This window comes from Vulpes lagopus, chromosome 1 (genome assembly GCF_018345385.1).
Source record: "Vulpes lagopus strain Blue_001 chromosome 1, ASM1834538v1, whole genome shotgun sequence".
In the NCBI taxonomy this organism is placed as follows: Eukaryota; Metazoa; Chordata; class Mammalia; order Carnivora; family Canidae; genus Vulpes; species Vulpes lagopus.
In genome coordinates, this window is record NC_054824.1 from 90,186,418 (window position 1) to 90,444,373 (window position 257,956).

The 257,956-nt window shown below is 39.5% G+C and overlaps 3 protein-coding genes and 1 pseudogene across 4 annotated transcripts in view; 3 read left to right on the forward strand and 1 right to left on the reverse strand.

Moving 5' to 3' along the window:
• The window catches only part of C1H3orf85 (chromosome 1 C3orf85 homolog), a 14,210-nt gene extending 1,065 nt beyond the window's left edge, over nucleotides 1-13,145 (reverse strand). Inside the window, exons 1-3 of the mRNA XM_041764613.1 lie at nucleotides 13,076-13,145; nucleotides 12,923-12,975; nucleotides 891-1,024 (exon numbers count right to left, since the gene is read on the reverse strand). Coding sequence (XP_041620547.1) covers nucleotides 891-1,024; nucleotides 12,923-12,971 — 183 coding nt within the window. The 5' untranslated portion in view covers nucleotides 12,972-12,975; nucleotides 13,076-13,145. The remainder of the gene's footprint in view (nucleotides 1-890; nucleotides 1,025-12,922; nucleotides 12,976-13,075) is intronic.
• Nucleotides 13,146-29,908: 16,763 nt separating this feature from the next.
• Nucleotides 29,909-191,967, forward strand: MORC1 (MORC family CW-type zinc finger 1). Its single transcript, XM_041748544.1, has 29 exons — nucleotides 29,909-29,973; nucleotides 33,534-33,587; nucleotides 35,796-35,830; nucleotides 42,078-42,146; nucleotides 47,680-47,770; nucleotides 48,413-48,521; nucleotides 52,624-52,783; nucleotides 54,907-55,012; nucleotides 71,725-71,850; nucleotides 86,671-86,750; nucleotides 87,644-87,714; nucleotides 89,868-89,932; nucleotides 91,263-91,406; nucleotides 93,787-93,941; nucleotides 115,298-115,426; nucleotides 118,861-118,966; nucleotides 123,810-123,955; nucleotides 143,396-143,418; nucleotides 146,028-146,060; nucleotides 147,034-147,279; nucleotides 147,833-147,929; nucleotides 164,866-164,982; nucleotides 166,009-166,071; nucleotides 168,303-168,369; nucleotides 171,525-171,671; nucleotides 180,383-180,470; nucleotides 182,539-182,592; nucleotides 188,632-188,826; nucleotides 191,830-191,967. The coding sequence occupies exons 1-29, from the start codon at nucleotides 29,909-29,911 to the stop codon at nucleotides 191,965-191,967; spliced, it is 2,979 nt and encodes a 992-aa protein (XP_041604478.1).
• On the forward strand, nucleotides 100,500-102,190 carry LOC121472053 (annotated as a pseudogene).
• Nucleotides 191,968-196,272: 4,305 nt separating the features above from the next.
• Nucleotides 196,273-230,735, forward strand: GUCA1C (guanylate cyclase activator 1C). 2 transcript variants are annotated; one of them, XM_041727360.1, is made up of 5 exons: nucleotides 196,273-196,476; nucleotides 217,083-217,232; nucleotides 221,380-221,502; nucleotides 228,848-228,855; nucleotides 230,507-230,582. In XM_041727360.1, the coding sequence occupies exons 1-5, from the start codon at nucleotides 196,273-196,275 to the stop codon at nucleotides 230,580-230,582; spliced, it is 561 nt and encodes a 186-aa protein (XP_041583294.1). The 2 variants fall into 2 exon arrangements, with proteins under 2 accessions (XP_041583294.1, XP_041583284.1); XM_041727350.1 differs by lacking the exon at nucleotides 228,848-228,855 and having other exon boundaries at nucleotides 221,380-221,467; nucleotides 230,504-230,735.
• Nucleotides 230,736-257,956: the final 27,221 nt, after the last annotated feature.

The window sequence follows — 257,956 nt, forward strand, 5'->3', positions numbered from 1 at the left end:
ACAGTCATTTTTTTTTTAAATGACTTTATACAACCCCCTAATGTAATGATAGAACATGATACATGTGTAAAAAGGGCAAACAAGTGAAGGGATTAATTAATTTGTTATACATTTTTATTTTCTGAACAGCTCAATTTTAAGAGGGAAATCATGAATAATTGAAATACTCAGACAATTCAGCAATTTCATTTGGCCTGGAGTTTCAGTGTTTTCTTTCATCAAAAAAGTAAACATGGAATAAAACTGGCTAAGGTACATTTCTTCTTTATTTCTCTTGAAGTGAGACTTCCAAATGAATAGAAAACTGTACAAAGGCAAGCAAATGAAGGAATGACATTAAGGGTTTGCATAATTATCACAGTGGAAAATAAGCTGTTGAATAACTGAAAGGGAACTAAAATGTGACTGTGATTCTTTCATCCACCTACACAAACGTGCAGTAATCTACTGAGATTAGACTGAGTAACAGTCATTTTGATAGTTCTTGAGAATAACCTTGACCTTGACCTTGATGGATAAGTTGTGCACCTTACTTCTGTAGCCGAGGTAAGGGAGGCTGGGTGCACAAGGCAAGTTAATCCCAGTGTGATAGTTACAGAGCTATTCACACATGAACGGCATGCAAAGGAGAGAAAAGAAAGAAGGGCAAAAAAGAAGCCCAGGAAAGAAGGGTAAGGCTTCAGAAAGGAGGGAAGCATTTGATTTTAGTCTTGGAGGAAGACGTGATGTTTACTGCGCAAAAGTCACTTTATGGTGAGGAAAGGTCAAGTATAGCTCAGAGTGGCTAGAGAGAAAAAAAATCATAGGTTGGGCTGGTGGTGTGCTGATGCCTGCTGTGGCAGTGCCTACTTAGCAAGATAGAGATGGTGCCTTGTTTCTAATGCAAATACCTGATCGGCCAGCGTGTTTCCCCACATATTTGGATCGTGATCTGGGTCCCAGTAATTCTGCAAATATATATGTCTTTTGAGATGTAGGAACTGGTTTGCTGGGTCCTCCGACAAAAATGGTGCTCCCAACGCTCCTGTAATTCAGAGTCCAAGAGCACAGCATCTTTTAGGGCAGTAGTTTACATCCCAATGTTTATCTTTTTAAGAGACACAGCTGTGGCCTTTGGGAGGTTGGGTGCCTGAGAAGCAAGCCCTGAGAAAGCTATACATGGAGAAAGGTGACTTCTCCTCAGCCTTCCTCTATCACTGTGCTATCATCACCCTACATGTCCTCAATATAGTGCAGCATCAAAGCTAGTGCTGTGTGCTAGATGGGAAAATTTTTTTAGAGCCTTCTGTACCTGCATGGGAGCCCACACACCTGGATTCAAATTCTAGCTCTATCACTTGTTTTGGACAGGTTGCTTAATTTCTCCTAGCTGTAATTTTCTTGCGTGTAAAAAGAAAAAGAAAGAAAGAAAAGAAAAGCATAGTAATAAAACAGTAACACAATTATATAGGATTACCATAAAGGGTTGGCTCTATTAATGGTTGTAAACCATTTGGCTCAAACCAGGCAGTCAACAATCTTAGTCTTCCTTTTTTTTTTTTTTTTTTTTATGATAGTCATACAGAGAGAGAGAGAGAGAGGGGCAGAGACACAGGCAGAGGGAGAAGCAGGCTCCATGCACCGGGAGCCCGATGTGGGATTCGATCCCGGGTCTCCAGGATCGCGCCCTGGGCCAAAGGCAGGCGCCAAACCGCTGCGCCACCCAGGGATCCCCAATCTTAGTCTTCCTTTCCGAGCCTTCCAAAAGAGAAACATATCTTTCAGTTTGAAGTAGACTGCTTCCAAATCTGGCACCATGGCTTAAATTGTTAGTATTGATAGGTCTGTCATTGAATTGAAGAGGTTTGCATTTTGTATTCCTTCCCACTCCAGGATTAAGGAAGAAAAATGATTGTTTTTAAAACCTAGACATTTTTAGTATCTTGAAATTTTAAGTCTATATTGTATTTTCATTTCCAGATAAAACACAACCAATTCAGAGTTGTAATCTGAATCAATATCAAGGAAGAATACACTCCTGACCTATTTGTGGTAACAATACAATCTGTTCATTGCTTGTGATAAGCATTTATTACAAATGTTATGTTAGGTACTCCAAGCTTCACCATTAATAAGACTCTATTGACCAGGGTTATAGTGAACTATAAGATACGAAACCTCCCCTCTGTAGGGCAAGGGTATGAGGGAGTCCAAGATTCAAAATAAAACAAGGCAACATAGGATTTGATTGTGCCAAGGGAGTTTAGGAGAAGGTGTCATTATTGAGCTTTGGGGCTCTGAGGCACTAACAAACATTTTCATGGTCAGAAAAATTGCTGAACCTATTCCTTAAAGAAAAGATTAAATTTAGTGGGATAGGAGAAGGAGAAAGACTTTCAATTTTAAGCTGGAGGAATGGTGTGGCACTGGGAATCTGTAAAACAGATATCTGAAGACAATGGTTAGAGGTGGCTAAATTATTTGTGCCTATGTGTGTGTGTGTGTGTGTGTGTGTGTATCAATGTCTATATATATATGTATACACACACACACACACACACACACATACACACAAATAATAATGAGAGTTGACATTTATTGAGCATTGTGCTAAAAAATACTTTACCTGAACTACCTTATTTAATACAACAAACCTAAGGAGCAGCACTGTCAATCATTTCATTTTGCAGACAAGGTAACTATATCACAGGAAAAGTTAAATACTATGTTCAAGGCCACATAGCTAGTAGGAAGGGGAGACGGAATTCTCCTTTTAAAGCCACTGTGCGATATTATAACTAAGAGACAGGAAGGCTTGGGGCCAAAGAAAAGCAGCAGCAGCAGCAGCAGCAGCAGCAGTAATAGTAGTAGTACTACTACTAAATAATAATAACAATATTAGTCTTATGCATTTATAGAAAAGAGACAATCATTACTTATACATTTCCTATGATATCATGCTTTTCCAAGCTTGACCTTGAGTACTAAGCAGGGCTCTAATTATTAGCTCTATTATTTTTAGTTTAATTTGTTACTCTGCTAAGCTCTAGTTTTAACTACCTACTTATTGAAAATGACAACCTCTATGGATGTTATACATCACTCAGGCTGCCTCTAGGTGCAAAACACTAGTGATGGAGGGTAGAAAAATGACTTACACATATTCTCTATGAATAGGAGGTTAACAATTTTAGTTATTCATGGTTTAAAAAGAAAGGCAAAAGTCAACTTTCAGAAGATATTAGTAACAGATGATAGAAGTAATAGTGTCCTGCTTCTAGGTCATCTAATTCAATATAACTAAGCTAGCATGCCCGGGGGAGCCATCCTCTAAGATGTCCCCCAAAGACCACTGCCTTCTTGGTATCCATATCTTCTGTGGTCTTCTTTCATTCAGTAGGGCAGACCCTGGAACTGTGGAAATGACAGTGTGTGCTTTCTGTGGCTAGCACAAAATAGGTGTTACAGCTCCTGCCTTGTGCCTTTCTTGGATCACTTGCTCTAATGGAAGACCACTACCATGTTGTGAGGACACTCAAGCAGCCCTGAAGAGAGACCTGCCTGTCAAGGAACTGAATCCTCCCACCAATAGTCATACAAACAGACCACCTGGGAACTGGATGCTTTCGTTCCAGTTAAGCCTTCAGATCACAACAGTCCTCACTGACGTCTATACTGTTATCTCATGAGAGAGCCTGAGTCACAATCTGTGACCTAAGCCACTCCCAAATTCCTAGAAACTGTAAAATAATAAGCATTGATTATTTTAAGTTGCTACGGTTTGGAGAGGTTGTTAGGTCATAGTAGATAACTAATACAATGCATTATGAGTGCCTACTGATGTCAGGATAAACTGCTAATCACCAGACCTGAGCCCCAGATGAAGCAAGTGAGTCCACAAATAGAAGAAGAAACTGGCTTCTAAGCTTACACAAATTTTGTGCCATGAGATCTCTACTTGCTCTGATAATCCTCATTGCATAGAAAGAGAAACAAAAAACAACCCTTGCCACTAAGGAACTCACATGATATTCAGAGTTCATAAATAATTTATAAGGAAATATACTCTGACCACACAATTTGAAGAAGGAGTGATTAGTTCTGATATTGGCATGGAGGTAGCATGGAGAAATTGGTTTTGAGTTGAGCTTTCATGCTTATGGAATGTCTCCACAGTTAGGAAGAAGGGAGTGGAAGCAAAGAGCATGTGTTCTGGGCTGAAGAAGATTGGCGAGCCAAGGAACAGAGAAGCAAAGTAAGGCTCAGATTTGGTGACCCCGACTTTGCCAATGTGATGGCAGGGTAGAGCTGAGGTGTGCATGTGGTCAGAGAGAATGTTGGAGGATTATTACTGTCACATCAAGGAGGTTGGACTTTATTCTTCAAGTAATATTTCTGAACAAGAAAATGATAGGACCAGATTTACTTGCAATTTTTTTGTTTGATTATGATAAAACATGCATTATATAAAACCGTTTTAACCATTTTTAATTGCATAGTTTAGTGGCATTAAGCACATTCACAGTGTTTTCCAATCATCATCACTATCTCAAGAACTTCTCCCTAAATGGAAACTCAGTACCCTTTAACAATTCCCATCACTCTCTCCTCCAGCCCCTGGTCACCACCATTAGCTTTCTATCTCCATGAACTTGCTTATTGTAGGTACCTCATGTAAGAGGAATCATGTACTCTTTGTCCCTTTGTGTCTGATTTATTTTACTTAGTAGAGTATCTTCAAGGTTTGCATGTTGAAGCATATATCAGCATCTCATTCCTTTTGAAACTTGAATAATATTTTGTACCTATATGCCAACATTTTGTTTACCCATTCACAGATACTTTTGAAAACTCCTTTGTCAGTGGTGTTAGAAAGCAGATGGTAAAAGGAAGACAGTGAGAGACACAGGTTGGAGCCTCTCATAATGGTCTGGTGGAGAGATAAGTAGGGCCTGAATCAGGTGAGTGACACCAGGGATGGAAAGACAGGGCTGATTGGAACAGAATAGAGAACTCATCCATTGGGCTCGCTGGTGCAGAACCACCAGCACTGAAGTTCTGGTTTTAACTGAGATGTGTTCATAGGCGACTTCTTAGATTTCTCTTCATTCTCTTTGAAGAAAAGGTATCAATTACAGTGTGACATGTGTAGTGTGTTCATATTCTGTTAAAAAAAAAAAAAGGAGGGGGGTTTTCAAAACGAAGAGAATATTTAGGCAAAGAAGATCCAATATCAATATCTAATAAATATTTCTTTTTTTAAGATTTATTTATTTGCTTGAGAGAGAAAGAGAGAGTGTGAAGGAGCAGGGGGAGGTGCAGAGGGAGAGGGAGAGAGACACCCAAGCAGACTCCCTGCTGAGCGCAGAGTGAGAAGAGAGGCTCAATCTCATGACCTGGAGATCATGACCTGAGCTGAAATCGAGTTGGCCACTTAACCGACTAAGCCATCCGGGCGCCCCTCTAATAAATGTTTCTACATAAATTATGCTTACAATATAATTTATAGCAAGATAAAGTACAGTAACCACTTAAGGTAGTGTTACTTGGAATCATCCAAAAGTAAAACCAATATTCTGTACCGTGGTTGTCCCGGTGCATTGTATAATCGCTAAGGAAAAAAAAAATGCTATGACATAAATCTTGACAGAGAAGCATGCTTTAAAATATAAGTCATAGCTATTTTCAGCTCTAATAATTCTGTCTTTTGTAAATCTTCTCTCTTTTTGCTCATGGAAAATGTTTCACTGATATAATCTCCCCCTCCCCACCCCCCTGCCCATGAACAAAGCGCCTACCTCAGCATTATGCGCCCAACAGGCATCCAATAAATATTAATTGATGGTGATAATAGCATCACCCACAAGAGAGACAGAAAGTAGTATTTATTGTCCTACTTTACAAATGAGAAAATTGACACACGGAGATGAAATGACTCACTCAAGGTCACCTAGTAAGTCATTGGCAGGGCTGGAAATAAAATGCAAGTAATACAGAAGGCCACGCTATTATCCTCTCTGCTTGAGAAACTTCTCCTCCTTTTTTCATCCTGTCTGACAAACCTTGAAAGTTAGTGAGAGCAAGATCAGAGTTTGTGTTTGTAAGCCTATATAATACTGCTGGGGTTTGAAAACTGAACCCTGACTTTTATTAGTTTGTTGGTTTTTAAACTTTTTTAATGTAGGCAGTATCAGCCAGGTTAATGTCTTTTTTTAAACTTTAGAATCATAAGCTATAAAAAAAAAAATCTCCCTCTTTTTTCTTTCCAACTCCCTACACACCCTCCTTCCTTTCATCCCATATCATAGTAATTTTAATAGGATCTGTCAAGCTTAGTTCTGCTATCTAAACATGTCTTAAATATCCTCTGCAGAAAATTCTGTAAGTCAAAATGAGGCAGACACTTCAGAATATGGAGACGTTGGAGATCACAGCTCTTGCCACACAAACCAAGAAGGATAAGAGATGGGAAGTCTTATCCTGGCCCTGCCAGTGATTAGTTGGGTCATTAGTTGGTTACTCCTACCCCCCAGCCCTGATTTAGGGCTCACCATTTCCTATTCTGTAAAACAGGGCTGGATCATAGGAAGCTAACTAAGATGTCTTGTAGCTCTGATATTTTTAACTGGAATGTATTCATAATCAATAGGTCATTAATTGAAAACTACTTTCTCTGCATGATATTAGGGCATCAAAACATGTAGAATTTGCTTAATGGGTACAGCTCCTAGTACTGTCAAGGAGCTCACATGCTGAGAAACTCAGCACTGAGATAGACAGAAATAAGTGAAAGAGAAGTCAGAATAGACCTAGCCAATAATTAAAGCAATACAAGTAAAAATGTATTCACGTTACACACAGAGATGAGAACCCATCATGGGCTGAGGAGCAGCATGCTGGTAATGGAAGATGTATAGTTAGAAATGGAATGAATCCCTATTTTGCTATCACCCAGGGAGGGCTGAAAAAGAGTCTTTAAATTTGATAGTGGAATAATAACTGAATAGTCTTTATACTGTGCACGTGACCATGAAGATGATCCTTGTGGTAGGAACCTATCTGCTAAAAAGGTTCCAGAAAGCCTGATGTGAAATGTTAAGATACAGAATCCAAGGACAGAATCTGAGGGCAGAGTCCTGTTTTCTTCTCTGTAGAGGGAGGCTCTTTTAGAGTAGCCTCTGGCCACTCATCTCCCCTTTGTAGACAGTGCCCCTCGGAAGGGGCAGTGCCCCAGGTAACTGGTAGGTCCAAGAGGCATAACTTGGCATGTCCAGTCAGCTCCTACTTCTTCCTCTTGAGAGTTAGCTGCCCTCAGAGATCACACTTTCTCTTCTGGTTCCACAACCTGCAACCGGAGATGAAATTTGCCAAATTCTGGGGTCCAGTAAGCAGGCCCTTTCTATCTTACACTGTTATATATTCCAAGTTAGCCTTTCCCAGTAATAAAGGGAATTGATTGCCTTCTATGATCATCTTTGATTTATTTTTCAACTAGATCAAAAGCAGGCCAAGAAAGGGGACAGGAGTTCTATGTGTCAGACAACAGGTCTATTGTCTCAGAGCCTCACTAAGAAATAGGAAAAAAAATATAGCACAGACTGGGCACTCCAGCCAATAAGAGCCTGTCATCCTTGGAAAGCCACAGCTGTGAATATTCATAGGCAGTTACATGAGGGAAGGAATTGTATGTCTGTGAATAAATGTGGTGGGATTTAGCAGGGGTAGAAGATACAAAAATGCCCAGCAAATCCACAGGATGGGCCATAGCTAGCTATTTCCCGGAGAGGTGAGGTGACGCTGCTATTTGTAGTGGTACTTGATTCCTGGTGCCAGAGATGGAGAATAAGCATGACAGTCCTGCTACAAGCTCAAAAATACTCGGTATGGGATGCTGAAAACAAAGCACTTAGCATTCAGCATAAGCAATTAAAGAATAACAGTTATTATTTACTATTTTTATTGCACTGAGTTTTAGTCACTTCTTGTAACATGTCTATGTCTTTAGAAAAAAAAGACGAAATAAATGCTCAAGCACATAAATTAAGTATTAAAACAAAGTATAAATGGTCACTAGGGATTAAATACAAAAGAGGATCAGGAAAAAGTATATACAGGCATCTTGGCAATATGGCAAAATTTTCAAAGATCGCTCTAAGTGTAGGAGAAATTTTATAATTTTGTGAGTGATTCAAGTACATGTCATGTTTAGGTTCATATGTTTAAAGTCGAATCTTTTATTCTCTGGGCTAAGTAAATAATTTTTGTTATAAAATAGTTATCTTTTTCTTCCCACTCTAAATTTTCATCACTGACCCAAAAATTTATGGCAGAAGACAGAAGAGCTATATTTAGTATAATAGGCTCTCTCACTTTGCTGCAATTGAGATTAAAATTAATGAGAGAGAATGAGAGAGAAGAAATTTGGGGTTTGAGACAGAAAGAAGGGAACAGGAGAAATCAAGAAAAGAAATCAAAGAAAGGAGAGACAAAAGAAAGGAAGTTACAAAAATGAAAGGTTACGAAAGGTGAAAAGCCATGGGGAAAGGGAACAGAGAAGTAAAAAGACAGAGGGCAGGATGGATGAAAGTCAGCTAGAAAGGAAGAAAGAGACACTGAACTTCGGGACCAGCTCTCAGATCCCATGGTCTTACTAAACTGTTAATGAAATGCTTTCGTAAATGAACTTTTAACTCAGGGAACTTTGGTTTTAGTGACGTTACAATTGCTGGTGTGTTGACTACTTTGCAAAGTAAACAGGAGCTAGTGTTGCTTGAGTTGGAATTCAGTCTGTCTTGACCTGCTCTCAACGTGCTAACATACACCCACACACGTGCTCACATGCACCACCATGTCATTCCCTGAGGCATGTTTTGGACCTGGTAGATCTTTTATTAACTTTTGATTTTGTGGGCAGCGAAATGTGTAACTCACGAAAGACAGTGTTTTATATGAGTCAATAGTAACCCCTTCTGGGTCATTGCCTGTGTGTGTTGATGGAATTTCCAACTCCAGTGCCATGACAAATGATGCAATGTGGGCAGGAAAATAGATGGCTTTTCAGCAACACCCAGAAGCTCAACGGATCTAGTCCTAGGCAATGATATTTTTCTCTGAGATATTTCCCAGGTTATTCTCACTACTTGCTTTCTTGAGAGCATCAATCAATCTGAAGCCAAAGTGAGTAGATAAAATTAAGAATGAGTTCTTATAAAATAAACCAAAACTATATCCAGAAATATAGACTCTCCAAGGAATGGGGCAGTGAAGGGGGAGAGGGGTGGCTCGGTAACTGGGAAGGGCCCTTTTTCCATGGATGGTGCTAAAGGCAAACTTGCAATCACTGGTGGGGCTGAGTGGGTCAAGGGGAAGAAAATGTGAGCTTAAAAGCTCTTATCTCAAAAACCCAAGCTGGGACGCCTGGGTGGCTCAGTGGTTGAGCGTCTGCCTTTGGGTCAGGGTGTGATCCTAGGGTCCTAGGATCGAGTCCTGCATCAAGCTCCATGCAGGGAACCTGCTTCTCCCTCTACCTATGTCTCTGCCTCTCATGAATAAATAAATAAAATATTTAAAAACAAAACACCGAAACCAAACCAACGACTCAGACAAACAAAAACCTTCAGGACAAATTGCCCTTGGTTACTAGGTGTAGGGTGAAAAGTAAGAGCTAGAGTAATGCTAGAGAAACAGGCTAAAGGCAGTTCACTTCCCCTGTCTAAAACTAGAAGACATGCTTGCACTTCATGTGATCTGATCACAGGTCAACAATATGGGCATGAACCTCCAAATTGTCTCACATATGGGTCAACTTCACTGGTTTATTTACTCTGTGAAATACTTTCCAAATACATGTATTTTCCATATGTCTTCTTTGTGTGAAATGGGGCTGTTTGATTTTGATGAGTGTCCTATGGAGGTGGAACATATGAGTTTAGGACTTCTCTTTACCCTCACCACAACTAGAAACTGCCATAGAAGGCATCTGGTTATATCTCAGTGTGGCTCTGTTTACTCACCTAAAGTCACCCAGCTCCCTAACTCCTGGCTTGTTCTTGTAGAACCAATGGCTGTGATACTGGCTTTATTCCTTTTTCATGAGGAGGTCTTGTGTGCTCCTTTGCCTATCCCATAGCTACATATCCCATATCTAGCATGGCAGCACCAAGGGGACAGTTTGTTTATTTATTTATTTATTTTGGGGGGGGCAGTTTGTTTAGATGAAAGAAGGGTTTTGTTGTCGGAAGAGCTAGCTGTAGAATTTGCACATGAGTCCAGCATCCACCATGGATTAGCTGTGTAGCTCACTTAACTTCTCTAAGCCAAAATTACCTTATACAATGAAAATCATAATATTTATTTGCAGAGTGATTATGAGAGTTGACTTAAAGTAACATATGGAAAACCCCTGCCCACAGAATAAAGACTTAAAAGAGTAGTATTAATGCTTGCTGGGTTTATTATAGAAGGCAATTCTTGACCTAAATGCTGAAGAGAGGGTTTTTGTTTTTGTTTTTTAATCAAATCATGACACTCGGATTTCTAATTCTCTGACTGAGGAACCAGTTCCAATGTGTATAAATTACTATTTTAAGAAAATCAATAAAATGATTTGAGGACTGTGCTTATAAATGTAATTACTTGGGGAAGGTTCTTCATCATTTTTGGCTTCAGCATTCCCATTAGGAAAATGGATAATGAGATCTTTTCCCTATTTGCTTCAAATTAAGTTCTAGACAAAAGTAATTTGTTAGACAACTAATCTGTAATGGAGAAAACTTTTTAAATATAAAAACAAACTTTTAAAGATGGTTATTTTCTTATGATAAGTAGAAGTTTCCAGGGAAGTGTAGATCAATAGGCGGCATTCTTAAATGAAAAATAGGAGGGAGAGAAAAAGGGAAGAAAGTTGACCCAAGCTAGGATTTCCTACTTGAGAGCTGTATGATTTAGAAAGTGTCAGTTAAACAAATTATTCGTGTAACGAATGAATCTGGTTCTAACGACTTCCATGTACTCAGCCTACATGCAGGAGAGGCTTCTTTCCTGAGATCTGAAGGGCTAACCCCGCCTTGTCAATGTACCTCTGTCCTTAGGTTCTAATTCTCAACTTATTTCACGAACTCTCACCACATAATTTTATTTATTTGTGTTTTAAGTGAAATCAGTCAAACCAGTTATCTTTCTAGAGAGACATATTTGTATCTCAGCTGGAGCTAAACTTAATTCCGACTTGTTTCTTAGGAAAGTCCCTAAAATGGCCTGGGTGGCTCAGTGGTTGAGCATCTGCCTTTGGCTCAGGTTGTGATCCCAGGATCCTGGGATCAAGTCCTGCATCAGGTTCCCAAAAGGGAGCCTGCTTTTCCCTCTGCCTCTGCCTTTCTCTCTGTGTCTCTCATAAATAAATAAATAAAATCTTAAGAAAGAAAGAAAGAAAGAAAGAAAGAAAGAAAGAAAGAAAGAAAGAAAGAGAGAAAGAAAGAAAGAAAGAAAAAAAGAAAGAAAAAAAGAAAGAAAGACCATCCCTAAAAGGACTCCTGGGTGACTTAGTAGATTGAGCATCTGCCTTCAGCTCAGGTCATGATCTCAGCGTCCTGGGATCGAGTCTAGAGTTGGGGTCCTCAGCAGAGTGTCTACTTCTCCCTCCACCCCTCCCCATTGCTTATGTTCTCTTTCTCTCAAATAAATAAATAAAATCTTTTTTTTTAAGTCTCTAAAAGTCATTTTGCAGCACAAATTCCCTTTTGCCAGATTTTTTTTTTTTTTTGCCAGATATCTTTGACCCTGCACGTTCACAGGTGAATGTAGACCAGCAGCAGTGCTTTTAGCCTTGCGCTAATCCACCATCACCCACTCTAAAGACAACTGCATGGATCAGCAGGTAAAGCAAAGCAATAACTGATGGATTATAACTAGCCCATGACTTCAATTTACAGTGTGCTCCTCATACACTCACTTAAACTGAGCCAGCCTCACTTTCTTCATCTGGAGAGGTGGGCTGTGTCCGGGTATGATTACACATCTTGATGATAATTGCCTAATAATAACTTGGCTAAAAATTTCTAAATCATTTATTTAAACATGTCCCAAATGCAAAGTATAACATTGGTAATTAAAATGATTTATTAAAATTATTTACATGCTTAAGAATATAAGGCTAGTTATATACACTTACATATATGCCCACATATCTAGATTGATATTCTAGGTATACACCTATATCCTTTTATTTAGGACACACACATCTCTGTGTGTCTATGTGCACCTCAAGAAAAATATGTAACTTTTTTGCATGGGCCTCAAGTTTATCATAAAGGTAGAAATTTATTCTTATTTAAGCATTGTATCAGAAGTATATATAAATTGTAGAGATTTAACTGTGAAAATAATTTACACCTTTGTAAGTATTTTCAGTTTTGGTTACAAGAAAAACAAATGACCTCTCAGTTCCATTCAGATATAAGTCACTGAATTACTGGGTCAATTTGGCAGCAAATCATCTGACCTTCAGTGCCTTCCTTGATCTGTCTTTAAAACACCACTTCTCTGAGCTACAGCTTGCTCTAAAGGTTAATGAATTCACACTCTCAAAGTACCTTGAGGTCTCCACATAATGGTACTATGTAAGTATTACAGTTTCTAAAAAGCATTTAAAATTTTTCTTTGTTCAAGGACACAAGAGTACTTCTTTGGAGGCAGCCCTTAAATAGATTTCTTAGCAATAGTGACACATTAATACGTTAATACATAGAAATAAAATGATCACACACAATTAACACTAACATGTTCAAAACCATAGCATGACACGATAGTTTGGTTGTCCTAATGTTCTAGAATTGATCTGTGGATAAAACCTATCTGTTCATTTCTTTGAAAAAGTCAAAAGGGGTTATCTGTCAACCTAATCTTTGTAAAAGACATGATAAATAAAAAAGAAATGGATTCTTACCTATAAGCAATGTTGAACACAGGGCTACTTGAAGCATTTTATAGGCCATAATCCTGTTTTGAAAAGAAAAGATTTATTTATTTTAATTTAGACCAAGCAAAGCTTCAGGGCACACCGGCTACTTTCCAGGACTATGAAGCATTTGCTGCATACCTGGCAGCCCTGTGAGCTGAGATAAGTCAGAGAGGCCGTTGCTTAAGATGGCTTTTTTATATGACTCCCGTCTTTTTACCCTTTGGACTTTTTGGACTGACTTTTTATGAGCTTCTTATATGGGCCATGTATTTACTTACTAATTTTATCATCCATCCAGACTAATGTCATACAATGTAAAAAAAAAAAAAAAAACCAGTGGAAAAACTGAATCACTCATACATTGCTGGTGGGAATAGAAAATGGTACAGTCACTTTGAAAAAGAATTTGGCAGTTTCTTATGAATCTGAGCACGCAAGTACCATATAACCCGGCAATTGCACGACTGGGCATTTGTCTCAGAGAAATGAAAACTTATGCTCATACAAAAACTTGTATGAGAATGTTTCACTACATTTTTATCAGTAGTAGGCAAGAAGTGGAAACAACCCAGATGTCCTTGACAGCCGAGTGTTTAACATACCGAAATGCTTCTATACCATGAATTACAGTAACGATAGAGTAAAAATTACTGATAGACACAACAACTTAGAGGAATCTCAGGGGAATTATGATGGGTGATGGGTCCCAACTGGTCAAATATGGCATGATTCCATTTATGTAACTTTCTTGGAAATGATGAAATTATGGAAATAATAGATTAGTGGTTGCTAGGGATTAGGCATGGAAAGGGATGGAAGATGTTATAAGGGGCAGTATGAGGGACCCTCATAATAATAGAACTACTTGGTAGTTCTAGCTGTGGTGGTGGTAGACCCAAACATAAATGTGATAAAATTGCACAGGACCAAATACAGATGTCTCAGATACATACATGCAAATGAGTACACCTAAAACTGGGGAAATCTGAATAGGATCAGTGCATTGCATCAATGTCAATGTCTTGGTTGTGATATTGCATTATAGTTTTGCAAGATGTTACCATTGGGAGTAATTGACTGAAGGGCACACAGGATCTCTCTATTATTTCTTACAAATGCATGTGGTTCTACACATCTCAAAACAAAATGTTTAAAGACAAAGGAATGTGTGGGGTGCCTGAGTGGATCAGACGGTGAAGCCATGAAGTGTCTGACTTCCGCTCAGGTCATGATCCCCCAGGATCCTGGGATTGGGTCCTGCATCAGCCTCTGGCAGAGAGTCTGCTGCTTCTTTTTTCTCTACCACTACTCTTCCCTCGCCCATGCTCTCTCTCTCTCAAAGTAAAAAAAAAAAAAAAAAAAAAAAAAACCACTTAAAAAAATGACAAAGGAATGTTTAACTGCACTATGGAATGTGTTTCCAACAAAAATTCACAATGAATAAAACCAGGACACTTTTTTAAAATTTGAGTTTTAGGGGCGCCTGGGTGACTCAGCAGTTGAAACTTTGGTGCAGGTCGTGATCCCAGGGTTCTGGGATCGAGTCCTGCATTGGGCTTCCTGCAGGGAGGCTGCTTCTCCCTCTGCCTGTGTCTCTGCCTCTCTCTGTGTCTCTCATAAATAAATAAATAAAATCTTTAAAAAAATAAAATTTGATTTTTTAAACAACTACCCTTTTCTGTGGCATGATTAACAGTTAACTAAATCAATTTATTATTATACAATTTATTCTTAACAGCAAATCATGCATCTGTTAGCCAGTCTCATCAAAATTATGCAATCTGAAACAAACAGGTATAGAGATATAAAAGTGGTAGAAAATAACTTTCTTATCTATCTTAGAAACCTGGGTCTACCTTGTTGAGAGTTACACCTCTAATTACTGATAGAAGGTTTGGGAAGACAGATATTTGGAAATAGGCATGGTGAAATTTTGGCAGCTTATCCCATGTGTCCATCTATGTGTCCAGCTGTGGCCACATTTCTGTGATTCTTGTTTTTTATTTGATGGAAAGGTATAAATATGTCATTATGTCATAGGCTAGAAAAATCTTAGGAAAATCAAAAGAAGAGTACTTTTTAAAACAAGAAGTACAGTCAATTAAAGGAGAAATTCATCTTCGCCTCTTTTCTTCCATCCATTATTCTTCAACTTTTGGAACTAAAGTGAAGCTTGCCTGGAGTGGGAATAGGGGTGGGGACAGGGTCGCTCCCATCTCTTTCACCCTACTCTTCTCACAAAAGAGATTATTAGTCTGTTATTTTGGTTGGGATGTAGAATGCAAGTATAAAATAACAATGGCCTTTCTGTGAACTTTATATATATTGTCTCATTTAATCCTCATGACAATGCAATGATGAAGGCATTATTATTATTTTACAGATGAGTAAATTGAGGATCAAAGAGAATTCATAACTTGTCCAAAGAACGTTCAGAAATTACAGGGTAAGGGGCATCTGGGTGGTCAGTTGGTTAAACGTCTGCCTTCGGCTCAGGTCATGATCCCAGGGTCTTGGGATCGAGCTCCGCATCGGACTCCCTGCTCAGAAGGGTCTGCTTCTCCCTCTCCCTTTGCCTGACACTCTGCCTGCTTGTGCTCTCTCCCTCTCTCTCTGTCACATAAATAAAAATAAAAATAAAATAAAAATAAAAATAAAAATAAAAATAAAAATAAAAAAATAAAATAAAATAAAATAAAATAAAATAAAATAAAATAAAATAAAATAAAAATTACAGGGTGAAACTCTGCAGCAGAAGTGGAGCGACTGCGTGGCTGAGAGACACAAACCAGTGAAATGAAACAAATTAGGTGACTGAGACCCCAGTGTGGTCTACAGGTGAAGGTGGCTTGGGCAACTCAATTTCACAGTGATTATGTATCATACGAGATCCTGTTTGAGCCAGAAAACATTGTCCTTCCTGGTGAACGAAGCCTTCTCTGATTCCCCAAATCAAATCTGGCTTCTCTTTCTCACATCTGCATCCTTTGGCAGTTAGGCCATGTCTCCCTGTACTATGCGTGGTTTCATATGTGCATTTCAATGTTCCTGAGTGGATTCTTTCTGAAGGCTGCTTCTGCATCTTACTCCTATTTGTATGCCTTCGATGCCTAGCAGGGCACTTATCATATAATAGCCCTCAATAAACATGATTGAACTGAGTTGAATCAACTGATTCAAATTAAATGCAACTACGTTAAATCGAATCAGTATTTTCCTGCACTGGCCTATCAGTATTACAACCTTATCCGACTGGCTGTAAAAAGGCAAGTATAATGTAGCAGTTTTGTTTTTATGTTGCTGCTTGGGTTTTAAATAGTGTTTCCCAGAGCTTGCTTCTTCTTATGATCTATAAAGGAAAAAAGTTAGATGCAGGAAAATTGGCAATATTTAATTATAAAGACATGGAAATGCTCTTTGAAATGAAATTGGAATATCTATCTTTGAGAAATACAAAGATCAAGTGGCATGAATTAATGAAGCTCATCAATGGAGTCTGTTTATAACTTTGATGATTTATACTTAGAAATTATTATTTTAATATGACACAATGGACCTTGGTAAGCTCCCATGGTCTTTTTCATATCAATGAAATATAAATGTGAAAAAAAATGTGAGATCAGATCCAGTATTATAAAAACAATTTAAAGAAGAAAAAAAGAAAAGAAGGAAAACTTTATTTTACCACGGAGCAAACAACTTGGTTTCTGCTTTGTCATGCCAGCAATGCAATCAGATCCAATAAACTGCCAAGCTCTGGAGAATGCAGTGTTCATTTATAAAATTCTGATAAGAAGTGATGAAGGGCATGGTGCAGGCTCGCATCATTTAGTGACATCATCGGCATCAATAAAAGGTGAAGAGTCCACCAACATGTTGGAGGAGAGGATACTCACCCTTATAAACAATGTACTAAACTTTTGACCGTGTTCACAGTTGAAAATAAACCTGAGATAGGACTTCTTCTTATGAGATTACTTGAGATTTTTGAAGAATTGCTATGTGGGAACAAAACAAGTCAGTTTTAAACTGATTTGACTGCAATGGGTTTTTTTGTCATTGATAGTCTAAGAGTTTAAGATGCCATCATTATCAGGTCAAACCTCAATTTAGGGATACACTTACTCTTCTGGGATGGATGGAATATCTCATCAGAGCTGGCTATTGAGGCAGAGAATGTCATAGCAACTACGTTCCAAAAAGGAGTAAGGGTTTCCATAAGGTCTTGTGCTACATGCAGAAAGTAGCTTTGAGAAGGCCCGTGGTGGTACATTATGACTCGGTTGGTATGATGCAGAAACTACTTTTGTTTATTTTCAAAGATTCTTTTTTAATTTTCAAGGAATCTCTATACCCAAAGTGGGGCTTGAACTCACAACCCCAAGATCTAGAGTTACATGTTTTACCAACTGAGCCAGCCAGTTGCCCTAGAAACTGTTTTTATTTTATTTGTACTGTTTTTAAAGATTTACTTATTTGAGAGAGAGACAGAGACAGAGGGAGGGGCAGAGGGAGAGGGGAGAAAGAGAGAGAGAGAGAGAAAGAGAGAAGCGGAATTCTCACTGAGTATGGAGCCTGATTTATGACCCTGAGATCACTGCCTGATCAAGAGTCAGACCCTCAAGCAACTGAGCCACCCAGGCCCCCAGCCCTCCAAAACTACTTTTAAAGTACTTTGTAGAATATTGTTTAGCCTTGGAAGCTAGAGTTCCTGCTCTGCCCCCCTCAATTTGTGAATAAAATAAAGCCTTGCTGAGAGCCAACAGAAGATATAGTCTCTCTTTAGCCTGTCCCCTCCACAGTAAGTACATTGTACTCCCTCTTATCTATTGAGCCTTCAGGGCCTCTGTCTCCAAGTGGGGAGGGGGGCATGTACTCATCACAGTAAGAGCTGGATTAATTTAGAGAAATTACCTAAAACGTTGGAGAAATACATTCTGCATTTGTATTCATTTTTAGTGTGACTGTTGCAGATTTAAAAACTCGATATGGTGTGAGATGCCTTAGTTTTAATGTGGTTTGGAAATGTAGTGTAAGGACTTACATAATAGGCTTCTTGTTTACTAGATGCAGTTAGTTCAGGGTCTTTAAAAGATTAAATTGATCTTATCTGGTTTGGGGTGGGGGGTTGATTGTCATCTTGAGATCTAGGCCCTGGTATTGGCCAGGGCTCCCTTCTGCTCCCTCTTTCCCATTTATCTGCTGATTTGTGTCTCCACCGCAGGGCAGTATATAAAGACAGACCATGAAGAGTTTTATAGACTTCTCCTTCAGGTATTATTCATTCATTCAACATCTATTTTACTTGGTCCTTCCTATGTTCTGGGTACTTCTCAAAATCCATCTATTTTGAACACATTTGATATACATTGTTCCAAGAACTAGAGTTACAAAGATCTATCAACCATTGTTTCTTCTATATGAGAAAATAATTTCAGGGCAACTTTCCAGGGAGATGAGTTGCAGTTTTCCATGAAGACAGATATAGTTGGGGGACGAGGAAAATTTTAGGAATGGAAAGAGCTTGGTAAAAGATCAAGAGGCTTGAATGGAGGGAAGGCATTACTCAGCCATCATTTGAGGCTATCACATTTGTGAATACTTGTACTGGCCTTCTCTAAAAATTCTCCATATTATTGATGTTTAATAATTTCAGTGATTTCTCTTGGTTATTGCTATAAATAAATCAGAGTAATTTTTGAAAAAGATTTATTTGAGAGAGGGGGAGAGAAAGAGAGAGAGAGAACGCTCACATGCATTTTTGCACAAGTAGGTGGGGAGGGGCTGAGGGAGATGGAAAAGCAGGCTCCTTGCTCAGCCAGGAGCCCAACGCGGGGCTCCATCCCAGGACCCTGGATCATGACCTGAGCTGAAGGCAGACACTTAACCGACTGAGCCACCCAGATGCCCCGAATCAGAGTAATTTAAAGATATACACCACTGATAGAAATGTACACAGTTTAGCAGTTTAAGCAAAGATGTCAATCTGTTTTATGCTGTGATGTTGGAATCCCAGGCTTCTTGATTAAGCTTTAAGGTACTGCGTGTCAAGGCATTTTCTTCATTACACACTGAATAATCGATAGTTGACAATATGTGACATTTATTGAGCATCTGCAATTCACTAGCTAGTTTACAGAGCACAGAATGATCAAGGGGCCCTGTCCATCGGCTCACTATCAAAACTCAGTCTGTCATGTGCTAGGTCTTTCCTCCTTCACTAAACTGAAAGCAAAGAAAGCATTTTTCGAGATCACTGCAGGAGAGAATGGGGCCACATTTTCTCTACAGGTAGCTCTGTGGGCATTAGTATTAGTTCCATAGGGAAGCAATCTTTTCCCATGGTTCTGGTAATCTCAGAAGATAAATTTGATGATCTAGAATAGACTCGAAGTAAAGACCGTTCTATCATTTCATGATGCTTTTTCTGCTCTGATCTGCAGGCAAGCCCTTGCCACTGTGATTTTCTGAAGATCAAAATGTAAGTACAGGTGTTTTAGTCTGGAACATATAAAAACAATAGTTGGTTTAGCTTTAAGAGATTTAAAGTATCACTTGAAATTTCTGCTTCCTTGGGGAAAAAGAAGGGGATTTAAGATAAAGGAGAGGAATGTGGAAGAAGGCATATAAAAAATGAAATAGTGGGGCACTTGGGTGGTTCAGTGGTTGAGCATCTACCTTTGGCTCAGGTCATGATCTGGGGGTCCTGGGATCAAGTCCTGCATCAGGCTCCCTTCAGGGAGCCTGCTTCTCCATCTGCCTATGTCTCTGCCTCTCTGTTTGTCTCTCATGAATAAATAAATAAAAACCACAAGAAATAAAAATAAAATAAAAATGAAATACTAGGAGAGGGTAAAGGATCTGGGGAGAGTGAGAACATTCTTTAAACTGAGAATGTTGACTTCTGGGTTGGAGGTGGTGGAGGTTAGAAAGAGGGATGGCACAGTGGCTGGGAAAATGGCAGCAATTGCTTCCCTTTAATTGTTTTTGGGCAGCTGTGTTAGTTTGCAAGGGCTGCCATAACAAATATCACAGACTGGTGACTTAAATTATAGAAATTTATTTCTCACTGTCCTGGAGACTAGAAATCCAAGATCAAGGTGTTGGCAGTTTTGGTTTTCCGAGGTCTCTCTTTTTGGCTCTTTATTGGCTGCCCTCCTGCTGCCTCTTTGCAAGAACATCTCTCTGTGGGATCCCTGGGTGGAGCAGCAGTTTGGCGCCTGCCTTTGGCCCAGGGCGTGATCCTGGAGATCCGGGATCAAATCCCACATCGGGCTCCCGGTGCATGGAGCCTGCTTCTCCCTCTGCCTGTGTCTCTGCCTCTCTCTCTCTCTCTCTCTGTGTGACTATCATAAAAAAAAAAAAAAAAATCTCTCTGTGCATTCATACATCTCTGGTATCTCGCTGTATGTCTGAATTCCTCTTTTAAATATACCAGTCAGCTTGGATTAGAGCATATCCTAATGACCCCATTTGAACTTAATTACCCCTCTAAAGACCCTATCTTCAAATTCAGTCACATTCCAAGGTAGGAATGTGTTAAAGATTCAACATATGAATTTTGGAAGGACACAATCCATCCCATAGCAAAGAGAAAAATCCATCAAATGTGAGTACTTCTGCTTTCTACTAACCCTTGTTTTTGCTTAAGGAATAGAAGTATGGAGGCTGATAGAGGAAATTTGAGGGGAAGAAGAGTCCCCATGAGTCCCCATGAGGATTTGTCAGCTGGTGATGTCTCCTTCGTGAGATCGCCTTTCTCTCTTGGGTGGAGGAAAGTTCTTCTAAAGTCCCCCTCTCCATCTCCGCTGAATCAGTTTCCATCCCAGGAATTCCAATATTGTTCAATGATTTATATCTCTGGCTCATGTGTTGGGCTAATGTCAAATTTTAGTTCTCCTTCCCATTGAGGTTGACTAACAAGTTAATGGGTTTGTTTATTTTCTTAGCATATGATGGCATGCCTCTTTCTAGGAAAAAGTCCTGCTAGTTCACTGGAAGTTGATAATAATCATTATTCATCTTCTCTGGTATTTATGGGGATTTTTATCTATAAGAATTAGATACAAGAGGAAGGGATATACCACTTTGGGGTGGTGATATCTACTCCAAATATCACACTTCATTGGTGAGAGCCAACCTAGTGATGGGGGTCTGTTAAATGATGGAGTGACTAGTTTTGGCAGGAAATGATGTTCTGAATAAGGCAACAACCTAATTTACCAATACTAACCAATTCAGTGGTTAGTGATCACAGGGTAGAGAGTGTTTCTTCTAGAAATGGGGAGGGGGCAAAGCTGGAGGATTAAGAAGAAAGGGATAGCCCCCCAAAGAAAGAGATGCGAAGAGAAGCATGTTACAGAGACTGATGCAAAGTCAGGAGGCTTCTGTGGAAACGATTCAGGCTCTAAGCAAACCACCTCCAACCTCCCTGTGCCACACCAAAACTGAATGATTTGGGGTGAAAAGGTATGGAATTTGGAAGCCTGAGAGGTGTGGATTCTCAATCCCGGTATGTACACTTCACATCAAAGCCTATTGGCATTTTTTTGTTGTTTAGATGTTTCCTATAGCATTATATGTCATCACTCGCCAGACCCAGGAAGATGCTCCGTCATTAGCCATGTCACCAGCATCAGGTCTGAGAGCACCTGCCCACTTTGGACACGGCTTCAGTCCCCATCCAAGGTGGGAAGATCCAGCAAATGTCCTTGAGCCAGAAGAGCAGGATAACTTCAGTGTTTCAACTCAGAACCTTGCAAGTAGCTACTTCTCCCTTCAGCTCACACCCTATTATTTCTTCCAGCAGGATCTGTGATATGAAAGTCTTTATGCCTTGTTGAAGAAATTTCAGGCTACAAATAAAAAGAAGGTGGAGTGCTGGGCCGATGGCAGAAGATTCCTGACATCATATCACAGGCTCATTTCTTTCACATGTTGGATTTTTTTTTCATTCTTTTATCATTATGTTATATTTATAGTGCAACAGAGATAATTTACATTCATCAATAAAATAAATAAAACCAAAAACTATTTTGAAACCGTTATGTAGCTTTAGTTATAGAAAAAAGCTATGCTTGTTCTAACTTTTTTTTAAAGATTTTATTTATTCATGAGAGACACAGAGAGAAAGAGAGGCAGAGACACAGGCAGAGGGAGAAGCAAGCTCCACGCAGGGAGCCCGATGCGGGACTTGATCCCGGGACCCCAGGATCACTCCCTGAGTTGAAGGCAGGTGCTAGCTAAACCGCTGAGCCGCCGAAGGATCCCTGATCTAACTTTTTAAATTATCATTGCAAAATTCTTTGAGTTTACCTCAAATAACAGAATTCTGGCAATTTAATATAGGAAGAAAATGATAACAGTAAAAAAAAAAATATATATATATATATATAGGTAGTCAGCAAATTTTACATCAGAAATGAAAGTTTATTTGAGTGTGTAAAACACATTAGGCATCTTCTGGATGTTGTGTTATGATGACGGAAAGACAATGCAATTATGGGCAAGAAAGATCCCTAGACTGAAAATTGTCTGTCAGAGAACATCTACAAAAATCTATTTCATTTCAAAGGTCTGCAATTTGAGTGAACTAAGTAATATTAAGAGTTTTTTTTTTTTCCCCAAGGCAGGAAATATGTGCTTACCTCTTTCTTTGAATTACCAGTTATTCATTGCACGTCTGTAAGTACTATGAGCAAAGGTCAAGGTATGAGTCTTCCTGACATGTGTGAGGTTTTTTCCACCTTTGAACTTTTAAAAAGACTTTTATTACAGAGTGCCCTAGAGATCAAAATGTCTTATTTCATTACTTTGCATTCTAAGAATTCACTAAATTTGGCTGTTTGGAATGGTTTTTAAAGGGATTTTGTTGAAAGAAAGTGGAGCCAGTGTGAAAGGAATCTGGGTGCTTTCTTTTTCTTTTCTTTCTTTCTCTCTTTCTTTCTTTCCAGATTTTATTTTTAAGTAATCTCTACACCCAATGTGTGGCTCAAACCCACAATCCCCAGATCAAGGGTCACATGTTCCACCAACTGAACCAGCCAGGTGACCTCTTTAATTTTTCTATGAGTGAATCCCAGAAAATACAAACACAGATAATGCTGTCTTGTCCTTTTAGGTCAAGGCTGGTGTATAATAATTTTTGACAGCCTACTGAGTGGCTTTATAACCTTAATTCAGAAATTTGGTGTTAGTATCTAAATGGAATTTCTGTACAGAAGATTTTCTTTGCAGATTTTTTTTTAGGGGGTAAGTCTTGACCAATATTAACTTATATCCACAAAATGTGCATTTCCCCATACATTTACCTATGTGTGTATCTTTATTTCCTGGTGAGTCTAACTGGCTTCTCCCATTTTCATGAGTTCCTCAGGCTCTGGTTTCAGAGGCATACAAGACTCAATAATTTCACTAATACTTTCCATAACGTAAATTATATTGTACTGAAAAATGACAATCTGGCGTTAGCTAACTCTACTGAAGACAGGAAACCATGTATGTGTGTATATATATATTTTTAATTTTATTTGGTGGTGGGCACTGAGGGGGGCACTTGACGGGATGAGCACTGGGCGTTATTCCATATGTTGGCAAATTGAACACCAATAAAAAATAAATTTATAAAAAAAATAATAAATTTTATTTAGGGAAACTGTAGATATATTTAAAGCACATTGGCAATTCTCTACTAGGATGTGCTATTTAATGCTAAATCTTAACGTGACAGCAATGAACTCACTGTCTTCTACCTTCCACACTGGTAGTTTTTTGTGACTTGCCCACTACTATTAATGGCAATACCATCTCCTCAGGATTTCAAGCTTAAAAGCATGGAGCAACTTTTGCCCTCTCTTTCTTTTCTTCTTCCCTCAGACGCTTGAAAAACTAAATTAAGCCACCCACACTTGTATTCCCACCTCCTTAAATTTACCATTACCTGTTTTTTGGTGTGTTTTGTTGTTGTTGTTTTTAGAGAGAGAGCACAAGCAGGGGTGGAGGGTGAGTGGTGGTGGGGATGGGGAGGTTCAGAGAGAATCCTAAGCAGACTCCATGCTCAGCTCAGAGCTTGATTCGGGGCTTGATTTCATGATGCTGGGATCATGACCTGAGTCAAAGTCAGGAGTTGGAAGCTTAACCAACTGAACCACCAGGTGCTCCTTACCTGTTAATACCATTAAGAAATGTCCACTCTTAAGTTTTCCTAATCAAGACTTTTTATGTTCACCTCTTTCTCTCCATTGGCACCACTCTAATTTACTGCAAGTCTTCTGAAGATTACTTTTCCAGCTAAATAAGTTACCAGGGCCCTTCAGTTGACCTCTTTCCCCTTAACAGTAAGACTCCCTCCAGCTCCAAAGTCTATTCCTCACTTTCTGTGGCAATAGTGTTCTAACTGGACCTCCTACTTCTAGTCTTGAATTCCCCCAAACCAGTATTCACATGCATCAAGAGTGATCCTTAAGAAGCATGAATTTACTCATGGCATTCCACTGCTTCAGATTGACTCTGGCTTCTCACCCCTTACAGGATACATTCAGGGCCCACCACGATCTGCCTCCCATTTCTTCTCCAGTCTTCTCTAAACTCACACTCCCACCCTTCTGCCGCACTTTGCTTCCCACACTGCATACATGATGAGCTACTTGCTGAAAGTCCACTTTGCCTTTTTTCAACTCAGCATTCCACCTAGAATGTCAATCACGATTCTGTCCACCTGGCAGATGTGAACTCATTTTTCAAGTGTCATTGCTCCTTTGAGATCTTTCTGAACCCATCTCCCTCTTTGGAGCCTCCTTCTCTCAGAGGGCCTGTAACGCCTTAGTGCCCTAATTGGTGCTTCAAAGTCCGTGAATGTGGTAGAAATTGTATATTATCTCTTTTTGTCCCCATCCACCTTCTCTCCTATCTCTCTAGTTAGAGAAGTTGGAAAACTGGAAACACCTTGGCAGCCAAGGCTCTGGATGTGGAAAACATTGCTTTGTTTTGTTTTGCTGTTACCATGCAGGACGTGAGATGTGAGTGTATCCAGGCAGCAGTCAACCTCAGCATTTCTGTACATGGAAACCATCCTTGTGGGTAGTTGGAGGCAGTTGTAGCAGTTCCATCAGCAGACTGCTGCCCTCTCATCTGCACCTTCATGGTGGGAGCCTGAATTCAACTATCACTGGTGGGCTCCTGATTTTGGCCCTTCTATCCCTTCCAGAGGTTTTACGAATACCCATTTCTTGGTAGTATATTCTGTTGTGTCTAATATAACTGGAATGGTTTCTGTTTCCTACATTGAAACCTGATACTGTCTGCCTGTATTAAATTGTACCCATTGATGGCAAAACCAAGATTTTTCAAAAAGATTTTTCCAAAAGATTTTTATTTATTCATGAGACACACAAAGGAGAAGTAGAGACATAGGCAGAGGGGAGTCTGATGCAGGACTTGATCCCAGAACTCCAGGATCAGGACCCAAGTTGAAGGCAGACACTCAACCACTGAGCCACCCAGATGCGCCAGAAACAAAATATTTTTATATTCTTGGAACCTACCATAGAGGTGGCTCTCACCGAACAGTTGTCTGATTCACTGGATGAGCCAACCAATGATGGCTCCAAATTACATATCACTTAAACATAAACATCACCCTAACACTCCCAACTCTTCTTTAGTTCTCTCCTTCCTTATCTGGTCAACCTTGGCCCTTCCAGCACTGCAGTCTGATTATTCTAGTGATTATATTCTGTATACATACTATGTTTTGTCCTTTCCTTACTTCTGTGTTCTGATGGTGGCTTCTGTCTACAGTGTCTTCCTTCCTATGAGCTCACATTTACCACCTCTGGCAAAAAAAAAAAAGACTTCTAAATCACAGCCCAGAGAAAATAATTCTCTGCTGATGCCCAATGATGGAAAGAAAGTATGTTCTTGGGCTTTATGGTAGTATTCTTTGTCACTATTGGTTAAGAATAATTTTGGCTACAAGCAAAAGAAAACTGAATTATAACTACTTATACAAATAAAGACTAATGTTAAATTTTATTTCATAACACAAATCTCAAGATGGGTGACTGCTGGCTTTGGGACAGCTTCATATGATTCTGTTGACTTTTTCCTCATGGATACCTAAATTCAGGTATCATGCTCATATTTAAGTTAGAGACAAGAAAATGGGAGATGAAGCCAGCCCTGCGACTGTCTTTTATCAGGAGAGCAAAAGCCTTCCAGGAACCACTAAGCAGACTTCTGCTTCTATCTTATTTATGAAGACTCGGTTGAATGGCCACCCCTTGCTACAGGAGAGACTGGGAAAGCAAGTCTTCACCTTTGAAAGTGGAAAGAAGGGATCCCTGGGTGGCGCAGCGGTTTGGCACCTGCCTTTGGCCCAGGGCGCGATCCTGGAGACTCGGGATCGAATCCCACGTCAGGCTCCCGGTGCATGGAGCCTGCTTCTCCCTCTGCCTGTGTCTCTGCCTCTCTCTCTCACTGTGTGCCTATCATAAATAAACAAAATAAAATTAAAAAAAAAAAAAGATTTGAAAGTGGAAAGAAGAAATTTGGGGAAATGACTAATGGGTTAGCCAACCGAAGATGACTACTATATTTTCTAACTTTATTATTTATTTATTTATTTATTTACTTATTTATTTATTTATTATTTATTTTTAAGATTTTATTTATTTACTCATGAGAGACAGAGGCAGAGGGAGAAGCAGGCTCCATGCAGGGAGACCGAAGTGGGACGAGATCCTGGGACTCTGGGATCACACCCTGAGGCCAAGGCAGGCGCTAAACCACTGAACCACCCAGGGATCCCCATTATTTTCTAACTTTAATAATCATCATTATTTTGGGTGCAAGCTCTAGGCCTCATATTTTCCATAGTCTCCAGAAATGCTTACCAAAGTGCTGCATACCTGGAGTATAAAGACTGTCAGTTAAGTGGATAATCAATTCAAAAATATTGGGGAAATAGCAGGGAGGGGGAAATTTAAAAATGAGAACATCATCTGCCTATCTTATCATTGATCCTGATTTTAAGGAGAGTCAGTTTCTACCATTTTCTAACATGGAGTTGACTGGGAGAGATGAAAACACAACCAACCAGGTTCAGAATTTGCACAAAAGCAAGAAAATAAGCAAGCAAGAGTGAGTTCCTTTCAGACATATTTCACTATTATCCATTAAGTGTCATTGGCATCTTTCAATATTACCACCTCAATAGTATTTTAGCTTCTGTATTTATTGTAATGCACCGATTTCATTTCTTAATTATAATTCTTTAGAAATGGCATATCATTGTGTGTGGTTAGTAGGTACAAGCATCTGGATTTTTTTATGTTGATAAATTTTGTCTTGAGTTTTAAACATGTTTATGAAGAGTAATACGATGTTGGTTTATACAAATTTATTTATTTATGAGAGAAAGAGAGGGACAGGCAGAGGTAGTCTTAAGCAGACTCCACACTGAGTGCAGAGACTGAAGAGGGGGGGCTTATCTCATGACCATGCGATCATGACCTGAGTTGAAAACAGAGTCAGAAGTCTAAACTGACTGAGCCACCCAGGTGCCCTCATACAAAATCATTTAAATGAAAAGGGGGGAGTATAGTTTGAAAGATCTGAGCCATTGTTTGTGACCAGTACATGAATGTTGCAAAACTGAAATGTCTAGTTAGGAAGAGCTAACGAGTCTCTTATCCCAAACTGACTCTCCTTAATATCAGGATCGATGATAAGATGGGCAGATGATGTTCTCATTTTTAAATTTCCCCTCCCTGCTATTTCCCCAATATTTTTGAATCATAAAATAAGGTTAAAATGAACCTTGAGGCAGAGTTGAGAGAGGTGGCTCAGACAAAGAATCCCAAAAGCATCCTATGAAGAGAAACAAGATTTACCTTTATGACTGGAGGGTGGTTAAGTGGAATTGAAATGATGAAGGGAAAAGGCTTTTGGGGGTTGCATGCAATGACTCTCAGGCCTCTGTTTTAGCAGATCTAACAGATTCCCTTAAGTGCCCATTATCCAGGCCAACCAGTACTGTCTGGTGCTTTGGGGCTGGCCACTTACTGTAGGAGGGCTCTGCTCATATTATTAGAAGACCCGCTTTTATAATAATCACACCCTTCCCTCTGGTAGAAATGAGATATTACAGCCTTTACTAATTACAGGCGGATGGCCCCGGTGCCCTCCCAATAGTAAATTGCTTTGCGATAGCAGCTGGAAATCGGGGTAGTAAAATAAATCCAGAAGAGGCTTGTCAAGCTTCTCTTGCCCATAAAATGAAAATAAATATCATATTTCTGAAGTTCTATGGAAGGAGAAATTGGAAAGATAGCTCAAGTTGCTTAGTAAAGAGAATTCTGCTATCAAAACACCACCACGTCAGCCACCGTTAAAACAAAAATGCAATCAGAAAAATTACTTGAAATGTTTATGTTTACTTCCAGTTTTCAAATTAGAGCATCATGTTCCTTTGGGTTGTCATTCAAATTCTCTCTTCCTCTCCTGATTCCTATAAATGTAGTAGCTGATAAACTACTTTTTTTTTTTTTTTTTAAGAAGTAAAATGACTATCCCAAAACTGACATTTTTTTTTTTTTTCTTTTCTGAGAGCCTCATTGCTTGTATGATGCCCGGAAATCACAAACCCATCTAGCTCAAGTTCTTTATTCAACAGACACTCATTTCTGATTTTAAAACTATCACAGAATCTCCGGGTGCTATTGGACTACTGGAGTTTGCAAGTCATCTAGCCCTAGATGGAATGAGTCTGCACACCTTTTAGGGGTCAACTAGGTTAACTCGTTTCTCATCAACACCAGGACCTTTCCAGAAAGCATCTTTGGCAAGTCCTGTTTCAGCTTGGGTTTTGGTGACTTGGAACTCAGTGCTTTGTGAGTAACAGCGTCTGGACAGCTGGTGTTCAGTCCTTCCTTGCGTCCCCACCCCCTCCGTCCCCAGAACCTTCCCCTGCCCAGCTCTATCCTTTGGAACAGTCCAGAAGGTCTGTTCTTTGAGCTGGGCCAGCGCATAGAATAGTTGACTGTCAGCTGATAGGTGAGAAAGTCTCTCACGGAACACAAGCTCCACATCACAGCAAAGTCCAAATTCTGCTCCGATTGCCCTCAGTCCTTTCTTTCCTCCCTGGCTTCATCTCGTTTCTTGTCTCTTTTCTTCAGAAAAGGGTGTCAAGCCAGGAAACACCGCGAGGTAAGCGCCGGGTCAAAACCCAAGACGCCTTTCCCCGGGCGGCTGCGTCACACTGGGCAAGTGAAGGGGACTGCCCCTTGCCGTCCCGTCCCGCTGCCCCCAGCTGCAGCCTCCAGCCCCGCCTCTTCGCGGTCTGCGGGTGCCCGTGCACCCCTTTCCCACGAACTCTGATCGTAGCCCGGGCTCGCGCGCCGCCTGCGGAAGGACAGCGCCACTGCGGGACGCGAACGCAGATGGCAACGGGGAGGAGGCCAGCGCGGACCCGCCTCGTCGGGGGGCGGATTCGAACCCGCCACGCGGGACCTGCCCTGCCGGCCGCCGCCCACGGCTCCGCTCCCGGGAACGTCACCCCCGCCGGCAGGGGGCGCGGGCGTTTGTGCACGGCCCTGAGCCTGGGCGTGACGGCCCGTGGGCGTGGACTGCCCGGGGGCATGACCGGCTCGTGGGCGTGGGCGTGGGCGTGCCGAGCTCAAGGGCGTGGCTGTGCACAGGGGTGTGATGCGCCCGTGGGCGTGCATGTGCCGAGCCCCTGAGCGTGGCCAGCCCGTGGACGTGGGCGTGGGCGTGCCAGGCTCGTGGGCGTGGCTTGCGCAGGGGTGCGAGGAGCCCCTGAGCGTGGCCAGCCCGTGCGCGTGGGCGTGGGCGTGGGCGTGCGGAGCCCGTGGGTGTGGCTGGCCTGTGGGCGTGGCCTGCGCGTGCGCGTGGGCTGGGCCTGCGGATGCGGCGGCCGCGGGTGCCCCCAGGGCTGCGGTCCCGGGGGAGGACATGGGCGACAGGTACGGCGGCCTGCGGCGGGCCCAGCTGCACCTGGACTTCATCCACGCCAACTCGTGAGTGCCCGCGGGACGAACGGGGGCGGCTCCCCACGCAGCCGAGGAAGGGCTCCGCTGCTCCCCCGGCGAAATACCTACTTTGGGGGAAAAAAAAATCAACTTGGTATCGATTTATGGGAATTTTATAGACTTAAAGTTGTTCCTATTAAAAAACGAAAACGTAGGAAGGACGTTTTCTATTCTGGGCTAGATTCCTGGGCCGCCCGGGCCTCTTCAGGGCCGCGTAATAAACCTTTTAATTGCTCTAAAATCAGCTACTGAATCGGGGGTCGGGAACCCTAAGTCCCTGTGATTTCTCGGGGCCGCACACTGACGGGCTGAGGTTGTGCTCGGGAGGATGGTGTGTGAAGGGATTCCAGCCTCTGCGGCCTGAGGCCTTCCGAAAACGGAGCCTCTTCCGGGCTAGAATCCTCATATTTTAGTTATTGCTAGAACCCCCCGCGTCTCCGTCAGCCCCGGGGGCCTTCTGGGGACTCCCCAGGTGCTCGTTTCAAAGGCTCAGACTGCACAGGCACCTGACCCAGGTTTTCTGTTCCACGGGCACAGCAGACCAGCGAATGCCGCCTAATTCATACCGATGTGCTGGGTTTTTGGAGTCTCTGGCTAATCTGGATTTCCTAAAAGTGCTGATTGATGCAAGGGATGCATCATCTTAAAACCTACAGAAATAGGGGGATCCCTGGGTGGCACAGCGGTTTGGCGCCTGCCTTTGGCCCAGGGTGCGATCCTGGGGACCCGGGATCGAATCCCACATCAGGCTCCCGGTGCATGGAGCCTGCTTCTCCCTCTGCCTGTGTCTCTACCTCTCTCTCTCTCTGACTATCATAAATTAAACAACAACAACAACAACAACAAAAAAACCCCACAGAAATAGAAGCATAAAGAATACCAGGCAAGGCCTGCCTTGCTGCCTGGGGCAGACATGTAATTTTTACAGAAAACAAAATAAAACAGGCAGTCATGGGCAGGTGTTTAGTCTTTTTTTAAAAATTTTTTTGAAATCTGTCCATCCAGAGAATAATAATTTCCAGAAAAAGCTGGAAACGATAGAACAAATAATTAAAAGCTAACCGAAGTGGAAGACAAATGATGAGATGGCGATTTTGAGTAGAGTCTTAAAAAAAAAATTACAGGTGGAATGCTGGAAGGACTGTGAATTCTAGGAAACTCCCTCAGCCTCAGTGTCATGTAGTTATCATAGCTGCGGGGCCGCAGGCACCTAGTGGTTCCCCCTCGCCCACAGCCCATCATCAGTTGGTGGCCCGAGAACTTCACAACTAAAGTGACAGCGGCGTGAAGCAACAAGAAAATCAGATAGAAATTGGCATTTTCTCGGCTTCTCCAGATAGATTTCTGTTTGCAGAAAAAGCAGGAGTGGTTTTTTTTCCCTCTTGCCCCATCCCATATCCGTTTCAATGTCAAGTCCTCTTCATGCCATCTCTGTGTCCCCAGGCCTCTGCATTGCCCCTGCCATTGATTTCAGTCCAAACTAGCTGCCATCTCCCCTGTGAGGTACTCCACGGAGCCTCTCACCTGGTTCTCTGCTTCCCCTTATTGCTCCCTGATGAGCTATTTTCCTGAGAGCTGCCAGAGTGAGGTTTTTAGCAAAAAATATATATATATATATATATTTTTAAAGATATTATTTATGTATTCATGAGGACACAGAGAGAGGCAGAGACACAGGCAGGGGGAGAAGCAGGCTCCCTGTGAGGAGGCTGATGCTGGACTTGATCCCAGGACCCCAGGGATCATGACCTGAGCCAAAGGCAGATGCTCAACCATTGAGCCACTCAGGTGCCCCCAGAGTGAGATTTTTTAAAAAGTAAACCAGATATGTCACTCTCCTTAAAATACAACAGTGGTTTCCAGTTGCATGTCGGGTAAGTAGGAGGTCCTAAGCGTGGTGTAGGAAGCACTGCCTGGCGGGCTGGCCACCCTGCGTCCAGCAGGCAGGATCTCCCCGGTTCACTGTAGCCAGAGCATCCTGGCCTCCCGGGATCATCTTTATGTTTATTTACTTGTGTGTTTTCTACACCCCCTCCCCGCCCCCGCCCCACCCCCCCAGCTCCAGTCCCAAGAGGCTGGAGCCCAGGACTGCCCACATTAACATGGGGCAGGCAGGCTGTTAAAATACATTATGAAATAGTGTAGATGCCTCTATGGCATTTCTTGGTCAGTATGACTGCAATTACTTTCTGAAGTATTGTTTCTATGTTGGATTTTTGTATATTGAATCATGTGTTTTAAATTCACTAGAGAGTCTTGTGGTTTCAAGTGCTGCTTTTGTGAAGCATATAACCTTCACTTTTGCTCTGTTTTAGATTTTTTATACACTCGATTTCTTTTGAGTGAAGGCCATCTTTTCACAGCAATTGTACTTAGTTATTTTTTTTTAATTACAAGTTTGAAAGCTGACTTGAGTCAAGAGACCCCCGCATCAGCTTATGTTTAAAGTTTAAAATTAAAACAAAACAAAACGGAGGGACACCTGGGTGGTGCAGTTGGTTAGGCAACTATTTGGGCTCAGGTTGTGAAGTTAGGGTCCTGGGATCCAGCCCTGCATTGGGCTTCATGCTTAGCAGGGAATCTGCTTGAGGATTCTCTCTCCCTCTGCCCCTGCTTGCTCACCCATGTATGTGTGTGCATTCTTGCACTCTAAAATAAATATATCTTAAAAATAATAAACTTTCAGCTAACATATTGTCTTGTGGCCTGAGGCATTTGGAATCTCTGAGACATTGTGGATGATCTTTCGTCCTGTAAAAATGAGCAGATCTGTTTTGATAAATAGGTCTGTCTTGCTTCTGCGACCTGTTTACTAAATATAAAAGGAAAATTGCTAATTGACTCTTCCCTTAATGCTGTGATAAAGTTGCTGATTGAAATATCCACGTCAAGAAATGAAAAGCAAGTGTGGGCCCCTGACGGCAGCCTGATTTCACCCACAGGTGAAGGCTTTGGATGTTCCCTGAACATCCATAAAGAGTGATGGCTATCTAGTGTGTTCTGTCACCCAGGACCTAGCAGGAGGGGGTGCAGGGGAAATTACCTGACCACAGGTAATTCAGAGGACAAGAGGGCCTGCAAAAAAATTGGGATTAGTGGGGCAAACAGGGGGTCCCTGCCAATGCCTGCGCCTACAGGTAGAGTCTTAAGCCCTTTTGGTGTGCCAAGATTTTGATCAAGATCTTTCAGAAATAATTTGACCTTAAAGAATACAGTTTTAAGGACAAGTTCTCCAATAAACACTTGAATACATGCTTATAAAGCAGTTTTAAAACATCACAACTTGCTGTAAGTACAGTAAGGTCCTTGATGTCTTTGTTTTATTAGGAACAGAAGGCTATTTTGGCTATATCATGTTCTTAGCCTCGGCTTTGTAATGGACCGCATCTACTTGAGCATCTTGACCGTGCTGAGAAAGTTGTTTCTAGAATAAGTCCTTAATTGATTATCTGTCCTGAACTGGAGAACGCTTGTCTGCAAGTATCTTGAAGCGTTTACACTGATCACAGAGTTGGTTTAACTTTTGGTTTTCCCTCTTTCTTCATCAGCACCACGCACAGTTTCCTTTTTGGAGCACTCGCTGAGTTGCTGGACAATGCAAGGTAAGGCTCATCTGTAAACTGCCCCTATGTGGTTGAAGGAGATTGGCAAAGAAAAATTGACTTCAGACCCAGGGGAGTGAGAAAAATGTGATCAATAAAACAATTCTCAGAGCTGCATCTATAAACTGGCACCCCTCTGGCCCCACCTAGCCTGTCTCGTGTTTGTTTGACTCATGGTGAGAGCTTGCACTGTAGTTATAAAGAAAAGGAAGAAAAGAAGGGTTTATGAAGGTTAAGAAACAGGAGGTGCCACATAAAAAATGTGGGTCCCTGGCCCTTCACTCCTCCCCGCCCCCCTTTTTTTTTTTTTTTTAACAATTAGACGTAGTAGCCTTGAGGCTGCTCAGTGGGCTCAGGTGTGTAGCATGTGCTCTCTTGGGACAGTCTGTGCCTTCGGCTCTGCCATTCCCAGTGCTCCCCACAGCCAGCCTGAACTCCTCAGTTCCTGTGTCTGCAGCAGACCCTTGAGTTTGCCAAGGCTATTCAGATGCTAGTAATTGATAGCGGATGAAGCTGTTTTATAGATTTACTCAAGATGCTTAGTTCTTATGATGAAGGTCTTTATAAGGTCCCTGTGTTATTCTAAAAAATTATATCATTTCATTTAAGAGTTTGATGGTTTCCTGTGGTTGGCAAAAATTAAAACTGGAGGATGTGAAAAGGATGTTGTAGACAGCAGGAAAAAAATGTGATAGTATAGGAGGAGATGGTTCAGGCCTCTTTTCCTGTTAACAGCAGCTGATCAGAGAAGAAAGTACCTGGGCTAAAGTACAAAGCTTGTTACAAAATGTCTTAATATGCTGTAGAGGTGAATGATTGTTTTATGTCTCATCCCGTGGCATTTCTCTATGAACAAACTCTCTCTGAAAATTCCATTGCAGTGCAGTGACATTTACTGAGCACCTATTATGTGTATGGTATTTTGTGTAATGTATAATTATATAATGGGGGTAATGATACTTAGGTATCATGGGATTGTGGTAGGAATTAGGAAAAAGGGCTTAAAAATATTTCATTCAGTGTTTATTTGACACAACCAAAATGCTCCAAGAAATAACAGTAGTCCCTCCAGAATTTCCAGAAAGGAGGAGCTTAAAAGGCAGCAGTTGGCTAGAGGAAGGAGCAAAGGGGCCAACTTTGAAGGCTTGTAGAACAAGTCAGTGTACCTACTCAGATTTATTTGTTGTAGTTTTGGGTTAGAATTGATGGAACTTTTGGGAGAGACTCAAATTTCCCATTTAGAGTCCCAGTGGTTGTTATTATTCTGAGTTTCCCTTACTCAACACATCCACTTCTGCATCAGCTAAGACTGCTTTCCTCATTGTCTTCACCCCTCACATTGAAACTATGATTTTTTGGCTCTTGCTTTTTTTCTTTTAAAATTTCTACTTAAAAAATAATTAAAAAGATACATAAATAATATCCATGAGTTGTAGAAAACTGAGAAAATAATAAGGAAAAGTAAGGCATCAGTAATCTCATCACATGGCAGGGAGGTGGTATCAGCATGCCTCTCTGAAAAAGACCAAATAGTAAATATTTTTCCCTTGCAGGCCATGTGTTTTCTGTTGAAACTACTCAGCTTTTCCATTGTGGTGTGAAGACAGCCATAAGCTATGTCTAAGTGAGTGGGCATGATTGTGCTCCAATAAAACTTTATTTATAAAAACAATGTGGTGGGCCACATTTGGCTTTTGGACCATAATATGCCATTTGCCATAATTTCTAGAGAAAACCACTGCTTTGATTTCTTTCCTCACACATATGAACATGGATATCATATATGTCATTTAAAAAGATATATGATCATACAGTACATGTTAGTAATTTGCTTTTTCTTTTCATTTTTTGGGGGACTAAAATATATCATGAAAATCTTTCTGCGAATTATGGATTATTATCCAACTAGGTTTTCTTTTTTATATTCATATCTGTTTTTGGTGAGCTTTTTGGTAATTACCATGAAATTCCATCTCATATTTCTGAGTTTCAGGTTTTGTGACATTCTCAAATTATGAGTGATCATAGATCTTAGTACATAAATGTAGAGTGAAACACTTTAGTAATTGTTTTGAAGCAATTTAAGCGGATTTGTCTATTGTTTGTTATCTGACAATAGATTATACTTCACGTAAGCAATTCAGATAAATGTAATTTTTTAAAACATAATTTCATATTGAAGCAGTGATATTTTTATATTGTTTCCAGAGATGCAGGGGCTGCAAGACTTGATGTGTTTTCAGGTGAGCATGTTTATTTTCCTCCTTTTTTTTTCCTTTCCTTCTAATGGAAAGCCTATAGTTATTTTGCTTTTATTTCATGAAGTCAAAGCACATTTTATAGATTTTTAATGTAATCTAAGTGCTTAGTGAGTACAGTGACCTTATGGGGAGCCAGGTTGAGAAAAGTATACTCTGAGAGTTGAATCATTCACTTGTTAGGGGACCTATTTACAAAATTAGATCTTCCAGGTTTTTTTGAAAGCATCAGAGTGGTGTGGAACAGTCAATCTGTCTGCCATAAAAACATTTTTATTTTAAAAAGCACATTAACTTAATGGTTATTCATAATTAAGTATACATCAGTTTCAACTTATCATAGCGTTAAAATGTGTAAGTGAATGCGATGTTTGAATGTTTGGGGGCTATAATATTCAAACCAGATACGTTTGCTTCACGGACTTCATTTTTAGTCACCAAATATTTGTTGTACTTATTAATTAGTTCATTTCATTAGACTGTGTTGCAAATGAACTTAGGTTCTGAGATCCAGTCTTGTATTTAATACTGCCTAGATAAATGTCTGCAGTGTTAAAACTGATCCCCAACCCTGAATCTGTCAGCTTTCCTGTAAACACTGGCTATTAGTCATAGGCAAGAGGATATGGTCCATGATGTAATCTGTATCTATAATTAAAAAGCAACTCTGTTCAAGTCAATTTAAGTGTTTAAGATCCTGTGGGACACCTGGGTGGCTCAGTCGGTAGAGTGTCCAACTCTTGATCTCAAGTCTTGGTCTCAAGGTTGTGAGTTGAAGCCCCACATTGGATGTGAACATATTTTAAAAAGAAAAAGAAAAAGAAAAAGATTTTGTGTTAGGTGGTCCTTTTGGTTCATGAGACATGGACATTTTAAGACATCTGAGAAAACATAATAAATGAACTCTCTTCTCTTTCTACTCTTCAGGTTCTGAAAAGTTTGGGAAATAAAGCAAGAGAGCCTTTATTATTCATAAATGCCAGATTGGAGTGTGGAGCTTAGGTGTGAGAAATCCAGTGGATTTGCTCATCATACCCCATAATCAGATACTTGCCCAACCTGTGGAGTCAGGCTTCCCCTCAAAATGGTCTGCCTGGAGTGAACAGAACAGATCTCATGCACTCTGAAAGCAGCTCACTCCCAAGAGGGGACAGAAGAACTCTGAACTGAGCCTCCCTAGGTGATTCTTCCTTAGATTACCAGTCAGATGAGTGAGAAGTGAGTCAAGGGACAGAGAAGGGCCTTTTTACTAATATTAATGGCACTCCATTGTACATTCTACTAATATTAATTACACGCCATTCTACTCCATTGGAAACACCAATAGTGGAGAAAATGTCATCTTCCCTTCCATTAGATAGGATTGAGTAAGTATTGCTTGTGCGGGGGAGACTCAAAGAATGGTAAGAACACAGAGAAAGGTACCTCATATTAAACTAGGGCCTGAAATATGGATGTGGTTTTCATCAAATACTGTAAAAGAATATTCCTATCTGAGGAATTATTGTGAGAAAGAGAATGGAAGTAGATCAGTTCAGAGATTCATTCATTTATTCAATAACAGTTTAGTATCTGCCATGAATGAACCAAACCATGCCAGGGACAGCATGGAACAACATGTGTGACTAAATATGTGTTGTCAGGAACGTGCGTTCTCATGGGGGAGAGATAGACAATAAGGAAATGAACAAATAATACACAGGCAATGAAAAGTGCTAAAAGCGAGGGGGGGGAAGTGGGATAAGAGAACAGAGAGCGGTAGGCAGGGTGTACTATTTTTTATGAGGTAAACAGGGAGAGTTTCTGTAACTGAATACTGTACCATCAATGAAGGGATAGTAGGGGCGTGGGGCTATGGAAACAACCTGTGCAAGATTTCATGAGAATTTGAACTAGGGCAGTGGTCCTAGAAATGGAGAAGGGGAAAGGATTTAAGTTGCATTTCACTAGAGCACACACACATATATAGTTTTAAAGATTTTATTTATTTGAGAGAGAGAAAGAGCAAGAGAGTGAGCATGAGTGGGGGATGTGTGGGGAGTGGAGAGAGCGAGAGGAAGAAGCAGACTGCCTGCTAAGCAAGGAGCCTGACAGGGCTTGATCCCAGGACCCTGGGGCCATGACCTGAGCTGAAGGCAGACACTTAACCGACTGAGCCTCCCAGGCACCCCTAGAAGATACATATTATTGATGAAAGGTCAAAGAGTTGAGAAGAATTATTTGGAATCACAAAGTACAACAAATGTAATTGGAATTTACATTTTAGATTCTCTTTGGTTTGTGGCAGGACACCAGCAGGGCACGGCAGTACTCCTTTCCCCAACTTTCTCTAGCACTCAGCATATATACGCACATAACATCTTTGCCATTTGAGTTCAAAATGGCACTTCTTTTTTAATTTAGGTTATATGTGTTTTGTGAAAAGCTGAACTTATGTTTTTTGTTTTTAAATTACCTATTCATTAAAAAAGTACTTATTCACATTATAATTTTTTTTATTGCAGCAAATGACAATATGGCTATCAACTTAGCAAACTGATTTTTCTTTTTTTTTTTTTAATTTTTATTTATTTATGATAGTCACACAGAGAGAGAGAGAGAGAGGCAGAGACATAGGCAGAGGGAGAAGCAGGCTCCATGCACTGGGAGCCTGACGTGGGATTCGATCCCGGGTCTCCAGGATCGCGCCCTGGGCCAGAGGCAGGCGCTAAACCGCTGCGCCACCCAGGGATCCCGCAAACTGATTATTCTTTAAAAAAAAGAAAAAAAAATGAACCAGGGTCAGGGTTTATACAGCAATAGATTGAATTGATATGAGGATAAATAATTAAGTCTTGGGTTAGTTTTCAAATTATTTACAGAGTCCCCTGAATTACTTTCCGGTCTTGTTTTCTTCAGTAACTTGAGGGAGGACTCTAAAATTCAAATTAAACAAATTTAACCATTGTTGTTTTATCATGCATGTGTATTGGTTCTAGTAAACATGGATTTGCGGTCAATACTTTTGTGTGTGTGTGTGCTTACCAAGTGTCGGGCACTGGGTTAAATGCTGAGTACACACAGTGCCTGCTTTAAAGAAATTGGTATCCTGGTGTGAGGTCTTTAGAAAATATGTATATCTTCACTTTTATGGGTAGAGGGCTCTTAGCAGTTCACTAAATCTCTGAGGCATCTGAGGCAACTGTGTTACAAAAAGTAAAAGTCACTAGTTTGAAAGAGAAAGAGATACACGAGCAGGTGGGAAACACAAAGTACAGAGAAAATGTGCATTATGGGTGCCCAATGATGTGTAGGAATGAGGAAGTGCTCTAGAAGGGACCTTTCTAGGAACTAAAGACCTAAAGGGGAAATAAGCCTTTACCTGATGAATCAGGGATAGAAAGGGAGAAAGGACAGTATAGTGCAGGGTCTTGAATCTGGAGAGAGTGTAAAACATGGATGGAGTCGCAAAAATGCTTGAGATGCTCAGGATTAGTTAAAGAGAATATTTGTATGGAAGTGGATGTATGGTAAGGGGAGGGAGTATGGGTAAGGGGAGGGAGTGATGAGAGGTGAGCTTGGAGAGTGTATTTGTCAGAGTTCTTCCAAGAAACAGAACCGGTAGGAGACAAGCTAAGTGGACAGACAGGTAGACAGACAGACTGGCAGATGTGATTTGCCTCCCTCCCCTGACTCTAGACACGTACGTGTATTTTAATATCAATGTGTGTGTGTGTGTGTGTGTATCTGTATCTGTCTATATCTATAGATACTGATAGAGAGTTTGGGGTGGGGGTGAGAGGGAGGGATGTTAAGGAATCGGCCCACAGATGGTGAAGGCCGGCCGTCTGCAATCTGTAGGGCAGCTGGCAGGGTGGAAAGCCAGCTAAGAGTTGACGTTGCAGTCTCAGGTTCTTGATCCTTGCGGTAGACCAGCAGCCTGGAAACTCAAGTACCATTTCTATGTGGCAGTCTTGCTGCAGAAGATTGCTTCTTTGGGAAACCTCAGTCTTTGCCTTTAAGGCCTTCAGCTGATTGCATGAGGCTTCCCCATGCTATGGAAGTTACTTAAAGTCAGCTGATTGTAAATGTCAGTTATATCCACAGATGTTTTTGTAGCAACATTTAGACCAATGTTTGATTAGGGTACCAGACTTAACCAAACTGACACATAAAATTAATTGTGCAATGCACATTGGTCTGTGCTCTGCCTTTAGCAAGGAGTAAGGCAGTGGTTGCTGTAATTCAGAAGAGAGATAATGGTTTCCTGAACTAAGGCAGTGTCATGGGGGTAGAGAGGCATTAAGGAGGTGGCATTGAGAAGACATATGGTGATCCTGAGGTTTTGACTTGGGCAGATGAAGCTTAATGGCAGAGTGGTGGCCACTTATTGAACAGAAAACATCAGAAGGAGAAGTAAGCCTGATGAGGAGAAGGTGCTGTGGTTTGTTCTGGACCTGCATATTTAACAGATAATAGATATTTATCTGGAATCCTTAGTTTTAAGGAATTGAAATAAAGAAGGCCATGCTTCAGGGTGGACAGTAGGAGACTATTACATTTCGAGACTGTGATTGTCTGTAGTCACTCATTGGGGTTTATGGAAAAACTAAGCACTGTACTTGTCTAGGGAATTTTCAGTTTTTCCCACTGATTCACCAAAGAAATGCCCTTCTTTCTGTAAGCTCCTTACATGAGAACTTTATCCCAAGAGCTGCAAAATCCGTTGTTGCCTCTATGCAGAGCCACTTGAAGCTTGGATCAGGTGGTTCCCAGGGCTGATACACACTAGGATAATTGGGAACGTTAATTCCTGAGCCTGACCCAAGACCAGTTAATTTGGAGTACCTCCATGTGATTAAAATGTTCAGCCACGGTTGAGAACTACTGCACTGTGCAAGAGTTGGTTTCCCCTGTTGAATAGTGGAGAATGTCATCCTCAGTCAGAGGGGGGTTGCACAGAGCAAGACCTAAAGTGGGGGAGGAAATATTCTGACACAGAAGTTGAGGTAAGCACTCCGGAGGACCAGGCAGAGAGAGGAACTGGGAAAATGAGATGTAGGGAAGATCCGAAGGGTTTATAGACAGGAAGGGAATTAGCAGGGGTTAGAAGTAGGCATGTGACCATAAAATTATGAACCCAGAAAGCTTAGGTATGTGTTTGAGATACTTATTTATAAATTATCTCGAACATTATTTAATTTTTAAAATGTAGATTAGGGGTGACCGTTGAACACAGAGTTGACTAAACAAATGTGCTACAAAATGAATCACAGATATAGAGTTAGCAAATCAGTGGCCACCTGAGGTTGGGGTGGGGGGATGGGTACAAAAGGGGGCAGAAGGGAGACTGGAGAGACACCTAAGGAAGAGGTCTGGGGTGATGGGTATGTTCATGACCTTAATTGTGGTGATGATTTCACAGGTATATACATATGCCACAGTTCATCACATTGTACACTTTACACAGAGGCGGTCTTTTTTTTTTTTTTATGTGTAATCTATTTCTCAACAAAGCTATTGTAAAAGAGAGAGAGAGAGGTGATAGAACTCGTATATCCAAATGTTGAAATTACCCTCAGAGCCAGATTACAAACTGAGCATTAAAATTAGTCTCATTAGTTTTAGTTACACCCTTCCATTTTTTTAAACAAGAGATTATTCTCTGTTATCTTAATGATATCTCTTAATCACCAGAATTGATTCCAAATAACTTAGCCATTTTCAGAAATGCATTTTCAAGAGGCAAATATTTGCTGCCACTAAGAAGCACACACAAATGGGTCTTATGGGAATTAACTACTTAGACAGGAGCCTGCAGAATTTAATAAGAATGGCCTGGGTTGACTTCAGAATTAGTGCTTCGGTGGAAGGGCATAAAGGTTGATCAGTGCAGTAGAGGGATCCTGGGGTCACATCAGCAGCTACCTTTATTCCCGCTCCAAGGGTGGAAGATACCTGAAGTTTAAAGGCCAGTCCGATTCCAGGGCAGGGCATGCCACCCTGTATACATAATTTATTAATGTGTAGATGTTTTATGTTAATTGAAAGCCTTTTTGGTGCATGACTCTTTTCCCCCTGCAGTGTCCTGTGAAACCATAGCCAGGACACCTTTCTGAGCGCCATCATTGTGCCATCACTCTGTCACTCAGGGGCTGCCTTTGAGGAGGACAAATAATTATGTAAGCAGCATGACTTTCTGATGAACAAATTAAGGCCAGTATTTATTAGTAATAACTGCTTTCTCTTACAGTGGATAATGAAAAACTGCAGGGTGGATTCATGTTGTGCTTCCTGGATGATGGATGTGGGATGAGCCCTGGTAAGTTAATTATCTAGGTACCTAACTGGCTGTTTGAGGAAACAGTCTGAAAACCCATAAAATAAATAAAAATAAATTGAGCCATCTATGCAAAAGCAGGTATGGAGCTATTAGGGGAAAAATAAACCCCAGACTTAACATATTGTTGAACTTTTTAGATTTAAATATTCCAGCTGACAGAGTAAATTCATTGTAATCATCCAAACCAAGACAAAAAGTGAATGTAGATAAATATTGCGAGAAAAATGAAAAGGAGAAGGTATGATTACTTGCAAGAAAAACCATCTGGGAATGAATGGAAAAGGAAGGGTAACTGGATGGATTTTGAGATTGTTTGAGCCCACCCTTCAGATATTGTTTGCAAGAGGCCTGGGGCAGTTTCCAGTGCCTTCAGGCTATTTTTAATTTTCTGCTTAACCTTGAGGAAGAGGTTATCTCTTCTAGTTTTCAGCGGTTTCTTTTTTCTCTGCGTGTTCAAAAGTTTAGTAGCTTCAACTATTCTCACCATAATGAATACATCTACAATTCATTGCATGATTTTTTTTAAAGATTTTATTTATTTATTCATGAGAGAACAGAGAGAGAGATGCAGAGACACAGGCAGAGGGAGAAGCAGGCTCCATGCAGGGAACCTGATGTGGGACTCCATCCCGGGTCTCCAGGATCACGCCCTGGGCCGAAGGCAGGCGCTAAACTGCCGAGCCACCTGGGAATCCCATTGCATGATTTTTTTTTTTTTTTTGTATTTATCTTCAAGGCTAACCAAAACTCAACACATAGTAGGTACACAATACCAGTTTACTGTGAAATTAAATGTTATTTCCTCTGATTAAGGCTTTGAGTCATTTGGGATAGCTTATCCCTGAATTCTTGTTTAACTCTTGTTGCTGTCCCACAAGACCACTAAGTTCAAAAAACATGAAGTAATTCAAATAATATGGAGCAGTTCTGGTCTGTTCTACTCCAGCGGATAGGACGCTCATCGGTGCTGCTGAAAGCAAAGAATACAAAGTAAAGCAGTTCTCTTCCAGCCAGTCTCTGAAGTACTCCCTGGGTATGAATAGTCAAAGATTATTAGCAAGTTTAGAAAATTCTCAGATATGTTACTCGGTTCTCGTTCTGACTTTGGATAATTTTGATTCTTCCAGGTGATTTTGATTCAAAGTACTGTTGGTTCTTAGTGTTTAAGAGAAAGAACAGAGTTTGTGAGAAAATCATGATGAAAAAAAGTTTTGTTTTTCACTCTTAGGCTGACCCTTAAGTTCGTTTTCCTGAATTCTTAAACAACAGAATATGTGATAAGTCGCTTCCTTAAAAAAGAAAACAGAAAGAAGCAATTCCTTTTATATGTGGTCATGAGCAAAATGATCAAAACACAGAAAAGTGGCTAATTTTCAGATCCTCAGAAAGAGCTCGCACTTCAGTGGACATGTACAGTACTATTTTTAAAAGCGCACTAGGGTTGAGAGAGCGATTCTGTGTTAACATTGATTGGAAATCAGGGTGCCTGGGTGGCTCAGTCTGTTAAACGCCTGCTTTCGGTTCAGGTCAGGACCCCAGGAGTTCTGGGATTGAGCAGCATCAGGCTCCCTGCTTCTCCCTCTCCCTCTACCCCTCCCCTAACTTGTGCGCAACATGTGCGTGCGCGCTCTCTCTCTCTCAAATAAATAAAATCTTCAAAAAAAAAAAAAAACCCATATTCATTGGGAGTTAAGCAATGAGTTAGAAGGAAGAGTTTATCTGATCACTGAAAATAGAATCTTACCTGTGGCCCAAAATAAGTTAAATCAACCTTGACCCAGAGTAATGATAGGAGTTTCCACACTCTTGGCTTCTAGTGTTGCCCCATCATGGTCCATTCCTTACACAGTGATCCCAAGAGTATTTGTTTTCTTTTTTATTTTTTTTTAAAGATTTTATTTATTTATTAATGAGAGATACGGAGAGAGAGGCAGAGACACAGGCAGAGAGAGCAGAGAGAGAGAAGCAGGCTCCATGCAGGGAGCCTGATGTGCGACTCGATCTTGGGTCTTCAGGATCACACCCTGGGCCGAAGGCAGGCCCCAAACCACTGAGCCACCCAGGCGTCCCTTTGTTTTCTTTTAATATAAATCACATTATATCCTTCCCTTGCTTAAAAGCAGTAGTGGCAGGATACAAAATCAATGCTCAGAAATCAACGGCATTTCTATACACTAACAATGAGACTGAAGAAAGAGAAATTAAGGAGTCAATCCCATTTACAATTGCACCCAAAAGCATAAGATACCTAGGAATAAACCTAACCAAAGAGGTAAAAGATCTATACCCTAAAAACTATAGAACACTTCTGAAAGAAATTGAGGAAGACACAAAGAGATGGAAAAATATTCCATGCTCATGGATTGGCAGAATTAATATTGTAAAAATGTCAATGTTACCCAGGGCAATTTACACGTTTAATGCAATCCCTATCAAAATACCATGGACTTTCTTCAGAGAGTTAGAACAAATTATTTTAAGATTTGTGTGGAATCAGAAAAGACCCCAAATAGCCAGGGGAATTTTAAAAAAGAAAACCATAGCTGGGGGCATCACAATGCCAGATTTCAGGTTGTACTACAAAGCTGTGGTCATCAAGACAGTGTGGTACTGGCACAAAAACAGACACATAGATCAATGGAACAGAATAGAGAACCCAGAAGTGGACCCTGAAATGTACGGTCATCTAATATTCGATAAAGGAGGAAAGACTATCCATTGGAAGAAAGACAGTCTCTTCAATAAATGGTGCTGGGAAAATTGGACATCCACATGCAGAAGAATGAAACTGGACCACTCTCTTTCACCATACACAAAGATAAACTCAAAATGGATGAGAGATCTAAATGTGAGACAAGAGTCATCAAAATCATAGAAGAGAACACAGGCAACACCCTCTTTGAACTCGGCCACAGTAACTTCTTGCAAGATACATCCACAAAGACAAAAGAAACAAAAGCAAAAATGAACTATTGGGACTTCATCAAGATAAGAAGCTTTTGCACAGCAAAGGATACAGTCAACAAAACTAAAAGACAACCTACAGAATGGGAGAAGATATTTGCAAATGACGTATCAGATAAAGGGCTAGTTTCCAAAATCTATAAAGAACTTCTTAAACTCAACACCAAAGAAACAAGCAATCCAATCATGAAATGGGCAAAAGACATGAAGAGGAATCTCACAGAGGAAGACATAGACATGGCCAACATGCACATGAGAAAATGCTCTGCATCACTTGCCATCAGGGAAATACAAATCAAAACCACAATGAGATACCACCTCACACCAGTGAGAATGGGGAAAATTAACAAGGCAGGAAACCACAAATGTTGGAGAGGATGCGGAGAAAAGGGAACCCTCTTACACTGTTGGTGGGAATGTGAACTGGTGCAGCCACTCTGGAAAACTGTGTGGAGGTTCCTCAAAGAGTTAAAAATAGACCTGCCCTACGACCCAGCAATTGCACTGTTGGGGATTTACCCCAAAGATTCAGATGCAATGAAACGTCGGGACACCTGCACCCCGATGTTTCTAGCAGCAATGGCCACAATAGCCAAACTGTGGAAGGAGCCTCGGTGTCCATCGAAAGATGAGTGGATAAAGAAGATGTGGTTTATGTATACAATGGAATATTCCTCAGCAATTAGAAACGACAAATACCCACCATTTGCTTCAACGTGGATGGAACTGGAGGGTATTATGCTGAGTGAAGTAAGTCAATCGGAGAAGGACAAACAGTGTATGTTCTCATTCATTTGGGGAATATGAATAATAGTGAAAGGGAATATAAAGGAAGGGAAAAGAAATGTTGGGAAATATCAGGAAGGGAGACAGAACATAAAGACTCCTAACTCTGGGAAATGAACTAGGGGTGGTGGAAGGGGCAGAGGGCGGGTGTTGGAGGGGAATGGGTGACGGGCACTGAGGTGGACACTTGACGGGATGAGCACTGGGTGTTTTTCTGTATGTTAGTAAATTGAACACCAATAAAAATTAATTTAAAAAAAAAGCAGTAGTGGTTTTTCATTACTTTGGGATACAATTTATACTCCCCAGTAATGCTTCTAGTTTCTAGCCTTATTTGGCAAGAAATCTTTGTCCACCTCTTTGACCATTTCTCATGGCATTCTCTCCCTTGGCTTATAGCACACCAGCCATGCCTGCTAGCCATTCATTTAAAGCTCATCTCAGATGTGACCTTATGAAAGAGGCCTTTCCTGATCATTCTGTCTGAGGGCCACACTCCTATTAATTCTCTAGCACAGCACCCTGGTTTTATTTCTTCACTTAATACTCTCAGAAGTGATCTTGTTTGTTTATTTTAATCTGTTTCTCCTACTGTGACATAGAGTTGTGGGCAGGGGTCATGTCAGTGTTCTATACCTGTGCCCAGAACTCTGAACACCATATATGGGAGTCTGTGAGGTGTGCTTGAAAACCACAGAATATGGTCTCTGGCAGCCTTGGATTGTTATCCTTATGGTGGCATTCATCGGCTGTTTCACCTTGGGCAGCCTACATATACTCTTTGAACTTAAGTTTCTTCATAACATGCAGATCATCATAATAACATCTATTATGTAGGTTTGTTATAAATATTAAATAGGTGGTGCATGTAAAGGATATGATACAGTTCCTAGCATATATACTAAACAATAAATGGTAGCTAATGTTGTTATCATGGAAACCCTCACTTAATGCCCAACCCCTTATAAGAACATGTGATAGAACGTCTGGTTGGCTTCAGACAAGCCGAGTGTCTGGTAGCCTTTACCCACCACATGCCAGGTGCCGCCGAACCGTAGCATGTCTGCACACAGATTGACACAGGTCTTTAAGACACTTCTAGAGTGTGTATTCAGGTAGGCCCCCTTTCCCTGTTTCCCTAGAAGCATTCTTGTTTCTGGAGGTATGTATATTTTGAAGTTTAGACGATTCTTCTCTAGAATTCCAGAATGCACTGGAGAGATCTGGAGGGTGACTCGGAGAGTCTGAAACAAGTGGCTCTTCTTCCCCAGGGAGTGTCAGGCCAGAAGTCATTCTACCCTGCTCAGTCTTACATGGAGCTGGATAAGGGCCAAATTCATGGAAAATAACTAGTGGTACAAATGATTATAACATTTATGATTTATTGGTACTTATCAAGTGGCATGTATTGTGTTCAGGGTTTCACAAACAGATGATCTTATTTAATAGGTTTGTTTTTATCATCAATTATATAATGTAGGTATTAGTGGTTCCCTTTTAGAGATGAGGAAATTAAGACTCAGAGTTTCACTCTGTTTGCCCAAAGTCATGTGGCTAGATCTGTCTGACCTCCTTCAATATATTACAGTTAAGATCTTGGTCAGAGGTCATGGAGTCCGACAAGGATCCTTGTCACTGGGCTAACCCAAGAGGTATGGATTTGTCCTAATGTCCTAAGATATGTTGTGATATCCTGACAGCTGGACCTATGGCCAGTGTCAATGACAATTTCTAACCACCTAAATGTCTTTGTGAATTATAGAGGAGGCTTCAGATATCATTTACTTTGGAACATCCAAGAAACGTTCATCAACCTTGAAGTTTATTGGGCAATATGGTAATGGTCTCAAAAGGTGAGAATTTTTTTCCCTTAAGGCATGTATTATTGGGAACAGTATTTACTTAGACACAAACTTACACAGAATGATCTAGGTTTGTAAAGGTTAATAATATAAACTTCAAAGTCCTACTTGTTTTGGGATTTCCATACCTATAACTGGCTTGGATCTTTATAACATTTGTAAATTTAATTCTCAACTAGGTGATGAATCGTCTTCCAGGTATTGAAGCAGAAGCCCTATACTTCCGAGCTTCCTTGAATCTCTGTGTTCTCTTTTTTCTCAGAGCATATGTTAGTATAGGTGTAATATGTGTTCACAGCTTATTTTATTAGTCTGCCTCAGTGTAAGGTGAGGACAAGGGTATATTATCACCTATGTGTCACCTGCTGCAGACAGATGATTGTTCTTTTCTTGATTTCTGGATAGCACCTTGTTTTTGGCAGTCATGTCTCAAGCAAGAGTGGAGAGCTGGATTGGTTCAAATCCATCAGCTCTACTTTTAGGGAAAAAGAAATCATTTGTACCCTTTCGGTGATGGGTCAGCAAAACAGTGGAGTTACTTCTATCAAAGAACAATTCATCGCAGTGATGAATCCACCCATTTCTTTATAGTATTTGAGATGTAAACCAGCATGTTTTCAATTTTTAATATAGTGGATCCATGAGGATTGGGAAGGACTTTATTCTTTTCACAAAGAAGGAAGAAACGATGACCTGTGTGTTTTTTTCTCAGACATTCTGTGAAACAGAAGGTCTTAGTGAGGTAAGAGTTGAGATTTTCCTTTGGTTTCCATAGTAACGGTCTTGTTTTCATTTACCATCTCAGGAGGTGAAGTCTACAACAGTTCTTTTCTGATTATGATTGAAAAATTTAGAAATGTATTTGGGAAATGGAGAGAGGGTGGCTGGATGCTCTGGGTTCATTGGAGGCCTATCCTCTTGACCTTTCTTGAGTGGGTTTTTAACTCCTAAGCAGTTTTCAGAATGTTTTCATTATCCATGTGCCCAAATCTCCCAGAATAAGAGGCTCCCTTTGGCACAGTGAGCTTTTTGGAAGGAGCCTGCAAAATACTTCTGCCATTTGTGCCATAAATGGATTATCATTTTAAGAATAAATATTGGAAAAAAATAAAGATGAAATCAGAGAGGGAGATAAACTATAAGAGACTCTTAATCATAAGCAACAAACCGAGGGTAGCTGCAAGGGAGGGGGGTGGGAGGATGGGGTAACTAGGGGATGGGCATTAAGGAGGGCACGTGATATAACAACCACTGGGTGTTATATAAGACTGATGAATCATTGACTTCTCCCCCTGAAACCAGTAATACATTATATATTAATTAATTTAATTTAAATAAAATTTAAAAATTAAAAAAATAATAAAGATAAATATTGGATTAAAAGGGTAGGAATACAAAATCTAAAGAAACTGAGTGCAAAACAGAGTAAAAATTGTAACCTCGGCGACCATAATTTCAACTCCATTTGATGACCTAGCTGTACTTTATTAATTAGCAGTATCTGAGTTTTACTATTCAGAATGTCCGTGTAATTCAATACAGCGAATGCAGGTAAACAAACTACCCAGCATGATTAGACCCTGTGGCAGGGAGAAAACCAGCAAAAGATCATCTGACCATCAAAGTAGTCACAAAATATAGGCAAACGCCTGTGAATTGGATTCATAACAAAATGAGGGTGTTTATAAACAATTCTGTCCAGTGAGTATGCACTTCTGCTGTTACAGAATTGTCAAAAGCAATGGGATAGATAGAAGGATTCGAGAGCCTTGATTGGTCAATGAGGGTTTTATGGAGAGAGTTCCCTTCACAGTGGAAAGGCTGGTATGTGGAGAGAAGTGGCGTGGAGCAACTCTCACACTTGGACAGGAGTATAGGATTTGGAAGGACAGTGGAGATGTGAAGTTGTTCCGCAGGGGTGCAGCATGTCCACTGGCAGCAATGGAGTGGGGCCTGGTAAGGAACAATCTGTAGGCAATAGGAAGTAGCTGAATGGGAGACTGCGATAAGGAAAAGCAATGCTTTAAGTATTTATGTTGCCATTTATGTATGTAAAGGCATGGAAAATTGGGCCAAAGCTGAGGTTATAGCATTCCTAAAATGGGCCATTCCCCCCCACCTCTTTTTTTTAAACTAAAACCGGCCACCCCTTCCCATTTCCATTTCTACTCAGGCAATCTCTTTCAACAATTTTAGCTGATTATTTTTCAGTATTTTTCCGTGCGTCTCTATATAACATACTGGTATTACTGTTTCTTGATTTGATGTATTATATGATAACTGCTCATTATAAAGGGATTTATATATATTATTTCCTGTGTTCATATCACACATACACACTTTTCCTATTCTCCACCCTCAACATAGCTGCATTATCATTCTATTTCTGCTAATGTTCAGTGTTTATAAGACTGTAAAAACACTATTCACGACTATATCATGTCATAAACTGTTTTTTCCTTTTTCTGCACAATTTTTTCTTTTCCTTGGAATTATTAGTTGTATGCTTGGTGTTCTATGTACCTACCACTGTCACTAAATATTGGCTGGGTTTTCTGTCTTTGTCACTATGTTAACCCCAGTCTCCAGCTGTGCTCAGCTGAGCCCCATCTTCCTGAAGACTCTGCTCTGGAGTCTTCTCCTGTGTTGCTTCTCGCTCTTGCTTTCCATGGCTAGTGTTCTGCTGTCCTCCCAGGATCTGCCCTTGTTAACAATCCTCTGTTAGCTTTCTTAGTAAAGGTGCATGAGAGGTCAAGTATTTTGAGACTTCATGTGCTTGAAAATATTTTTAACCTACCTGAGCAGTCAGTGATAGTTTGGGTTGGTGTTATTTGTAGGTTGGAGTGAATTTTCCCTCAGGAATTTGAAGCCATTCCTTCGTCATTTTCTTATTTCTAGCACTGTCATTGAGAAGTCTAAAGCCATTTTAATTTCTGAGTCCTGTGTGTGACATATTCTCCCCCGCGCCTCCCGCTTCTACTTTTTAAAGTCAGAGAGGGCAGCCCTAGTGGCTCACCGGTTTAGTGCCGCCTTCAGCCCGGGATGCGATCCTGGAGACCTGGGATCAAGTCCCACATCAGGCTTCCTGCATGGAGCCTGCTTTTCCTTCTGCCTGTGTCTCTGCCTCTCTCTCTGTCTTTCATGAATAAATAAATACAATCTTAAAAAAAATAAAAAATAAAGTCAGTAGAGTTATCTTTGTCTCCAAAGTTCTGATTTAAGTATTTTGCTTCTGGGTGGCTCTATTCACATATATTGTGCTGGTTGCATATTGGACACCTTCAATCTGGAAATACCTGTCCTTCAATTTGGAGATGTTTTTCTGTAATCTTTAATAATTTTCTTCCTTTCATATTTGCAACTTCTGTTCTTAGCGCTTGGACATCTGGAACGAGTTCTTTAATTCTCTTATCTTTTCCCTTCTATTTTCTGTTCTTTATATTTTTGTTTTGTTCTCTGGGAGATTTTTCTAACATCTATCTTCCAACCTTTTCATGTATTTTTTTTTCTTTAGTCCTATTTTTCATTTCCAAGAAGTGTTTTAAGTTCTCTCAATATTCTTTTTTTTAAAAAAAAGATTTATTTATTTATTTATGATAGAGAGAGAGAAAGAGAAAGAGAGGCAGAGACACAGGAGGAAGGAGAAGCAGGCTCCATGCCGACGCGGGACTTGATCCTGGGACTCCAGGATCGCGCCCTGAGCCAAAGGCAGGCGCCAAACCGCTAGGCCACCCAGGGATCCCCCTCAATATTCTTTTTTAAAGACATATAGTTCTGTTTCATGGATACAATATTTCCTTTTAGCACTCTAAATATATTAACAATGATTGATTTTTCTTTTCCCCTGAAATTTTCATCTTCCTCCTATGGTTTTTGTTTCAAATGATTTGCTTTGTTTGTGCCTGTTTATTCGCTCTATATTTATCATATTAGAGGCTTTTCTCAGATGGCTATCAATCCTGACTACTTTAAGGAGTATTCCAATAAAATTTGGATTGAAAGCTCTGCGAGAGTAGAATTGGGGTGGGAGGCTTGGCAGCTGTGAGCATCACAGTAGTGAGCTCTAGCTGTGCTGTATTATTGGGAAACCCTCAAGGTAATTTTATGACTTTCCTTTGGGGCTAGTCTGATATCTCAGGGAAGATTCCTACAGTCTTCTGCCTGAAGGCTTGGCTAAGAGCTTTCTGGGACCCAAATGAGAGAAGAGATCTGGGTCCTCAGCATCCAATGTGTACGCTTTTCATCCCTCTGATCTCAGTAATGTCCCCCTAATAACTGTGCCTGACATATCCTCTAATCTAGAAAGGCTTTGTTCCATTCTTTCTAGAAAATAAGCATCCAGTCGCTGTGAAGATAGGGGCCCTAGTGCCAAATGGGCTCCGGATGCTACTTCCAGTTCTCTTCTCCCTTGATCCCACCTCCTGAGTTAACTCATGCCATCAGTCTCTGAGCCTTTTAGGGTTATTCTGAATTGTAAACTGGCTGGTTTTCTCTTCCAACATTGCCCTCAGATTGATTTTCCTGGATATGCTTTCATGGACTGTTCAACTTCTAGACTGCTGGTACTGTTGCTCCTCTGCCATCCTTCCCATATTTCAATAGGAGCTGAAGTAGGTTCCATCTGTCCCCACATCATACAATGGAGCATTTCTGAATAAAACTCTAAGTATACATAATTGTTATGTGTCTCTTTCTTATAAAACTAAAGTACAGGGGGAAATTCTTAACTTTGTGTTTTGTAATTTGGCTAGATGAAGAATGGACTGAATTAGGATCAGACAAAAGGATGATGGTATTTATTTGTGTATTTCATAGTAAATTGATGTTTTTTTTTATATATATAGGTTGTGGTTCCAATACCTTCATGGTTAACAAGAACCAGAGAATCTGTCACAGATGATCCTCAAAAATTCTCAACAGAATTGTCTATAATTTTTAAGTACTCTCCATTTAGAAATGAAGCTGAACTGATGCAGCAGTTTGATGTGATCTGTGGGAAATGTGGTAAGATCATCAAAACTCTGAAGTTAAAAAAAAAAAAAAACAAAACTCTCAAGTTTTGTTGGAAGTATTTGTCTTTAATGTCTTTCAAAAGACACTTTACATATGCTTTTATATTTTTTCTATTTATAATACCATGTGGGATCTCACATGGGGGCAGTCATTCATTTTATCCATATGAATTCTGTTTTAAGTGAATCCAAATATGAATAGCTCTAAGTCCCTGACACTGGGAGAACGATTTGTACTTGCATGAGCTTGGTGCAGACTGGATGCAAAGACAATGACATAGTCTGTGACCATAGGGAATCCATAGTCCCTGCACTACATAGCAAAGTTAGGAGTTGATCCCATGTGTATAAGAGAGTTAGCATTGTATAAGCCCGTGAATCCAGGTGTCTGAGGCAGAGAGTTAGCAAAAGCTTTGTGGACATTTTCCAAATTAACAGATCTTTCTGTATATTCTGTATTTCTATATTCTTTTTTTTTTTGTATTTCTATATTCTTTTAGCCTGTACGAGCTTTCTACTAAACATGTAGAAGGCACTGAGTCTACTAACATTTTCCAGTGTCAGTTTTTCTCCAGACTTCTACCTTTCATATCTAGAACAAGACGAATCTTACTCTAGAGAAAACTGTGCATTTCCTTTTTGCAACTCTTTGATTTATGGAATGTATATAGTCAAATTTTTGAGAAATTTGTTTCTGACTTGGCTTATATTACCTTCAAAATTTCTTCTCTAATTTGTGGCATTTTGTTTAACAATGATATTTTTGTCATCCTTTCCCTTTTGTGTTAGACTAAAACTAGTAGCGGTTCAGTAAATATTAATTTCATTAATGTATACATGATAGACTTTTTTTTTTTTTAATTTTGAGAGTGTGTGTACAAGCAGTGGGGGAGGGGCAGAGGGAGAGGAAGAGAGAATCTTAAGCAGGCAGCAAATCAGCACAGAGCCCAATCTGGGGCTCAATCTCACAACCCTAAGATCATGACTTGAGCTGAAATTAAAAGTCAGGTGCTCAAATGACTGAGCCATCCAGGTGCCCCTAAACATGGTATATTTTAAGGAAAACTAATGTAATTTGTTAGTTGACTTTTAATTGTAAAATATTCATGTAAATACTAATGAAGGGTATACTATTTCTCGAATATTTTTCTAAGTGCCTTGTAAAAATTAACTCATTTAATTCTCAAAATAATTTATGAGATACACTGTAAATTACAGAAATTAGGTTCAAAGAGGTTAGGAACTTCATCTGTGTCATTGCACTGGTAAATCAGTGGTTGATTCAGGATTTAGACACAGGCATTCTTAATCACTGTCCTGTGCTGTTCTCTCTTGTGTTTTAGTACTACCAAGAGAAGTATAGTTGGTTGTTCTTTTAATTTCTCTGACAATCCTGCTGGTATCATAATCAATTTTGTAAAGAATTTGTATTATTTTGTTAACTATGCTTTAGGGCAGGAGTCAGCAAACTGTGGCCTGCAGGATCGAATCCAGCCATACTTGTTTCTGTAGATAGAGTTTTATTGTACTTCAGTCTCACACATTCATTTATATGCACTGTGGCAGCTTTCGTGCTACGATGTTGGAGTTGAGATGTGATTAGTTAGTTGTGACAGAGACCGTGTGGCCTGCAAAGCCTGAAATGTTTATTATCTGGCCTTTTACAGAAAAAGTTTGCCAACACCTACAATAGGGGCTAAAGCAATTCTTCATATTTGTACAAATTTTAAAAATTCATCTTTGTTCTTATGTGCATTGATTTCAGTTCCACCGACAAGAGCTTTACCTATAATGCAAATTTAGCTCATACTCCTAACAATTTTCATAATGCAAATTATGAAAAAAGTGCCAAAGTTTAAGAATCCATATTGAGAGACTTATAATGAATGGAATTGGAATAAGCAGTATAATGTAGAAAAACTCAACACTCTTTGGCAGAGAATGGAATTTGCTGTAACACTTATATCTTGGAACTTATCCAAGCATATTATTTACTAAAGTACACAAGGAAATTTGGTCTAGAGTAGGCTTAATTCCATAGAGGAGATAATAGCACCATGACTAACACTTAGTGTGAAGTATCAACAAGTCAAATGTCCTTTTTCTCTCTGCTAGGTACTTTGCTGGTTATTTATAACTTGAAGCTCTTGCTTAGCGGAGAACCAGAGTTGGATGTTAAGACAGACAAGGAAGATATACTGGTGGCTGGAGCCCTTGAGGAGTGAGTATTGTCTGTGTTTGACAGGATGTCTCTCCATAATGGCAGCAAGCTGGCTTTGGAGCTCTGCATCCTGGCTCTAGGTCTGAGGCCCCTTGGTCTTAGCCCTAGGGCAATTCATTTTATCTCAGTTACAGAGGAAATAGTGAGGCTAGACCACTGATTCCCAGACCTGGCTGACCCTCTGGATGACCTGGAGAGCTTCTTAAGAAGTATAGGATCTTGTCTTATCCCAGACTCTGCCAAGCTCCAGTTATCAGGACAAGGAATCAGTATTTTTCACATGTTCCCCAGGTGATTCAGAGGTAGCAGCACACTTGGGAACCACTGGAATAACGCTTGTAAGCTTCTCTAATTCTGAAACTCCTATTCTATGAATATTAAAACTGAAAAAAAAAGCCCTCAGAGTTCATTATTCATGGCATGTCATTAAAAATGAGCATCAGTATGGTGCGAAGCAAAAAGAAATATGATCAACTGACAGTTCAGAATGACCCTATGAACTACATACTTGCAGTTTATAAGTAAAAAAAAAATGACACATTCATTTTTCTTGGCTATTAGGGATCCATGGGAATGGGAGAATAAGGAAACAGAATAAGGAATGAGAGAACATGAGTAAAAAGTGTGGAGAAATAATGAAACAATGTCTAAACTTAAATTTCTCTAAAATAACTTTGTATTTGAAACTTACCAGCTTGAGCCCATGGTCTCTTAGTGTGAGAACTCTGGAGCTGGAAGGGATTGGAAGGAGTTAAATTCAATCTTATTTGATCTAAAAATCTTATAAAAATAAATTTTATTTATTTGAGAGAGATTGAGCATGAAAGCATGAGCAGGTGGAGGGGCCCGATGTGGAGCTCCATCCCAGGACGCTGAGAACATGACCTGAGCCGAAGGCAGACACTTAACTGACTGAGCCACCCAGGTACTCCCAATCTGATTCATTTTAATTAAATACTGGTATTGTCCAATGGAAATATAATGAGAGCCACAAATATGAACCATATATGAAGTTTAAATTTTCTAGTAGCCCCATTAGGAAAAGGTCAAATTAATTTTAATAATATTTTATTTAATCTGGTGTAAAGTGTAATTTTAATATGTATAATATTAATGAGACATTTTATACTCTTTTTTATCTACTAAATCCTTGGAACCTAGTGTGTGTTTTACATAGATAGCATGCAGCAGTTTGGACACATGTGGCCAAGTAGCTACCACATTGGACCATACAGTTTTAGATTAAGAGATTGAGACCTGAGTAACTACATAAACTTGACAAAGAACCTCTTTTACTTTTTTTTTTAAATTTTTATTTATTTATGATAGTCACATAAATAAATAGTTTGGGGCACATGGGTGGCTCGGTCAGTTAACTGTTGGGACTCTCTCAGAGAAAGAGAGAGAGAGAGAGGCAGAGACACAGGCAGAGGGAGAAGCAGGCTCCATGCACCGGGAACCCGATGTGGGATTCGATCCTGGGTCTTCAGGATTGCGCCCTGGGCCAAAGGCAGGCGCCAAACCGCTGCGCCACCCAGAGATCCCAGAACCTCTTTTACTTTTGTCTTTGAGGTGAAATTTGAAGGTCCCATCCCCAGTTTGAAAATGTAATGTTTGATAACATACTTTCAGATGATCTTTCCTACTTTTTTTCTAATTTACATTTTTCTTCATTTCATTGTTATAACAGTAATTCTTAATTTACACAGAAATGAAGGTTTTTTTCTTTTGGAAAAAAAAATCCAGTGTCATTACTGTTGTACAAATGCTGGGGACCCTTTTGGCAGCATTAACACACCGATATCAGAAAGGAGGCCCAGAACTATTACTGGCACCTCTGTCACCAACTCCCCCTCCCCTATTGGCCCAGCCTTTCTGCCTAACAGCTGTATCCAAACCCAACATCTCATGCTATTTAAAAGCTTAGAGCCCAAGTCTTCAAACAGTTATCTGTCAGAGTGCCTTGGCATTTCAGCACCAGCATCAGGAAACACATACATTATTAGAGAAATAATTTGACAGCTAATTTCTTTGGGAAAAAGTTCTTACTGTTTCTAGATTGTTTAATCGAGTCAGAAGCTTCTTAAGCCATTTAAGCATTTAATCACAAAATGAAGAAAATGGATCAGACCCAGGATATGTATAATTTAAGTTTGGAATGTTGACCACATTGGATTTCTTTTTTGTTTGGTTTTTCAGCAACATTTGTTTGTAGTTTAATCATAAGAAAACCCTTTTAAAGGCAGGGTGGGGGATTTTTATGAGGATGCATGTTGTAAAGAGGAGACATCATTTCTCTGCCAGCGGTGCCATCTATATATTTCATGGCTTCTGAGGAGTCTCACAATAGTGTCAAGGAGGGACAGCAGTACCACCTTCTGTGGGGGAATGATGTATATATAGTTTTCCCCTTGAAAAGTCAGTGAGCTCTGACATTAACACCCAATTCCTCTTCATGAAGGGACTAGAAAAACGTTGACTCTTGCAGCTGAAAGAATACTCTAGTCGAAGATGGATCTTTTTCTGATTCTTCTTCCATTTATGACTTCTGATTTTTGAACTTCTAATCAAGTACAGTTATATTATCTTGGTTTCGAGAACAAGTAGTTTACAGTGTAATAACTCCTTTGCCCCTTCTTTTTCTTGTGGTTATTGTGTCCCCTTAAAGTCACTGGGCATGATTCTTCATCTGTTCAAAACAAGTTTCAAACCTTGCAACTAGGCAATTTCCACCTTTGGTGTTAGATGGTGTGGTCCTGCTGATTCTGAAAATAATTTAATTTTCTACATAGAAATAGGAAAATTCAAGCTTTCCAGCTTTTTTTCTGTGTTTTTTCTACCTGTTTGGTTTACTATAAAGTCAAAAGTGAAACAATATTTTTAAAAATTTTAAAGAAAATAATTTATATATCATAATTGATTAATTTAAAAAATATTTTCTGTTTCCTGTAGTTTTTATTTTATTTTCAAAGATTTTATTTATTCATTCATGAGAGACACACACAGAGAGAGAGATGCAGAGACCCAGGCAGAGGGAGAAGCAGGCTCCATGCAGGGAGCCCATCGTGGGACTCGATCCTGGGTCTCCAGGATCACGACCTGGGCTGAAGCAGTGCTAAACCGCTGAGCCACCCAGGCTGCCCTGATTATTAATTTTTGTTATTTGATTCTAATGTTTTTTAAGTGTGATTTCTCATTTTCCTTTTTTCATTTACAATTTGTTTCTGAACTTTGTTATTATGTAGTCTTGGTAAGTCTCATTTCATAATGATTTCTTACTAAGTGGTTTTACAATAGTCCATTAAATTGATTCATTCTAACTTACATAACGATTTCTATATTTTTGGATGGTAGCATTGGTCCCACTGTTTCACATTATTTATGGGTAATATTGAAATAAACATTTTCTGGCAGATGGATTTTTTCTCTTCTTTTGAATTTTTTTTTTAAGATCAATTCCCTGGAAGGGAACTACTGAGTCAAAGTGTCTGAATCTTCATACAGTTATTGTGAATATTTGAATTGCAATCCAAACCCTTTTTTTGCTTCGGGCTAAGGCTTTGGGATGAGGGTCTACAACCATCATCCAACCATCAGCGGGGCCTTGTTTCAAGATGACAGTAACCTCATGAAAATTTCATTAGGAGTGATGTTCAAGCACAGAGGCAGTAGCATGTGCTTTGGCAATATCACTGTAAAGACAACCTGTTTTCACTTAAATTTTAAAAAAATTATGTAGATAGATAAGTCATCTCAGAATTTCAGAATCAGCAGAAGTCTGTATTTAACGTGTGATATATTAAATCAGAATTTGAATCTGTGAATGTGGCATGTGGAGAGTGCCAGGGAATCATACATAGTTTCAGGGTGATATGCAGAAAGTGGGCTGTATCCGCAGGGAAAGAATCTGCCATGTTAAATTTAGGCAAAGTGCCCTAAAAGGGAAGAAGACAACATGAAAAAGAACTTTGGAAGGAATCAAAAGAAAGTTAAGACTTTGGAACAAAGTGGCAGGGGAAGGGGTGAGAATATGGAATATTAATGAAAATAATAGTGAACTAATGATGGGAAACAAGATGTTTCTTCAGAGACAGCTTAGACAATGTTTATTTGTTAGTTTATGTTGTGGTAATTTTTGGAACTCTGGACCATGTCCCACATCTCAAATTTTTGCAAATTTTACCCCTCCCAAGTCCCCCGCACCCTTTGAAGTAGTCAAAACAAAATCAAGTTACTTTGTTCTTTCCTTCTCCCTGGTGACTGTTAGTAGCTTTTAGTAACAATCACACAGATGATTAAAATCAGAGTAATTTGCAGAGGTCCCCTATTGATTGAATACAGTAGGACTGAGCAAATGGAGATGACAGGTGGTAGATGGGAGGGTTTAAGATCCCTCACGTGGGGTTAGTATAAGTTGGTGTCTGCAAAATCGACAGAGCTATAATTCCCCTTCAGTATTCCTTACCCAGAGAGTCTGTGTGGACAGCAGGTTTGGAATGACTCTGTAATTCAGACGTTTTAAATTTAATTCATAGGACTTAGAATTCTTTTTTTTTTTTTTTAAGATTCTATGTATTTATTCATGAAAGACACAGAGTAATAGGCAGAGACATAGGCAGAGGGAGAAGCAGTCTCCCTGCAAGGAGCCTGATTTGGGGCTTGATCCTGGATCCTGGGATCACACCCTGAATTGGAGACAGATGCTCAATCACTGAGCCACTCGAGCATCCCAGGACATAGAATTCTTTATGTGGATACCAGTATAGAATTATAATTTCATAATCGAGATCTTGAAATTTCATAGAAGATATGCCGCCAAATCCTGGATCCAAGTGTAAGTTTTCTTTACACTCTCCTGTATCTCACTCTTCACTTTGGTCTTCTTGGTGGCCCAGCCCCTGCTCCAGGGACAGTAGTCTTGGGACAGAGGGTGGAGTGGGCCTTAAGTAGTACACAGATATGAGTGAATTCAAAACTACTCAAACGTGCGTAAATGCATAAATCAGTATAACAGTGCTTTCTCATTTTCTACCCCAACCCCTCCAGTCTTTCTTCTACTATAGAAATAATTTTGCAGCTTGGGATCTTTAAGTATATCATCTAGATTTTTCAGTATTTTTCAGTTTATATTAAATTCATACTTTTATTCTCCTTAGCTCTTTCTTTTGAAATAATTTCAACTTTTCCAACAGGGTTGCAAAGATAATACAAAGAATTCCAATATATCTTTGCCTCAGCTTCCCCAGATGGTGATATCCTATCACATTTGCTTCATCATTCATCTTTTCCCTCTTTTTCTCTTTTTGCACAGCAGGGACCCATGCATTCCTTTTAATTTATCAGTATATCCTTTAATACTATCAGTATTAATTTTGTGGTTAAAATTGTCCTAGAATTGGCTACTGGGAACCTGTTCAAGCTGGCTTTTGTGTTCTTTTGACATATCACCATCATTTTTGAACATTTCAGCATCCTAAGATATTCCAGGCTCATATTATACTTCTGTTGCTGTAACACAATTGACCATTCCTCCAAGGAGTCCTGGTTTCTTTCATTGGATAATCGTATTCCTCTTTTTTAAAATGACTTTTTAAAAATGGATGTGAAGCAATAAATTACTATACATTGGTATATAACACTTTTTTGTAATATTCAGTTATTTTACATTGATGTATTGTACCTCAAAACTCATGGGCCCTTAGACTGACTTCACTTTTTCACTATTTTAACAATGGTGATCTTTATGCTTCTATTTTGGGGCACTTGCACAAGTATTTCTTTATTATCGATTCTCAGAAATAATATTGCCAGATTAAGTGGTAGTAATTTTAAATTTAAATAGTACTAAATTACTGTACAAAAAGCTTAAACTGTCTGTGCACCTAACCAATGAGCTGAGTTTTGTCAATGCCCCATTTTCACTAAGATACAATGTAATCAAACCTTAAAAATTTTGCCAGGTAGATTATTTCTCTGTGCTTTGTTTTCTTCTGATTTTGACAATATTGATTATATTTTAATGTTTTGTGGATGCTTACTTTGCTTCCATAATTTGCTTGTATCTTTCGCTTATATTTGTATATTTCTATTATGTAGTTTTATTGATTTTTTTTTTAGGAACTTTTATTTGGTTCTAGCTATTATTATTTTGGATGTTAAATATGAGGAAAATATTTTCTCCAGTCTGACACTTAGTATTTTTTTTTTTTTAGATTTATTTATTTTTGAGAGAGAGAGAACACTAGTACGAGCAAGCAAGCAGCAGGGAGGCACAGAGGGAGAAAGAAAGAGAATCTCAGGCAGACTCTCCACGGAGTGTGGAGCTAATGCAGGACTTAATCCCAGGACTCCAGGATCATGACCTGGGCCAACACTGAGAATTGGGTGCTTAACTGACTAAGCCACGTAGCTGCTCTGACATTTGACCTTTTTTCAATTAAAATTTGTATTTAGATAATTATCAACTCTTAAGCAGTTAAATAACATAGAAAAAGCCTGGGTACCCTTTGCTCAGGTTTCCCATTGCTGTTACTTTGCTAAACTTACAATACAATATCACAACCAGGGTATTGACAATGATGAAATTTACCCAGCCTGGTGCAAATCCACCAACACATCAGCACAAGGATCCTTCTTATTGCCTTTTATAGCCACATACACTCTCTTCCCTCTCTCTCCACGAGACTTTTATTATCACTAGTATTGTCCTTTGTCTAATAGAAATTTTTGATATTTTAATGTCAAATCTGTCAATATTTTTCTTATTTTTCTTTATGAGTTTCTTTTGCGTTTCTAAACTCAGATGTTCCTTAACCAAATATATTTTCTTTTAGTATTTGTATTTTATTTCTGTAGCTTTTTAATCTATGTGGAATTTATTTTTTGAGCATGGCATGTACATGAGGTAGGACAGATTAATATTTTCTAATGGATATAGCACTTTTAAAATAGTTCAGCCTTTACTATTTATTTGAAATGCATCAATGATATAAACTAAATTCTCATTATATATGGATCTGTTTCCGGATGGCCTAGTTCTTTTCATATATTTTTTTTTGCTCTCAATTCATTAAAACTTTTTAATTGCTATAGCCTTTATAATGTGTTTTGATATTTGGTAGGGCAAGTACTCCTTCACTGTCCTTTTAAAAATATTATGATTGTTCTTGCAGATGTTCTTTTCCATATGAATTTCAAAATCAGCTTTTCAAGTTTTATTACAAAAAATGCTCTTGGGATTTTGATTGGATAGTCCATTGAATTTATGGATTAATTGGGAAAGAACTGACAGTTATGTTTTTGTTCTTATTTCAGTCTTTTATATAGTTGAGTGGAGTTCTACATCATTATATATATCATAGTAGTTAAGAATCAGGCTTTGGTAGTTAGGCTATGAGTTCAATTTATAGTTCTATAAGCTGCGCTAATTTAGGGAAAATAGTTAACCCTACAGAGCCTCAATTTACTTATCTGAAAATGGCAATAACAATAGTAGTAGTAGTAGTAATAGTAGTATTATTAGGGTTGTTATGAAGCTTAGGCGATGTATGAACTGAAAAGTGCTTAGACCATTACCTGGCACAGAGTGCATACTCAATAATTGTTAGATATTATTATATCTTCATATAGGTCTTGTACATTTTTTTTAAGTTCATAGGTATTATGACTTCTTGGCATTCAAATAAGATTTTTCTCCACTGCTTTTTCTAATTATTGTTAATGTGCAGAAAGGAAAACCATTGATATTTATTAAAAACAGATTTTATTTATTGGAGAGAGAGAATGAGTAAGTTGGGGGAGAGGCAGAGGGTCTCTAAAGCAGACTCCACTAGACCCCATGACCTTGAGGTCATGACCTGAGTCAAAATCAAGAATCAGGTGCTTAATAGACTGAGCCATTCAGGCATTCCTAAACCATTGACTTTTGACTATTGATTTTATATCTCACCATTTACTAAATTCTTTATTCTAATAGTCTTCAGTTGGATTTTCTCTATAAGCTTTATTTGCAAATAATGATAGTTTTGTGTCTTCATTTCTATTATTCTATTTTCTTGTTCTAACTAATTAGTTAACTCCGAGTGGTAATAACAGACATGATTTTTGGTTTGTTTATATCTTAATGGAATTCTTTTATCTTTGACCGTTAGGTGTGATATTTGTTCTAGTTATTATTCCTTTTAATCAATGCCTTTTGTCAAACTTAGGAAGTCATTTTATTTCTAGCTTATTGAGTGACTTTTATTTAATTTTCATATCAGGAAATTGGTGTTAAGTTTAAGTCAATGCTTTTTGACATCTGTTGAGGTGATTTCATTGTTTCTCTTTTAAACTGTTTAAATAGTATATTATTCTAGTAAAGTTGTGATATTGAACTATCATCCTTCCATTCCTCAAATGAACCCAAATGGTTCATGATGTAGTAGTATTCACTGTGTTAATTTCACTAGTATTTTATATAATATTTTTTGCCCTTATGCTTACACATGAGACTGGGCTATAATTATGCTTTTATTATACTTACTTTATTTAGTATTGGTGTACAGATTATGGTAGAGTGAGTTGAGAAGTTTTTCACCTCTTTTGTTGATTTGGAAGAGTTTACATAAAATGAGCCTGTTGTTTGCCTGTGGGTTTAGTAGATATTCTCTGAAAAATCTGTGGTCTTATCACTGTCTTTGTTTTTACTTTCATTACTTTTGAATTGTTCTATAACTGTTAATCTATTCATATTTTTAAATTCTTGGGTCAAGGGACACCTGGGTGGCTCAGCTGTTGAACATCTGCCTTTGGCTCAGGGTGTGATCCCGGGATCAGGGATCGAGTTCCACATCGGGGTCCCTGTGAGGAGCCGGCTTCTCCCTTTGCCTATGTCTCTGCCTTTCTCTCTCTGTGTCTCTCATGAATAAATAAATCTTTTAAAAAAATTCTTGGGTCAAATTTGTCATTTATAATTTCTTATAAAAATATTTATTTAGATTTGTAAATTTGTTGATAAAATATTCTTATCAAATTTCTGTTTTATCCAATCCTATAGTTGTATCCACTTTTACTACTTTTATTGCATGTTAGGCCATCTCTTTTTCTTTGCCAGAGAGGTTTGTTGTTTCAAGTGTCTTTAGAAACAAAATAATTCTGGATTCTTTTTAAGTCTACTAGGTTTATATTATATATTTCTTATTTTCTCCTACGTTCTTTGGATTTATTTTACTTTTTCTGCTTCCTTGAGGTGTATCTTTTATTTGTTTACTTTCAACCTCATTTGCTAATCTAAATTGAGGCTTTATGCATCCTCCTAGCCCCATCTCCTACATTATGGCTCTATTCTACAGATTTCAAAAGTAGAACTATCATTATTGCTTCCTTTTTTTTTTTTTAAGATTTATTTATTTATTTGTTTGTTTGTTTATTTATTTATTTATTTATTTATTTATTTATTTATTTATTTGAAAGATAGGCAGAGAGAGCATGCGAGTGGAAGGAAGGTTAGAGGGAGAGAAGCAGAACCCCTGCTGAGTGTGGAGCCCAATGCAGGGCTCATCCCACCATTCTGAGATCACAACGCGAGCCAAAACCAAGTTCAACAAACTGCGCCCCCAGGCGGCCCCCCCAGCTTTTTAAGATTTACTCATTATTGCTTATTTCTAAATAGTTTATAAATTCCATTTTGATTTTCTCTTTAGCTCAAGAGTTACTTTTAAAAAGTATTTTAAAAATCTACAAGTACATAGATTTTTGGGGGGTGGTGTCAAATATCCTTTTATTGTTTTGATTTTATTATATGGTGATCAGAGACTGTAGATTGCATTATTTCTGCTCCTTGAAATTTGTTGAGATTTCTTGTGGCCTAATGTTTTAAACATTGGAAAAATTGTGAATCTCTGAAAAAAGTTCTGTAACATCAAGCTTTTAATTATTCAGCTCTTCTATTTCTTTTTCCTATTCAATCTCTCAATTTCTGAGAGCAGTGAGTCTTATAGCGCCTATGTTTTTGTCCTATACTGTTTTTTATTCTAATTTTTGCTGTATATGTTTCTGAGTCATTAGATCTATGGCACATACACATCTTAAGGAACCTTTATCAATATAAAATATCCTCTGTATTCCAGTTAATACTTTTTAATAACTTTGTTTCTATTTTTGTCTGACATTAACCTATGTTTGCTTGATTTTGGTTAACTTTTCTTACCATATATTTTTCTACTGTTTTATTCTCAACAGTGTGTTTAATTTCAATTTGTCTCTTATAAATGGCATATAACTAGATTTGTGACTCAGTCTAGGTGCTTCTATCTTTTAATAGGAAATTTATGTAGTTTATGACATCTGCTATGGCTGGACTTACTTTGCCCTCTCATTTTATGTTTTATATTTAATTTGGTTCTTTGGTTGTCATTGGTTTGGTCTTGGGTTTGTTTGTTTAATTTTGTTCTAATTTTTTTCTCCCCCTTTGTGAGATTGGTTGATTTGTGATTTTTTTTTGCCAAGAAGGAAGTTTCATTTTTTTTTCTATTTCAGTATTTGAAAATTATTTGTTCCATTCTGTTTTTCACAGTGGATTACCTTACATTTTAAATAAACATATCTAAATTTAGTCTTCTTATCATAGTGTAAAGTTAATTAATATGCTCCCATACCAGTTCTACCTTTTCTGATTATTATTCTGTTTGAATTTATTTATAACACTTTACAATATTATATCATACCCTGCATAAATAGACTTATTATTTAGACTAAATTATTTAGACTAAATTATAAGATTTATTATTTTTCTTTGCTTACCACACCATTTTTCATCCTTTATCTTTTTATTCACTCATTAGTTCATTTGCTGGGTTATATCCTCAAATAATTATTTCAGAGTACATTGGAGGTAAGTTTTTTGGAAACTTGTATCCTTAAAAGTGTCTATATTTTCCCTTTCCTTATTAATATTTGTTTAAATGAGTAAAGAAACATTGATTCAAAAATCAATGTTTTGGAGCACCTGAGTGGCACAGTAGGTTAAGCACTTGACTCTTGGTCGTAGACCTGTCTTGATCTCAGAGTTGTGAGTTCACGCCCAGAGTTGGGCTCCACAATGGGCGTAGAGCCTACTTTAAAAAAAATTAAAGTTTCTTTCCATCAGCACTGTTGCTCATTTGACTTCTTGAATTCATGTTGTTAATGAGAAGTCTGATGTAGATGTCATTACTGAATTTTTGTAAATTACTCATTCCTCCCCCCGCCCCACACCAAATAGCTTTTAGGAGTTCTCTTAACTTTAAATGAAATTCCACAAAGTGTCTATCTGTGGGTTTTGACTTTTTAAAAATTCTTCATACTCAGGAATCTTGTCCTGCAGATTCTTGGGGGACTTCTAACTTGCTTATTTCACATTGGTTCTGCCTTCAAATAGATCTAGACCTAGCCATTTAGCATCTCCTCTACTGCTATCCTTGTCTAGCCCACTGTCAAGTCTCCCCCGGGGGTTATTTTAGAGGGCCTTCCACCAAGCCACAGGTCTCTTTGCTCCCACCCTTTCATCCTTTGAAAATTATGCCAACCTTGCGATTCTAGCAGCCATAGCAGTCTTTAAAAAACTCTCTAGACAAGAGTTCCCTGTGACTTCCCATTAGACTCAGAGGGAAAGTGAAGGTCTTTATAATGCTCTGCTGTATCCTATGTGATATTGTCCTCTGTAATCTGACTACTTGTCCCACTCCTCTCTAGGCACACAGCGCTCCTTACTATTCTTTGTTGGGTTTCAGCAGGAGACAAGTATGTGTTCATAATTCCCACTTGATTCTGTCTATGTCTTTGATTTTTTTTTAAATAGTCCTATATGTAATGGCATGATCTGTCAGCAGAGACATGAAGCCAAACTGAGGATTGGGGGGAGGGGCATTTGCAGTCTATTGCCATATTAACTTTTCCTGTGTCTAGTAAGGTACAAACACAATTTAAAAATGTGGACACCAGACCCGTGAGTCCAGTTCTGTCCATTAAGTTGAAAGAACCAGAACCTCAGGCTCACAGGCAGGAGAGTCCTGGGAGGTGCGGCTGTTGATCCTCTGATGCCCACTCCAAGTCACATTGCAGCACCGTTCCTCAGGCCAGTCCTCCCTGGAGGCAACTGGTACATTATAGAAAGAATGGACTCTATAGTTGCTTAGAACTGGTTTCTAGTCCTGGTCCTTCCCCTGAGTAGCTGGCTGTAGATGGATTCATTTTGCCTTCACTCATTCAGTAGATATTTATTAAGTGTCAGGCCTTGTTTTAGGAGCTGGGCGATATATTAGGGAACAAAACACAAATATCTCTGCCCCAAAATGGCGTGAATTCTATTGGGAGAGCTTTCATTCTAGTGATAAATTATCTATGGCCTCTGAACTTCAACTTCACTGTTTACATCTACAAAAATGAGACTGTATATAGCATCATCTACTTAGTATCAATGCTGTAGAAATAGAATAGACACAGTACCTGGCACATGGAAGTTCCAAATGCATTTTAGTTGCCTCCATTCTGCTTTTGCCTACAACACTTCTTTCTGGCACTACTGTTATAGTACTTTGGAAACTAACCCAGTGTCTGATATATAACAAGCAACAAGTGAATTCAGGTAAACTGAATTGAATGCCAATGTCTAAGTAATTTTCTAAGGATGTGTGAAAGTATCTACTTTCATTGGATGGTACTGGCGCTCTTAGTAGTGGCTTCTACTCTCCTCTGTCCTTGAAGATCATTGGAGATCTTTATTAGGGGCAAGAGGGGATTTTGGGAAATTTTGTGAAGTGCTCCTGTTACCTTTGAAATTTCTTTTGGGTTCCAAATTGTGAAGACTTGATCACTCCTATAACATTTTTCCTGATTCCCTTTTGGGGGTTAAGACCATGTGAACATTGTACCTGTTCTATTATGCATGTGATTTCCCTGTGCCATGTTGCTTTTGTGACCTGTCTTTTTAAGATTATAAGTATTTTACATATTCAACTTTATGAGAAAATGCAAGAAAGCATAGACTCTAGTAAAAAAGGCATGTCATGGAATTGGCTGTCACTGAAGGGGCTTGTCATACCCCTGGAATCCATCATGGCTTAGGATCTCAGGCAACTGGAGGAACCCATCTTAAAAAACAACGCTGAGTGATGATATAATGTGGAATAATGGAGTTGAAATTTTGTGCTAAGTAATGTGTTAAAATTAGATTCCACATTGCCAGTGTGTTCCTAAATTGACAGTCATTGGGCAGTATTCCATAACGTCTCTAGTTTATGTCTTAACTGAAGTTACAGCTTCAAATTATAATGTGCTGCTTGCCATAGCATGGTTATGACAAGCACTTTCATTAATTTGCATAGCTTATAACTTTTCTTTTAAATTACCTCTTTGAGTTGACATTTCTCTTAGGTATAATCCACCCTAGTATTAAATTTGGTTAGCCCCTTCATAGTTCAGAATCTAAACTAGTTAAAAATCCTTATGAACTTCCTTATATTCAAGATAATATAGGCCTTGTTAATTTCAACTTTAAGGACTCCTCAGAGATTTTGTAGGGACTTTAGCAATAAATTTAGAAAACAATTTTGGTTATAATATGCAGTATTTTCATGAATAAAAATATGGCACTTCTGAGCTATTCCAAAAGGAATCTAACTTATTGCCTGGAGTTTAGAGTCATTTTTGTCAACTGTGGACCTTACAAGGGCAGTTCAATGGGAGTCTGTTGTCTGTGTACCCATTGTGGATAGATGTAGAGGGTGTCCTATATCCAAATACTGCTTCTCTCTTTCAGACAACCATTTTTACATACTGCCCTGTCCAGCATGTCTACCAAGCAGTGATTCTCAAAACTTGCAGAGTTAAAGGAATCACCTGGGTAACTTAAAATTTACATTCTCAGACTCCAGCCACAGAGAATCTGAATTAGTAGATAAAGGAGATATGATACGGCCACAGGACCTCTCTTTCTGGCCCCTTTCCTGTCCTTTACAGTTTGGTGACCACACCAACCTACCCATGATAGGCCACATATGGAGCAACACTTAAAACAGCAACAAAACACTGTGGATAGATTGGGAGAAGAAAGAGGCCACACCGAGGCCACAGCCACAGCTGGAGACTGATTTAGAGACTTCTTAAGAATTCCCAAATGCTAAGCAAGCGACAAACGCATAGACTATTCCATCTGCTGTTATATTCCACAAACTTTCAAGCCAGTTTCTGGCTTAAAACACTCTTACTTCCCCATATCTATCATGTGACTGTGCATGCACCTGTTGGGGGGGAGCACCCTCTCTTCTTTTCTTTAGTTGATTATAGCCAGTTAAATAGAAAAATGAGAGAGAGATACAGATGAAGAGATATGGCACTTCTGGCAAGATTCAGGACAGAAAAGAAAGCAAACAAGAGAACACTTCTTGAGAAAAATATGTGAAGTAGTTCCTGGTTGGTGGAAAATAACAGTATTTTTTTTCTTACATCTTTTTTTTTTTTCTTACATCTTTTGAAGATAACTTAGTACACTTCTATTTCAGTTTCCGTAGTAACTGGCTTTATTTATAAAAATTGATAGTATCATCATTGAAGATGATCAATCATTAAAAGTCTTTCTTGTAAAGGGAAATCCCTGTTGTTCATTCTAAATTAAGCCAAGAAAGTCCTGAATAAATATCATTGATGCAACAAATATTTATTGATGAGGATGCTAGCCTCGTGGGTTTACAACCGGGAGGGGTTGTAAACTAGTTAAAAATAGTGACAGTGACAGTGACACACCACTAAGTGGCAAGTGCTCTGATGGGGAGTCACAGAAGAAGAAGGGGAGCACCAAAGCCACATGATTCACCCAATCTTGTGGAGTGAGGGAAGGCTTTAAGAGGTTAGGAGATCTCAAGTTGCACTGTGAGGAGGGTAAAAGGAGTTAGCCAAAAATGGCCAAGGAATTGGGTATAAGAAAGCCTGACCCATATCTAGAGAACTGAGAGTGGTCCTCAATGCCTACAGTAACTACAGCTGGCACTTGGTGGGGCTGCCCACCACTGCCCAAGTTAAGTGGTGGCCAGATCGCCAAGGATCTGTGCTAAATCCCATGAGCCCTTCCAGTGAATTTCCTAACATAGAGGACATCCTGAGGATCACCAGCACACCTGCTATGCCTGTTTACCTATAGATATTTATTGGATGAGGACAAAAAGTGAGCTATCAAATGGTAGAAATACTTGTTTCCTTATTTGTTTTAATATCTTTTTTTTTTTTGTATAATGTCTTTTTTAAACCTAAACTTGTCTAGCCCAATTTGATCTCTCATCATTATTTCTCAAATTCTCAAACTTGGCTTTGAATTACTTTTGACTTTTACTCTCAAATGACAGAAATGTGTTAGCTTTTAGGAGAGTCAAAGAAAGCTACTGGTTCTAAGGGCAATTTTTAATCAAGAGATCCAGAAAGGATTTGAAGCCCTTGGAATATTTATAGTGTCCCAAGGTGACACTTCCCCCCCCCCCTTTTCTTTTAACAGGTGAGGATTTACTTGACTGTGTAACTTCTGGTGTAGTAAAAGCCACCTACGGTATTATGTTGCTATACCGTAATACAGATAGCTTCTCTGGTCATGTTCAAGATACAGTAGTATTTATGGAATAATAGCCATGGACCAGATACATTTATATATATTTTATTGGGAAATTCTACTCAAGTCTTTCTTGAAAATAATTTCTTTTTAAACAATTAAAGAATTCCTAAAGGAACTTATGACCAGCCAGGAAATCTTTGGATTTCTTACCGGCTTTATCTTCATTTTGGTAAATTCCTTAAAGCTCTGCCCTTTCTTATGGAGTAACTGGTAGTGATCTGTGACTCTGTTGAGCAGTCCCCCTTAGACAAGCTTTCTGTTTTTTTTTTTTTTTTCATCATCTTTGTCTCCCTCTGGACTGAAGTAGTATTGTAAACATGGTGGGCGTAGGGCTCCCTCCTTTCTGTTTGACCTTGTACCCTTCATAGTAATCTTTTCTGGGGCCCAGTAGATAAAGAACGCTACTTCCCAAGCACAGCTGGGCTTGTTTTTGATCTTTATTTCTCATCTAATTGGAGAGGATTTACAGTTCATAAATGGGCTCTAATAGGGAGCGTCCCTGGAGTTAGTATACAGCAACACAGTGATTTCCCAGCAACCTGTGGTTTTACAGGGGTAGCTTCCTTCACAAGGCTATTTACGTTATGTCTGCTCCCGCTTTATTGCCTTTCTGTCCTTTAATTTTCTCCTTTCTCCTCTCTCACTCACCACATCATCAGACTTCTCCCCTCGGCTGGCCATAAATACTTAATACTTATTGCACTTACAGAATGAAGTTTAATATTTATTGTTCATGATTTCCCATGCAAATTAAGCATTTTTATTGTATTTCTCTGTTTATAGTAACTTCATGGAAATGTTTCTTATTCGTGGGGGCCTAGATTTTTTTTTCCCTCCTGTTATTTTTGAACAGGGGGATAGTTTTGTTTGAATTGGTTTTACCCTTTTGATCCAATAGCTTTAATGGATAGTGTATTTTCTATTGCTGGTGTACGTCTACTTAGCATCAGTTGCCAACAAAAATTCAGTTCTAATCAAAGTATAGGTGATTTATATAGCCCTTTGCATTTAGAAGCCTGCCTAATGAGGTATGTGAGTATTGCAAGGTTTGCTGGTGCATCCTCTACAGTGTGCCTTTTGATATTTTCTATTCTAGTTTTCCAGAGAGATGGTCATTCAGAGCCTACACATCTGTTCTGTATTTTGAACCTTGGATGAGAATATTCATTCAGGCCAAAAGAGTTAAAACAAAACACCTATGCTATTGCCTCTACAGACCCAGGTAACTCACTTTCTTTCAATTAACTTCATAGAGTTTTTATTATAAAATCAATATTGCCCCCCCTTCCCCAAATTGTCAAGGTGATTTGATAGGTGATTTGATAAGAATTTTACAATTTGATAGTAAGATTTTATAATTTGATGGCAAGGTTTATACTCTTGTAAATAAAATTCAGACTGCCTCTGAAAGGTTTGCTGAAGAGTAATCATGTGTAACAAATATTTGGCCATAATAACAACACACTGCCGTGAACTCTCTGAAGTTAGAGAATCATTCGAAGTAGGAATTAATTTTTTTATGAATCCTAGGTTCTTTGTTTATGATAAGTTCCATTAAAAAAATCATAGTTCACTATGTGTTCTGTTTACCCAAGGTATTTGAACTATTAAATTATACATATATGTGTGTATATATTATGTGTAGAATGAACATATTTATAAACACAAATTTGGTTCACTTATATTTTACCATAAACTAGTTAACATACATAACCAGACATAGTTACAAATTTTTCTTGTGATGAGAACTTCTAAGATCTACTCACTAGCAACATTCAAATATGCAATATAGTATTGTTAACTATGCTGTATATTACATCCCCATGACTTAATTATGACTTAATTATTTTGTAACCGGAAGTTTGTACCAACATAAACTTTTTAGAAGCCAACATTTACATATTATAAAATTTACCTTGCCCAACTATATATGCAATCATAACAGTCTTTGTGTGTGTGTGTGTGTGTGTGTGTGTGTGTGTATTCTTCCTGGATGGTCTTCATTTACTCACCAAAACAGTTATCCAAAGATTATCCAAAGCATAAAAAAGGTAAGATTAGCTCTGGTTTTGAGGAGCTTAATATCTACTGGGAGAAACATTTAATGCCTATATGCTGTCTCTCTCCCTCTCTCTCTCTCTCTCTCTCTATAAAAAGGCATATATATATATATCTTTTTATATGCATTGTTTTGTTTTTTTGTGGCGACTTTGTGGGTTGTGTTTAATAATCACCATCTCAGAGATCAGGAAATGTCACAACCAGACAAGAGCTCAGTATTCTGGCTTCAAATTCTTGACCAATTCATTCAGTGCTCCTTCCCCTATACCACACTAACTTTCTAATAGACCTACATTTGTTATGTTGTCTTTTTTTGCATGAAAAAGTAGTGGCTGTCCTAGGATCTTGCAATTACTCATACCAATATCAATATTAAAGTTATAGATCTCTTAATTGTATGCCCTGGTGAATAAGTCTAGTTATCATGTGTCACCATACAAAGTTATTACAGTATTTTTACTATATTCCCTGATGACTTATTTATTTTATAACTGGAAGCTTGTCCCTTTTAATTCCCATCACCTGTTTTGCCTGCTTCCAACCTCTCCTTCCTCTGGTAACCAATATTTTGTTTCTTTTATCAGTATCAGTCTGTTTCTGTTTTGTCTTGTTGGTTGATTTGTTTTTTATATTTCACATACAAATGAAATTATATTGTCTTTCTATGACTTATTTCATTTAGCATAATATTATAGTTTCAACCATGTCATGGCAAATGGCAATATTTCTTTTTTTTTTTAATATTTCATTTTTTTTATGGCTGAGTGACATTCTGTGTGTGTGTGTGTGTGTGTGTGTGTAGGTAGGTTTATGTTTACATTTTTTTTTAATCCATTCATTTGTTGATGGACACAGGTTGCTTCCATATCTTGGCTGTTGTAAATAATGCTCCAATGAACACAGGGGTGCATATATCTCTTTGAAATATTTTTGTTTTCTTTGGATAAATACCCAGAAGTGAAATTGCTCGGTTATATGGTAATTCTTTCTGAAATTTTTTGAGAAATTTGTTTTTGAGAAATTTGGCTGTACTATTTTACAGTCCTACCAACAGTGTACAAGGGTTTCTTTTTCTCTGCATCTTTGCCAACACTTGTTATTTTTTGTCTTTTTGATGATAGCCAGTTTGACAGATGTGAGGTGATATCTCAGTGTGATTTTTATTTTCATTTCACTGCTGAGTAGTGATATTGAGCATCTTATCATGTGTTTCTTGGCCATCGTATGTCTTCTTTAGAAAATTGTCTATTGAAGTCCACCTGTTTTTTAACCAGGTTGTTTGTATTTTTTTTCTTTTGGATACTATGTTGTGTAAGTTCTTTATGTATTTTGGACATTAACTTATTATTGATTGTTTGATTTGTAAATATCTTTTCCCATTCAGTAAGTTGCCTTTTCATTTTATTCATGGTTTCCTCAGCTGGGCAAAAACTTTTTAGTTCGTTGTAAACCCATTTGTTCATTTTTGTCTTTGTTTCCCTTGCTTGATAAGACTGTTCTAAAATAATATTGCTAAAAAAATAATAATATTGCTAATACCAATGCCAAAGAGTTTACAGTCTATGTTTTCTTCTAGGAGTTTTATGATTTCAGGTCTTCAAGTCATACTTTAAATCCATTTTGAATTTATTTTTGTATATGTTATAAGATGGTGATCCAGTTCGTCCTTTAACATGTAGCTGTCCAGTTTTCCTAACACCATGTATTGAAGACATTGTATTTTCCCCATTGTATATTCTTGCCTCCTTTATCATAGATGAATTGACCATATATCTGTGAGTTTATTTCTTGGCTCTCCATACATTTCCATCGATCTGTATATCTGTTTTCATACCAGAACCATACTATTCTGATTACTATAGCTTTGTAGTATATTTGAAATCTGAAAGCATGATACCTCCAGCTTTATTTCTTTCTCCTCAAGATTGCTTTGGCTATTTGGCATCCTTTTGTGGTTCCATACAAATTCTAGGGCTCTTTGTTCTAGTTTTGTGAAAAATATCACTGGTATTTTGATGAGGATTGCATTGAATGTATAAATTGCTTTGGGTAGTATGAACATTTTAATGATGTTAATTCTTCTAATCTATGACATTGAGACATCTTTTCATTCATTTTTGTCTTCCCCAGTTTCTTTCATCAGTGTCTGAAAGTCTTTAGAGTAGAGATCTTTCACCTCCTTGGTTAAATTTATTCGTGGGTATTTTATTTTTTAATGCAATTATAAATGGATTGTTTCCTTAATTCCTCTTTCTGATGGCTCATCATCAGTGTATAGAAATGCAGCAAATTAATTTTAGAGTGTTATATTAGTTTCAGGTGCAATTCAGCACTTCCATATATCACCCAGTGGCATACTCCTTAATCCTCATCATATATTTAACTCAACTCCCCACCCCTCTTGCCTTATGGTAATCAGTTCTCTGTAATTAAAAGTCTATTTCTTGGCTTCTCTCTCTCTCTCTTTTTCCCTTTAAAGCACAGCCAATTTCTGTATGTTAGGTTTGTATCTTGAGGCTTTACCAAATTCATTTATTAGTTTTTTGGTGATCTCTTTAAGTTTTTTCATATGTAAAAAAAAGTATTTCATATGTAATATCATCTTATTTGTAAATAATGAAAGTTTTACTTCTTTCTTTCTAATGTGGATGCCTTTTATTTCTTTTCCTTGCCTAACTGCTGTCGTTAGGACTTCTAGTACTATGTTAAATAAAAGTGGTGGTGAGAGTGAGCATCTTTGTCTTGTTCCTGGTCATATAGGTAAAGCTGTCACCTTTTCACCATTGACTGTGATGTTACCTGTGGGTTATTTTTATATTGAGATATGTTTCTTCTACACCCACTTTGTTGAGAATTTTTTTCATAAATGAATTTTGTTAGATTCTTTTTTCTGTATCGATTGAGATAATCATATAATTTTTATCCTCTCTTTTGTGGACATTGAACCATCCTTGCATCCCTGGAATAAATCCCACTTGATCATGGTGTATGATCCTTTTAATGTATTTTCAAATTTGGCTTGCTGATATTTCGTTGAGAACTTTTGCATGTATGTTCAATAGGGATATATTGGCCTGCAAATTTCTTTTTTGGTGGTGTCTTTGTCTGGTTTTGTTATCAGAATAATGCTAGCCTCACAAAATGAGTTTGGAAACATTCCTCCCTTTTAAATTTTTTGGAATAATATGAGAAAAAAATTGCCATTTTAGTTATCATCTTGCTATGAATCTCTTTGGGTTCATCCTGTCTAGGACTCTGCACTTTCTTCCCCAGGTTAGGGAAATTTTCAGTCATTATTTCTTCAAATTTTTTTGCTCCTTTCTCTTTTCCTTTGGGGACTCCTGTAATGTGTATCTTAGTACACTTGATATTTTCTAGAGATTTTTAAATTTACCCTCATTTTAAAAAATTATTTTCTCTTTTTGTTCTGATTGAGTGATTTCCACTATTTTATCTTTCAGTTTGTTGATGATTCTTCTATATTATCTGTCTGCTGTTGATTTTCCTTTAGTGTATTTTTTCATTGCATTTATTATATTCTTCAGCTCAGGTTGATTCTTATATTTTCTAACTCTTTGTTGAAATTCCCACTGTTTCTCCAGTCTTCTGAGTTCAATCAACATCTTTATAATCATTACTTTGAACTCTTTTTTTGTTTTTTTTTTTTTTTTTTTTTTTTTTTTTTTTTTTTTTACTTTGAACTCTTGACTAGGAAAATTACTTATCTCTGTTTCATTAGAGTTTTTATCCTGGAATTTAATCTTATTTGTTTTTTTATTTGGAAAAGATTACATGGAACAGCTACCTGTCCATGTTTTGAAGTAATGGCCTTGTATAAGTGTGTCCTTTGAGTAGACTCTGTGTGCTTTGTCGGTGACTTTAAAAGGCCAGCCGGACAGGGTGTGGGCTGGGGTGTGCCATACCAGGGCTGCCTTGGAAGGATAATTGGATCAGGCAAGGCTGTGCAGGTCCCAGAGCATGTTGGGGCTGCTTTGAGAATATGGCTGAAGCTGGTGTGGGCCAGGGGCCTGAGGCACACACTGTGGTAGGCTGGCTAGTATAACTGGACCCTGCTCTCATTTGTGCTATTAAGGTGGAGAGGGAATGTAAAAAATGGTGCTCATCCAGATATCTTTGACCCTGGAGAGAGTTCCAGCAGTTCCCCACCCATTTGGTAGGTGCTCTAGGGTTTATAAATGGATTTCCTTCACTTACAGTCTTGTTGCCCTTTAAACTATTCTTTTTTTCACTGTGCCCCAGGATGGGTGAGTCTATACATGGGCCCCTCAATGATATCCCTCCCAGCTGCATGTTGCCACATCAAGGGTGGGATTTCTCTTGATATTGTCTCTTTTTCCTACCCTTCTCTATGGTCCCTCTATTGTTTGCTGTGCAGATCCTGGTTCAGTCAGCCTCAGTTCTTCTTCAAGAAGAATTTCTGTATGTGTAGGTATAGATTCAGCATATCCATGGGAGAAGGTGATCAGGGTCTTCCTCTGCTGCCATCTTGGACTGATTCTCTGCTTTACTTTTGATTTCTGATTATACTGTAGATAATAGTTGAAAAGAAGTATATCATGCCTGAGGCTTCCTTAAGAAATCTTCTGTTTGTTTTCCAGTTCATATCAAAGTAATACTTCCTTTCCATCAGTCTCATTCTTCTGTGAAATATTAAGGGTCTCCTGGATAAATCAATTTTAAAATTCAATTATTTCTTTCTTAGTGAGTTTGGGTAAAAAATGGTTTAAGCCAAAGAAAAATGTGGATTTGTCTCTATTTTCTCAGGGAATTATCTAGTGAGTTGGATTTCATCTACCTAAATTACTGGTATCAAGAGATAGCTGTTTTCATTCTAGTATATTTTTTGCTCACCTTTCTTTTTTTTTTTTTTTATGATAGTCACAGAGAGAGAGAGAGAGGCAGAGACACAGGCAGAGGGAGAAGCAGGCTCCATGCACCGGGAGCCCGATGTGGGATTCGATCCCGGGTCTCCAGGATCGCGCCTGGGTCTCCTGGATCGCGCCAAACCGCTGCGCCACCCAGGGATCCCTTTTTTTTTTTCTTTTAGAAAGATTTTATTTGTTTATTTATGAGAAACACACAGAGGCAGAGATGTAAGCAGAGGGAGAAGGAGGCTCCCTGCAGGGAGCCTGATGTGAGACTTGATCCCAGGACCCCAGCATCACCCCCTGAGCCTAAGGCAGATACTCAACCATGGGAGGCTTGCACCTTTGTCAAGTTTCCTTTGGGGTTCCAATAAACTGTTACATCTGGTATTTGGTATTTACCGTATGGACAGATTTAATCTGGTGTCATATCACTGGTTTCCTTCCTTGATCATATTCTGTTCAGTATTTTTTATCAGTAACTTGGTAAAAAACAAACATGTTTGAATTCATATTTGACCCTGAACTAGGAGGAATATCTTCCATTAGGTGTAACAGAAACAAGAAATGAAAGAGTTTAAGTCCAAAAGATAAATGTAGTATAACTAATATACAGACTTGAGTTTAGATTTAAAAAAATCTATCATATAAGCATAGACTTAAAAGTGATTTGTGAAAAAATAAAAATTATAGATGTCTTAATTGACTATAAGCTTAGGATTAGCTGACAGTGTGACCAATTTGCTAAAAATGTTTATGGAACTTAGTGAGCAGAACAAGATGGTGAGAGTACTGATAAACCATGTCCTGCTTATACCATGTCTGGAGGGCCACATTTAGATGGGGATACTTTGGGAGGTTATGTGAATTTACTAGCTCATAGGAAGTGAACTATCTGGCAGGGAGTCATTGATGTAATTGAGCATCATTTTATGGAGGAGAGAAGGGCCTGAATGAAAATGTGTTAGTATTATCATGTGATAGCTGGAACTCCAGAGGGCAGAACTTGAATGGCTGGATAGGAGTTGAAGACAAACCCAGCTCAGCATGACAGTGTTAGGGTGTTTTTGCAAGGAAGAGACACAGATTACCGTTTTCCATTAGTGTTTAGTATAAGGATATTCAGAGAAGTCAAGTTAACACAAGTCAAGTAAACAACTGCCTCACTGCCACCTTTCCATAAGTATTTCCACAAGGAATATTCCATGGGGGGCATTCTGGAGAAATGAAACAGCAGGCCAGTGTTGCTCTGGATACAGCTGGGCTCTACTCAGCTGTCTCTGCTGGATGTACCTAGCACTTGTTCCTCTAAGAGTAGATTTTCCACGATCAAATTCAAAACTTCTCAATTGGATAGAGTTTGGAGATGAGACACACCAGAGGGGTTTGATTGCTCATGTCGCAGACTGTGGTTGAACAGTCTCTGGTTCAGCTAGGAGATTTAATATCCAGAATACGAATCTAGTGTGTCTAGGACAGCAAATTTAGTTTCTTCTGACACACATGGCATGAGATATAGCAACTCAGAGCCATAAGTGTGGCATGAGATTAATGAAGTTCATACTCTTTAACAGTGGAAGGAAATCCCACCCAAGGTGAGGACAGATTTGCTCCTGGAAGAGTCTAGATTATAGAAGAAATTATTACTTTTGGATGAATTTTAGCTAGGTAATTCCTAAGATCTTTTTCAACTTAAAAGCTTTGTAAGTCTGTATTTCTTGAAGTCTTAAATATTGTTTATTTGTATTAACACAGACAAGCTGATATATGGCCAAGTTACTTGATTTTAGGAATCAGCACTGATTTTCTTTGGCTTTGCATTCTTTAGCTTTAGTAGAGAGCTAGCTCTCAGATTTATGCAGGCATTATATCTCTGCATATTAGGTCTAAAGACAGATGTAAAATGGTCACTTCTGAAAACTCTTTAAGGTAGACAGAGCTAAAATGTCTGAAGATCTTTGTTCTTCATTAAAACTGTTTGTCATAGACCCATAACACTGAGAGGAGCCCACACGATATGGAATTGGAGTCATCTTGCTTTCATAGGAGCAGCATGGTTCTTCGTAAGTTATCCAGGGACACTAAGTTTATGGTTTCCTGTTGACTACTCTGTAGTACTATGCTTGTTGGGCAGTCTTTCAATTTTGGGGGTGTGCTTCCTACTCCCTCAGATCCCACCCACCTAAGTAGACTAATAATACTTGAAAAGTATTTATTTTATAAACTGTGCATCTTATGTGTCCCTTCATGAATTTATATGATCTTAATTATATAATAATCTGTTGGTATACGATAGCAGATGCAAATGAAATATGGATAAGCCCAACCTGGATCTGAGTTTTGGATTTACTATTTATTTACTTTTTTTTTTTTTTTTACTATTTACTATTGTTATTTACTATTTACTATTGTGGACCTTTGGCACTTCCTCTCTACTGTGCATTGGGAATTCCTCTGCCCCTTAGGGTTGTTGTGAGGATGGAAATAAAAATAGGTTGTTTTTTTTTTAATTTATGATAGTCATACAGAGAGAGAGAGACAGGCAGAGACACAGGCAGAGGGAGAAGCAGGCTCCATACACCGGGAGCCCGACATGGGATTCAATCCCGGGTCTCTAGGATCGCGCCCTGGGCCAAAGGCAGGCGCCAAACCGCTGCGCCACCCAGGGATCCCTAGGTTTTGTTTTAAACATGAAAATACTCAACACAGTTCTCAACAGATTCGCAAATAAACATCAGTTATTACTGTACAAATGAATAATGACAAGTGAATGGAATGACTGCTCTGCGTGAGGCAGTGTCATAGGCATTTGGGCAACAGCCCAAATGAGCATGAGCAACAGCAGAAAATTTCCTGACTTCATAAGGCTTACATTCTAGTGGAGAAAAAAACAATAAGGAAACAGTAAATAAAATAGTAGGTAATTCTAAGTGCTATGAAAAGACACAAAGCAGGACAGGAAATAAAAACCTAGGGAGAGGAGTTGAGTAACTGTCCGAGATAGGAAATCAAGGAAAGAGGTTAGTTCTAAGCAAGTAACCTTTGAGCAGAGAGCTAAATAAACTGAGGGAGTGAATGTGTTATCTACCCTTGCATAACAAATCACTCCCAAATTTAGTGGCTTATTAATAAAAGTAACCATTAGTTATTTCTCAGTTTCTATAAGTCAGTTATTGGACAGTGGTTCTATCGGGTGCTTTTATCTTAGGGTCCCTCTTGAAGCTGCTGAGAGATTTTGATAGGGCTGCTGAAGGCTGGTTGGTTCCTCTTTGCAGGGACCGCTGCACAGGGCTTCCTGAGTGTTTTCCTGGCACAGGAACAGGCTTCTCCCAGAGTGAGCAATTCAAGGGAACAAAGGAGAAACTGCCATCTTTTGGAACCTAGCTTCAAAGGTCGCATACCACTGCTTCTGCCATGTTCTTTTGGTCACATAGGCCAGCCTGGATTCAGTGTGGGAGGGCACTACACAAAGGCATGAATACTAGGGGTAGTAGCTGTTAGAGGATGTCTTGCGGGGGTGGATACCACAGGGAGTCATGCAATAATTTTATGGAAGCTTTCTCCAGGAAGAGAGGAGAGCAGCTGTAAAGGTAGGGTAAAAAGGCAAGTATAGCTAGAGCCACAGTGATGGGGAAGAGATTAGGTAGATGAGCAGCATGGCAAGAAGTGGTTGTATTGAAAACGTAGAGCTTTGAGAAACGCAGCATTACTTATGTTTTTAAAAGATTATTCTGGCTGCTGAGTGGAGAGTCAATTGTATAGGATAAGAAAAGGGGAAGGAAGATGACGTAGGATACCATTACTGTATTCCATGTAAGAAATTATTGTGGCCTGAGTGGTAGTGGTAGAGTGGTAGAGTCATGAGTAGTGTTTGGATTATAGGATGCTGTAGAGACAGAGCCAGCAAGACTTGCTGATGGATTGGATGTGGAGTGGAGAGGAAATGAGGAGTCATGAGTGCCTTCTAAGTTTTTTGCCTGAACACAACCTTAGGAATGAAAAGGGAAGATGCAGGGTAGGGGTGAGGAGTGATGGTGAATGGAATCCTTTCTCCTTGTTCTGGATGTAATACGTTTGAGTGGTCCGTGTAACTTCCAGGTTGAGCTATCAACATTATACTGGGCAGAAAATTTTTGATCATGCCTCATTACATGTTTTGATGTATAATTAAGTACTATAACTATTTTATGGTGTCACTAAACCAAGTAAACTCACATAATTTAAAAAAGAATAATTATGATCTTGAATACTGCAACATAGTTATAGTTCATAACTGTGGGCTAAGTTTTTCTTCATAATAAAGGTTCAGAATCGTAGTTTTCTTTACTTGTGTCTGTCTTACCAACTCAAAAATTTTAACTACTATATTTTGTATTAGCCAAAATGTTTTTCACAAATTTTGTACTTGTGAATACTAAATGCCAATAAATTTTTAATTTTTACAGATTGTTATGAATGAAATAGTCACTCAGAATGCTTTATTATGCTATATTCTATACTTCTGCAACATAAAACCTTAAAATTACTGTTTTTTTTCATATTTTTATTTCTCTTGAGGGGGAATAGTTTTATTTTGCTTTTAAAAGTATAAAATTAATAAAGCTTCAAATAGTACAGAGTTAGATCTTGGAAAAAAATCAAATAACTAAAATCCTCCCTTACCACTTGTCATTCACTCTGTCCTCTAACAATTCATAATCTCCCAAATGGGAACCTCTGCTAGAAATTTTATAAATACTCTTCCAGATTGTCTTACACACATTTACACACATGCATGTGTGCACGCACACAACTTTTATACTTAGAATTCTTTTTTAAAACATAAAATTCATACGCAGCTTGGTCTTTTCACTTACAAATTTTCTTGGAGACCTACCTCTCTCTTTTTAAAATATATTATGTAGTACTCTATGGTTTATTTAACTTTATTGTATATATTTAAGATTTTTAGAGTTTTTATTGTTACAATGCTGAACTGGACATACTTGGGCATCATTGGACAGATGTGCCTTTATGCTAATTTGCCATTCTTTCTATGGAACAGACTACAGAAGTAAATTTTTGAGCTAGAATATAGTCACACATTAATTTACCTTCTAAGAAGTAGACCCAATTTATTCTTACACCAAGGGCCCTTTTCTGCTTCCAAATCTACATTTACTATTAATAATGTTTTATTTTTTCATTTTTGCCATTCTAAGGAGTAAAACATATATATTGTTTTAGTTTTCATTTCCCTCAGTGTTTTCATTGACCTTATGTTTTTTTCAGCTCCTTGAGAAGACAGTATTCAGTAGATTGCTTTATGTAGAAAGTGAACATCAGGTATTTGAATGCAGCTTCAATGATGGAAAGAAACAGGGAAGTAGAAGGTGAAATGTTTGAGGGAGAGTGAAGGCCTAAAATGTGTCAGAACGTGGTAGTTTCAAGAGAAGGCAGAAACAGTGTGGAAGCAGAGGTGTCAAGTCAAAGTGAAGTTTGGGAAATGGATTTGGAAAGAATTCTAGCCATTGAGGAACTGGAGGTGCAGTTCTAGGGGGAACATCATTCCCCTGCCCTCAGCTGCAAGGAAGGAGGAATAGACAGCCGGATGGATTCTCTTCCTTGTCTTCCAGGGCATGCATTGCCTGGAAGATTAAAAATTAGATGTTTAAAGATTAAAGATCTTAACAAAGATCTTTTTAAGATTAAAAATCTTAACAAAGATTAAAAATCTTTGTTTTTTAAGATTTTATTTACTTATTTGAGAGAGAGAGTGCAGATAAGCAGGGGGCAGGGGCAGACGGAGAGGGATAAGCAGTTCCCCACTGAGCAGGGAGCCCAATACCCCTGGGATCATGGGGATCATGACCTGAGCCAAAGGCAGATGCTTAACTGACCCAGCCACCCAGGCATGTTGCTCTGACTTTTTTTCTTTTTAAAGATTTTATTTATTTATTCATGAGAGACACAGAAAGAGAGAGAGAGAGAGAAGAGAGGCAGAGACACAGGCAGAGGGAGAAGCAGGCTCCATGCAGGGAGCCTGATGCGGGACTCGATCCCGGGACTCCAGGATCACGCCCTGGGCCAAAGGCAGGTGCTAAACTGCTGAGCCACCCCAGGATCCCCTGCTCTGACTTTTAAGGGCATTTTTATTCTGCAAGAGTCCACCAGTAGGAAAAATGAGAAGTGTCCACTGAAGTAGATTCCTAATTATGGATGAGGATTGACTGAAAATTCTTTCCTTATGAGAATGGATGGATTCATTATACTGAATTTCCACAAGTACATATATTTCTTTTTTAACTTTTTATAATTGTTTAAACAATTGTAAATTTTTAAAATAGATTTTACTTATTTATTAATGAGAGACACATAGAGTGGCAGAGACATAGAGATAGAAGCAGGCTCCTTGAGGGGAGCCTGATGTAGGACTCAGTCCCAGGACCCCGGGATCACGCCCTGAGCCAAAGGCAGATGCTCAACCACTGAACCACCCAGGCATCCCAACAACTGCAAAATTTAAATTGTGAAACTCTGCAGATCATCTGAGATGTTCCAGATCACCTGGAGCCTGTTTGTCTCAGTGACACTGAAGAGAGTATATGTTGTTTTGGTCTTTGTTGTTTAAAATTAAACATTAATGTGCAGTTGGCACCTCTTGTGCCACTTTTACTTTCTGGGATTGTAAACACAGAGTATATTAAATGCTTGAATAGTTTAATTCATAGCATTTTTAAAGGATCACTTCATTGTTCAAAGTTTCTCCTCAGTTCTGCTTTATTTTAAAAAATGCTTTAAAATGAATGATTCAAACCAGATTAGGTGATTAATATGTGATTTAAAGAAAAATGGTAATTCCAGTAGATAGAGACCAATATTTTTTTTACTTTAAAGGTTAGGTTCTGCTGTTTTCTAAATGTAATAGAGACTGATTTGGAATATACCTTGGTTATGACTTAAGTAACTAATGTTCATTGTAAAAGAGAATCAAGGGAAAAAACTGAGGATTACCTTACCTTAGATTTTATGGGTGTTCCTTTCTTGTGGTTAACTATATAATCCCACTGGAAAATGAACATTAAAGTTAGTCATAAGGAGACAAAGTTAGTTATTATAACTTGATCTATTCATTAAACCATCAAAGTAGATGAATATAGGATGACATTTAGCTATTTTTTTGAACATTAAGCCTATTCATGTAAGTAACTGGAAAAACTTCAACAAATTTTTCAGAGTCTTAAGAGAAAAGGAATTTATCTTGCTACTTATTTCTTTTCCTTTTTTTTTTTTTAAGATTTCATTTATTTGAGAGAAAGAGAGCACGAGTGGAAAGAGGGGCAGCCTGATGTGGGGCTTGATCCCAGGACCCTGAGATCATGACTTGAGCCAAAGGCAGATGCTTAACCGACTGAGCCACACAGGCACCCCTAGCTTCTCATTTCTTCATTCTTAACATATTTCCCCTCTAAAGCACACATTGAGGGAGCAAGTAATTAATATGATATTAATAGATAGTATTAGATAGTAGGTGTATTGACAACTTTAATTCTCGTAACAACCATGTGAGATAGATACCACTGTTACTCTCCCCATTTGCAGACAAGGAAGTAGAGTCACAAGAAATGAAATAATGGGGCAGCCCCCGTGGCTCAGCGGTTTAGCACCGCCTTTGGCCCAGGGCGTGATCCTGGAGACCGGGGATCCAGTCCCACATCGGGCTCCCTGCATGGAGCCTGCTTCTCCCTCTACCTGTGTCTCTGCCTCTCTCTCAATCTCTCTCTCTCTCTCTCTCTCTCTCTCTCTGTGTCTGTCATGAATAAATAAATAAAATCTTAAAAAAAAAAAGAAATGAGGGAACCCTGGGTGGCGCAGCGGTTTGGCGCCTGCCTTTGGCCCAGGGCGCGATCCTGGAGACCCGGGATCGAATCCCACGTCGGGCTCCCGGTGCATGGAGCCTGCTTCTCCCTCTGCCTGTGTCTCTGCCTCTCTCTCTCTCTCTCTGTGACTATCATAAATAAATAAAAATTTAAAAAAAAAAAAAAAAAAGAAATGAAATAATGTGCCTAGTCTTACACTACTCCTAAAGGACACAAAGGCCTTTAATTCAGACAGGATTGGGATGCAGGCAGTCCACCTTTTTTTTTTTTTTTTCATGTTTGTTGAGATAATGCAAGAGTCTTAAAACTATAAACAGACTTGAGCTAATAGGTATTTAAGTTATATGTGACCTGTTGTACAGTGATAAATTTGTATTACTGCATGCATTATTTAAAAATCAGACCATATAAATACAATTCTAGATCAAGCTACCTTTCAAAAGCCATTGCTTATAAGTATAGATTCCAGGGACTGGCAAACCTTTTCATAATAAAGGGCTGATAGTAAATATCTGGTCACATCCATCTCTTTTTGTATATGCTTATTTTTTCCTTTATATATATATATAATATATAATAATCCTTAAAAAGAATAATAATCCTGAAAACTCATTCGTAGGTCTCAGGCTATACCAAAAACAAGCTGCTGGCTCATTTTGGCCTATGAGCCATAATTTGCTTATCCCTGGCTTGGACTCAAGGGTGTATAGATTTATTTATTTATTTTAAAATTATTTTTTATTTTAAAAATTTGTTTATTTATTTTAGAGAGCACAACAGAGGGAGGGACGATGGGAGAGGGAAAGAGAGACCCTCAAGCTGACTCCTCGCTGAGCACAGAGCCTGATGCTGGGGCTCAATCCCAGGACCCTGAGATCATGACCTGAGCTGAAATCAAGAGTAGGATGCTTAAACAACTGAGCCACCCAGGCATGCCAAGAGCATATAGATTTAGACTCTCCCTCTGCCTGAGCATTTGTATGGGGCAGAAATTTTGTTATTTCTCTCCTGAAGTTCCCTTACAAAAGCAAAATTGTCAACTATTAAAAGATAAGGAATTTCTTCCTAGGTATAAAATTTGCTGATTTATCAGTTGGATACAACTTATTCTATGAATCTTTATTAATAATTATGTGTATTTGGAGTATATATTCTTCCTAAAGAATATTCTATGGATATTAAGTATTTTAAAATGATAATCTGACTTGATTATGGTTTTTTTGTTGTTGTTTTCAGAAAGTATCTATATGTCACATCTTCTTTTAAAGAAGTATTTAAAAATGAAGTTAAAAAGGCAGAAGAAGCAGTAAAGATTGGTATGTAATTACCTATGGCTAATCATTATTGTTCATTCAGCCAACATTAATTGTGTGCTTATTCTGAGATATATATACTGTGCTAGCATTGTAGGAATGACCACAATTAATCAAATTCCTGCCTCTAAGGAACTTTATAACACACTTTTCTATTTCTAGCTTTGTTTTATCATGGCGTTATTCATCATTATTATTGTTTTATCTTATTATTTACTTCCTATTATTCCAGGTACACACTTTAACTAGACTGATATATATTAGAAATTCTGATTGGTATAATGCTGATTTAGATCATTTTAGAGATTAGCATTGCATCCACTTTATTTTTTTAAAAAGGATTTATTTATTTATTAGAGAGCACAGAAGAAAGTGAGAGGGAGAAGCAGACTCCCCGCTAAGCAAGGAACCTAATGCGAGACTCAATCCCAGGACCCTGAGATCATGACCTGAGCCAAAGGCAGACAGTTAACCAGCTGAACCACCCAGTACCCCAACATGTGCTTTAAGAAGGAATGTTCCACATGTTTACTCCCCCCATATGAAGACAAAGCCATCCTTTCCCAGTGGTCCAAGAGCAAGGAGTAACTTTATATTTCATGGATTTTAGAGAGTTTTCAGTCAGACATTCAGTCATAGCTCTTCAGTTTGTATGTATAAAGTTATGCCCTGTCAACTGTAACGCCAAAGAGGAAGCCCAGTGTGGCTACCTACACCTGGCATGTGGGAGAGCTATAGAAGGAATAGAGATTATTGTCTGTGAACCATTCTCTGAGATTATTGTCTGTAAACCATTCTCACTGGTTACAGCTGGAGTGTGTGTATGTATATGCTGCTCACTTAAAATTGCTTGAAAGAATTTCCTGGTGTTGTAATTACCTTGCTTCTGCTTCCAGCTAATCTCGTATTGAAAGAAGCACAAATCACAGTAAACCAGCCTGACAGGACTTCTTTGTCTTCTGCCAAGGTATGACACATAGTCTTCTTAAATGGCGAAATGTCATTTGCTTTTTCCTGCAAACGGTTGTCTCTTATCATTTACTTCCTAAACTTATAAACACAGACAAGCTCAGAAGCTTAAGTTGATTTTAGCCCAGGTAAACAGAACGGAGTCGTGCAGAGAAAGGAGAGGAAAGTCGGCGGTGAGAGGAGGCTGAGTCTGAGAGCAAAGATAAGAAACGTGGGGTGAATTTGGAACAGCGGGGAAGAGTACTGCAGCTCATTTCTTTAAAATGAAAAGAAAAGTAATATGAGAAAAGGAGAAAATAATGAAAAACTAGCAGAGAAAACTAGCCTATCAAGTTTCCTTGAAAATATCTTTTCAAATTATTGCTCCCTACAGACCTGAATAAATGGGGAAAGCAAGGAGAAGACTAATAAGCCATCCTTTTTTCTGGTGCTAGGAATTATGTGCTATAATTATGAATATTAATAACAGTACTTCCAGCTTACAAAGCTCTTTTCTTACGAGTTGCTCAACTCAGTTCATAAACATTTTCTGTAATCCTTGCAATACGCCCATGAGTAAGATAGGTTATAAAGAACTATTATTATTAATTATAATGCAGGGCAACTAAGAAAAAGAATACTGCTGTGGGACATGTATTGTAAGTTTGCCACCTTTTACCAAAAATGTGGTACAAAGCTTTCTACCACGGTGAATTATGAAGCTAACTATTTTTTTTCTTGCACATAGAGGAATAAAAAAGTATATGGAGAAAAAAATGCTTCATTTCACCTTTCCTTCATCCTTTTTCTGCAAACTCAGTCTATGAATCCTTCCTGTGATTTGACCTTGAACTTTCAAGGACCAGGGCTGTGTCTGATAAAGAGCTCTCTCATATCTAAAGATCATGAATAGGGAATGAAATCAAAGAGTAGCACATGGTAATGCCCCAAAGTTATGTATGGCTTTCCCAAAATTCTCTTCTTCCTTTTCAATTATTATTTTAAGGTAACCGTAGACCTATCTTACTGTTATTGATTTTTAAAGAAAGGATTAAGCTTTTTTATTTTGTCTCTAAGAAATCAATTTCCTTGGCTTTATGTATTTGAGAGACAAGAGAAACAGACTCCTTCTAATGGGTCAGTCAGGACCTCTCTTTCTTCTTGCCTTAGCCTTACCTCTCACTGCCTCTTTGCTCTGTGTTCTGAGCGCATTGACAGGAAGGGTGGGGAAGTCTTTGACCACCTTGCTTTGTTGTTCAGCAAAGAGAGCAAAGCAGAATGACCTTGGCTTTCAACCTCTTACATTCCTCTAGGCAGTTGAGTGGTTGAATTTGAAGTGAAATACTTACCATTTGCTTTTACTTTAAAGTCCATGAAAATAACGTTCGGTAGTGGCATACTCACCAAATGAGACGCCCTGTCTTTCACATCAGGTGGCTGGAACACATTAAAGATCTGTTGTCATTTGTGAAATAATAATAATAATACATTGTTTATTTTCTGGCTGGTTAGAGGGAGTGTACTAGACATAGGGCAGTGAATGAGCCAGTATATCAAATTAAAAGAGAAGAGAAGAAAGATAGGTAGGCATTGGTATTGAGGTACTCTGAAAGGGAGAAAGCCTCAGGATGGCATATCCTATAAAAGGGACAGCTTGGGGAGTATTCGGCATATCTGGAACTTGGTATAAAAGAGATATTTCTTATGAGACTGACAAAAATTTTTAATTACAACTTTGTTTTTCCTGAAGAAGCTGTAGTGATTGATCATGGGATTTGGCATTTTGTTGTTTTTGTTGTTCTCACAGACAAGTCAGAGTCATTTGATATACTAGTACATTGTATGACTTTGCTAAGCTTTTATGTAATTTGTATGAAAGCCAGTGTGACATTACAGGGAGCAATGGCTCTTTTGCTAAAAGGCAGAGAGAGAACTTTGGCATATGTGCAAAAAGAGAACCACGGGCTAGGATTTGGTGTGTCCTCTTAGCTGCTGGAAATGAATCATTTTTCAGGTATTTATTGAGTGGCTGCCGTGGTACAATTGCATTAGGCAATGTGACCTATCACTATTACCCTTGTGAAACATTTGGATAATAGGATAATAAATATCAGCTAGCTTTCATTAATTTAATAGAATTATGTTCTCTCCTAACCAAATGTGCTTCCCTAGGACGCATTACAGAAAGCTTTGGAAGACGTAGAAGCAAAGTATAAGACTCTTAAAGAGAAACGGAGGTGAGAAATAAAATTTTCCTTCCACCAGAGTCCTCTGCACTTCGATTAAACAAATTCTGATTTCTGAGGAGGCAGATTTGGTTAACATGGTAACTCCTCTTTCTCAGCTTATGACATCTTCTTATATTAAGCATAATGTGGTCAAAATCCCCAAACCACATAATCAATGAGAGTATTTATAAAATACGTATTTGCATGCACCAAGTGCAAAATTAGCTCAGTGTCCAATTGAGGAAGTGCACTCTGCCCAGAGGATCGGCTGACTACTTTCTCTGTGTCCTTTGGCAGACACAAGCCTCTGGCGGGTTGGTCCTGGTTTCTTTTCTCTTCCAATACTGCTTAAAATTTAAAACTGAAAATGTTTCAAATAAATGTATCACATATATAGTGGAATGAGGAGAGCTACTAGTTGGGTGGAGGGGAAGAATTATATTTGGTACCATTCTTGGTAGAGAAAGGAAAATAACATTGTTGAGGCACCAACTCTGTTCCAGGTTTATACTTAACATTCTCTCTTCTGGTCCTCATGGCATCCCAAATGGCTAAGTATGTATTATTCCCATTTTTCAGATGAGACAGAAAGTTGAAGTGACTCATCCGTAGTTACCTGGTTATATTCTATTTGAAGCTGGATCTGTCTTTCCAGTTCTTCCATACAGGCATTTTTCATGGCTCCAGGCAGCCTCCTGTTACTACAATTGTTTCTATCATATTCTGTTATGTCTCAATTTCTGTTTTTACACTTTTAATAGAGAAGTCACATAAAACATGATGTTGCAGGACAGAGTCAGAAAAACAGGAGCTCATGTCTGTTGCCCTTGTAAACTTGCTGTATTAACTCTGATTTACCTTTGACTTTGGAGGAAAAGAGAAAGCTAAAGAATGTCTTTTGGCACATTCCAGTCTATATAGGATATTTGGCGGCTTGAGGACATGCTGAAAGTTAGAAATCACATCCGGTGTTAAAAATACCTAAATTTTAAAATAGTCAAATCAACATTTTAAAAAAATGCTGCATTGTACATATTAGACCACTGAACATTGCACAGATCATTTGGCACTTTCTAGTTCTTGGAAATTAGGGTTGGCCAACCTGTTTTTTAATCAAGGATTGCTTGTGTTTGTTTGATTGGAATGGCCATCATGTTCATGCAGAATACTTGACAATACAGAGATACTGAGTGTACCCACTAGATTTTGCACAATACCTGAGTATTTTACATATAGTTCCTTTGATGTTTACCTTCTCAGTTTAATTATTAGCAGTTTGTAAATTGTGTATTTTTATTTAATAAAAACTTTTTTTTAACTTTTCTAAATATAATGCCAGAGAACTAAGAAAAGCAAGGACACTCTCCTTGTTCTTTGGAGTGAACATAGAGAATCGAAGCCAAGCTGGGATGTTCATTTACAGTAATAACCGCCTGATCAAAATGCATGAGAAAGTGGGCCCACAGTTGAAACTGAAGTCCTTGTAAGTATGTTTTTGTTTTCAGAGGCATAGGCAAGATGAGTGAGGTTGCAGTAAGATTTTGTCTGTGGAGTTAGATGAGTGATTAATCATAATGGGAGCAGGTGTCATGTCCTCCATTCACCCTTCCCATCAGTGCGCAGGCATTAATCTGCCTAATTTATAATATCAGCAGAGCTGCATGCCTGTTCTAGTGAAAAAGTATACTTTGGGAAATTTTTTCAATACATTTCCTGAGCAACTTGATATTTTACAATTTCTTGCACCATCTACTAGGGTTAGATTTTTAGTATTTTACCAATTTAAAAATAATAGAAGCATAATAAAGAAATTTTAGGATAGAAAAATCCATAGTCCCATAAAGCAACCCTTTTGACATTTTGTGCAACCGTTACATGTGTGAGTTCTTGCCAGTTATCTGCATAAGTGTGTATTATTAACACTCTCCAGCCTATTTGGATTCCAGAATAATACACTCTGGTGCTTTTCCGATGGTCTACAATTCCATGGGCTGCTTTCATGAATTATGTAGAGTCTCAAACAGGGTAATTGTGACCAGTAAAATGGCTCTGGGGTCAAACACAATAATTGTAACTATTAGAATGGCTCAGGGGAACATTTTTCATCTTATTTCTCACTCTTGAGGAATTAGCAGTTCATTCATTTGTTCATTCAGCAAGCACTTATATTGCAGTATCATGCACCAGGCACTGCACTAAGCTCTGTAGACAAGATGGTGAACCCTGATACCCTTTGCTAAGGAACTTATAGTCCAGTGAAAGGGACAAGCATATAAATACATATGTTTTGTATTATGTGGAAACAGCAAGAATGATCTTTAAAAAAAAAAATTAGGCTACTCCCTTGCTTAAAGCCCCACTGCATGTCTAATACAACTGGTTGCCATGGTCTTCCAGTGATCTGGCCTCTCCGTGGCTCTCTGACAGCCCCCTCCCTAGCTGCCCTTTCACTGCATTCTCCCTACACCACAGGCTTTCTTAAGCTCACTCCTGCCAGAGTGCCTTGACACTTGCCATCCCTCTATCTTGAACCTTCAGTCCTCAGATCTCTGTATTGCTGGTCCTGGTGTGTTACTTAGGCACTAACTCCAAAGTCCCCTCCGTAGGAAGTCTTCCTCATCTGTCAAATTAAAGTTAGCCCCTGCCATCAACCCCTCCACCGTATCACTCTTCACATGTTACAATACCTGCTTTATTTTGCTTCTACTACTTATCACCAACTGTAATGATCTGGTCACCCTTACTGTATGCTACCATTTAATAGAAGAAAAACTTTATAAACAGGGACCTTGTTTTTTTTTGTTCAGTACTGCATTCCTAGTTCCTGGAATAGGGGCAGGTGCTGAGCATGGATGGATGGATGGATGGATGGATAAATAGGTGGATGAATAAATATATGCTAGAGGCAAGCATCAAGTGCAAAAAAGAGCATTTGGGAGAGGTAGTAAACCAAACTGGGGGAAGTTGAGTCAGGATTCCTAGAAGAAATGATGCCCAAATGTAGACTTACAGAATGAATAGTGAAGGGAGGGCAGGGGAGAAGGGGAAACTAGTGGAAAACATGATAGGCAGCAGCCCCACATTGGGAAGGCTTGGTTTGTGTGCCTTGCTGAGGGGAGTTGGGTGGGAGGGCCACACAACTAAATGCACTTTCCCAAAACAGGGAAACTAAGCAGAATTTTCTGTCATTAAGAGAAATATCTTAGTTATATATATATATTGCAGGCTGCTAAAAATGTGAAAAAAAATTGAATTTATCCATTAGACTCACAGGCAGATACCTATTACTTTTTGGGATACTCCAGCCCTTATGTTCCTTTAATAGAACTCACTAAGCATCCCATGGACCTCTGCAATGATGAGGACAAATCCAACCTGACAGATGAAATGAGAATGGAGAAAGTGACTCTTTGGCCAGATCATGAAGAGTCATGTTAGTTTATTTCAGCAAGCATTGTTAGTGGTGACTAATGCTAACAGGCCTTCTCTTCCCACCCACCCTGACTCCCATATAAGGTTTAGGTTTAGAAAAGGAGTCATATTAATTTAGTAACAGTATGCATTAAGAGATTTTTTTTATTTTGAGACCAAACATACTTAGGTTTACCATAAATTTATGTAACAAAATACAGATATAACTTGCTAGACTTTGATGACATGGTCCAGACCAAGTAAATCAATTTATTTGTAAAAAAAAAAAAATCTGATTTTAAAATTTACATTTACTTTTATATTTACTTTTCCTTTTTCCTTAGCTTAATTTCACAGAATGTATTTATGTGTATATTTATTTTTCCTTTTTCCTTATATTTACTTTTCCTTTTTTCTTAGCTTAATTTCACAGAATTTGTTTATTCTCCCAGATTTGGTGCAGGTGTGGTTGGAATTGTTAATATACCCTTGGAGATCATGGAACCATCACATAATAAGCAGGAATTTCTCAATGTCCGGGAGTATAATCATCTGCTAAGAGTCATGGGGCAGTACTTGGTCCAGTACTGTAAGGACACCGGGATCAGTGAGTATTCAGTAGTCATAGTAAGAGATACTTAATCAGGAATCAACTTATGTGATTTCTTTAAGCTGGAATGATTGTGCTGATTTGGGCAACCAGTAGCCCAAAGCCCTTAAAGAGAGCTCTTCTTATTTATTAAAATAATAAGTAAGGGGAATGAGAAGGGAGCTGGTCTCAGAATCTTTCCCAGAATATTATGTGAAAAATAAAGCAGCAGATTAAAAATTGTAAGAGGAGGGCAGTCAGCAGAAAGAGGACTGATCATGGAGGAAGGAAGCAGAAGTTTGCTTCAGGTAAGCCTCCGAGGCCGCTCGAAGACTGTACCGTGTAGGAAGGAGCACTTAGTTCCAACAGACCTTAGTGGCTCCCATAGCATTGTTATGTCGTGCCATAGCATAATCATTGTTGACCCTGGATAACTGTATATGGGTATTTAGCCTTGTTTTGTACAGCTAACAAGTCTAGAATATGTTCATGAGATTTTGATTAAAAAAAAATCACTGTAATAAATATATTCAGTAACTTAAGATAAACTTTAGTTACCTGGAAAATGCGGTTTATTCAGAGCACTTCGTTCTCCAGAGACACCTGAACAATGAGATGGTGTGCTGTGCATTAATGAAATAAACTTCCTTCAAGTTATGCAGACATAGGACTTCATTTATGGAAAGAAATAGACAGGCTACTGTGTTTGTTCAGTGATTTGCATGAAGTATGTATAATTCATGCATATCAAAAATTATGTCTCTACCCTTGAGACAACTTAAAATCTTACTGCTCTACTTGAAGTTGTGATTTTTAGAATATTTTCTTTTCTTCTGTACTCACTTAGCTCAGCCCTGAAATTTTCATGTAGCAGTGAAACAGGAAAGAGTATGGGTACTCGGGAGAAAAATAAGAGTGGGGATGAAGGTGTGGGCACGGATTTCCTGCCCCAGCTGGGTTTTCATGCCATCGTCTAAAACGTACTCAGAGTGGGCAGCATAAGCATCACCTGTGAGCTCGTTAGAAATGTAGCATCTCAGACATGCTGGACTCCAGTCTGCGTGTTAGCAAGATCAGCAGTGATCTGGAGGCACGCTGGAGTTTGAGAAGCACTGCTCTGAAGGGTATGTCCATGCAATATTTTCTTAGCATAGATACACTTTTCCCACGTGTATTTTTTTTTCTCAGAGACATGTCTGAAGTTATACTAAGTGTAGGAACGAGTACCTTATTTGGCAGGTTATGCTTAAAGCTATAGGAAACAGAGGGGTATCCAGAGCGAGATATAAATCAAGGATCTACTCTCCAGTCTTGAAATGCTAGCATGACATAGTACAAAAGAAAAAACATTAAGCATTTGAAAATTGTGTGACTTCTTGACTCTCCTATTTTTTCTAAAATCTCTTCCTCTTGCTCATCCTTGGAATAAGGAGTGAAGCCCTCAGAAAGTGGCATGAAACTTAAACATGGTGGGATTGATGTCCATCGAGCCCACACTTCCTCAGGACAGTCATATTGAGTCCTGTTCCAGGGAGGGCTCTCTTGAAGCCCCTTTTCCTGGCTTGAGGGTACCCTCCTAACAACTGTACTCTCAACTCTTGGGTGTCACTTGCCTGCCTTCCTGCCTCTGTGTAACTCCCCATCTCAATCTAGTTTTTTCAGAAACTTCTCAGTGGATGTACTAAGATGCAAAAGAAGTTAGGTTTGTGAAGGTTTTAAAAAGATGTTATTTATTTGCAAGAGAGTGAGGGAGAGAGATCTCAAGCAGTAGGGAGGGATAGAGGAAGAAGCAGACTCCCTACTGAACAGGGAGCCCAATGTGGGGCTCTATCCCAGGAGCCTGGGATCAGGACCTGACCCAAAGGCAGATGCCCAACTGACTGTACCACCCAGGAGCCCAGGTTTGTATTTTAATTACTAGTAGTAAATACCATGTTGTTTTCCTAATTCTGTAATTACCTACGAATTGATTTAGGGCTGGAGACTTTTACAAAAGGTATTCCTCAAGAAGGAAGTCCGGGAGTAGAGAAAGGATAGCAAGCATGTGTATTTGTTCATATAAATGACAACTTCATCCCAGAACTTTCTTATCAAACTGAATCAAGTAATCAAGGTCAGAATTGGCAGTCTGAGGAACTGTGCTGAGGAGATAGACTTTCAAGGTCTTTGTGTATTAATTCCCACAGGAATAACCAAAGCTATCTCATGCTTGCCTAATACTCTAATAGCTAGTATTATAGAGCACACAGTTTTAATGACAAGTATTTGAGTAGATTTTTGCCTTATAAATAAAAGATGCAATCTTTTGTATTTGCTATAAATCTGATCCGTTTCTATGGAAAATTGAGGCAGAAAGGGAAAAATCAAAGGGAAAGGGAAATGGAGAGGTAATGACTTTGTGTCATTTATCAAATCTGCATTTATGTTTGGCACAGTTGATGCTAACTAAGAACCTCAGAAGTATTTTTCTTGTCTCCAGTCTGACCTTACCTCACTGTCTGCTACTATGCTTCCTGAAGCTTATGCATCCTTACAGTGAAATGGAGATATTGATCATCAGCCTTTTGGAGTAGGGAGAGGAGGAGAAGGAAAAGATAGAAACATTGAATGAAATTTGGGTTTGAGCAGAAGGAAATATGTAGAAATTTATTACAGAAGTTTTCTAAAATGGATAATACAGCTGATGTACTACGTGAAATTTGTGACATAATAAGCTTAACTTCTCTGAGCAGAACTCAAACAGTAGGGCCTCAGGGTGGCAAGGAGGCTAAAAATCATATAATCCAGTCACCCCCCTGATGCTTTCATCCCCACTACCTCATCCACTCCTGCCCCAGCCAAGCAGACCACCATTTTAAGCCTTAGTGAGGGTTTCCTGTGAAAGAAAAAATTGGCACTTCTTGAGGCAGCTCTTGAATCTCTCCACAACTGTATTAGAAAAATATTTTCATATCAAAGTCAAATCTATTTCTCACGTGGTGTTTCCCTCATTCACCTGTGGCAGGAACAGAATGTTATAGGAGTGACAAATCAGACATGGTCCACCGTCTCTGGGAATCTGCAGTCTAGCAAGGCTAACACAATTTGACAATTAGAAATAGGATTGGTACCCAACAGAGAAGAATGGGTCCTGCAGAAGCCAGTGCTTTGGGAGCCGGAGAGGCCTTCTTGAGGAAGTGATGTTTCCTGAAGGATGAGGAGTTAGCCAGGTCAATAAAATTTTTCCCTCCTAGGGCCATGAAGGATAGGCCAAAAGCCTTTCCAAAGGACAGCCCCCTTCTGTCTCTCTCCAGTCTTATTTTATTGTAATATTTCCAACTCCTGTTGCTAGTCTTCATTTGACAAGGTGTTAAATAAAGTCACTATTTTAACATTATACTTTATAAAGGGTGCTGGCCATGTAGAAACAAAAATTTCAGATGAAACTCAGCCTTGAATAAAATAGGATCATCATCTCTTTCTCTTAGGTTGTTGTAATTCTATTGATGCAGCCTAATATATTAACTTTCAGTAAGCACATTATTGACTTCCAGTGTCTTTATTGCCAATTAAAATCTTTAATGAAAATTTTAATGCATATTCTTGTTAAGCCATACATCTTACATTTTTTTCCCAGTATTTTTGGACCCTAGGATAGAATCGTACATTTAGTCCTATTAAATGCTACTAGGCCCATCCTTTCAGGAATCTCTTATTGACTTCTAACTAATATTCTATTTTTCCAGAGTTTTCTCTATGATTTCATTTAAATCCTGTTGCATAAAATTTAAATCAAGCTCTTGTCCCTTCACGGAGGTAGAAATGGGATACTGGATAAAGAAATTAATCATTTACCAATCTTCCTACTTAGGCTATCATCTCACATCAATTTCTCAGTTTGTGTATAATTTTGAAAATGAGAGATAATATTTGTTAGCTGAATGGTTTAAAAAATAGATGATGCTTTATGTCTTAGGTCGGGCTGCTATAACAAAATACTACAAACTGGTGGTTAATGAACAGCATAAATATATTTGCCACAGTTCTGGAGGCTGGAAGTCCAAGATCATGGTCCCAGTATGGTTGAATTCTGGTTAGAGCTGTCTTCCAGTTTGCAGACTGCTGATTTCTTATACCCTCACCTGGTGGAAATAGATTGAGCTAGCTCTCTGGTCTCTCATAAGGGCACTAATCCCATTGTGAGGGCTCCACTCACATGAACTAATTACTTCTCAAAGAACCCACTGCCAAATACCATCACACTGGGGATTAAATTGCAATATATGAATTTAGTGGGGATGCAAACATTCAATCTCTAACACTCTAATAGCTAGATATAGTTAGCTTCTCACAGCAAATATTGTTTCTCTTATGATGTGCATAAGTCTGTAAGATCTCAGAAAGGCACTACAAGAAAAACGCAACATTTCTGCTGCAGATACATGTTGACTGAGGAGGTCTATATAAGTATTAAAAGGTGAGACTATGAGAAGTTTATTTGGAGATGTAGGTCAAGAAGTAATTCATCTCTTTTTAGTTTTTGAAGTTACAGATTTTATGTATTCTATTTCGTTTAAAATATATTTTCAATATTATATGTTATATATATATATATATTTAAAGATTTTGTGTACATGAGAGAGAGAGAGCATGAGCAGGGGAAGGGGCTGAGGGTGAGGGAGAAGCAGGCTGCCCGCTGAGCAAGGAGCCTTATTTAGGGCTCCATCCCAGGACCCAGAAATCATGGTCTATGTGAAAGTCAGATGCTTAATGGACAGAGCCACCCAAGTGCCCCTTATATGTTATGTTTTATTTGAAATTTTTCATTCTGGTATTACAGACTGAATTGTTTCATCAGAATTCATATGTTGGACCCCTAGGACCTCAGAATGTGACCGTTTGGAGACAGGGCCTTTGAAAAGGTGATTAAGTTAAACACGAGGCAGTTAGATTGAGCCCTAATCCAGTCCAACCAATATCCTTATAAGAAGAGGAAATCTGGACAGAAGAGAGTCCAGGGACTGGGTGTGTGTAGAGAAAAGAAAATGTGAGAAAATAAGTTCCCATTGTTTACGCCACCCAGTGTGGTTTTTGTTGTTGTTGTTATGGCAGCTCTAGCAAATGAATATATATGGGAAATTGTGAAATTAGAATAAAAAAGAATATTATAATGATACCCATAAATCCATCATCCAGCTTCAATAGTTATCAACTCCTGGGCAAATTGGTTTCATCTATATTCCCCTACTCAACAGTTAAATTATGAAGAAAATTCCAGACATTATATAATTATATCAAATGTATTTATCATATGTTTTTAGAAGAAAGAACTCCATTTAAAAACATAATCAACACTACAAACATAACCCTAGAGAATTATCAGTATTTTTTTAATACCATAAAAATAGCCAGTCCATTGTTATATTTCTAATTATCTCCTGTCCTAATATAATTCATGGTCCTTTTCACCCATCCTCCTGTTTCTCTTTCTTGTTTTTCCTTATGATTTATTTGTAGGGAAAACTGGGCTGGTCGTTTCATAGTTGTCACATGCTCTAAATTTTGCTCGAAGCATTACTGGGTGTGGTTTAACAGGTTCTTTCGTTCTGTTGCTTTTTCTGAAAATTAGAAGACTCTAGCAGCTTGACCAGATTCAGACGTAGTGTTTATTCATTTGTTTTTTGTCAAGATGCTTCATAGGTAGTCTTGTGTTCAGCCATCAGGTTGTCTGAGTTTCTCTCTTTTAATGATGTTAGCAGTTAATGATTAATACTCAGATCCCTTAGGGGTTCCAAAATCTTCTATCCTAATTCTATCATATTTTTATCATTTATTCACTCTAATACTTCTTATCAAGAAAAACTTTTTTCATCTTCCATTTGGTAACCTATGTTAACTTTTTGACAGAAACAACATAGAACTCTATACTGATAAAAAGTACTTGTATTGAATAAAAGCTTTATTAGAGATGAAATTAAAGCAATAAAAATGATACAGACATTTGCCTGACTTATATGGCATGAATATATACTCTGTTTAAAATCATTACTTCATGCCAGTTCTCAGCAAATAGTGGGATGGTTCAGAAGTTCATTGAATTGATTTCTGTTTAAAAAAAATCACATAGTTAGATTTTATCCATTTACACTGCTTTCACCTGGTAATTGAAATTATCACCATCGACAGTACTTATGCTTCCTTTTCTTTCTGACTGCACTTGTATTATTATCATGATAATGACATTTTTTACATCTACAATGAATTTTCATGCTAAAATATCTTGGAGGATCTCGCCTATACTGCAAATAAAATACTAAAAAGCCTAGTAGCCTTCTTTTGTCTGGAATTAAATACACTTTTATTCTTACAGTCTCATTTCCCCTGCCATACCAGAAGCAAGACCTCAAAACTCTATTAGTCCACTTGTGTGTGCCTCAGTAAAGGAGAGTAGGTTGCAGCTTAATGACTGAATTTAAAACATTGCTGTCAGAATTAAATGTAAATTGTATTAAGAAAAAAAGTAGGTTGCATCAGCCAGAGTCAGAGTACATATAGGAAATCATTGCATTCCCCATCCTGAAGCTATGAGGTGAGATCATGGAGATTGATCATGCCCAGCCCGCGGTGCATCCACAGCCTACCCCCTTCTGAGAGCTCCCTGGGATTATTCACGCCGTAGTGGATGGTCTGCCAAGCCTACAGCAAGTGCTGGAGAGGGTCATCCAAACGTCAAGTCAACTTTTGTCACCTATGGAGACTGGGACTTGAAAATCATGCTCCTGGGCCTTGGGCCAGTGCCAGTATTTGGGCTTGCCAGTGGAAGATTACTTCAAGCAGTGGATTAATCTAAAAAAGGTTTACAGCCTCACCATGGGCTGCTGGCCCAAAAATGGACTTCTAGACACAAACAAGGGCCTTAGCCTGTAACACATAGGCACGGATGACTGTAAGAACATCTCTAACATCATGAAGATACTTGTATACCAAGTCTCATTGTCAAGCAGATACTGCCAGTCTGATTGGCCAAGGACAGGGTGGGGCAGGACAGGGTAGCTGCTTGGCCCAGCCCAGACCCTCCTTTCCCCCTCCTGAGGGGAAAAGGGAGAGTTACACAGCTCTATATCCAGAGTGTCCCCCAGCCTGCTATGTGGGCTTGTGCCCTGGGGAAGGGCTTGGCCACTCGGCCCCTTTGGAGCAGACATATTGTGTCCCCCACCCCAACCCCTCCAGCTCAGCCCAGTGTTAGTCCTTCCCATTGTGGCCTGGGCTAGCAGGACCAGGTGCTCACTGCCTCCCCCCTGGTACACAGGCTCTGCTGGGGCCACCAAGCCCCCTAGTGCCCCCTCCCATCTGTAGTGCATGGTATGTGGTGCCCCCAGGACTCCAGGTCAGATCAGGCCCCATCTTGCGTCCCATCCCCGCTGTGAATGTGTCACTGAATAAATTTAGTCAGGGAAATGAGAAAAAAAAATACGTTTGAATCTTTAGATTTCTGAGAACATAAGTAAGTCAGTGGGCTTTGTGTATGTCTGAATACAGTAAGTCTTGGTAGAAAGAAACTTTGCTAACCCAGATATTCAGGAGAGTGAGCTGGCTGGCTAGGCAATTGCCCATAATGACACAATTCTAGGACTATGCTTTAGATTAGATTATTATGTCTAATTTTAATTTCCCCATTATAGAGGGAATTAGAAAAGTTAAGTGTGTGCACAGAAAAGCAGTGAAAATGATTTTAAAAAAATTTTAACCTAAAAAGAGAAAGTAAAAGTTCTTTCTTCCTAAGGGATGACAAAGAGGAAAACTAAGTTTTGTCAGTTTTGGTTTTGAAAGCTTGTTGTCGTGGGGCCCCTAACCCTCTTCCTTCTAGTGTCCAGCACAGGCAAGGCGTGTTTCTGAGCTGAGAGCCAGGGAGCCCTTAGGGGGCTTGGTTTGGAATCTTGGAATCCCTGTCTACCAAAAATTGGCTAAAACGGCATTATACCTTATACATACATACGCTACAGTTTTTCAAATATGTGTTGATGTAGTTTTGGTAGTAAAATCTAGAATCACACAGAATTCAGTTTATTTTTTTGTCGTATTTTCTCAGGTTGGGGGTCAGGGTTAGTGGTTCTGAAATTATTTTGCAGCTTAAGGAGATTCTCATGGGAAACTACGGATATGGAACAAGAGAAAATGATGCTATGTTGCCGGGTGAGGTAATGAAGTTGACACTTCCAGGGAGTTGGACCAATTCCTCCAACTCCTGGAGCTTTGCCCTGGAGCCTACTGTGCTCACAGTAGAGTGAAGTGAAAACATTCTGGCCGTGGCTGCCACGGACCATCCCAGTGAAGTGAGACTTGCCCAACCCAGGCCACTCGCCCCAGGAGGGAAGGCAAGGGGCTGTCAGCAGCTTCCCCAGCACTGAAGACATCTTGCTTTGCTGTCCGTCAGTTCACATAAAGTACTTGGGGAAGATGGTTATGTAGCAGGTCCTGTGCCACGGGCCCTGCTGACTCTCTAAGCCGCCGTGGCCATTGGCTTCAGAACCCTCCTCAAGAGTGTACAGGTATCACTCCGAACTGATTGGGGTGGGCATGTTGGTTGAAACCAGTTTGCCATCTCTAACCAAGAGACTCCATCATGAATATAAATGATCAGTGATCACACATGGATCAACTTAGGAAGGGTCTGATGCTGCCTTAGCTAAGAATGAGGGGTAATGATCAACAGGACAATTTCAACAGCGGAGGAGGCATGCTGTCCAGTCCCCTGAGGATGGATGTGTAATTTCTATCTCAGGAGATCTTTAAAAATAGAATATAATCATATATTTAGTTGCAGAACTACCTGAAGTCAGGGACCTGATTTGAGCACCTTCATCTTATGATTTCCTGGTCCTTTGATTTCATAACTGTTTTAGCCTTCCTTATTTTGATTGAAACCATTACAGCTTTGCTTTGGTAGCTTATTACTGAATTTTATTACTTCTTCTCTTGGCTAATTGATTCCCTGGATGTCTTTGTACATTCTGTGAATAGATATGAAACATCTAGGAGGATGTTATGCTTCTCCTCTTTTTAAGATGCAGAGTCTTTGTGAGCTGCTCTTTTAGTTACTGGTGTTTGGGAAATGTTTAGTAAGTTATTACAACAGTTCCCATTGTTTTTCCTGAGTTTTAAAAGGCTCCTGAAAAATTAATCAGATTAATTTAAACATTTGAAATCTTCTGAGTAAAGTACTCTATACATAGCTAGCAGTAAATTAAATTTTCAGTTGCTTTCAGATACTCATTCTAGAAATTAGGACTTTAATTCTGTGTGCATTAATCCCTGATTATTCCACTAATTTAACAAGCTTGTTTATTATTCAAGCAAAAATCTCAAGGTATGTATTCTCTTATAATTTTAAATATTACCTGTGTGCTTGCAGCCATTTCCTGTTTGCAAAATAAACTGAATTTTCAGATCAGAATGCCTTGATAATGTTAATATAATCTTGGAGTTAATAAAATTTGGGTTATCTTCTTAGTACTCTTTTTTTTTTTTAAGATTTTATTTATTTATTTGAGAGAGAGACAGAGATAACGATAGAGACAGTGAGAGAGAATGTAAGTGAGGAGGAGAGGGAGAAGCAGGGTCCTGGGATCAAGACCCAAGTCAGGCTCCCTGGGGTCATGACCTGAGCTAAAGGCAGGTGCTTAACAGACTGAGCCACCCAGGCGCCCCTTCATAGTACTCTTTATGAGTGGAAATATTTAAGATATAAAGATTTTTTAAAAAATCAAATTCTTTTCAAACTTTGAAATTTTACCTCTCTTAATTTGTTTCTATATGAAGGGGCAATTAAAAAAAACCCTCATCAAGACATTAACAAAATGGGAATGCCTGGGTGGTTCAGTAGTTGAGCGTCTGCTTTTGGCTCAGGTTGTGACCCCGGTGTCCTGGGATCAAGTCCCACATTGGGCTCCCCGCAAGGAGCCTGCTTCTCCCTCTGCCTGTGTCTCTGCCTCTCTCTCTGTGTCTCATGAATAAATAAATAAAATCTTAAAAAAAAGAATAATGAATGATAATTATTAATTTTACGGTTCTTGCTAGACTAGGATAGACAAGAATTCTTTTCCAGCTATATTAGGATATAATTTATTTAAAAAATTGTATGTATTTAAAATTTACAACATGGTGATTTGATATACATATACATTGTGAAATATTTAGCACAGTCAAGTTGATCAACACATCCTTCACCTCCCACAGTTATCTTTTTGCATATGTGTGGAGGTGAATGCTTAGGATCTATTCTCTTAGCAAATTTCAAGTACACAGTACAGTACTACTAATCATAGTTGCCATGCCATACATTAGATCCTCAACTCACCATATTGCTCAAAGCTTTTACCCTCTTACCAGCATTTCCCCATTTCCCCGGCCCTATAGCCATTGGCAACCACCATTCTACTTTCTGTTTCTATGAGTTCAACTGTATTTTTTTCTTTAGATTTCTGTGTATGGATGATACCATACAGTGTTTTGTTTTTCTCTGTTTTTGTTTTTTTTTTTTTTCATTTAAGATAATGGCTTTCAAGTTCATTCATGTTGCAGATGGCAGGATGTCCAACTTCTTATGGCTGGATAATATTCTGTTATCTAATCGTATTTTCTTTAACCATTCATCCATCAATGGACATATAGGTTTCCATATTTCTGTATCTTGGCTATTATGAACAAAGTGAACATGAAAGTCCAGATATCTCTCTAAGATACTGATTTCATTTCCTTCTGATGTATATCCAGAAGTGGGATTTCTGGGTCATATAGTAGTTCTATTTTTAATATTTTGAGAAAACTCCATACTGTTTTCCATAATGGTTGTACCAATTTACATTCCCACCAACAGTGCATGAGGGTTCCCTTTTCTCGGTATCGTCATCAACATTTGTTATCTTGTCTCTTTGACAACAGCCATCCTACCAGGCATGAAGTCATGTTGTGCTTTTGACTTGCATTTCCCTGATGATTAACAACTTTTCATGTACCTTTGGCCGACTATCTATTCAGGTCCTTTGCCCATTTTATTATCAGAGTGTGAGGTTTTTTGTTTTTTTTTTTTTTTTTTTTTTGCTATTGTACAAGTTCCTTGTCTATTTTATTTTATTTTATTTGTTTTTTTTTCCTTGTGTATTTTACATTTTACCTTTTTATCAACTACACGGTTTGCAAATATTTTCCTCCTCCTGTACATTGTCTTTTCATTTTACTGATTGTTTTCTTTGCTATGCAGAAGCTTTGCAGTTTGACATAGTCTCGCTTGTTTTTTGTTTGATTTTTATGTTTTGTTTGTTTGCTTTTGTTGCCTGTGCCTTTGGTGTCACATCCAAAACAGAACAGTGTCAAGAAGCTTTTTCCCTGTTTTCTTCTATGAGTTCTATGGTTTCAGGACTTATGGTTAAGACTTTAATCCATTTTGAGTTCATTTTTATAAGTGGTATATGATAGGGCCCAGTTTCATATTTTTGCATGTGAATATCCAGTTTTTTCAGCACCATACATTGAAGAGACTGTCTTTCCCCCATTGTGTGTTCTTGGTACCCTTGTCAAAGATTAGTTGACCATATAAGACTAGTTTTATTTCTGAGCTTTCTCTTCTGCTCCATTGGTCTATGTGTCTATTTTTATGCCACTATCATACTGTTTTAATTACTGTAGCTTTGTAATATGTCTTAAAATCAGGAAGTGTGATGTCTCCAGCTTTTTTCTTCTTTTTCAAGGTAGTTTTGGCTTTTCAGGGTCTTCTGTGGTTCTTTTTTTTTTTTTAATTTTTTATTTATTTATGATAGTCACAGAGAGAGAGAGAGAGGCAGAGACACAGGCAGAGGGAGAAACAGGCTCCATGCACCGGGAGCCTGACGTGGGATTCGATCCCGGGTCTCCAGGATCGCGCCCTGGGTCAAAGGCAGGCGCCAAACCGCTGCGCCACCCAGGGATCCCTCTTCTGTGGTTCCATACAAATTTGGAGATTGTTTTTTGTATATGTCTTTTGCACTGAATCTGTAGATTGTTTTTAGTGGTATGGACATTTAAAAAAATATTAATTCATCCAGCCTAAGAACGTGAGATATCCTTCCACTTATTTGGTATCTTTTCAGATTTTTTCATCAGTGTCTTACAGTTTTCAGAATATAGGATTTTTACCTCTGGTTAAATTTAATCCTAAGTATTTTATTGTTTTTGATATTGTAAATGAGATTTCTTTCTTGGCTTCTCTTCCAGACAGTTCATTGTTAGTGGCAGAAATGCAACTGATGTTAGTATGTTGATTTTGTACCCTTTCTCTTTAGTGATTAGTTCTAGCAGTTTTTTGGTAGAGTCTTAGGTTTCCATGTATACTATCATGTCATCTACAAACCAGAAAATTTTTTTTGTGCTCTTCCTTTTTAATTTGTATGCTATTTGTTTTTCTTCATATCTAATTGCTCTAACTAGGACTTCCAGTACAATGTTGAATAGAAATGATAAGGATAGTTATCCTTGTATTTTTCCTAATCTTGAAGAAAAGCTTTTAACTTTTCACTATGGAATATAATATTAGCTATGGGTTTTACATAATAGCCTTCATTGTATTGAGGTACATTCCTTCCATACCTAATTTGTTGAGAGTTTTTATCTTAAGAAGATAATGAATTTTGTCAGTGTTCTTTTTTTTAATTGAAGTGTAGTGGACATGCACTATTAAATTAGTTTTAAGTGTACAACATACTGATTCAACATTTATATATATTAGAAGTGCTCACCATGATAAATGTAGCTGTCATCTGTCATCATACAAAGTTGTTACATATTATTAACTATATTCCCTATATTGTACTTTGTATCCCTGTATCTTATTATTTTATAACTAGAAATTTGCGCCTTTTCTCTTTCCTTCCTCCTTCCTTCCCTCCTTCCTTCCTTCTTTCTTTTTTTTTTTTAAGATTTTATTTATTCATGAGGACACACACAGAGAGAGAGAGAGAGAGAGAGGCAGAGAGACAGGCAAAGGGAGAAACAGGCTCCATGCAGGGAGCCCGACATGGGACTCGATCCCGGGACTCCAGGATCATGCCCTGGGCTGAAGGCAAGCACTAAACCGCTGAGCCACCTAGGCGTCCCTCTTTCTTTCTTTCTTTCTTCTTTCTTTCTTTCTTTCTTTCTTTCTTTCTTTCTTTCTTTCTTTCTTTTTCTTTCTTCCTTCCTTCCTTCCTTCCTTCCTTCCTTCCTTCCTTCCTTCTTTCTTCTTCTTTCTTCTTTCTTTCTTTCTTTCTTTCTTTCTTTCTTTCTTTCTTTCTTTCTTTTTTTTCCTTCCTTCCTTCCTTCCTTCCTTCCTTCCTTCCTTCCTTCCTTCCCTCCCTCCCTCCCTCCCTCCTCTCTTCTCTCCCTCTCTCTTTCTTTCTTTCTTTCTTTCTTCTTTTCTTTCTTTCTTTCTTTCTTTCTTTCTTTCTTTCTTTCTTTCTTCTTTCTTTCTTTCTTTCTTTCTTTCTTTCTTTCTTTCTTTCTTTCGATTCATTTATTTATTTTAGAGAGATTGCATGGGGGGAGGGAGTGAGGGAGATGGGGAGAGAGAACCTCAAGCAGCCTTTCCTCTCAGTGCAGAGCCCCATGGGGGGCTCAGTCCCATGACCCAGAGATCATGACCTGAGCCAAAATCAAGGGTTGGATGCTAAATCGACAGAGCCACCCAGGAACCCTGGAAGTTCATAACTTTTAATTCTCTTCCCTTGTTTTGTTCATCCCAACTGGAAATCACTAGATTTTTCTCTATGAGTTTGTTTCTATTTTGTTTTGCTTTAGATTCCACATATAAGTGAAATCATGTGGTATTTTTCTTTCTCTGTCTGATTTATTTCATTTAACTTAATATCATCTAGGTCCATCCAGGTTGTCACAAATGACAGATTTCATTCTTTTTATGGCTTAGTAATATTCCACTGTATGTATATACCATATCTTCTTTATCCATTCATCTGTTGATGGACACCTTGGTTGTTTCCATATCCTGGCTGTAGTAAATAATGCTGTAATAAACATAGGGATGCATATATCTTTTTGAATTAGTGTAAATACTTAGAAGTACAATTGCTGGATCATATGGTAGTTCTATTTTTAGTTTTTTGAAACTTCATACTTTTTCCATAGTGGGTGCATCATTTTGCATTAACACTCACTTTGCACAGAGTTCCCTTTTCTCCACATCCTCCACATCCATTCTCCAACACTTGTCATTTCTTGTCTTTTGCTAATAGCCATTCTGACAGTTATGAGGTGGTAATCTTATAATCTTATTGTGGTTTGATTCGTATTTCCTAAATTGTTAGTGATGTTGAGCATCTTTTCATGTGTCTATTGCCTATCCATATTTCTTTGGAGAAACGTGTCAAGTCATCTACCCATTTTTTAATTGGATTTTTTTTATATTGAGTTGAGTGAGTTCTTTATATCTTTTTGTTTTGTTTAAATTCTAGTTAGTTAACATATAGTGTAATATTGGTTTCAGGAGTAGAATTTAGTGATTCGTCACTTATATATGACACCCATTGCTCATCACAAGTGCCCCCGTAATACTTATCACCTATTTAGCCCATCCCCCGCCCATCTCCCCTAAAGGAACCTTCAGTTTGTTCTCTATACTTAAGAATCTCTTATGGTTTGCCTCTCTCTCTTCCTCCCTCTTCCCCTATGTTCATCTGTTTTGTTTCTTAAATTCCATATCTGATTGAAATCATATGATATTTGTCTTTCTCTGACTGACTTATTTTTCTTGGCATAATATACTCTAGCTCCATCCATGTTGTTACAAAGGGAAAGATTTCATTCTTTTTAATGGCTGAGTAATATTCCATTATATATTGATACTATAAACACACACACACACATATATACACTTTTTGAGGAATCTCCATGCTGTTTTCCAGAGTAGCTGCACCAGTTTGCATTCCCACCAACAGTGTAAGAGAGCTCCTCTTTCTCTACATCCTCACCAATATTGTGTTTCCTGTGTTGTTAATTTTAGCCATTTTGGCAGGTATGAGATGGTGTCTCATTGTGGCTGTGATTTGCATTTCCCTGATGATGAGTGATATTGAGCATCTTTTCATTTGTCTGTTGGCCATCTGGATGTCTTTGGAGAATTGTCTATTCATGTCTTTTGCCCATTTCTTAATTGGATTTGTTTTGGGATACTAAGTTTGGTAAGTTATTTATAGATTCTGGATGCTAACCTTTTATCAGATATGTCATTTGCAAACATTCACTCTAGAGACTGCCTTTTAGTTTTATTGATTATTTCCTTCACTGTGCAGCTTTTTACCTTGATGAAGTCCTAGTCGTTCATATTTGCTTTTGTTTCTCTTGCCTCTGGTGATATGTCTAGTAAGAAGTTGTCGTGGCCAATGTTGAAGAGGTTGCTGCTTGTCTTTTCCTCTGGATTTTAATGGTTTCCTGTTTCACATTTAGCTCGTTTATCCATTTTGAATTTGTTTTTGGGTATGGTGTAAGAAAGTGGTCCAGTTTCATTCTTCTGCTTGTGGCTGTCCAATTTTCCCAACACCGTTTGTTGAAGAGACTTTTTTTCTATTGAATATTCTTTCCTGCTTTGTTGAAGATCAGTTGACCATATAGTTGTGGGTCCATTTCTGGGTGTTCTGTTCCATTAATCTATGTGTCTTTTTTTGTGTGTGTCAGTACCATATTGTCTTGATGATTACAGCTTTGTAATGTAGCTGGAAGTCTGTAATTGTGATGCCTCCAGCTTTGTGGGATCTTCTGTGCAATATTTTAGATATTAACCCCTTATTTGCTATATTATCATTTGCAAATATCTTCTCCCATTTGGTAGGTTGCCTTTCTGTTTTGTTGATGGTTTTCTTTGCTGTGCCACAGTGTTTATTTTGGTGTAGTCCCTTTTGTTAAGTTTTTGCTTTTGCTGCCCTTTGCCAGAGAGGATCCAAAAAGCTGCTCAGATTGATGTTCAAAAGCTACTGCCTACATTTTCTTCCAGGAGTTTTATGAGTTTTGGTCTTACATTTAATTCTGTACTTCATTTTGAGTTACTTTTTGCATATGATGTAAGTTTCATGCTTTTGCATATTGTTGTCCTCAAATGCCCTTTCTATATCTATTAGGATGATCATATGTTTTTTTATCTTTCCTTCTATTAATGTGGTGTATGCATTTGTTGATTTGTGTATTTGAACCACCCTTCTATCCAGGGATAAGTCCCATTTGATCATGGCATATGATCCTTTTTTTTTTGTACTATTGAATAGTTTGAGGAGTCTTCCATCTGTATTCATTGGTAATATTAGCCTGTACTTTTATTTTCTTGTGGTGTCATCTGGATTTGGAATCAAAATGATGCTGGCTTTGTAAAATGAGTTTGGAAGTGTGCCCTCCTTTTCAGTTTTTTGGAAGAGTTTGAGAAGGAGAGGCATTAATTGTTATTTAGATGTTTGATAGAAATCACCAGTGAAGCCATCTGGTCTTGAGCTTTTCTTTGTTGGGAAATTTTTAATTGTTGATTAAGCCTTCCTTACTAGTTACAAGTTTTTCAGATTTTCTATTTCTTCATAATTTAGTCTTAGACATTTGTGTCTTTCTAGGAAATTACTCATTTCGTCTAGATTATGCAAATTGCTGGCATATAATTGTTCATAATTCTCTTATCTTCTGTATTTCTGGGGTATGAATTGTAATATGTCCTTCTTGGTTCCTGATTTTGAGTCTTCACTCTTTTTCTTAGTTTAATTAAGGCTTCTCTATTTCTATTGATATATGCTATTTCCTTTTTCTAACTTTGGGTTTCATTTGTTCTTTTCTTAGCTCCTTGAGGTAGAAAGTTGGATTGTTTATTTGAGATCCATCTTGTTTATTAATGTAAATATTTATCACTATGAACTTTCTCTTACAACTGCTTTTATTGCATTTGTTAAGTTTTGGTGTGCTGTTTCTATTTTCATTTATCTCAATATTTATTTAAATTTCTCTTTTGATTTCCTCTTTGATCCATTGGCTACTCAAGAGTATATTATTTAATTTTTACCTGTTTTTGAATTTTTTCTCCTATTATTAATTTCTCATTTATAGTATTATAGTCAGAAAAGATATTTCATAATGATTTTAGTATTTGTAAATTTGTTAAGACTTCTTTATGATATAACATAATTTATCCTGGAGAATGTTCCAGGTATGTTTGAGAAGAATGTGTATGTTACTGCTATTGGATGATATATTGTGTGTCTCTTAGATCTATTTGCTCTAAAATATGGTTCTATGTACACTATTATTTTCTTATTATTTTTCTCTGTGATTATCCATTGTTGACAGTAGGATAATGAAGTCTCCTACTATTATTGCATTCTCATTCATTTCTGCCTTCAGATCTGTTAATATTTGTTTAATGTATTTAGGTGCTCTAATAATTGGAGATGTATGTGTATATATATATATATATATACATATATATATATGATTATTATTTCCTCTTAATGAATCCTATTTGCATAGGATATCTTTTTCCATCCCTTCACTTTGAGCTTATATATATCCTTAAAACTGAAGTGTCTTATTGTCACCATATAATTGGGTCTTGTTTTTTTAATCCATTCAGCCACTTTATGTTTTTGATTAGAGAATTTAATCTATTTATATTTTACATAAATATTGATAGATAAGGACTTATCATTGCCATCTTATTGGGTTTTTTAAAGATTTTATTTATTTATTCATCAAAGAGAGAGGCAGAGACATAGGCAGAGGGAGAAGCAGGCTCCCTACGGGGAATCTGATATGGGACTTGATCCTAGGACCCCGGGATCACAAACTGAACCAAAGGCAGATGCTCAACCACTGAATCACCCAAGTGCCCCTCCATCTTACTGTTTTAATTATTGTTTTTAAGCTCCTTTGTTTCTTTCTTTCTTGGTGTCTTCCTTTGCAATATGATGATTTTCTGTAGTTTAATGCTTTGAATCCTTTATCTTTTTGTTTTGCTTTATTGTTTGTTTTGCTTTACTTTTGTTTATCCTAGGTTTTGCTTTGTGGTTACTCTGAGGCTTGCATAACACATGCTTTAGTTATAACAGTTTATTTTAAGCTTATGACAGGTTAGTTTTAATCTCATACAAAAGCTCTACCTTGTTACTCCCTTTCCCTACATTCTTTGTTTATTTCACAATTCACATGTTTTAATATTGTATATACACTAAGAATTACTATAGTGATTTTTAATACTTTTATATAACCTTTACACTACAGTTAAATGATTTACATACCACCAAAACAGTACTAGAGTATTTTGAATCTGATTATATACCTATAATCAGATATGTTATACCTATGTTTACCAATGAATCTTCTATTTTCATGTTTTCAAGTTACTAATTAGTATCCTCTCATTTCAGCTTAAAGAATTCCCTGTAGCATTTCTTGTAAGATAGGTCTGGTGGTAATGGAATCCCTCACCTTTTGTTTGGGAAATTCTTTACGTCTCCTTAATTTCTGAAGGGCATCTTTTCTGGGTAAATTATTCTGGCTTGGCAGGTGGTGGTGTTCTTGTTGTCGTTTTTGTTTTGTTTTGTTTTGTTTTAGCACTTTGATTATATCATCCCACACTCTCTTGATTTGCAAGATTTCTGCTGAAAAAGCCGATGATAGCCTGGTGGAGGTTCCGTTGTATGGAAAGAATTTTTTCTTAGGGTATCTGTATAAATCTCTACAGACTGAGTAACACATTTAAAAAAATTAGAAACCGGCACTATGTTTCCTCCTGCTGCCATCCCTTCGGCTTGCTTATCCACTTGCTGAAGCATTTGCCTAGTCTTAAGGGTCCAGTCCTTGGAAATTTGTTTTAATAACATGTTGTAAGTTGTGCACATTGGAGTAGTTTCTATCTGAAAAAAAAAAAAAGTTGAAGAGTTGAAGTTCTGTTGACAGTTAGAAAAAGCCATTTCTGACTCCCAGAGGAATAACTTTATTTTCTTTGTTCTGATATCTGCTCTGAATAGTATAATACCTTCTATCAGACCTGCTCATGATGTTGGGGCTACTGAGTGCTCTGTCTTCTGCTTTGATAGCCAATCATTCTTTAGTATTATTTTGTCTTATAAGTAAACCTTAAGCTAGTGTCCTAAAAACAAGATCCTAACATAGCCACTGTATTCAAGGATTTCACTATCTAGAGGGAAAAAGAGGCATAAAGTAAAGTAAAATGTAATGCATGAGCATTAAAGGGTGATATGGTCACAGAGCAGGGATCATCGCACCCTTGAGAGGTATGTGCCTGTATTTCTAACATCCTAGTGGTTTTACCCCCCTTAAGGTGTTTTATGTTGGGGTTCACAGCTGATATTTGTTTTAGAAGTTAGTTGGGTTGTGTTAACTGTGTTTAGTTAATGTTTCATGGAGAGATGATTTCACCTTCATTTTAACCCACACAGCACATTAATAAGGTATTCTGTCAAGATTAGCAGCAACATTTTTTGAGGGCTTGTTATGTGCAGGATGCTGAGCTCTGTGTTGAGGGGATGCAAAGTTATAAAGCACAGTTCCTCTTTTGAAAAGGTACAGTATCCTTGGGGAAGCAATATTTAGAGAGAAGATAAATATAATACAGCAGTGTCTTAAATTTCTGCAGAATGCTATAGTTTTTAATACACCGCATTTATTCTTTGTGATAACCCTGTAAGGAAAGTTGTTGTAAACACTTTATGATAAGAAAATTCGGTAGCTTCCCAGTTATACAACTGATGTGTGGCAGAGACAGCACTCAAAGCCACCTGACTTTAATCTGCAGCACCTTTTACTTTGACATAGTAAGAACTGAGTAGTTCATGTGGAAATCAGAGAATGAGGTCTCACAAGCCCTGTCCAGACACCAAAGAATATTTCATGATCTGGTGTGCAGTGAAGAAGTGAAGTTTGGGCTGGGCCAAGACTAACTGCTGAGCAATTAGCTGAAAGTCAAGAGTTTGAGTTGAGAGGATCCCAAGAAGCAAAATTTGATGTGAGAGCTGCTAGGAGTTTTGTGAAGAGACAAAGTAGGAAAGCTGGGAATTTGTGAGGGCAGCTTTCAGCCTGGCCCAAATTCATACTTCTTTTGAAGACTGAGTTCCTTCCTTGCTGGTCTTAATGGCATGTGACATGCTGAACCTAAACTTTAACATGAATAGTAAGGTGTGGGATATTTATTTGTATTTTGCATGGATTATACAGTCCTATGTTAAGGCTGATGTGAGGCTGGCTCTACTGCATGTATTTTATTTCCAAGGTGTGTATGTTAGATTCTCACTGTTTGTACATTGGTGAAATGCCATATTTCAGGTGCTTGGTATCCATATGTGGCTGTGGTTACCATATTGGACAGAATGGTAAACCGGAATTCTTTTTTTTTTTTAAGTTTTTAAAGCAATATATGCACATGTGAAAAATATTCAAGGTGTTCAGAAAGTAAAAAATGAATAGTGGAAGTGTTCCCCCCCCCCCCCCCCGCTTCTCAATTTCTCTCCCTCTCCCCAGTGCCTCTCTCTCTCTTTTACTATTAAAACTTTCTGTTATTTCCTTTCAGGAATAGGAAGACATATCCATTAAAGTTGTGTATACATAAGCTTTTTATAAATTTCAATAATTGCCTACTGTTTCATTCTTTTAAAAAAGATAATCTTTAAAAAAAGTTATTAACATTCTATCCAAGAGATCTTGACAAAACTATGCATTTAGCTCTAACTGCCTCTTTTAAAGGTTGCCTAGTATCCCTTGTTTGGAAATAGAGTTTGTCAGTTTCCTATTTTAGGTTTTTATGTTGTTTCCTTTTTTCTTTTTTCTTTTTTGCTGTTTAAACAGTGTTGTAATATATATAGTCTTTGTTTTGTATGTTTGGGGAATATAGAATCTGGAGCAACAGTAGGGCATAAAAGACTGGAAAGGAGACCAGAGATACAATAACGGTGAAAAAAACTGGCTGTGAGGCAGGATGATAAATACCTGTATCAGTAGTCTGAAGAGTGGCCTTTAAGTTTCATCAGTACAGTCGCTTCTGTGGGAGTATTTAAGAAAAAAGTTTTAAATGTCAGTATATTTTATTTCAATATGCATATGTTTTTCTAACTGCTATTGTGTTTAATTTTGTTATTAAAAATATTGCAGTTGTAATATATTTATTGTATATAGTTTGGAAAATACAAGAATAAAGCAGAAGACAAATTTCACCCACACTCAGAGAAAACTAATATTAATATTTTTATTTCTTATTTCTGTATATGTATTAGTTTTTACACAGTTGAGATCATATTGTATATACATGTGTTTATATTCAAACTTTGCTTATCATCCTAATCTTATTGATTTAATTTTCTTTCATCATTTTTTGCCTGCCTTTTTTTTTTAAGGTAATAGAAATCTAACATTGTTTTGGAATGAATTTGGATACCAGCATAACACAGACATGGAGAAATCTTTAGATTCTATTCAATATCAAAGACGAAAAGCCCTGGCTATCCCATTCATCATTCAATGTGGTGAGTGTTGAATTTCATTCCCATCAGCAAACATTTAGTGAGTTCCCAATAGCAAGTCTTTGTGCTATAAAATGGGTTATGGGAGAGATAGAGGTGGGTAGGACAGAGTTCTTGCTTTCAAGGAGGTTGGGTCTAGGAAAGGTTCAGAAACGTATGAGACTAATTGTAATAGAGATGAAAATTAGGTAACTGATGTCAAAAAGGCATCAAAAAGTTATTTGAGGCTTCAAAAAAAGGAGGTGGAGGAAGTTGAGGCCAGGTTTCTTGACAGAGGTAGCCCTTGCCATGGTCTTTATTTTATTTTATTTTATTTTTATTATTATTTTTTTTGCCAAGGTCTTTTTTTTTTTTTTAATTTTTATTTATTTATGATAGTCACAGAGAGAGAGAGAGAGGCAGAGACACAGGCGGAGGGAGAAGCAGGCTCCACGCACCGGGAGCCTGATGTGGGATTCGATCCCGGGTCTCCAGGATCGCGCCCTGGGCCAAAGGCAGGCGCCAAACCGCTGCGCCACCCAGGGATCCCTGCCAAGGTCTTAAAGTAGCTTTTTTTGTTGTTGTTATTGTTGTTTGTTTGTTTGTTTGTTTTTAGCTTCTTCGATGTGGCCGCTTCTCTCCCTTTAGTTGTGGAGTTTTTTTCTGCCAGTCTTCAGGTCTATGTCTGGGGTATTTTAGGATAATGTGATGGGATGAGGTGAACCTGTGCTCCTTCAGTTCTGCTGCCATCTTCCTCTATATCTCTCAAAGTTAGAATTTTGAGAGGCAGAGATGTAGTGGGGGAATGTGTGTTAATATTCAAGTGTGTATACTTCAGCTAGAATTTTTGTGATAGAATAATAGAAATGGTTTTTAAAAATTTTTAATATCTAGCATGGTGTTAAATATATAGTACTTAGTAATTGACTACTGAATGAATGATGAATGAATAATAAAAGACAAGAGTATTTAGTTTGAGCAAACCTATTCGAGGGCCTTGAATGCCAGAGGAAGGAGTTTTTACTTTGATAAGTAATGATGAGGCTTTGGGAGTCTTTCAGTAGAAGAACATCATCACTGAAGCATTGAAAACTTATTATTGTGTGCTTCTAATACATCTTCTAGCCAATGTACAAAGGGTTAGAGAATTAAAGACACTTTACATCTGCAAGGAATCTGCCACCGAGTGGGGAAGGCAGCCAGGCAAACAAAAAAGTGCTTAATAGTGTGCAAAATTCTGTAGTTATTTATGGCCCAGGGAACACATGTCCCTGAGTGGTCTAAGGAGGACCTGAGCGTCATATGTAACTTGTAGTAAGGTAGCTCTGAGAGCTCAATGCAGGTTGATTTGGAGGAGGGCTAGCACAAAGGTGGGGGTCAGACCTGTGAGGAGCTGACTGGCATCGACCAGGGTCCAGGGGAGAAATTGTAAATGTCTGAAGATAGGCGTGGCTGTGGGATTTAAGAAGAACATACATGACACAGACATTTAGAAGGTACAGTTGAGGAAATTGATGACTATATGCAACAACCTGTTGGATGATAACAATAATGGCTAAAAGTTACTGTGTGTTTTTGATGTGTGCAGGGTACTTCCAGAATCCAGTCTCCAGTATCCAAGAGCTACATGAAATTGGGCAACTCTTGAAGCTCTTTAAGCCTCAGTATTTCAGACTTATAAAATGGAGTTAGTGATTGTAGCTACGTCATACAGCTTTGTGTAAATAAAGTGAACTAACACATATAAAGTTTACAAAGTTCTTAGGTTAACATGTTAGGGTTCTCCCAGAGAAACAGAAGCAATAGGATAGATGGATGGATAGATAGATATTAATTGTGGGGAATTGGTCCACATGATTAAGGAGGCTAGAGACTCCCAAGACCTGCAGTCAGCAAGCTGGAGACCCAGGAGAGCCACTGGCTTAATTCCAGTTTGAGTGTGAAGGCCTGAGAACTGGGAGACCCAGTGATGTAGGTCCAGTCTGAATGACAGGACCTACATACTCTTGACAGGCTTGATACTCAGGAAGAGCTGTTCTTTTAGTTTGAGTCTGAAGGCAGAAAAAAACTGATGTCTCAGCTCAAGGCAGTCAAGAAGGAAAAGTAGTTCCTTCTTACTAACAGGACAATAAGCCTTTTTGTGTCCATTCAGGCCTTCAACTAATTAGATGAGGCCCACTCACATTAGGTAGGGTAATCTACTCAGTCCATCAGTACAAATGTTCTCATCCAAAACACTCTCACAGACACACTCAGAATAATGCTTGACCGAATACCCAAGTGTATCCCAGGGCCCAAACTGACACATAAAATTTACCATCGTAAGTAATGCCCAGCAATGTTGGCTTTTATCATTATTACATCTTTTAATCCTCAATGATCTTTTTAAGTAAGTGATAATATTAATGTCTTTTACAGATGATGATGCTGAAGCATAGAGAATTTGTCCAAGATGATAAAGGTAGAAAGTGGTTGAGCTGTTCTAGTTCTTACCACTGTGACTTGAACATTATGTGTTCCTAACCATTGTACATACTGCCTTAATCTTAGATGAACAGAGAGAACGTTTACCTAAGAGCCATTAGCCATTAGCCATTCTGTGTGGATAGAATTCAGGATTAAATTTGAGAAGAGCTTGGAGAGAGGCTGGAGTGCCGTGGTTCTACAGGGAAGAAAGGAATGGATGGAAGAAATAGACAAGTCAGAACTCCAGAATAGGCTGGAGGATGGGGTAAGAGCAAGAGACAAGCGCAGAGCAAGGAACTGTGTAAATGGTTCAGAGAGCTTGATTTTCCTTGTTATATTATTTTTGTGGTTGGACATGGAAAGTGGTGGTAGCAGAGGGATTGTTGATCAGAGAAAATGGAAGAGTTGGGTCACTAGAAGTCTTCTTGTGGTTCAGGAAGAGGTGGGGAGGGACCTATTACCAAGATTCTTCTGGCTGAAAGGAGCAGGAACCAGCTGGAAAGAACTGAACCAATAACAACAATAACAACAACAACAATAATAGCAGTAATTTATTGTGGTGTGTTGGGGTAGCTGATAGAATCCTAGACTAGTTGTGCCATCAGATATAAAGTGTGTGGTCATGGATTAACTTGTCTCTGGGTTGAAAGGTACATCATATGTTTGAGGGTTTTTTTGTTTTGTTTTTGTTTGTTTTTTTTAAAGATTTTATTTATTTACTTGAGAGAGAGAGAGTAAAAGCATGGCAGAGAGGAAAGAGCACGGGCAGGGGCAAGGGATAAAGGGAGAAGCAGACTCCCCACTGAGCAGGGAGCCTGATGTGGGACTTGACCCCAGGAGCCTGGGATCATGACCTGAGCCGAAGGCAGATGCTTAACCCACTGAGCCAGCCAGGTGCCCTCGTCATTGGCATGTGCAGTCTGACATGTTACTCTGCTGGGTTCACTCCTGATTGTGGTCTTTCTTTTGTGTGATTTTGTTTTCATTATCAGATCTTTGCCTTAAATGGAGAGTCTTGCCGTCTTCTATTCATTATCAGGAAAAAGAATTTTTTGACCTCTGGATTTGTGCTAATAATCCTAACCTCTTGGAAAACAGGTAGTTTTTGATAGTTTTCTAGAATTTATTAATCCATTTTTAATTCCTAAAAAGCATATGTGTGAAACAGGAATATGTCAGCTGTAGATAAATTTTAGCTTAATAGCTGTCGTCCCTGTGAACTCTTTCTAGCTCCTTGCCACCTGTGGAAAGATACTTCATTAGTGTGCTTTTCCATCAAGATAAAAGAGACCTGCATGCAGCTATTTGCAAACTTTGGGATGTGCAGCTCTGTGCTTCTGCCGGCAGGAGACCATGACCCAGTGTTTGAGTTTTGCCTTCCAGTTCATTTTCACACAACATATGGCCTTATCGTAAAGGAGGCTTATCCAGAGGGTGTCTCCAGGGGCACTAACCTGTTAGACCATGTGCTTTTTCTATTTAAGTTATATATTGATTTCATTGCTTTGTGCTCTTGGAGGAAGAAGTTCAGACTAAAACAGGAAAAAGACCGATTAAGTATTGATGAATGTCTCTGTTATTACAGGCCGTTTACACCTACATTATTTTCCTTGGTGGGGAAAGGATGAGGATCCCCCTTAAATGTAGGCACCCCTAAATCAAACATTGTTTCTCCATGGGATTCTAAGTTCTTTGGCCTGGATAAGTGAATCAATATTGCTAATATAGACGTTAGAGTAATAACTCCTGTTTGGTTATTTTTATCCAGCCCTAAAAAAAAAAAAGAAAAGAAAAAGAAAAAGCACACACACACACACACACACACACACCCCAACATTGAGATACTGCTGCTACTACCCCTTCTACCTGGAGTTCCCAAATTATCCATATTTAGAGACTAAGGAAAATGCCAAAAGTGGTAAAGGCTCTTAGATTCCCCATGGCCCAGGGGTTTTTATTCTTGTTTCTTGGTTTGCAGCAGAACTCATTTTCCCCAAATAAAATTTGTTCAGACCCCAAATGTATAAGATAAATGCAGAACTTTCCTGATTAAATTGGAAGCTGGGAATCTTGAGAGCCAAAGACTCCACTTCTCATTTCCAATCCATACTCTCTGCAAAAAGCCTAGCTCCCTGGGGAGCATGATTATAAAATACTGATCTAGCCTCACTCCCTCATTTTAGAGAAGTGAAAATTGAAGCCCAACGGGGGCTAAGAAACCTGTTCATGAGGCTACTGGCCAAGGTCTGTGACTCCTATCTGGGTTCTAGCCTGGCTTGAAACTTAAATGTCTCCCACATAAGAGCCAAGATTGGTGCAGTTTCAATATTAAAAATAGTTACTAATATTGATCCCTTCCTGTAAGCTAAGAGCTTTTCATGCAGCATTAGTCCAGAGTTCTGAAACTGGGCCTGGGTTTGATTCCTCTGGCTCCATTAGCTGTGAAATCTTGGGTAGGCAACAGAACATCTCTTTAACTCTGCTGTCGATCACTTAGAATAAGATGTAATCAGAGTTTCTTTTGCATCTTTACTGAGTCCAGCTGAGCGCCTTAGGAGTACAATTTACTGAGTGGTTACTAGGGCTTTTTAGTTATAAGCTTTGAGAATTTAGGTTGCTCCCCACAGATCTAACATATATTTATGATTTCATAGCCCAGCCTTGGGCATTATTGGACCCACAAACTGAGATCTGCCCTCTCCAGCTTTTTTTACCTCTAGTTTACCATTGTCTGTGAACTGGCGTCTCTGACTCTCACCCTCTTCTCCTTGAAAAGTGGTGTTGCCATCATAGAGCATTGCAAGATTAGTTTCAGTTCTGCATCAATTCTGTCTTTTTTGCACGCCCAAACAGTGTTTCTTGTGACGACAGGCAAGAGAAATTTAGCCACATTGACAGAAAACTGATGGTCCTTCAAAGCCTAAGATGCAGAGTCGTTCTATATTTATAATTTAAGTCCTTGATTCTTGAAATATACTGACAATGATTTTGACCATGTGTATTTCATTCCCACTGAAAAGATGAGGATAAAAACTATGCTTAATGTGGCAGTAAGAGATTTAGGGGACATGTAAAGAAAAACGCATGATTATGAGGCAATTACTTGAGAGTTGACACTTCCTTTATTAGAAGTCATTAACAGCTCTAATTCAATACAGTAGGATGGACCATGAGTACTTGGAGAACACTCCATAAAATAGCAACCCCTATGCCATTGGATTTGAGTAGAATCACATAAAGTCGGTGTATTAAAGTGATGGGAAGTACAATATAGTTATTAGGCAACATTCAGTAAATGAAAGGCCAGAGTAATGGGGTAAAATGTAGCATCATCTCTGTTTACAGACAGTATAGTGTTATTGTCTGCAGTTAATTGCCAATTGTCAGCAGGGTTAATGCCAAGGAATAGCATTTAAATGAACAATGTCTAGGTAACCAGAACTTGGGCAGGAAACATAATAACAGCTTTCTCTTACATAGCAATTACATATGTTACCTCATTTCTTCTTTACAATGCCCGTGTGAGCATTCATCGTTTCTCAGAGAAAACAGTGAGGCCAGTGACTCGTGCAGCTGCCTCCCTAGAGCTAAAACTAGAAGCCAAGCCTTTTGATGCAAACCTGTCCTCTTTCTGCCTTATCACACCCACTCCCTGAAGGCATCCTCTTTGTGTATGTGCTTTAAATGTTTTAATTCAACTTTAGTTGACACACACAGTTTTATATTAGTTTCAGGTGTACAACATTTACACACAACACAGTGATTCAACATCTGTATATGTTGTGCTGTGCTCCCCACAAGTGTAGCTACCATCTGTCACCATACGACGCTATTACAATACCATCGGCTACATTCCCAGGGCTATACCTTTTATTCCCATGACTTACTCATTCCAAAACTGGAAGCTTGTATCTCCCACTCCCCTTTGCTCATTTTGCCCATCCTCCCACCCCTTTCCTTCTGGCAACCACCAGTTTGTTCTCTATTTTTATAAGTCTGATCCTGCTTTTTATTTGTTTATTCGTTTGTTTTGTTTTTTAGATTCTGAGGGTATCCTTCTACATTTTAGGAAGCCTAATGCCAGTCATTTACTCTGTGGTGACAAAAAACACCGAATTACAAATGGTAGTATTCAGAGTTGGTGACTCAGGCCAAGTAAAATGAAGCTATTCTTTTTTGGACCACCAGAGAATCTTTTTCTTTTCCACTTTAAACACACAGGGAGGCTAGACATCTTTTATCACAGTACCACTTCCATTACATTCACGCTATGCGTTTATCTGCATTTGAAAATAAGAATCACCAGTAGGGTAAAAATGATGCCTATCATTTGATTGAACCAAAAATGTCTGAATTGTGAAAAGGATGTTTAAAATACCCATGGCTCATACTGCAAGTTAAAATTCTTTAAAGATAATTGAAAGGATTGTATTTTATTAAGATACTTGAAGTTTCTCTTTTCTGAGTAAAAACTTAATGTTTTTATGTTAATGTTCATTTTCTCAAATGAAATAGAAGCCTATATAGGTCCCACTCCACAGATGCCTTCAAATCAATACTGCAGGTGGCTGTAAATATATAGTCGATGTCCCCTGATTTGTTTCTCTACCACCTTTTTTGAAGTAACAATAAGAACAAATACCATATGTGGGTGGGAATTAAGTGTTTTTTCACAGTTGTACTTGAATATGATTGTAGTTCCTCACTCTTCCTTCTTGCTAGGGAGAACAGAAATATATCCTGTGGCCCTGAAAAACAGAAATCATGGGTTTGATATGCTTTGCTTTTCCTGCACTGTTTCAGAAGGGAGAAGGCCCTCTTTCTAGTCTCAACCTCCTTCTCCCTGTCCTAGCGTAATAGCACATTCATTTCATACAGACTTCGTCCCTTCCTCCTCTTTTTGGTTCCTATTAATAATAGAAAAACCCTGACGTAAAGCAGGCTCTTAGAATTGAGCTTGACATTTTGCCCCACTCCTGAACATTCCTAGCCATCCATGCCTGAAATAAAGCCATGCCCGATGAGAGATGAACATCTTATCCTGGACAAGCCTTGATCCCAAAGGAAACTATAGTATCTCACTCTCTTGATAGTTTGGCTAACTCGGCTCCCCAGAACACAGCCATGGAACCAAACGTAGAAGGGGAAAGAAAAGGCCTCTAACCTCCCAAGCCGTATGTCTCAAAAGTCATTAGTATTTTATGTAACCATAACGAGGGAGGCTCTCATCCACAGTCTGCTTGTTGTTCATTTATATACAGTTCTACTTGATTCTATAGTACGTGTGTTAGCCCAGCCGTGATTAGGAACGAACAGCAGTAAGGCTGGGAAGACAGTGGCTGCCAAAAGCAGGTCCGCCACGACAGCCAAGCAGAGGATGTGAGCGTGCCGCAGCCGGGGTCACGGGGCTCATCCAGGGCGAAGGGGTGACCCCCGGGCCTGGCACTGAGCACCGCATCCCACACCACGCTTCACCGTCAGCCTTCACAGTGGGTCGGTGTGTTTCAGAAGCAGAATTATTTGGTGTAATTTAGAGAGACATATGGATTTCTATCTGAATTTTTTGGGGGAAAAAGACATTCGGCAATAGTGAGATAAGCTTCAATTATCTAAAAGCATTTCTGCAAAAAGGCTTTGTTTCATGATAACGCAGGATAAATGAAGCATTAGTAAAATAATGAATATATATTCTCCCATTCTTGTAAATATGCCATCTTCCTCATTTTCCCTTAAGCTCTTTGCCTTACAGACTAGAGATTTTTTTTTTTCAGACTAGAGATTTAATGTCGTGTGTTACCTAAAGTCATCAACTCGCAGCTCTTGCTTCGTATTCAAGTTTTGGATATAAGGCATAAGGAGTATCTGTTTATAGAAGTAAATCATCTTTTACTGACGGTAGTTTTCTATTTCCTCCTGACGTTGTCTCCTGTTGATTGTGCAGTTGTTGTCAAGCAGAACGCCTACCTTCCATCCCTCTGGGCACCATGAACACAGTGTCGCCATCAAAAACTGAGAAAGAGAAACAACTTCAACAGGTGGTGCAAAGGTACCACAGCCGACTGGCTGAACAGCAGCCACAGGTGAGCTGTTAGTCTTCCCAAACTCTGCTTGAACTCTCGAGCTGTTGGTTTTATGTGTGTGAATCAACTAATGTGCTTTGTCCCTGTAACTTGTGTAGCTTCTTTTTTTCCATCCTTTTTTGTCATCTTTTTTCTTTTAATTTAATTTATTTATTCATGAGAGACACAGAGAGAGAGAGAGAGGCAGAGACATAGGCAGAGGGAGAAGCAGGCTCCCTGCAGGGAACCTGATGCGGGACTCTTGATCCCAGGAACCCGGGATCACAGCCTGAGCCAAAGGCAGATGCTCAACCACTGAGCCACTCAGGTGCCCCTTGTCACCTTTCTTTTAATTTTGGCTCTAAGGACTGTTCTAGAGATAAGCTCAAGTGCCCCAGAGTCCTCCCAGAAAGGGAGGAGAGTTTTTAAGAAAAAATACTACCTGTAATACTTTAAGCCAATCCACATGACCATCCACATGAGAAGCAGGGGGATCTGTTTCCACCCTGCAGATGCACAGAGAGCCTTGTGCAGATGACATGGTCAAGACTGGGACATAAGTCTGTATGATTGCAAAGGCTAGGCTCCTTTTATTTCTTTGGGCTTCTTCGCTGAGGGTGGATTTTTGAGGTGAAGAGTTGTCCTTTTAAAAAATATTAGCCTATTAATACAGGAACTCAGTGTCACTTAATTGTTAAGAAAATTCAATAAATAAAGCATTACCATCAGTAAATATAAGTAACCAAGACAATTTCAAAGGAAAGAAAAAGTGCTATGCAGAAATACTGTTTTAATCTCTTAACTAATAGAGTAATTAGATCTCTGTTTACTTTATAGATTCAATACCCAAATTCAGCATTTTTAAATTGGATAGCCTGTCAACTTCCTCAAATAGAACTTGAGGAGGTCAGCAGCACATTTCCAAATGTGTTGACTCCTCTGTAAATGTCAGGAAGTAAAATACTTGAATAGGAAATTCTTTTATGGAGCAGGAATAAAGATTCTCAGGCTTAGCGCCTTATTATTATTATTATTATTATTATTATTATTATTATTATTATTATTATTATTACATATGTTCCTGTGCTTTGAGAAGATCAACTTTCCTTTCCACCTCATTTCATCTTACCTCTCCCACTTTCCTAGGGATCTCCCATGCAAATCCACCACCGCTTAGGACCACAATCAAAGAAACCTGACCTTCCCTTTTAGTCTGGAGTCTCTGGGTCTCTTGGGAAGACACCGAGAGTCAATTTTGCAAACACGTTCTCTTGAGCATTCCCTGTCCCTCCAAACTGGTGAAACTTTCTACAGTTCTTAGAGCCTCTAGTCGTGGGTTTGATAACAGAGGTCAGAAGTAAGGGCATCACAGCCTGCAGTTATTTTAATAAACAAGTAGGTAAAGTCAGATCTTCCCAGTGTAGAATGTCTTCATTTGGTTTTTTGCTTCTTGTTTGCCACTCCCTATAGATTTGCCGAGGCAGACGGCTTCTCCTGAAATGACCCTGTCTTTATTGCAGTCTCTGGATGCTTTTTTTCTTTTCTATGGAGGTCGCTGCTGACCCTTGGATAGTAATAGTGCCAATCACAAAGTCTTAATTACCTTTTTGTTTGTTTTATATTGGAATTTTTTATTCATTACTAAGGTAGAGATTTTGATGGTAGCTGTTGGGGTAACAAATTTGGGCCATCCGTTTTGCTTTTTCTTTCTTTCTTGGTAGTTGAGTTTTTCATAAGAACTTGAGCCAGGTTTGTAGATTCAGATTATTTTACATGTAAACAAGTTTAGCAGTATTTGCATAGAGACTTGTTCCCATCAGTCCAAAGGACCTAAGAATCCTCACCCTCCTCCCTTGCCCCCTTTTCATGAAGGTCATCCAAGTGTCTTCAACTCACTTTCAGCACTCTGTGCCCTTAACTGACCCTGGTTTTGTGGTCATCGAGGAAAGCTTTGTTTAGCATTTGCCAACCATAGGCAGGCAACCTGTTAATTTTAAGGCTGTCATTGAGCACATACTTACCTTTGGGTGTGTCCCATGCCAGGCATTGTGGGGAAGACAGAGTACCCCTGATACCACCATGTGAGCTCTGTGAGTGCAGGGATAGTCTTGGTTTCGTTCACCGTAAATCTGTTACCTAACGCAGTGCCTGGCAAGCAGTAGGTACTCAGTAAATACTTGTTGGATCAATAAATAGAACATGCACTCAGATAATAAACAGTCCTTTTGTGGACCAAGCCTAATAGCTATTTGGAAATTAGCAACCACCGCCACACCACACAATACTAGTTAAGCATTTGTCTGATCACAACTGAAGCCACAATAGAAGTTTATTACGCAGAGAGAGGCGGACAGCTTTTTTTTTTTTAAATGTCATTTTCTTTTCTTTTAGAAGACTTTATTTATTCATGAGAGACACACAGAGAGAGGCAGAGACACAGGCAGAGGGAGAAGCAGGCTCCACGCAGGGAGTCTGACGTGGGACTCGATCCCAGTCTCCAGGATCAGGCCCTGGGCCGAAGGCAGGCACTAAACTGCTGAGCCACCCAGGGATCCCAGAGGAAGACAGCTTTAGTCAGAGAAAGGTTCACAGAAGAAGTGGCACTTGACTGTGTCTCGAAGAGTATTTAGGGTAAACAAGGAAATGACAGGGCAGGCATTCTAGGTGAGAAAAACATTATAAATGAAGACTTGGGAGATTAACAATGACTTTTTCCTTCATGGTGCCAGTTTTTTAAATTACATGCTAAACTTACATATTTTAAAAAATAGACTCAGCATCTGTGTGACATGAAACTCATTATAAAATATAGTAATTGCTGAATAGAAGACCTCTAGAAGGTGACCTCAATTCCCCTTTCACAGAAATAACCCATGAAAGTATTCAAAAACTGTATTTCGATGATAGCTGCCTGATGCCAGAAACCAGACTCAAAACCATCCAATATTCATTGTGAATTTACTCCCTTCCGGACTGTCTTTTAAAAGAAGTTCCGTTAGAATGCAACACAGGCAGGGGTGGGAAAGCCAGAAAAACAGGACACTAGTGCCGTTCAGGTGCAGTGCAGGCATGATTCAGGTGTAGGGTAGACACCACGGGAAAATCGGGAACTGGCTAGTGTGTTACCGTGATTCACTGTGTACTGGTGGTGCCCATTCTCTCCATATAGGGAAATAATAAGGCGCATGCCATGTAATTATGGTCTGCTCCCTCTTGTTCTCTCTTCCTGCCTCCCACTACCAGTGCCTACTTATCCATTGACTAGACTGGGAAACAAATATAAAAATAACCCAAATCTGCACATCCCATTTCTTACTGTCTTGTAGTTTATCTTTCATGGCTGAAGGCATCCTGCTCTGGAGAATGAAATGTTGATTAGGTAAATCAAAGCCCTTTCTGGACCTTAGATTCTGGGGTTGTGGGTTTTGTGTTAAGGACAAGCAAGAGTGATAGATTAATGGTAAGAGAGAGAGAGAGATTTTTTTTTTTCTTAAAGATTTATGTACTTATGAGAGACACACAGAGAGAGGCAGAGACACAGGCAGAAGGAGAAGCAGGCTCCATGCAGGGAGCCCGATGTGGGACTTGATCCCAGGACCCCGGGATCACGCTCTGGGCCAAAGGCAGATGCTCAACCGCTGAGCCACCCAGGCGTCCCTAGGAGAGAGAGTTTTATGGTAGAAGTATGTGAAGTGGACAGACAGCTACAGCCCCTTCTCCACCTCTCACGCACCCTACCGCTGTGTCGAGTGACTAGGTTCTAGGAGTGCCACCTACCTGATGCCCTGGTTAGACGATGCTTACAGTGAGTCAGGGAACTCTTCTGGAAAAAGAGGTATCTCAATGGTTAGATCCGGTCCTTTAGGAGAAAATGAGTAGCTAGATCCAAAGCTGTCGTTTCCACAGATGGTATCTTATGTAATCCCTGCAACAGAACAGTCATATCAATTATAGAAAAAGAAAGAAGTACAAAGTGGTTAAATAACTGAATCAATCACACATTTTTAAATGATGAAGTTGGAATGTGTTTCCTTTTTGTCTAATTTCAGCATGGCTCTGCTCATAATCTCATAAGGATAAATACAGTCAGAAACCTAAGAACACTTACAAAGGCAACAAACTGATAAACTGCCAAACATATTTGTTCAGGGAAATACTTAAGTTCAGTAACCTAATGGGAGAGCTCAGATTCAAGATGTAAACTGATGAGCTGTGTCAGCAACCCAAGACCCTCCCTATAGATTGTGCTTCTGAAACAGTCCCTTCCACTCTTTCTCCTTTCTGGAGAGATGAATGAATAATCTGTCCCTAACTCGGCGGTTCAGGTTCATTTCTCAGTACCTGCTGTTTTCTATACCGAGTGACAAGTGCCACCTGCCGGCCAAACGGTGAAACATTTTCATTTTCATCCTGTTGCTCTTGACTGCTCAGCTACTAAGTAGCCTATTATCTGGATAATTGTTATTCTGTTTTTTTCAATAAACCTAAACAGTACTTTTAAAACCATAGAGTAGAGATAAAAAAAATCAATTTCTCTGAATTTAAGGAGCTTTCCAGTCCTCAAATTTGCCCTACCTTTTATTATATGGCAAGGACGACTGCATCACAATCATGCACAGGGGGATATAGTTTTAGGTACATCTCGTTCAGGGGGTTTTGGTACCACTTTAAATACACTTGATGCCTTTAGTCATTATAAAACATCATAACTTGATTCCCTGAATAAAGCCTACTCTACTCACTTATACATAAGTAATGTTAATGGGCATATATTTGGATAATCCCTGCTTGTGCAATGTGTGCTGTATCACTTATGTATCCTATAGGGCTTTCTGGGTTCATCTTTTCTGAGTAATAACTTCTTATCCTAGAGAGAGTCTAGGCTCTCTCTAATCTGACACTATTTTCCTTTCTGGCAATACCATTGACCTTTGAACAACATGGGTTTGAACTGCGTGGGTCCATTTGTGCAGATTTTTTTCCCGAGAAATAGGATACGGTATTGTAAATGTATTTTCTCTTACTTACGATTTGATCAATAACATTTTCTTTTCTCCAGCTTACTTTATTGTAAAAATGCTGTATATAATACATCTAATATACAAAGTACATGTTAATTTGACTTCAGACTCAGTAAGGCTTCCAATCAATAACAGGCTATTAGTGGTTCAGTTTTGGGGGGAGTCAAAAACTGTATACAGACTTTCAGTTCTGCAGGTGTTGGTGTCCCAACCCCCCTGTGTTGTTCCAAAGTCATCTGTAGTTTCCTCCCCTCTATGGGATCTCCCCTAGCCATGCCCTAGTCCTTAGCTATGCTCTCCATTTCCATTCCTTCCATATTGTCTGGAGTGGCCACTGTTTCTTTTTCTCTTCCTTAAGATCTAAAAATAATGTCATTCTTGCATGAGGTTTTTTCTCATTTCCTCCCTGTAAAAATGTCTTCTTTCCAGTTCTCTTTGTCCTTAATGGGTCTTCCTTAGAACATGTTTTATTTTCTACCTGGTGTAATAATTACTCATGTGTCTCTTCTGTCTCCTCTTAGGCTGTAAACTTTTATTTTTAAAAATTTTAAAAAAGATTTTATTTATTTGAGAGAAAGAGCGCACAAACAAGGGGTGGGGCAGAGGGAGAGGAAGAAGCAGAATCCCCACTGAGCAGGGAGCCTGATGCGGAGCTTGATCCCAGGACCTGGGATCATGACTTGAGCCGAAGGCAGACACTTAACTGACTGAGCCACCCAGGTGCCTTAAACTATAAACTTTTAGAAACAAGGGACCATTTTTATTCATCTCTCCATCCTCCAAAACCTATGCCTGGACCTTTCACATACTAAGTACTTACCAAACAATGAATGAAGGATTGAAGGAATAATTTGATTTATGCAGAACTCTTCACAAATAGGTCCAAGGCCAAGTATTTTTCATTCGACCAAATTGATTGACTCTGCAAAGGTTAGACTTAACTCTTTCTGCATATATTATTGGATACCAAAGTGTTCTTACACTTGGTCAAAATAAGGTGTGGCATTTGGATGGGAGTTATAGAGACTGTATTTGGATTTCGTTTGCCATGATCATGGTCTTGGCATCAAGCGCAGAGCCTGTGTAAAATGTCATGCTTGTTGAAAAGGAATTCCAGCAATAGCATTCTGTTCTTTTGCAGTGCTTCCGTGGACACAAAAAAATGAAATAGTGTAATCTGACAATTCCCACACTGGTTGTTTTAGCATTAAATGTAGAGCAAAGAAGGCTTCCTGAACTTTTAGCTATGTTTTTCAAATTGAAATGGCACATCTGAATACAACTTTGTAATGAAGAGTATGAATGCATTTTCCCATTTAGAATTTAATCTTTTAAATGTGTCACTATTGCGTAGGATGCTGAGATTTCAAATCTGTATAACCACAGAGACAGATGCCTTAGAAAATATATTTATTCATCAAGAGTACTTTTCAGCCTTCTTACATAAACTGCCATGGTTTAAAATTTATGATACCCAAAGACCCTTGTCTAACAAGAAGCTATTATAGTCACTGTAGTTGAGATATTTTACTTTATTACTCTTGGTACAAAGATCTCATTTCTCTGTGGTGATGCATTGTTTTTCCAAAAGGAATAATGCATAATACACTCACACTTGCGGGCCCTGTGCTCACAGCATAGCAAATGAGATATTAAGTGAGTTGCTTCTGTCAGAGTAGTTTAGCAGTTCGTTGAGAATGGATATCATGTGTTCTTTTTCTCGTGTACTTCCCATCACCACACCTGGCTCAGCGTTGGGCACAGTAGATGGCTACCAGAAGATACTCACTTCCCTAACTGGAGTTGCTTGTCCAGATTATTTTCTAACTCATCCTTTTCCTGAGGCGCAGATGTCACGCTTCCCGACAGGACAGCACTGTGGCTTACTGAACAAACTGGGGCAGTGCCAGTAGTTAGAGGCACATCAAAACAGCCAGAACAGGACACTGCAGGGAGCAGTGTGGTGTGAGGAGCCCAGGACACCCCCTGTTCCTGGCTTCACAGATTACTCCTTTCTGCCCTGGAGTTTGGGATCAAGAAATTTCATCCATTGTTGTCTGCTCCTGGGTCTCCCAAACAGGACCCAAATGTGGCTGCTGGGGGCCCATAGGAATGTGATTCCAAAGGGAACTCCTCCTTCTTCCAAGAAGAGAAGTAGCTTCTCCAGGGGCAGGCGGTCTTGCCACATTACCTCCCTCGCTCTGCATGGCAGTCAGCCATTCCTGTCCACATCCACAGAGACGGAGAGCGTAGAAGTTCAGGTGTTTTCTGAAATGATTTTCACTGGAGGGAATACTAATTTGGGTTTTGAAGCAAGTACACCTATTGGATCTCTGCCCTATAAAAATTCTGTGGGTGCCTGAACCTCATGTACAACCAGTTTTCATTAGTGTACATGCTCTTGGGGGACAATCAGAGGCTGCCTGGTGCCCCAGAAGCACTGTGGGGCCTGTTTCCTGATGGCTGAGAGTAAGGTGCAGACATCTGGCTTCCTTCCAAAGCAGGCTACTCACCAGTCCCTTCTAAAGGAACCCTGTGCACCTGAGCTTGTGCCCCTTAGCACCAGCACCCCTGTGTCTCCCCCTTCTAAGCTTGGATCCCATTTCTCATCGTGTTAGACCTCACCTCCCCTCTTACTCAGGACCCAGCCTCACATTTTCAGTTCAGGTTAAGGAACTGTACTTCATGATTGTTCTGATTTTGAAGTCAAACCTCATGTCTTGTGCCTCCTGATTTAATAGTTAACCCTTTGCCACCTGATCATATTCTTACTTTGAATTTGGTCCCTTCCTCTATCCTGACTCCTGTAGGCTTGAGTGAAGTTCAAGCGTAACCTCTATTTTCCACCTTGTCCTCGATCAGCGAGTGCTGATTCCCCCACCCCCTAACTCAGGCTTGCTCTCCCACACCCAGCCTTGGAATGAAACAGGGTGGTCTCTTGACACACTTGGGGGCTCTAATGCAGACACAGAGGGTTAACTGTTATTTGACCATGACCTTTTCCTTCTAATGATCTAGAATCATCCTTCCTCTATTCAGAGAATCCTCAAGGAGGTCTTCTAGTCAAGACCACTAGTAATAATTCCTGGCATTTGAAAATAACAAAGTATTATTTAAAATGTTTCTGAACAAGGGAAGATCTAGTTTTTCTGGACCTTGAAGCTTGTACAGTTTTGCAGCACTCCCCCAAGAAAAAAAGAAACTGTAAAATATATAAATATGAAGTTGGGGAACAGAGCCTTGGAAGGGGCCTATGTTGGGGAGGGGTCTTGAAGCCAAAGCTTCATTTGCTCTTTGGTTTATCTGCCACTTGTTTCTGCATATATTGTGCCATTTGATCTCTACAGGAATTTTTTTAGTAAAAGATAACTGCATTTTTAAAAAAAAATTCCAATTCACTTCTCCTCTCCAATTTCTTCCCCAAGATTTCCATAATCATGGATATTTTGGTGAATTAAAAAACTACCCTGAATGATTAACTGTACATATTACATAGATGAGGAATTTATTTTTTTTTTCTTTTTCAAATTTTCATTTAAAAAAAAAACAAATTTTCATTTAAATTCTAGTTAGTTAACATACAATGCAATATTGGTTTCTGGAGTAGAATTCAGTGATTCATCATTTCTTTTTTTTTTTTTTTTAAGATTTTATTTATTCATGAGAGACACACACACACACACACAGAGAGAGAGAGAGAGAGAGAGAGGCAGAGAAACAGGCAGAGGGAGATGCGGGCTCCACGCAGGGAGCCCGATGTGGGACTCGATCCCAGCTCTCCAGGATCACACCCTGGGCTGAAGGCGGCGCTAAGCCACTGAGCCACTGGGGGCTGCCCTGATTCATCATTTCTATACAACACCCAGTTCTCATCCAAACAGGTGCCCTCCTTAATACCCGTCATACATCTGGTCCATCCCTCCATTCGCCCTCCCTTCCATCAACTGTCAATTTGTTCTTTATAGTTAAGAGTCTCTTATGGTTTGTTTACCTCTCATAGATGAGGAGTCTAAAGGAGAAGGATGAATGAAAGGATTAAATGACAGTAGTGCTTAGAATGTGTCCCTGTTAGAGGTGCTATAAGCATACTGACTCACAACCTATGAAAGTCCTATGATTTTTATAATTTCTCATTCATAGAAGAGGAAATTGAGGCACAGAGAAATAGCTGCCAAGAATGGAGTTAAGAAACTGGATAACTGTGATTTCTTCTGACACAGTCAGGCTCCAGGCTCCTCAGTCTGTTATTAAGCCATGCGCCTCTCTTTACTTAAGTCACATAAGCAAGAGGGGAATACAAATAAACTTAAAATATGAGATTGATTATTTCACAGCTATTTGAACTACTCTGATATCTTTCCATTTAGATTGATAGGTCTTTAGTGTGGGAGAAATTAATAGCTAGCAGCAATCACAATTTTTCTTTTTGAGGAGCTCTGTCTCTATTAGGCAGATATTGGAGGACAGTGATCTCTTTGGAAGGCGGTACAGAGGGAGGATGCTTAGGGGTTCTTTAAAGATGGTGGAGGGAGCTGAATGGTGGGCAGCACTGGCTGGTGTCAGGCCCTTAACTTCAGGTCCCAGCTCTTGTTCCTAAGCAGCAGACCTCACGCCTGTCTCAGGTCTCTAGTCCTTGATCTTAGTATCTCCTACCCCAACAAAAAGAAAGGGGTTAAAGGTGCATGGGTGGCTCAGTTGGTTGAGTGTCCAACTCTTGATTTCTGCTCTGGTCGTGATCTCAGGATTATAAGATCGAGCCCCATGTCAGGCAGTGTGCTGAGCGTGGGGCCCACTTGGGATGCTCTCCCACTCTCTGTCTCTCTCATAAATAAGTAAATAAATAAATAGAGTTTAAACTGGATGTTTTTAAAGACTCATTGAAATTTTAGAGCCTGTGAATATTGCCCATCTTTGTTACAAGCTGTTAAGTTTTAAATATCTATATTTGTTTATTTTATTCTGAATATAAACATGAAGTTTCTGGAGCAAAGAAAATTATTATTTAATTATAGCAAATAATTGTGCTGACTTGCATTTGCTCTAATTTGTATCTTGGAGGCAGTGGATGAGATGAGTCAGATCTGATGTTCTACATATACCAGAGTTTGTACTACTGGTAAAGAACTCCAAGAAAAAGAAAAAAAAAAGGAATCTGGGTGTTTATATAGGAGGGGACACCCACCTTCTGTTCCCCTCCATACACTCGTATCTCTTTGCTATTTGGGAGGGGTCCTGGAATCTTACTCTTACCCTTTGGAATAAGGAAAACTTTTGGAGGAACTGGTAACGTTTTTCGTTAAGGTTAACTTCATGTAGTACATTTATGTGTGCCGATTTATTTTAGTTCACTAACTATATGTTATCCCTGTTTCCACAGAAGGTATTTCAATAGATGAAACTAAAATACCCTACTTTTTGTCTTAATGGTTTAGAAAACCTTTTTTGCAAATCTTACTTTTATAGTGTTTTGTTTTAGTCTTTTCCCTTTAATTCTGCTGGGTTATTAAATTAAGTGTGCAAGTATTTTTGTATCTATTATGATGTGGTTATTGCACTAAGTCCACTTTTTAAAATACTTCTATTATTATTATTATTTAAGATTTTATTTATTCATGACAGACACAAAGAGAGAGGCAGAGACATGGGCAGACACCACAGGCAGAGGGGAAGCAGGATCCCCTTGGGGAGCCTGATGTGAGACTCAATCCCAGGGCCCTGGGATCACTACCTTAGCCAAAGGCAGATGCTCAACCACTGAGCCACCCAGATGTCTCAAAGGATATGATTCTTAACAATGGCAATCTAGTTTTGCTTTTTCTAAAGAAGAATAGGACCATCAGCTGAGGTGAGAGGCAAGCTTTATGTTCAGGGCATAATGAAGCTTTGGAACAATCTTTGTCAGGAGGGACAGAACTAAGGATAGTAAAAGAATAAGTCCAGAGAAGATGAGAACTGTGCCTTTTTTTGTGGTGTGGGTTCAAAAGTTATGCAAATTTTAGCAGCCTGAAATTTCCGAGCAGACAGGGAAAGTGATTAGTGATCTGACTGATTTAAGGCTGGAGTTTATCTTCCTGGGTGTAGCAGAGCATAGCTGAAATGATGACTTGTTTTTCTCAGGCAGGATGGGGAATGGAAGGAAAACCAAGAGGGGATGTGATAAATTGAGAGAAAAGAGAAGAACTGAAGGAGAATAAAAATTTCAGTAGCTATCAAGAGCATTTATAATCCTCAGATAATTAGAAGAACCATAAATGATAAGGAAGTAAAAGGGTTTCAGAGCTGGAGAATGTTTAAGAGATGGAAAGATTGGTCTAAGTTCACTTGAGCAACTCCTGGAGTTACAAGGTGGAGGAAAGCATGTGATGAAATTAAGGAAAAAGAGGAAAAGTACTCAGTTAAAATAATTGGATCCAGTATTATTAAGGATATGCTATACCTTTACTGTAAATATAGTGAAATTATTCATACTGTAGTGAAATTTTCTGGGTATAGAATCATGCAGGGAAAGATACTCAGTGTTGCTATCATTGAATGCCTTGTCCCCTAATTACTGCTATGTTCTTCTAATTACTAGTGAATTTTGCCTTTATCTGGAGGCATTATTACAGGCATCTGGAACTCATTTCAGTGTCTGGTATTGGCTCCTGTATTGCCTTAAAATGTTTTATTGGCCACCACTTTTGATGTTTTTCTGTTCAAAATGTAGCTGAGACATTTTAATTTTTGCTGTGTTTTTCCATAATATCTGAAGTTCATCTATAGAAACACAACTCTGAAATTAGTTATAGAAGAGGAAAGTTTATGTAATTTATAAAAGTTTTTATTTACCCACAATTCTAATTTAGTGATATGATTAGTATAGATCAAAAGTCATTACAATAAAACTAACAAAAGTCATTATCTTTAAGCCAGTATCAAAAATGAGACAACCCTAATCAGAGAACTGTATCAAATATGGTTCCTAGGCTAGGCTCAATCCATTTTGCTGTATCAGGAACAAAGCTCATCCCAGGGTGTTACAAACTTTGGAAGAGAGTATATACTAGCACTTCATATAAAGCATCTCAAAGATGTGATAATGCCCAACATGACTGGAGAAGTAGTCACATTATGCATGCAGAATAGGCATGTGGCAGTGTTTCAACTGTATGGAATAGATGAACCATAAGCACTGGGAGCATCTATTTATTGTTTCAATCATCAATTATCAATGTTTTATTGAGCACCCATAAAGTGCTAAACATTGTATTAGGTATTACAGATAAAAGATGGGTTTGCAAGTTTACAATTTATTGAGACAGACACACCTGTTACCATGTCGTGTGATACATACCATCATAAAGAGACGAAAAAGTGTTATAAGAAGAGACTTCTGGTATAAATGTGGCTAGACAGACATAGCATTTCCCATTCTTTTTCTGGAAGTCTTCTTTGAGCAACATGGAAAACAGAAAACAAAAATGTGAACTCAAATTTCAGTCATACTAGGAGATATATACTAAAATATTGCTCAGGGTTGTTGCTCAAAGCTGTCAAGATAATGCAGGAACTCCACAGGAGGTAGGGGAAAGAAATGGAAGAAAGAGCCCAACAATAGCACATCTAAGGAATTAATACAAATACACTTAGTGAAGAAGGGTACTTCTGGGGATGGAAAAGAGATAGCCACTGTCTGCTATAGCCAGAAGGCAACAGGAGCCCTCCTGGACCTACTCTGGTTCACAGAAGGAGATGTGGACTGCACATGAAAGTATTCAACAAGTCGTATTTGCCGAGGGGTGTGTGTGTGTGTGTGTGTGTGTGTGTGTGTGTGTGTGTGTGTAGAGATGAGAAGAAAATAAGTGACTTGTGGAGTTAAAAAAAATAACTCGTCTAGAATCTTATCCTCTCTTCCTATAGAAAACTCTAGCAAAGAGCTAGTCCTAGAACACCTAACTCATATATGTTTAAGAAATGAACTAGTATAGCAGCTAAAAAAATAAAAAGATACCATACAAAAAGAAAAAAAAAGATTTCAGTAAAATATAAACAAGATATCATTCCATAAGAAGAAAAGGAAAAGAATCCAGTAAGATATAAATGACATGACAAAAAAGAAGCAACTACATCAATTTCTGATAAAAACATCAAATTTGGAGCAGAAGAAAACTGACTTAGTGTGATAAAGGGCAATCTATAAAAAACTTACAGCCAGAACTGTACTTATAGTGAGAGACTAAATTCTCTTAAGATGAATTAAGCAAGAAGGTTTGCTCTTACCACTCCAATTCAGCATTCATTGTACAGGAAGTTCTAGACAGTGCAAGAAAGAAAGAAAAAGAAATAAAGGACATTCAGATTGTCAACAGAGGTAAACTTTTTCTTTTTAGTTGTGACGGTCTATGTAGGAAATCAGATGGAATCTATAAAGAAGTTACTAAAACTGGTGAGGTGAGCTTAGCAAGGTTGCAGAGTACAAAATTGGTATGTAAAAATCAACTATTTCTACATACTAGCACAAACAATTGAAAGTTAAAATTAAAAAAATATTATTTCCGGGCAGCCCGGGTGGCTCAGCAGTTTAGTGCCCCCTTCAGCCCAGGGCCGGATCCTGGAGACCCGGGATCTAGTCCCATGTCAGGCTCCCTGCATGGAGCCTGCTTCTCCCTCTGCCTGCGTCTCTGCCTCTCTCTCTCTCTGTCTCTCATGAATAAATAAATAAAATTTAAAAAAAAAGATATCAAGACCTGTACACTAGAAACTATAAAACATTGCTTAAAAAATTACATGAAACAAATGAGAGATAACCTATGTTCATGGGTTTGCAGATTCAATATTATTAAGATGTCAGTTCTCCCTAACTGGTCTATAGACTTAACTCAATCTCAATCAAAAGTCAAGCAAGATTTTTTTTTTTTTTGGTAGAAATTGCCAACAATCTAAAATTCATGTGGAGTGCCAACAGCAGTCAAAATAACATTGAAATAGAACAGTTGGTGGACTCTCACTACCTAATGTCAAGACTTATTATAAACCTACAGTAATCAAGACAGTGTGGTATTGACGTAAAAAGAGACATAGAGAGCAGTGGAATAGAGTCCATAAATAGACTCACACGTATATGTTCAGTTGTTTTTCAGTAAAGGGACCAATACATTTTAATGGGAGAAAGAATAACCTTTCAACAAATGATACCAAAATACTTGGATAGCCATATGTCCCCCAAAATAGTGAACTTTGACTTTTACCTCAGTACTGAAATTATCTTGAAACCTTAAATGTAAAAGCTAAAACTATAAACCTTTTAGAATAAAATATAGGAAACCATTTTAGTGACCAAAGGCTTACAAAGATTTTTAAAATATGATACAAAATCTCCAACTCTAAAAAAATGACACATTGTATTTCTTTAAAAAAAAACTTTTGCTTCTCAAAAGTACATGATTAAGAACTTGAAAAGACAAGCCAATGACTGGAAGAAAATATTTATAAAACAGTACCTGATACTAGACTTGTACCTAGAACATGTAAAGTACTTTAAAAACTCAGTAAAGAGACAACATAATTTAAAAATAGGCAGATATTTGAAACAGACACTTCACTAAGCAAATACACATATAAACATAAGCATATGTCTACATAAAAACTTGTATGCCCATATTAGTTCTGTTTGGAATAGCCAAAACCTGAAAGTCACCCAAATTACCATTAATGAATGAAAAGACAAATTATGGTCTCTTCAGTGGAATACTACTCATCAACAGAAAGGAATGAACTGTTGATCCACATAGCAACATGGATTAATTTCAAAATAATTCTTCCTACTGAAAGAAACCAGAAAAAAAAAATCATACTATATGATACCACTTAATCGAAAATTCTAGAAAATGAAGATAATCTATACTAAGAGAAAGATCAGAGGATAGGAAGGGGTGTAGAGAGGGATTGCAAAGGAGCACAAGGAAACTTTGGAGCATGATCAGTATGTTTATTATCTTGATTATTATGATGACTATATACATATGTCACATCTTACCAAATTGTACACTTGAGTTGTGCGCAATGAAGTGTATGTCAGTTATGGCTCAATACAGCTGGAAATGTAAAAAAGGAAAATGTTGCCGCAGTTCAGAAGAAAATTTTACATATACATTTAGAAACAAGTTTTTACTTAGTAAAAAAAAAATAAGTTGTTGGTGGTGGTGTTTTTTGTTTTTTGTTTTTTATGAAGGAAGACCTCAAAGAAGAAATATAGGAACTTAGGAAGAGATGTTGAAACAGCAAGAGACAATGGAAATGAAACATGATTTGGTGAACTCAAAGAAGAAATAGAAAATATAAATAGAAAAAATAAATCATACAGTTGGAAAGAATACAAAGGCAGGGGTTAAAAGCAATAGGGATAGAGCAGGGGTCAGCAAGCTATTACCCATTGACTAGATCTAGTCTGCTACCTATTCATGTATGGCCCTTAAGATAAAAATGATTTTTGCATTATTGGATGATTGAAAAAAGGAGAATATGCAACAGAGATTGTATATGGTCTATAAAGTCTAAAATATTTGCTATCTAGCCCTTCACAGAAAAAGTTTTCTATCCCCTGCTATGGAGGATAAATGTGAAAAAGCAAATAAAATGAATAGAAATTAGGAAGGACTTCCTTATAATTACAAGGAAAATGACAATAGAAGGAGATTGAGTATTTGCATAACTGGAATACTCTTTAAAGAAAAAGAAGGGGGATCCCTGGGTGGCGCAGCGGTTTGGCGCCTGCCTTTGGCCCAGGGCGCGATCCTGGAGACCCCGGATCGAATCCCACATCAGGCTCCCAGTGCATGGAGCCTGCTTCTTCCTCCGCCTGTGTCTCTGCCTCTCTCTCTCTCTCTCTGTAACTATCATAAATAAATAAAAATTAAAAAAAAAAGAAGGGAAGAACACATTTTTGAAAATATAAATCAGGAACACTTTTGATTAAAAACAAACAAAAAACCTTGAAGCTACATATTTGAAACAGTATGCTGCATGGTAGGGTAAACTATCTAAGAATAGTCAGCAATAAGACATATCCTGGAAAAGTTATTCAGCTGTACAGAAAAAGATAAAATGTTTTGATGAGTACGCATAAAGATCAAATCACTTAAAGAGACAAATTCAGATTCGCTTCAGATTTTCTATGATTTTTCAGCTCAGGTGACAGTGAAGTAAGAACTCCCAAGATTTTGAAGTATAAACCAATAATTTTATATTAGCTATACCATCTTTCAAATAAAAGCCTACAAACAGTTTTGAAAAATAGGAAAAAACTCAGGAATCCCTTTTTGAGGAAAACAAGTAAAAAGCAATTTTCAGCCAGGCCTCCCCTGATGTCCTTTATTGCTCTTCCATCTACTTTTTATTTATTTCTTTTTTAAAAAAGATTTTATTAATTTATTCACGAGAGACAGAAAGAGAAGCAGAGACACAGGCAGAGGGAGAAGCAGGCTCCATGCAGGAAGTCCAATGTGGGACTCGATGCCAGATTCCGGGATCAGGACATGAGCCAAAGACAGATGCTCAACTGCTGAGCCATCTAGACATCCCTAAGAATAAGTTTTATAAAATTAACATTATAATGGTAGTCTGTAGGGAGAAAAATCCCTTCATAATATCAGAAGTACCCACATAAATCAAAAGAAAATGGACTGTATCATTAAAAACTTAAAAGAAATTATAAAAGCAAAATAAAATGACAACTATACCACCCATATATATGGTATCGTTAAATACAAATGGCCTAAATCTAGCTTGATAAAGGACAAAGAACTTCACAAAGGACAAAGATTGCATCACAAAGCAAAGCTCAATTCTGTGCTATGTGCAAGACACCCATCTTAAATGGCAATGCAGAGAAATTGAAAATGTTATTTCAAATAAATGTACAAAAGTAAAATAGAGGTCCAGCCTACTATTGGTTTGGAATTCAAGGGAAAAAACACATTAAATGTCCAAAGAAGGGCATTAAGTTAAAGTTTTCAATTTATAATGAAGATATATCAATTACAAATCTCTCATATCAGCTAATATAGTGTTGAGTTTCATAAAGCAAAAACCTACAAATGATGCATGGAGAAAGAGTCAATCATTGCTAGTAATAGGAAACTTTATTGGCCTTCAGGCTAGGAATATCTAAATAATCAGTAATATATAATAATAATGTATATATGATTGATATATACTCTGTACTCTCAAAATAGGCAATGTACTTCTTATCAGTGCTCTTGAAATATTCACAAGGATGACTGTACACTGAGCCACCAAAAAGCCTGGTGGGGACAATGTGTCTATCAAAATTACAAATGCATAAACCTTTTGATCCAGAAATTGCACTTTTAGAAATTGATCATATATACATACTTATACAAATATAAAATTATCTATTTACAAAATTACCTATTTTATATGTCATTACAAAATACTTTGTAGAGTAAAATATTGAGAAGGCCTAAATGTTTAGAAAAAGGTCTGGTTAAACCAATTTTTGTGCATTAGAATATGATGAACCTGTAAAGAAAAGTTTTTTAAGTACTAATAAAGATCTTTAGGATGTATCTTTACTGAAAAAGTAAGATGCAGACTGCATATACAGTATACTACCATTTTTCCCTACCTGAAAAAAAGTGAGGAAAACTTACTTATATATACTTCTGTATGAAGTATAAACAAATTTCTGGAAAGATAAAAATAGTGGATTGTGAACTGGACAAATGAAATGGAGCAGTAAGGAGACTTTAAAAAAAATAATACTTTTAAATATGTATGTTTCATATGAATTTATTATATGCATAAACATCTAAAAAGAAATAATGCCAATTTGAATGCCTTTAATGTCTTTTTGTTGCCTGATTGCTGAGGCTAGGACTTCTAATACTATGTTGAATAGCAGTGGTGAGAGTGGACATCCCTGTCTTGTTCCTGACCTTAGGGGAAAGGCTCCCAGTGTTTCCTCATTGAGAATGATATTTGCTGTGAGCTTTTTGTAGATGGCTTTTAAGATGCTGAGGAATGTTCCCTCTATCCCTACACTCTGAAGAGTTTTGATCAGGAATGGATGCTGTATTTGTCAAATGCTTTCTCTGCCTCTATTGAGAGAATCATATGGTTCTTGTTTTTTCCCTTGTTTATATGATCTATCACATTGATTGTTTTATGAGTATTGAACAAGGCTTGCATCCCAGGGATAAATCCCACTTGGTCCTGGTGAATAATCTTCTTAAAGCACTGTTGGATCCTACTGGCTAGTATCTTGTTGAGAATTTTTCCATCTGTGTTCATCAGGGATATTGGTCTATAATTCTCCTTTTTGGTGGGGTCTTTGTCTGGTTTTGGAATTAAGGTGATGCTGGCCTCATAGAACGAGTTTGGAAGTATTCCATCTCTTTCTATCTCTTCAAACAGCTTTAGTAGAATAGGTATGGTTTCTTCTTTAAACGTTTGATAGAATTCCCCTGGGAAGCATCTGGCCCTGGACTTTTGTGTCTTGGGAGGTTTTTGATGACTGCTTCAATGTCCTCCCTGATTATTGGCCTGTTCAGGTTTTCTATTTCTTCCTGTTCCGGTTTTGGTAGTTTGTGGTTTTCCAGAAATGTGTCCATTTCTTCTAGATTGCCTAATTTATTGGCATATAGCTACTCATAATATGTTTTTAAAATTCAAATTGGCAAAGAAGAAGTCAAACTCCCCCTCTTTGCAGATGACATGATACATAGAAAACCCAAAAGACTCCACACCAAGATTGCTAGAACTCATACAGCAATTCGACAATGTGGCAGGTTCAAAAATCAATGCCCAGAAATCAGTGGCATTTCTATACACTAACAATGAGACAGAAGAAAGAGAAATTAAGGAGTCAATCCCATTTACAACTGCCCCCAAAAGCATAAGATACCTAGGAATAAACCTAACCAAAGAGGTAAAGGATCTATACTCTAAAAACTACAGAACATTTCTGAAAGATATTGAGGAAGACACAAAGAGATGGAAAAATATTCCATGCTCATGGATTAGAAGAATTAATATTGTGAAAATGTCTATGCTACCCAGGGCAATTTACACATTTAATGCAATCCCTATCAAAATACCATGGACTTTATTCAGAGAGTTGGACAAATCATCTTAAGATTTGTGTAGAATCAGAAAAGACCCCGAATAGTCAGGGGAATATTGAAAAAGAAAACCACACTGGGTGTTTTTCTGTATGTTGGTAAATTGAACACCAATAAAAATTAATTAAAAAAAAAAAAAAGAAAAAAGAAAAAACCAGAGCTGGGGGCATCACAATGCCAGATTTCAGGTTGTACTACAAAGCTGTGGTCATCAAGACAGTGTGGTACTGGCACAAAAACAGACACATAGATCAATGGAACAGAATAGAGAACCCAGAAGTGGCCCCTGAACTTTATGGTCAACGAATATTCGACAAAGCAGGAAAGTCTATCCACTGGAAAAAAAGACAGTCTCTTCAATAAATGGTGCTGGGAAAATTGGACATCCACATGCAGAAGAATGAAACTAGACCACTCTCTAACACTAGACACAAAGATCAAAATGGATGAAAGATCTAAATGTGAGACAAGAATCCATCAAAATCCTAGAGGAGAACACAGGCAACACCCTTTTTGAACTTGGCCACAGCAACTTCTTGCAAGATACATCCATGAAGGCAAGAGAAACAAAAGCAAAAATGAATTATTGGGACTTCATCAAGATAAGAAGCTTCTGCACAGAAAAAGAAACAGTCCACAAAACTCAAAGACAACCTACAGAATGGGAGAAGATATTTGCAAATGACCTATCAGATAAAGGGCTAGTTTCCAAGATCTATAAAGAACTTATTAAAATCAACAGCTAAGAAACAAACAATCCAATCATGAAATGGGCAAAAGACATGAACAGAAATCTCACAGAGGAAGACATAGATATGGCCAACAAGCACATGAGAAAATGCTCCGCATCACTGGCCATCGGGGAAATACAAATCAAAACCACGATGAGATCCCACTTCACACCAGTGAGAATGGGGAGAATTAACAAGACAGGAAACAACAAATGTTGGAGAGGATGTGGAGAAAGGCGAACCCTCTTGCACTGTTGGTGGGAATGGGAACTGGTGCAGCCACTCTGGAAAACCGTGTGGAGGTTCCTCAAAAAGTTAAAAATAAATCTGCCCTATAACCCGGCAATTGCACTGCTGGGGATTTACCCCAAAGATACAGATGCAGTGAAATGACGGGGCACCTGCACCCTGATGTTTATAGCAGCAATGTCCACACTAGCCAAACTGTGGAAGGAGCCTCGGTGTCCATCAAAAGATGATGAATAAAGAAGATGTGCTCTATGTATACAATGGAATATTCCTCAGCCATTAGAAGCGACAAATACCCACGATTTGCTTCGACATGGCTGGAACTGGAGGGTATTATGCTGAGTGAAATAAGTCAATCAGAAAAGGGCAAACATTATATGGTCTCATTCATTTGGGGAATATAAAAATTAGTGAAAGGGAAAGGAGAGAAAATGAGTGAAAATATCAGTGAGGGTGAAAAAACATGAGAGACACCTAAATCTGGGAAATGACCAAGGGGTAGTGGAAAGGGAGATAGGCGGAGGGTTGGGGTGAGTGGGTGATGGGCACTGAGCGGGGCACTTGGCAGGATGAGCACTGGGTGTTATGCTAAATGTTGTCCAATAAAAAACAAAACAAAAAGAAATAATGCTATGAGTTTATAGAAGATAAAGCAATGAATTCTTTGGAGGATCAGGAGAAGTGAACTAGAAGCAAGAAAAACAAGATGATAGAAAATAGTTCAATCAAGAGATGATAAAAAGCTTTAAACAATTTGATGACTTGAGGCTAGTATAAAATTTTAGTCTTCAAAGATTGAAGTGGAAAAATCCGTAAAGTTCCTCAGTGATTAGGTGGAGAGGATTGAGAGTAACGATGGCCCAAAGATAACCTAGCTTAGCCATGATGTCTGGGTGTTTGGTGATGTCGCTAATCAGGAGAGGAAATGCACCAGGAAGTACCGGTTGAGGGTGATGTGGTATAGAAGTAAAATAATTCCATTTTGGAAGGGTTGTCTTGAAAGATACCTGCAGTTTATGGAATGTTCCAAGAGGCATTTGGGTCTCAGGACAGAGAAAAAGGGACCATTTCAAAATCCGTGCAGGCCATCCACATCAGAAAAGTTTTCAGCAGAGAGCAGAACCAACCTTTAATCAGTCAGGACTCCCAGTTTTGAGGGGGAAGGATACTTAGAAGAGGAAAGTAAATTTTAATGTCCTAGAGAATCTGGCCATTGAGCTGGTTACCACACTGGTGTTTGTGGCACAGTAAACATTAATGGATGTACTACCATAAAGGAGGTCCAAGCAGACCCCTAACTTGGGTCATATCCCAAGGGGAGTGGACCTGAGCCTGGGTGCAGGTCCTGTATTATTCTCCATCTTCTCTCTGTTTCATTAACATCCCGTCATTTTAACATGACCATCATCATCGCAAAATACTAGTTTTAAAGGTTTTTTTTTTTTTTCAGGGAGAGCAAATGCTTCCTCTCACTCTAGATGTGCCTCTAAGTACAAGCAGCATCCAGTTATTAGGGACACAATCAAAGGCAGTCTACCCTCAAAAGTCCCTTGAAGCTCCGGCCCCGAGCTCTGAACTAGACAGAGCTATTGCTGCAGGTCAGGATTCATTCCAGATGCTGGGACCTGCAAGCAGGGAACAAAGGGTCTCCAGAGAAAAGAGACAGGGGCTGTGGAGACATATTTGATACAGTCATGCCCTGAAATTGCTCATGAGATATCTGGTCTGTGATGCTTTGACAAACCATTGCATTCTCTTAGGTTACCCAGTTGCCACTAATCACAACACTGTTGCAGCTTATCTAAACTAAAAGGGACCCCTTAAATTATCAGGCAGGATGTGCAATCTTGACACTCCTTTAATAAATGAAGATTATTGAATTATTGTAATATTCCAGTTGAAAGGTCTTTTTACTTACATTCGTCTAATGATTTTTTTTCTATAAAAGCCTGTTTGTACCAACAAGTAGGATCACTGAGTTCACTACTACCTGCCAAACTTCAACATCTAAGGTGAATAATTAAAGTAGGATTTAGCCATTTGTGTCATGTTTCCCATATGAAGGGTAAGATTTTATCAAGGGCCAAGTGTCACCATCATTAATGAGGTTCAGAGAGTGAAGCACTAATACATATTTTTAACTATTATTTTTTGGTTTTATTAGAGTGATACATGTTTAATAGGAAAAACTTACAGAATAAAGTAAATAAGAGATACATAAGAGAATTTAAATCTCCCATTATCTTACTGTCTGGAGTTGATGACCATTTTAGATATTTTAATGTATTTTCCATATTTTCTATGGTTTATATATGTGTCTGTGTAAGTATGTAATCATATATATAGAGAGAGACATTGACTAATTCAGTCTATGGATATGTATTTGCCTAGAAATATGTTGTCTATGTAATTCCCACATTGTTTCTTTGTGTTTCCCAAATGTCCAATTACATTATATTCTTCTAATGTCTGTTATCTGAAGTTTACATTTTAGAGAGAATATTTTTGAACCTGTAGGGCTTTTCAGTTATACCAATCACACACAAACGTGTATGAGCACACGTGGAAAACTCTGCAACTTTAGTTATTCATACTTCGTAACAGGCAGATGATAGGATTGGTAAATCCCAGCCAGCCCTGAGCTAGATTACTGACATGCTTGCACCAGGGAACCAAAGGCAAGTAAACCTCTGCTGGGAGGAAGTCAGGAAGCACACTGTGTTCTCCATCCGTAAGTCTTCTGCATCCTCAGAATCAGAAGATTTCTTGGCTGAGGCCAGCTCTACGGAATTGAATTCTGAATGAGCCATCACAATGATATACTCTTGCTAAAGCCCATCTTCTACAGCTCTGCTTTTTAAAGTGTTTTTAAAGTGTTTATGAGTAATAAGTATCACCCAATACCATCAGGTTTTGAGGGAAATTATAATTAATTATAAATAAGGTGGCTACCAAATAATGAAAGCATGATCTTTATTATTTAAGGAAAGTACGAAAACACAGAAATTCAGGCCTTGGGGTGATGACTTGAATGAAGAGTCTCTTGAATCCTTTGAGCTTTCTGTCAGCCACAGAGGCAGGAAGACAAACACAGAAGGTTTGGACTCTGATGTGGAGTATGTTTTGGACACTAAAATGAAGAAGTCTACACAGAAGAAAGTGAAGCCTCAACAAAGACATCCAGCAGCCCTGCCGGAAAACACCCGACTAGCCCAGAGGTCCCAGGTATTTGTTTTTCTTTTCTTATCCACAGATGTATAGTAATTAATTTATTCTAGAAATAGCATTAGGTAAAGTTTTGCTTCATTGTCATGTTTTTAAGGCACTCTAATTATAGCATACATGCATATTGTCTCTCAGTTTCCAGGACAAGGTCCCAATTTCTTTCTTTTTCTTAATTAATTTTTAAATTTTATTTACATTCAATTTGCCAACATATAGTATAACACCCAGTGCTCATCCCATCAAGTGCCCTCCTTAGTGCCTTTCACCCAGTTACCCCATCTCCCCACCCACCTCCCCTTCTGCAACCCTTTGTTCGTTTCCCAGAGTTAGGAGTTGCTCATGGTTTGTCTTCCTCTCAGATTTTTTTTTTTGCCACTCAGTTTCCCCTCCTTCCCTTATGGTCCCTTTCACTATTTCTTATATTCTTCCACATATGAGTGAAACCATATGATGATTGTCCTTCTTCAGTTGACTTACTTCACTCAGCATAATAAGGTCCAAATTTCTATTTTTTCTTCTTTGTTCTCTTTTGGAGGAAATGTCAGATGTCTCATATCAGCACATCAGCACAGTATGTTATGCTCAGCCAAATGAAGGGCCCCAAAGAGTGCCTGCATGGGAAGAGGATTTAAAATCTGTGTTTAGATTCATAGAGAGTAAGACTGTAATCTTGAGGATTCTGCATTCAGTGCTTTAGAGCAAAAATGCTGAGCCAAATTTTATAATAGGTAGTTCACCCAGTAGTCAAGGTTCTGGAAAAATGGGATATAAACTCGATAATACATTTAAGTGGTAAGACTGATTTTAACAAATGTACCACCCCACAAATTCCAAATGAATTTGTTTCACCTTCATTCTGACAATATTATTCTTATTTAATTCCTTTTTGAGAACTTGTTCTCAGATTTAGCTTATAATAATAAGAATACCTATGATTGAATGGTCATTTACCTTGTGCCAGATTCAGCTGGAGGTTGTAACGGACAATATCTCACTGCCATTTAAAATTTTTTATAAGGAAAAATGCATTGTCTAGTTTATCTGCCTTGTTTAGCAAATTTGATTTCTAATGCCTTCTTACTATATCCCAAAACTAAATTTACCTTTAAAGGGTAGAGATGAGTTACCAGAGAAAATATTCAAATGCATTGCCATAGGCTCTGAAAGCAGTAAACTAATTTGATCAACAAATATCTACTGAACTTTGCCTTGTGTAGAGATACTGTGTTAAGCATTATGGGGGACAAGATGTTTTAGGCAATGTTCTTTCAAAAGGAATTATCCTGAACAATTGTTACACTGCAGAAATATCTCACATGTTCTTTTATAAAATCTTTGACAAACAGCATATAGACTCTTCTAGAAAATCTTTAGTGACAGAAACTTATTACCTCCTAAGGTCGCCTTTCTCATTACATTTTTGGGTAGCTCATTCTCTTAAAATATTTGAAATCCAGCTCCCTGTGATTTTGAAATTTGAGCCCTAAATCTTTCTTTGAGGCTATAGAAAAAAACCTATTTATAATTGACAGAATTATTTGTCATAGTTACTTTGAATTATATACATACAAGTTTATAGATTCAGGAGATAATTATTTAACCTTTGCCATGTCTAAAATACTGCATGTTTATAATATAAAAATTGTTATATCACTTTATAGTCATATCTCTTTTAACCCTGATTTCCATTTGTTAACTGGACAATTTCAAGATTTGGAATTTGTTGGCATATTTTATGAGTAGGTTGCAAACTGTTAAAACATATAAATGATTGAGAAGTTGAAGTGTGCACAGGTGTTAAAACACTTTAGACTTTCAATATAGAGATTCATTAAGTGTGAGGTGTGTGTATGAAATCATCTGTTATGTATACCATTCAGTATGCTAGCCAACTATGGGGGATTTAACTGTGAGCATACCCACACACGGTCCCTACCCATGTTAAACTTACCTAGAGCCAGAGATTCCAGTAATCAGACAAATGTAAACTACTATTATGGCAGTTTTTAATGACTTAGTAGCATGAGTACTTGTAATAGGGGATTTGACCCTGCCTGGGAAGATTGGAAAAAAATGATGAAAAATCCTGAAAAAATGATGACTGAATTTTTAGGCTTGAGTTCCAGTTGGTAAAAAGAGAGGAAGAGCATTTCCAAACAATGCGGACACGTGTGAAAAAAGGACGCTGGTGAAAAAGAGTATCTTAAGAAAGCAAAGAAGCTCTGGCAGGGTGGAGATGGAAAGGGGCTAAGGTGGGAGATGCGTAGGAGTGAGCAGAACCATGCAGGTCCTCTAGGCTTTGACAAGGGGTTTTGCATGTATCCTAAAAGCAATGGGACACCATTGAATGGAAGTGATGTGATTATATTTTTCTCTAGAAAAGATTGCTGGCTGAGCGTAGAAGCCTGCCATGTGTGGGCAGTCGGGGGAGCTGTTAACAGCGGTCTGGTGGGGAAGCACTGGCAGCTTGGGCTGGGGTCATGGTGGTGACGCAGAGAGGAGTGTGTGTGTGTGTGTGTGTGTGTGTGTGTGTGTGTGTGTGTGTTCCTTGTGTGTTTGTCTTGAGGAGGGGGACACTGACCCACGCTGGTGATGTTTTGGGTTTAGAAGGTGAAGCAGAGGGAAATGGCTAGGACAGTTTCTGGCTCTTGCACCTGGTTGGATGGTGGTCCCATTCTTTGAAATAGAGAATCCTAGAAAGTGGCTGGGCCTGTGAGGGGCAATCAGTTTCTGTAGTTTGAAGCCTCGAAGAGGACATGCCAAGGGAGGAGTAAGAGTAAGCAGAGAAGAGAAACTAGACAGAAGGCTGAGGGATTTTCCCATCTAGGGGCTGGCTGTCGGGGTGAACATGCCCAGGGGATGGTGAAGGAATGGCCGGACAGGAAGAGGACATACCAGGTGCTTGTTTCATCAGTAAAGCCAAGAGGGAGAAAATGTCAGTTCAAGGAGAGGTAGTCAGAGAGGTTAGATTCTATTGAAAGGCCTGAAAATGTCCATTTACTTAACGACTTAGGGGTACTAGGGATGATCTCAGGAAGAATTTTGTTGTTTTTTGTTGACATGAAGGGGATGGAAACCAGATTAGAATGGAATTATTAGCAAGAAGAAGGTGAAGACATGGAGAGAGTTTGTATGTCAACTTTCGGAAATGTAAGATAATTTCACTTCAGAAGATACTCTAGACAAAAATCTAGAATCGAGGCAGAGATCAGGAGACTCTGAAATTCCCTAACATTTGAAAAATGAGTTTAGCCAACCAAGTTTTAAACTGCAACTGAAACAACTTGTAATTACTTGAGGATTATTTGCAGTAAATACCTAATATCCTGTCTAATAAGCACACCGGGCATTACCACTACCAGAGGAGGTTTAGAAAGCTCATGGAATTAGGAAGGCAGATATACTCCACGTCAGTCTTACAATGTGCTCTGAAAGCTTGATAACAGTGGCTCTGCAATTAGCTAATGTTTTAGCTTAAATGTACCACAGTTTGGCTTTATTAACCCAGGTAATTAATTGTTCTTCCTAGAGAATTGTTTTAATCACACCCATGTGTTTCTCAGAAGGTTCTACCTTCTTCATCCTAAACCATGTTTCCCCCATCTCCTGAAAGCAAGACTCCCAGTAAAAATAATATTCTTGTTGTTTCCTACATCTGCAGATGTTAATTCCTTTTAATTTTCTCTCAGTGCCTTTCGTTAATCTGTTCCACTGAACAAACACATGTTAAGCATTTATGCTGGGCCAGGTGCTAAGGGCTCAGATTGACACAGTTCTTGCTCCCCAGAAGCTGAGAGTCTACCTGTAGCCATTCTAGTCAAAGGAGACTTCTCCCTGCATCACACGTTTTTTTTTTTTTTTTTGTACCAGGTGTTTCCCATCTTTTCAAATATGAGGACTTGTTTTTAAAAAATGACTGCAGACATCTCATGTAATACCAGGCATGCCTAGTATCTGTTGATTAAGAACGACAGAAGAGAAAGCCAGCAGAGATATTTTGAAGTGAATGCATGTCTTATGTCCCTACAGCAACATATACATAAATTTTAAGAACAACGTGTATATCCATGTCAGACATTATTTATGGGCAGTATGGGCAGTAATTCATGGAGATCATTTGCAAAATACTATAAGCCCTTTGATTCACTGTGGAGCCCCATAGTCTACAGCCACTCATTTCACAGTTAACTTGCCTCATGATACTCTTTTTTTTTTTATTGTTGTGTATTGTTATTTAACTTTTACAAGTGCTTATTTAAATCACATGCCTCTTAAGGGTAAAGATCAGAAATTGAATTTCCTGTTTATCCCACAGAAGTTTGCTTCTGTACGGAAGTGAATAGAGGCTGAATAAATGTGGCTTAATGTATACCAGTGATTGCTACTAACCCTTATATATCTTCTGTTAATATCTTGGAAAATGAATAGGAAGCAGAGTCAAAACATTATGCAGGAGTGCAAGGCTTTGATTGGAGTTGAAACAAGTGACAGTGATCCAGATATAATCTTGGTGGGATAAATTTTATAGGTTAAATGACACCTTGAGTTTGATTCACATTCATGAAGATTAAAGGAATTTAAGAAGCATGTCATACTAGTACCTCAAAGTAACTGTGAAACATTTAATAACCTAGTTTTTAGATGAAGAAACAAGACTCAGAAAAGTTACATATCCAAGGTTACACAGGAACTAGTGAAAATAGAACTGGGATTTGTACCTCCAGACCACTAGTTCATGATACTTTTCACATTAGTAGTCAGGGTGAGAAAGATTTAATAGTATGCAAACCCATATAAATTATATCTATAACTTGAAGGTCATCCTGAACTCTTCATGCCCTAAGCATATGACCCTTTCTATAAGTCATAGTATGGATCCCCACCAGAAAGTGACTTAACTGACTTACCTTAGGCCACTGCCAAAAGCCCTAGAGAAATCTATTAAAGAAATACAAATGTATTTGTTTATCCTCTAGATTATGTATCCCTGATTCTGACTTTGGTGGTCCTTATCGAAGAACTATGTATCTGACTCTTCTGTAGATCGCAGCAGAGTTGCTTTGTCTCACTGATCAAAGTAAGGAAGAAAGCCTTTGGTATTTAGAAAGAACTGACTCAAGGACTGGCCACGTGAGGAACACTTCATCTGCAAAGCCACGTGACAGACGTTGTCCGTTATGCCATTTAATGTTCTTTGTACTGTAATTTAAGAGTTCATTTAGACATCAGAATTTAATGTCAAGAAAAAAGGCTATTTGGTGCTTCTTTTTATCGGAATATGAACTGTATCGCTCACTGTAGTTCTCTTTTTACTTAGATCGGCAAGGAGCTTATAGCCGAATTTTAAATAAGAATAACTCTAGTCACCTAGATGGTTGCTGTTTGTTGACGTAATATAAGGGAGAGTATTGAGACAGGGGCCTGGCCTCGCCTGGGTGGCTCCGTGGGTTACGTGTCAGACTCTTGATTTTGGTTCAGGTCATGATCTCAGGGTGGTGAGATGGAGGCCCGAGTTGGGCTCCCGGCTGGGCAGGGAGCCTGTTTAGGATTCTCTCTCTGCCCCCCACCTGAGTGTGTGTGTGTTCTCTTTTTCATCCTCTCTCTCTCAAAAAAAAAAAAGAAGAAGAAGAAGAAGAAAGGGACATGGTCTCATTGTACTTGCCTTTAGGTAGGATTATTTGGAATTGTAGATTAACTTTTATTTACCAGTGAGCCAATAAAGACCTTATGTCTTCTGACTGCGGCCTAATTTCTCTGCCTGTCAACAGAAAATCATTGTCAGAAAGTACACGGTACGTACACAGTATAACAATAATGGAGGTTTTCTTTAAAAAATTTTTTTCATCATGGGATATTTCACACATAGTACCATCAACTCCTTTGTGCCCGTTTCGTGGCTCCATGGTGACCAGATCACGGCCAGTATCGTCTCACCTGCATTCCCTACCTGCCCCCTGACCCCCAGGCATCACATCACTCCATCCATAAACCATCGTTGCTTTCAGAAGCCCTCCGAAGGGACGCTGAGAAGGTCTAGGAGTAATTTGTCAAAGGGAGCAGGAAAAACATTCATATTGACAAAAAGGAACAACTAAATCCAGGATGTGAAGAAAGGAGACACCAAAGCATTTTTCAAAAGGAAAAGAGTCAAAATTTAATCGGCCAGCAGAAAGGAAGAGGAAGGGCAGCTAGTGCTGTAAAGAGCACCACCGCCTTTTTGAAGCAGGACGTGATGCAGCTGCACCTGTGAGCAGTACTAGTCACGGCCTGCTTTCCAGAACTTTGTTGGCATGTTTTTCACGTATCCATCCTCGTCACCTCCCTAAGCTTTGCATACGCCTTTTAGCAAGTACTATTTCATAAATTAGATATGACGTTTATATTAAAATTGTCATGGGTTTTTAATGTAATATTTCTCAAGTTTTATGTTGTGTCCTATGCACACACATGTGTGTGGTAGGGTTTATTTGTGCCCCATTGATCCTAGCAGGAAGTCTGTTCTCAAACTCAGGGTGCCTAATTTATTTAGATAAATACGAATTATCCACAGATGCACATAATTTCTGTGTTTGGCTATAGTTGCAGTAATTCTAGTAGGAGATAATTGCTTCTGGATGTTTGTACGTACTTTTCTTAAACTCGGAAGTTAAAAAATGATTCTTCTTAACCCCTGGGCTCTACCCAGTTCTCTTCTACCTATAGTGCTTACATGCGTGTGTGTGTATGTGCTTTAATTCTGACTCTGTCCCTGACTCATTTAAAGAAGGAAGACACTCAGGGCTAACAGTGCTGCAAGAGGTTCTCACTTAGAGAAGAGGAATTAGCTACTACACAGGACACTTCTCACTCCCTTGCAACCAGGTGGTTTTTATTGTTTTGGTGAATTTACTGGGGCCCAGGGCCTTATTTTCAAGTGTAACAGGCTTAGAAATATATGTTCAGCACATCACAGAAAGCCCATCTCACAGGGATGATTTTACATTATCCAAACTGATGAGACTGTTGCATAGTATCATAATAGTAGTTGGGTCATTCAAAAGATAAATACAGCCTCTACCCAATCGGAAGGCACACGCTGACCTACACTGTGCACTCTCTCTCTTTATGCCAGTCTGCCTGGGCTGGCCGATTACAGTCTGACAGGTGCTGGTGAGTTATGGGCCTGAATATTTAAAAGGCTTCCAGCTAAGGCAGGCTGCCGCGTCCACCTCCCCCCAAGAGCACGATAGTGACAGTGTTGCCACTGTGACCGACTCTACCACTAAACGGGCACTAGCCCAGCACCCAGGCCCTGTCTCACCTGCGCTCCTAGGTGTCCCTTTTTCATATGGAGAACAAGTCCATTGTGGTAAGCACATTCTTTCCTTGGCTGTGTCTGTCCATCTGCCTTCTGAAAGGATTTTGTTTTTTATAGTAGCGTGCTTCATTTTTCTCTCCTCCAAGCTCTGGGCACACCTCACGCTGGCTCTCCTACCAACAGTTGCACACCTTCACCTGAAATGATGAGAGCATTGATGGCTTTTCAGACCTCTCTCGAATCTGAGCACTGCCAATTACTGCTGCCATGTTAGCATCCGTTCTACGTCATTTCATCAGCTGTGGCTTAGGGTTACGACAGCTTGACCTCTTTTCCTAAATTCCTCCTGTTCTCATTCCACCTCATGCTTGATTGAATGTTCTTCATATTCTTTTCTCTCCAAGGCCCATGGTCTATTGAAGCTATTTAAAAAAAAACATATTCTTTGGTTTTATTTCTTTTCTCATTGAGATAATGCTCATTTTCTAGTCATTTTTAATGTTTGTCTTTTTGTTCTCCACCATGTCTCACACTTAACATGCTCCCAGATCATTTATGTGGCACTGGGCTTCATTTTCCTTTTCTCTAGTTGCTTCTGATCCAATAGTTTGCTGGTGTCACCTCTGTGGCATTTTTTTTTCCCTTCTCAATATTAATTTATGCTTGGCCTTTTAGCCAGCGCAGTCTATTCATTTTCAAAGTCCATGAAATAAGAGTGTTCTTGGTAAGACCTTGCATGTCATTTGGTACTGTGGAAGTCTCCAACTGGGATTCAGTTAAAACTCTAGGCATTTTTTAGAAATTAAAAAACTGTCATGAAAATAATGAAGAATTTTTTAAGAACATCTTAAACCCCTTCAAAATGCCCTGGGTAGCCTCCCCGTTGGACCTTTGGAGACATTACGTGTGGGGCTATCTGTTTGCCCTGCAGCAAACTTCTTTCATTATTTTTCATAATCTTGTCAGCACAGGTACAGTTCCCTCCACCACTTCAAGGTAACTAATGTGACCCAGATTTATTATCTCTGACCCTGTAAAACCATTCTGAAATTGTACTGTGAGTGTGTGCCTGTGTATGTGTGTTTTAGTGGGGTGACCCTTTCCTCTTTCTTTGTTGCCATGATGAAACTTAGGTACTGTGCTTCACTTGTATAATCTCACCTAATTTTCTTTGTAAATTGAGGGATAAATTCTCTTTTCCTCTCCATCTTACAGGCAAGGAAAATAAACTTGCTCAGGATCACACTGCCAGGAAGTGGTCACCTTGAACCCTAGCTGTTCAGTTTGAGCTCCCACTTTCTTAACCACATCTCCTTATGACTTCTCCCTTTATCATCCATCTCCGTATACTGTCCCCCATATTCGTTCACCCAGCCCATTGGTTGGAGTACACAGATACACTTTACTCAGGGCTGAGGATTTCAAGGTACAAATAAATACCGCATTGATTAACATTCAGCATTTTGGCATAGACAGGTTTCTTGCATTCCATAGATGGGCCTTCTCCAGGCAAGAGTCCTGAATTCATTAAAAAAAAAAAAAAATCAATCCATCCTCCTTGCCCACATTAAGCTAACTTCCCTTTAATTCATTTCTCCTGTTATCCACCTTAAATATGACCTTTCCATTAAAGTTATTTTCTGCTTAAGACCTGGCTCTTCTCTTTCCAGGAACCCCAGACTCACATAGAAATCATCAGGATCATCATCCCAGGGATGATTCCTGGAAAGGAGAATCTTCTCCTCATCCAGAATGACCACTTGTAGTAACATGGTTGTGGTCATAACTTGATCACCAACCCCTTCCGTGGGCTGGTGTTACCTGACCTTTGGCCTCCAGAAAATCCTATTATTTTTCATCTTCAGGCTCGAAATACATACCCTGTCTTCTCTTGATCCTGAACTCTGTCTCAGGCATTTCCAAACCCATGTGTAAAGTTCAAATTTTGTCCCAGTTAACCCCAAATGGGAAGGAAGCAGACATTCTTTTAGGTCACCTCTTATAGATGCTGAGCCTCTGTCAGGGGGGAATCAATGTCTGAGTAAAGGTTGCTATAGTTTCTGCTTTACTAGATCATTACCCTGTGGTACAGTTGTAATTAAGAATTTGTCTTAAGTTCAATTAAAAACGCGAGAGCGCTGCTATGTGATATATTGGCAATTCAGCTTTACTCCAGGCAAAAATTTGGCATATGAACCTCATACCCCATTGCTGCCCCTCAAAATTAAGCCATCTGATCAATTGGCACTGCACCATGCTTAAAGAAGCCATAAAAATAAAAGCAAAACAGAGGAACTAGACTACCGAGCATCCTAGCAAAGAGGTAACAGTCTCAAGTTATGTTACCAGATGAGATAAAGGAAGAGACTATGCAGATTAGATGTCCTAGGGGGTCTGTTCTGAGAGGTGATTGGGAAAATTAGCTTGCCAGCCTACAGCAGATGGTCAGGAAAGCAAATGATCAATTTGAAGAAAGCTTCAAAATTCAGGAATACCAGGGGAATGACATTATCAATGCCAACAGTAAGTCAGAGAAGTTGAATGGGAATAATTTCTGAGACTCAAGCCAGAGTGTGAAAGTACCAACTTTTTGTTGCACATGTGCATGCTTTTATTCATCTTCGGAGAGCATGTGCTCCAAATTGACATTATGCATATTTTCTGACTCTAATATGAAACAGGTTACCTTCTTCCTAAATACTAGTATTTGTTGTTTTTCCATATTTTATAATAATCTTTTTTTTCCTGTTTCTGCTCTGAATATCAATGGCAAACCCCAGGTTGCTAGAACAGTAAAAGAACATCTGTCATGGTTACTTCAAGTTGGGTTAGACTTGCCTAGTTAATAACCAAGAACCATACTACCTTTTTGGTTGGCCTGACTTGAACCTTTTTGTCCTCTGTGGTCATTTAGGTCTTTTTTGGCTTGCACCTGGTCTCAAGAGCAGATTGGCAGATGGCATTTCATTTTCCCAATCTGCATACATTTAAAAAAATTTGATGGCTAGATCATCGTTGACAGATGTATTTTAAGAGTTTGGCAATGGGAAGCCCTGTATTTGCTATGAAAGATGTAACCTCCAGTGTCTAGCCCAGAATGTGGCACTTTCTGGGGCTAAAAAAAGACATGTGAATAAAGGAATGAGTAGATGGAACCATCTTCCCGTCTCAGAATGAAGTCCTTAACACTTACACCTCATTAGTTTTTTTGGGCATCTTTCAAAAGAGACTGATTTCAGCTTCAGAAAGTCATCAACCAGCTCTGAATCTCTAAGGCCACTGACAGAGTCTCCATGGTATATTAGAAAAGCTGAGGGACATCTGGAATAGCTGATGAGTCTCCAGTGTCTAGATCTATGCTCTGTGGTAGCAAAAACACCAAAACCATGACGACACCCAGAAACAACAGCTACAAGCACTCTGTTTTGGCATCAGTACAATATGACAATGAAGTGAAAAGATGACTTGGTAACCCAAAAGCAGGTTAAAAAAAAAAAAAGAAAGAAGGAAAGCAAATAACATGCATAGCCAGTCAGTTCCTGAATCAGCTGCATTCACCCCTAATATGCATCATTTTTCCAGCTCCTAACAGAAATTGTTCTTTAATGGGGAACCTACAATGGTATTGCAAGAACGTGATTTCAGATGATCGAAATTGCCTTAATGTTAAAAGCAGGCCATTTCTTAGTTTTCCAGGTTGATAATGTTACCATTGCCTCTGTATGAACTTGTGTAATGCTGTGATTGTTGCTAACAGTATCAGGAATTTCACAGGCAGATCCAGCTCCTTTATGAGATAAAAACCAGAGCTACCCTAAGGGCTCTGGAGGAAAAAATGTCTCTACTCACTCTCCACAGCATAATTCATCAGCTCACCAGCAGACTTAAAACAGACACGGAGACAGTGTGTGATACAGCCCCTGATGTAAAGGAAGATCTTGTCAGCAACTTTTGAGTCTGAATTTCCAGAGCCAGTGTGGACTACTAGCAGCTGGGCACCAGTTAAGACAAATGTATTGAACAATATTGTATCAGATATTTTGAGAGACACCAAATAAATATATTTATATATGATCCTTCCTCAAAACGAACAAGAAAATTGGAAGATAATTTTACAAAACCACATGTTAGCATTATTTGACAGAAAGTTGACAGACACTGCCCTCTGACAGACCCACCTAGGTTCAAAGTCAGATCTACATGCCGCTAAGTCAGTTGTATCAACTTATGGTCTTCTGTTTTCGTATCTAGAAAATGGAAATAATACTACCTACTCTCAAAGTTGTTGCAAGAATTAATGGGATGATTTGTGACAGAATAAAAATGATTATTGGTGTTATGAGAAACATTTTTAAAAACCATTTTCTGGGATTCTGAAGAGGGCAAATTCAGCCTTTATTGGTTGGGCCAGGAGATGGGAGTAAAAAAATCGAAATTGAGAGAGTGAAATTGCTTTGTGGAAGCAAATGGAGAGCTGGAGGGAGTGCATGTGAGGGGTTGGGGAAAGGAAGAGGGTCATCCCAGAAGCCAAAAAACGTGGTGCTGCAGAATTGGCGAGGCTGGAGGCGGAAGAATGGGGAGAGAGGTGAGTAGGCAGCCAGTGGTGGAAGTAGTAGAAATAGAGGTGCTTCAGGGTGATTCAAAAGAGACTTTTGCATTATGTAACCACTTCCTCCATTTCGCAACACAATCTTTAGTAAAAATCTGTACATCTTTTAATGTTTTGTAGAGTTGGATTTGTTTTTAGGAGATGGACCCAAGTTTTGAATTCTGCTGTGAAGTATCATGCTAGGATCAGGGCTCCTATAGGATCCTGGTCTTATCTAGGCTACGTAGATACGATGCTTGGCTATTAATAAAAAACTGTTTGTAATTTACTATTAATAGTTTTTCAGAGAAAGGAAGAAATCCACATGGGCTGGAGTAACTTAAAAGGACATTTTGGAAAGAGTAGGATTTATTCTTGTCTTGGAAGGTGGAAAACAGAGAAGGAGAGAGAGGTGTGTCCTGTTAGAAGTGTGTGGGCAAAGATGTGGAGGCAAAAGTGTACGTGGTGCATATAGGGAATTCTGACAGCCTTCTGGTTATAGCAGAGGGTGTTTGTTAAGAAGTACTGACATTGTGCTCACATATCTTAGAATCCCATTGAGAAGGGCTCTGAAAGTCAGACATGGAGTTTGTACTTGATATAGGACAAGTCAGGACATGTGGAAAGGTTTCGAGGAGGAACATTTGATCGTGGAGATTTTGTCTAGGAAAACGAATTGGGTTATGGTGATGCTGCTGTCCTGGATGGAGGAGAGGCTAAAGACCAAAAAAAGGAGTATCTGCTGCCTAAAGATTGCAGTATAATGATGAGGAAAACTAGCCATTTGGAAGGAAAAAGCAGAGATCGGAGAGGAGTGTGGAAGAGTGAACAGTGAGAGCAGTTTGGGGCAGCCTGGAACAGCATGTTGCTGCCAATAGGAAGAGAGGAGCCGACGGGGGATCTGAGCATGCACCCATGGGACTGAAGATTTGACGTTTCAGCAAAATGTTCAAGTGCACATGTCCTGAAGTCAGTTGGAAATGAGCTGGAGCAAAGATGGAAAGTTAGGGTTGAGGATGCTGATCAGGCCAGAATTTGCATAAGGGTGATAGTTGAACCCTCTGAAATTATAATGGGTTCACTGATGGATTAAGTGTAGACAGAAGAATCAATATCTTGGGAGACTTGGGAAACAGAAGGTTATAGAAATCAAGGGAAGAAGGAATGGCAAGAGACTTCCTCATGCTTCCCATCTCAGTAAAGGGCACCGCCATGCACAACTACTTGGGCCACAGCCTAGGAGGCGTCCTGAATTCTTCTCCTTTCACACCTGGCACTCAGCCTGTCAGCCAGTCATGCCCAATCAACCTCTGAATGTTCATCGACGTCTCTCGTCGAGGCTACAGTGGTCTCCCTCCCTGCAAATGACTACACGCCCCTGTTGGCGTCCACACTCTCAAACTCTGTTTCATCTAAAAGACAGGTCTTGCCACCCTCCTACTCGGAACCCTCCAGTGGCTTCTGCTCACACTTGGAACAGAATGCCATGTCCTTGCTGTGCCCTCCAAGGCCCCTACCACTTCATCCCTCCTTTCACTTCACTGTGGCCTCCCTGACCTTCCTTGGTCTCCCACACCCTGAGCGTATTTTTGCTTCCCTGGCTTTTCCGTTGCTGTTTGCAGTGCTGGGACTCCACTCTCCCCAGCCCCCAGCGACATGCACGTACTGCTGGGACTTTCTAGGATTCTGTGAGTACACTGAGCATCAGTTACCGTCACAGACATGGGGGAGACAGCAAGAAGAGAATAGACACTGCTCCCTATCCTCGTGGTGCTTCCCTTCCATCAAGGGACCCAGACCACACATAAGACAAATAAGGAAGCTGAGTTGCAAGGTCAATGATGGCAAGTGCTCGGGAGAAAAGGAAAGCAGAGGAAAGGGGATAGGAAGGATCGGGGTCGGGTGTGAGGAGGGTGAATGAGTACAGTTCTGTAGAGTTGGCATGAAAGGCCCCGCTGAAGGATGTGTGAGGCAAAACCAGAAAAACGTTTGGAGGAGCAAGCAGATCAACAGCAAACAAGCCAAAGGCATCAAGAGAGGAGAACATGTGTGTGGCAAAGCGGGTAGGGAGGAGGAGACATGGAGGGTGTGGGTGAGAGCAGCGAGGCCCAGAGAGGCAGCTGGGCTTGGGTGCGGGGACTTAGGCCTCCCTGCATCTCTTACCCGGGTTACTTCTCTTCACAGAACGTAACGTTACCTGACATCATATCACGTATCCAAATTTTTTATTTACTTAACATCTCTTTTTCCCCTCACTAGGGAATAAGCTCCACAAAGGCAGGACTTTGTATTCTTCATCAGAACAGCATCTTACCCATACTGGGAACTCAGTTTTATTGATTAAATTTGTGGATGAGAGAGAGAAGCCTAGAACGTAACGTCCACTACGGAAGAGCAAAAACAGAAAGGGCCTTTGAATGCGGCAAGAAGGCGTTACTGGCCTGGGAGTTTTTTCGGGTCCTTGATAATAACAAATGCTTGCGTTGGAACTAGAGGGGCAAAGAACTAGAAGGAAGGAAAGCAGGTGAAGTGATGCCAACCGGATCTTAAGCATCCTTAACAACAGAAGTAACACAGCTGATGGTTTGTTTCTTCCCCTCTCTCTAACTTATTTATGATTTATTTATCCTCTTAAATAGATACTTCACCAAATTGCATCCCTTGGAGAACTGACAAATCCCACTCTGCTCATTGTTAACATAATTTTAATTAAGGCATCTAAAACCCCATGTTAAGACTTGACTATAATCTCATTTACTGTGTGGGAGGTGTTACCTGGTTCGTGACTGAGGTAAAATCTTAGGAAGGAGATATCCCCAAACTGCAGAGCATGAAACACAGTTACGCCTGAGAGACTGAAGAACCCTCTGTAATGAAATGAAGTAATGTATATGAAAGAGCTTTGTAAGCAGTATCAAAATATGCAAATAGTGTCCTTGAAAAGGCAAGTCTCAGCCTGAGAAAATTCAGACCTTCGAAGCCACAAATATATTGTGATAGAAGAGAGCATCCTGTGAACTCAGATAATATATGGCTCATTTGTTGGAGTCATTGTTACATCCACATAAGGTATGGATTTTTAAAAAATATATATGCACAAATACTGATGGAAGTATAAAAATCCCAATAAAGGAATTTGTAGAATAAAGTAAATAGATAGATAGATATTTAAAAGGAATTACTGTAGCTGTGAATTGTTGATCCAAAATCTTTTAAACATCTCTATGCCAAAGAATGAAGAAAATACAAGAAAGGAAAAGAAGATAATCTCTCCTGCAATATAGATGGGAAAGCTTTGTATAAGTGTCATTTTTGGAGTGAGGGGACACATCTGTCCCTCACGGAAACAGCCTCTAGGCATGACTCAAAGCAGAGAACTAAACAATAAAACGCAAAAATAATTTCATGACGCTGTGCTGGTAACACCAGCAACCAAAGTTCCCTACTGGGAGTGCTGTCATTTTGCCTAATCTTGGATGCTTGTATCTTGTCTGATTTTTATCACAAGGAAGAATTACCAAAGGAAAGGAACACATTCTGAGCTGGATCATCATGGATTACAACAAAGTGGTTATAACTAAAGGCATTAAGTAGTTCCTCTTGTCAGCTTATCTTGTGGTTGCTGTTCACGGCGGTGGGAAATAGTCTGTGCTGCTTATAAAGGAGTCAAAATATGTTTAGTTCAAAGTTAGAGGCACTTAAAAAGGCATGTAGATTTCCCAATATCTCAGCACATTAGAAGAAAACTTCCAAGTCTGATGATACATCGGAGAGAAGTAAGATGGACATTTTAAGGTCATTTTGCAAAATGAACTTTAAAAAAATACATGCGTTTTATTTACTTCTAGGGCAGGAGTTTATTTACAATAAAAGTACTAAACTATCCTGAAATGGACAAAAGCAATTTAGCATCAGTGTTATTTCTTTCGCCCTAGAAGGACTTTTCTTGCTGTGGATCTGGTTGAAACACAAGCAGCAGTGATGGACGGCCTCCCAGGCCTCCCAGGCCTCCCAGGCCTTTTGTTGCTAGGCTGCACGTGTGCCCATTTAACCTGCTTCCTGATGAGCACGGTTTCTAGAATGCTGTATAAAATAGGCGCCTGCCTTGTTAATTTTCCCCATTCTCACTGGTGTGAGGTGGGATCTCATTGTGGTTTTGATTTGTATTTCCCCGATGGCCAGTGATGCGGAGCATTTTCTCATGTGCTTGTTGGCCATGTCCATGTCTTCCTCAGTGAGATTTCTGTTCATGACTTTTGCCCATTTCATGATCGGATTGTTTGTTTCTTTGCCATTGAGTTGAATAAGTTCTTTATAGATCTTGGACACTAGCCCTTTATCTGATAGGTCATTTGCAATTATCTTCTCCCATTCTGTAGGTTGTCTTTTAGTTTTGTTGACTGTATCCTTTGCTGTGCAGAAACTTCTTATCTTGATGAAGTCCTAATAGTTCAGTTTGCTTTTGTTTCTCTTGCCCTCATGGATGTATCTTGCAAGAAGTTGCTGTGGCCAAGTTCAAAAAGGGTGTTGCCTGTGTTCTCTAGGATTTTGATGGAATCTTCTCTCACATTTAGATCTTTCATCCATTTTGAGTTTATCTTTGTGTCTGGTGTAAGAGAATGGTCTAGTTTCATTCTTCTGCATGTGGCTGTCCAATTTTCCCAGCACCATTTATTGAAGAGACTGTCTTTTTTCCAGTGGATAGACTTTCCTGCTTTGTCGAATATTAGCTGACCATAAAGTTGAGGGTCCACTTCTGGGTTCTCTATTCTGTTCCATTGATCTATGTGTCTGTTTTTGTGCCAGTACCACACTGTCTTGATGACCACAGCTTTGTATCTCAACCTAAAATCTGGCATTGTGATGCCCCCGGCTCTGGTTTTCTTTTTTAATATTCCCCTGGCTATTTGGGGTCTTTTCTGATTCCACACAAATCTTAAGATAATTTGTTCCAACTCTCTGAAGAAAGTCCATGGAGAGGATGTGGAGAAAGGGGAACCCTCCTGCACTGTTGGTGGGAATGTGAACTGGTGCAGCCACTCTGGAAAACTGCGTGGAGGTTCCTCAAAGAGTTAAAAATAGATCTTCCCTACACCCAGCAATTGCACTGCTGGGGATTTACCCCAAAGATGCAAATGCAGCGAAACATCGGGAAACCTGCACCCTAATGTTTCTAGCAGCAATGTCCACAATAGCCAAACTGTGGAAGGAGCCTTGGTGTCCATTGAAAGATGATGAATAAAGAAGCTGTGGTCTGTGTATCCGATGGAATATTCCTCAGCCATTAGAAACAACAAATACCCACCATTTGCTTCAATGTGGCTGGAACTGGAGGGTATTATGTTGAGTGAAATAAGTCAATCAGAGAAGGATAAACATTATATGGTCTCATTCATTTGGGGAATATAAAAAATAGTGAAAGAGAATAAAGGGGAAAGGAGAAAAAATGAGTGGGAAATATCAGAAAGGGAGACAGACCATGAGAGACTCCTAACTCTGGGAAAGGAACAAGGGGTGGTGAAAGGGGAGATGGGCGGGGGATGGGGGTGACTGGGCACTGAAGGGGGCACACTTGATGGGATGAGCACTGGGTGTTATTCTATATGTTGGCAAATTGAACACCAATAAAAAATAAATTAAAAAAATATGCGCTGTGTTTCCTGGGAGGGGAGAGGAGAGGTAGCCGCTCCCGGTGTGTGTTTAGCAGGGCACAGGGGGCTCGAAGGGCGACGAGCCCCGACTCGGTGGGCAGCTCCCGAGAACCAGCAGCTCCGCACCCTCCACCGGGCCGTGGAAGCGGGGCCGCAGTGTGGTCCCAGCGCAGGTTCGGGGGCTGCAGATCAGGAGCTCTCGCCTTCCCCCCGCCTTCTCCATTTTCAGCTTTTGCTGCCTGTTCCCCCAGCTCCTCACAGATTTACAGACTACACAAAGGGAACATTCTAGGGCCTTTTTCCTCGAGGGCATAAACTAACTCTCGCTTTCTCTGATCTAAAGATTACATTTCCAGAAGGTAGGTTGGTTTGTGTGAGCCTTGCAAAATGGGTCTTCAGGCTTCCTAAAGCAGTGGCCCACCTGGCTTCTGGGTAGCATGTCCCACCCCCAGCTCTCCCAACGCCCAGTGCCCCCCACGCACCCCAGACATCACACCATCACACACACACACACACACACACACACACACACCCTCACTCTCAGGTGCCACCAACCCTCCTGGCTCCTGCATTCAACACATTAAGGCTCCGTAACCCCTTTTAGGCAGATTTCTTGGAATTTTATCAAAAGACAAGGCATCCCTTCCTCAATGCCCAGGTGCATGCCTCATCCCCATCCCTGTCTTCTTCCCCATCATGCTTTGGGGCCTCAGGCCTCAGGCCCCAGCCTCCCCAAGGTTTTCATTGCAAAAACTGCACTGATGTTGAGCTCCTGCTCTGTGGCTGTTCTGTATCAACCACGAGTGTGATAAGCCTCCTCAAAACAGCAGAGGCCCCATGGCTGCTCCTGGCGAACCAAATACTTGGCTCATTTGTTGGAGTCACTGTTACATCCACATACAGTATGGATTTTTTTTAAAAAAAATATCTACATAAATATTGATGAAAGTATAAAAATCCCAATAAGGAAATCTGTAGAAGTAAATAAATGACAATTGTGATGTAACCATCCTTGAGATGCACGCCAATATAATTTTCTACCATGTGCATGATTATCTCTTTTCATGACGTGTATAAACTGTACTTCTGGTCTCTCTCTCTCTAATACGGGCATAGACACTCAAGGTCATTTAGCACCCTTTGATACATCCTATATTTTTGTGCAGTTTTAAGTAAATGGCTTGTTTTTCAGGTTTTAGATAAAAGTGATGCTGATGTTTCATTGAAACAAGAGAAAAAGGAAGTTTCTCTTATGAAAAGAGGTAAAAAAAAATTTCAGTTTACCTATGTTAGCTGTAATGTTTGAGTTGTTTTCAATGTGATTTAGGTGGCATATCTGATGTGGGATACAGATTGGAAGTTAGGCAGCATTTTGGATTTTTAAAAGTTAAAATGTGTTGTTCCAAAAGGGGGAAGAGGGGTGGGTGGAGGGTGAGCCGCCAATCTCATGTGTTTCAGAGGTCGCAAGAGATGTTCACTTCCTAAGGAGAGTCCCCCCGGCACTGCCACATGGCCTGACGTTCCCAGCGGTAGACGTGTGCCACTCTCTGCATTGAACTCTGTTTAGACATTTGCAGTGTTTTGATATGAGCTCTTTAATTTTCAGACAGTATTTTGAAAATTATAAAGACAGTCCTCTATCTTTAATTATTTAGTCCTTTTCCTGCTTTTAATGATTCCCCTGAGACTAGTTCAGCTAACACCTTCACTAGTTTCTTTGTGCCCTTTGGACGTCCTTTGTCTCAGTTGAGAGACTTGACCTTTTTGAAACTTAGAGTTGCCATCTTATACTATTCAGTCCAAAACCAATTGCCCTGGATAGAGAAGCTGGAAGCAAACTGGACTTAGGAAAGTTCTGTCTGTTATACCACTGGACCTGAGCAACAAGCCCATCATTTCCATGGTCCCCTGTTATTCTGAAATAAGTTTTAAAGCCTTTCTTTCTTAGCCTCTTAGCAAGCCTCAGCTCATTTTGGCTTCCTCATTTCCAGTCCCTGGCATCATTCTGTGTTCACTGTTGGTCCTAAGCTCTCTCTTCCTTCATACTTTGTTGCTCAGGTAACCTAATCAGTCATTCACACACATCTTTATATTGAACTCATTAATAAGATCCCTAAGAAATTGCACTTTTTTTTCTTTTTCATCTTAATTAGGATAATTTGCAATTCCACAATCAGGATTTCTTTTGTAAGGCTCTCTTAATCTTAAAGCCAGTCTTTTGTAGAAGCTTCAAACTATTAACATGATTTCAAGTATGTGCCTGTTGGATTCCTAAATTGTAATGGAAAAATAGTTAATACAATTTTGATCCTAAAATTAATATTTAATTTCAAATATTCATCCTGGGTTTGGAATGAACAAATTGTGAAATAATGTCAAATAACCATAATTATAGATTAGTTGGCTCTTGGGCTAAAAAAAATTCACTTTGTATGCAAGCCAGTGAGTAAAACCAGTGGTGCCTACAGTATGCTTAGGAAACCTCTTTCTGTGTTTTCTCTTTTGTATTTACTTAAAGGAGTCAGGTAGATCCTCAGACATTCCCGCACTATCTAAAGCTTCCTTTGTTGCTCTACTGCTCCATTTGGCCTTTTGACAAGGGTTTACTTGGTAGAGTAAGATATGTGGACAGTTACCACAATGAATTCTAGAGATGGATGGAAGAAAGACACATTGACTTATTAGTCTACTGACTCCACCATACTTTTAAAACCAGTTCAAGGAGTCGAAACATTTCTGCTCTTCTATGAATTGCAAATGAATCACTCTCTTGAACATACAATTCTGAAGTCGCCTCAGTGACGAGGTCGACTAGATGATTCCAGATCTCTTCCTGCTTTATAATTAAACTCTCTACTAGAGATATGTTTGGGGTTGGCATCTGTTAGGATGTTCTTGAACCTGAACCTAAAATGGAATAGAGTGGGATTCTAGGGGGAAGATGGGAGGTTGTCTGGGCAGAGGCTGGTGAGGAAAGGGAATCCCGATGGCCTCAAGCAGTCACCCGTGCACACCCGTCACGAGTAATAAGCATCATGAATAAGAACTTAGAAAAAATAAATTACAAAGGCTCTTGGATTATTATATACACCATCTACACTTTATTAAAAGGTTAATATAAGTCGCATTAAGAACATATTGGTGCAGGGACACTTGGGTGGCTCAGTGGTTGAGCATCTGCCTTCAGCTCAGGGTGTGATCCTGGGATTTGGGATTGAGTCCCATGTCGGGCTCCCTGTGAGGAGCCTCTTTCTCCCTCTGCGTATGTCTCTGCCTCTCTCTCTCTCTGTCTCTGTCTCTCTCTCTCTCTGTCTCATGGATAAATAAATCTTTAAGAAAAAACATATTGGTTCAATATCCTTAACAAGGAGATGTTTGGAATACAAAGCGAAATTATCTATAAGTAGTTAATAAACTGCCGGCCCTTCTTTCAGTTCACTTTATTGTGTGATTATCAAAATGTGATTGTCTTCATTTTATCGGTCTTTTGAAGAAAAGCAGGAGCTGTGCAGTGATAATCCAGAAATAAAGAGAAACTCTTCATTACCTAACCAGGAAAGGTGAGTGTACCGCAATTATACAAATTCCAAGTGAGTGCAATTATACTGTTGCAAAGTAATTATCAATGTTTAAATACAAGAAGAAAGAAAATAATAGCAACAAGCAAAGGCAATTAAGAACAGAACCAAAATTACAAAGGAGACAAGAAAGAATAGAATACAGCTAGGTTTCTTACCTTTTCCCCAATCCTTTTTATTTTCTTTTGTGAGGATTTGGGGATAATGAAGTGGAACAGGCTTAACTTCCTACTCACCGCGAGCAGCTAATTCAAATTACTGTAATGCAGTCAAAGAACTGAAAATGTCACGTATATATGAGGTGTGAATATACAATCAGGAACCTGTTTTTTTTTGTGTGGCTCATTATCTGTTATATGTATGTATAATTATGATAATCATTGCGTTGCTGGAATTTTCTTGACCTGAGACTTTTGTCACTTTTAACATAAAATCAGCTGAATATTTTGGATGCCCAAGAAAATAGGAGGAACATTTTCAAGGAAGCAAACCCTTACCCTCACTCAGACAAACTTGTCAAAGGTGCTTTCCAGGCATTTAGACCCTGTGTCCCTGGATCTAAATCCTGGGCTCTTTTTGCATTTGAGTGTAGAACGAAGTGCCAGATAAAAACATCTTTATTCTCTCTACCTGCTGACAGAGGAGCCCCTCTGATCCTCACATCCCCCCACTTCCCTGTTCTACCCAGAAGCCTTTTGTGGCCCTATCACTTGCAAGATAAGTTATAAACTATCCCTTAGCATGATGTCAGTCCCCTTCACTCTTGGCCCTTCCTATAGCCCCCACTCTGCTTCTCAGAGTTTCAGAATTGCTTTAAGCCCTGTTTTATCACACTTCCATCGCTTTGTCCACACTGCTTCCTTTGCCCTCTGCAAGCTGGACACCAGTCTGTAACTCTTTCCTTCACGGTCTGGTTCAGGTGTTTTCCCCTCTGGGGCCCCCAAGTCTTGCTGGCAAGCTCAGGGGTTTCAGAGAGCCACCGTTGGCAGTGATCAAATCGGTCATCCTCAGTCTCCATAATTATCTGTTAAATACCAGCTATATTCTGACATACAATGGTTTGCAACACCATCATCCAGTCCAGTGGGATTGTCTATCTGAATGTCTGTCTTCCCATAAGGACGGGGGCAGTATCTTTTCTTCTTCATAACTTCAAGTGTCTGAGAAGTCTTCCCACGGCACTCCATCCAAAATCACCTGTCCCACTCCTGACGAGGCACCCTATCAGATCTTAGCATCCTGCATGGTTTTGTTCAGAGCCCTTGCTACTATGCTAAAGTATCTTATTGACTCGGCTATTTCTTTTAATATTTTACATTCTAGCGTGCTTTTTCTGTATTTTTCACTAGGAGCTAACTCACTCCACAAGAGCAGGGCTCTCTTGTTCTCATCTCTGTGTCATTAGTGTTCAGAATAGCAGCTGACTCCAAGTTGGTGTATTTGTTGATTGAATCAATGATGCCGTTTCCCCTCCCCCCATTCCATTGCTAGGCCACTTTATGGACAATGGTTTAACCTAGAGTTATTTATTAAAGTTTGAATTAAAATTTCAAATTCACCCCCAAAGTAAAACACATTATGTGTGTGTGTATGTGTGTGTGTATGTATTATATGTTACTCTTAGGTTTTTATGGGATTGTGTGTGTGTTTTTTTTTAATCATCTTTGAGTTATATCTACAACATGAGTGTTAGAACTGTGGTCCAATTAAAAGTCTTTGTGGAAGATTCTTATCAAATTCACTAATAATGGTAGTGATGATAAAGATGATCATAATAACAGTAATAATTAGGTGCTATTTACTGAGCACTTACTAAGCATAGGCATTGGGCTGAATTCTTTGTAAGTCTTGGCTAATCCTCAGCACATTCTCTGTGGTGGGCACTATTATTTGGCAGGAAGAGAAACAGGTTCAGGTGTAGTGCATTTTACCCCCCGCCAGGTGCCGGCATAACTTTTCAGCATCCCAAAAAATGTTAAAAGAATTTTTTAGAGGATTACTTTAATAAAATTTTAGCGTAAAGAAAGTTATAGTTAATAGGCTTCAAATATTGTACAAATACTTCTTGAAGAGACAAGCATTAGTTATAATGTTCTTAACCTTAAATAAAATTCAGCTGAAGTTAGTAGAATCAATGCCAAAAACGCGTTGACGGTAGAAACACATTCCATTTGATACAAGCTTTTGTCCAATTTTTAAATGACCCATACAGTATAAACATATAAAACTCTCTAGAGCTTTAACACTAGCATGAAAAGATGACAAAAATCTCCTCCTTATTTGACAGACAGATCCCTACATGATCTGACCCCTACCTTCCCATGCAGCTTGGCCTCCCAAATTGCATGTCCCCCAGCCCTCTTGAACTTTTTTCTGTTCCCACAATACTGAAAGCTTGGGGTCTCATTAACACGCTACACTATTCTGAGCATTCTCACTGTGAATTATTCTCTATGCTGCAGCCAGTTTTCCTTTTAAAACATAATAATAACCTTGCTTCCATGCGAGAAACCCTCTAGTGGTAATGTTTGCTCCGCTTAGAATAAGCTCCAGTTCATGTCCTGTGGCCATGGGTGCCAGCCCTCCCCCCCACCTCCTCCCACCCCCATCCCCTCTTACCCCTAACCCCCTTATCCCCCCATCCCTTTCTTCTTCTCTACCCCAGCAGCCCTGCCTTTTCACTGTGCCAGTAGTCCTGCCTCATTACTACCCAGGATCATTACACATCACCTGGAACACTCCTCTTCCTCCAGATCTTACCTAAGTGCTTTCACCTGACTTTGCCCCTTTTTGTTTTAGTTCTGTATGTACCTTCCCCCAGGCTAAAACAGAACTTTAGTTCAAAAGCCTCTTTCAACAAATGAGACAAATGGTATGTGACTACTGTTGTTGAGAATACATTACCACCAATTCTGTTTAATTGTGACTACACAAAAACCTTGAAACAAATTTGTCAGGAATAAATAGTAATTTTTCTAGTTGAGAATTGATTTTCTATAACTACCTAAATGACAGTTTTTAGCATGACGTATATGGCCTCGCTCTCATTTGTTGTATTTTAATGTTTCTGAATTTATTAGTAGTATCTTATATGATTCCGGCTTTGAAATTATAAGTCTCAGCTTGTTTTTGCACAGTGCACTGATGGAAGATTCAAGTCCAGGTTCTGGATGCAACACCAGCTTTTCTGTGAGTCGTGGTTGTAACGTTGCTTCTGTACTGACAAAGTCTTCCCAAGGCACATCTATCAAGGAAACAGTAAGAAAACTGTCGTCTAAATTAAGGTAAAGGTATTTGCTACCATACTTTTATATGCTTTGTTGAACTTTCTAAGCAGTGACGACTCCTAATCTTTTTTCCCCCATTGAGTAGTAAAGTCTTCAAGAAGATTCAATAGAATGATTTTATAACTTGTCTCCTACCTATACTGATGCAGATATACCATGGGTTAAATGTCTTTTTAAATAGAACTGTAGTCACTAACTGCCTGTTGTCATGTGGTCTGGCAGTGGGATAGACGTTAGTTCTCTCCTGGATGTTACGAAGAATTCTTACTGAATTTCTTCTTCCCTCCCTCCCTCCTCCTTTCCTTTCTCTTTTATTTTTTATTTATTTGGTTTTTGCCTGAGAAAGACCCTCCTAAGATTTGTGTGGCCTTCTGAAAAGTCTCCTTTTGTAGCTTTAGACACTAAACTTATTAAGGGAAATTGAGTTTTACTTTTTGGTTCAGTGTAGAATGTTAACATTTGTGGACATGGCAAATGAGGTATTTAGATGTCTGGATCTTAATTCCTAAAGGATGGATACAGAGATGGGATACAGTCCAGGATTCAGAATTTTTCCAAATAGGGGCTGATGATAGGAGGCTTTATAATCAAGCCAAAGAAGTTAGAATAGAGAAGAGTGCTCTTAAATTAGTAACCTCTGGAGAGGGAAGGTGCAGGAGTAGTAACACCACTAAATTAGTGGAGCCAGTTGGTTTGATTAGGGTTCACAGACTGTGAGTGGCCTGTGTTGTAAAGTAAGAGGCTTTCAACCAAGGAGAACACACCACGTGCCCTAACTAGATCGTATTTTCCATTAGGACAGTTTCTTTGACCTCTGATCCATGAGTGATTACAAAAACTTCCTGAAGAAGAGAGTTGGCAAAGGCTGGAATTAGAAAGTTGGCAAAGAGAAATGTAGAGGTGGAACATATATATAGGAAGCTGCAACTTCTACTCAGGCTTTGATCTTGTGTGTGATAGTAGACTGCAAACCACTGTAAGACTTGAGCTCAATTCTGCAGTTGTCCTGGGCTTTCTGGAAACCTCTGTGGCAACATTCAGGGCTGTGGGGCTCTGCATACATGGGCAGGAAGGCCCCACCTGTCCCACCTGTCCTTTAGAAACACACTCCTAGCATCTACCCTGCCCCAGCAGAAAGGGAGAGGCACTCTTGGTAATATGTAGGTGGATCTTCTTGGACTTCGCATCACGGCACATCTTCACTAATGATACTAGGGTTCCAGAGACAAGTTGTTGACCAAGAAATGGAACCAGAGGGCTATGTTTCTGAACACTGAAGTTTTGACCACTAAATCTGCACTGATGCCTGAATTGGCAGGCTTCTACTAGCCTGGGAATGGGATGGAAACAGGCCAGACCTCAGTGTTGTACAGATATTATGGGGTTGAAAAAGACCACTTGCCACCCAATGATCTGGATGGATGTCAGTCTCATATTGTCGTGGTCTATAGTGTAGTCATTCAAGAATGGGATTCTCTAGTTCTGTCAGCATTTGCCCAGAATTAATATGTCAGCTCTTCAGTTTTGAAGTTGGGTAGCCATAAATGTGAATCCTGATTTGTTCCTTACTGGTTCCAAGATTCAGGCATGTCAGTTGAGCACTACGACAAGGTAGTATGCAATAAATTATATCTATGAATGTGCCTGTATATATCAATAAATGGGTACATATTACAAAAGATGTATGGATCTGACCCCATGTCCAATGATTGGAATTTTGCTTCTTGATAAGAATAGCCATACTTTTGAGCTGTTATTATATTTTAGGCTCACCCAAGTATCTTGTTTGTGTTATCAGCTCCTTTCTCCCACAAACATATAGAGTTGATATTATTTTTTTAAAATGGATGAGGAAACAGAAGCTTAGAGAAACTAACACACTCAAAGTCATAATTACACAACTACTAGGACAGGGCTGGGTTTAAGCCTAGGCTCCCTGATATATAGTCTCATGCTCTTAACCACTGCGTATGCACACAGACACAGGTGTATAGACACATGCATATACATACAGAAGTGTGTATATATATACACGTATATATACCTTAGTGTGTATGTGTGTATGTATATATGTTCGCACACAACTTATAACACACACACACCCTTTGGGGCTGTCCACACTGAGATCTGTAGAGACCCATCTGTTTGCGTTGCAGCAGAGTTGGGGTATGCCTCTTGGTATCATCATTTTCCTTATTTTTCCCTTGGCTCATTTTTGCTCTGCATTTAAGTGTATCGTTATTATTAATTTTAATGTTACATGTGATCAAAAAGGAGATAATGTGATTGAGAGTGCTAGGGCTTTAAAGTATGTTCACTTCTATAATTAGGCATCACTAGGAAATTAAAGTTTCCTGGATACCATCTCCCTAATGAACATGTGGAATCTTTGCTGCTTGAAATCACTGTACAATTAGCAGCTGAGCACTCTGAAAGCCAAACATATTAATAAATCAGCTCTTTTCAGGACCAGCTTGAATTTTTTTTTGTGGTGATTGTTTTACAAAAATATTAAGTGGGAAAAGAATTGTACAGAACACAAAGTTTAACTGGAATAAAATGGGCTCCTCATTCATCAATCTTCTCTTTTGCCTTGAGCAGCATGTAGTATGTTTTCTCACATTTCACGGATGAAAACAGATTTCTTGTCTTCTTTGTTATGTTTACCCCCTGCACTGCGCTATTCTGTGTCTGGTCCACGTGTCATTCATTGTGCTAACTAGACCTCACATTCTCAAGGTGTGAAGATCACAGCTGGCTGTGCAGAATGTGGAAGGTACCATGTGTTGTTCACTGATGCTTGCTCACTAGGTTTGCCTTGCTTGTCACATGATGAAGAGAATCGTTAGAGCCCTTTCCCTCCACTTGGTTCACTTTGGACGTGCCATAATCCTTATCCCTTTCCACACAGCCAAAGTGGAGTCCAAACACTTCTGTTTCTTTCATGTTAATGAAATAAATTAATAAAAATAATCATTTTCATTGTTCATTTTCATTACCTGATTACACTCAGTTTAGTGTTTTCTGACTTATATTACTTTTTGTTTTGTGTATTAGTTTATTTAACCCCCAAATATAGTTAAAATATTTGAAAACAGATTGGATTTTCCATATTTGTCTAGCATATAGTACTTGGTATTCAAAGAATAATTTTCTTTTCTTTTTAGTAGCCTCCATGCCCAGCATGGAGCCCAATGCAGGGCTTGAACTCATGACCCTGAGATCAAGACCTAAGCTGAGATCAAGAGTCGGACACTTAACTGACTGAGCTACCCAGGGGCCCCTCAAAGAATACTTTTAATAAAGCTGAGATGGATTAATGTAAAATGCAGTGAATGGTATTGCTGGATATTAAAATATTTTCAGATTATGGGGTGTGTTAAGTCAGAGGTAGCAGAACTAAACTAGGATCCAGACTGTTAAATTGTATTAGATGATCCTAATATTGGAATAGTATTCAATCTCAGGTTACTCTCAATAGTAATCATAATAATAATAATACATATTTATCATGTACTTGCTGTGTACTAGGCACTGTCTTAAGGGCTTTCCATGTGTTAACTCACTTTTAAACTTTTCAACAGCCCTATAAATAGACCTTTATTATCCCCATTTTACAGATGAGAAAAGTGAGGTTTATAGAGATTGAGTAATTTGCCCAGCATTATATAATTCTTGGGTGATAGAGCTGGAATTTGCATCCTGGCAGTCTCATAGTCCTTGCTTTTAACTGCTAGCCCTATATCCCCTTGTTTCAGTTTATTGTGTTTATATAAACTTGATAATAAGGCAGACTTCATTTATTTCAACTCCGCAAAAGCCCAAACATGCTTTGTGTTAGCTTCAGTTTTAAAAGTATCAAAAATAAGTTTTAAAAAGGAAGTCCCCGGGGGATCCCTGGGTGCCTCAGCGGTTTAGTGCCACCTTTGGCCCAGGGCGTGATCCTGGAGTCCTGGGATCGAGTCCCATGTGGGGCTCCCTGCATGGAGCCTGCTTCTCCCTCTGTCTGTATCTCTGCCCCCCCCCACTCTCTCTCTCATAAAATATTTAAAAAAATAAATAAAAATAAAAAATAAAAATAAAAGGGAAGACCCTTGGTACAGGTTGCTGCCAGTTACTGAAGCAAGAGAAAAGCCCACAAAAGTAAATACACTAGCAGTTGAGGTCTGTCAAAAAGTGTGATCTGATATCCTGGTTTGGGGAAATGAAGCTTTGCCATTTCTCTTCATCCTCATCTTTCTCTTTCATTGGGTTGGAGAAGAGAGTTTCAGTCTACCTCAAGTAAGAGGCTTGTTCTTTTTCTTAGCCAAGACCAAGCTTATTTTATTTTAAAGATTTTTTTTTATTTGAGAGAGAGTGAGAGGGAGAGAGCATGAGCAGAGAGGGGAGGCAGAGGGAGAAGCAGACTCCCCTCCGAGCAGGGAGCCGAATGCAGGGCTCGATCCCAGGACCCTGAGACCATGACTTGAGCTGAGGGCAGATCCTTCACCTACTGAGCCACCCAGGACTATGCTTATTAACTTGGTTACTTTTTATTTTATTTTATTTTTTTTAATTTTTTTTATTTATTTATGATAGTCACAGAGAGAGAGAGAGAGAGAGAGGCAGAGACACAGGCAGAGGGAGAAGCAGGCTCCATGCACCGGGAGCCCGACGTGGGATTCGATCCCGGGTCTCCAGGATCGCGCCCTGGGCCAAAGGCAGGCGCCAAACCGCTGCGCCACCCAGGGATCCCACTTGGTTACTTTTTAAAAAGAGCAGCTGGATGACTAGGTATTTCTGTGTTTCCCTGCTCATGTCTAGAGACAATGAAGCTGTATTAATGCAAGTAAGAGATTTTTCATAAGCAAAAACCACTCTGTTGAGAAGGGAATAGGACCGTGGAGTGCAAAGGAAATGACCCTTAGCTGCGGCATTTCCAAGCTTGGCCATCACGGATGCAAGCAGTGCTACGCAGGGTTGTAGCTCGCCCGGCTGACCTCTGTAAAAACTTCCAGATCAAATTTGCAGATTTGGATGTGGATTTTATAGGAATTCAGCTGGGATGGGCCTCATAGCCAAGGAAGGACCTCCTAGGGTCCTGGATGCAAGTAATAGCTCTGGAAGATCTTTAGGATATTTCCTTCTTTTTTTTTTTTTTTCTAGGATATTTCCTTCTTAAATACTTGAGAAGAAAGTGTTAAGCAAAGACATTTTCTTTGATTTTCTTGTCAAGCCTGAGGGTAGAACTGTGAGTAGATGCTCCGTGGGAAGGAGGGCTGTTCCTACGGGCCAAGAGGCCTGTTGAAAAGGCAGCACTTGATTCATGAGTCCCCCCAGGCTCACAGTATCCACCTGGTTCAGTGGATACTGGTGAACGGACGCCACTTCATCCCTGCAGCTTTGTGCTGAGCACCTCCTGGCCCACCTCCTGGAAGCCCCCCTTTCATGGATTAGAGGATCACTGTGTCCTAAGGGGAACCTAAAGTTTGTGAGTGAAGAGAGGTTTGATCCACTCTCAGGAACAAAAGAAGGTATCAGCAAGGAATACCCCTGAAGAAAGGGACTCAAGGCAATAAATGAAGGAATTTTCTAAGAGTTCTTAACTACACTCGCACCCTGCTTCTGCGATGTTTGGGGTCTTAACCGTTTTCTGACAGCACCTAACAGTTTTTCTGAGTTCACCTTTCAGGAAAACGAAGAAGTCTGTGTGTTTATGCTTGGAGACCACAGGAGCTGTATAATTTTTCCTCTGACTTGGTGTCTTATGGGACAGAATCCCAGAGGGAAAAGCTAATTAGCAGCAGCTCTGGGGAGGAGAGAGTGAAAGGCAGAAACCGGAGGCCCTGGAGGGGGAGACAGGAGAGTGCAGGGGACCTGCTAGGGCCCATGGTCTCTGGTCCCTCAGGAAACCAGAGAGGCTCAAAGTAAGAATGTTTCCTCAAAGTTGTTCCATAAAGATTACGTAAAGTTACGTCTGTGAAGCATATAGTAGCCCTCAGCACATTTCTAGCACTTTCTAAAGAGTGGTGGAATATGACTGGGGGGCTCTGTGTTGCCAGAAAATACTTGTCCCCGGGGCATCTGGGTGGCTCAGTCGGTTAAGTGTCTGCCTTCAGGTCAGGTCATGATCTCGGGGTCTTGGGCTCTCTGCTCACTGGGGTTGGGGAAGCCCCTTCTCTCTCTCCTGATCCCTCTGCTTGTGTTCTCTTTCTCAAGGAAATAAATAAAATCTTTGAAAAATAAATTTGTCCCCAACATGTAGTGCAGTGGCCTGTCATACTTGCTTCCCGTGCCCCCACCTTCCTACCCCACAGTTGTCTAACAACTCCTCCTCCTCTGGGGCTCCCTGTGACAGTGGGCCCCTCATCCCATTCTCATCCCAGCACTTACCACCCTATCCTGGAAAAGCTTGCTTCCCTGCCTGCATTCCCCACTACTGAATGCCCAGTACTGAGAATGTATGGGTTCCTAGCATGGGGGCACGATGCCAGGCTCTGGCAGGGGTCACTGGGTAAAAGCTATGTCGTAGTGGGGTTCAGCGAGTATCTGGGGGATTATTGAGCCTGAGTGTTTTGAGAAAATACAACATGGCAAAAGCTGTAAAACTTTTACATAAAGTTGTATTTTAAAATGGTACCTATCTTTAGAAATAATAGGTGTGCGTGAGAAATTACTTAAGACTCTAGATGATGTTTGGCGTCAGTTCTGATGTAGAGATTGCATAGGTTGAGGACAATTCAGAACTCACCGAGAATTTTTTCGTAGCCCCCTCTCCTCCCCTGCACCCTCTCCCAGTCCCAACCAAATGCTACCACCACCTTATACCTGCTTCTCTGGAAGCACCTCCCCAGAAGATTGCTGATTTGCTCTAGATCTAAACCCAAAAGAATTTAGGCCCACCATGAAGGATGGTTGCTCAGGAGAGGCTCGAACTGTGTGCTGGAGGACGGGAGACTGAATGTGGAGGGGGGCTGCTTTGTGTAAAAGACCTCCCCCTTTCGGCCCCACCAAACCAGTCCTGGCAGTGACCACAGGCTCTCTTTGCTCAGGACTCCAGTTGTAGCTCTGCTTTCTATGCCGTCTGATTTCTGCTCATCTCAAATACCTGCTAGCCACCCACCTTCTTACTAGCCAGGCGAATAATTCTGGAACGTGTGTGTGTGTGTGTGTGTGTGTGTGTGTGTGAGAGAGAGAGAGAGATGTTTAATGTTGTGCAGTGCTGAGGATTTTTAATGTTTTGGATTAAATTTTCCTTAAAACCATAAATGATTATTAAAACAAATAATCTTAAAACACCAGAAATATAAATTATGTAAGAAACAGCTTTTTAAAATTTTTGAGTGCCGTGTTATTTTGCGCTTGAAAAATGTTGTGAATCCCTTGGATAATATACATGAGGTTCTTAGAACCCTTCAACATAAAAACACTCTGTACACTTTTAAGATATTGTAGCTATAAATTTCTAGATTTCATATTCTCCCAGGAATGAAATATGTATCGCCCAGGGGACTAATCCCAGAAAAGCTGTCACACTACAAGGGCGGGGCGCCGCTGCCTCTTGGCAGAATGAAGCACCTGTCAGAACAGTGGCCAATCATTGTTGGGAAAGAGAGAGTCCGTGTATGATTTCTAAGAGCAGCCACAGAATGCAAGATGAAAGGAATTACTCTGGAGAATTAAGTTCTCTGGTTTTCTTAAGGGAGAAAAGTAAGTAGACAATGTCTTTCCTTCAGGAATTTTGCAAAGCTAAATTTTCTGCAGGAACACTCAAGGAGGTGAAGGGCTTTCCTGGGCTGCTTGATTATGGGTGGGGATTGTGAGCCCATGGCTGTCTCCTCCCTCCCTCCCTCCCTCCCTCCCTCCCTCCCTCCCTCCCTCCCTCCCTCCCTCCCTCCCTCCCTTCCCTTCCCTTCCCTTCCCTTCCCTTCCCTTCCCTTCCCTTCCTCTTTTCCTCCCTCCCTTCCTTCCTTTCCTTCCTCCCTTCCTTCCTTCCTTCCCTTCCTCTTTCCCTCCCTCCCTTCCTTTCCTTCCTTCCCTTCCTTCCTTCCTTCCTTCCTTCCTTCCTTCCTTCCTCCCTTCCTTCCCTTCCCTTCCCTTCCCTTCCCTTCCCTTCCCTTCCTTCCCTTCCTTCCTTCCTTCCTTCCTTCCTTCCTTCCTTCCTTCCTTCCTCCCTTCCCTTCCCTTCCCTTCCCTTCCCTTCCCTTCCCTTCCCTTCCTCTTTCCCTCCCTCCCTCCTTCCCTCCCTTCCTTTCCTTTCCTTTCCTTTCCTTTCCTTTCCTTTCCTTTCCTTTCCTTTCCTTTCCTTTCCTTTCCTTTCCTTCCTTCCTTCCTTCCTTCCTTCCCTTCTTTTTAAAATAAACTTTAAATTTTAAGGTAAGTGTAGGTTCACAAGCAGTTGTAAGAAATCCTAGAGATCCCCTGTACCCTTTATCTCCTTCCTCCCAGTGCTAACGCTATCACAGGATGTTGGCGTTGAGGCAGTCAACGTCCAGAACAGTTGCATCACCATGAGGATTCCTGGGGTTGCCTTTTCATAGCCACACCCACCTCCCTTTCCCCAATCTATGCTTTTTGGGGAAGACTCTGAGGACAGTGGTAAAAACAATTTGGTGGGCATGTTCACGTTTGCCAAGACGTTTAACACCCAGGAGATAGCGGTTCTGGCAGGCGACCGCTGTGTCCCTGTGCCTGGTGTATCACCATCTCTGCTGTGCTCATCTTCCTAGGGAGTTTATTCTGAATTTTTTTCCTGAGTATCAGCTACCATCAGGATTTGGCTACACATCTGTGGAGGATCTTGCAGCTAGTTTTGAGGTAAGCCGGCTTTATTGGAACTTTGAGAGAATGACAGATAAGCCTGAACTTAATCTTCATTGCAGACAAATTATGAAGCGTTAACAGGAAAAGGACCAGGAATGGCTTAAGTGAATGAAGATGGAGATTTTTGTACCACATTGATGACTCAGAATGAAAAGTACATTTATAGCCAGTGTGGCCAAGGTTCAGATAAGCTCTACAGACTGAGAACAGCAAGTCGTAAAGATGAAAAGAAACAGGACATGGTCCCTGACCTCCCTCCACGACACCAAAAATAGAGTTTCTGTTGCTTGGGTTCATTTCCTCAGCCACCCTTCATGAGGGGCTGAGGTGAGGATTGGGTGGGTCAGCCATGCAGGTGCCCAGGGCACTAGTCTTAGTAGAGTGACTAACACATCACACGGAAAGATGAAGAGAATTGTATTGACCAAATCTCCTTTCAGGCTCAGTGCCATGTATGCTCAGAAGGAAAACTTTGTTCGGTACCTGGGCTCACAGTGGGTTGTCCCCAGACTGCTAAGTCACTGAAGGCTGTGGTGACGCTGAGTGAGGTAGGCAGGCCTGAGACTGCCAGGAGCTGCTGACTGGAGCCGAGAAGAATCTTGGGGTACAGAGGATGGGAGGATGCCTTTGAGTAAGGAAAGGGTTAAGGTATAGGCAGGGGAAGGTAGGGGGCCCCTGACTGGGCTCCCAGACTCTTCCTGGCAGGCAAAAGAGCTAACCCAGAGTGAACATGAGAAAGAGAATAGACCAGACCACCCAGCCCCAGATGTTAGGGAGTATTTTTCTTTGGCGGCTACAATGTAATAACAGAAAATGACCAAACCTCAAAGAAATAAGTTATTAAGGGTGTTATCAATAGTCCTTGCTCAAATCAGAACGGCTCAAGGATCTCAAGGTCACAAGTTCCCTGGGCAAGTTCTCCATAAAGGACCGTGCCTAAAAGCCCTCAGTGGCAACCCATTTGGGACCCCTCTTACTCTAGAGAGCTTTCTTTTTCCTTTCTTTTCTTACCTTCACTTAATAAACTTTCACTTCACTTCACCCTTTTGTGTCCCCGAGATTCATTATTTGACTCCACAGGACAAGAAATCTGCAATCTTGTAACACCTTCTTTGACTTCGGGCTCAGCATTGCTTGTGGAAAGGACAGATACGTATGGAAAGGCTAGTAATAAAAAGAGCAGCAAATAATTAACTTGATGGAGATGCCATATGCCTTCATCTGATCCTGGGGGGAATCCCTTAATTTTCTAATCTACAATATTATTTCTGCTTCCTCACCTCTACCCTCACCTCACCTTCCCCCCTCCTCCTCTGTCTCACCACCCCCCGCCCCAATGCCAGGCTTCCAACTCTATGACTTCACTGGGACTGTCTGGTGAGGCCCAGTGACCACTATGCTGACAAATGCAGTAGTCACTTCTCATCTTACCTGACCTCTTAGAGATCAACCCAGTTGACCACGTTTTCTTTCTTGAACCACTTTCTTTGTGTAGCCTCCATGACAACATATTTCCCATTTTTTTGCTTTCCTTCCTTCCATCTTTTCTGCTCACAACTCATTTCCTTCTCTGGTTTCCAAATGTTGGCATGTCTGAGGGTCCATTCCTGGGCTATTTTCTTCTCTCTATTAAGGGCTGTTTCTAGGTGACCTCAACAAGTCTGTGGCTTTAGATACTATCCCATATGCCAGTGCCTCCCCAGTCAACTTCTGTGGTGTTCTCATTTCATTGAAGAAATCCAGACTCCAGCTACTTCTTGACATCCTCTTGAAAATTGTCATTTTCTTTTCCTTCACTTTTTTTTCTCCTGCAGTTGTTTAACCATGTTGTTTATTAATTATGTAAACTGCCTTAATCTTTTTTTTGGAATAAGGTGAGGTATATGTTAGGTAATTAATTTAATTAGACCCAGGCTTAAAAGACTCACAGTACCAGTGTCGGCCAGTTCTAGGCTTTGATGTTTTTTTTTTTTATACTAGATACTTGCGTGTTATAATTCCATTGTAGACAGCTCATTCTCTGAAAGTTAATATCCTGTTCTATTATCATTTACAAAAACAGCTGGAGCAGTGCCCAGAGCAGACAAACAAAAAGCTGAGAATGTGCTTCAACCAGGTAAGTTTTTTTTTTTTCCAATGCAGTCATTTATATTCTAAATGATCCCATATTCCAAAGGAGAAATAATATGCATTCCTAAATGTTAGGTTTGGAAGGAAATCAAATTTGTATTCTCTTATCAAGACTAAGATTAATATGTAGCATATCAGATGCCATAAAGCAACATCTTTTTGAATTTTAAAATGTGAATATTTCCACAGCAGAAAGCTTATGAAACACTGGGAGTAGGACTATATTTTGAACAGAAAATATGATGTCCAGTGTCTTTAAGAAATAGATTAAATCCTTGAGACACTGGACTAAATCAGGAGTCACTGGTAGATTAAAGTTTTTAATTATTTTGACAATTTGGTATCTCTGGAGGTTTTTTTAATATGTTTTTTGTTTGCTTTTTAGTATCCTGTCAACAATTTTTTAAGTTTATCATTTTTCCATCATAAAAATAGTTATAAAAATAATTAATGCTACTAAAGGTACTTAGGCTTACAAGCCGTCTTCTGGAAAACTGTCACAATAACATGCAAACCTATAAAGACTAGGAGGTGCGTGGTGCTTCATGGAATCATGAGAAGCACCAACAGAAACAAAGCCACTGCCTCATCTCTTTTGTAGGGAATGGAGTATGTTTGGATATTCTTGTTTCATAAATGAGATAGAATTACAACAGACATATAACCAGACAAATTTGAAATGAAAATTAGAACTTAAACCAGATTTCTTCTTAGAAAGGCTGTATCACAAAGTATTTGAAGTATAGGATGTACCTAAATTTCACACCCTAGTGAATATATTTGCCTTTGATGTTTCTGAATGAGGGCCTACTGGACTGTGATAAACAGCTGGAAATGAATGTTTCCCATCATTGTGCAACTGGAGAGTGAGTCTATTTCCCAAATAATGTCTGTTGAAAAAGAGTAATTGAACATTTTCAGCCTAAAGATGTGCTTGTCCACATTTTCTAGATTACAAGACAAAGTTTTCATTCAATATATTTTTTATCCTATTCTAGCACTAATATTATTTTCATCCATGAATGTAAAACAGGGATTGATCAAGAGCCAGTAAAGGGAGGCACTAAACTAGACCTTTTGTAGTCAATACTTCTTTTAACCCTCCCAACACTTGGAGGTAGATGCCACTCTCTTTATGTTGGTAATGAGGAACTGAGAGTAAGATATTATTACAATGTCATGATTCAAGTAAGTAAGTTGAAACCCAAGTTTGTCTTACTCAAAGCTCATTCTCTGCATCACTGTCTTGCATCTTATTCTTATCCAGACTGTCATACTTCATCCTGTGATAGAGTTTGGATGTGTTACTTGCAGTAGGTATACCACAGCTTCTCAGCCTTTCGGTGTAAAAGAATTATTAAATTACTAGAGACCTCTATGTTGCATAACGAGACACGTATGGGAGGATGCTGATTGTGGAGGGGGGGGGGACGTGATAGCCATATTTTTAGTGTCCCACCAGGAATTGTCCCAGCTGTAAGTCTGGCAGCCAGCTCAAAGAGGTACCAGTAAGGCTCCTGGATGTTCCCACAGATCTTCATATTTACTGGTTAGGGAACTCTGACTCAAATACTTACCACCATGAAACTTAGAAATTTGCTAAGGATTAGGTTGTTCCACATCTTACTTTATCCAGGCTTATGTCTGCTTCTAAGTGATATTTTTCTGGTATCTATATGATCTGTAATGGAGCCAAGCTGTTGTTGGGTTTTGGAGACCAGACTCAGTAAGGTAAGTATTTATACAAGGTGAACAGTGTTAGCAGAAATGATGAGTAGAATCCTTTTAATGTTGAGGGCAAGTGGGATTCAAAGAATCAAAGCAAGATAAAGTCAGGAGACCGTGACTTCCTATTGAAACAGAGATGTTGCAAACAAAATACAGAACGATTTTTTTGTAATCATGACTTCCCCAGCATGAAACTGCTTGGTCATGAGGACTTTATTAATGATTGGTAGTTTTAAGTGCATGGTTATAAAAACTATTAAAATCATTTTTTGATACCCATGTAGAGGATAGACCCATGCAACTTGCTTTAAGCTATGTACTTTTAATAAAGGCGGCTACATCAAAGCACAGGAGGACCCTTGATAAGTTACAGATGTCTCTGGTCACCTGGCCCTGGTTTCCATAACTACTATTAGTAGTAGATGATTTATGACTATATGAGTGGTGCTATACAACTGGACATGAACCACCATTTTTTATTCTTTCCTCTCACAAACCCTATCCCAAATAGGATTGCTCCAGCCTACTAGACTGGCCTGCCTCTGAGCCTTTCCCCATACTGTCCCCCAGAACACTCTCGTCTACTTTCCCATTCTGCAGTTGGCCTCTTGAAGTCCTGCCCACCCTATGTGGAGCCAATGCCACCTTCCACTTCAAGCCTCCCTCAGTATGTTCATGTGAACTTAATCTTGACTTTCTGTGTTTTGAGAGAACCTTAAAACTTTTTTAGCATTAATTACATCTTTTGCCTTATATTGTAGTTGTTCCTTCTATTTTCTTTTCTCCTAATATAACTAGATTATATGAACTCATTGAAATTAGCAGTTGTCTCTTATCAAACTCTATATCCTGCCAGCATTCAGTTAGTACCTTTGAATATCTGGACCCTACCGTTTGCAATGGATCAAGGTTGACTGTCTCTGCTGTAGTGCCAGCCCCATAAACACTCACATGTCCTGTACCTACAAGTAGAGTACAAAATCTATAGGGCTTGGAGGCCAGCCTTACTTTGTGTTAACTAGTTAGGATTCTGGAGCTCTCCAGAGCTGCGAGAACTCTGACTTTTTAAATTCAAGGCAGAAAATTAAAATCTCAGCTGAATATCCTTTCTTTCAAATCCTAATTCTGTTCTGAATTAATGGAGTTTGGAAAGAATTCCATTTTTGATCCGCCAAAATACCTCTACAAGAGTAGGTTTAACCAGCAGAACTAAGCCTCTCATCTTGTTAAAATTCTCTACTCATCTTAATTAAAATGTTAATACAACCAGAAGTCCTTTTACAATGAACTTTGAAAGTTCTCAAAATTGCTACCTTTTATAGAAACTTATTGGAAATGTTAGCCTGAGAAAGGCAGAATAAATCAGGAAACTGGCTGTTTATGTTTGAAGGAAATATCATTTCTTGGTTACAAAACTGTGAACTTTGAGAGACTAAGTATGACCTTGAGAGACTATGACCTTGAAGGTAGGGTTCTGTATAAACATTCCTAATGTCATACTGTATGAACAGTGTTGTCTTCTGAACTTTTTATTTTGAAGTAATTATAGGCACACAGGAAATTACGAAATAGTAGAGAGGTCTCATGTACCTTTCAATTTTTCCCAATGCTTATGTCTTATGTAATTATAGAATTATAGTAGAATATCAAAACCACAAAACTGAAGTTGGTAAAATATATGTCTCATTTTATTCAAATGTGTGGATTTGTGTGACCACCACCAAAACCAGGATCCAGAAAGAACTCCCACCACTACCGAGCTCTCCACGTTCTCTCCTTTATAGTCACACTGCACATACACCCAAGCACCCCAACTCCAGGCAACTGCTAATCTGTTCTCCATCTCTATAATTTTGTCATTTCAGTCATGCTGTAGAGATGGAGTCCTTTAATATTCACTTTCTGTCTGGCTTTATTCACTTAGCATAACTCCCTCCATATCCATTCAAGTGTTTGTCAATAGTACGTTCCTTTTATTGCTGAAAAGCATTAGTGTTGTTTTTCAGGTTTCTTTGAATTTTACGTGTTTTGGTTTGTTTTCTCACTACTGTTGCTTTTATCAAGAAGCGTTCCCTGACTATTGTTCTGGATGGCAAAAGCTGTGAAATTGTAGAGCTCTGAACACTAGGAACTCTGTGTGATTGGTGACATCTGAGCTATCTATGACCCTGTCCTCCTTATTCTGGCTCAGTTGAATTATTTATCCTACTCCCCCCGTCTGGCCTTGGGAGACCCACTTCCTGGGGTTGAGCTCTGTAAAGCTTCCTGGAGGAAGTGATCATTGCCTTAGTTGTAAGTCATCAACTTCTTGTAGGTTGAATTGAAGATGTTTGAAAGTTCAAAGATCACCAGTTCCCCTCTGTGCTCTCAGAACATAGCCTGGATTTCCGGGCAGGATCGGCCTGCGTGCTTAAAATCCCCTTGCTATGAATGCTGCACATCTTCTGTCCTAACTCCCTACTGTCTAGTGCCAACTATGTGGCAGGCATGGGAAATACAGGGGTAAACAAAACCAATTTTCTTTCTTTTTTTTTTTACATTGAGGTTACATTCTAGAGGACAGACAGGTAAAGCATAATGTAACATCACATAATGATAGACACTAAACACGTAAATAAACATAAAATAGTTCTGCAAGGCCCCGGGATAGACCATAATGGTGCATGTTGGGGAAAGGGCAGGCTACTTTGGATGCAGTGAGCAAGGGATACCTGAGTCATGTTTCAGCCCAGACCCGAGGCAAGCAGTGAGCCTCGTGGAGATCGGGGTTGAACTCACTAACAGAGAAAGCAGCAAGAGCAAAGGGCCTGAGGCAGGAATGAGCTTGGTGTATTCTTAGAAGAATAACGTGTGCAACTCAGGAAATAAGGTAGATAGATAGGGGCAGGCCACGGATTTCAGCATCATGTTAATTCTTGGTACCCACACACACAAGTGCCCAGGCAGTTTGAGACTCTAAAAATCTGATTTCTTCACATGGCAATCCATAGATAGATAGATAGATAGATAGATAGATAGATAGAAAGAAATAGATAGATTGTGTGTGTGTGTGTGTGTGTGTGTGTGCGTGCATGTGCGTGTGTGTGTGTGTTTAAGTCACGATCTCAGGGTCCTGGGATTGAGCCCCACGGCCTGGTGGGCTCCCTGCTCAGCAGGGAATCTGCTTCTCCCTCTGCCTCTCCTCCCACTTTTGTGTGTGTGCGTCTTTGTATCACCTATAACAAAATTCAATGCCTTGAATTTAGGAGGTGGTTAGCGAGTGTTAGATGGACTTCAGTGTATTTAGGGGGTTTTGTTTGTTAAAAGGATTTTATAGAAAGAGGAGAAATACGCGAGCGCAATGAGTACTTAAAGGGGCTGATGGGGACAGTGCCTGGGAGGGGCCTGCCGGTATTAGTGAGTTTGGGTCGGGGTGGGGGAAGGCAAGAGTAGACTCAGAAGTCAAATGAGACCATCTGGCAGTTTACCTGGCAGCCAGACATATCAGAACACAGAAATCTCCTTATTGCAGAAGCATTCAAATGTGTATCAAAACAGGATTTGCTCTGTATCTCTTTTCTCAGAACATCCCCTGGCCCTCTCCAAGTGTTGATACGAGCAATTAATGTCATTTTGAAATTGGAGCACTTGGCCTCTCCGTTACCTTTTCTACTCTGTGAGTGCCTCAGCCACAACATGAACTCTTGGGAAACAACTGAGACTGTTGAATTAGCAAGGGCCATGTGTGTAGGGAAGTGACCGTACTCTGCATCAGGATAAGGACCCCAACAAAAGTGACAGAACAGGAATTCCTCTTACTGTAGCTTCTGCACTTTCCAGATGCCACAGACTTGAGTTATAAATAACATGACATCTTCAGAAAAGCCCCGAGTGGCCGGCCATTCTGTGGTTGCCTGTGAGTTTCTGGTGCTATGGAGAGAGGGTCACAGGTACCACCAAATGCCCCCTTTGTGCCTTGCATACTCTGGGGTCACTGGTGGGCAGACAAATTCAACCATTACTAGATTCCTTTTCCATTTCAAAGCGAGGGTCTCCAAGCTCACCCTAGTATGCCTCTCCCATCTTTATAGTTACTGGAATATAGGACATTTTTTCTTGTCTCTCCTCCTTCCATCAGATTGCAGGTTCCTTCAAGGTATCACTGTGTCTTAGGTTTTGACCACCTGTGATACACAGGTATAGAGTTGACACTTGGTACCTATGTGCAGAATTGGAATGTGAAATCGCTCTCTGATACCAGGGGGGGAAGAGTAATACTTTAAAAATATACTAAAACTGGTTTTAAAAACGTTCCCAGATCCAGAATGTTTACATGGTCCAATATGAAAGAGAACTAAAGAGAAAAATGCAGTCCATCATCTATGATGCAAATAGAAGAGGAGTCGTTAATGAAATATCTCTGAGACAATGTGAAGAAAAAAGAAAAGTTACTGAAACTAAACTGAATAATCTTCGGGAAAAATTGGCAGTCCTGTTGCAGAAATTCCAGCTGGTAAGTAATGAAATTTTGAGTAGTAGGGATATACTTTGTGGAAAGAGCATTCCGCTAGCTTCCTGCCCTGCCATCGTCATCCACTTTGGACAGGTCACTTAACCTAGCCCTTTCTCTCCCTGTAAGGATATTGATATCATAAATAAGTGAACTTTGAAAGTACATATGAGAACATTTTTTAAAAAGTCTGTTATTTTTTTCTCTTACAAAAAACAGAACCTTTGCTTGTGCCGTTTGGTATAGTTTGATCAACTTGTCTCCTCAGTAGCGTATTTCCAGTAGGAAATTTTTTCTAATCTTATCAGACAACAAAACATTTTAATGTTTATCTCAATAAATAATTAGAAACGGACTCTTCTAATCTTTGAGGAGAGGTTGGAGAGGTCAGGAAACCTTGTGTAAGTGTGCTGTTCATCTTGTTTGGATATGTGAAGGCATAAAGAACAGGGCTCCTGTGATGGATTGAGCTAATGAGGAAAAGTCCGTCTTCTTTCTACAGCAAATAGAAATGCTGGATAGAATACATTAAAAATTAAACGATGTATAGCATAAATTCAAATTTCCATAAATTCAGGAAATAAATTGAGAAATCAACAGCAAGCCTAGGAAGCACGTGGTAGTTTGTACTCAGACTTAGGCCCTGAGCCGGGATTGGAGACAGGGCCTTCCTGGGCCATCCAAGGTGAGAGGGCAGGAGCTAAGGCCCCACGGAGAGCCCTGACTGAGTGGAGGGTTAGCTTGCCCAGGAAGAGGGGTCAGGGAGAGACCAGGAAACTCGCACCCATCGGTATAGTACGTGACGAGCATGGGCTTTGAAGCCAGGCCACTGGCTGTGACCATTTCAAGGTGAATCCATTCCTCCTTCACAAAATACATATCTTTTATGTTCTTTGGGATTTCTCTCATAGTGAATACAAAATGAAACTCAGAAAATATTTTTGTTTAATTTAAGTAGATGGCCAAAAAAGATACCACCCTCCCCCTGCCTTGGGTGGTCTGGGAGACACTTACTGTGGTTATTGTGTCTGTAAAAGGCAGCAAATATTTTTATGTTTGAAAGGTCCGGTACAGAGTATAGCTTCAGTGATGATTGTTGTTTTAGTAACAAAACCTAGAGAGACCAAAGAAATTCTGTATCATAAAAATCAAATACTACTCTCTATCAAAAAAGTTCATAAAAATTACTGGTTTTCATGATAGCAAATCTCTGCTTGGCTAGGAGAAAAAAATGAAAGAATAATGACTTACTCTTCCTTCTATGCCAAACCTCTAGGTTCCTGCATAGTAGCCAAAGGAATTCTACTAATTTGCTTTATGCACAACATTTAGTAAGGAGGTGAAGGGGCTTTAGCTCACAGAGTATCTGAAATGCTTCATCTAGTATCATTGGAGAGGTACTCAGAGGACTCCTGCCCAAATAGATTGACTCTCATCCCAGACTTGAAATGTCGATTTTCACTGCCTCTGATTGCTAGAGCAGCTATGCTGGCATAGAGCAGAGATGAGAGACGAGGTGGACCCGAAGCAGACGGATGGAGCAGGCCCACGAAGAGGCTGGGGACAGAACCAGCCTCAAGTCCTACTAGGAAGTCTGGCTTGCCAGGCAGAGAGCAGAGCCAAAGGATTAGACTAGACTGAACAGACTCAGAGCCGTCGGCCCATCAGTGCCAGAAGGGTCACCCAGGGCCTTCCTCAGGGCCCGTGAGCATCTGAAAATCTAAGTGAACGTGATTTACACGTGAGCTTATTTTTAGGGACAGGGCCCCGGTCATAAAGCTGGGACTCAGGACAGTCCAGCTTTGTCAGAGGCCTGGGGCAGAGAGAGCCAGGCAGAAAAGCACAGTTCATGGAACCAGCTGAGGGATGGAGAAGCCAGGATGGTGGTGCCAGACACTGACTGGGAACAATCCTAAAGCTGGAATTGTTTCTGAAAGGTCCTTTCTAAAAATTCTCTTCTCCGTCAGCTCCAGTTGGAGAGCAGACTGATCCCAGGGCTGGGCTTTGGGGGGAGTGAGATTTAAGTCAGGAAAGAGGGAGTATTTGTCCAGCTGTTCAGAGATTAAGCACCCCAGGGAAGCAGAGGGTGAAATTGCACAGAGAACTTGGGGAAGGAGAGAAAAGGAGATGGATGAGGACAGCAAGCCGAGCGTGGGAGGGAAGATGCTGCAGAGGGAAGACGAGTGACAGAGGAGTCCAAATATGCCTACTCATCTGTTTTGCCTATAGGGCTAAAGATTCATGAACTTTTGTTTATTTATTTGAGAGAGAGCGAGAGAGCACAAGGGGGAAGGGGCAGAGGGAGATGGAGAAGCAAACTCCTCACCAAATGGGAGTCTGATGTGGGGCTCCCAGGACCCTGGGATCATGACCTGAGCCAAAGGCAGATGCTTAACCAACTGAGCCACCCAGGTGCTCCAGACACATGAACTTTTAAATTGGAACATAAGGGGTGCCTGGGTGGCTCGGTCAGTTAAGCATCTGACTTTGGCTCAGGTCATGATCCCAGGGTCCTGGGATCGAGCCCCATATCCTCTCTCCACTTGGCAGGGAGCCACTTCTCCTTCTTCCTCTGCCTGCTGCTCCACTTGCTTGTGTACGTGCTCTCTCATCTCAATCTCTTTCTCTCTGTCTCTCTCTCTCTGTCAAATAAATAAATCTTAAAAAAAAATAAAATAAAATGGAGGACAAGAGGCTATAATAGAGAAGAATGAAGTGGAGACAGGGTGGCTTTAGGAATATGACAAGTAATTAAATAGAAGGAAAACCAGTTGAACTAACCTCCACATAAAAAGAAAAAAAAATGATCCAAGTTCCTAACCACCTGTGAGCATAAAATGAGATTAAGTGTGAAAACATTTTAAAAGATTAAAGGCATTATTCCAGGGCAAGGTGGGTTTTGTGGCTACATGCATCATAGGGAAGACTGTTCAGAGGCCACCCAGATGATAGGAATAAACCCTGCAGCTTCTTCGCCCGCTGTGACTGTTGATTCTCTTTCCCCAGGGTAGTCCGGTAGGAGACCTGGAGCAGATTGACGGTTATTTAGAAGCTTTGCTTAAAGAAGATAATCCCCTTTTTCGGAACGCTTTAAATAAAGTGACTACAGATGCAGGACATAGTCTCCCTTTAGAAAAAAACTGAAAATAGTTCTCAAAACTAAAAGTCAGAAAAGATATTTCCTTTTAAAAATGCTAATAAGAAAAAGGAAGATTCTTTTCAAAACGTATTTCGCCTTGTACTCATTATTGTACAGTTTGCCCTGTTAAATTCTAAGAAAATTGTGTATTTTAGAAATAGAGACTGATTTACAATGTACACATTTGCGGTTGTGTTCCCGAACTCTGTTTTTTCAGAAACTAGTTCTAGAGTTCTCCAGTTACCACGTGAGCTATGAAGAAAGGGAAATGTCAGTTAGGCCTAAATTTTATTTTCACTTAAAAGACTATAAAAACTAGAAAACAGTGGTTTTTGAAATCCATGTACAAAGGACGACAGGATCACCTCCTCTTAAAGCTTGTGTTGAAAAAGAAAGACCGTATGTCCTTTCTCTGTGATAGCCAATACTCGGGAAAGCAGGAAATATATATCCTCAAAAACTGTAAGATATAACTTCTATGATAATTCTATTGTTGAATGGTAGTAAAAATACAAATCTTCTAAGTATCATGTGAACACATATTACAGATATGTAAGAATTGCATTTTTATATTTTCCTTAATAACTGATTATTTTTATTTGTTTAGAAATGTCTACAAATTTGGACAAAAGCAATAAAACATTTAATGTTGTGGAATTGTATAATTTTAATTTTCTGTACATACACACAGTATAAAATTCAGAACGTGTGAGATGGGATATGGTGGAGAGTCTTCATCCTTTTCTTTAAACACTTAACTACTCCTCTCCAGTGGTGTGCTTGTACCAGCTACTTGTGTCCATCCAAAAACAATCAGTGTACAAAAAACTGTGTAAGTCATTATACAGATATAAATATAGACATGATGGCATCCAAAAGATTCTGTTGCTTTTTGCAGTTAATATGCCTTCAAGATCATTCCGTATCAGGATCAGTACATGGAGAGCTTCTCATCTTTCCCTGCTCCTTATTTATTTTATTCTGTGGACATACTAGAATTTATTTAATTATTCTCATTTTGATGGTCCCTTGGATTTTTTTCCCAGTCTTTTGGGTTTATATGAACAGATCTCTATAAATATGTTTATTTTACACATGCACAGTTAGTTAAATTTTAAATAAATCTCAGAAGATGAATTGCCGGGTCAAAAGGCATGTACATTTTATTAGTAGTAGACATTGCCCAATAGTGCTCCATAAAAATTTTATTAATATATATTCCCACAGCCATATATCAGTGCCTGTTTCCTCACGCATTCACCCATCCAGTGAATTATCAAGCTTTTTTATCTTGCTGACCCAAGTAGGTGAAAAGTGGTACATCCTTTTAGCTTTAAGGTATATTTCCTATGCTATGAGTAAGATTTAGCATCTTTTCATGTTTAAAATTCATTTGAATTTTTTAATTTGGCTTTTTTTCCATTTTTCTATTTAATGGTAAGTATTTTCTTACTCATTTATAGGAACAATTTTTATATTAGGGAAATTATTTCTTTATATGTGTTACAGCTATTTTCTCCTAACTTTATATTGAAAAAGATTTTACAGTGTTTTGAGTCATGTGGGATTAAAAAATTGGGGGGAGTAATTTCCTCTTCTTTATGCTTTCTGGTTTTGAGTCCTATTTAGAGGGGACATTCCAATGCTAAAAAGTATAAAGAAATTTTGCCTTGTTATAATTACCTTAATCATTATATTTTAAATATTTGATTCATCTAGAATTTATTCTGATGAAGAGAGTAAGTTAAAAATCCCACTGTTGGGGATCCCTGGGTGGCGCAGCGGTTTGGCGCCTGCCTTTGGCCCAGGGCGCGATCCTGGAGACCCAGGATCGAATCCCACATCAGGCTCCCAGTGCATGGAGCCTGCTTCTCCCTCTGCCTGTGTCTCTGCCTCTCTCTCTCTCTCTGTGACTATCATAAATAAATAAAAATTAAAAAAAAAAATCCCACTGTTTCTGTTCCCAGATAGATACAGTATTGTCCCCCAAAGTATTCATTGAATGACCAGTCTCTTTCCCACTTGATCTGCAGTGCCAGCTTTATGTCCTGTTAAATTCTTATTTGCATTTGGGCCAAGTTCTTAAAAAAAAATTCTATTATTTTTCATTGATTGTTCCAACTTTTCTCATGTTGGACCCGTGTTGTTTGGTAGGAGTTGTCAATAATTTTATATTTTAGAATTTTCTTTTGTATCTTTGCATGTTTAATTCTTATCCAGACGTAGAGTTCGCTTTTTTAGTCAACACCCACCCCTCAAACTTCATTTGCATTTTGTTTGGTGTGTGGTAGTATAACAGATTAAGGTACAATTGTCTTTTTTTATATCAAGTCTTTCTACCCAAGATCAAAATATGCTTATCTGTATGTTCAAGTCTTCATTGGTGCCCTATATTAGCATTTAAAATTTTTCTTCAAATACATCCAGCACATTCTAGTTAAATTTATTATAGTTTAGATTTATTCTTTGACCTTTTAGAAATGAAGTCTTTTCCCCATTATCTTAGAGTAGATTAATGTTTTATATAGCAGGATTCCTGAGTTTGGGATATCAATATTGTATCCAATATAAGAATCTTTATACTATACTTTTAAAGTCTTATCAGCAAGCAATTATGCAGATTTTTTAAAAAGCATCATTTACATGCAGTAACACAGTTTCTGCATCTCAGGTCCTTATATTCTTCATTTATCCAAAATCTTCCTTCCATGAGGGATTTCCTTGGCCCCTTGAAAACTTTCATTACCTTCCTCTTCCATCATCACTAGCCATTCTTTTCTTAATATAAAAATTAGTGATTAATAAATGTTAATGGTGATAAGTCAGTGCCTCTGAGCATCCTTCTGGCAGACATTTAGAAAAGGTCTGCACAGAGACTCCCCCAGAGAATGGTCTTTGAAGATCCTGACAGAATATTCCTCATATTTCCTATCTGAACAGAGTCCTCATTGGCTTATCATCTTTCTTTGTCTTCCACATAAGGAATCTCATCTAGTCTAATGGTTTCGAGTAATACTTCCAAATGAATGGGTTCCACATTTCTCTAATCTTATCGAATACCTGTTATTTAACTGTAATTATGGTTTCAGAATTTTTCTATTTAAAATCTACTTTGGTATGGTTGAAACAAAATTAATCCTATATACTTTAAGGACCCCCACCTCCTGTTAAGGCACTTCATGTAGGTCCCAAGGGCTCCAGTTCTCCGGGGAGCTGGGGCTTTAAATAGGTAATCAGGACTAAGGAATAAGGACTAAGGCAGAAACCAGACTTAGGAACTGAGTCACTATGAGAATTGGGGGGGAAATGGAATAAGGTTAGGAGAGGAGAACCACACTCAGGACCAGATGACCCTGGGTGGGAACAATGGAATTCTGTTACTTGTACGTATGATTAGCAGCAAGATGGTGTGAGGGCCACACAGGGCAATTCATTTCCATTACTGGACCACGGATATAGTTCTTAGGCTCATTCACTCAGTTTTCAAGTCCTATGCAACTGGAGCTTGATTCAGACAAGACTAGCTTGGGAACTGGAGTGGGGCAAAACTAGCAGGTACAGGGCATGGGTAGAAGCAGACTTGAGAGAAAAGACAAACAGCAAAAAAATAAAATGAGACCAATGCCTGAAGACACAGCTTAATATGTCTCATTAACTGCAGATTGCACTTTTCTGCCTACCTCACCTACAAGTGTTTTTACTGCTACTAATATGGCTCTTTCTACCCATTTCCCTCTTCTGTACATGACTTCCTTTACATTTTAACAGTACTCAAAATGTATCAGTTTTCCATGGCTTCCGACTTTTTGTTTTCATCTAAATTTATCTCCACAGTATTTAGGTATGAAAAAGCAAATATTCTCATTACTGTTTTACAGATGGGAACGCTGAGCCTGTAATGCTTCAGTGCACTTAGTAAGTGCAAACAAAGCCTCGAGCCCAAGCTTCTAGATTGAGACTCAAGAGCTCTGTCAGACCCCACTCCGCAATGTGGGCATAATTTATGGCTGACAGTATGGCAAGGATCATTCTTTTTAAAATATTGCCTCTGCCCTTCACAGAAAGCTGTATCTCTGAGTGGCAGCAAGCATGATCCCATCAGTTAGCGATAAATGACCTTGTCTTAAAACTGTTCAGATGAGTTAATCTCACTGGCTTTCTATTCTTATTTGGCCTATAGCTGTAAGAGGTTTAGAGTAGCTCTCTTAAGGCATATGTTAGCCTCCAGTTTTAGTGAAGGGTGAGGAACTAAGTTGGTAGGCACCTTACATGAAAGCAACCTGAGAAAAAGCTGGAGACCGTGAATCGTGATGGGAAATAACGAATCCAGAGCTGGTGGTCAGGCAGCAGTTCCTGCTAAAGAGACCTATGTGTGGTACAGAAAATTTATGAGGGAATATCCATCTGGCCTGCAAACACTTCACGAATTTAAGACACTCTTGGGTCTGCAGGGTCTGAACCCAAAGGCCAATCAACACGTTGATCAAGTTTATAATACCTTTGACATGAACAAGGTAAGACCTTTACTTTTTATTTGGCTCTGGTTCTGAATTTTCCCCTTTTTAAAAATTTGAAATAGCCCGAGGTAAAATGTGTGCATCTCACCGAACAGGGAGCTCTTCAGAGAACCCACAGCTTGTAGGTAAGTGAGTCATTAAACACAGTTAGCAGTGACGGCATGAAAGTAATTGGGAACTAGCCTCTCCGCCCTTGGAAATGTTCTGCATGTAGGGAGTTATTTTAAAACCAAATTAAATCTCGGCATGGAATTCTAATGCTATCGTTTAAACAAATCTAATAAGTGCAGATTGATTTACAAAGACTGTTTTCAAAGTATTTAATGCGTTGGTGACATTTTATAGAAAAGCAAATTACAGGAATCTGCTCTAAAAAGTGTGATTGCATCTAGATTGGCAGGTAAAATCAATACAAATTCGCCAACATGTTGTTTGTACTCAGAAGTTGGAACCCTGGAATACTTTTTCATATCTGACCAATTTAGTTGGGAAAAATAAAACAATTTAGCTTTAAATTCAGATAAATTTTAGTTTCTAAAGATTGATACTCAACTAGTGTCTTGAATTTACTCATTCCTGAGGAGTTGTGGCACATTTGATTTTCAAGACTTGAAAAAATACAAAGATGAGGAAAAAATAGAGAGTAGAAAAAATAAGATAAAAAAATTAACAATCTAACCAAGCAGGCTCATGTTTTTCCTGCCTACTTTTCCTTGTGCATTTTAGTTATTTTTGCCTGTATATTTCAAAATGGGCTGATTCCATCTAGGATAAAAGGGAAAGGGGAAATACAACTCATTGAAAAATAGATGACTTTAATAGGCTGTGTGTGAGAATAGATGGGAAAGAAGTGGTCATTAATTCAATACAATTAAAACAATTGGCTGCCCATTGGGTTGTATGGAATCTCGCACAGCCCTCTGAACCCTTTTCCAAAAAACAAAAACTTAAAAAAAAAAAAAACAACCAACCAAAACAACAGATGATTTAAAAGGAGGTAACAGCCAGCAAAACTAGGAAGAATTAAACCTGTGCAAAATCAACATTCATTTTAATTTTTGTAATAATGTTGGGAACAGATTTCTTTTAGGACATTGTGTTTTAGGGTATGTTCTTCATTATCAAGCATGAATGAAGCACTGCCTGCTTAGCATGACAGTGTTTTTCCTCCTCATAAATTTTACTTAGTGTAGATGCAAACAAACAGTTCTGCCCCCAAGGAGCATACAAATCAGTGGGAAAATGAGGCAGATCCTGCTTTTGTTCTTAACATTGAAATACGTTCTAGGTATGCTATAAGCTGAATGTGTGTGGCTCCCATGTTAAAACTGCCAGTTATTTTTACCAGCAAAAATGGGATTATTTGGAAATAGCAGAAAATTGCAATTTTGGACAAGCAAGTTATGGCCGAACCATAGGCGTGTCTGCAGAACAAAAGAGAGGAACCCTCGAGTACAGAGGAAAGGGTGAAGTTGGGAAGGCTTTTATGAGCAAAAGGTCTGTTGGAGTAAACTGGGAGTTTGAAGTATGGTGGGGTTGGGGCGCTGCTTTTCCCCCTGCTGGGGTGGAAAGTAGTAGTGTCAGCAGGCAAGAACCAGTCTCCTCCAGTGGGGTCTACAGTTGACCAGGAGTGGTAGGGCGTGAGAGCGCCCCCTGCTGGCCCCCTGGCTCCACTCTAAATGAGCTTTCCTTTTTCATTTGTCAACTGCCCAAACTCCTCTGTTGAAATCTAACATCATCCCCATCCCCACCTCCACCCCCACCCCATCCCCATCCCCATCTCCATCCCTACCTCCACCCCCAACCCCAACCCCCAGCACCAACATGATAGTATTGGGGGGGGGGGTCTCTGGGAGGCAAGTAGGTCATGAGGGCAGAGCCTTCATGAATGGGATTTGTGCCCTTATAAAGAGACCCCAGAGAGTTTGTTACTGGTTGTGGGGACCCAGTGAGAAGGCTGGGTGTCTATGAACCAGTCAGTGGGTTCTCTCCAGCACCCCAATCAGCCTGACCCTTGATCTTGGATTTCCTCAAAGAGCTGTGAGAAGTACATTTCTGCGTGCTTTAAGCCACTCAGTCTATGGTATTTTCCTTAGAACAGCCTGAAGTGACCAAGACAGGAAACTTGTGCGTGGGGGCTGTTGTCTGCCTCTGCGTGTGCCTTTCAGCTCCCCCTCTCGGCCATCCTGTGCTTCGGTCTTTGTGTGTCTGCTGCTGTCTCCCTGTGCTGCTGTCCCCTGTGCCTTCTGCTGTCCCCTATGCAGGCTGCTGTCCCCCTGTGCAGGCTGCTGTCCCCTGTGCCTGCTGCTGTCCCCTGTGCCTTCTGCTGTCCCCTGTGCAGGCTGCTGTCCCCCTGTGCAGGCTGCTGTCCCCTGTGCCTGCGCTGTCCCCCTGTGTCTGCTGCTGTCCCCTGTGCCTGCTGCTGTCCCCCTGTGCCTGCTGCTGTCCCCTGTGCCTTCTGCTGTCCCCCTGTGGTTGCTGCTGTCCCCTGTGCCTGCTGCTGTCCCCCTGTGCCTGCTGAAAGCAACCGCTTCACCATGGAAGTCTGTTGCTCTCGATGGCAGCTTCTCAGACTCAGTCCTCCTGAAGGGCTGGAAGATGAGCTGCTCGCAGGTTCTTTAGGTTATTCTTCCAAGTAGCCGGTGACACATCCCACACCAGAGATTTTGCTGTTAGCCCAGTGTTTGTGGAAGCGCTGCGGGTCAGAGGTTGCTGTGTGACAACAGGAACATGTGAAAAGGAGCTCTGGGTAGAGACCTGAAGTGCTGTCAAAACCAAGCGTACTGTTGAGGAAGGTGGGGGCGGACGACGGCCAGATAGGCAGTGTGGGCGCCTGTGCCATTGGACTGTCCTCTCGGGGACCGCGGTGGGGACGGCCAGGCCCACCTCAGCTGAATTTAAATGACTTGGAAGTTCTGCTGGTATTTGCGATCTGTCATAGAGATTTTATGTCTGCCTGGGAAGCAAGTGAACCTAGGCCGTGATGACGGATGCTACGCAAGGCGTGGGGGGTCTGGATATAAAATCAGGTTGTAAAATGAGAAGAGGAAGGGGGGTTCATTATCAAGTGATAGTAAGAAATGATGCGCAGTTATGCACAGGAAAACAAAAAGAAAAAGCCATATATTTAATTAGATCAATAAAATGATCAGCTGTCCAGAATCCTGGAGAATTTACTCTTTCCGTGGAGCGCCTCTACAGTTTTAACTATTCTGGATGGAAATCATTCTAAAATGCATTTCATACTCCCCTGCCTCCTCAAAGTGCCGGTAAAGTGTTTTTTGATATCAGAGTCATTATTATGAACATTGGTTGTTGTTTTTGAAATACCACGAAGCAGCCATGCCTGTTGAAGTTGCTAAGGCTAAATTTCCTAATGTTAAAAATCATGAAAATATATGCTTTTATCATGTTTGCTTTTTTTATGGTTTTTCTTTCTCCCTGCTGTCAAACATCCCTTTCCCAGCTTTCTGATCTAATAATAATGAGCTTCCAACCTCTTTTTACTCTGTCACTTCTACCCTGGCTTTGGCATGTACCCAAGTTGACTAAACCTATTGGAATTGTGCTGTAGGTAGAAATAAATAGATCCTAAAGTTTAGTGCATAAAGTTTATAACAATTCTTGTGGCTAATCACACACCCTTGCAGGCATCTCCTTGTCACTCGATAACAGTAATTAATGATTGAGACGTGTCTAACACTGTTCTAGGGATGGCACATAGACTAACACATCCAACATCACAGTGATAATAGAACCTAGAACCTACTTTATGGTAGTGGCCATGATGTTGGCCAAGGTAATTGACCAAGACCCCAGGTACATTGCTTTGAAATCTTTCACTGCATGCAGGGCATCCATGCTTAGGTTTAGATTACCACCAATGATTGAGTGCAAAAGAAATAATAAGGCCAGCCCATTCCTAACACCCAGGATTCCTTCATCAGCAGGCTTCTCCTCAAGGATTCCCTGGTGGCTTTGTCAAACCATAGGTTTCAGGAGTATCTAGGACACTTCCATCCAAACTTCTTTTACACCCTTCTTCAGCTGGGTCACATGAGCTCATTCAACCTTTCCTGACTTCCTTCCTGTTCCATTCCCTATACCATTTCTCCACATAAAATATTTAAATTGGGATTAATAGGTCTAATATCCAATGAATAAGAGTCATAGAAAAAGAGCCCAGAGAAAATGTAAGGTTATAACAAAACAAACCAGAAAAATTTCCGAGACGTATTAGAGACATGTTTCACAAGGGGCCCAGCACAATAAGTAGAAAGACATCGTTCTACAGTGTACGTGGAGAAATTTTTTTAATGGAGATAAGGAGAAGATCCTAAAATCTAAAAAGGAAAAAAATCATGAAAATCAAAATAACATTGAGCTTCATAACACCTACACCACAGACTAAAAAAATGTGCTTCACACTTATTTATTAATAGGGAGCTGCTGGAGCAGGTGTTCCAGCAAAAAGAGAGAGTATATTAACAAAGAAGGAGAGAGTGAATCCAACATAGGAAAGCATATATGGGCAGTCTATGGTCATGGAGACAAAAAGTTCAAATCAATAGTTGTCAGAAAGCTCAGTGGACTGTTAATCCAGATGGCAAGGGAAGAGGAGAGTCAGAGGAAGACCTAAAAAAAAAAAAATAATAACACTGATTGATTATCTTTTATGTTTGAGGATTCCAAAAACAGTATTAATTTACTAATTGATATTTAACCAGTCCAATGGTGCCTTTAAAAAAATTAACAAGGCAAAGTACAAAGAAAATTATTGAAATTTAGAATGAAGCACCTTTACATTTTTTTATCATGAAAACTTCAGGCAGGCCTATGCAAAAGCAGAGAGAATGAATAATCCAGTGAGCTCTCACAGACCAATCATCTGTCTTGAACAATTCTTAAAAATGTAGTCATTTCGTTTCATCTATCCTCCCACATTTAAAAATTTTTTAAATTATTTTGTAAAAACTTAGAATCTTTTTAAAGTTTTTAATTCCAGTTAACAGTGTTATATTAGTTCCATGTGTACGATATAGTGATTCAACATGTCCATACATCACCTGGTGCTCATCACAGGGCTCTTACTCCCCATCACCTATCTTCTCCATCCCCCCACCCCCACTCCCCTCTGGTAAACATCCATTTGCTCTCTATAAGTCTGTTTCTTGGTTTGTCTCTCTCTTTTTTATTTCCTTTTACGTGTTTGTTTGTTTGTTTTTCTTAAATTCCACATATGAGTGAGATCATAGGGTATTTTGTCTTTCTCTGACTGACTTATTTCACTTAGCATAATACTCTTTAGGATGACCACCCGTGTCATCGCAAATGGTAAGACTGCATTCTTTTTTATGGCTAAATACATATATATATATATGTGTGTGTGTGTGTATATGTATTTATACATTTATATATAATGGAATATATATACATTGGAAAATATATGTACATATATACATGGAATATATATATATTCATCCATACATAATGGAACATATATACACACATTGGAAAAAAAATATATCACATCTTCTTTATCCATTCATCAATCAATGGACACTTGCTGCTTCCATATCTTGGCTATCGTAAATAAACAATAGGGTTTATTTGGCTGTTATAAACATAAGGATGCATGTATCCCATAAGCATACTTTTTAATTATTCTTTGATTTCGATTTTCATACAAACAAGGTTGATAGGTGGAAATTAGTGGCTGTGACTCCTAAGTCTGTTTTGTCTGTAATAGTTCCCTAACCACCTCCTTCCCCCCACACCTCATTTATGTCATTAATTTGCTGGGGGAAGTGAAAGTGGTTCTGTAGAAAATTTTGCATTCTGGATTTAGTTGATTGCTTTCTAGTGCTATTGAGCTTTCTATTCTTCATATTACCCATAAACTGATATTTAGCTAGAAACTTAAATAGATTCCGATTCACTTGTTGGCAAAAAATACTTCATAAGCATATAATTATTGGTTGTCACACTTTTCTTGGATTGTCTATTAGGTTCGGGAGGTGTCAGCCTGATAATGATGAGGCAATTATTAACTCCATGTAAAATAAAGAAGTCCGTAATTTTGGTACACCAATGGGCTATGCAAAGAACAAAATGTACTTAGTCATTAAAATTAAACTCTTGACTTTTAGATTAACCTACAATTGTGAGAGTATGGAGGAAGAACTATGGTGTGCTGAGAAATGTTTAATAACTAGTTCTTTAGAGGCAGGGGGGACGACCTGGCAACATATGCTGATTTCCATGGTGTAAATACTCCCACCATGGCCAATTTCAAGCTACCAACCATTTAATAGTTGGCCTGCAGAATTCCTGAAAATTTAGCAGTCAGCTCATGCCACCAGATAGAATAGGCTCCAGGATACTACTAAGATATATATGAGGGTCATAGAAATAAATACCTACCATTTGCTATAGCAGGAAATAAATAATGTCGAGAATTGATAAATCTAAATATAAGTAGAATAACCATTATTACAAACATGTAAATAAAGGCTAGAAAAAGTAACCAAGTTCAAAGTTTTAAATGATAAGCCTTTTAGTCTATTTTCAACTATGCAATAAAAACAAAAATATTTTGATAATAAATTTTTAAAAGACAACCCAAAAGATATTAGCACATCTTTGTAGGTGAGGTGAGTGATAGAAACGGCACTCTTCAAAATCAAGGTGTGTCTCTGCACAAGGAACAACCTAGGTTCCTTAATGCAGCTATGAATTATCCATCCCATGATGGAAATCCTGTGGACTCCAAAGCTGAGGGTCCAGCCTGGCCCAAACTTGGTAGTGAGTAACATTGTCAAGAACATGAGGTCTCCATTAAAAAGTACAACACACTGTAAATGTGTGGCTCTTGTGATCCATGTTAAACCCACACGGGGGGAGATGGTGGGACTTGGAGTTACGTGAGCTCCAAGCACTGATGGTGCCACCCCACTTTAATAGTTCCCGAACTACCTCCTTCCCCCCCAGCCCACCATTTCCTCCTTTGATTTGCTGGGGAACATGCTTCACTGCCTAAATGGAAGCTGATGAGTGGCTGGTGAACTTTAGAGCTGAGTCTGGGCCAGCAGAGATGCCAAAAACCAGAAACCCTGTGAAAATGACAATGCTGCTGGCTATTGGTTCCTAGAGGGCAGTGCAAGCGGACAGACGCAGCCCTGTTCTCACCTCGGCATCCCCGTGCTTCAGCTGCAGATTGATGCAAAATGCCCAGTTCCCTGGAAACTGCTTCCCGCTCACGGCATGGAGCTGCACTCTGGGCTCTATGCATACAGATGAAGTCGAACTGATTTCTGCTGTATTGAGATCCGGGCGGAGCCTGGCAATAAAACAAGCACCCAGCACTGCTATTCGACTCCAGCCGCCCCGCTTTCTTCACACGAGATCTACAATTTGCTCTTCACCTCTCCTTTCTCTTTTGAAGTACAAGCGGTGAATGAATTTATCCTTGTGAAACAACAGTGCAGAAACATGAACAATAAACAAATTAATCTTGCCCTTCAGATCCTGCGTGCTTTCCCAGACCAGGAACCTACTGTGGTGGCATAAAGTAGATGTTGGCCAAATATTACAAGTGATTAAATAAAATAGTGACAAATCGATTAGCCTTTTATATTTGCACTTTTTTTCCTTTCCATTCCTCTCTCCTTCCTTCCTTCCTTTTTTTTTTCTTCCATATTTATACCAAGAAGAGCTACTGTGTCTTTCAAAGGTGTAACTTAGTTCTCAATGACAGTGATTATCTCAAGGGAAACTTTAAAGCTTATTTTTTTATCCATATAGCTTTTAAGAATTTCAGCTCACACACTCAAGCATTCAGAGAATGTAACTTTAGTTTTCCATAATGGAGTTAATTTATGTCTTGAGTCCCCATCCCCATTTTACCAAGGAGTGTTCCCCCTCCACCCTCCAGGGTTGCATGTAAAGCCCGCGGGTGCATCTAAATCGGCATTAAACCAGGCCGAGGAGTAGGTGTCCACACTGATGTTTGCTGAGACTGCGTCTCTCCTGCCCTCCTGCCCCACTCACGGGGCTGCTCTCTGCAGCTGGGCCTCGTGGGTATGTTTTTCTGAGCTTCCTGCTACTCCTAGGCACCGAAGCCTCTTAGGCAGGCTCAGGACTGTCTGACCAGACACTCCCACCAGCCCTTCTTCCCAAGCCCAATGAGCGAACCACAAGTGCTTCTGTTCTTGTACCTGCCAAGCCCACATGGCATTCCTGTCCCCCAGACCTCTAGCCATTCTCCGCCCTCATAGAGCAGCGCCCTCTCTCCCTCCCCATTCCCCAGTGTCTTGCAATTCTCTCTTCCTTCCCTAGTCCACACCTCTCCAGCCTATGGAATCCTGATCAAGTTTGGAAGGACCCAGGAGAAACTTGAGAAACTGGCTCTCATTATGTATTCTTTCAAATCTTTTGTTTCTGGCATAAATTTTATGCTCTGAATCCTAAATGGCTTAAACTATTGAAACTCAAGAGCTAAGAATGAACTTGATTTCTGCTTTTCTGCTACAGGGACTTAACTCTTAGGCAATGAAAATCTTCACTGAATACGGAGGGCTAGATGATAGAAGGGATTAGCAGGAGCAGAGTCACATCCTTAATACACCATAGTATTATCCCACTGCATTTGCAAATATTTACTGAGCCCCCGGAGGTGTGGCGGAAGGGAGGTAGACACCAAGTACATAGGAATTATTCCCTGTCCTCGAAGGAGTTTATAATCTAGTGGGATGACAAATGCATCCTCAAATAAGAAAAGGGAGTAAAGAATCAAAGGCAGAGAGGGCAAAGCATACTATTTAGTTGCAAGGTTCTAGATGGGTCTCAGGTACTACGGGCTTTATTTATTTACTTAAAATAGAACAAGCACAAGCGGAGGGAGAGTCAGACTCTCTGCTGAGCAGGGAGCTGACATGGGGCTGGATCCCAGGACCCTGGGATCATGACCTAAGCCTAAGTCAGGCGCTTAACTGACTGAGCCCCCCAGGCGCCCCTACAGGGCTGCTTTTACACCCTGCATGGGGATGTGACTGATGGGCCAGTATCTTCCTGGACAGGCAGACTGGATGGAAGGGCCGGGGGGCTCTCCAGTGCCATCCCAGCAGGACAGGCAACAGTAGAAAATCACACTCAAATTGGGGAGGGGTTTGGGAATGGGGTGAGTAGGGAGGTAGGTAGTGGACAGTCACCAAAGGGCTTACAGTCTAATTGAGGCTAGAAGCTACGTTGTGACTAAAAGCCCTTCCAGAACCAGGCAGTGTAACAAACTACAGCAGGACTGCGCTATTCAAGGTACATTTACTGGGATCCGAAGATGAAGCAAAAACTAAAATGTAGAGTCAGAAAGGCTTTTTGGAGAAGTTGAGGCACTTTGGGACCTTGGAAGAAAGGGAAGAGCTTATTGCTAATAGGTGCTAACACTTAGTGAACACTCCTCTGCCAGTCACTGTTGTAAGCACTTCAGTTATTGGGTTATTAGGTTCCTCACAACAATAATCTACAAGTAGCTACTATTTTTAACATTCCCATTTTTACCAATGAGGCGACTGAGGCACAGAGAGGTTTAGTGACTTGCCTGAAGCTACACAGCAGAATTGGAAGGTGGGTGGTCTGACTCCAAGGGCTGCACCCTAAATTGCTATGGACCTTCAACAGAGGAGTTGAGAACTTCAACAAAGAGAACAGCTCAAACACAACTACACGGTGGGAGAGAGAAGGGTAGGTGGGAACCTGAGGCAAAGGGTGACTTCCAGAGCATACCTGGCGACCACACGCTTCAGGTGCCTCACCTGTGTCTTTGCCACCTACAGACTCCCCGTTGTTGCCACTGCGTGTGTTCTTACATCAGTCGAGAAATGATGTACCCCAAGCAACAAGATGCCAGTAGTGACTTGCCTGGAGAATCTCAGAGCAGAGAGGGAGCCCCCACCCCTCTGGCTCCTGGTGACATTCTGACTCTGCGATAGGCACGAAGGCAAATGTATGGCACTGCGCCACATCCAGGCATCTGGGCTTTCTCCAAACAGTGCCATTGTGAGCTCGGAGATCAAAAGTAGGAGCCTCATAGGGCTGGTTGCCCCTTGTAGGACCCCGAGGTCTACGAGCGAGATAAAATGATTTCTCTGAACTCATGGGTTTGGCACTCAAACCATAGATGGGGTGATGGTTTAAGCCAGAAACGCTGTTGTCAGCACTAGGACACATTTAAACCCTAGGATAAAACAAAACAGCAGGGCAAGTTTTCGTGTTATTTAAAGTCACCTCCTCAGAAAAATCCTGGAAATCAAGAGGGAAGGAATGTGAATGATTTCTTAGAAATATGGGTGATTAAACTGTTAGAGAAAGAGAAGGCAAATAGCAAGCTATGGGGTCTGCAAGACGATGGCTGCAGTATGTGTGCTTGTTTACCCACAAATACGCTCACGTATCCAATCTTACTTCAGTGCGTTAGAGGTCCATGCTGTTTTTAATGAGCCTTTCTGTGAACCTGTAATCCTGGGCCCAGGCCAGCCCAGGGCGGTGGAGGGACTGCGGGAGGCGTGGGGCTGCGGGGTCCTGTCCCAGCTCTGACCCGTATCGCCGTGGGTAATCTTGGGCAAGGTTCATCACCTGTGTGTGTGTGTCGGGGTCATCAGTTCTGAAACCGAGACAAGACTTATCCAGTCTACACTACCTCTGAGCTCGTGTGAAACCATGTAGGAGAACACTTGGGGAAAAGATGCAGGTAACTCTGACCTCAGCCCCCTGTGGCTGAGTGAACACTGAAGTTTAACAGTGAAGATTAACTTCAGTTTTTATCAAGCTCAAATACCCGAATGAAAGGGTGGATCTAGGGGTGCAGAGGTCGCTTGCCCCCCCGCCCCATTCCTCTTCTTTAACCCATCCAAGCGCTATAGATGGTCATTTGTGCCTCCTCCAATGCTTGCCAGTCTCGGGAGGCAGTTAATCAAAGGGGAATCACCTTCCTTTGAGCTGTCTTTTCCACGCAGGACACGTGCGTGGGAGTGCCAGCTCTACTTGAAATTCAGATGTGACCTTTAGTTTAGTTGGTTCCTGAGCTTCTCTTTGTACGAGGACTCTTGAAAATTGGGGCAGGCAACCTGGATTTTACCTCATGTCATAAATGCAGCTGTTCATTAACCCCCGGGCTGTGCTGCACCTTCTAACACCGGATCAGGTCGTCTGGCCTGCAGGGTGACGCAGTGACTGCTGCTCTTCACAAGACACGCTTACTGGAAACATGACCATCTAGTAGGCTGAAGACCACTAGGCCGCAGTCTCTTAAGGGGAAAGACCAAGGCTACTAGTCCAGAACCACCCACTTAGAAGCTCTCAGGAAGCATTTGTTGGTGATAATAAATTACCTCCTATTTGTTTAGCACGTGGTAATTTACAAGGCATTTTCGTAAATAACATCAATTATCAACATTCTGGCTGAGTTTCTCACCGAATTTTACCTGTTAAAGACATCAGCTGTACCTGCTGACACACATTTAGACTTAAGCTGTTGTAACTCGTATATTTGAACCAAATCTATTGGAGTTCTCAGATCTGGCTGTGTATTAGGAGCACCTGGGGATATTATTAAAATTACTGCCAGTTGGGTCTCCACCTTAGTCCCACCAAATCAAAACAATTTGTTTTAAACTGCCAGGTGGTTTGAAGTTGCAACCAGGTATGAGCACCACAGTTACGGCAGAAAGACTACCGTCAAAGTACTAGAAAGCGGGACTTTAAGCCCATTTCTGCTACCGAGGAGCCTTGTAGCATGGATACGTTTTAGAAAGAGACTCTGGGTTCAGAGCTGTTAATTCAGAGGCAGTTCCTCTGACTGTTCATTTCATTACAGTCATAGTAGGGAAACAGCCTTGAAGCAAGTAATGCAGGTATATATGTTCCACCATCTGTTCTGCCTCTGTTTCCCTCTTCTGTTCAGTAAAGAACAAAGATCTAGGCTCTTCCATGGGAAATAGCACTCTTAGCAGATGACTGTCTGATTTAGGGTAAAGCTGGATTTCATTTCATCTGTGACAGTATTGCTTGGGGAGACACACTGGCTACCTAAAGAAGTTCCTTCCAGAAGGCTGTCATTGCTGTAGTCACCGTGGGTCTTTCATAGTGAGCTCATGCAGAAGTGATCGAACCCCGACAGTTGTCTTGCCTTCCCCCAGAGCACCTGAGACCAGCTTCTAATTCACAGCAGTCAGGACACCGCTGAGCTGGAAGCATGCTGGGGTCAGATGCTCAGGGCTTCCTGATTGATATCCAGGACATCAACTAAGAATCGGGGGCTTGTTTGATAAATTGTGAGAAACGCTTTGTCCCAGAACCCTTGAATTTTGTACAATCATGGTCAAGAACAACTGCGTTTGATCTGCATAAAGATCGTGTGCAGCCTCAAACACTTCCACGCACTCAGAACAGCCGTTGCAAATGTCTAATGCAACCGAGCCACATCATACGTAACTTTAAAAAAAAAAAAAAAGATCCTTTTACATCCCCAAACTCTAATATTATCACCTGTAACATAACGAACACCCATCAAAATGGACTTTTCTCCCTATGATTCACGTCCATGTAAAGCTTTAATGCGGAATAGAGAACTCACTAGCACAGCGTTGGTCTAAACTCTCAAAGCAGCTTTTCTCGTCCTGTGAGCGAATGAGTAAATGAATCCACTTGATTCACAAAGGGAGACTTTCATTCCTCCTTCCCTCCCTCTCATCCATCCATCTATCCATCTTCCTGTTTGGTTTGGTTTTTAATTGCTTTGAGGCTTCAGCCCCTGCCGCTCACTCTACCCTGATCACAGACACACAAATCCATCTCTCTCATACACACACAGAGATAACTAGTAAGATCGTGTGCCAGGATTTTTTTTTTTTTTTTTTTTTACCGGAACCACACACCGGCTGTATGACTTTGTCAAGTGACACAGCATCTTCAAAACCCCAGCTTCCTTCTTCCATAAAATCAAGATCCAATTCCTGCATCCTCCGGCTACCAAACACTAGCACTGCCTTAACAACAATAAAAAAAAAAAAAAAAAAAAGAACCGACCTACCAAGCCAGCAGTATATTTCTCATCTTAAAGAGGTGAGTCTCTTTTCGGAACATTCCAGCAATTGCGTGGCTGACGGAGGCTATGTTTGCTGCTAACATAAGTGTCTCTAGGTGAAAATGGGCTGGGTCATTAATGCCGAAAGTAACTTTTACTGATTTCAAAAATTCACAAAAATATTTAAGGATTCGATATTTAAGTATTCAAGTGTGTCTGACAAAATTGAGATGGCCCTTCTATTGCCTAGTTTTTTGGGGGGGGGGGACAGTTCCTAAAATGCAAATCAGATATCACTGACGATTATTGATGAGTCATATAATGTGCTCATACTGCCTCTCTGGGTTTCCTTACTCTGACCATCTGAGCAACCATTTCCAGGCAGACATCTGAATTCATATGTTGCTGCGGACTTGCCACAGCTGGTAAAATGTCATTGGAAAGTGTCACATATAAAAGAATGAAAACATCTAAATGTCTTCAGGTTAGGGGCTGTGGCAATTCATGAATTTTTCACAGATAGTAGTTCTGTGAAAAGTAGCAGACCGTTAATGCTATGAGAGGGAATAGTTTTAATCTGGGGAGATAGTTTGGAGGATTTTTGCTGACTCGGGTCATCTCTTTTCCTGAACAAGAGGGTGCAATAGGACAAAAGTGGTCTGATCCCTCGTTGTGCGATAATAATTCTATTTCTATGATCTTGGTGTCACTAGAACCCAGGACACTGTGCTTACTGGTTTATGCCTTTCAGGGCGTCTTTCGGGTTAACTGAATTCAGGTGTGTAAAGCAGGCTGCCTGGCCCTGTGTGCATAGCAAACGCTACACCGACGTCAATAGTTGTCATTGTCATTATGATTAATGATTGTTATTTTTACTATTTGCAAAATGAAGGACTGTTTTTAGAACTGAAATTCAACGATTTGAATCAGTGGAATGAAGCCCAGTTGCCCCAAGGACATTACCCAGATTATAAATCTGTGGCTCTATCCCTGGGACAAAACTCCAAAGCAGATGTCTCTGAAGTATATCGAGATGACATTTCAGTGTCTGTTTCTCAGGGTCTCTCAGGCGGAGAGTGATGGCAGGACCACACTGGCAGATCAGAGGATACCTCCGAGATCTCTTCCCTGGGGCTTCTACCGAGTGGGTGGAAGGGCTGCAAGGCGGGTGTGCACCCCTGAAATGGGGGAGCCAAAGCAAGGCCCAGCTGCAGGGCAAAGGGACACCCCTGAGTCCCCGCCAAGAGCAGAGGTGAAGACACACAGGGTTGGCTAGACCAGTGTGTAGTCTTCAGGTCCTGGACAGGCAGCTGGGGAATTCTCCAGAGAAACATAGGCTGGGAGGGCTGTTGTCTCTGGGGTGCTGGAGGCTAAAACCTGGGCAGGGGAAGGGGGCTAAGGATTCCAAAATGGACAGAAGTGTTCCTCAAAGACGCCAAGGAGCAGCAGAGGCAAGGAGAGAGGGAATTCCTTTTGCCCTGCGGAGCCAGATGGCCAACCAAGCCAGGTGAGAGGGAGGCCTGCAAGGGGTGGCCCCAGGACCTCTCTGGGCTCACAGTCTCCCTGAGATGAAGCAGCTCAGGCCACACAAGCCAGCTGTCCCTCGGGCAGCACCAGGTTTGAGGGGAACACAGGTGCCAAGGCTCAGCATCTTGAGACATTCTGGGTCACCTGACTTTATACCAAATCATCTTACGTATCACGTATTACCAAATAGTTTACATGTGTGAATCCAGAACAACACACGGCACTGAATGCATCCCATCTGGGCGGACCCCTCTTCTAGAAGGAGAATTCAGTTGTAATGAGTTTTGAGGGCAATAAATATTGGGTGGTACAATGAACAAGAGCCTGAGAGTAAGGCTGACTGAATTTAAATCCTGGATCCACCTATGTCCAAGCTTTATTATTTAACTAGTCTAGTTTGCCTCTCTGAAAAATCCGTTTTGTCCTCTGTAAACTAATAATAATAATAATAATAATAATACCTGTCAGGATGCTGTTAGAATTGGAGATCATGCTTGGAAAGCGACAAGCACAGCACTTGATTTTATAGCTTTATACTTAGTAATAAATAATCAAATCATTGTTTCATATGAAACATATACATTTTATAATTTAACTTACTACCTGCATTTCAAATTGATCATATCCTGGAAGCAACTGTGACTTATGGCAGGTTGTAAACATTGCCTGGAACCTTATAGTCCACCTGTGGATTTTCTGCTGGACAGAGCACTAGCTTGTGTTTTCCTTATTTTTTATTGTATTAGACTTCCAAAGTTTCATCTCTTTAATGGTAGAAAGAACAAAAAGTCTTACATTTATTTTTATCTTTTTATACTTTCTTTATAGATTTAAAAAGTATGCCTTATGGTTCCCGTATATTTTAGAGACCATGAGAAAGCTTGGATTTAAGGTCTCCATATATTTTTTCTCTCTCTTATTTTCACCCCCCTCTACAAAATTATTCATAACATATTAATGGACCAAACTCCTTTGGAGCCTGAGAAACTGTCATGCTTCCATATCCTGGTCCTGTTTAACTCTTCCCTTTGATCCACTCCATCCTAAGAACATAATGTATAAATCTATAAATGTGTTGGAATTCAAGTTATTTTGGTACCCATGCTCCCAAACTCTCCTTTTCTGAGGCTCATGAGAATGGCTTTGTGGTGCCCCATTTCCTCTCTGCCCTCAACCTCAAAGGAGGATCCCACCATTGTCAAACTAAAGTTTTAGGATTTGTGATGCAGAATTATGGGATAAAATGAGAGTGAAAGCAGGGTGTATGTGCGGGAGCAGGTGGGAGAGGAAGGGGGTGTTGTGAAGAAATCCATAAATTTCTTGCAACTTGTGGTTGTTCCAGACTTGCTGGAAAAGTACAGACTTGCTGGAAAGTACAGACTTGCTGTTATTTTGAAATTAATGTTTGATTGCTGGGCTGTATTTGTAGGACTCTGTCATTATTCTGAGACTGAACCATGTGGGTCATGTTTTTTTTCTAATTAGTCTTAATAAGGTTACATAAATTCAAGTGAGAATAAGTTAATTACCACAACCACTTGGGCAGGTACCTAGATGATAAGGTTGCCTACAAAGAAAGACATCTATAAGAAAAACAGCCTAGGCTCGTGTTCCCAAATCTTAGGATACATCAGACTCACCTGGGGAGCATTTTAAAATGCAGATTCTTGGGCCCCATCCCTAGCAGTTTTGATGCTGTTGTTTGGGGGTCAGGTTCTAGGATTCTGCATGTTTCATTGTCCCCCTGTGATTCTGGTGAAGGGAGTTTAGGAACCCTACTCTGACACAAGGCCAGTCGGTGTCAGATATCTCCAGACAGTTCTATGTGCCACAAGGGCTCCAGTAGCTCAAATACAGAAACATGAACTTAACAGTGTCCCTTGGATAGTCTCAAAGAAAAGTCTTCACACATTCTCTATCGCATTCTTCTTAGTCATATTTGCAGGAACATCTCACCTTCTCTGTGGCTCTTATCCCCCGTTCCATGCTTGAAATCTATAGGTGAACCGAAGGCAATAATTAATCTTCTGACATACAGAATAAGCATTACCTAAAACTCTCTCCAACACTAACACAAGCCATTAAATTACATTCACCAGAGTTGTCTCACTAATGCAAATTTTTGCAAAATCTTACCAGAAAGATAATTGGAAAGAAGAGTTGGCTGTGGATTGTTAAGTATTTGTCTAATTACATGATGGGATGCTGAAATGAAAACAGATAATGTTTTGCTTGCAGGAGATTTTGGAAAAGGCTGCACTTCGTCTAAGTAGAAAAGGCTTCCTTACCCACCCTCAACTTTGGTTGTAGATTAACTAGATTGTCCATTTTAAAGTCGTACAATGAAAATATTTATGCTCATCTCCTGGTACAGTTTGCTCAGAGCTTCCAGAGCCTGGTTAGGAAGGAGTGAGGGCCACTCGCCCACTGTGCCTAATCATAAAATACCAAATGTTCTAAAAGCAGCATTGCTCAGGCTAGCCTGTTGCCATTTATCATGCAGGTGACGCTAAAACTCTAATCACTGAAGCAGGACTTGAGAAGTGAAACAAACCATCACAGAATACAAGGTTTTTTTTGTTTTGTTTTTTTTTGTTGTTGTTGTTTTTTTTGTTTTTTTGTTTTTTTTTTTTTTTTTAGAATACAAGGTTTTTATGGAAACTTTATAGCCAGCCAGCTCAGTCTTCTTAGAGAGGATGCTTTTGTAACCTCTGGGCAAACACACGTAAGAACCATCCAGGAAACAGTTTATATAAATTTAAATATATATATATTTATATATATTTAAATGTATTTAAATTTTATTTTTAAATTTATTTAAAATTTTTAATTTATTTAATCATGATAGAGAGAGAGAGAGGGGCAGAGGGAGAAGCAGGCTCCATGCAGGGAGCCTGATGCAGGACCAGATCCCAGGTGTCCTGGATCATGCCCTGGGCTGAGGGCGGCACTAAACCACTGAACCACTGGGGCTGCCTCAGGAAACAGTTATATTGATTGGTCAGCCTAGAGATGCAGGAGGAAGACCTGGGAGCCAATGTGCCCTGGCTGAATACTGTCCACCCACTTTATATCCTCTGCACCTGCTGGTCTTGTCACTGAAAAATAATGGTCATGTCCCACCAAATTGGAAGGTATTTTGATGTCATCTTAAATGAATTTCAACTCTATGATAACATATTTCCCTTGTCTCAGCCATAGGTAGGCTAGGAATTAATATGGTGAAGTGGTAAAGACCAGTGAGAAAGGCAGATGGAGAAAAGGTAAAACCAACTTTGTTTTGTATACTTGAGCCAATTTCCTTTAGGAGATCCGTTCAACCAGACTCCAGACTGTTAGCAGAAGTCCTACTACTTATAAGAAATATTAAAGTTATTGATGGGGTAAAGATATCGAAGTTGTAAAATGTAAACATCTAATACATGCAGTAAATTTTTTAAATATTTTCTTATTATATTTTTATTATATATTGTATAAAATTTTTTAAAATAATACATTTTGAAGACAATGCTATAATGATTAGCACATTGGCTTTCAATATCCAAGATATTGTAGTAGTCTTTAAAAAAACAAAACAAAACAAACAAAAAGCTGTTAACCAGCCAAGAAGGCTTTGCTTCACATCCACAGCTACTGGGGATTTTTCAATTGTTTTTTTTATAGATTAGACACAAAAGCTTGAGCCTCAAAGCAAACACATACCATTTACAGCCCTTTATTTCCAAGGGAAAGGGGTATTTTATGTCACATCCTGTTTTGTAAATAGGACTCTGCCTTCCAAAATTCCAAGGAGAATGCAGCTGACAGCATGCTCTCTTGGACTGCGCATGCTACCATTGGCATCTGAATTCCTACGGGAACTTAGCAGAGAGTGGGTCACTCACCTCCCTAGAGCTGGTTATCTTTCTTAAGATAGCTGAGCATTGGGTTGAGCAAGGTTTGAAGGATATGATTTTTTAAAAGATTTTATTTATTTTATTCGTGAGAGATAGAGAGAGAGAGGCAGAGATATAGGCAGAGGGCGAAGCAGGCTCCTCACGGGGACCCTGATGTGGGACTCAATCCCAGGACTCTGGGATCACAACCTGAGCCAAAGGCAGATGCTCAACCCCTGAGCCACCCAGGCGTCTCAAAGGATATGATTCTTAAGAATGATACAGACTATTTCTGTTTCAACTGAGAGTGTTTTACCAGTTTAAAACAGAATGAGGCGAACTGCGTAAGATTGAGAGCCTTAAATAATCTTTTCAAAGATGGAGTAAGATGGCAAAATCTTTACAGAAAAGAGACTCATAAATTTTGATTCATACTGAAAACGATGTACTTAAAAAGAATCGTGGAGTTTAGCATTCCAAAAAGATCAGCTGGGCTCTCTAAAAAGGAGTACAGAATTTAGTTCTTTAGTATTTCCTTTCTTTTTTTTTTTTTTTAAACTTTATTTTATTTTAATCTATTTATGATAGTCACAGAGAGAGAGAGAGAGAGAGAGAGAGAGAGAGAGAGAGAGAGAGAGAGGCAGAAGGAGAAGCAGGCTCCATGCACCGGGAGCCCGACGCGGGACTCGATCCCGGGTCTCCAGGATCGCGCCCTGGGCCAAAGGCAGGCGCCAAACCGCTGCGCCACCCAGGGATCCCTAGTATTTCCTTTCTATTAGATATTGGTACCCCGTCTTCTTCTGAGTGGAGGACAAAACCTGAAGATATTCAGAAGAAGACAGCCACTGTAGGATGTCTGGTGGTGAGGACACAGCCTTCCCTCATGGCATTTCAGAATTTTTCCCTTTTTTTGGCGTAAGGAGTAGATATTTCCTCTAAAAAAGACACTTACCTATATATTTAAGGTTACCTGTTTCCTTTTGTTATACCATTTTACCCCTGTCAATAAACATTTTTTGATTTTCTTCTTTAATATCAGGAACAGAGCCCCGCTCCTAAGAACAGCACATCAAGTAATTCACCTCCTGGTGAAAACCGGATATATACATATAGATAGTCGTATGTTTATATACACATTTATACATATTAATAGAAATTGCACATCTTCACTAGACTTCCAGACAGAGGGCAGCCCCAGTGGTTCAGCGGTTTAACGCCACCTTCAGCCCAGGGCCTGATCCTGAAGACCTGGGATTGAGTCCCATGTTGGGCTCCCTGCATGGAGCCTGCTTCTCCCTCTGCCTGTGTCTCTGCCTCTCTCTCTCTCTCTCTCTCTCTCTCTCTCTCTCTCTCTGTGTGTGTGTGTGTGTGTGTGTGTGTGTGTGTCTCATGAATAAATAAATAAAATCTTAAAAAAAAAAAAAGACTTCCAGACAGAGTAGAAAGAATGAACTAGAAGCAATATCTGAAAGGATAATGACTGAGAATCTTCCAAAACTGACAAGACACTGTGAATTTGAGAAGGCTCCTTCCCTGCAAGCACTCATGATTCAATTAGATCAATGAGTAAAAAAAAATAGTTAAAATGCAGATTGTCAAGTAAGGAAGTGGAGGATTTGCACAGGAAGAATAACATATAAACTGGAAGGTCAGGAAATGTATCCAGAGCAGATTTTGTTGGAGTTAAAGCACGAAGAGGACTACTGCTTATTTTAACATACTTATTTTAGTTAACTATCATAATTATGTCACTTATTTCACACATTAAATTATTCAATTATCTCAAATACCTCAACAATTATTTTTATTGCAATAGTTTTCTTAAATAGATGAGCAACAGCATTAAAATTCTGAAGTTGAGTTTACAGACTAAACTCCAAAAAACAAAGGAGACAATTTTTTTTAACATCTAATCTATTTGACTTTAAAGTTACTTGTTCCTATAAATTACCCATATTTTTGTTTGTTTGTTTAACTAAATGCCAGGGGAAAGTTCTATGCTGAAATCTTGTGGGTTGTATTAATTTGTGCTAATGGTCCTGCTCATGAACCATGACTTCTCAAATAAAAAGCAATTGATTTTCCTAAGATACTTATTTTCTTTACCACCTTGCTTTCCATAGGATGGATTTATTGACTTTTTAGAGTTTATTGCTGCTATAAATCTGGTTATACGAGGAAAAATGGATCAAAAATTAAAATGGTATTTTAAACTGTATGATGCTGATGGAAACGGTTCTATTGACAAAAAGGAACTACTGAACATCTTCATGGTAAGTGAAGTAGTGAAGTAGCTTTGTAGGACATTGTATGGTTCATGCAGTTTTCCTCCCTCTGGAGCTGGTGACAGCTCTCTAGATGATTGGTGACTCTTGGGATATACATTTGGAACCGCTGGAGCAACTTGAGTTTCACCATGCTGTTGGTTACTGAGTGTGCACCTGCAAACCAGCACTTTCTTGTGGTGTTCAAATTCACAAATGTAGCAGATGAAAAGTGAAATAAACATGATCTAAAACAATCTTTTTGTCTGCATCTGTGCAGCTTTTTTAGGAGCAGCTCAAATACTAGATGGTCTAGATAGCAAGAGCCATGGACTAAGAACATAGGTACCTGAGGACCCATCTTTCTGGAGGCTGGACTAAAGTATTTCTAATAGGCAGCTCAAGGATCTTGGGTCCTTTCCAGCTCTAAAGTTCAATAATTCCCTTTATAAATATCACCCCCTCCATCACAGAAATGGGAATAGTTATCATCATGTATAAAATGAAGTGGATCATAGAGTAAAAGATGATTCAGCGGGACGCTATACCTAAGTGAGGATGTGAGGTAAGATAAACATTATGAATGCAATATAGTGAATTTGGACTCAGAATTAGAATCAGGTCTTAGAAATGATCTGGTCCAAAGTCTTTCACTTATAGATGAAGGAGTTTGAGTTACAAACATAATACATAGTATAAATATTAGCAAAAATGCAAAGAAAAATAAATGGGTAGAACTACAATTATAATTAAACACCTCAACAAATGGACAAAGTTCATATTTAAGACTGTTTAGCAAATGTAGAGTTAACCAACATATGCAAAGAATTCAAGAGAATACTAATATCGTATATTATCATATATAATAATCTCACACAGGCAATTTACAAAAAAATGCCAAGATGCACTTTGTAATTGAATTTTGTAAGCATTGAAATTCAGAAATTCTGTACCTACAAAATTAGGAATCGAAAATTCTCTTTAGAGTATGCCCAATCCCATGTAAATTTTAGATTACCCTCTTAAATAAACATACTCAAATTTATTTTAAAAACATTAAATATGTAATATAGCATACAAATATTGAGGAATGCCTCCAAAGCAGTACTCAGAGCAAGGGTTCTTATCCCAGGATCTATGGATCTGTGGCCTTTGGGAATCCTTGAAGACCCTGACATTGAAGGCAAATTTTTCCCTGTATGTTATCCATTTTGGGGGAGAGAGTGATAGCCATTAGATTCTCAAAAGAATTAGGAGGAATGAAACGATAAAAGTGATTTTGCCTAAATCTTATGGAAATTTTTGGACAGACTAATTAGTTAACATGTATAACTTATGTTAGTAAGGAAAAGAGAAATATTAAGTAGCTAATTGAGTTTTTTTTCTTAAAGTGTTTATAAGGAGAAGAAAAATAGGGAAATTGAAATAATAAAAGCATAGAGCAGAAATTAATAGTTGATACTATTTGTCTCCAATTAAACTAATAAAGATTAACAAGAATAAGATGTAATTCTGGCCAGGGGACTATAACAAGAGTCTTACACACTGTGGAGGGACTCTAAATGGATATAACATTCCTGGAAATTTGGTAATCTGCACCAAGAGGGTAAAAGTTTATCTTTATTTTAGAGTCAACATTTTTGGTCAGAAAAAACAATCATTAACATCATCAAGATAAAAGTTCTATGATTTACATCACAGAGTCCCTTAAAATACTAAAAATAAGTGACTTAAAAGAGGAAAAATTTTAAATAAATTAATGAAACGGAATATGTACTTATAAAAAATGAGTGGTTGACACACATGTTTTCTATATGGGGGCAAGTAAAAAAAAATAGGGTAAGGAGTAATACATGCAGTTTAAGTTCTCTCAATACATGCTAACAGGGTGTTAAAATATAGCCCAACCATCAAAAGATCCAAAGGAAGTACTAGATTTTTAGGCAAAATTTACAAAGGAAGTAGTTACATCTTCATTTCACTTCAAGGGCATAAAATGGTCAGGAGGATTTTTTTTTTAGAAGGGTTGTTAAACAGGATTTCTTGGGTAAGAGCCCTCAAGTCAATAGCATGGTGATTTAAGGAAATCATTGATGTTTGGGGAACACTGTGTTCCAGTGTTTAAATCTGAGAAACCTAATGAAACAGGCTGTGGCGACAGAGTAGAGGGGTACGTTTAGGAAGTATCTCATGCCCAAAATTAGTTGGGATGAAGGTTTTTTCATGGATCAGATATGGGGGGAGGTGGGGAAAGCTGAAGTAGAGTTGTCTTAGATCTTGTCCAGCTAAGCCACATGGAGGAGTGAGGGCATCCCAGAAGAAGAGGGAGCTGGAGGTAGAACTGGAGAGTGGTTCTCAACCAGGAGCTGTGTGGTCGTACTCCTCCTCCCCCAGGGGACATTTGGCAATGTTGGGGGGCATTTTGGTTGTTAGCAGGGGAGTGAGTGGAGGAGGGTGTGGTGCTACTGCTATCTATAGTTTAGAGACCAGGGGTGCTGATAAAGTCTCCAATGCACAGGACACTTCTGAACAATAAAGAATTATTTAGTCTGAAATATCTATTATGCAGATGTTGAGAAACTCAGACCTAGAACTTCTAGAAGGAGCCTCCTCGAGGGGTCAGCTAGAATCAGAATGCATGATGCACATCTAGGGAATTGCAGGAGAGAGTCTCAGTAATGAAGGGGAGGCATGGTCTCAGACAAAGAGTGGATTTTAAACATCTGCCACCCAGACAGCTCTGATGCTAGATAACCATGACGCTGCCTGCCAGGTCAGAGCTGTCCTGCTCCCCCATCTCTCCCCCTCCTCCTGCTCCCACTCAGCCAAGGGCTTAGCAGGAGAAAATGCAGATATGCTAAATAAGGGAGGAAAGAAGGAAACAACCCATGCCTCCTTACCTGTCCCCCAACCATGTTTCTCCTGTAAGAAGAGGGAAAACATGGGCAACGCTGATGACTCCCTCCGAAAATACCCCTTCAGCCCTCATCATCCTTCCAGTCAGTCTTTCAGTCTCACATATATTGCCTGGAGGTGGGTGACAGACAAATCCTAGGAATTTCATAATCTTTTATTATGACTTATATATGTGGTCTGGTATCTCTACTGGGGATACTGGATGCCAAGCCAAATTTTCTAGGCTGTCGGGACACTGAGAAACCCTAAAAACATTCATCTAATAGGACATTAGATGTAGGTAACCATTATTCTAAGTATTACCCTATATTTAACTGTGAGACCTTGACTTGCTAAGGCCACAGGGGTGGTGCTTTACCACCGCTCGCTAGGACCCTGGATTCAGCCTCAGTAATGCTTGGGAAGCAGCGGAAAAGATAGTCCTGTTTCAGACTGTGCCCTCAATTAAAATATGTTGCCAGTGGTTTTTCTAAAGATCCCTTCACGTTTAGTCACGACAGTTATGTTCAAATTCCCAGATGACTACTCATTCTCTCTCTCTGTCTCTCTTTCATTTTATTATGAATTTCTATATCAAACATTGGTCATTTAATTTAATCACCTAGAGGTGGGAGACGAGGGAAGAATGGTTAAATTTTCCCTCTAGGAAAGCTGGAAATGTCATTTTCCCCGGGTCTCCTGACAGCCTTTATGATGAAAAGGTGCTGGCAGGATGTGAGAGAAATTCAGTGTCCTTCCAAGGCACACATATCTGTCTTCCCAGTCGATCATTCTACAAAAGGGCAAAAAGGACCAGAGGTGCCAGTGTCAGAAGCTGGAGGGGAAGCCTTGGAGGCTTACAGAATATCCTTTCATGTTTCTCCATAAGAATAATGATAATTGGTCTGAAGTTGAAAACATTGCCTGTTCTCTAGGTCCAGAATTCTTATGACAGTGGCCGCTACAATTTTTTTTTTCCTCCAGTAGCCTTCTTTTGCATCTTTTGTGACCTGATATGTTGAATGGCTCCCTTTGTGCTGTACAATATCAAACTTCAGATTGTATGCAGTTAATTAAATGTCTAAGCCTCGTTATCCTGAACTGACATATAATCTTTTTATTTACTTTTAACAACTAGAACAGTTAGACAGCAAAAATGACACGAACATATCCTCGAATTCTGTTACATTGGGGTAGAAATGTCACAAAATGTATTTGCTTCCAGCAAAGGTGAACTCTCTGATTTAATTTCTCTTTGCAGGCTGTACAAGCCCTCAATGGCCAGCAAACTCTGAGTCCTGAAGAATTTACTAACTTGGTGTTTAATAAGATCGATATAAACAATGATGGTAAGGCAGTCACTCTCCTTGGAGAGTTTTTTGTTGTTGTTGTTGTTGGTTTTGTTTTTTTTTTAATTTACGAAGTAGGAGATGGGGGTGGTAGGAGTGCCCTTTAGGCAAAAGCATGAACCCTTCAAGAAAATCCTAGTTGTGATGTGACTTGGACTTCATAATTTGGCCAATTCAATGTTCTCCAGTCAGTACAATTTTTAATTGAGTGAATATTTATTGACTATATATATATGTGTGTGTGTGTATAGTCAATAAATAAATATATGTGTGTATAGTCAATAAATATTGACTCAATTAAAAATTGTACTGACTGGAGAACATTGAATTGGCCAAATTATGAAGTCCAAGTCACATCACAACTAGGATTTTCTTATATATATTTTCTCTCTCTCTCTCTCTCTCTCTCTCTCTATATATATATATATATATATATATGTGTGTGTGTGTGTGTGTGTGCGTGTGTGTGTGTGTGTGTATACGCACACATATATTCAATTCATGGTGTTTGACACTTTTGAATATATGAACACAAGTAAAGGGAGGTACAAGGAAAGAAAACTGGGAGAATATGATATGAAGGAGTCTGCTGTTTGTGATATGTTCTAGTAATTACTCCTTTCTACTGGAGGTGTCTCATCACCTTGCAAATAAACTTAGGTTTTCCATACTATAAAAATCATCGCTTCAATTGTGTGATTTTCTTCTACTATCAGATTTTTTTCCTTCCCTTTCACTACACATTTCTGGGAAGAGTTGTACTTGCCTTCATTTCTGTTCTTTGTACCTTTTCTACATTTCTACTCTTTCTGCTCATCTCTCCATCTGCTCTTGCCACCCCAAAATCTGGACTCCTCTTAGCTCGGAGAAGGTGCACTTCTTCAGAGGCTGAGTGCAAGGGAAGACATAGACATTCCAAGAGAAGAGGGTGCTGACGCCAAATGACTTTGATCTCAGTAAAGTGGTAGGGGAGCATATTGATTTGAGATTGAGGCAGCATATCTAGGAATGTTCCTTAAAAACAGAAAGTTTGATGTTACGGAGTATATGATGTTAGTAAGTGGTTTGGCGGGGGGGAGACAATGGATATGAGGTACTAGGACTTGCATGGCCATGGTAGTCATCAATCCAAGATTCCTTTTTCCACGGAACCAACGTGCCCGCATCTTGTAATGGACACTAGAGGGCAGTAGACATCCATGTTGAGTGTGGCCGTTTGCGCAAGTCTAATGTGACCGCTCAGTCTGGTAGGATGGGATGGAGGAGGCTGGAGGGACTTCACATGAAGTCACCATTGTGAGTGAGACAAACAACTGGACAAGAGTATAAATCTCAGAAAAACACTTGGGAAATGTATCAATATGTATCAGTGTATCAATAGCATCAGTCTCCCTCTTAGGACCCTGTCCTCAATTCCAAGTCCATATGCTCATTTTATAATTTGCCAAGATCAAAGCCATTTGGTTGTAATCACATATATTTGGGTCTATATAGATCGAGGACAGAATAAGTCGGTTCATGCGAAAGCTTGAGAAACCCACGACTGACCAGGAAGCTAGGCGAAGGTAGACAAGGAGCAGAGAAGTGGAGAATGGAAGATCTCAGGAGGCCAGTGAAAATCGTATTTGAAATATGCAACTGAAAACTCTGACCACTAAACAGGACAAATTCTGTAGGTTTGGTTCAGTTTTAATTTTTAATCTTAGAGGCGCTGGAGTAAGGCAGAGATGGAAGGAGAGATGATAAAACATTTCAGCCTGGGGCTAAAATCATTAACCAAATGACAATTGCCCTGGAAATTGGGGGGGGGGGCACATTGTGAATGTTTACGACTTAGCAACACAATGAGTGTCAAAAGGACAGTCAAGAATGTTTGCAAAGATCCCTGGATCCTGTTTCTAGTGATGGAAGTGAGGTGACAGGATAGTGAGGGGATAGGACCTCTCCTGGAGAAGTATGAGGGCTGCGGTGGCCTTGGTTTCTATTAGTGTGAGGAAAGAGATAGTGTATTCCAGAAAACAAGAAGGACTCTTTATTTACTATTGAAACAGTTTCCTCAAAAACAAAGTATAAGCAACCAATGAAGTGGGGGACTGAGGTTGGAGGATCCTAGAAGAAAAAGGGGGGGGGGGTTGCAAAACAATGCAAATCTAAAAGCGTGTAGGCATTTTCTTGGGCAATAACTGAGGATACCAGCAGGCTGGGATGTGGGCTCTCTGGGAAGAGAATGTGAAAAAAAAGAGAATATATTACAGTTTCTGGAAGAGCTTAATGGAACTAATCATGTGAATCATTTTCTCTGATGAAAACTTGAATTTAAGAAAAAAGATGTCTATCATTACCTTTACAATGAAGATATCAAACGAGCTGCATTTTGGAACAACAGTGAACCACCATTTCTTGGCAAATGCGTATACAGAACTAAAACTGATAAAATTTGCTTTTATATGCAAATTATCAGAGGTTGTTTTATCATCTCATTAAGAGACAGCTGGGTCATTCCCTCTGTCAAGAAAAGGATGCTAAAATTGTACTGTTGGACAAAGACGGCCCAGAGCACCAGAAGGCGAGGAAGGGGAAGTAATGAAGACATGGAAGGTTGATATTTGCAGAAGTGTAAAAGGATTTTGCCAGTATTTGACACAGGAAAATAAAGTGTGTTACTCACACATAAAGGGGAGCAGACACCACGAGGAAAATGTCTATTCATGTTTGCACAAGCCTAAGTATATACACCTCAAATAGGATTTTTAAATTGTTGATTATCGTTCTTATCAAAACATCAGTGTTGGTAGAAATAGAGATGTTCGGTCCAATATAGCAGAATAGCGTTGACTATGTACCAGCATATTTATTTTATTTTTCAAAATGAAAAGCAAGCACAGCATTGGTATCTGATAATTCAGTGAATATTGAAACCAGAGATGAAGAAGATCGCAGCACACCGGGAACTTTAGGAACATATGCGAAAATCCCAATTTCGCTGCAAATTGTTTACAAAAGAATGACCAACATCACCTTTGTTGGGTCAGAAAAATACACAACGGCTATGACCTGTTCTATGCATGATTATCGTGGTAGTTAGCAAATCACAGAAGATTAATCAAAAGAGAGGCCTAGGATAAATGCTAAGAAAATAAAAAGATGAGGGTCTGCAAACTCCACGAGGGCAACTGTTTCTGTTTTATGTACTTTGGTATTTCTTGCATGTTTATACTTCCTGACACGTCTATGAATAATTATCAGGTGAAGGAGTGTCTGGTAAGAAGAAGCCATGAAAAGTGAAGGAAGAAATAAAAAAGAAACAAGCACAACATGCAATGTATTTTTTAAATATTAATTTATCTGAGAGAGAGAGAGAGCAAGAGAAAGAGAGCATGTGCACACACTAGTGGAGGAGAGGGAGAGGGTCAAGCAGACTCCCTGCTGAGCAGGGAGCCCAATGTGGGGCTCAATCCCACAACCCTGAAATCATGATCTGAGCTGAAATCAAGGGTTGGACGTTTCACCGACTGAGCCACCCAGGCCCCCACAACATGCAATGTTAACTGTAGGAAGAAAGGTGTCTGGACTATTTTAACATATATGTGCGTACGCATTGCTACTTCATAAACTCTAAGTGCCACTGTTTAACGGGAGCCAATTGCCAATGGAAAGTGAAACTGGGGGACAGAAAGAGGTCCAGGGGACTCTTTCGTTTCATCACACCTTAATGTAGTGCTTAGGCTTTTTATCATGAGCATGCTTTATTGTAATAATTCAGCAAGCTGCTTCTAATCGTGTATTGTGCACAAAAGCACCAGGAAGGAAACTTGAAGAGGATCCCAACGGCAGGGGATTGAAGCTCAGCACTCAGTATTACTGAGGAATTAGAACAGGCAGGACAGTAAGACAAGTCGGGACGCGTGATTAACTTGGCATTTGGGTAGAGGGGGGGGGTGACTGGGTGATGGGCACTGAGGGGGGCACTTGGCGGGATGAGCACTGGGTGTTATGCTAAATGTTGGCAAATTGAACTCCAATAATTTTTTTTTTTAAATAATGAAAAAAAACACAACAACTTGGCATTCTGCAACCTTTGCTGCAGGAAGAAGAGCAGTCGTGTTATACCAAGCACTGCCTCGGAGTCGTTCTTGACATGATTTAGGAAGATTTAGGTGCTGTTCACAACATCAAGTGCAGAGAGTGTCCAGGCAACTTGACCCTGGCGCCAGGAAGCACAGGGACAGGAGAGATGTGAGTGGCTCATCATATTACACCGTGAAAGTGAAAAGAGACAGACCAAGGCCGAAGAGGAAATGAAAGCAGTGACTGTTGGGTGGATATTTTGGGTAAAAGAAAACAGGGACAGAGCATGGAGACATTTTATTGAGCAGTTAACCAGAAGGACCAGTGTTCTCGACTGGGACATTGTGGAAAGCCACGAGAGTCACAGTGACTCAAACTGGGACGCAGAACTACCAGGAGATAGGAGGGAATCGAGTTTTTCTCATACAAAAGAAACTGCTGTTCTTAAAAACTCTGCTGTGAAATGCTGCCGAATGCCTCTAGTGCCACCTTGCTAATGACTACAAAACTGAGTTGTGTAGACTCTTCACTGGTGTCCGCCCTTGAAAGTCCCTTCATTCTCATCTCCTGAGACCCCACCTCCCTCGCCCCATCTCTGCTAATTTCCCAGCCCCTCTACCCTGTTTCACCAAATTCTAATTTAAAAGAATTAGGATTGCAAAAAAGAAGCCCTTTACACAGACTGGTTTCTTTTAAAACCAGGCTGACTTCTTGAGAGCAAAAATAATAATGTGGGCACTGCACAGCAAATTTTGGCTTTTTTTTTTTGAGATGAGGGGTTGAAGGTCCTTTTTTGTTCTGTTATGAAAGATACTGTAAGATGTTAGTGGGAAGAAATACAGGATCCAGGAATATCAACAAGATAAACAGCGAGATTGCAAAAACCAGGTTAAAGAAAATATTCATGGGGAGCTTCTATCGTCAGTGAAGCTGCTGAAATCGGGAGTGAGTGATGGAAGGGCACTGACCTTCAGGGTCTCCAGGAGGAGAGAATGTATCCACAAACACAACAAAGAAAACTAAGTAATGTAAATATAAATGATGAGTATATACCTATTTCAACCTATAAAAATAAAATTGTGTACTTTCTGAATTATGCCCTACAAATGATATAATGTATCTTTAAATATAAAACAAAATAATAAAAACTCAAACAATTGTTTTAGATCCTTCTTATTGAAAAATTTTATTTATTTATTTATTCACGAGAGACACAGAGAGAGGCAGAGACACAGGCAGGCTCCATGCAGGGAGCCTGATGCAGGACTCGATCCCAAGACCCCAGGATCATGACCTGAGCCCAAGGCAGATGCTCAACCACTGAGCCACCCAGGCGTCCCTGTTTTAGATCCTTCTGAGTCCTGTGATCTCCAACTCAGTCACCTCTTACTGGCTTTGGCTCTTTGCTGGTAGATTTTTTTTTTTTTTTTTTGAAGGGAGGCTTCTGGACGTGCATAGGCAATCCTTTCTCGACAGATTCAGAAACCATCCTTTTAATTTGTTTGGGCATAAATCAGGAAAATTAAAAGGGATTAGGAAGCAATGTTTAGGAACGTCAGATAAAGGAAAGCAATTTGTCAGCATGTTTTCTGAGCACCTGTCACATTCCAGCACCATCGTCCGCCGAGCTGTGTGGCGGAGGAAGTGGCCCTCTGTAGCTGGGCCTTAATCCATGTTTGATGAATAAATGAATGAACGCTAAGTGCTAGAGGGGAAAGAGGAAAATTTCAAAGTGAGGACTTTAAATAGAAATAGTAAATATTATAAGCTGCTATAGGTAGAAGTTGGCTCAATTTCAAAAAGAATTTTTTTAAATCATAAGTGGTTAGGAAACATGAAAAAACCGAATATGCAGAGTTCACATGTTTTGAGAAAAGTGAAAGAACAACAGTGAAGAGTTCCATCTTCTAAGTTGTTAGGGGAATAGAACTTAAAGGTTCTCATCACAAGAAAAAAAAAGTGTAAAGTGTAAGTATGTGAGGTGATGGATGTTTACACTTCATGTGAGCTGTTGCAATAAATACATGAATCAAATCACTGTGTCGTACACCATAAACTGACACAAGGTTATATGTCAATTCTATCTCAATTTTTTTAAACTTTTTTTTTTTTAAAGAAACTCCATTTTTTCTCTTTCCCACCCCAGTAGCTTGTGTTGCCTTCACCTGACATGGTGACTATACCCTCCCCGTGCTCAGACTTAGCTCCTTCCTCCAGCAGTGGTGGCGACAGGTGATCCAGCTGAGCGATCAGAACCCACTTCGGTTCCCCTGTCTACACTCTCGCTTCTCTGGCGGTCATGTGAAGCCCCTAGAAATTTGAAAGACTTCTGCATAGGGGGATTTAGCAGCTACGATTTCCTTTGCAAAGGACAAGATCGTCCTGTTGTTATTTATGGTCCCGTGACCCCTGCTCTGCACCCATCTGACCTTCCCCAGCTGCACACTTACTACTCCTCATTTTCAATTTTCTCTCCTTAACTTTGGTTCATCCCACAGTTATACTCTCCCTGTGAGACACAGGTGACTCCATTCCTACCCTTGGGTTCTGCAGACTCCTTTGGCATAAGGAAAACCTAAGGAACAAATTCTTAAAAATGTGCTTTCGAATTTGCAGTGCCACTGCAACTGAAAGGGAAGTATCTTTTTTTTTTTTAATTTCTTTTTTTTTAAGATTTTACTTATTTATTCATGAGAGACACAGAGAGAGAGGCAGAGACACAGGTAGACAGAGAAGCAGACTCCATGCAGGGAGCCTGATGTGGGACTCGATCCTGGGACCCCGGGGTCACACCCTGAGCCAAAGGCAGACTCAACCACTGAGCCACCAAGTGTCCCTGAAAGGGAGTATCTTATGAGAGTGGGATGATCCATGCTTATTTATATTTGAATCACTGTGGTGGTGTTTTGGATATTTGACTTTACCCACTAAAAAGTACAGGTACAGTGTAACTCCTGACTTCAGGTCCTGCAAACCCTCCGCCCCAGGGGCACATACTTAGTTACTGAATGCTCTTGATTTGTCTTTGGCTGGCCTTCTACCTGGGCACAAAGCCAATCTGGTAAAATCTCTTTGAGATCAGGAGCTACGTCTCTACCCCTCAACTCCAATGCACTCTTGTGCAGCTACCTCCCAGCAGACTCTAAGCCTAGGGTGGGTGGTGGTCCGCTGAGGCCAAAGAAAAGACTCGGAGACAGTGATCAAGACATAGGTGTTTTTTTTTTTTTTTTTTTAAGATTTTATTTATTCATTTGAGAGAGAGAGAGAGAGCATGAGTGAGGGGAGGGGCAGAGAGAGAAGGAGGAAAAACAGACTTCTGGGTGAGCAGGGTGCCTGATGCAGGGTAAGACATAGGTTTATGGGGGAAACTTACATACAGGGATCCAGGAGTGGCCACCTGGACAGAGCATCTGCTCTGGCATCTATGTGCAGCAAGTTGTCTATCATAGCAGTTCCACCTAGCAACTCTCGGTGGCCCTCCCCCTCCCTGCATGGACAGCACTTCCAAGGAAATCAAGCTCTGCCACCTGGACACTGATTTAAGGGAGATGCTCCAGGTTGGCCAGCCCCAGAGCCCCTGACCTTGAACACTGAACAACACATTCCACCACACAGTCTGCTTGATTGGACATCGAGGGAGGACGGGATCTTTACACTTCCAAGACTGATTAACAGGGGCATTTGGGGATGTTTGCACAAACTAGCTATCAGCATGTACCATAAAACTCATAATGACAATCCAAGTGAGTCAACAGTACCTCCCATCCCCCTAAATGTTGAAGAGTTGTCTTGTAGGGTGAGGACAGTGACAAAACATTGCAGCGAGAGCACATGAGTGTAAGGCGATGGTTTTATAGCACTGGACTGGCCAGCATGGGCCCAAGGCTTAAGTCAAGGTGATGAAATTAGGAATATAAAAGGAGAGGGGTGCCTCAGTGGCTCAATCAACTGAGCATCCAACTCTTGATCTCAGCTTAGGTCTTGATCTCAGGGTTGTGAGTTCAAGCCCTGCATTGGGCTCCATGATGGGCATGGACCTTACTTTAAAAAGGCATATCAGAAAATGGCTGGCCAATAATTATATGAGGAATGTTTAACCTTCCTAGGGAGTGCCCGGGTGGCCCAGTCTGTTAAGCAGCTAACTCTTGGTTTTGGCTCAGGTCATGATCTCAGGGTTCTGGGATGGAGCCCCCAGTCAGCCTCAGCACTCAGTGGGGAGTCTGCTCATCCCTCTCCCTCTGCCCCTCCCCCTGCTCATTGCTCTCTGTATATATTTCTCTCTCTCTCAAATAAATAAATAAAATCTTAAAAAAATGTTTAACCCTCCTCACAGCTTTGACACTCCCTGCAATTATTTCTTCAGGGAGAAGAACATTGAAAACAGCCTTGCATGCAGTCATTTCCTCCTCATCTTAGAAATCAGCAGTATTCATGCTTCTATCACTTGGTCGTTATCTTCAAGATTAAAGGTCAAATAGCCAGTATCATGTAGAGACATAAATGTGTATGTGAACACAGATGCATTGCTGATGTTCTCAACTTAAAAATAGATTGTATTCGGGGCACCTTGGTCTTTCAGTTGGTTAAGTGTCCGACTCTTGATTTCAGCTCAGGTCACAATCTCAGGGTTGTGAGATTGAGCGCCGCATTGGGCTCCATGCTGGGCGTGGAGTCTGCTCGAGATTCTCTCCCTCCCTCTTCCTCTGTCCCTCCCCCAACTCCACTTGCATTCTCTCTCTGTCTCTCTCTCTCCCAAAAAAAGAAAAAATTGTATTTGTCATCTACATTTTCATTGGCAACCCTACCACTGAATGCTTTTCTGTATAAGGATATTCAGAGAACTTAGAATCTGGTTGAGGTGAAAGGATGTCTGAAAAATATCAATAGAAGTACAAAGGAATATATTGTATACCCCAGGGATTGGTATGAACAAAGCCTCTTGTTAATTTTTCACTTATTATTTTCTAGGAGAATTGACTTTAGAAGAATTTATCAATGGCACGGAAAAAGATCAGGATCTTCTGGACATTGTTTCCAAGAGCTTTGACTTTTCCAATGTACTAAAAGTAATCTACAATGGGAAACAGCCAGACACAGAAGGGAGGCTTCCTTCAAACCATGTGAGAAGACTGATCTAGGGAAGGTGGAAATGAAGGTGCCGTGAGAATGCCTTTCCCGACTTTCAGTGGATGCGAAGAAATGAAAATCTCCCACGTACATGCTGTTGATTTCAGGTTTTTGTTATAATTGGTATCGGCTTGGGAAGACATCACCTAAGTCCAGTAGAGACTTCCATAAAGATCGTAGACAAAAGAATCGTTGCTTTTCTGTCTATACATTAGTGATCTCTCTGGATTAGAACATGATGATTAAACTGGGGGATTGTCTCCATATACGTTCAAAATAGAGCTCACATGTATATTTCTGTGCACACCTAAGTTAATCTGCATCTTGAAATAGCCCTGGATTATCTGGGCAGTGTCTCCATACTTTGACATTCTTCTTAAACATGCATTTGGAAAATGTGTTTCCTGCCTCTTGGCTCCTGTTGTATCTGCGTATTATAAAGGACCGAGTTCTGGTCTATAGAGAAACTTTTTTCTGTCCTTTTTTTTCTTATTCCTTACCCTGAATCCTGCCTTGAATCAGTAATAGTGTTCTGCTCCAAAAGGAAAGGTCTTAAGCTATGTAGTAAAAGAGAAAATTTCAGGCCAGGCAATGAGAACGTTTCCGCTGATTTGTTATAAATCTGGGTCCAGTTGTGCATGAAAATGCGATGCATCATCTGTAATTATTATGCCAGTTGGGGGTTTGATCAGAACAGCAGACAGCCAGGCTATGCAACAACAAGCACTTGACATTTTAAACAGTCTTGACATTATAGCTCTGACATTTCATTTTTTATATCCTTTCCAAAAAATGAAATGATGAATGAGATTTCTTGATGGGTTAGAACTTTTTAAGTTTTGGGTTCTATATCGCAGGCCCGTTAGTACATCTGTCAACGCAAGGCTTTCTCATGGAAACACAGTGGTGGCTGAAGAGCAGATGTGAACTATCTTTTTGTTAAGACCTTCCTAATTATGCTTTCATATTCAAATTTGGGTGGAAAACACACAACTGAAACTACAAAGACAGACGTGGCTGGCCCTGTCTCCTCATGGTTACAGATGTGGATAAAGTGTTGATAGAGGCATAGATGAGTCATCCATGGCAGTAGGAATGAAGCATAAATGGAGGTAGAGAAGTTTAGATGAAGACATAGATGAAGGTAGTATAGATGGACGTAGAAATATTCTGTGGTTTTCCAAACGATTTTGAGGAGATTCCAAAGAGGTACACAATATATGTTGACATAAAAGTGTTGCCGATAAAGTAAGAAAAATCATGGCAGCCATAATAAGTTCTACCCATTGGACTCTGAGCTACCTAGCAGTAGAAGGGAAAAGGGAAACATTACAGTCCTGCCCCAACAGCCCGATCCTGGCAGTGGCAGTTCATTTCATCCCTCCTCCCCCTACACACAAACATTCCTCTGAGGCACCCAGTGTCCTTTCCAAAGAAAAGTAAGGCCCAGCAGCCCCTTCTGAACTTCTATGTTCTAATAACTCTAACCTTTTCCCTTTGTTCTTCTAGCCTCAGAGGGTAGCTGCTTCCAGGAATTTCTGTGTTGCTTCGTCAGTGTCCTCTCTTTGCTTTTCCAGTCCTCCAGTATCTTTCTCACTAATACCTTATATTGATGCTGTTAAAATAATCAGTGTGGTTTCTCTTTCTCCGACTGGATCCCGACTGATTCTGTACCTTGACGGACTGAAGGGTCAGTCCTCATCCAGGTGAGTAACCCACCCCTCCTTTCCTTGCATGCCCTGATCCTTGCTCCAGAACTGAGCTGAGTGGGCTTGTTGACTCCTAATGGCCCAGTGGAGTGGCTGTTATCCATCCTCACTTGATGTCTGGCAGCTGAGACTCTGGAGAAGTAAGACCCCTTCCCAGAGTTACTGTCTGGTAGTGTCCCTCCAGCACCCCTATGGGCTGAGCTTAACAGGGAAACAACCAGCAAAGGAGCAATGTACTAAGTAGGACACCAGCCTAGCATCAAATTGTGAAATAACAGGAGGATGAAGTTGGAGCCAAGCATATATAGTCTAATTATCAACACATTTGGGATAGGCCAAGTAGACACCTTAGGATCATTTCACCACCCAGAGTTTCCATCAGAGCACCCAAGCTCTGCTCTACCCCAGGCCCCACCTTGCACTTTACGCTTTGAACCCTGTAGATCTCATCTGACTTCCCCAGGCTCCAGTCACCCTATTGTCTCTTTATCTGGATCCTGCTCCACCCATCACCCACTTTGGAATCATGAATGATTTGTCTAGTGTACCCAGGTTAGGTTTTGTTTTTGTGTTTTAGATGCTGCCTCTTGGGTTTGTTTCATGCACTTGACCTGATATCTCTCAAGTTGACCTCACAGCTTGTGGTGGAGAGAAGAGAGTGGTACCCCCCCCTTCCCTTGTCAGAGAATAGCTTCAGGGATGCCTGGGTGGCTCAGTGGTTGAGCGTCTGCCTTTGGCTCAGGTCATGATCCTGTGACCCTGGGATCAAGTCCCACATCGGGCTCCCTGCTGGAGACTGCTTCTCCCTCTGCCTGTGTTTCTGCCTCTCTGTGTGTCTCTCTGTGTGTCTTTTTTACTTATTAAGTAAAAAATATTTATTTATTCTAAATAAATAGAATCTTAAAAAAAAAAAAAAAAGGAATAGCTTCATCTGTAAGAAGGGCAGGGAGGCCCACATACACATCTCTGTTAGCTTCTTGGGTAAAAGGATTAGTAGGTACTGAGAATGTGAAGATACTAGTTGCCTGTCATAAGAAAACAGATCATAAAATAGTATCTACTTCATAGTTTTGCTGAGGATGGTCCAAGAAGGCAAAAAGTCTGAAATTCAGGTTAAAAAAAATTTAGATTAATTCATGTTAGGGTGAGATAGGAAAAAAAAAAAAAAAAGAGTCCAGGAAAACAGAACTACACCCTTTCCTTCAAGTCTCTCTCTCTCTCATAGATAAATAAATTTTAAAAAATAAAGAGAGAGAGAGAGAGAGAGAGAGAGAGAGAGAGAGAACGTGGGAGGGCCAGAGGGAGAGGGAGAGAATCTAGAGCAGACTCCTCTGAGTGTGGAGCCCAACTTGAGACTGATCTCATGACGCTGAGATCATGACCAGAACCAAAATAAAGAGTTAGAGGCTTAACCAACTGAGCCATCCAGGTGCCCCCTCAAGTCTCCATTTCTTAAGGTCAATCTCCCCAAGGTCATGTTCCTTCTCCATGTTTTCCTCTGCAGGTTTGCATCATGAACCTGGTCCAGTAAATAGTCCTGATCTACATACAAAGCCATGTTACTTGAATGAACTGGGTATTTTAAAATAAATTTCTTCCCCCTTCAGATGCTAAGCTTTAAGTAGAGCCTACTGGCCAGTGACTTTTTTTTTTTTTTTGCAGGTTTTTAAAAAAATTTATTTAAACATAATTCCTAATGATTTTACAGTAAAATTTCAAGTAAGGAATTTTATGACAAATGTGTGAAGAACTTCAACAACCTTAGGTTAATGTCTAGACTATCACTCCCACTTACCCAAAGGGCAGTTGATCCAATGAGAATTGTAACCATCTAATGAGAACCAACATCTTCCACCACATTTTTCTCTTTGTTTTTATAATGCCTTGATGCTCTGAAGGAAAGACACTATTTTAAAAAGAGATAAGGATGGAAGGTATTCAAAGATTTCATCATCTTAATCTTATAAAGATGATCCCCTCCCCCAAAAAGATTAGAGTCCTATTACATCTCTCTGTGGATTTGAAGATGCACCAGGAAGATGGCCTGCTTCTTTGGTCTAAATCTTGAGAAAGAAAGGAAGAAAAAGAGGAAAAGAGATGAGTGGCAGCTGGTCCAAGATAAGAACAAGCTCTAATATGACTTCTCTTCTTTCTCTTCACATTAGTGGCTTGTGAGTAGCTGCTCCTTCAATTAAGCCTTGACTCTTTCTGGCAGAGACACAGAACATTCCACCTAGAGAAACACCTGCTGATACAGAACTGGGTTTAGATCACAAGTCTAGGCCATGGGGGCAGGAGAATGGTTTAAGTGGGGCAAATAGCTCCTTTATTTTTCTTTCCCAAATGTGTTGGCACAAACTTAATGGAGAATTAAATGAGAAAGATAGTTTGTTTAAAATTAAATATGTGGCCGAGAGGCAAAACGAAGAGACCTAAAGGAAGGGTTAACGCATTAAAGAAACAAGCTGAGTTCTGGAGGCAACCTACCTGCTCCACCTCCCCCCACCCCCCATTTATATTAGAATAACCTTTAAATGTGAAAATGAAATACAGAAAAGTCCTGACATTTGAAACCAAACTAGGGTCTTATGCTTGCTAAAGAATCTAAATCATTAAAAGTGTGTGGACAGGGAATAGCTTTTTTAATACTTAGAGTTTGTTTCTGGGGCCAGCAGTAGGTGAGCAAAATTGGACATTCAAATAAAAGCCAGAAATACCAAGTTTTATCAGTAGGGTGACTGACAACATTGGGAAAGATATTTAGGTAGGCAGCATTTCTTGATGGAGACAGTACTGGAGTGAGACCACGTGCGGATTCCTGGGGCCTCCAACAAGCCATTTGCCCCTCTGGGTCTTGGCCTCCTCTGCTCTCCAGAGAGGGGACAAATCTCTGAGGTCCCTCCCACCTCCATTTTTTTATGAGTCCATGAAACCTTCATAATGCAGGGAATGACACCTCAGTACCTCAAAAAGATTATTAATTATTTAGAAGCAACATTTATGGAACAAATCGTTTGTATTTGGTACAAATTTTTTACTCATGGCCAATGAGTAGAGTAGTATAGAGATTGCGCTCTATAGGCTTTATGTTGTTTCCCGTTGTTACTTTTTATCCCTACCCCTGAATGGTTCTTCTTCATGTATAGAACCATAGACTAGTGATAGACTTCCTACCTAGAAGGACCAGAAAGTCTTTTTTCAGAATAAAAAAAGTTTTATCCCTAATATCCTTGGTGATTCTGCATGGTCAGGTATGAAAACCACAGCCATTCACATGTCTTCTATGAGAGAAACTTCTCTATGGTCATCCTGAAAAGGCCAATGTCCAGCCATACTCTTCCTTCTTGCATTGATCTTTTGAGTTCCTTAGAGCCATGGAGTCCTGCATACTTCATTTATAAGACATAGCAAAAAGGTGACAGACTTGCATGCATGCTCGCTAATTTAAATCCTGCCTCCATCACTCACTTGCTGTACTATGCTTGATAAAACATTTGCTCCCAATAAGTCTTGAGTGTCCACATGAAGTGACATGAAATAACAAATGTAAGCACCTAGCACAGTGCCTGGCATGTTACATCCTTAGTACACAGCTTGCTCCTTTCACCTTGTGCATTTTTAGAAGTTTAGCTACATGGAGCTAAACTTACTTCTTAGGGACCGGTTTCCATTCTGACCTAGAGGGAGGCTACATTCTTGTCCCAGACGCTTCAATATCTTGCTTCTCAAATCACGTTTATTTGGCCCTTCTAATGAGGTCTGAGAAAACAATTATCTATAAACTGTTATCTCAGAATGGGTAAAATCCTTAAAGTGCCCACAGGGAATGGACCCTCAAACTGTCAGTGCTACAGACTTTAAGATTTTCCTCATGCTGTTAACATGACAATGAGCCCTCATCCATTCATTTTCAGGCAAAAATCTTAGACTGCACGCTTGGTCTCTGCTCCGGCACATATGGTCACTGTTTTTGCTCAGAAACATTATATTTCTATAACATTTACACTTCTAATGAGCATCATAAGAAATATAAAAAACTATACTATAGTATGGAGCATATAAAAACTAATAACTCATTGATATAATTTAGATATTATGATCATCATTTAATATGTATTATTTAGAACAATATATATGAGATTATTAAGTAAAAAATATATCCGGAACTCAACTTCTTTCTTTACCGAACTATCATCCCCCCATCCTCCCCCATGCTACCAGCCTGCTCTCGCCGTCATTGTCACGCACCTGGATTATTATAGCAATCTCCTAAGTAGTCTCCCTGCTTCCAAGCTTGTCCCTCCACAATCTGTTCTCAGTAGAGCAGCTAGAGGGATCCAACTAATTCACAAGGGCAGATCACATCATTCCAAACCGCCAATGGGAATGGCCTTCAGATCCTTACCTCATCTGCCCCTCTCCTCTCCCCTCCGTTTTCTCATCTCATGGCTGCTACTTTTCCCTCATTCACACCATTTCAGCCATAATGGCCACTTGTCTCTTTCTAAAACACACCAGCCACTAGCCTCCACAGGGACTTCTTTCTTGCCGTTCTATCTGCCTGGGATGCTTTGCCCCAGATGTCAACATGGCTGTTTCTCTCACCTCCTTCAAGCTGTTGCTCAATTGGCATCTTCTCAGTGAGGTCTTCCCAGCACCTATTTAACATTTCAAATGTCCCTTCCCTCAACCCCAACACACCCTAAAGCCTCTTTTCTGCTTGGATTTATCCCATGGTACTATCACCTTCTAATCTGCTCTGTTATTGCTTATTTTGTTTATTCATTGACTCTCCCCATTAGAACACAAATCTCACAAGGCAGAGGTTTTTGGCTGCTTGGTTTATGAACCTACACTTAAGACAGAGCCTGGCACACAGCCAGCACTCAACAACTATTTCCTGAATGAAGAGAGGAACTACAAAGCTTGCCAATGATTATGTATCTCAATAGTGATGAAGCCAACGAAGCCTTACTTAGGCTCTTTGCAGTCTTTCCCCTAGTCCATGTGTCCCTTCATTGTGTCATAAAGGTCATAATGAGAAATTATTTTTTTTAATTAACCTTTGTATTAGTTTCCATGGGAACTCATATAACCCAACTGATGCTGCCATTTAAAAAAATGCTTTTGAAATTGGCTTTTAAGCAGTTTCTTGATCACACAAGAAAATCATTATGTTATCATATTATCATCACAGCTAGCTGATGGCTTTGTTTTGTGTTTTGTCCATTTTTTTAACCTAAGTGGTATTTGCTTATCTATACTCTGGTTATCTGACTTGACTACAAAAGATTTCTGGCTCTTTTTGGAATTCAAAATATATCCTCAAAGAGTAGGATGATATGCCATCACTGAGAACAAAATGGTTCTCAAAATGTGAATAGATCTTTAAGTATTTAAAGATCTAAACAAAACAAAAAACATCTAAACTATTAGATCAAAATTTAAAGGCAAATAATAAGTTGAATTTATTTGTACAGTGTGACAAAGGTCTAAAAGGTAAAAGTTCAGAAGAATTTATAAGACTCCAAAGATGGGGGAGTTACCTGCATAGAAAATTTGCAAAGGTGCAAGTAAAACTGAGTACTAATTAACAAACACCATAAAGAGTTTTCAAAGTCACAGCTAATAGGAAAAACGAAGCTCATTGCAAATTAAAACAAAACTTAGAAATAATTCCACATATCAAATTTAAATTTTCTTTTAAATCTCAATCATAAGATGGTAATAGTAGGGGAAGCAGGATAACAGATACAAGAGAATTCTTTTATTTTTGTAACTTTTCTGTGCATTTAAAATTAGTTCATAAAGTTAAAAAAAAAAAGAATGGATATTCTGTTGTATTTCATTGCTCTGTCTATCCCTGCATTGGTTCCATACTCCTTTAATTACTATAGTGTTACAGTAGTCTTGATATCTGATATCTGCCTTCTTTGCAATTGTCTCAGCTTTTCTTTTTTTTTTTTTTAAGATTTTATTTATTTATTCATGAGAGACACACACAGAGAGGCAGAGACACAGACAGAGGGAGAAGTAGGCTCCCTGCGGAGAGCCTGATGCAGGACTTGATCCCAGGACCCTGGAGTCACCGCCCGAGCCGAAGGCAGATGTTCAACCACTGAGTCACTCGGGAGCCCGTCTCCCCTATTCTTGACCCTCGGCTTCCCCATACAAAATGTAACAACAGCTTGTCAATTTCTGCAAAACCACTGCTGGGATTTTCCATTGGAATTCCAATGAATTTATAGGTCAGTTTGGGGAGAATTAACCGTGCAAGGTAGGAGCTATACCAACAACATATTGTGCATATATCTTCCTCTGTTAATGCTCCCTGAGCTCCTCTCCCAGGTCTTTATATCAGGTAAAGCTGGGCCTGATCAGAGCTTGGGTCCCTTCAGACTTACTGCCTTGTCTGATGAGTGTACAGCCTATTTTTTCACTTGGAGTATTCCCTTCTGATAAAATTTTAATCTGGAAAATAAAGCCTGTCTTCCTGTCTTCTAAACCAAGTCCCAGTTTAGCAGGCATATGTATCATGGTTTAGAGTAAATTGATGACTCTGCTTATACCAGTTTAGGAGTAGAGGATGTGGATTAATTCCAATGTAGTAGTCAAGAGCAGAAACCTAGCTCATTATTCTGTATGTTGGTAAATGGAACACCAATAAAAAATAAATTTATTATAAAAAACAAAAACAAAAAAAAATAAAAATGCCAAGTGGTAACCACTTTACAAAAAAAAAAAAAAAAGAAAGAAAGAAAGAAACCTAGCTCAAAATAGCTGAAGTTGCAAAGGGAATCTACTCTTCACATAAACATGCAGGCAGCTAAATGTAGGGCTCAGAGGATGTAATCAGCTCCTGGACCTCTTATCTCTGCTTGTCTCTGTACATTCCCTATACATTCCTGAGGCTGGGATAGATGGCCACTAATGAATCTGACTTAAATTATTCTTACAGTTCTCATTCCAGAGGAAGAGAGGCTCTCTCTTTCTCTCCTTCACTGTCTCCCTCCCTCCCCCCTTAGAACCCATATAGCAAATCTGAGGGAAGAATGACTTTCCTGCTTGGGTCATTTCCTGCATCAATCACTGGGGACAAAGCAGATGGAGGACTTGAAGAGCCCTTTCTGAACTGGTATATATTGAAGGGCAGGCTGTGTGGGGATGGGGGAGGGACCATCAACAGCCTCATCTGAATCCTAAAATAGGTTCCCTACAATGTGATTGCTGGATTGTATGATATTCTATTTTTAATTTTTTGAGGAACCTCTGTACTGTCTTCCACAGTGACTGCACCAGTTTGCATTCCCACCAACAGTGCATGAGGGTTCCCTCTTCTCCACATTCTTTTCAATACTTGTTTCTTGATTTTTTTTAGTCATTCTGATAGGTATAAGGTGATATCTCATTGTGGTTTTGTTTTGCATTTCCCTGATGATGAGCAATGTTGAGCATCTTTTCATGTGTCTGTTGACTGGGTATTTACCCAAAGGATATGAAAACACTAATTTGAAGGGATATATGCACTTCTATATTTACTGCAGCATTATTTACGATAGCCAAATTATAGAAGCATCCCAAGTGTCCGTCGATAGGTGAATGGATAAAGAAGACGTGGTATGTGTATATATATTATATACATAATATAATTATAATTAATAATAATATATAATATAATTATATATAATATATAAACACACAATGGAATCTTATTCAGCTATAAAAAAGGATGAAATCTTTCCATTTACAATAACATGGATGGGTCTAGAGAGTATAACGCTAAGCAAAATAAACCAGAGAAAGACAAATACCATGTGATTTCACTCACATGTGGAATTTAAGAAACAAAATAAATGAACAAAGTAGAAAAAGAGAGAGAGGGACAAAGCAAGCAACAGACTCTTAACTATAGAGAACAAACAGATGGTTACCACAGGAGAGGTGAGTGGGGGGATGGATGAAATAGGTGATAAGGATTAAGGAGGGCACTTGTGATGAGCACAAGGTGTTGTATGGGAGTGTTGAATTACTCACTAAATTGTGCACCTGAAACTAATATTACACTGTATGTTAACTGTTCTGGAATTTTTTTTAAAAAAATGAATGGGTTCCCTTCAGCAGAGAGGTCTGTTTCAGAAGGGAAGAGAAGCTGGGTAGAGGAGAATCGCATATGTCACTGAAGTTTCTAAAGTACTGGACCTTACTCACTACACACCTAGTGGTGTCCAACCTTTAGAGAGCTAAGTATAAGACAAAAGTAAGGTTAAACACCTTTTATTAAGTGTCATAGACACAAAAACTTACAGTATCTATGCAACTATTAGGCACTGCCTGGAAAGTAAGAAAAGTTTATAGTCTAAAACCACTGTGGAAATCCCTTTCTATTTAGGATTTTAATCTGTAAGTGTTTAGGACTATTTCCACTGCTGATGTGATCCCTGGAAGACGTCAAGCACTTTCCCCCTGCTGGCTGAAACAGGTGCTCCTAGCAGGTTACTACTAACCACTGCTCTAGGCATTAGGCAAGCCCTCCATCACTTTGGTGACTACAGAGCAGGCTGCATATTAGAATCTTCTGGGAAACTGTTTAAAATTCCCATGCCCAGGCTTCACATCTCTGCGATGGGGACCCAGGCTTCAGTATATTAAAGCTCTGCAGGTGATTCCAGTGTGGAGCCAAGGCAGGTACTGCTGATCCAGTTGGTCGGCAACCTGCATGCGACTCCTCCTAGACAGGCCTTCCTTCATACCGGGGTCTTAAAACACAACGAACTAAGACTTAAGCATGACCTTACAGAAAATGGACAAGAAAGGAGCTCTGCTTCAGTTGGCTGTAGGCCATGAATTCCAAAGAAGTTCCTGGGCTAGACTGAATTATTGATGGTATTTACGGTATATCTTAAAAATTGAAAAAAATCAGAAAAATCTAGATTTTTTCAGTCTTCTCTCGAAAAGTTGGAAGGTTGGGGAAATACTGGGCAGCAACCAGTCAGCTGCTGTTGAGTAGCAGCTGCCCTCTCTGGGCAAGAAATGTGCTTTTCAGTTTGTCCTGGTTTTTTACCACTCTATTAATATGTGCAGTTTCACTAATCAAAACCATCTGCCTAGCGTTTTCCGGCATTTGAGTGTACGGCTGCTTCTAAGTGCTGCGCCTCCCTGTAACCCGGGCAAAAATAAGTCCCTATATAATATAGCCTAATTCATTACAACTGGGTTCCCCATTGGGAGAAAGGCCTTGTAGTAAAAAGGTGTTAACAACTTGTTAACAAGTTGACAAAGTATTTATTATCCTGACCTTTTCCCCTGCACAGAAATCTTTCTTGAGTGATTGTCAGGATAGGTCATAGAGACACTAGGTTCCCTATAGATATAGGGACACAGCGATGCACATATGCTCGTAGATAAGATGCATATCATACCTCTACCAAGTCTTCCCATGACTATCAAAGGGCCATAAAAGGTGCACACGCCAATCTCAATGCTTCTCTTCACTAAGGCAAAATTAGTACCTTGAAAGGGAATTGATTCAACTCAATTTAATTCAGCAGCAACTAATAGCATTTGTGCAGGACGTTCCAATTAAAAAAAGAACCTTTCACTTGTCATCTATTTGATCCCCATAGAAGCTATATGAAGAAGGCTTTATAATGATTTGCGATATAATGCTTTATTAAAAAAATATATATTTGGTTGTTTGGATGACCTAAAGATATTTCTCAGGTAGATTTGGTCTTCGTTCACAGTCCCTGAAAATACTTTAGAGCCACAAAGGGAAAATGGATGTCTTGGTATTAAAAAAGGCAACTTTGGATCCCACTCAAGGGCAGGGTCTGGTTGCCAGGAGGACTAACTGTATGCTTAAGGGGTTAGAACTTTTATTTGTCCGCCCTCCCGCCCATGCCCCACACTCAGGGAGGGGAAGAGGGCTGGAGACTGAATCAGCCAATGTCCAGTGATTTAGTCATGGCTATTTAGTGGAGTCCCCATATAAACCCAAGAAGACACCATTTTGGTCCTTTTACAGAGAGCTTCATGCTTGAGGAACCAGAACACTCCCATGTGTCACCCAGCTGGGCCCCAAGCTCCACCAGGACTGAGCTCCACCTCTGCTTCTCCTTTGTGAAACACTTGCCCCACGTATCTCTTCACTGGGCGGTTGAAGCTGGTAAAGGTAAGCAAGCGTTTCCCTAGTTCTAAGCTGCTCTAGCAGGTTAATTGAACCTAAGAAGTGGTCGTTGAAATCTCCCGCATGTAAGCAGTCAGGTCAGCCTGGGGCTCACAACTGGGATCTGAAGGGGGGTGAGGGCGACTTTGTAGGACTGAGCCCTTACCCTGTGGAATCTGATGCTCTCTCCAGCTAGGTCAAAATTGCCTTGAATTTAAAAACGTATCTATATGAAGGAATGATACTGAGGAAACAAGAATGAATGATACTTCAATACACACTTGGAATAATAGTTATAACAATTTTTTTCAGGCTTCTTCCCCTCTTGGGACACTGATCCTAATTAGAATTGCTTTTCTCTGTCTGTTTAGTTATTTGTAGGCTTATTGATCTGCCCTCCACGGAGTGAATCTCACCCACTGTCCCTGTGTTTTCAGTTCATTTGGTGAAAAACATTGTGCCAAGCAGAGTGAGGGGTCCACTCATTTGACTTCCCCCAAATAGCTCCAGCATCCCACATTGCCCAAGATGATTAAAGGCAGTTTGGTACAGTGGCGGTTATCTTCATTTGAAGTCCAAAGACTAGGATTTTATTCCTAGCCCTGCCCCCTACTCTGTGGCCTCAAAAGGCAACGTAAATAAGGAATAGGAAATGAGCAAGACCAATGAATGCGACTTTCTGTGGCCCCCTCACTACCAACTAGCCTGTACTCCTGAAATACCAACCTCACCAAATAGCCTACTATTTTAACTTTTACAGCTTGTTCTACTTCTTTCCCCAGCACTGTTAAGACGATAAATATTATATGCATCAGGGACCAAGCAGATGTGGACAAAGGTATGTGTGTGCCCGCTTTGGTGATGTGTTTTAGTTGAAATGGTTGTGACAGCCAGGCTCTGAGGCAGGGCACAACTTGCCACTGTTCGGTGACTTAAAGTGACTGCAGTTGATTTTTAAAAGGATTGCATTTAGGCTGTTCTGCTCTGGTGAGCAGTTCATTAGGCTTGGGATGCCTGTGAGAATTGGACTATGACTTGGTGGAAACCTTGTATAAAACCAACAACATCCTTGCTGATCCAGACACCTACATGATATTTATCAGGAGAATTCTTAAGTTGATTGGGCTCAGCATTTTTGTTATCACTTCTAAATATTTGTATGTTGAATTAATTTTGCTTTCTGTTAGTAAGTTTTCTTCTCCTAAAGCAAAGAGATTTTTGTTTTCGATGAGTAAATTCTGATTTACTTCCTGTCTTCTATTGATAGGTGTCACAAAAAGTGAATCCACATAGAGGGCCGCTACTACATGTTGCTACAGACTCTAAGGAGTGTGTGTGTGTGTGTGTGTGTGTGTGTGTGTGTGTAGACATGTGTATAAAATGTTCATAAATAGTGGCTCAGTGGTTGAGCATCTGCCTTTGGCTCAGGTCATGATCCTGGGGTCCTGGGATTGAGTCCCACATTGGGCTCCCCACCAGGAGCCTGCCTGTCCCTCTGCCTATGTCTCTGCCTCTCTCTGTGTCTCTCATAAATAAATAAAATATTTTTTAAAAATGTTCATACATAGATATGACTCAATCCACACCATTGGGTGTGTAGGGAGCAACACATTATTTTTCTATAACTGAACTTAAATTCCATTTGGGATTGCCATTCTTCTGCTAATGGAAATGCAAACTCAATTCATGAGCTCTCTTCCATTCTCTCTTTCACCTGTCTAGAAAACTTGTTGAGTGTCCGTGTATAGGAGGTTGTCACATCTCCAGTTGACTTATGTAGTAATCAGGGATAATCATAAAAATATATTAAAAATATCTAAAAATCAAAATGGCACAATAAATCAAATGGATGTCTATAGTAACTAATTAATATAAGTGAACAGCACATTCTGATGACCTTGCCCTTCTGGTCTTCAACTGTTGCTTCACCCAAGCCACAGCTATGGCATTCTGTTCCCACAGCAAAACCTCTTCAAGTCTCTGTGCCACATCCAAGTGCTTCCCAGGAGCATTAACTATATTTTACTACTTTCATCTGACTTTCGGCCATGGAGACTATGTCTTCTCTACTGCTCCTTAGGTCAAGGGGGAGATTATGGGCCTTGAGATCTTCCTAGATTCTACTCAAGAATTGGATGGGGAAGAAGGTTGATGTCAGAGGGCTACACTCCTCTTGATTTCCCCTTCTTATAGAGGTTTAAGTTGGGTTTGGACCAGGTTACAGGTTGGGATCAGGTACCTGAAATGGCCAGAACACAGACCATTTTCAGAAATCTTAGCTTCTAGTTTTATTATTTTATATTAAGTTTTTACCTCTGAAAGAATCTAAAGAATATTTAATAGGGGGCACTGTAGCCTGGCTTTTCATATATATTCCCCAAATCCTGTTTAGGACAAAAATTGTATGGTTTGGAGTCCTTCAAGGATCTTTGCCTTTGTTGTTGACAACCAAGGGTCATTTTTCTAAAGTTTTGTTGTTTCATATCCACCGAGGCAACAAATGTTGCCCATTATGCAGGAGAAGGTTCACAGAATAATAAAGGATATCAAGAATGGGTGCCTTCTCTTCTGGCCTCTTCAGTCTTGGCCACAGAAATGAGATGATGAAGGCGATGTCATCGTTCAGAAAGTGTCACAGTAAGATGCACATGTTGTGCCGCTGCTGTGACCATAAGGCCTACCACCTTCCAAAGTGGACCTATGGCAAATGTGAAAGCAGAAGAGAAAGTGTCACTGGAGTGCCAAGGCTAAAAGACAAAAGACCACTGGGACCGGTCATGTGAGGCACCTAAAAATTATATGCCACAGATTCAGGCCTGGATTCCCTGAAGGAACACCTCAACCTAAGAGGTCAGCTGTCGTGGCATCCAGTTCATCTTAAGGATTTCAACGATGAGTCGCACAAGAAGTGTTATGGTTTAAAAAGAAGAAGAATGTCAAGAATGTCAAACTTCCTGGCTACTGTATATTTAAATATCCACCATCTATGCTTTAGACTTCTGACCCATCTGTCAAGTCTGTACATGGACATCTTAAGCACAAGAACAGTCTTCCTTCTTGAGAGCCCACGCATCTTTGGGCCACACTGTTGGGAAATTCTTTGTTATAAGGGTCTGAAATCTGTCTCTGTATTACTTTCCTAAGATTTTTTTTTTTTTAAGATTGTATTAATTTACTCATGAGAGACAAGGAGAGATGCGGAGACATAGGCAGAGGGAGAAGCAGGTTCCTTGTGGGGAACCCAATGCAGAACTCAATCCCAGGACCCCGGGATCACGCCCAGAGCTGAAGGCAGATGCTCAACCAAGTCACCCAGATGCCCCCTTTCCTAAGAATATTAAAAAGAAAACAACCAGTTACTCCTGTGTTCTCACTTGTCTCCAGGCCTCCTTTCAGATATTCTGTTCATCCCCTTAGTCACCCAAAGGCAGGACTACACGCCAGTTTGCATAAGATGACTTTTTTCGAATCAGAGTGTTTTGTGTAGCTTGTCTGCCATCCAAATTCCTGCCGAAATTCCTGATTAGCAGTCTGGGCAACCAGCTTGGGATCAGTATGCTTCATCTGCCAGTGAAAGGATTTCAAGCCCAGTGGCACATGTTGGAGAGAGGTAACATGTTGGTCCTTGGAATTGGAACCGCTCCACAGGCCATTAGCATGAGGCTCCATGAGCTCTCAGTCGTCCAGCTCTGTCTGGGGCTCAAGCCTCATTCATGCTCTGCTTCCCTTGTGCTCTCATCATACCGGACACTTTGTCTTTTCAATTTCTCTTCACTCACCATGCTTCCTTGTGACCCAGGCCTTTGTCCCACTATACCCACTCCTAGAAAAGATTTTTCTTCCTATTTACCCAGTATTACCCTCCTTTAGATTTTTGCTCAAATGATACATCCTTGGAAAGCTTCCCCAAGGTCCTTCATGAGATCCGTTGTTTCTTATTCTTTTCCCTTGGGAGTCACTGATTTATACTTCTTTGTCTAATTATTAATTTCCCTTAGGCTATCCTTATGGTTTATCATCCAGCTGGCACGTGGTAGGCATTGCACAAATAGTTGCAATTTTTTATTTAAATTCAATTTAGTTAACATTTAGTGTATTATTAATTTCAGGCACACATAGTTTCTGAATGAATGAATGAAAAGTCCATACCTATATGTAAAGCGAGACCTGAGCCCGCTTACTCAGTACGGCTTTCTCTATTCTTTCCTGACTCTTTTTATCTCCACATGTTTCTTTTTCCTCTTTAATTGCAGTGTCTGCTTCCAGCAAGCACTGAAATCAAATAGATGGTTAAATGTGTGTTTTTTTTCTATATGGCCAATTATAGGCTGTGGTGATGATTATTCTATGGAGTCGATCAGACCTGGTCTAATGAGCAACAGGAATCTGAAGGGAAATATTATTTCCCAGGGTCTGAGTGAGTGATTGCAGCAGAGGTGTTGTGGAAAAAAAGAAAGGGTGGGGGTGGGAAAGAAAGAAATCCAGTGACAATTTTTTTCAAACATCATTTATATTGCTTTGTAATATATACAATATATCTTGTCATTTAGCCCACCTATTAATGGAGGAAATGTTCTCCAAAAGTTTATAATAAATAACAAGTGTTCCTGGGTGGCTCAGTAGGTTAAGCGTCTGTCTTCAGCTCAGGTCATGATCCCAGGGTCCTGCCCACGTAGGATTCCCTGCTCAGTGGGGAGTCGGCTTCTCCCTCTGTGCTCTTTCAGGCTCTTTCTCTCAAATAAATAAAATCTTTTTTTAAAAAAAACAGTTGATAATAACAAACTCTGCTCTTGTTCATATTCTCTAAAATGTAGCATACCTCAGATCAGATGTCATTACAAATCTCTTAATTTACAACTTCCTTCCGATGCAGCCCACTAAGTTACATAAAACATTGCTGAAATATATCTTCATTTTACATGGAAATCAGATATGGTAATTTGAACATCGAAGGCAGGCTTCAACCGATTCTTGATTGTATTTTCATAAGTGGTAGTATTTTTCCAGTATAATTTTTTTTTTCGACAACACATTTAGAAACTCTAAGCAAGAACTAATATTCAGGAAATATTTATTCTGACCCGTTGCCTCTTTAGGAAGGCAAGTGGTCAGAATAAATGATTAGACATTCACTTGGCACAATTTTAAATGCTAACCTTGTTATACTGGTCACAAAAATGAAACAAAAGAAAACAAATTTAAGCTTGAAAAATGATGGCAATCTGGATGTGAACAGTTTGCTATAATTAAATATGGTAAAAGTAAGAAGTAAGGAACATTTATAGGAAGATGATGTTAAGTTTTAAAAACACGTTTATTTGAAACTGAACAAGAAAATAAACAAGTCAGAGATTTATGATGCAGGCATTCTGTTTACGATAACACAAGACGAGGAATCTACATACAAGTATGACTATGGAACACTGCAAATAATTCAATTACACAAAACAAATTGAAAAGGCATAAAATCACCATCTAGAGAATTGGTCACTTTAATCTTTTCCCAATAGTGTTTATTTGAAGGAAAGTCTGTTTTGATAGGTTTCTATTATTGTTAAGCAAAATAATATGAAACCTAAAGAAGCAATGGTAATTTGTTCAGTAATTTTGTCCAGTGCTGATTTGAGAAGGATGCCATTGAAAGCAAAACAATTTGACTTTGAAATATTGTTTCTGTTACTTGGGTTTCTCCTGAAATAATCTGTAAAGGTAGTTTGTGATCCAATCATGAATTCTGAGGGCCTACACACACTGCATCCCTTAAAAAAAAAATCCATTGTCCAGTTCATTATGAGGTGAGTTAGAACAGGTGATCAAGGTGAAGACCAGAAGTAGTAGGGTGGGCTTTGGAGGCGGGGGGACAGTGGAATGGTTGGAGGGGACATTTACAAGGTAGATGTATAAGAAATGTAATTCCTTTTTTTTTTCATTTTTTAACCCTTTATTTTTTTATTATTATTTTTTTAAATAATAAGTTTATTTTTTATTGGTGTTCAATTTACCAACATACAGAATAACACCCAGTGCTCATCCCGTCAAGTGCCCCCCTCAGTGCCCATCACCCATTCACCCCACCCCCCCCCTCCTCCCCTTCCATCACCCCTAGTTCGTTTCCCAGAGTTAGGAGTCTTTATGTTCTGTCTCCCTTTCTGATATTTCCCACACAAGAAATGCAATTCCTACATTAAAAACTAAATTGCTGTTGTTTCTCCCTGTTGTTTGCTCTTGCATTCCCTGTTTTGAAAAAAATGTGAAATACGTGCATTAGCAGTGAATGCCCAACATAATTAACATATTATGGATAGTTCAGTGACCTCTCTGTAAAATAATTGGTGTCTATACAAATGAAAATAAGTAGCTCCCTCTCCACACTGCTGCTCCCTGTTCTGAGTAAAGTTAGGAAATACATCATTTTTTTCTGTATAGGTCAAGATTGCCCATTAAAATGCATACTCTCTGCTTGATTCCTATTTTTGAAAATTAGTATTTCCAACTAGTTTTTTAGGCAGAACTACATTTCAACAAAGCTAGTGTGGTCACAGCTAGTGTATATCTTATATACTGACTGAATAGCAATTTAAAATAGTAAGGTCATTTCAAGTGAGGAAAATGGAATGTGTGACTTGTTTGGGATCATGAAACATTAAAATGCAGGTAGTATAATAGAAGATCAATTATTTTCTCTGTGATTTGTTAGGCTGACCTTTTGACAGCAGAAGTCCTAAGGAAAACCAGACTAATGGTCCTGCGGCCTTAAAGAAATGGAAATCTCTAACCAAATCTAAATTAAATGAACTAGGGCACAGAGTTATTTTGCACAATTGCATTATTTCCAACTGAGTAGATGCTAATTTTTTTCCCTTTGTTTCATTTTTTAAAATGACTTCCAGCAGGGATAGGAGGCAGTGGCAGCAGCCATCACCTCAGGGACAGCTGGATACCCCTTACACTGATGAACTGAAACGAAGTGAGAAAGATGAATCCACATCTCTTTAACCGTAGCCTGCATTGAGACTACCGTCCAGGGAATTCTCTAGGTGGACAGATGAGTCCATGAGGCTCTGTGCCACTAGAAAAGTGGAACTGGTGAAGTGGGCAGAGACAGAAAGAGTCATTCATTAATTTATATTTTAATTCACTAAGTGTTGTAGACCTATTATCTGTCAGACTCCGAGACAGACACTAAGGAAGCAGTTAGTAAGACAGACAGGGAGCATGCCTTCTTGGGGTGTACAAGCCTAGTGGGAGTTATTAACCAAATAAATCACCTTATGAGTCTAAAATCGCAACTCTTGAAAAAGAATATGAAAAAGGAAGACCAGTTCAGCTCACGGTTTTACAAAACAATGGTAATTCAATTACTTATTTGGTATGCATGAAGAACATTGGCCGTTTCAGACTACATTTTGAGATCTTGGAAAGGGTATATGTCATTATCCTTGGTTTATGTGAAGGCCGTGTGACTGAATTGGTGCAAAAGCACAAGGAAGTGGGATTATGTAAATTTGCTACTGTCTGGAATAAAATACAAATTTTGGGAAAGAAAATATTTGAAATTTATTTTTAATTGATTATGATTACATATGTTGGACACAGCACAACTTTTCAAACCTTGGAATCATATTGAATACCACCCACCACTTCATTTTTTTCCATATTGATATTCACATAGCACTTTTTTTTTATTAATTACATAGTTTCATTTTTAGATCATTGTAGATTCACATGGAATTGTAAGACAAATACCTATTATCCAATTTCCCCAGTGGTAACATCTTGCAAAACTTAATACAATATCATAACCAGGATATTGACATTGACATTGATACAGTTACAATATTTGTCCTACCATAGGATCTCTCATCTTGCTAAGTCACAGCCCCACCCACTTTCCACCTACTTCTATCTCTTCCTTAACCCTTGACAACCACTAACCTATTTTCCATTCCCATAATTTGCCATTATAATAATGTTACATAAATAGAATCATACAACATGTAACCTTTGGGACCGGTTTTTTAAACTCAGCAACATTCTCTGGAGATTCATTGAGGTCATTGCGTGTATCAATAATTGCATGTATCAATAGTATCAGAGTAGTATTCCATAAAATGGTTTTCTTCTTTTAAAGATTTTATTTATCTATCCATGAGAAACACAGAGAGAGAGAGGCAGAGACATAGGCAGAGGGAGAAGCAGGCTCCATGCAGGAGCCCGATGTGGGACTCGATCCTGGGACTCCAGGATCAGGCCCTGGGCTGAAGGCAGGCACTCAACTGCTGAGCCACCCATATAGCACAGTTTGCTTATATATTCACCCATTAAAGGATATCTGGATTATTCCCAGTTTTTTGCTAGCTAAAAACATTCCTGTATACGTCTGGGATAAATGCCAGGAGCAACTGATGGGTTATATGGTAATTACAGGTTTAGTTTTTAAAGAACTTGCTATACTGTTTTCCAATGTAGCTGTACCAGGTTACAGTCCCACCAGCCATATGCGAATAATTCAGTTTTTCCACATCCTCATCAGCATTTGGTGTTGTCACTATTTTTTTTTTTTTAATTTTAGGCCTTCTGATAGGTATGTAGCAACATCTCATTATAGTTTTAATCTTCATTTCCCTAATGACTAATGATTAAGTATTTTTTCATGTGCTTATTTGCCATTGGTAGATCTTGTTTAGTGAAATGTCTTTAGTCCATTACCCAATTGAATTTTAACAGTTGAATTTTGAGAATTCTTTGTCAGGTATGTCTTTTGTAGATATTTTCTCTCTGTAGCTTATTTTTCATCATATTATCAAGATCTTTTAAGGACCTAAATTTTTAATTTGCTAAAATTTAATTTATAAAGTTTTCTTTAATTAATAGAGCTTTTGGTGTCATCTAAGAACTCTTTGACTAATTTTAGATTCCAAAGATTTTCTGTTTTTTTTTTCTAAATGTTTTATAGTTTTATGTGTTACATTTAAGTCTGTGATCTATTTGGTGTTAATTTTTATATTAGATATGAGGTTTAGGTCATTGTTTGTTTGTTTATTTATTTATTTATTTGCCTATGGATGTCTATTTGCTCCAGCACCTTGAGTTGAAAAAGCCTAAATTTCCTTTCCTTTTTTTTTTTTTTGCAACTTTTCCCTTTTTTTTTTTTTTTTTTTTGTCAAAGATCAGTTGAGCATGTTTGTGTGAGTCTATATCTGGACTTCCTATTCTGCTCTACTAATATGTGTCCATCCTTCTGCCAATAACCACACAACTTTAATTACTTCAGCTATGTAAATTACAAAATTGGGTAGACTGATTACACTTTATTCATCTCTTCAAATTTTTTTAGTTAATCTGGTTAGTCTGTCTTTCTATATAGATTTATCTAAGCAAGATGTTTCAGAGATCATGATTTCCCTCATGAATATATATGTAAAACTTAAGTAAAAATTAGCAAATAGAATTGAGCAATATATTAAAAGAATCATAAGTCGTGACCAAGTGTGGTTTATCTCAGAGATATACAAACTTGTCCAATATTTTAAAAAAAATCAATGTTCAAAGTAATCCACCATACTAACAGACAAAAGAAGAAAAATCACATGATCATATCGATTCAGAGAAGGCATTTGACAAAATTCAGTATCCATTCATGGCATGAATGTTTTGGGGTTTATCTTATTTGGGATTCATTCGGCTTCTTGAAAAGTAGGTTTCTGTCTTGTGCCAAATTTGGAAAGTTTCTAGTTATTATTTTTTCCAAGTATCTTTAAGCCCCAGCCTTTTCCTCCTCTCCCTTGGAGACACCAATGACACTAATGTTAGATCTTGTTATGATCCCATAGATCCCAAGGGCTCTGTTAACTTTTTTTTATTTTCCTATTTGTGTTCAATCTATTGATTTTTCTACTATTTGATCTTCCAGTTCATGGATTCTTTTTCCTGTCCTCTCTATTCTGCTGTTGAGCCCATCCATTGAGATTTCATTTTAAGGTTTATATTTTTCACTTCTAAAATTTCCCTTTGGGGGGTGCCTGGGTGGCTTAGTCAGTTAAACATTGGCCTTCAGCTCAGGTCATGATCCCAGGGCCTGTGTCTCTGCCTCTCTCTCTGTCACTCTCATGAATAAATAAAATCTTTTTTTTAAAAAAAGGCTAGGGATCCCTGGGTGGTGCAGTGGTTTAGTGCCTGCCTTTGGCCCAGGGCACGATCCTGGAGACCCGGGATCGAATCCCACATCGGGCTCCCGGTGCATGGAGCCTGCTTCTCCCTCTGCCTATGTCTCTGCCTCTCTCTCTCTCTCTCTCTCTCTCTCTCTGTGTGACCATCATAAATAAATAAAAAAAATTAAAAAAAATTTTTTAAAAGCTAAAATCAAAAGGACAAGAAGTAACAAGTATTGGCAAGGATATGGAGAAAAAGGAACCCTCGTGCACTGATGGTGGGAATGCAAACTGGTGTAGCCACTGTGGAAGACAGTATGGAGGGGCAGTCCAGGTGGCTCAGCGATTTAGTGCTGCCTTCAGCCCAGGGCCTGATCCTGGAGACCTGGGATCGAGTCCCGTGTCGGGCTCCCTGCATGGAGCCTGCTTCTCTTTCTGCCTGTGCCTCTGCCTCTCTCGTTCTCTCTCGTTCTCTCCTAAATAAATAAATAAAATCTTAAAAAAAAACAGTATGGAGGTTCCTCAAAAAATTAAACATAGAAATGCCCATGATCCAATAAGTCTATCAAGTATTTACCCAAAGAAAGTGAAAACATTAGTTCAAATAGATATATGCAACTCTATGTTTATTGCAGCATTCTTTACTCGCATCCAGATAAGGAAGATTTGGTGTATATGTAGAATATCGTACAGCCATAAAAAAAGATGAGATTGTGTCATTTTGAACGACATGGATGAACCTAGAGAGTATTATGCTAAGTGAAATACGTTAGACTGAGAAAGGCAAATACCATACGATTCCATTCATAAATGAAATCTTAACAGCAACAAAAACCAAATGTATTAACAAACAAAAAACAGAAGCAGACCTATAAATACAGAGAACAAACCGAAGGTTGCCAGAGGGGAGGGGTTGAGGGGTGGGCAAAAAGGGGGAAGGGGAGTGGGAGATACAGTCTTCCAGTTTATGGAGCAGATAAGTCATGGGAATGAAAGACACAGCATAAGGAATCCAGTCAACGGCACAATACTGGCAATATAATCGGATAGATGGTAGCTGCACTTGTATAATGTGTAAATTTGTTGAATCACTAAGTTTTATACCAAAAATTAATGTCACATTGTGTGTCAACTATCCTCAAATAAGAAAAAGAATAAAACTGCAACTATCCATTGCTCCCTCATCCCCACATGTCCTCTCCTGCTTTATTTTCTCCTTAGCAATTGTCCTTCTATCCTACTATATAATTTAGTTACTTTGTTTATGTTCTATCTCTATTAAAATGTAAACCCCACGAGGGACATGGCATGTTGTTTTGCAATTTCACTGCTGTTGTCCCCATCATGAACAGTGCCCGGAATATACTAACTGCTCAATACATGTGATACTGTTGAATGAAGAAATTACCTGCATATCCAGGCTTTATTGATACAGAAGCAGCTTCATGTCCCAGCAATAGCTCTGACTGTCTGACTGACAGCAGCTCTGGTGACACAAGGTAAATTCTAGTAGATGTTTCTTTAGATGCATGTATACATGGATTTCTGTTCTAGCATTGTGTCACTGTATTTCTTTGATAATCTTTGTCCCTCTGCTTCTTTCTGCCTCTCCCATTCTAGACTCACCACCAATTATATGGTTTTCTCAATATTTCTAAAAGAATGACGAGATTGCATGTGATTGGTGTAATGAATTGTCATCATGCCTTGGCAAAATCCTTAGAACAGATCACATTACCGGCCAGCAGTTGTGGAACACTCTTGGGTCAGCCATGGGTCAGGGGTATATATATGACTGCCTCTGCTGGATAAACCACCTCCAAAGCAGCAAGTGGATAAGACAGAGGCCCAGACAGGAGCAGATTCTGCTCTAATATGTTAGGCAACTCTGGAGATTTGCAAAAATTTTTATCGATTTAAAAATAAAATCCTCCAATTCATTTTTTGACCATTATTCTGTATACAAGCTACTCAGCTTACACCTTAGCAAAAAAGGAAACCAAATCATGACTCACCATTTATCAGAGGCATTCCTGACCTTTTTAACTTTCTGTCCAATAGAGGACTGAGCTCTTGAAGAACGTAAGAATCTATGCAATAAATAGCAAATAGCTTGATTTAACTCAATTTCTATTTTTGAAATGAAATTGAATTTCAATCCAGACAAACAGAAAGGCTTTCCTCTTAGGTCTGTACATTGTCAGAAAAGTGGCGAAACGTTTTGCTTCATAGGATATCTTGGAGCAGTCCCACAAAACCCTTGTAAGTTCTTGGATGCTGTGTCTTACCTATCATGGCTCTACTACTACAGAGCTCTCTTGGAAGAGTACAAACAGAGAAATGTCAGAACCAACTCCTGGCCAGCATGATAGTAAGGGACAGCAGTTTGGAATCACTGTGGATTTTGGATTTTTCATAGGAATACTTTTCTGGCCCTACTCAGGGAAAAACTGTTTCCAACATGCAGGGCATAATTAGACTTATATAATCTCTCACTTTTTATACAACATAATAAATACATTATAAACAAACTGTTCCTTGACAAGCAGCTTTCAAAACACACACACAAAAGATGAAAAAAAATAACATTAAGCCTATTTTCTTCCCTAGAAAATTCCTATCACATCCAACAGCTGTTTGTTATTATGTTGTTTAGGTGGGGGTTCCTCCCCCCAGGCCATATCTAGAGATGAAAGGAAAAGGCTATTATGGATAAACCGTGATAAAATTACCAAAGCCCAAAGATCCAGTGGAATGTTTTAATATGAGTATATTTAATTTTGGAGAAGTGGGACGAATTTCAAATTTCAGTAGAAGCTTTTGTTTTCACGTCAGAACTCTTCCTCTTCCTTATTGAACACAAAGTTATTGATTATTAAACAAACGTTTATTCGATTTTCATCGAACACCTCCCAAAGCAGAGTCAAAGAGTTTGCTTTTCGCAAAAACATTAGCAGGTGCTGTTAAGCAAAATGCACATAGAGATAGCTCAGCCTTTCTGTTCTACCTTATGGAACATTCCTTTATAATTGAGTGTGTTTTTAATTCCCCTGATTAGAGTGCAACATTACCCAAATTGAAAGGAGAGAGATTAAATAGCAGCATGTCTGAGCTAGATGAATTATCTGCTGATGAGAATAGAATGACAAGCGATTGCCACGCTTTTCTCATCTTTATTTGTCCAATTATCTTTACTTGTTTAATTATCCTCGCTAGAAAATGAGGCCAATAAAATTTTCAAGACAGAAATTTGTATCATTTTAGCACAGCTTCTATTGATAAACAGCAGCCAAATAAAATAATCAGGACACAACAATGTCAACATTTAGAAAGTTTTATGATGTTGCTTTGTTAATATTTAGCACACGACTGACAGAGCCATCTGAGGGGTGGTGAATCTGGGGCGATCGTTAAACAAAAGCCTGGAAAGAGGTCGTGTTCCATATTTTTGCCTTTCCCCCTTCCCTGTGGCTCTAATAATACCTCAAGGCTATAAATTCCTAAGAAATGAAACACCAGCAGACAGAATGAGAGGAGGCAAGGCTGCAGTGCTCGTGGAACTGCATTGAAATGGAGCTTCTTGAGGGCAGAGACCATGGGACTCCCCCCTCATCATAACCCCAGGGCCTAGAACTGTGCCTGTCACATTGTAGGTAAACAATTCATCTGGGCGAAAGTGAATACATGTAGGAATTCTCTTTCTTCTATATTATAATGTTCAGTCCTCTCTTTTGACACCTTTCCTCCATCAAGAAAGGTTTACTTTATGTCAACCCTCTAGTATAAAATTGGACCAGTGGAAAATAGGGCAGTTGTAAGAAGTACATGGTGTGATTTATTTCTGTGCAAAGCCCTATTCATCTGGGTTGATGTCTCCGAGTAGAACAGAGGGTCTACCTGTGGGTCTTTGCAGGCAGTAGTAATAACTACATGATCTTGGATAAAATACGAACCTCCATCACTCTTAGGTGTTTTTTTTATTTGCATGCTCCAAAAGAGGGCTGGTTTTCAAATAAAATGATACAAAATCAATCAGTTATTGAAAACCTTAATGTACCACTGTGGTCCGGAAGGTATGAGTTTGTTCTACAACACTCGGGGACAAGAAAAGGTATATTACTTTATTTGTGTAAATCAAATTAATTCTGGCTTCGTGACTTGGCTTGTCAAGGTTGTGTGAAATTCAATTCTGATTATGTTCTGGGAGGCCCCTCCACTTCCCTGGAGGGAGGCTTTCATATTCATACTCATGCAAATACAAGTAAATGCAAATAGATGTATATTCTTATTACTTCGCCCTGACATTCTTGCCTAAAAGGCGATGTACTCTATGCACTCTTGTACACAGTGCTTTTTAAAAATGTGCACATTTCCACACCAATGGACAGAGCATGTCCTGATTCCTCTTTAGAACACTCATTGATATTCCATTGAGTGGCAGTACCAGAGTTCCTTGAATGGGATTCCTACTGTTTTCAAACTTCCACTATTGCAAATAATGCTGCAGTGTTTGCCGTACGGAAATATGATTCCGTACATACCAATGTATCCACGGGGCCAATTCTTCAAAATCAGAGTCCTGTGTCAAAGAGCAAATGAGCTTCTAATTCTCGTGTTGTCCCCTTGCCCCCCAGCGGGTGACCCCCTGCTCTCATCAGCAGCAGGTGTAGAAGTGCCTGCCTTCTGCAGGATAGTGAACTCTTGAGTCAATTTCTTCAACAGTTATAGGAAGTCTTTTACTTTTCTGGTTTTTTTTTTCCCTTGAGCTAGTTCTGATCATTTGTATTTTTCTATGAATTTACGCATTTTTGTCTAAATGTCTACCCATGTTTGCACAGGTCTATTCTTATTATCCTTTTTAATCTCTTTCTGTATTTATGGACATGAGAATGTCCTTTGCATTCCTAATATTGTTTACTAGTGCTTCTCTCTATTCTTAATCCATCCAGCTAGGCAAGGCTTCTCAACCGTGACATTTTGGGTCAGATGATTCTCTGCTTTCAGGTTGTCCTGTGTGTGATAGGGTGGTTGGTAGCATCTCTGGCCTGGACCCAGTACATGCCGGTGGTGCCCCCCATCCTGGGTTGTATTTCCAATTACAGCATGTCTGCACATTTTGCCAGATGACTCCTAAAAAGAAAGATTAGGGTAGAGGGGGACAAAGCTACTCTTAGTTGCAAACCACTGATCTAGAAGATGGGCAGTGTTAGGCCTTTTTGAAGAAAGAAGTTTGGTTTTGTTAATTCTATTTTTCCTTTTTGCCACTCTT

Coding starts and splice junctions, on each gene's coding strand:
- MORC1 (XM_041748544.1), top strand. CDS start 29,909: ATGGGCGACAGGTACGGCGGCCTGCGGCGGGCCCAGCTGCACCTGGAC. Junction 33,588..35,795: donor GAGTTGCTGGACAATGCAAG/GTAAGGCTCATC, acceptor TATTGTTTCCAG/AGATGCAGGGGCTGCAAGAC. Junction 115,427..118,860: donor CCCATTCATCATTCAATGTG/GTGAGTGTTGAA, acceptor TTTCATTATCAG/ATCTTTGCCTTAAATGGAGA.
- GUCA1C (XM_041727350.1), top strand. CDS start 196,273: ATGGGAAATAACGAATCCAGAGCTGGTGGTCAGGCAGCAGTTCCTGCT. Junction 217,233..221,379: donor AACTACTGAACATCTTCATG/GTAAGTGAAGTA, acceptor TTCTCTTTGCAG/GCTGTACAAGCCCTCAATGG. Junction 221,468..230,503: donor GATCGATATAAACAATGATG/GTAAGGCAGTCA, acceptor ATTATTTTCTAG/GAGAATTGACTTTAGAAGAA.